This window comes from Apis mellifera, linkage group LG5, assembly GCF_003254395.2.
Source record: "Apis mellifera strain DH4 linkage group LG5, Amel_HAv3.1, whole genome shotgun sequence".
Classification (NCBI taxonomy): Eukaryota; Metazoa; Arthropoda; class Insecta; order Hymenoptera; family Apidae; genus Apis; species Apis mellifera.
Genome location: NC_037642.1, coordinates 4,700,564 through 4,934,486, shown reverse-complemented (window position 1 = coordinate 4,934,486; position 233,923 = coordinate 4,700,564). Strand labels below are relative to the sequence as shown.

General features: G+C 33.5%; 8 protein-coding genes and 1 long non-coding RNA gene across 24 annotated transcripts in view; 4 read left to right on the top strand and 5 right to left on the bottom strand.

Moving 5' to 3' along the window:
• The first annotated feature begins 1,290 nt into the window (after window positions 1-1,290).
• LOC409782 (pikachurin) lies at window positions 1,291-177,081 on the top strand. 4 transcript variants are annotated; one of them, XM_006561065.3, is made up of 16 exons: window positions 1,294-1,443; window positions 2,293-2,441; window positions 2,883-3,170; window positions 52,534-52,650; window positions 79,275-79,516; window positions 81,843-82,164; window positions 130,613-130,814; window positions 138,496-138,640; window positions 151,493-151,679; window positions 158,511-158,650; window positions 163,563-163,786; window positions 167,845-168,094; window positions 170,037-170,320; window positions 170,622-170,867; window positions 171,006-171,109; window positions 172,325-177,081. In XM_006561065.3, exons 3-16 carry the CDS (start codon window positions 3,056-3,058, stop codon window positions 172,471-172,473), a joined length of 2,727 nt encoding a protein of 908 aa, XP_006561128.1. In that variant the 5' UTR covers window positions 1,294-1,443; window positions 2,293-2,441; window positions 2,883-3,055; the 3' UTR covers window positions 172,474-177,081. The 4 variants fall into 4 exon arrangements, with proteins under 4 accessions (XP_006561126.1, XP_006561128.1, XP_016767858.1 ...); XM_016912369.2 differs by having other exon boundaries at window positions 1,294-1,784; XM_006561063.3 differs by lacking the exon at window positions 2,293-2,441 and having other exon boundaries at window positions 1,291-1,443.
• A 3,337-nt stretch (window positions 177,082-180,418) lies between these two features.
• On the top strand, window positions 180,419-185,079 carry LOC413129 (sorting nexin-29). 4 transcript variants are annotated; one of them, XM_016912438.2, is made up of 12 exons: window positions 180,424-180,727; window positions 181,279-181,541; window positions 181,875-182,176; window positions 182,247-182,372; window positions 182,448-182,694; window positions 182,739-182,886; window positions 182,972-183,213; window positions 183,295-183,510; window positions 183,597-183,753; window positions 183,843-183,983; window positions 184,453-184,592; window positions 184,726-185,079. In XM_016912438.2, the coding sequence occupies exons 1-12, from the start codon at window positions 180,725-180,727 to the stop codon at window positions 184,808-184,810; spliced, it is 2,070 nt and encodes a 689-aa protein (XP_016767927.1). In that variant the 5' UTR covers window positions 180,424-180,724; the 3' UTR covers window positions 184,811-185,079. The 4 variants fall into 4 exon arrangements, 3 of the variants coding, with proteins under 3 accessions (XP_016767929.1, XP_016767927.1, XP_396580.4); XM_396580.7 differs by having other exon boundaries at window positions 180,426-180,727; window positions 182,757-182,886; XR_001703167.2 differs by lacking the exon at window positions 184,726-185,079 and having other exon boundaries at window positions 180,419-180,727; window positions 183,826-183,983; window positions 184,453-184,589.
• Window positions 185,080-189,387: 4,308 nt separating this feature from the next.
• Window positions 189,388-196,412, bottom strand: LOC724924 (protein FAM117B). Of its 2 annotated transcripts, XM_003249751.4 has the most exons (9): window positions 194,989-196,412; window positions 193,818-193,978; window positions 193,548-193,645; window positions 193,247-193,386; window positions 192,994-193,160; window positions 192,726-192,855; window positions 192,288-192,368; window positions 191,013-191,148; window positions 189,388-190,722 (listed from the first exon to the last, which is right to left on the bottom strand). In XM_003249751.4, the coding sequence occupies exons 1-9, from the start codon at window positions 195,227-195,229 to the stop codon at window positions 190,542-190,544; spliced, it is 1,335 nt and encodes a 444-aa protein (XP_003249799.2). In that variant the 5' UTR covers window positions 195,230-196,412; the 3' UTR covers window positions 189,388-190,541. The 2 variants fall into 2 exon arrangements, with proteins under 2 accessions (XP_003249799.2, XP_001120824.3); XM_001120824.5 differs by lacking the exon at window positions 192,288-192,368.
• A 3,013-nt stretch (window positions 196,413-199,425) lies between these two features.
• LOC409206 (tripartite motif-containing protein 2) lies at window positions 199,426-209,984 on the bottom strand. 5 transcript variants are annotated; one of them, XM_016912392.2, is made up of 15 exons: window positions 209,906-209,984; window positions 209,624-209,783; window positions 209,290-209,539; window positions 209,015-209,152; window positions 208,428-208,552; window positions 202,765-202,939; window positions 202,460-202,633; window positions 202,174-202,377; window positions 201,864-202,112; window positions 201,570-201,756; window positions 200,988-201,424; window positions 200,717-200,899; window positions 200,517-200,624; window positions 199,743-199,881; window positions 199,426-199,670 (listed from the first exon to the last, which is right to left on the bottom strand). In XM_016912392.2, exons 1-15 carry the CDS (start codon window positions 209,955-209,957, stop codon window positions 199,432-199,434), a joined length of 2,820 nt encoding a protein of 939 aa, XP_016767881.1. In that variant the 5' UTR covers window positions 209,958-209,984; the 3' UTR covers window positions 199,426-199,431. The 5 variants fall into 5 exon arrangements, with proteins under 5 accessions (XP_016767881.1, XP_016767879.1, XP_006561121.1 ...); XM_016912390.2 differs by lacking the exons at window positions 208,428-208,552; window positions 209,015-209,152; window positions 209,290-209,539; window positions 209,624-209,783; window positions 209,906-209,984 and adding exons at window positions 204,347-204,607; window positions 205,844-206,870 and having other exon boundaries at window positions 202,765-202,927; XM_006561058.3 differs by lacking the exons at window positions 208,428-208,552; window positions 209,015-209,152; window positions 209,290-209,539; window positions 209,624-209,783; window positions 209,906-209,984 and adding an exon at window positions 205,844-206,869 and having other exon boundaries at window positions 202,765-202,927.
• A 2,648-nt stretch (window positions 209,985-212,632) lies between these two features.
• LOC551219 (DNA polymerase iota) lies at window positions 212,633-214,761 on the bottom strand. Its single transcript, XM_016912393.2, has 2 exons — window positions 214,710-214,761; window positions 212,633-214,618 (listed from the first exon to the last, which is right to left on the bottom strand). Exon 2 carries the CDS (start codon window positions 214,527-214,529, stop codon window positions 212,832-212,834), a length of 1,698 nt encoding a protein of 565 aa, XP_016767882.2. The 5' UTR covers window positions 214,530-214,618; window positions 214,710-214,761; the 3' UTR covers window positions 212,633-212,831.
• A 1,397-nt stretch (window positions 214,762-216,158) lies between these two features.
• LOC551174 (E3 SUMO-protein ligase PIAS3) lies at window positions 216,159-220,541 on the top strand. 2 transcript variants are annotated; one of them, XM_623568.6, is made up of 9 exons: window positions 216,159-216,604; window positions 217,513-217,679; window positions 217,920-218,018; window positions 218,141-218,282; window positions 218,401-218,691; window positions 218,772-218,873; window positions 218,966-219,206; window positions 219,284-219,700; window positions 219,817-220,541. In XM_623568.6, the coding sequence occupies exons 1-9, from the start codon at window positions 216,581-216,583 to the stop codon at window positions 220,023-220,025; spliced, it is 1,692 nt and encodes a 563-aa protein (XP_623571.3). In that variant the 5' UTR covers window positions 216,159-216,580; the 3' UTR covers window positions 220,026-220,541. The 2 variants fall into 2 exon arrangements, with proteins under 2 accessions (XP_623571.3, XP_006561118.1); XM_006561055.3 differs by having other exon boundaries at window positions 216,160-216,926.
• On the bottom strand, window positions 220,330-223,957 carry nAChRa8 (nicotinic acetylcholine receptor alpha8 subunit). Of its 2 annotated transcripts, none has more exons than NM_001011575.1 (12): window positions 223,645-223,817; window positions 223,321-223,478; window positions 223,212-223,256; window positions 223,043-223,152; window positions 222,767-222,947; window positions 222,467-222,623; window positions 222,266-222,393; window positions 222,016-222,191; window positions 221,773-221,925; window positions 221,586-221,710; window positions 221,130-221,242; window positions 220,330-220,964 (listed from the first exon to the last, which is right to left on the bottom strand). In NM_001011575.1, exons 1-12 carry the CDS (start codon window positions 223,703-223,705, stop codon window positions 220,758-220,760), a joined length of 1,614 nt encoding a protein of 537 aa, NP_001011575.1. In that variant the 5' UTR covers window positions 223,706-223,817; the 3' UTR covers window positions 220,330-220,757. The 2 variants fall into 2 exon arrangements, with proteins under 2 accessions (NP_001011575.1, XP_026296304.1); XM_026440519.1 differs by having other exon boundaries at window positions 220,687-220,964; window positions 221,586-221,698; window positions 223,645-223,957.
• A 1,122-nt stretch (window positions 223,958-225,079) lies between these two features.
• On the bottom strand, window positions 225,080-225,505 carry LOC107964462. Its single transcript, XR_001702983.1, has 2 exons — window positions 225,417-225,505; window positions 225,080-225,305 (listed from the first exon to the last, which is right to left on the bottom strand). It is a non-coding gene; the product is annotated as an uncharacterized LOC107964462 (long non-coding RNA).
• LOC408824 (immunoglobulin-like and fibronectin type III domain containing 14) overlaps window positions 225,193-233,923 on the top strand; it is a 416,641-nt gene continuing 407,910 nt past the window's right edge. For all 3 annotated transcript variants that reach the window (XM_026440920.1, XM_026440919.1, XM_026440918.1), the window contains exons 1-2: window positions 225,193-225,610; window positions 225,895-226,997. The gene's annotated coding sequence lies outside the window, so the exon portion shown is untranslated. The remainder of the gene's footprint in view (window positions 225,611-225,894; window positions 226,998-233,923) is intronic.

The following is a 233,923-nucleotide window of genomic DNA, read 5'->3' as shown; positions in this document are numbered from 1 at the left end:
TTACTTAGTAGACTGACTTTTGACAATTGAATAAACGTTCGTGCAAATTATTCGTACAAATGTCCGTCCAAAATAAGAGTATGATATATATGTAAAATATAAAAATTATATTATTATTATTATAATTATTATTATAATATATTTTATTTTATTTTTTTTTTTTTTTGAAAAAAAAAAAGAAAAGTATAGTTCATTAATATTGTGTTCGCAATATATACTTATTGTTAGAAGTTCTTTAAGAATGTTGTTTGCAAGGTGCTTTTATATTTAAGTTTTTCTTCGATAGAATAATACATAGATTATATATATTTATAATGTAACGTTTACAGTATTAGCATATTTTCGATTTTTACACATATTTAGATTTATTTTGTACTATGATAAGTGTTGTTCTATACATAATATACAGACAAAAGTTTGTGAAAGTATTATGGAATTGCGCTTAATTAACCAATATAACAGTGTTTTTCATATGTTATTGATTGTTAATAAATAAAAATATATATAGAATCGCGTATTGTATAAAAAATAATATAACTTGATAAATTTAATTCAAAATTTGATTTATATTTAATGATTACAGAAAAAGAATTTAAGAAAAAAAAAAATAAAAGTATTCTCACTATTTTTCTCAATGTGCAATATTTTTCAGTCCTATCACTATAATTTTATTACGTTTTATTCGTTCTAAATTTTCGTCGTTTAAATTTTTTACAGCAAAGATTATCCGTTTATCGTTAAAGTCCTATAGAATATAAGGTAGTGATTGAATTCGATTAACTGCAAGAGGTTATTGTTAATCGGTTTAAACTGAAATTAATAATAAGTAAAAGTCATAAGTCAAGCATGTTATTTATTTCATCTACATTGAAAACCTTGCTATTATCTTTAAATCTTTTTATTTCTTTCAAATTAAAAAAAAATCTTTTACAGTAAATTTTAATATTTTTTACATTTTACTATTAAGCTTGATATGTATGTAAACTTCGATGTCAACGATAAATCTTTGTATACATATATTTCCCATAAAATTTTACGTACAATGATGATAATATGTTTATAAAATTTTTTTTTTCAATAGTATATATACAAAATTATATATTATACAACTGATTTTTTTCTATTGTCGAAAAATTTACGGTTCTGAGTTCCGATCGTTTGAGGTGAAATGTTTTCAAGGGGTTAGTAACGCACTTCAAAAAAAAAATGGCGGCCGATCGAAGGCGGTGGCGTTATGACGCATGCCACACGGCCAAGCTCGGCGTCCCTCGGCGGCGCCACCGTCGACTAACCCCCGCAGTTCGATTGGAGACACCGGCCGGCATCGACGGCTGTTGTGGAGCTCCCTTCACTTTCGTGTTCGCGCGTGTGTTAAAGTCTCTTTAGTAATCATATCTTTCTTTCTTTTGTCTTGAACAACGATCGTGAGATCATTCTTGACAGGTACAACGTCTAAACGAATGTTTCCGATCGTTACTTTTCCGTGTTGTTTTCCTATCATTCTTCTCTACCTTCCTTTTCTATCGCGGTGAAATATTTCTTTTACGAGTGTCTTTAATAAGCTATCTTATTGAGTTTCTCTTTTAATATATTAAATTAATCAAATAATCGTAAATATATCGCGAAAAGTGGTGTATATACAGTTATTACTTTCTGTGATTTCAAACGTTCGTGCCGTTGTTCGTGGCGTTGTCGATCGTATTGCGTAGTTCCGATTCGTGTGACATAACTATGGTTTCAAGCAGTTCAATTGTGGTCATTGAACTATATGAAGATTAAGGAAGGTAGAGAGTTCAGCGTCTGTTCGACATACTCGATAGTTTATGTTTAAGCTTAAATCATCCGGTAGTGTCAAGAAGAATCGCGTCGGAATAAGATAGTTATCAGTTTTCTTTCGAGAAAAGCTGCGTTTGCTACGATCTTCACCGGGCCTGCTATTTAAACTTTCTACTTTTAATATGCTTCTTTCAAAATACGTTATCATAAAAATTGCTATGACTAGTATAAGTGAACAATAGTTAGTTATTTAAATATATTTTCCATTGGTTTTTTTTTTATTCTCGATATTATTCTTGATATTATTTTCGATATTATTCTCGATATTATTCTCGATATTATTCTCGATTTATTTAAAATTATATATATATATATATATTACAACTTTAATAATATCAAAATTAATTTTTATTTAATTTTAGTTCAAAATTGTATTAAAATTTCATTATTTTTTTCATGTAATTTTTTTTCCTTTCTTTTTTTTTCACAAAAAGTATTTCTCTTTGAACGTTATAGATAAGATATACATATCGATCAATATCGATGCAATATCGATCAATATCGATATGTATACGTAGTGAATTTGCATCGGATATCATCGTATCATCAACCGAGAAAATAAAGACCGATCATTTGCCGACGGGTAACAAGTACGACAAATATAGGTAAGAGATCTCATTATACGCACAATTGAATGTTAAACTAGACAGTGACATGAAAAGAGCTCTCTACCAATAGAGGACACACGGTACGAAAGGACATAGGTTAAAAGTACGCGACTGTGCTATATATTAGTGTATATTCACAAGTAGCTGGCCCGGCATGCTTCGGTGTATACACACGCTGAAAGTGGAAGGCAGACAATTGTCCACTTTTTACGCCGTAGCCGTGTTATTATTGCCATATACTCGATACGATATATGTCTCCTTGACACGACTTCGTAGTCCTCTCAGAATGTTTCGGTTGTATACGTTCGTGTTTCGAGACACTTGACCGAGTGCCTTCGCATTGTCCATACAAAAGAAAAAGAAAGAAAAAAAAAAGTGTTTCGCGCTATCTAGTGTTATTATACAGTGATCTTCATATGCGTTTTTTCCATTTATAGAATCGATTCAAATCGAGAAGTGTCGCTGATCGATCGAAAAACGCGATATCAGTGTGTTCTCTACGCGACGGTGAACTCGCGATTAATCGATTAGTCGATCGAGAAGTTCGATTTGCGAGAAATGCGAAAGTGAACACAGTCGGGCCGAACGCGTGCATGTACATCGCAGGACGATGGCTGAATTTCGTGTTTATCGGTTTTTTGTGATCCTTGTTCATCTGGCAGTTGTCTTAGTGCTCGCACAGAATCCTATCGAGGAGAAGACCACATTCGAGGCTGCTTTTCAAGGTAAAATTATAATTAAAATTGTAATTAATCGTATTTATCGAAGTCGTTGTCAACCGCCGACATCTTTAAAGATGTATTCGATCAATTTGGAGGGAATGTATGCATTCTTGTTGCTTATCGATTTATATTTCACTTTTTCGTTCTTAGTAGAGTATATATTTATTATTCGAAAGTATACTTGTTTATTTTTGATACGATAATGATATAATTATCAAATACATAAACGAATCAAAAACGATTTTACGTTTTATTATTTTGTGGTTATATATTGTCAAGTATCATGGCGCGGGAAAAAGTGACATCTGAAGTTGGCGTTCGTAATTATCAAATTTTTTAAAAATTCTTTATTTGTAACTATTTAATTAATTTTAAATTATAAATCAGATAAAGAGAAAGAACAATAGATACATATATACGTTTTTATGAATATTTTTATTTTTATCTCTTTTTAATAATTATTATATATATATATATATATATATATATATATATGTATATGATATGTATGTGTATGTGTATATATATATATATTACATATAACATGCCAGATAATTTTTATTTAGACAACAAATACATTTATAAAGCAATAAATGCTTTTCGTTTTTTACAATCGAAACATTTACAATCATAATTGAACAAATTTATAAATAAAAATTAGATTTTAATTTTTAATTTTTGTCGTGCAAAATTTTCGATTTCATATATCCTATTTCACATTTTGGAATTTGAAAATTATTTTAAAAATGACTAGTAATTTTTTCAAATCAGTATCTTTACAAATTTCAAATTTTCTCTACACGTTACATCAATGTAGTATCATAAATTTTCAATAGAATGGAAAATAAAAATTAAATAGGACAAAAAATTAGGTCAAAAGGGATTAACGTTCATCAATAGTCGATTATCTTCGTCAAATGGCAATTCGGTAATAGAAGAACAGATAGTACGCGTTAATCGAAGCGAAAAATAAAATTTGATGAAATGTTGCGTTTATGCATACGTGTAATGTTCACGTTTAGTGAGTTTCCGTTCTGTTAATTATTACTGTAAATTTTCCCGGTAAACGTTCCAATACATTGAATACATTTGTATTACACTCGAAAATTTATTTCCATTTCATCGAGTGTTTTTATCGACGCGATGAAAATTTCAACGATGCTCGCCCGAATTACATCCTCTGTCCACTCCCTTACCATTTGTCAACGTTGGCTTTATCCATTCGGTTAACATTTTTATAATACGCATATCCTTCGTACATACACCGCCGAGTCGAAACTTAATTAACGTTTGTATATTTGCGTACCTGGTTTTGTCGATTGGCAAATGAATCCATATTGACAAAATCGACTGCGAATGCATTAGCAAATTTTCGAAAACTATTTTGAATACGCAAATCCCACTTTCGTGGGCAATAAATATGTAGTTGCGACAGAAAAAGCGTTTGTCATACGTAACATTCACCATTTCGAAACATTTTCAATATCGTTTCTACGATACGACGTCGTTTTAATTCGTTATTTATACGATATCAATTCAACGAATATTCTTTCTTCTTATTAACTTTTTCGTACATCGAGATGCGAATGAAATCATTATATTCTTAGTTGCGTCTCATTGATTCTCATAATCAAGATTTATAAATGAGTTTCCTCAAACAACGTTCAACCAATTATTACAATTATTTCTCAAAAGTAGCCTAACAATATTATATTCATAAATCCTTCAGACGAATTAATCCACAAGAGAGGTCGGCCAAGAATTATTCAGAAATTAACCCTCAAGATTAGCGACTGAGAAATGTGTCTCGACTTAAGTTTAACTTTTTCTTGTGCGGGTCACGCATTACGCGTGACGAACAATGTTGCATTTTCCGGTTCCGGTTGCGCGCGATTTAAACGCGTGCACGCGTTGCAATGGTAACGTGCCAGGTAACATGGCACGTTGCGCTAATGTTAATGGCAAACGGTCGCACAGGGGATGGCCGCTCCCTTTGCGAGATCTCCGTGGACCCATTTGCTAATAGCCAGAAAGCAATTAATATCACGGTCAGTTACTGCCCTTTAGACATCACGGATGCGTACTAAGCTGCTTAACGAACACGACAAGTTTCCCTTAACCTAGAAATATCCCCCTTGAACGATAATTGTGAGATATTTCATCTTTGTAAACGCGATTCAATTCGTAACGAGTTTCATCGTCGACGGGTATAAATTCCTTTCGTCGTTACAGATTTATTTGAATTTCGATTCGAAAAGATACGGAACACAAGAATATCGGCAAGATTTTAGTTACAATTTCGTTTACTCGATGAAGAATTTATTGAATCGAATGATGGAGATTGAAAGATTTTCTTTTCGATCCTCTTCGAATATTATTAGATCGTTATTATTACAAATTAATCGATCAATTTTCCGCGGTACGGTATTTGAATCTTTTTTTTTATCTGAAATCTTTGCATGGTTATTTATATGGTTATTTCGTAATAGAACAAAAGTTTAAGATTCTCGTTTTTACATCGGTAAATTCCTTGGACGATATTCAAAATCATAATTAAATTCAATCCTTCCAAGGAGCCAAAGTACGTAATTCACCGAGCGCTGAACTTGGGAGGAAAAACAATTTCCTTTGCTGCAACTCCCCCCGCGCTATCTCAAACAATCCAGTTGTACAACAGAATCCATTTAGAAAGCGAAAAAAGGGCGGTTATTTCGGATGAAAAAGGGGAGAAACAAAAGGCTTATCGAACGTATCCTTAACAAGAGAGTAACTCACGACGAGTTCAAACTTGGCGAAGGAAATCGTGATGGAAACAATACGTGTTAGAAAAGACGCATTAATCCTTTCGCGTATTTGAGCTACGTAATTCTCAATAGGGACAATAGGGAAAGAGGGAAATGGATTAACGATCGATCGATCTCTCTGTAAACAAAAGCGAATTATTATGCATTTTCAAGTAGAAAAGGCGAACGAATTTCGCTCATTTCTCTTCTTTGCTCCTTCGTTTCTCCTTCGATCCACCTACTTGCTTCCTCTCGGAAAAAGGACAACCTCCCCCCTGTTCCTGAATATACCTCCCTCTCCCTCTTTTTCATACCCTTGCTTATTTTTTTTTACTCCTTTTCATCTTGGAGAGGATTGGGACGAGAGGAAGGTTGCTTGGTTGCTCGTCGAACGTGATACCCCTTCCCCTCCCCTCCCTTCTCAGGCGCGAGAAGCAATCATCGGCTCGCAAATGCACTCGAGGAGAGTTCCATCGGCGCCGCTGATAAAATCTCTTATGAGGCTGCCGATCGAAGACGGCCGATAAAAATGCAGCCGATCTGAGCCGAGTCGAGTCGAGTCGAGTCGAGTCACGGGAAATTTTATATCCATTTCGATGGGTGAAAAGGGGCGAAAAGGAAAACCTGCTCGCGGGTTAATGAACGCGGCGATCGAAGCGGGGCTGGTGGAAAAAATTTTGAAAATCGTGTTTCGTAGATTTGAACATTGGAAATTGTTGTTGGGCGGGGATGGAACGTGCAGAGGAATTTATCGGGCGAGAATGAGGGGGGTTTGAGTAAATTGGAGGTTTCTTGGTTGTTGGATGTATTAGGTGGTGTAGTCGATCTTGTAGTTGATATGATTTTTATGAAAAGGTTTTATATGGGATTTATCGCGTATGTGCTCGAAAAAGTTACGTGTTATTTTTATCTCGTGCAAGTGGAGATGGAAATTATTTATTTTTTGAGATTTTTGATCTCGTAGATTTTTATCATCGTTGTCAGAGGATTGAACAAGAAAAATATGAGATTTGTATTTTTTGTTGATTTTTTTGAGTTTAGCGTTACTTGGAAAATGGAATAGAAGTTTGATATAATGTACAGTCGAAAGAAGAAATAATAGATTCATAGATTAAATTTTTGCAGATCGTCATTGATATTCTGTCGTTCAATATTTTTACCATACTCAAGAGAATGGTAAAAATAAATATTTAATCCCGAATTAAGTTAAAAAGTTTTGATTTGGTATGGCATTGATCGACACTGTCAATTTCACGACGTAGATATCTCTTTTGTTAAAAAAAAAAAAAACCAAAAATATAACTTATATCTTTTTCATGCATTTTATATTATCCACATATACATACGTTCATAATTGAATAACTCCAAAATAAAATATTCGTCTATTTTTTTACGGTTATATTAGAATGTGAATCGAATCCTTCTTTTTTTTTTTTTTTAAATATATAAAAATAGAAATTCTTCAAATCGAAAACGAAGTGTTCGCGTTTCAGAGCTTCATAAAATAAAGATTAATTGAAAACTCGGTCAACCATCGTATTTTTTTACAGTTTGTAAACGTATTTCCCTGATTTCATCTCGCCAAGTATCGGTCTATAAATAATCATACCATTTAATCAAGTGGAATTGGAGTTTTCCCTTAAATATATCACTTGATTTTTATCGAATATCTGTCTGCATTACCTATATTTCTCGATGGAATATTTAGAAGCAATAAAAAATGTAGGGAGGAGAAGAAATATAGACGAGATACGATACGAGTACGAGATATTTACAAATCGTGCTACAGGAGAAAATCTGCCTTAGGAAAAATCGAATCGATTCCAACGTGATGTTGCGCGTCGGCTTTGTAATTGTGCTTATTGCTCATCTATTCTTCGTTTTGATCGACGTATCGATAAACAAATCTTCCTTATTATAAAAAAATTCCAAACTATCTACGTATCGATTGTTCTAGAAAATCGAATTTATTTTTCTTTTTATTCATTAAGAAATATCGTAATTAACGATGGTGAAACGAAGAAATTGGATTTGAAGAAGAAAAAAAAAAGAAAAAGAACGAACGCTTCTCATGTATCTTTGATAACGTTCCTATGGATTCTTCGATTCTTTGTGCACGTTATGAACAGGACGAGTGAATAATGGAATAGGTTGTTCTAAGAGAATTTAAATTGCGTTCCGCTGTTTCGCGTTCATCACGAGCTTATAGCCGGCAACTTATTTGACCTTAACATGCTTGCAGGGAAATATTTCCCTTTCGAGGGAAACCATTCCCTCGAATCATTACGCCCCCAATTTTCCATGGAAATATTCCGTTTCCTCGAATCGATCCGAATTTCAAATATTTACTGTATGTAACTCAATGAAGCACTGAAAATCGTCATATATATCAAACAATTAGAGTATACAACTTACTATATACATCCTCAAAAGATAATATCTTATCTCGCGTATCTTGAAATTCCATCGCCAAGAAATCTGGAAGACGGTGTCACGGATGCGTTCGCCTCGAGGGAAAATATTTGTCCGGGATAATTTCCAAGGGTTAATCCATCCCAATTATTTATAAAGCGAAACGCGGCGGTGGTGGGGGGCGGGAATGCGTGATTAATGCCTCTATTCAATTATTTAACACATCATCTCGGTTCGTTTGGGTCTATTTACGATTCAACGTTGATTAATGGATTTGCATCGCGGATGGGTCGGGCCGCGTATGGGGATCTCATCGTAGAAATACCTATTAATCATGGTACGAGGATTGTCTATTGTACCGAAACAACAGTTTGCGGGCCGCCGTTTAAGTACAAGCTGATACTTGGGATACGCGGCGGGTGCACAGGTGGCACACGGCGTTGCCCGGTTGCGTCGACAATACGATGCGTGGGCGTATTTGTACCTGCAAGCCAACTTCAACATCGTGTGTGCATTTGTACCGGTCGAGTCAAACAGGAAGCCGGGTCGAACTTAAGGCAACGGTACACAATTTGCGCTTCTCATGTACTATGCATTCGCAAGCTTGCCACCACTGTATACACCCGATATAACCTGTGCTCGTGTGTACCTTTTGATTGGTTGATTCATATATATACTATATATATACACGCGTTGGCAATTAGATTGTGCTATCGCTTTTTGTCAAGGAACGAATCTAGTTTACGAGGGGATGACTTCGTTAACGACGCGACGTAACACGATTCGATATTCTTGCTCGTTTGTTTAGAAATACGAAATTACAATTTAATAAAATTAATAGAGTCTTCGAACCCTTTGGGAAATTATTACACGTTTTGAAATCTTGAAAATTGGTCAGATCGTCATCGGTTTAAATAGAATTCCGGTAATGAAACGGATCTAATTCGAGCTCGATCGGTGTAACATCGTTATCATCGTGGAATGGGGTATTAAAGGCTATCGTATTTCCCTTATTGCATCGTTTAAGTATCGTTAATAGTATTACTTTCAATTTTTCTTAAACTGATAAAAAAAGAAAGAAAGAAACGATATTCGAGGATTTATATTTTAATCTTCCGTTGGATGAAAAAATTCTCATTTTAGATATGTATTAATCTTTACAATCAGAAACCTTCTATCTCCTGTATATAACATCTTCGTTTCGCCGATTTGTCCCGAAATTATCCCCGTAATCGTTCAAATATTCTCGAAATCATTCAGGCCACGCGTCGAGAGATTAACCATGCAATGAAACACACTTTAATTGCACATATTTATCGCGGATTAAAACGCTTCTCATCGCGGAATGCATGTACCGGGTGACGGGTTTGAATAATTTCACAGTAATTACGCGATAGACTCGTTCAATCTCCCTCCCCCTCTCTTGTTTTATCATCGCGAGAATCGGATGCTTTTTATCCAGTTCGTACGGTTCCCATATTTTCCAACGCGTCGAATTATTCAGGGTTTCCAAGGGTAAACGGCCGGCGGCGGGTCGGTTCAACGACAACGGGGGCATCGTTTACACCCGGCTGGATCGTCGGAAAATTCGATCGATATGAACGTTCAACCGTCCTTTCCCTTGCCCGGAAGCGGGCCGAGCGTGTCGTTCCTCGTACCCTATAATATTAAATGGGAACGCAACACAAGTTTTTCGCGCCCCAACAGTGGGAGGAATCGAAGATCTGATGGTATTTTTCCTATGTTTTATACGAGCGAAGTTTTTCCAGAATTTGGGAAAGGAAGTAATAGATTTTTAAACGTGCTTAAAAAGAAATTGGTATAGATTTAATAAAAATATAGAAAAGTTGGGCAGATTCTTTTTCTTTTAATCTCGGTGGAATTTTTTTTACATAGGAATCGGTAGATTTATCTTTGGAAAAATAAAGAAAAGGGATTTGAGAAAGGAATCTCGAGCACGGCTATTTCGCAGAAGCATTTAGTTTAGAGTGACCCTGGTCTACCGTGGAGGGGGGGGATAGTTAGCTTTTAATTACGTCCGAGGATCCGTTTAATCGCGGAGAGGAAAAATATATGCGCGCGGTTGTGAAACGAGGAGCGGCTTGTTGGCATTTGAGAAAAGTCAGCCGAGCCTCAACCTGAACGTGAAAGGGAAAGGGTCACGAGATTCGCGTGAATAGAAAAGAGTTTAGAGTGGCAAAATTATATTTCACAATTGTATTCAAATTATTATTATTCTTCTCTCTCTCGCCATTTTTTTTGTTGCAAAAAAAGCAAAATTCACTCACCAGTTTTATTTTTCACCCCCTCGTATCTTTTCTATATTTGTTTTTTCCTTTTCTCTTTTTTTCCATGAATTATTTCAAAGAAAAATACGGCAACGGACAAGTGAAAAGTTTTTTAAATCGTTTCGCGGTAACGAAGGAGGGTGCGAGTTGTTAACAAAAATGTGTTTGTTTCACTTTTTACAATCGATCCACCGCGTTCAAAGCGTATGAATGAAAGATAAACACTCCGTTAGAAATTTATACCTTTCGTAATTTCCTTTCGACATTTTTCTCGGTGTCGTCGGGCAGAGTTCAACGACAGAGTATTCGTATTTGCCACCACCCACTTCTCCGCGGCGACACCGTTTCGCGATCGTGTTTTTCGCTTCGAAATAACCGATGAATCGCGAGAGCACGGGCGTTGTAAAAAATGTAACGGTGGCGGTCGTGATACGCGACGGGAATGAAAAATTCACAATTTTTGCTACATACTTCGAAACATTGCCTATCCATTAATATCCCTTGAATCTTTTATCGATCCATCCGAAGTATTTTTTTTTTTTTTTTTTTTGAGTTTACTATTAAATACACTATTGGAAACTCGATATTTTACATTGATTCTGTCCCGTGATAGATTTCTAGTTTTTATTTGATCCACGTTTGTTAATGTACAATGCGATTTCATTCTGAAAAGAGGATTATAATATTAATTCAATTATTCGTTAATCTGTAACGAAGCAAATTATTACCTTTGACTTTTTTTTTTAGAAAAAATAAGTTTAAAATTAGGGAGGACTTGGAAGATTTATTTATTTATCTTTTTACGTCAAATTTTTCACGATTTCAAAAATTCTTGATGCCATTTCTTCCTTTGAAATTCCATCACCAATTATCTATAATAATATCCAGTATTCCATTCTTCGTGACACCTTCTTTCATCCCTCTTCTAATAAATCTCGTTGCGGAGAGAGAGACAACTTATCTCAAACTTCTCTTTCGCTCCATCCTTTCTTTTTTTTTTTTTCCTCGTTGAATTTTCGCCATCGACAGCTATTTATCCCCTGGAATCGAAGGAAACGAGGCTGGATGAGTAAATAAACGGGCGAGAACGAGGGGGCACGACGATGTTTTGAGGTAATAAATGTCCGTGCCGTTTCGTGGACAGCCAATCTTTCCCCTTATTTCGTTGTCACGCTGCCCCCTTGAAAAAAGCGCAATATCGTTCGACGTTTAATGCGAGCATCGGTTGGCGTGTAATTAAATAGAGAAGTGGAGGAACGGGCGTACAGGATTTCCAATTAAATTCCAACGTTATACGATACTTGGAGGAGGAGACGCTTTAATCAATCGTACAGGCTCGCATTTCTGTTGCTTCTTCGCGTAAGGTAATTAGATATCGATTCGTTTACGTTTGGTTCATAAATTAGATAGAAATGAAGATTTATCGAGCGAATTTTGTTAACACCGTAATAATAATAGTAATATATTTTCAATAATTTCATTTAAAATAATTTATTCCATTTATTTCGGGAGGAAAATTATTTTCATCAGATAGAATAGTTTTTCCAACTATTCTAATCACAAAGATCTTTTGCACGCGACAATTCTTGCCAGCCAATAATTGGAATTTATAAGAGATCTTATGTCAAATACTTGTAAACTCTTGTATCTTAATTATCCAACTCGTTACTTATCCCGTAAGAGAATCATCGGAGTGTAACTTATAATTTATGTCGATTGCGCATTCATACGATCCCACGCGAAATTGTGTAATCCGCATCTCGCCGCAGAGATCGATGAAACCGTGCTCTTAATATTTCACCGACGAATCTCCCTTGTCAAGATTCATCTCTGTTCGATTTGTTTTCTAATTGCCCCATTTCGTTCGCAAAATCTCGTAGAGAAAGAGAGAGAGAGAGAGAGATTTTTGAATAATTGCGCAACCCTCGTTTCCATTTTTATCCAGATATAAATGTCGCGCCGTATAATATTCTAATTGAATCGATCTGTGCTCGAACGTATAATTGGGTATAATATAAAATATAAATCTGATGAAACGAGAGGGAAAAAAGAGAGAGATCGGATTCAATAAGGGATTCTTTTTTTTTTTATATCTTTTATCTCTGATACACTCGCGGGTGTAACGCCCTGGTCGTAGCATGTAGGTTGTTCCATTCAGTATCTTTTTCGGGCGTGGTATATATATTATATCGATTCCTCGAGCGAGGAACACGTCGAATACGACTTCAGAATAGAATATTACACCCTTGTTGTTAGAGAGAGAGAGAAAGAGAGTCAGATTTCTCTCGTCGGCCAATATTAGCATCCACGGGAGGAACGAACAGCTATATAAATCCAACGTTTTTTTTCAAGTTATCGATTAAGAATAAACGTTTATAATAATGAATTCATTTGTGCATGTTTCGTTGTTGATTCAATTTCTCTCAATCTCTCGCGAGATTAGAATGAAAATGATTCTCAGAAGACGTTTAAATTATATTTATTATCGAGGAACTGGAAATCGAAATAAATAAATTATTCGTGATAGAGGATTCGATCAATCTTGCGAATCAGAGTTTCGTTAAAATCAACAGAAGAAGAATCTTTCCTTCTCAGAATTTTCTTTTCCGTTTCTCGAATGATTATAATAAGCTAAAAATATATAATTGCATTTCCACCATCCACAATGGCTCGTTTTCTCATCCATCGAGCTCAGGATTGAAAAATGAATAATCCGAGAAGAGAAGAAAGGGAAGAAGAAACGCTTTTCTTTTTTCCCCGTTGCGCAACCACCGCGATCCATCGATCAGTGGAAGGAAGAAGAAGGTAATGAGCAACCCCTGGCATCGATCGATGGCCCAGACCTCGTTTCTTATTCGCCCCGTGGAAAGAAACGAGTCCCAAGAATCCAACTTGCCTAACTCGATCGGTCGAAACTAATAGAAACTCGATGCGTCCTGCGGATAAAGAACTCTTCCTTTATCGTCCTCGAGAAAAGCAATGAACCGTATACTCGGGGTAGATATTTGTTGTTTCTCGGCCCGATGCTCCGCGATTATGATCCATCCTTGCATGTACTTCGATAATATCGTATGGAAGATCTACGTTGATTTGCAATTTTTCAAAACGAGTCCAAGATATATCTCTGAAAATAATAATTATTTAAATCTCTTAAATGAATATTATATTCCGTATATATTGAGATACAAACATAAGGATGGATTGTTATAAATGCAACAGATGCATTTATAATTCACCATGTTTCGAATGTTCGAACACCGAAGGAAACTTAGAGGAAAAGTTTTTCCAACTACGTGAAAACTATATCTTCCTGTGTCATTCTTCTGTCAAGAGGAAACAATTTTACTTCCTCTTAACATTTCTATCTTGAAAAAAGTATTTCGTAAACTTTTACTCCCGAATAATTTTGAAAAAGAATAACTACGTATCTAACTTCTAATGATTATGTTTCTTATTCTTAATCGATTATATTGTTGTTTGAGACTTTGAAAATGAATAAATTGTTACGATTAATTGTTTTAAAAAGAATTTAAACGAAGTAATTATCCGGGACACGTGTCTCTTTCATACTCGATGTGTATTTTGTCTTTCTTTGTTCGTTCCATCATAATGGTAACCACCCCTCGATGCTTTCTCTCCATTGTCTCCATTGTCCTCCCTTCATATATATATATACCGACCACTTTAAAGAACATATTCATCCCCTCTATTACATACACCTCTTATTAATCACCAGCCATTGACCAATCGAAGAGCAGTAAATTAAAATTGAAATCTCTACCATGTAACACGATATTGAATATTAGACACGTTAGTTCGATAACGGAAGTGTAATAGAGAATTGTTGAAAATCGAAACAAATCTGTGATTTGTAAGATTCGTAAAATATAAATTCAATCCACGATTGATCATTAATCCTCCCCTCATCGAGAATAATATTACAGAATGAAATTCATCACAGACGAATCATGAAGAAGAATCAATTAATCCATTCTCGAATTAATCGAATCGAGCTTTCCAACCATTGTTGTTAAATAGAAACCGATGAATTTCCTACGAGAAGGGAATAAAAAAGGAAAGCAGAGTAGAAAGGGATAAGAAACGAATGAAAAATTCATTCGTCTATCGAACTCTTTCTTCTCCTTCCTCTTAATATTCGGTGTACACCCTTTTGCCGGTTAATTAACGCGATTCGCGAGAGGTTTCGTTTCTTCGAAACTTGGCAAAGTCGTGGAAATTTTCACGTGAAAAGGGGAGGAGAGGGGAAATTAAGTGGTCCATCCGCGAATGTATCTCTCTTCTTTCGTTCGTGGCGTGTTCGTGGTGTATAAAGATCGTCGGATGAACCGGTTTCCGGGGGTTGATTTCGGGCGCACGAGGGATTTATACGGCCCGATGAAAAGCCTTAAAATTCGAACGACGAACGACGTGGGTCGGCTCTTGGGACTGATAGGAAAACTGCTGATCCACGATAAAACCCCTCGAGCCGAGGATTTAATTGAAAAAGATGAAAAAGTCGCTCCCCCCTCCAGTTGCTGGACGAATGATCAATCGATGGCGTGATTAATTATCGTGATATATAATTATTGTAATACAATTATCTTGTATTGGCTCGGTTATCGAAATCGATTCTTTAGCAATTGTTAAAAGACAATTTGAGGAGGGAAGAGAAGGGATGTTTTGAGAGATATTTGTATCGAGATGTTGAGGATCGTTTCATTTTTGAATGTATATGAATTATATTCTTTTTATGATTCGTTTTGAAATATTTTATTATAAGAAAATTGTAGAAGGGATGTTTTGAGAGATGTTGAGGATAGTTTCATTTTTGGATGAATTATATTCTTTTCATGCTTCGTTTAGAAATATTTTATTATAGGAAAATTGTAGAAGGGATGTTTTGAGAGATATTTGTATCAAAATGTTGAGGATCGTTTCATTTTTGAATGTATATGAATTATATTTTTTTCATGGTTCGTTAAGAAATATTTTATTACAGGAAAATTGTAGAAGGGATGTTTTGAGAGATGTTGAGGATTTCATTTTTGGATGTATATGAATTATATTTTTTTCATGGTTCGTTTAGAAATATTTTATTATAGGAAAATTATAGAAGGGATGTTTTGAGAGATGTTGAGGATTTCATTTTTGGATGTATATGAATTATATTCTTTTCATGCTTCGTTTAGAAATATTTTATTACAGGAAAATTGTAGAAGAAGATGTATGGGTGATTGAATGAATTTAGAAATTTATATATTGAATTATTAGTTTTTTTTTCAACTTTGGTATAGTCCATTTATGTTTAATAAAAAACTTGAACGTGATTTTCCCAAGTATTTAAGCTCTCGAATGAATCTTTAAAAAAAAAAGGAAAAAACTTGGGAAGTTGGGAAGAGGAAGTTGAGGGAATGGAGAGAGGATGGGAAAGTTGAGAATCTAGTAAAGATTAATAGAGCATGTAGCAAAAGAATTAGTAGAGACAAGGGATTGAGAAGTTCGATTATGAGCGCATTATCTCGATTTTTTCTTCTATAAAAAAAAAAAGGAAAGAAATTATCTTTTATTTCTCTTTAATTAAAATTGAACTAGAACAACCAAGTATTATTCGTTAAATTTAACATAAACGATACGTTCGAACAGAATATCGTGTTACTTCGAATTATGTAGATCGAGCAGAGTCCATAAATTTTGATGTTGCGTATAAAGCAACTATAAACAGCTATGAATACATCGATATATAAATCCATCAGTTTGCACGTAATGCAATAACAGATCTAGTTATTCCTGCAATTGCAATTATCTTTTTTCCATCATATTTAAGCAACATTCTTCAACACTTAAGATTCTTTCTTCCATTCGATGCAGGTTTTTATTTTTATTGAAACAAGTCGATGGATGAGATATATCGAACATTTCACTTCTTTACGAGGCATTCCATGTTTCGTTTTAAAACAATGTCAATTAATGGGAGTGTTATCTCCGAGTAGATTTAACAGATTAAAAATTTCAAGAGTTCCCCGCTTTAACGATTTAGGGTTAATTACCAGTCGTGAAAATTTCCACCTTCTCTTGGAAACTGCCTAGTTAAATCTAAAGAGGAAGTTATATTTGTATTAGTTAGATGCCAACCCGGATATCTTTACTTTACTATGAAACTTTAGAACTCTAATTCTGAGTGTAAAAATCGTCGATTCTCAATTCCATTAAGATTTTCGTATTAAAGAAATCCTGTATTCTCTTCTCCCAATGTAAAATTACAAAATTACTCTGATAGAAACAATCTTCCATTAGGATTATTCATAATCAGTTATGTAGAATTATATTAATCGATTATTAATGAAATGAAACAAAACAAAAGTCACATGATTAGTTTCCAAAAGTTCAAATATATCATATTCAACTTTTGTCCCATTTTTATCCTATAAAAAGTAAAAGTGAGGAAAAGTAAATTAAATTATACTTCATCTTTTCAAACCTCACCATCCTCCTATATTTACGTTTGATTTTACAATTTCGCAGATTAAGAAAAAGAAGAATCGAGCTCGTTCCAAGTTAAACTCGAAATCGAAAACGTGCCGTTCACCAAGCTTTTCTTCTCGCGCTCACAACTTTCGGAATCGTGTTATGGAATAAACGTTCGTTCGCTTGCAGTTTGCGCTCAAACGCGAGTTCAATTACGGGGGAGGGGCGTAAAGGAAGGGCGTCGCGAGTCGTCGCGGAGGATTTTCGAATTTTCGACCGAGGATAAAGCGATAAACTCGCGGTGACGTGATGCCTTTCCACCGTGTGCTCGTCGCAAGCGAATTACAAACAAAGGATTTCCAGGAATCCAAGGATATGCGTCTACCTTCCATTTCGTCTCGAGCCAATTTTTCATATAAAATAATCGAACGAGAGACGTCGTTGAAGTTATCGTAAACCGTGTGTTGTCGAATTAATTGAGAGCGATTTGTTTTTTGTCAGAGATGGAAAATAGGGTTGAATTTAATTCGATAGGAGGTGTATTAGATAAATAGCATATACGATATTCTCAAGGAAAATTCTAGATTGTATCGCATTATTCGAGATGATAGGATCTTCTGATTGAAAATTTCCAATTAAAATCCAAATATATTACCTCATATTCTAAATTTGTTTGCCTTTTTATTCGAAATCGTATCGAAACATTACACACTCGAGGAGGAAAAATTTATATTTCGCTTAAAATTTATTCACTTTTCTTTCTCGTTACAACAATTTTCCAAATTGAATCATTTTGATTTCCTGGAAACATTCGTTGAAAAGAAATTACAATGCATTATCGAAAAAAATAATTTCACCCGATACAGTTTCGTATCAGAGCGACAAGTAATAAGAAACGAAGAAGGAATTCGGACACTTTTCGCCGTATGAATATTTACGAAAGCGGCCGCATATTTTTCCCCATCTCCAACAATCAAGTGGAAAGCTTCTCCCATTCCTCTCCACTCGTCCCTGTTATTCTAATTTCCCAGGCCAGGTTAAAGGTAACGATTCAAATGATAACGAGAGAGAGAGAGGCAGGAGCCCCTTTATGCAATAATATTTCTCCGAGGACGGAATTTTAATGGGGGAGGGGAGCTTTCTTTATTTACAACCGCGACCTACTTCGATTTATAACGGCGGCACCGGGATCGCTCATCCCGGCCATTAACGCCGGGTAATTAGACGGGCTGGCTTCCAGTTTTCACCACACAACGACCAGGTGAAACGCGTTCACGCGCAACAACACAGGGGAGAGGGTTTACCTTATATACAAATGTCGTCTTATCTCTGGTTCGAAAAAAATTACACCGCAATTTGTGAAAATTCTGCTTCGCAATTTAACGAGGGCCGGTTGTTTAATTTGTCGACCGATTAAAGCGAGTTGATGAGAGTGGAATGTGCTAATCTTCTTTCTCTTTCTTATAATTAACGATCAATCTTGATGCAATATTTTTGAAATCTCATCAAAGGAGGGAGACTTTCAGCCATTTTTCTTTTAGATATTGGAATGGAATTATTCCATATAAATTATAAAAATTAAAAATCGCTTCTTCTGTTGTACGCTTTTAAACTCTTCCTTTATTCAAAGGAATTCTACGTTCCTCTTTTCGTTTACAAAATTGCTTTATAAATTTCATTATTGTCGAAAACAAAGTTATTTTATGAATGTTGTGGTCAACAAACTTTTATTTTCTCTTGTTCGTAATACAGTGTACAATTCTACGAAACAATGAGAAAACAAGATACCCTTCGATCTCGATATTGCACCGAATTAAAAAATCGCGTGGTAAAAAGTGGAGGGATCGATGGAATTGGAATCAAAGAAAATCAAAATGTCGAGTCGGGTATCGACATTCTGCGGATAACAGTAATTGATCGCGACATTATTCCCACCAGTGTGTATATATATATATATTCCTCTCTCCATTCCTCTCTCCAGGGATTCTACCCCCTCCTCTCTCCATCTCTCTCTTTGTCGTTATAATTAGAGAAGATATTTAATGAAACTCGACGGAAGTCGATCGCGCGCACGACGCATGAAAACGATTTTAATTAGCCACCGCGGGGTGAAACGTAGCTGGCTTAATTTTGTCCTCCTCCTCCCCCACTTAACATCAAAATTGAGCAACGATCGTGACTTCCGTGCCCTCCCCCTCGTTAAGAGAATTCAGAGAGATCCCAAAGTTTCTTTATCCGCTCTTTGACATTGTTGTTCATCCGGGAATGAAATTCGATCGCCGTTTTCTTTTTCCTGTTTTCCCTTGTGCTAATTGATTTTCATATTGAAAATTTAATCGAGTTCCACAGAGTGTTATTCATACCGATGCTTCGTTAGTCGATTTAAATTATCGTTAATCCTTTCGTGAACAGCATTTTAATGCCTCTTTCGTCTCTTTGTGAAGATTAATCGAGGGGGATTTTTCATTTCTATTAATTCTTTTTCGAGGAAAGGATTCTTTTTATGGGATTCTTCGTTAAGAAGCGAGTTGAAAATTAGGAGGAATTAAAATTCGATGTCTTCGGATAAATCAAGTTTGAAGAATCTTCAATTTGAAATTGAATTCTTGTGTAATTTTATATTTCTCTTTTATTACGATACTATCTCCTTCAGACATATTGAAGTAGAGTGAAAAATTGATAATCGTCTCGTATTTCTTTTCGAACAATCCAACAAAATCATGATGAACATTGGGAAGAACTTTTAAACTTTTAAAGCAACGATACAATTGAAGCATTCTCTTTAACGAGTGGATTTCATTTGCGTTTTCATTTTCGCTGTAAGAAAATCTAGCCATTTTCCCTTCGAGAATATTCGAAGCAAAGTTTTAATCCTTGTATCGCGTGTCTAATCCAAAATTTTCAGCGTAATCTCGCTAAATAATATATATATATATACACACACGAAGCTTTTAAACAGGGACGTTAACACAGTTTACACACATACGGGGTAATATCCGGGACGTGGCGCTCCGCTCGGACGATTTTCAACCATTCGTATCCACGCGTGCCACCCCATCTTCTTCCATTATTCTATTCAGCCCGGCTTGCATATTACGGATCATTTATATGCATATACGGGGCACACGCGGGCGTAAAAGACGCCAGGGCGGCCACGGTTGCCAAAGCTCCTCCACCTTTCCACCCCTAAAAACCGGCCGCTGTCATTCTCGTTTTCGTTTATAACGCCACCGGAAACGTACCACGCCACCATTCCCATATCCATTGCCTCCAATGTCTGGCTCCCATCCAGGCGAAATGTTGCGGCAAACGATCGAAAGTAAGGTGATAGCGTCGGCGAATTTAACAAGCAGGGGACGGTTATCCGGGCTGGGGTTAACGGGTGAAAAATTTCGAGCGATCGTTCCTCGGCTCGTGATCGTGTCCGAGCTGATATTCTCAGACATTTTCGATCGAAATGATAATCGAATCTTTCACAATTCTCGATTATTTAGGATAATTAAGTTCGAAACCTTTTCTCCCCTCGAAATTCATCCTTCTCCTTCCAAAACTCGTCGTTTGAAGAGATGTGCGAAAGGGTTAAGTGATATTCTGAGACATTTCGATCGAAATAGTAATCGAATCTCTCACAATTCTCGATTATTTAGGATAATTAAGTTCGAAACTTAACCTTTCCCCTCGAATTCCATCCTCCTCCTCTCAAAACTCGTCGTTTGAAGGGTTAAGCCCGTTTTTCGGGGAAAAATTGTAGGGTTGAGAAATTTCGAGCAATCGTTCTGAGACATTTCGATCGAAATGATAATCGAATCTCTTACAATTCTCGATTATTTAGGATAATTAAGTTCGAAACTTAATCTTTCCCCTCGAAATCCATCCTCCTCCTCCCAAAACTCGTCGTTTGAAAAGATATGCGAAAGGGTTAAGTGATATTCTGAGACATTTCGATCGAAATGATAATCGAATCTCTCACAATTCTCGATTATTTAGGATAATTAAGCTCGAAACTTAACCTTTCCCTTCGAAATCCATCCTCCTCCTCCCAAAACTCGTTTGAAGGGGTGTGCGAAAGGGTTAAGCTCGATTTTCGAGGAAAAATTGTAGGGTTGAGAAATTTCGAGCAATCGTTCTGAGACATTTCGATCGAAATGATAATCGAATCTCTCACAAATCTCAATTATTTAGGATAATTAAATTCGAAACCTTTTTCCATCTTTCTCTTCCCAAAACTCGTCGTTTGAAGAGTTAAGCTCGTTTTTCGGGGAAAAATTGTAGGGTTGAGAAATTTCGAGCAATCGTTCTGAGACATTTCGATCGAAATGATAATCGAATCTCTCACAATTCTCGATTATTTAGGATAATTAAGTTCGAAACTTAACCTTTCCCCTCGAAATCCATCCTCCTCCTCCCAAAACTCGTCGTTTGAAGGGTTAAGCCCGTTTTTCGGGGAAAAATTGTAGGGTTCAGAAATTTCGAGCGATCGTCTTCTCTGAAGCATTACCCCCGGTTCATCGGCGCGTGAAATCGGTACGGTCATCGGCTCCTGCGGGGGCAATTAGTCGATGCGACCTTTTACACGTTCGGCCACGCGAAGAATAACACGCCCACGGATTAATAATCGTCGAGGGTATTGGAAGGGAAAGGAGAGAGTGGTGAAGTGTCGAGGCAGCGCGGTATTAACGATATAACAGCCGGCCAACTTTATAATGGGAAGCTGTGTAACCGTGTTGGACGGCCACCTACAGCTCCGGGCTATCGCCTTCCTCCAACAAATGAATCCTCTCCCTTCTGGCGATGATGCAAGTATTTCTCGATATTCTCTCTTCGAGATGGATGGATGGAGATAGAGTTTCTCGAAGAGGGAAAGAAAGGAACTTTCTCGAAGAAGGTGAAACAAAAGAGAAGAATGAGGGGAGAGATGTGGTCCAAAGGCGGATTGCTTTCGCAAGGAGACAGCGAGAGAGAACAGGCGTTGACTCGCCGAGGATTGCGAAACAGGAAATTCGGATTGGGCGATTTCTCAGGAAATCGGGGGGAACGAAATTGGAAAACGCGGCGACAGGCCGAGGTCTGACGCGTCCGGGACAATAAACGTTTGCCCAGCTTCTGCCTCTCTGTCCTCTTTTCCATTTTTCTTCGAAGAGAGGCAAGGGAGGAGGGCATTGAGGATACTCGCTCCGGTGACGGGGTCGGTTGAAAAGGAGGGATGAAACTCGAATTCAACGATTCGAATTCACGGTTCAACAGAGTGTTTAATTGGGCTACGATGAATCAGTGAAGTTTGTTCAGTCGTGGTTTCGCGTTGCGCTCGAAACGGGGAGAGAGAGAGAGGGAATCTCGATCCTCGGCCACCAACCTCCTCCTCTTCGAATCGATCCTTGCGGCCGATTACGAGGATATACGAGCTTGATTTCTGCCCAGTATCAAGCGATATCTTATCCAAGTCCAATGGAATTCATTAATCTTGATCTTTCCGCGGATAATTGCGAACCCACCCTCTTTTTCTCCTCCTCCACGTTTATTTTACTTTACTCGTGCCTTTTTTTTTAATACCAGAATCGACGATTGATCGATTATTAAACGCTTTCTATTTTTCATCGAAACGTTATAATCATTTTCCCGTTGATTAACGCTTCCCATCTCACAAGAATGGACTTTCTAATAAGTTTGTTAATATTTGTCGAGGGAGTTGAGGAACAAGGCGTGCATTTTTTGTCGAGGATCCTTTCAGGATCTCTTGCAATGCGAATTGCATTTGAAGCAGAGAGAGAGAGAGAGAGAGAAACGAGGGGAAAGAGAGTACTTTGTATGGAAGACTGACAATGAGAACGAAGTTTCAGGTAGTCGGTTGTTCGTGCTAAAACGAATATGAATAGCGCGTATGAAACGTTGGGGGCCCTCCGTTTCACCCAAAGAAACCGTACAAAACGTATTTATACGCTGGTGGAACAATCGCAATAATCCCACGTCGCGCGCGGCTGCTATATTACTACACATGTCGTCTCCCTTTTCTAGCGCGTACCATCTTGGCCGGAAGTGTATGCGCGCACACACGACATGCATGCAAGTTGAAAAGAACAGTTGAACACGGGTACACGAGCGACTTTTTACAACTATTTGTTAACTCGAAATCGTTCGTGCTGGAAAACTTTTGAGAAGCGAAGCTGAGGAGGGATGGGTTTTGTTTTCCCCACTGTTTTCTCTTCCATTTGTTCTGCGCTGTTTTTATTTCTCTTCGATATATATATATATATTTTTTGGACATTTTTCAAACGTCACTTTGAGCAATTTTGTTGGAACTTGTTTTTTGTTTATTCGATCAGGTGTCTGAAAGTTTAAGGGATGTTTCTCCTGCTTTTTATTGGATGAATTGCGGAAAATTTTGAGTCGAGCAAAGTTTGATATTTTCTTGTTCCGTCCAATTTAAATGGCTTAAGTATTATTTATAAATATAAGTCACGCAGGACGATTCCAGTGGAAAAAAGTTAATAGCGCGAAAACGTTTCGTCAATTAAAAACGATGGAGCGACGATGATTGACCGAATATTTTATGTTGCTCTATTTCTACCAGCTTTTTTTTACATCGCGAAATAAACTTTTAAATATAACGAATGATTCATCGAATGATCGATCCATGTGCGATGGTAAAAATTGAATTGTTTCCTTTGTGTTTGAACTGCGACCTACAATATATATATATACTTTTATTAATCGATGATTGGTTGGAATAGGGGAAATAGAAAAGTTTGAGCTAAAAATCGGTGTATTTGATCGGAACGAAAGTGAACGAAATTTGCCGAGGGAGAAAGTGGAGATTTAGAGAATGATATCGAAGGTGAACGGAAGATGTTCGACGTGATTTATCTAAAATTTTAACTAAAATTTTGCGCCAAAGATTAAAAACTTTCCATACTAATAGTATCAGTTTACTACTCCAAGATCGAATCCTTTATTCAAAAATAATATTCTTATTAAAAATAATTCTCCACAATCGTGATTATTTACAATAATAATAATATTTCGTAAAGAATATTACCGATGACATTTCGATGACATGAAATTGACACGGCGATACACCCAGTGAGAATAATACACGGCCTTCCCTCCCCCTTTTACGTTACTCGACATCGATGAACCAATTTTTTTCACGTGCGCCGTGTGAAATACGGCAGAGGGATGTGCGCGCATACCCGGATATTGGAATTTTCGCCGGTTGTCCCGTTCCGACTACCGGTACAACCATGAAAGTACGGTAGATAGAGATGCGACGAACCGCGTGATCCGATCCGATCTGCTCTGCCGGATCGAGCCTCTTTCGTCCACGATCCACTCTCCATCGATCGGTTGTCCGTGTATTCCGGGCATTGGGTTAGAAATCGAGCTTCGATTTCCTCAAATTTAATAAATTCGTAAATACTATTATATCCATCTTTAATTCAGATATCAATACGCGATTATTATTTGAATAATTTGCGAGAGAGGTAATTTGTTCGAAGAAGAGATGTTCTGTGAAGCGAAGATTCATTCAAACATTGGACTTACCAATAAAATCTGTAGATACGTTAGTTAAAGGAAGACAGGAAGATCGTGGAATAGAATAAAAGGTTTCGTTGAAAGAATGCTTTGAATATGTACAATTTTATTATTGGTTAACTTTAAGATCCTCTTGAAATCTGTATACATAAAGTCACTAGGATTATAGGGGTTACTAGCGGTTTAAGACACTTGCCAAGTGAAAAATGCTTAACTTTCTAGAATAATTTAATGTAAATCGTGTCTCTTTCGATTTTTCTTCGTCAAAATAAAATTCGACGTCATATTCTCTTAATATTCTTCCATTTCTTTCGCTATTCACAAATATTCACAGATAGGAGAGCTCGAATTACAAGTTTAATTTCCAAGTCGGTTATCAGCCTGCTCCACATGTATGCGTGTAAAACTTGGCTGGTGCAATTAGAGGACGAATTCTCCTCGAGTTTTAACGGTCGACAAATTGTCTTGATGTTATATCATTAGAAAACGTTGGATTTTTTTTTCTTCGACAATGGAAATTCATGGGGAGATTGGTAATTATTGGTGAAAGGCAACGCGCTTGATTAACAACGTTTCTCCCCTTTGTTCTCCTCCTTGAACGAGGATGAATTTAAGGAGAAAATTAACCGTTTGATTATCGGGGACTGAGTTTTCTGAACTCCTCGTACTCCGACATCTTTTTATTTCCGTTTAATTAATTTATCTTATCAGTGATTCGAAAATAACTTTTTATATTATTTATACACAAAAGACTGAATAATTTTGAAATTTTATAATTCATCTATTCGAACAAAGAGAAATATAAAATATTATACTTACAGTTAATAAAACTGTTGTTTTATAAATTCTTAATATTGAAATCAATATTAATGATCATTTTTCACTAAAAAGAAGTAATCACAGAAATCATTTCATACTTCTTCTAAATTCAAACGAATTGAGAGCCAATATACAATATACAATATTGTAATACTCGCATTATCCCCTTCGTCGTGCATATCTTGTTGCGTGGACAAAAGAAAAAAAAAAGAAAAATATAGAGCGTAACCAAGGAACAAAGCGAACGAAGACCTTAATTCCATCCTCGTTTCTCTGTAGTGGGATAGCGGGTTCGTTGTCTCTTGCAGATAATCTCTCGTAAAAGTCGGACCATCCTCGATACGAGGATGGTCGTTGTTAAGCAGTTTAGAGGCAGAGGTGTTCTCGAGTTTCATTGTTCCTGAAGATCTCTCTCTCTCTCTCTCGTGTTTGTCCTCTGGCTTTCGCCTTCTTTATTCCAGTTATTCCCGAGCGAAGATCAAACGGGGGAGGGATCCAATACAGGAGGAGGATCGTGATTGGCGGAAATCCACGTGTCGAAATATTATTGCACACCGAGATTCCTTCGTGTCGAGGGAAATTATTTTTATTTTTTTTATTCGAACCGATCTTTTCTCTCTTTCTCTTTTTCTTTGCGTGGAATTGGATGTTGCGTGTAAAATTTTCTTTTCTCTGATCTGATCTCGACGCTTTTGACGTCACGAAAGTTTATGTAAGGAGATATTATTACGTTGGAGGGTTTAATTTATTAAATTCGAACGTTGTTGCATTACGTAAGTTATGCAGTTTAATTATATCACATTGTTTTAGTAATTTGTTTTAATAAATATTGAAAAATTCTCTTCTCTTCTAAAAGAGAATCTCTTATTATATATGTAAAATCGAAATGGAATTCTCGTTTTTGAAGCGCAATTGAAAGGGACGGCGAGGGAAGGGATTGCACTTGCACTCGTGGATCGCTCGCGCGTTTCTTTTTCTCCCAGCCTCTTATTTTTCCCTTGTTATAACTTCATTTTTATCGGACGTACGTTATTGGGATCTCCCCTGACGTCTCAATTTGTTTCTTGTTCTTCAAAGTCGGGGCACGTCCGCCACGTATTTCACCACACAGTGGAACAAGCCCCAGACCCAGAGATGGAGTTATAATAAATATATTATCGAAACTTGGGAGCATCAAACTTTCCTCCGACGTATAATTCTACATATTTGTTTCGTTCCAATTTTTATTCTTCTTTCGAGATAAATTTAAAAATTCGAGAATTATAATAAACGGGCTCGATGAAATAAATTTTCCCTTTCCTGAAATAAATCTTCACCATGTTTTATCTCTCTCTCTTTACGCAGAATCCTTTCAAAATCTCATCTCTCCCTCGATAAATTTTAATCACTATCCAATCACCCGCACCTGTAGTCGCACCAATTTTCTATCTAAACGAGAATTGCGTTTGCACAGCGTTTACAAAGCGACGCCTGTCACGCCAATAAGATCGAAAGGATGGAAAGCATCCCAATTTTCACACCCGATAAACTCTCGCAAAATATTATATCTCGATACACGTCTTGGACGAACCGCCAGGGATTTCTCCTCGCGATTCATAAAATCCCCTTTAACGACTCTCGTTTGCTCGTCGATACATTTCTCTCGTTTCGTTCCCAAAGGGCATCGTTGACCCGGATACGCATATTTTCTCGATATACGAGGATGACCAATCCATCCTTACGATCTTCTCAAACCTAATATTCCAAATGAATTCTCTTGTTTCTCGATCGATAATATTATTATTGCCATCCAATCTATTTGATTAATAGATAATCGTGGATGGAAAATATTTATGCTTCGTGGAAACATAGGTATGGCTATTTATCATATTTCTGGAAAATATTGTCATCCTTGTTATATATATAATTTTTTTGATAGTCTTATTCTTATGTATATACGTCACGATTATTATATATAATTCAGAATTATATATATATTGATTATAAAGGTCGCAAAAGGGATGGAAAAACGGTTTTTTTATTTCTTAAGTGATCACCCCTAATTACCGACGAACTCACAGTTCATTGAATTCAATGCTGGAGGCTTAATGCACGACTTTTTACGATCGATTTCTATCTTCCTTTTTTTTGTGTCGCTTCAAAGGATGGTTGTTGAATATCGTTATTAATGAGAATAATTTGAAAAGGCTAATTTGTAATTAGATCGAGTTTATCTCGTTTACCTAAAGAATTCAATTATGATCTTGTGATTTAGGAGACGTATTTATAAAAGTCTCTCAATTATTTAAATTTAGAGAAGAAATTCTTTTTTCGTTTCGAAATTTTTTATTTAGAATTCATTATCTATTTATTTATTTTTTCATCCGAACTAATTAAAATCTTAAAGAAATTAAATAGAACGAGTGTTGTCCTCGTTCGAAAAATTACCCCTTTCTTTTTATTTCTTCAGTTTTGCGAGAATCCAATCGATCGATCAATATTATAAAAATTGTATCACAATTGTATTAGAGAAGAAGTTCAGCATCGATATCCGATAAACTAAAACTCATCCACTTGATATTCAACCCTCGTTATTACTTCCTTCGTATATCCGTTTCCTGGGGATCCATCGTCGTTCCGTTTTTCACTTTGCACTTCTCTCGCGAGTTTTCGAAAAAATAAAACGAATGAATAACTGGAAGAATTCGAGCAATCTTCCAATTCGCGCGAAAATTTACACTTCGTTCGTCGATAGATTTGATGAAGAAATTTATTTCGTTCGAGGGTGAAAGGGGCTGGTATTAATTATTCCACAGACCCTCCCCTTTTTTCGATTCTTTTCTCCGCGGAAAACGCAGAGAACCCCTTTGGGAGACAAGGTCAATCTTGCTCCTCGTTTTCCAAGGCGACTCGCGTCTCCTTTCATCGGACAGCTGGCCGGAAAGGGAGGGCCTCGACGCAACAAGTTTCGAGCAACTTCCGTTCCACCGCGCCCACGATGAAAAGGAAAACGACCGACAGACACTGCTTTACACCCGGTTAAACTCATTCAATCGGGCTCGAGGAGGAGCAGCTTCGTGATCCTCTGAAAGTAACGCGTTTGTAAACAGTCAAAAAAGAAGAAACGGCGATCTTGAATATCCAGTTTTCTCTCAACCGTGACAAAAAATTTACCATTTTGTTAATTGATTTTAATTCAATTATCGAGAAAGATCGCGAAGACATTTGTTAAGTTGTCAAGTTTTAATCGATCAGAAAAACGCTTCTGATTCAAGTCGATTAAAATTTATTTCGTCTAATAATAATCGGAATCGAACCCCCGTTTCCATATTTCAAGCGGATTAATAATCTTCCGAACGAATCCAAATCTCGAATTATCTTCCACCTCGGCTATTATCGTCCTCGAAAATTTCACCAATGCTATTCTCGCTTCGTCATCTCAATTTTCCAATCTGGTAAACGCGTAATTAGATCAGCCAGGATTTATCTTTAAAAACTTCCCGTTTATTCCCTCGTAATTTCTTTTTAAAAAAAGAATTTCTTCCTTTATTTAAACACTTATTATTCTTTTCCAGCACTGCTTTCCCTTATCATTTTCCAAGAATTAAATACACTTATAGCAATAAAAACAATATGCAGCTCGAATGCAATTCCAAGTCTCTTAAATTCGATCACGTTCGATTATTTAAACACTTATTATTCTTTTCCAACACTGCTTTCCCTTATCATTTTCCAAGAATTAAATACACTTATAGCAATATGCTATAAACAATATGCTGCTCGAATGCAATTCCAAGTCTCTTAAATTCAATCACGTTCGATTGTAAAAGTAAACTGAAATCAAATTGACTTATATATATCACTCACGCTAGGATTCGTCATGGAAATTCTTCCTCGAACATCCCAATGCGTAAATACGTATCTCGTTTCATGGAAACGTGGAGCTTAAGGGATCCACTTTGCCAGCGTGAAACGCGAAAAGGATTCAACGTCGAAAGGGGAGAGGCCGATGGATAAAAAGTAGCCGGGTTTAATGGCCGACTCGGTACTCGCGCGAGCCAACGACAGTGGCTGTCGTCTGTTTAACATGGATCGATAGTCGGTTTAGGAGTCTCTGGCGCGGCGGTTACTTTCTCCAGCGTTGGTCAGCGTGCAATTAATCACGCTGACGTTCGTTCGTTCGTTCGTTCGTTCGACTTCTATGGAACGTGGCCGCTACTTTTCTGTGAAAACGTTGTCAAGTCTTTTAAGCCGAGGAAAATATATCGTCCCCGCTCGACGGGAGCGTGCTTCGGCAAGAACGGCGATTTGTTAGTAGCCTTTTTTATCTTTGTTCTGAAGGGAGGCAGAACCTTCGTGTTCTTCGCTTTGACTTGGCGATTCTGTCTTGGAGGGGAAGGGAGGGGAAAAAAAGTATTTGAATACTCGCTTTTGAGATGCACGGTTATTATTCTTCAGCGAATTCGAATCTTCTCAGAAAGGATGATTGTATTATTATTTGTATTAGGTTCTTTTAACGATATTGAAAACGTTTGTGGAGCTTTGATTTAAATATTTAAATAATTCATTTCAAGTTTGATACGTGAATGAAGCGTTGGATAATTTTATTTCTCAAATTATTAATATTAATTACATATTGGATGAATTGGACAAAACTGACGAATTTAATTTAACGGTGAAATAATGAGAATCGAATGTTGAAATTTATTTCAAACGAACGTGTCTTCGAGATATTGATTAACTTGCAGTTATTATTTTAATATACGTGGAGATCATTTTGCGATATCTATTTTAGAAAACATACGATTAATTCACGATACGATATCTTCTTGACACATCCCTGTTTCATTTCGCGAGTGTCATGCTTTTTAATTACAGATATTAGTTCCTTCTTCTAATTAAAAACTAATTACTCAAGGCTGGATTAAGGCTGAGCCTCAACCAGACGATTTTCTCCTGTCCACGTCATCTTCCCTTTCACATCTCTCACATAAACTTTCACCCCGCATTTCTTTCTTCAATTTTCCATATTTTTAAAAATCAATCTAATTTTCCTCGTGTTTTATTTCCAAATTATTCTTTCCAGCATATAAATCTCGAAGTTCATGAAAATTTAATAAAGTTGTGCTTGAAGAGGAAAGATGAGAGAAATCATTACAACAGAGATATGCGAGAGTCAGCGTGATGAAAGTCACGGTAAAAAGTTCTTCCAATCATCTGCGAATCTCCCTAATATTGGCATTTTGTACCCTTGGTCGTGTAGGATCGACGATAAAATTTTATCGACCGATAAATCGAGAGAGAACGCGTGCCACGCAGAATCCAATCGAATCCTGGAACGTTCGGTTTTTAGTTTATTTCTCTCCTGGGAAGATGGAGCGATGATTGCAAAGATGTTACACTGTTTGACGATCATACGATACTTTCTCTTTCTCTTGTGTACTAATTCTAAACATTTTAAACTCTAAAAGAAGTCGCATCATCCTCCTTGATTAAAATTTTCCATCTAACGTTTCCTCATTCCACGAGATTGAACATTTTAACATTGCGTCTTTTAAGCAAAGTGAGATTAGAAAACTCGAGTAATGTTTCCCAACTGAAGATCAGATTCTCAATTAACTATAAAAAGAATATTAGAAGAATATATTAATAGGTAATTTTTATAACAAGATCGAAGCAATTTTTTTTTCCTGATATCTTTTATCTCTTCAAAGATATATCCTTAGGGATCGATTATTCTTCTTATTTCTCAGCAGTGAATTATTTTTCGATTCGAGATGTGCGTGGCTCGACACCAAGTTTGCGCATTATACAAAAGCGAGACAAATTTCCGTATGTCTTCTCGGGCTTTTCAATTCTCGTGGAAAACTTTTGCTTTACGCTCGGGCGGCGGCGTCTTCCAGATCGTATCCTCTTTTTTTCTCTCCCCTCTCTCTCTCTCTCTCTCTCTCCCTCCCTCCATCGTAAAGAATTCTGACGTAGGAAAGTTTCGGATTCGCGCGGAGTTCGAAATTTTTCAAACATCGGTAAACTTTGCCAGAGAGAGAATGCGCGCGAACCTGAAATATCCACGAGTGAAAGGCCGCATTGTTCTCGTTTTACGGGAAACAAATTTCTAGGTTTTTACCTTCCCTCCCCCTCTCCTTCCCCAAGCTTTTTTTTTTTTTCTTTCTTTGTTTATTCCTCCCATTTTTCTCTACTATTTCGCGGTATTTTTGACATTTCGCTCCACCGTGAAACGTACAATCTGTCCGCGAAAAAATAACTGGATCCATTTTTTTTTGTTTTTTTTTGTTTTTAAAATTGTTCAATTGCTATCTCTCACTTGTCACTGTCATTCTCGAAGATTATGCTTATAGAAATATACCGATTATACGATATAAATACTATTTTTTTTTATCTTCTTTTATATAGATTTATATAGATTTTTGAAAATTTATTTAAACGTATTTTTTTTTATATCTTCCATCATTTACGATTTATATTGAATTTAATTTTTTAAATTAATCCAGTAAACAAAATTGTAATTTCAATCGTTAGATAAAATGTTTCTCACAGTATTTTCTATTGTTATCAGATATAAATATTCTCGAAATAATTTATATCTTTCTTCTAAAAAAAAAAAAATACTTTTATTCTCGAGTTAATTTATTTCTTATTCCATTTCCGAGGAAAAATTTATTTCATTTCATAAATACTTTTCACAAACATAGTTGTTTACGTCCTTTCTTATAAAATGAAAGATCAGAAAAACAGATTATTCTAATCTTATTCATAATTAATCTTGCCTTCAGATGCATTTCGACGATTCGAGTCGCGAAATAACGAGATACGATCTTCGTCGATTGATCGACGATATTTCTCAACGAAGTGCAAGTTGTAACCAGTTGTATCAAGATTGACGTGTCAATTTATCGTATCCGCGATACACGCACGTGAATGTCGAAACAATTATCCGCAATGGAATACGGGGAACACGCGATGAAATTAAACAGTATTAATCTTCACGAGTTGGGAATTCGAGCGTGAATCCATATTTTCCACCTATCGTCGAAATTAATACGGTGTTATTATACGATAATAGGAAATAGTTGGATCGTTCGTTTATTTCTATTTTTTTCAATCAAATTTTTCAATTATCGCCCCACTTTGAACGTCGATGGTGTTTATATTCATTCTGTTCCTTTCTTTTTTTTTTTCCACTCTAATATAAACGAATCGAAAACTTATTTATAATCCCACGAATTTAAACAATTTGAAAACGAGTAATAAGCTAGAAAAAGAAGAGAGATCGAGTTAAATAAAGGAAACTTTTTGATGATTCAACAAGAAATAGAAATACCTTGTTAAACGTAACATTCCATTGTTTAATTAAATCATCCTTAACTTTCCATCTTCCTCCATCGCTTCGTTCGTTCGATCCAAAAAAAAGATCATCATTTTTCGTCACATTGCCTCTGCAAAGACAAAGCAGAAACAGTCATCGTCGATGAAATAATACTGCGTGGCCATTCTCCACCGATTTTACCACCGTGCAATATTCACCTCGCCTCTTGCGTCGTAGCCAACCCCTTTCGGCAATTAACGCGCGCTAATGCGACTTGTTGCGACGATAAATCATTCCTCTTGGCCGCGCGGATAATTTGAACCCTCCCCTTTCGCCTCTCCTCCCCGGTGACGGGTCACAGAGAAATCGCTGGAAAAAAAAAAGAAAAAGAAAAATATCGGAGAGACGCGCGGAATGACTTTATGACGAGGATAATTGGGGTGGAAGTGGAATTTTGAACAGCGGTTAAGGATGGGGAGGACATATTTTGCAATTGAGGTGGATTTGGCGAATTGAAATGTGTTTCGTGGGAAATGAGTTTTTTTCTTTTTTTAGATTCTTTTGGAAGGAAATTGAGGTTTTTTTTTGTTGGTATTGAATGGAGCAAGGATAGACGAAAGAGTTTAGAGTTGACGTGATACGTTTTTAATTTTTTTTTTCGAATTCTTTGGAAATAGATTTGTAAATTAGATTCTGTTCGTTTCGACGAGTTTGCTGCTGGAGATTGTTTTCTGAATTTTGTTTTTACAGAACAGGATATTTTTGTTTCAAGACAGTTTCTTAATTGGAATTGTTTTAATGGAAATAATGTTTTTAATTGTGAATACGAAAGTACGTGTATTTTTTTTATTATAATAGTTAAAAAAAATCGCGATTATGGATAATGGGGGATTTTTAATTGGTTGCTTCAAAGGATGAAGAAACGGGGAGTAACGATAGCAGGAATGATAATTGAAATTGTGACGAGTAAAATTGACTTTAGAACTTAGCAGAGGATAAAATACTTTTCTTGTTTGTTAGAAGAATAATGCTTTCGTGTCGCGACCTCGTTCGTAATTGTCGAGTAACATGTAAATACCGAATATATCTCTTCAATGAATCTTTTTTCACTTGAGAAGTACTTTCAATTAAGAATAATCAGATGGGTCGCGACCTGGAAAGAAGATGAAACATTTATCATTTTACAATAGAATTTAAGACGTGTAATATAATTGAGAATCGTGAGAAACAATGTAACATGGGAGATTGTGTTACATTGTGCATATTTGAAATATGAAAGATTTTCCTATACAGTGTGCAGTTTAGATTCGAAATTGGGATTACACGTGTGTGGTGGAAACAATACGGATTCGAAAGTGGAACGTGGCAGGAAACGATAACGTGTTTCGAAGTATTCGAAATATTTGAGTTTAGGGGATGTAGAGCACGGGATGCGTTTGTTTAATAATATATCACGTGGTGGAAAATTGAAGAGGGTAGTAAAATGGATTAAACGTGCTGGATGGAGAAAGATTTTAAAAGTAGTCTTCTTCTGATTAAATGTTCAGTCGAGAGTGATAAACGTGCAACCCTTGTATATCGATATTTTCTCCCTTGTTGAATGTTGTCCTCCATATTTTTATTTTTAAAATTTATTTGTTCAAAACAATGAATTTTGTTTGTTCGTTTGGTAGAGAAGAATTTTTCTTTTGTCTCTTTCAACGTTGTTTAACAATTGTAAAAGGGATGAAAATTCCGGGACAATTACATCTCGAAAGGGTAACAAGATTTCGTTCAAAATTTAATTGGCTTGTCCTTTCTTTTTCTTTTCCAATTCGTCTATGATGGAATATAACCAAGATATAACGCGATTTTATTATTCTTTTTTATTTATTTAAAATCTGATTATCCTATCCTTTCAATTCTTAGATCGATACTCGGTCAAACACTTTTTCCTCTTCTCTTTTTCTTTAGAATTTTGTCAAGCGTGTTTGTATGCCCAGCATACAAACGATCAGTCATTCAACGTAGTTTCAAAAATCTCTTCAGATTTGATTAATAATATCGCTCGAGTACTTAGGAGAATTGGGGAGAAAAATTGTTGCCTTCAATTCATCACTCCAGTTGGGATAAACGTTATTTCTTTATCGCAATTGACATCTTTATTCTGCAGCCGTGTTTCAGATCGATTCTTTCTTATTATTAAATTTCAATGGTTGGACGATAATTATTTCGCAAATAATAAACAGCCTGTCCTTTAACTTTTAGAATATTTTATTCTTTGATAAGAGTTTTATTTAGATATCTTATTCTGTTAATATTAATATTATCCTTTTCTTTTAATCCTTATTTTTTATTTGCAAGGAGTATTCTCAAAAAATTATTTCATTCAATTCGTCAAAAATATTTGATATGATTCCAAGTGTTATCACGATTGGAAAAAACGCATTAGCAAAAGATAAAGGCAACTTTTTTATTCAATTTGAAAGGGAATTGCGATGGCTCGAAGGTGGTGAGAGAGAAGAAACAGCGGGAGGAACCCTTTTCAGTCGTCTTATCCAACGTATTAATAAATCCCTTCTCGAGGAAATTAGCTTATCCTCTTATCAAATAATTATTGCATGGGCAAACAACCAGAGATGTTTGTTCTTCCCCTCACAAAGCAGAGGAATTGCAATTTCAGCAGAGATGGATCGATATATCCTGGTTGAGGGAACCCGAAAGTCTCCTCCTCCTTTTTTTCAAATTATTACAAATTCATTCATTCCTCTTCTTTTCGCGTTCTATGACAACATAATGATAACTCATTAATTCTCGAATCCATCGATGAAAGAGCAGAAAAGCTCAAAGTATTTACCCGATTCCAATTGTTCAGGATGATTATCGATATTCAAAATTTACGCCATATTCGCCCGACAAAAGTATATTTTTTATATATATTGATTAATAATCGAAGACAAACATTTGCCGCGTTTGTACTTCAACCGAGGATTATTCGGAGAATAGTGATAATTGAAATACGTACGATAACAAATGGATAACGATAATTAATATAACCGTTTATGAGAGGCAGAATTTTAATAGAGAAATCGTGATAATTCGCTTTTATCCACAATCGCTTCTCCTTTATAATAATTTAAACTACTCGAATTCGTTCGCAAAAGAAGCAAAAGTGTATCAACAAGTTTATGATTATTTAAAATTAAATTCTCCTGGTTGAAAATATCAAACAACATCGAAAAGCATCTTCTATAAAATATCAAAATGCCAGAAAAATCTTTCCCCTTCCCATAAGGCACAAAAAATTCTTAATTCCTCTGCCATCCACGATAATTTCACACAGATCGAGCAGACTGTTGTTGAATCCATTAAGTGAACACGATCTTAATTCTTCTCCGTCCTAATTTCCCTACCACGAGCCCTGTCGCGATAATTTCGCACAATTCACAATTCAGGGTTGCCCTCCACCGAAACGGTTCCGGTCCACGCGATTCCTCCACGCTTCGTCGGCCATCGGATTCGCTTCGTCGACGATTTCCCTCTCCTCCTGTAATTAAAATAAACGGTTAATTAGCCGTGGAAGGCGTGCATCCTCGCCAGACTGGAGGATCTTTTCCACTTTTCCAACCGGAGGCCTGGGATCAAAAGAGCAAAGGCCATTCTGTCCCCGCGCCGCTCCCCCTCCCACGTGTTTTGTGTCACGCCAGTGTCCTCGCACTTGTTGAACCTCGTTAACCCGAGATCCGATACGAGCATTGAATCGATCCTCTCCCCCGAACACGCGTTTCGAAAAATTGCAACGAGTTTTTAGAATTTTATTCCTCGATTGGGTGGAATTTAAACTCGTTCGTTCGTTAATCATTATAATATTTCCTTGAATCTCGTTCACTTTCTCCATTGGATCTCGTGTTATCCAGTTTGTGGAAAAATCAAATTTATGGAATGATAATATCGTAAAAATATTCGAATATCACGATATATATATATATATATATTTGGATAAAACGAATTGCAAGAATAATTCTTTCCTCGAAAAAAAGAAAGAAAAATGTTTCTTATTTGGTAAAATGGTAAAGACTTATCAAATCAAATTTATGGAATGATAATATCGTAAAAATATTCGAATATCACGATATATATATATATTTGGATAAAACGAATTGCAAGGATAATTCTTTCCTTGAACGTGAAAAAAAAAAGAAAATGTTTGGTAAAATGGTAAAGACTTATCAAATCAAATTTATGGAATGATAATACCGTAAAAATATTCGAAGGAAATATCACGATATATATATTTGGATAAAACGAATTGCAAGGATAATTCTTCCCTCGAACGTGAAAAAAAAAGAAAAAAATGTTTGGTAAAATGGTAAAGACTTATCAAATCAAATTTATGGAATGATAATACCGTAAAAATATTCGAATATCACGATATATATATATATATATATATATATATATATATATATATATATATATTTGGATAAAACGAATTGCAAGGATAATTCTTTCCTCGAACGTGAAAAAAAGAAAGAAAAATGTTTCTTATTTGGTAAAATGGTAAAGACTTATCAAATCAAATTTATGGAATGATAATACCGTAAAAATATTCGAATATCACAATATATATATATTTGGATAAAACGAATTGCAAGGATAATTTTTCTCTCGAACGTGAAAAAAAAAGAAAAAAGTGTTTGGTAAAATGGTAAAGACTTACCGTTTCGCTGTTGATATATGGAATAAAATGTTACCCTCAGCGCGAGCTTTTTTCACTTGCAGGACACTTGCCGTACGAACCGTGCTTATCCGTTTCATTTTCAACAGCTGGCGTATGTTGGATAGAGGGTGGAATGAATCGGGCCGATTCATCGTTCCGTTTTCCGCGCGGGTGAATTTTTCACGAGGCCGACAGTATCGCGCATCCACGCGTTGTTTCGCGAGGGAAATTTGCGCACGCACGTGCGTGCGTCGCACATGCGGGATACGCGGCACGTATGCGAAGAATCGATAATCGGGAACAACGCGTGGTTGCGGTATCACGGAGAGAAATATATTCGAGTTGTCGTGGCCAGCTTTGTTTCGAGGCGTATTCGTATCTTTGATCAATCAATCGAGGATGGTTTGATCGAGAGAATTTGTTTTATTTAACAAAGATGATTATTCCGCTAATTTTTTATAACACTTAAATCGAGTAATTACGTATTTATAGAGGAATTTTTAATTCGTTTAAAAATTTATGGAATGCAGGATGATAATACCGTAAAAATATTCGAAGGGAATATCGCGATATTTAATTAAAGTGAACTGGATGGATCTGTTATCTGCAATTTAATTGTTCTTATTTCGATTTTATATAGTTTGAAAGTTTAAATGTAGTTAATTGTATTAAATGTTAAGATGACGAGGAACGTTGAGATACGAAAATTTTATGTGATGATAATTTAATTTTGCAGTAGAAACGATTGAAATGCATACAATTGTTAAATTAAAATTATTAAACTGTATAAATTAAGCTAAAGGGAATGTAAATTTTATTATACAAAAATTCGTTTATTAATATCGATATATTCTTTCCATATAATATTTTGTCACAATACTTCTTTCTTCTTATTTATCAATTAATTGCATCTTTTATTAAATTGGAAAATTATTTCATAGGAACACTTGCGAAAAAAATCGATTCCTCTATTAAATATATAAATCATCCGCGCGAGAAATTGATTTTCTTTTTTTTTTATTTTTTTAATTCACACGAATTTTTTGTATATTACATTAAGGGAACGTTTCGTGATTTTTTGATAGACAGATTGTTGACGTTGCACGTCACTAAATTTCAATAACAGACGGCCAACAATAGGGAGAAAAATATTTTCAAGCATCGATGATAATATTAGTCGATGCAAACTTCGTCACTAATTTGTGTATCTGTCAATGAACTTTTGTAATCAAATTTCATACTTTTTGCATCGACTATTGACAGATACATGTGTATATATAATCAAAAGATTCGTGTTTAAAAGCAAATATCAGCAATCTTTGTTTAAAAAAAAAAATCGCCAATTATACTTGATTACCAAAAATTACAATTGATCAATTTACCGTATCCGAGTGTTATAAAAATAATAAACTTTTCCATTTTCATCGTGTCAATTATAAATTATATAATATAAAATTCATCCAATTCCAATCTCGTATAAAAAAGAAAAAATCGATATTTTGTCACTTCGATATTCCAAAAACATATTATATTTAGCATTGAATAAAAAAAAAAATCGTTAAAAGATTAAAGAATTCCCTTGATTTTATCCCAATTTTGCAAATTTTATATATTAAATTACCGCAAACACTGCGAGAATATTTTTTTTAGGACGAGTTGTAAAAAAAGAGTTCGAATCCACGTATTGTCCCACGTATTCCCACTCGGAATACAAAAGTGGTCCTCGTTTGCACGAATTCGAGAACAAATCCTCGTGGTTGATCCGGCGAGCGGTTAATCGCCGCGCGCCTTCCGAGATCCGGGATTAACGATCTGAGGTTCTAAAACAAACATTCCGGCTCGTCACTGTGCCAATGGTTCACGTATATGACGATTGAACCCGACTTGCGACCCTCTCCATCAGGATTTTCCTCGCTTATCGCGGCCGATCATCCGCCCCAAAATAACTTTCTCCTAAGTTTTATTTATTATGGATCTAACAATCCCATTTCTGTTAAAATAAATTGTTGAATTGAATCTTTCTTCTTGAATTGAATCTTCTTGGATATATATATATATGTATGTATTTTTTTGATTTTTGGTTTACGAGGATTCGATTATTCCTTATTACAAATTTGTTTAATTTGTAATATCGTTTATTACGCCAAATTTCAATACGCGAATATGATGCAAATAATATAAACATCAAAATGTGTTGAAGCAGTGATTAGAGATTTTCACTCGTATACGATTATTAATAAATTATCATAATTTTATCCCATTAATGAGATTAGTACGAATATGTGATTTCTTTGTAAAATTTGTACAATTATTTACAATTGTATATAATTTCACTGTACACTATTAACAAACAAGATATAACAAGATATAATCCGTAACTACATTTCTATATGAATATTTCAATTGTTTTAAAACTTGTAACAGATATTTCAACATTTCCTCGTTACAATAATCCTCGAAACCGAGCTTGCGTCTCATCCTGATCTCTATAACTTCACCAATCCATCACAATAATTAACAAATATTTAACTAGAAAAAGAAAATCTATATCAATATATCGATTCTATATATCGATATTACAAACTTAAAAAAATTCCACAAAGCCTTTCTTTCCAAGAATCTCACGAATCCCTTCCCCCGATCAATAAGCGCGACAATTATCCGTTAAACTACTCGAGCAAAGCTGCATTTGTTGCTTGGGTATCCCGTTGCTTGAAACGCCCTCGTATCCGAGAGATTTGAGGAGGAAGGTGGGGATTGCAAAAAGCTCGTGGGAGTACGTAGATCTAAATTCCGAAATTTTGCGCTTTCGTCGCGTAAGCTGATTACTGACTACCACCACCAAGCCGAAATTTCCAGCGAGACTTCGGTGTTTAACCACCGATCGATATCATCCCCGATACACCTGTTCCTCGCGAACGAAAAAGAGAGCGAATCCTCCGTGTCTCTCTCTTTCTTTTCCTTTTTCTTTCTCTCCATCCTTCGAGGGGGGGGATATCTGGAAACAAAAATGGGAACGAAGGTGGATAGAAAATGATAGAAAAAAAAAGAAAGCGAAACTAATCGACGACGGCGTCCATCGGGCGGAGCAGAGAGAATTTCCTGAATTTCGCCCGATTTCGAAATCGGACGATACCACCAGTCGTTTGAGTGGTAGACGACGTGTCCGAGAGTAGCTCGTTGCTATAGAAACCTACTATCCCTCCCTCCTCCCTTTCGTTGTGGTATGGGTGGCGGTGGGCCACGTCAGAGGTTCTCAAAACTCTGCTGTGCGTCGCGCCGTCGTGTATTATATGGGGCGAAATCTGACGTGGAAAAAAGCGTGGAAATGCGATGAAAGGAGGAAGAATGTGCCTCGAATGGGACGAAAGTGACGAAAGTGAGAGAAGAGGAAAAGGGAGGGGGTGTTATTCGATTTTGGATTTTTTTTCCTCGATCAAAGGATGGATTATTTCGAGAATGCTTCTTTTCTTGATAATTATTTGGATATATTACTTGTGGAAATTGTCTTGAGGAATTGTTTGATGAAAAGGATCGATGATCGGAGAGATTGAACTCGACTGAGATCGTTCTTTTAAATATGGAGTAGATGAGGAGGAGAGGATTTTTGTTTACGAGGAGGATATCTATCCTTGTTCGTTCGAATGGTTTGAAAGATAAGGGATGAGATGTACTGACGCGGAGGAGCGTGCATGATGTGGTGTACATGGTAACGCTTTAGCGCGGAGGCCGTTGAACTTTGGAATGCGTATAACCTGTGGTGCTCCAGCTATATCTCGATAAATCAGATTCTCTGCGTTTGTTTTTATTACTATTATTGGATTCCGTTGATCCCCGTTGCTGGAAATGTGTGTACACTTGTTCGCGACGAAATATTTGACACATTTTCGAAACGGATGAAAGCGGATAATATTTCGAAACTTGAAGTGGTTAAAGAATTCTTCAGAATTTCTCTCTTCTCTTCTTAGGTAGTAACAATCTTGATGTATACAAAATCGTTAATTCAAAGAAAAACAGAAATTATTCTCATTCCAATATTATCTCCATTCAACACTTCCTTTCCGATAACGAAACAAGGATCCAATACGCCCAGAGTATAATTTTTCTATTTATAATCCGATAAATCAAATCGCCTCTCCCCGATCAAATCTTTCCAAGAAAGTGGCAAGAAATATCGGATGCGGGGGCACGTACGCCACGTATTCCTTCGCGAAGAACTGGGACAAACTAGTCAAATATCCGGCGGAAGTGGCAGACATTTCCTCGAATACGATGCCCCTTCATCACCGGTGCATTTCGACCGCGCGATTCGATGAGATTCCTTCGGGACCCGATCGATTTTCTTCTCCATAAAATTCCGTCCCGAAAACCGAGACCTCTCCTCCTCCGAATCTGTCGATGGTAATGGCCGACGATGATCCCCCCTCCCCCTCCCCTCTTCGAATATTCGAATACTCGTCGCGGTGGATAAAAGATTGGGCGTTAAGCCCCGATGGAAACGTCGATTTCCCCGAGAAACCATTGCCGGCCAATCTAAATGGAATGGAGGACAGGGACGGGAACGGATCGTCGTGGACTTATTGTTAGAGTGGCTTTCGACCCCCGAGGCAACTTCGTGTTGCCGCGATAAACCCCGGAGATGGAAATCGGAACCCGTATTTACGGATGCCCGCCTCGCGATGCGGAATTCGTTGCCCCCGTAAAGAGGCAGATCGACTTTCCTCTATACTACATATCCCTTCCCCCCGTGTTTGTTTCTAGTTCTAGCTCCAGTGTTTGTCCAATCCACCTACCTCCTCCCCGTTGCTTGTACTCCTTCCAGTTTATACCTCTTCTGCGCGTGGATTCTTGTTTTCGGAAAAGAAAAGAGTTGATATTTAATTATTCCTCCCTTGATTGGAGAGAGAATGAAAATTGAGATATATTTTCTTTCGTGTATTTTATGGAAAGGATCATTTGATTCAGAAAAATATGTATAATATAGTTTCAAAGATTAATTAATAATTAAGAAAAGATTTCGAGTTGATATTTAATTCCTTTTTCCTTTGATTGGAGAGAGAATGAAAATTGAGATATATATTTTCTTTCGTGTATTTTTTTGGAAAGGATCATTTGATTCAGAAAAATATGTATAATATAGTTTCAAAGATTAATTAATAATTAAGAAAAGATTTCGAATTGATATTTAATTCCTTTTTCCTTTGATTGGAGAGAGAATGAAAATTGAGATATATTTTCTTTCGTGTATTTTATGGAAAGGATCATTTGATTCAAAAAAATATGTATAATATAGTTTCAAAGATTAATTAATAATTAAGAAAAGATTTCGAATTGATATTTAATTATTCCTCCCTTGATTGGAGAGAGGATGAAAATTGAGATATATTTTCTTTCGTGTATTTTATGGAAAGGATCATTTGATTCAGAAAAATATGTATAATATAGTTTCAAAGATTAATTAATAATTAAGAAAAGATTTCGAGTTAATATTTAATTCCTTTTTCCTTTGATTGGAGAGAGAATGAAAATTGAGATATATTTTCTTTCGTGTATTTTTTTGGAAAGGATCATTTGATTCAGAAAAATATGTATAATATAGTTTCAAAGATTAATTAATAATTAAGAAAAGATTTCGAGTTGATATTTAATTCCTTTTTCCTTTGATTGGAGAGAGAATGAAAATTGAGATATATTTTCTTTCGTGTATTTTTTTGGAAAGGATCATTTGATTCAGAAAAATATGTATAATATAGTTTCAAAGATTAATTAATAATTAAGAAAAGATTTCGAGTTGATATTTAATTCCTTTTTCCTTTGATTGGAGAGAGAATGAAAATTGAGATATATTTTCTTTCGTGTATTTTATGGAAAGGATCATTTGATTCAGAAAAATATGTATAATATAGTTTCAAAGATTAATTAATAATTAAGAAAAGATTTCGAGTTGATATTTAATTCCTTTTTCCTTTGATTGGAGAGAGAATGAAAATTGAGATATATTTTCTTTCGTGTATTTTTTTGGAAAGGATCATTTGATTCAGAAAAATATGTATAATATAGTTTCAAAGATTAATTAATAATTAAGAAAAGATTTCGAGTTGATATTTAATTCCTTTTTCCTTTGATTGGAGAGAGAATGAAAATTGAGATATATTTTCTTTCGTGTATTTTTTTGGAAAGGATCATTTGATTCAGAAAAATATGTATAATATAGTTTCAAAGATTAATTAATAATTAAGAAAAGATTTCGAGTTGATATTTAATTCCTTTTTCCTTTGATTGGAGAGAGAATGAAAATTGAGATATATTTTCTTTCGTGTATTTTATGGAAAGGATCATTTGATTCAAAAAAATATGTATAATATAGTTTCAAAGATTAATTAATAATTAAGAAAAGATTTCGAATTGATATTTAATTATTCCTCCCTTGATTGGAGAGAGGATGAAAATTGAGATATATTTTCTTTCGTGTATTTTATGGAAAGGATCATTTGATTCAGAAAAATATGTATAATATAGTTTCAAAGATTAATTAATAATTAAGAAAAGATTTCGAGTTGATATTTAATTCCTTTTTCCTTTGATTGGAGAGAGAATGAAAATTGAGATATATTTTCTTTCGTGTATTTTTTGGAAAGGATCATTTGATTCAGAAAAATATGTATAATATAGTTTCAAAGATTAATTAATAATTAAGAAAAGATTTCGAGTTGATATTTAATTCCTTTTTCCTTTGATTGGAGAGAGAATGAAAATTGAGATATATTTTCTTTCGTGTATTTTATGGAAAGGATCATTTGATTCAAAAAAATATGTATAATATAGTTTCAAAGATTAATTAATAATTAAGAAAAGATTTCGAATTGATATTTAATTATTCCTCCCTTGATTGGAGAGAGGATGAAAATTGAGATATATTTTCTTTCGTGTATTTTATGGAAAGGATCATTTGATTCAGAAAAATATGTATAATATAGTTTCAAAGATTAATTAATAATTAAGAAAAGATTTCGAGTTGATATTTAATTATTCCTCCCTTGATTGGAGAGAGGATGAAAATTGAGATATATTTTCTTTCGTGTATTTTATGGAAAGGATCATTTGATTCAAAAAAATATGTATAATATAGTTTCAAAGATTAATTAATAATTAAGAAAAGATTTCGAATTGATATTTAATTATTCCTCCCTTGATTGGAGAGAGGATGAAAATTGAGATATATTTTCTTTCGTGTATTTTTTTGGAAAGGATCATTTGATTCAGAAAAATATGTATAATATAGTTTCAAAGATTAATTAATAATTAAGAAAAGATTTCGAGTTGATATTTAATTCCTTTTTCCTTTGATTGGAGAGAGAATGAAAATTGAGATATATATTTTCTTTCGTGTATTTTATGGAAAGGATCATTTGATTCAAAAAAATATGTATAATATAGTTTCAAAGATTAATTAATAATTAAGAAAAGATTTCGAATTGATATTTAATTATTCCTCCCTTGATTGGAGAGAGGATGAAAATTGAGATATATTTTCTTTCGTGTATTTTATGGAAAGGATCATTTGATTCAGAAAAATATGTATAATATAGTTTCAAAGATTAATTAATAATTAAGAAAAGATTTCGAGTTGATATTTAATTCCTTTTTCCTTTGATTGGAGAGAGAATGAAAATTGAGATATATATTTTCTTTCGTGTATTTTTTTGGAAAGGATCATTTGATTCAGAAAAATATGTATAATATAGTTTCAAAGATTAATTAATAATTAAGAAAAGATTTCGAGTTGATATTTAATTCCTTTTTCCTTTGATTGGAGAGAGAATGAAAATTGAGATATATTTTCTTTCGTGTATTTTTTTGGAAAGGATCATTTGATTCAGAAAAATATGTATAATATAGTTTCAAAGATTAATTAATAATTAAGAAAAGATTTCGAGTTGATATTTAATTTCTCCCTTGATTGGAGAGAGGATGAAAATTGAGAGCGATGTATTTTATGGAAAAGATCATACGATAAATATGAGAAAAATAACTTACATTTATCTGTACATATATGTATAAATCTGTTTAGGGTTTAATGGATGAATGCTTTTAAAGAGCAACGAAAATATATTTTTTTCTCTCCTCTTCCCGTTTGATTTCCTCGTTCGATTTGTGTCTCGCTGCCATTTTTTCATATTCAGTTTGAGCGAAACAGATCGTTGAGCGTGAAAATTATGGGGGAATATAAATTTCACGGGATATGTCGTCTATTCGACATTCTTGTCGATGCACGTTGGGATTGATTCGTCATGATTGGTAACCCATTCGAAAGATTGAAAGTTTCTTTCGCGATTTTTTGTATCCTGATTTCATTTCTTTCATCGAATTCTCGACCTCTTTCTATTCTCTTTCAATCGAATCTTTTATTATCATTTGACGAGTAATATTTGAACATAAAACAATTTTTTATGCACGAAATGGAAAAGAATATTTTTATCATTGAATCTAAAATATTCAATATTACCATTAATATTAATCAAACAACCAGTAAATATATAATATTCTATAATTTTTTAATCTCGTTCTGTAATACAATAATCAAAATATCGTTCGTTAAAACAAACCTTATAAATGCATGATTTTTCATGGATGGAAAACAAAAAGAATCCTCCAAATATCTCCCCTCGTTTCGAATATTTCCATTCGAATTCGACGACGAGGATCATTGATTTAGATCGAAGGCTGTTGGCCAGCATTATCCCTTGAACGATGCATCATAATTATCCCTAAAATGTTGTCTAATAAAGATGTATGCGCATTCTTGTTGCCGTGTCTATTAATCAGATCCCTGCGCAGGACGTCTCATTACGAGTTAGGCGACACAACTGGAGCAGCTTTGGGCGCGTTTACACGCGTGTCACTAGGCTAATGTGGGTTAATCAGCACATCCATTCCACCTCTTGCCACGTTTGCCCCTCTCTCTCTCTCTCTCTCTCTGTCGTTTAAACTTGCCGATTGCGCGATAATCCAAACCACTCGAACCGCCATTAAAAATATCGAATCAACCTTTCGCCTTTTGTAACGAGAAATCTTTTCGTTTTCTTCATTCTTAACTTCAAGGTTGAATACTTTGAAAAAAATGATATTGTTCCATCCTCGAGATATCCTGTAACGAAATGATCGTTGTTAGTCGTTGATGTACGAAGAGAGATAAAATTATCGAACTTTTGAACGGTTCTCCTCCAGCGTGGAAAATTTAAATCGGTCCATCAATGGATTCCTGGACACGTTCGAGCGTATAACCGGTCTCAGAATGGCGATGTGAACATTCATGGAACTTGGAGATTCAATACATACGATTTCGGGCTGTTGATAGCCGATATGACCAATTTCGGTCCCGCCGGGATTCGGCATAAACGACCAGAGCTCTTGTCGACCCTGACGCGACAAATGCTGGACATTGGGAACGCGATAGCAATAATTCTAAATTCATAGGATCCGATACAGACGATTCCGTATGTGCAGATTGATCTAGGACGAACTTTGACAGAGAGAGAGAGAGAATCGATAGACTATTTCGATTACGTAGAATCGAAATTTAGAGACGAGTAGATGGAAGATGGATGTAGAAATCTGGAACGTGATTAAATTTGAACGAATAACAATTCCAAATAAAAATCTTGTATCTCACGATACTACTTTTTTTATTGGAATAATATTATTGAATTTATATAACAAAGTAACAAAGTAAGATTTAATGAAAGCATTTAAAAAAAAAAAAAGAAAAGAAATAATTGATATAACAGGACGTCGAATAAGAGGATCTTTGCAGAGACATGTCAGAAGCAGAATTTAATCATTCCAGTGCAATGGACTTTAATTATTATACGCGATCAAAAGCCTTTGAGTCCTTTCAAAGGTTTCGCCAAAGTATCCAGGAAACTTGGTGGTTTCCAAAGATGTCTGAGGATATTACGATATCTAGGGATATCTGGGGGAAATGGTTAGGCTACCCCCAACAAACATCTTAGGATGTTTTAAGGTATCTGAGGGATATTTAGGATTATTCCAAAATATCCAAATATCCTTGATTTACGATGACAATTTAGACAGTTTTAGCGTCCAGTAATATAAGCGCAACTTTTGAGATTGTCGTTGAATTTCTTAAAGTGTTCCTCGAATAAGACTTGCCTCCCCCAGAAGCTCTTTCTCTCTTCCCTCAACCCTGAAACCTTCCATCGAGGCCTTTACAATCCATGTGAAACCTTTCCAGTGCTTCTCTGCGTGCTATCTCACAATTTCGTATTGTAAACTCGAATATTTTAATCCTTTCTTCCATCAAGTTATCCGGATTACGTTGACATTTTCGTGTCAAATTTTATCTATTATAGATAATAGAATTTATTTATTTTTTTAATCTTTATTTCACGCACTTGGAAATTGTTTGATCGACGAGTATAAATATCTTTTACAGTTGTAGAGATTTAAATGATGAATATCTTCAAACGATGAGTCTAAGGAAAAAGAAAATAAGAAAGAAAGGAGAAAGAAGCTGGTAGAAGCGTACAATGTCTCTAAGTACCATTTTATAGCATCTGAAAAGAGATGCCACTTCTAAATCCTAGGGTTCCAAGCAAATTTAGTTCACGGTAATATTTTAACAGAAGTGGTACGATGCAAAGTACAGTTGAGAATATAAAGAATTATTGGATCCCACTAGTTCTTTTTCATTCTCATTGTTCCATCAGTTGCCTTCATCCTAATTAAAAAAACGTTCCATTAACCTTAATTACTATATCTATATATATTTGAGAATACACGATCAATTAATTGATAATAATTAGTTTTCCTTGACAAAATTTATATAATTGTTAATCAATTAGATTGAACAAAACTTTGCTCTTATTCTTTATCGATTCCACTTATGTAGAATTTTTTTTTAAGTACATTATTACCATAATTACTAAGAACTCAAAAACTGTGTCCTTTTTTTGCCACCAACTTCTTTCAAAATTTAATTAGGTTAAATAATTTCTATTTTAACAAACTCAATCATTCCAATTCTAGTAACTAACCTTTCAATTTTTCCTCAGAAATAAAAAAGTCAACTGGAAGAATTTTTCTAAAATTCCAAATCCCTTATAAATTTAATAGATATAATATTACACCTTAACTCATTATCGTATTCCAATTTTTCAACCATCGCATCACGTTGACCCTCCCTCATTAATTAATTAACGTTGATCGATCTGACTTTCCCCAGATATTTCGAGAGTCAATTAGAAAAATTGGAAGAACAGCCTCGAAACTTCAAATCTCTCTTTCGATCTTATCCCTCTTCCATAAATTGAACCAAAACACAACCCCCATCGTGTAACAACCAACGTCGCTATAACTCCTCTCTCGTAACGTGTGCCACGTTCCTATTATCCATTTTCGTGTTTCCTAAAAAAAAAGAAAAAAAAACTACGTTCCCCAGTTTCCTGCAAAGACCTTCTCGAGGCGGAATGCGGGTCACGAATGCACACACGACGAGGAAGAGGAGGGGAGAAAGTTTCGCGACGTTTACACGATATTTCTCACACGTGGGAATAATGGAAGCACTTGGCACGAGTGACGACGCAGCTGACGTTAATTATCCTAATGAATGAGAATCCCTCCACCTTCGTGAAATTGTCCCCTGGAACCGGTTCACTTCCTTCGTCGACACAGTAAAATTCTCGAATCTGTCGATAAGGATAATGCAGAATGATTAAAACATTTAATTTAATTCTTTATTATTATAATTTCTATAATTAATTTGGAAAAAGGATTCGTCGATATTCATTTACATATTCCCTCACACGAGACTCAACTCTAGTGTCAATTTTTACAAGTAGAAGATATATTATTCTGCCAATCGTGGAGATACTAATTTTCTCATTTGTACAACTATAAAGTAAGAGTAACGCAAAATCGAAACAAATTTGAATAATTATAAGTGTAAATATATTCGTTTCTTAAGACGAGCAGAAAAATTAATCAATTTACAAGGAACACGTTCATTACTTTCCATATCTATTTCCAATCATATCCAAGTGAAACAAAATCGTATAAAATTTCGTTCGTACAAAATTCCGTAAGCTTTATCGCGAAACGATCTCTTCCCTCCAATGATCGTATCTCGTTGTTGTTTCCACTCTCTCGTTGTTGTTGCCATCCGGCCCAGTTTTCCCCACACTTCTCTGGACCTTGGCTGAATTCGAGGAAGAGACAGATTCGGATTGGAGCAAGGGGAGGGAGGGGGATAACGCGGCGATAGCGAGTGGAAATGTTTGAACGAGTTGGAACAATGGGGAGAGGAGAAGAATGGCGCGTGACACGGAATTTAAGGGAGTAATCTCCGAAAATGTTGCCGGCGGTGGAAGGCGTAAAAGTAATCACATATTTTCTTGTCACTTTTTCCTTTTTTTCCCTTTTCCTTTTTTTTTTTTTTTTTGTTAGGAAAATGAGGGTACGCACAACAACAACTCTGTGTTCGCCTCGGTATCGTTTTTTTTACCTTTACTTGGCTTTTCTCTTGCAACGCGACTTCTTAACGCGGGGAATGCGATCCTCTTGGGTGGATTTTAATACGGAGCGTGAAGAAAATTAAAAAAAAAGAAAAAAAAAAAGTGGAAACGGGATATTCGGTAAACGACGTGTGTATTATGCGAGGTGGTTGTTTTTCTTTTTTTCTTTCGAAATAGTTTTGTGGTTAACGAACTTCTTCTGATGTTGAAATGGAATTTCTTCTTTTTTTTTTTTGTTGAAATTTACGAATTCTGTATTTTCTTTTTCTTTTCTTTTTTTTTCTTTCGAAGGAATTAGAGAGGCAATGAAATTATTAGGTTGGAAGATGCAAGTCTCGAATAAAACTCGAACCAGTTTTTCCTCCCCGCCGCGTTTAATTAATTACATTAATTATTTTATCTCTCTTTATCTACAAACTTTCGTTTATTGCAGAATAGAAATTCTTCTTTGATTAAATTGTTAACCAGAAACGGGGGAACTTGGAATTCTTGTTATTTGGAACAAGATGGAACTTTAGGAGGGAAAAATACCAATCTTCGAAGGGACATTTACATTCCAATCCTCTTGAATCTTTAAGTTCAAAAGTTGACGTTAACTTAAACATTATGGTAAATTATTTTCACCTGGAAAATAAATTCTCTCGATTCTTCGATTCGATTCTTCCGCATCGCGAAAGATTTTAATTAGATCGAAGAATAAATCGAGTTTCAAAATCACGTACACATCATTTTCCAAGACTTCAATTTTAAAATCATTTCCACAACCACGCTATGCGTGATCCTTGGAAAGTTTTTGAGTTTATCGTTATTTATTATGCGAGCACGGCGAAAGACGAAAGGTGAGGTAAATAACGAAAGTTGTTTCAATGTAGGGGGGGCCGTAAAAACGTGAAAGGGAGTTGCGAGCGAAAAGGGGGTTGACTCCGAGCCGGAGCTGGCGAATGATCCATTTTTCTTCACTTCGCGGATTTATGGCGCATTTACGTGGCCGAGACTTTTCGAATAAATCCACCCGGCCGGGGATGATAATGGAGAAACCGTGGACCATCCCTGATCCTTCCTCCTGTGGAAACAATGTAAAAGCCCGGTAAAATCTTGTAAACAGAATTTCCGAAATTTCTCTGATCCCTCGAAATTACCAAATTTATGCGAAACTCGTGCGATTTTATTTTAAGATCGAATAGAATTTTATTTTAGAGAGAATCAAAATACGAATACAATTTAAATTACATCCAAATTAAAAAAAGATTATTCGACAAAGAAAATAATTTCAACAATTGTCAAAAATTACCAAATTTTGAATCAATCAAGTACAATGAAGTGAATGAATCAAGTACAAACAAGTAGCTGGTCGACAATCACCACTCGAAATTATCCTGAATTCAGAGGAGGGTTCCTAATAATCGAGAGCAGTCCATCTCGAATTTATTAAATCGCACAGTGTTTCGGGGGGAAGGGGTTAAAGATAAATCTCGGCCATTTTCTCGTCTATGCGGCGGGTGGAGGGGAAAGCGCTTCATTTACCTTTGAATTATTCCGTCGAAACGCTGGCTCAGCGTCGCTCCCCCTCTTTCCGCCTCGCGCTTTAAGGATTTTCCACGATCGGGGCTTCCAACCAACACCGGAATAATTCACATCTCAACCGCCAACTTCCTGCAGGATTACAATTTCCTGGACGATCGTCGATCCCCCGTATCCTCTTACCTCCTCTTACCTTTATTGCCCTCCCAATTCTCAACCGTCGTAAGGATACGATGACCTCCGTCCTCTTCGTCAGTGGGGGAGGGGAAGCCTCCTCCTGCATATCGCCGCCAGATGTGTGTGTACGCGTCTCTGTGATCGTGAATTCTAGACTCGTCTTAAATTCAATTGGATGGATTCGTTGCACTGGAAATAGGATTAACGTGAACTGGATATGGGGGTGGAAGAGGAGAGTTGTCGAGGATGGAGTTACAGTTGTTTTTCTCCGAATTTTTTAATGCGAACTTTTATCTTTCAACCTGTTGTGCGCTTTTGAATATTTTCAATTTTGTTGGAATTTCAATTGTCTCTTTTTGTCGACTCGTTTCATCTCTTCTTATTGTACAAGAATTCGTATTACTGATAATTGTAACATAATCGATCATAATGGTATGTAAACTTATCTTTAAAATTTGATTTCTCTTTTTCTCCAATTATCCTTCAATTTCTGTAATAATTCTTTAATAATATCAAATGTTAAAATATTCACTCGTACATTCATGGATTAAAATCCTCCAACGATATCTGACATCTCATTTCGATTATTTCGATGGATCTTCAAACAGAATCGCACAGTTTAATTCTCTAATTTCCAAGGAACGATCACCTCATCTCTTCGAAACTTTCAATCCCGTATCCATTCGAAATAAAAGATAAATTCAATGCCGAGAGATCTCCCTTTCGAATGTGAAACGAGGGACCATGTGCAATATATATACATCTATTCCTCTTTCATCCTCGTTTGTTTCACCCCGCGAATAAGCATCTAATCATCTTGCCTTGCATTCCAGGAAGATGCGGCCACGGCTCTCCCTGCGAGCAACTCTGCTACGAGCTTCACGATGGGATGTACGAGTGCGATTGCAAGGACGGGTACATCCTTCATAAAAATGGATACAGCTGCGCCGGTGAGTTCACCTCTGCTTATATTCCATTCCTCCTCGATAGACGAATTCTGCTTTCTTCGATTCGTTGAAACCTTCGTGAAATTCTGCTTTCAAGTGAAACTTGGATTTGGAAAATCTGCACGGTGAGAGCAAGGTGGAGCTCTCTAAATTTATTAAATTCAAGTTCTGCGAATCATAAATTGTAAATATAGACGATAATATTTTAAAGTCGAATTTTAGCTGCAAGGTGGAGCTCTTTAAATTTATTAAAGTCAAGTTCTGCGAATCAATTGTAAATATAGATGATAAATCTGATGATAGTCTGTGGAAGATTCTTCTTTTGTATCATGTAGAATATTCAATTATTCTTTAAAATCAAATTTTAGCTGCAAGCTGGAGCTCTCTAAATTTATTAAATTCAAGTTTTGCGAATCGATTGTAAATATATTTTCTTTTTTTTAGAAATGTTAGAGATGAGTAGATCGATAGTGGTTCTTCTGTGGAAGATTCTTCTTTTGTATCACGTAGAATATTCTCTAAAATCGAATTTTAGCTCTAAGTTGGAGCTCTTTAAATTGATTAAAGTAAATTCAAGTTCTGTGAATCGATTATAAATATAGACGATAATATTTTATTTTATTTTTTTTAGAAATGTTAGAGATGAGTAGATCGATAGTGGTTCTTCTGTGGAAGATTCTTTTTTTGTATCACGTAGAATATTCAACTATCCACGTAGATAATTCAACAGGTAGAGTAAAACTCCTATTTCTATTCATATACATTTTCACGAAAAATTGAAATTAATCCTGCGTTATCCACGCCTCGAAACCTTACGCGATAATAAACATCGTCATCCGGGGAAAAATTCTGTCATCCTCGAAGGAAAATCCTTCGAGCGGCACGTAATCAGTGCTCGCGTGCCACACTTCAGACTTCATATCGGCGCCCAAGAAAATTCGCGTCGCGTCGCGAAGATGGATTTTTTTTTTTCTCCTCCCTGGTATCAAGAGTCTCTCACCAGGGACGAGGGGAGAAAAGGGTCCAGAAGTTGGGGTGAGGGATCCGTTAGGGCGCGATAAACGCACGATTCGACGTTCAATTTCATCGCGAGCCTTCAGTTCCTCTCGGCTCGTGTTCCAGCTTATCCCCAGGAATTCAATCCTCGACAAAATCGTATACAGAATCGAATCCGTGTTCCTCCGAGTTTTAAGTCTCTCGTGGAATCTCTTGTCCGTGATTTTTTTTTTCCTGCGTGTATAAATTCGTTTTCTGTCGAGGATAATTGATGGAGAAATTTTTGGGGAAGAAAAAATTTGTGCTCTAGAAATTCCAATAATATTTTTATAACAGCGATATATCTTTCATCTTTCTCGTCGTTCGAATGAATCGTTACAAATTTTTGGAATTTCGAAACGAAGTTTCCATGACGCGAACTTTTCAAAGATCTTTCGTTCGTTCACAATCGCTTTCGCAAAGTTTCTGAATTCTTACTAAAAATTTCAAATCTAACGAATTTTTTTCCCCAAAAGTTTTACGTTATTGTTACTTCCTTCACTTCTCCCCTCCCGTGTTCGAAAGTTGGAATTTTTATGAATTTCAAGAATCTAATGAAGTTTTCGTGTTCGTTTTTCAAGGAAAAAGAAAAGAAAAGAAAAATATTTGCACGATAGAATTGCGAGAAAATATTTTTACATTTGGATACAATTATTTGTTCGAAGAACGAACGCGTTAAATTTGCAAAAGGGATGTACGAGAGCGAAGGGTATCTCGTATTATAGCCTTGTTCCACGTGGACATGTTTTTCGTCGGTCGCGAAAAAGAAATTTAATGAAATGGGTGAAACGTGGAAATATCAAATTAAAAGTCGGCTTAATTAATGTAGTTTTAAAACGAGTTCCCTCTCCCGAGTTGCTTCGTAAACGTTGTTCCCTGTTGTTTGTATCAAAATGAACGTACCATCGATGTGAAACTCTCCGCCTGAAGAATATTCCTGATTTTCTAAAGATCTGGTGATATTTTCAAATTTATTTAATTCAATAAAATCCAATTTAAATTCGGTCAAATCAAATGCCTTATCGAGGCAAGAGATAATCATGTTATTCAATTCGTGATTACAATTTTTTTTCTTTCATTAAAATAAAACTGATTTTAGGTATTATTTTCTTCTAATGAAATAGGAGAAAATATTCAAGTTTTAATATATTATAAAAAATACTCCCAGTTCCAAAAAAATCATTCCGTGGAAAATTTTTCAATAAAATCAAAATTTTCTTGTAAAACAAATACCTTCCACCGTGTGATTTATTCTACGCATCTGTACATAATATAATAATATTCTGCAAAAAAAATTGTAAAAACCAATTCCACGATTTCTATTTAACGAAAGAAAATTCTCGTAAAATTATTAACACGAACAGAACAATTTTCAATCGCCGTTTGATTATTCGTCGATTATTCCCGCGCGCGAAGAAAAACATTTAACGCCGAAGGGTGGAAATGTCTTCCCGGCAAAACCACGTTGAAAGCACGTACTCCGCGCTGCAATAATTCACTCGTCTCGTCGCGTTCCGTTTTGGTCAGGGTGAGAAACAAGAAAATTGCGGGAGGGTGAAGTTACAGTCGCTCGGTTATTATTAATAATGAACCGACTCGAAAACTTGACTGTTTCAGGAACGATCCTTTTCCCCCAAAGAAAATAAGTAAAACTCGATCGACTCGAGCGAGAATTGTCATTGTTTCGAAATTATGTCGAATGATGAAAAACCGACAAGATTTCGCGCAGCGTGATAAATCGATATTGGTTTGATTGAACTTCTATTTCGTCTAAACCAGTGAAAACTTGGATAGAGTTACTGATAAATTTACTTAATAGGATCGAGTCTGTCCGTAGCCCCTGAGAATTCATTGTTTAATATTAGTTGTCCGTCATCTTCAAGAGAATTTAACTTTTAGAATTATCTTTTCGAAACCCTCCTCGAGAATTAAACATTTTTGTCTCAACGTCTGAGAATAATTTATTCTAAAGATTCGATACTCGAAGAATTACCTTTTCGAATATTTAAAATTTCCCACACTTAATTATTCCACGTTGTTTACCACGATAGCCAATGAACCTCCTCCCCCCCGTTTCGAACGAACTGTTGGAATCGTATTATATTTCCGATATTTCACATTTAAATTTTCCGTGAATGCATAAAAATCCCCGGCAAACACACATACATATACACAGTTTCCAATGGCGCAATTTCAATATTCTCCCTCTATTTACCAAACGCACATATGTGCAAATATATCGCGGTAATATGGAGAAGAAAACGCGAATCAAAGGGGAGGGGGTTACGGGCTCGTTCGCGCGTAAATTGTGCCACCGACCACGTTTTGCAACCGTTTCAAAGATCAGGGAACGTCGTCCGCCTTGATGCGCCTCTCTGGCTGCCCGCAACTACTTCGGCGGAAGTAGTTACAACCCGATGGCCCAGCATCGACCCGATCCTTGATGGAAAGGTCTGGTTGCTCGTTCGGGTCGAAAACGAGGATTCAACAGTTTGGAAATAAGTAACCGAGTCTCTGCGCCTGGATTGGATAACGTTTTCAAATGCAAAGACTGTGAGAAATTACATCGATGAGATCGTTCGAAAGGGGTCGAGGATTTAAGGTTGAGATTATATAGGGTGGTTTAAAGGAGAATACTTTTTACGAATATACGGATATTTGTTTATGCAAATTCGTGAAAAGAAAAGAAAATACGTATAGGGAATATGTATAGGAATTGTCACAAGTGTATTCAATGAATTATTTTCTTTACACGTAATTGTAATTCATCCAATTATTCCACGAAAAAAAGAAAGAAAGAAAGAAGAAAGGAATGACTTCAAATTTCTTCCTCTTTCTCAACGTCATTCCAACTTCCACAAGTATCGAATACATCAATCTCCACGAATTTTACATCCCTTTCTGCCTGTCATCCCTTCGAAAATACGAAAATTCCCTCGACTATCCCCCCCTAACTCTGTTACTCGTGAAAACTCGTCACACGCGCCGCGACGAGGAGCGTTTCCATGCGGACGATGGTGGAAAGATGGATCGCGTTTGTTGTAGACGAGGGAAAAACGAATAAAAAAAAAATAAAAAAAGGAAGAAGGCATTCGAATCTGTCTTGCACGCTGGTAGGGAGGAGAGAGGAGGGTGAAGAACTGAAGCCTCTGACAAGGGATCGTTGTATGCATATGTGATACGTAGGCGCACCCCTTTTGCCCGAGCAAATCGACTCCGTTTTGCACGTTCATCGCGCCATTCAAATAACCGTGCACCAGGCTGCTTACTCACGCCGATACAGGATACCATTGAAACTTGCGCGGAAAGATTATCGGAGAATATCGTTCCGTTTGTTCCGCGAGGCAGTTTTATGGGCGAAAATGACGATCGACCCTTCGAATTGTTAAATATTAATAGATCTAGTGAAATTGTTTTTGGTTACTTACTGTATTGGTTTATTTTTCTTTTCTTTCATGAATGATGAATAGGTCGAAACAAGTGTATCGTTCGAGGTGTATTAACCAAGGGAGACGATTTTAATAATTTTTAATTTTGGTTCGATTGGAGATCTGTGTAATAAAGAAGGAAAAGAATTTTTGGATAATCTGTGGTATGGTTAAAAAAACTTGGAATGAGATTGTGCACAATCAATTACTTTATATTTTCTGACTTATCTTTTCTTGTAAAATCATCCCTCAAAGTATAGTATACAATTCAGTAATTTGAATATTTCTTCTACTATATAGATATAATAGCTTGTGAGACGAAGATCTGGATGCATTAATCCATTCAAAAGTTCAAAAATTCCATTCAAATATTCTACTCGAGATAAAGTAACAGTATCTTCGTTGACCTGTTTTTTTTCCACGTGTAAAATCATCCTTTTTGAACGATATTTCACGAATTTGAATTTTTATTTATCAGTGGATTCTCGGAAGAGAATCATTTGAATATTTTGGAAGGAAATTAGAAATTTTCTCATTCGAAGAAAATCGTATATTCGATTAATTCCGAATATAATATTAGCCAATTTTCTTGGATATTCCATATTGGAGATAATTTTATTATCCCTGTTTCCCGGGTTACATTAAACTATTCCAAGTATTCCTATTTGTATTATATTATATTATATTACTATGAATTATTGAATAGTCTAGTAAAAGTCTCTTCCACCGTCACGTTCAATTCCAAGTAAAACGCCCCTACTTTTCCAACACATTTAATTCGAATAAAATAATCTATCTTTCTAATATTCCACGTCACAAAATACCATCATTTTTTGAAACGCTCCCCTATCAATAAACAATTTTCTCTTTCTAATATAATTCCACAAAACGCATCATTCATTTTTCCCTTCCAATAGAAACAAAACGCCTTTCCAAAGGCGTTCCGCGATGCAATCCTTCAGAACCATCGGTTCTAAGCGACGTATTAACGACGCCATTCGATTAACACCAGACGATTCGACTCGACGTCGAGCAAGAAGAGGCAAGCTGGAAAAATGGTGAATATACAAGCACGACACCTGCTAATGAGTGCACGTTGTCCTGACGACGACGTAGCCCCATGCAAGCCCACTTGACGCCATCCAGTCGAAACGCGTACAATACGCTTGGTCCACGAATATATATATATACATATCTCTTTTTTCTTCATTTTTCCACTCTTTTCCTCGTCGTACCCTTCCTGTTCTTTTATTTAACGCCCTCTGTTGGACCTCTATCGTGTCATTAATGTATAATCCTAAGGGGTGTTTTTTAGTCGACACGCTAGGAGCTCGAAACTATGCGGGAAGGGTGGATGAAAAGGGCGAATTAAAGGGTTGTAAATTCATAGGGCAACGAGAAATTCGTTTAAAGGGATTCTGTTTGGTGTTGCTTGGAAAAATTGTTGTTGAGATTTTAAATATAAAATTTTTGAACTTTGTGAAGAACTTTGCGTGGAATAGTTTAGAAGTATTTTTTTGAAGTTTGCGTTGAAACTAGAAATTCTTCTAGTATTTCGAAATTTTTCGAACGTTATTCGAGTTGGGTTGATTTTTAAATTTTCAAATACGAATGGTGAGAATGTAGTTCGGAAACGGCTGTTATGTAAAAATTAAATTTTGGTGGAAAAATTTACGTGCTTTTTCCAAGCAAACACGTTAAGACACGTTTCCATACGAAGGGTTGGAAATTCATAAATGAAATGTTCGAATTACTGAAGTTGCGAATCTTAAAAAATACGACAAATGAGAACATTTTCAACTTCAAAAAGATTGTAAGATTGAATTTTAGAAATTTATAGGAAAACCTTTCTACTAATTTTTTTCTAAAAATTTCAATTTCACGTAGGATAAACAAATTCTTACATTTTTATCTTCGTTTCGAAACGATTGTTATTCATCATCCTTCGCAACATCGTTATAATAATATTTTCCACGTAAAAACCCGTCAAACTTGTTCTCACCTCTCGTCTCCTATTTCTATTCTTCTTTTGTGCCGCGAATTGTTCGCGTAAGAAGTCTCCAACGAATGAATAAACTTTGTTCAGTAATCGAACAAAAGAATCTTGACGGATGTATCAGTTTTCTCGAGCGAGTATCGTATGGAATATTGGAAAGGAAGCTCTCGACTCGCGGGCGAGAAACTTATTTACTTGATACCATCTCCATTCGCGATAATCCAAATTCGCGTGAAACTTTCTTGCTAACGCTTTTTTATATAATATACTACAAGCATTATTTTTTTTTTTTTATTTGCCGAATAATTATGTGTTCGAAAATTGAGAAGAAGATTTTAGATAAGATGGAATCGAAGTAGCTTTTTGACATCGAAGAGAGAACGTAGATAATCTTTAAGTTTTCCTTAAATTTTTTCCTCAATTACTACGTTTATCTTTGAAATATTTCCAAATCCATTCTGACAATAATTCGTCGAGGGCGAAATCGATTTAATTTTTTTCTTAATTCTCTTTATACGATCCGACCAACTTGTCACCGAGAAAGTTATAGCAGAGCTTGATAAAATTACAGAATTTCAGAACTCGGATCGTGGCTCGAAGACGCTCTTGTCGCTCTTGTCCTCCTTCCTCGGATTTCGAAATCCCAGCCAGCCTAGATTCAATTTCATCGAATCCTCGCAGAATTTCGTTTCGAGCTTCGATAACGTCCCTTCTATACAGGAATCCAAAATAATAGGACGAATCTCTTCGAAGGCAGGCATCTCTTGATACAGGCTCCTTAATAGAAACGCTGTGATGATGAGCCTGAATTAACCGAGGATATTATTCTCGATTTCCTCCCTTCAAAGTTTGCTCGACGATTAAACATTGCCTTCGTTTCGCGCTTTGTCCGCTGTTAATTGTAAGGAAACGGATTTTTATCGAATAATGAAACGATCCGTCCAATGAATGCGATTAATTATACGCCACATATTATATAACATTGGAAAATGTTGTTTTTACACGCGTAATTGTAGTTGAAATATTCAGCAACGAATTTCTTCTCCTGCGCTCCGTTTAATTTTTCGTGATTCGATTAAATATAAACGATTCATTCGTAATAATGAATACGAATGAAGAAAATTTACTCGAAAATTAACTCTTTTTAAATCGATTGATTGACAATGATTGTTATTTTTAACGAAATAACGTTCTTATATATAACAGAAAATGATCTATCTTTGAATTCTTCTTTATCGATCATCAGTAACCAATTATTATTAATGTTTCGTGATAACCACTTGGATTCATTTCGTTCCATATTCACGAGGAAAGATCGTGGATATCGATGGATTTCCCTCAAGTGAAATTTCGATCCGTGGAAACAAGGAAGTTGCCGTGAATCGATCCAGATTAACACTACATCCAACGAAATTATTGGACTCGTAACCGTGCAGGCTTCCGTTTCCTACAGATACTGTTGCAAAATTATGCCCATGGGTTGCCGGTGATAAAGAGGTCCGGATCGTATCCCGCCTCGGATCGAACATGCCTCTCGGCTTAACGGTTAAATTACTATCTCTCGAGGTATGGTATGGTGTACACGCATCGTATGTAAACGATTACGATTCGAATTGGGGCTGGTGTCGATGAAGAAGAAAATTAATCATCCCCCCTTCTGTCGAGCAAATCAACCCCTTTGCTCTCGCTGATTGGATTAATTTTTTTAAACGTCTCCTCGTGTTTCCAATTTGTTTGCATTTGTCGAAAGGGTGAGAGTTCATAAAGTTAGTTTATTGTGTTCAGGAAGAAATAGAAATGGAAATATCGATCGAAATTCTTCTTCTTCTTTTTCTGGAAGATATAAGAGTTGGTTAGAATAGGTTTTTTTGAATTATAAAGAAATATTAAATTCATATTGGATCAGAGAAAATTATATCGTTCTATCAACTTGAAGAATTTACACATCGCACAATTTGATTAAATTACTCTTCAATATGAGAACAATTTAAAAAATATTTACCTGGAATTTATAAAAGAAAGTTTCACGGGAATTAAACTCGTTGAAAAGCCCGCCAAGTCAGCCTTAAATTTGCGACCGGAATGAATTGTGATCAGGATTAATGGAACGAGTTTCAACGAAACTTTCTTCAAACCTCATTCACATACACACATACAGACTCAACACTTGTGATCATCCAAACATTCGAAAACAACAATTTTCAAAGTTGAAATAGAATCCGATCAAACTGAATCAGACATCGGGTATTTAATTAACAGAAAAAGGTTCTGTTGCTTTAATTAGTATTCCAAATGCCGACGGCGATAAGTTTGATCCAGTAGCTTCAATGAACGCCATTATACACACACACATATACGCGTACACCTCCTCTTTGATGTTCGATCTCGCGTTTCACAAGCGTTCCCCAAGCGTTTTTTCAATCGATCCTCCTCTTATTTTGTCTGGCCCCTTCTGCCCTCGCTTCATTTACCCTGACCTTCGACTCGATTAGCGGTTCATTAATCCTTCCATATCGCGACTTCTACGCGGATTCCTATCCTTCCTCCCCCCTGTTTGCACCTTTGTCCGTGCCACGCGACGGCGTAATTAATTTTTCACCCTCCTCCTCCTTTTCCTCCGGTTCCTTTCGTCCGAACTGATGAAATTTTAATTGAAAGTCCAGCCGGAGGAGGAGGAGGAGGAGGAGGAAATGGTCGGAAGTTCCCATCCATTGGCGCGTTGCGTTTTTATCCCTCGTTTTCTGGAAACGAAAATTTTGTTCGAGGATTGTACGGGGCGCGTCGTTTGATCTTGGTTAGGTTTTAATTAATATTCTATGTACCTGTGCTCGATGCAGAGTGTATTTTCTCTCCCTCCCTTCTCTCTCTCTTCATTTTTACGTGCTTTAACGTTAGCTTTGTCGCTTTTGCGTTGTCGAAATTGAAAATTGAGGCTGATTTGGAGATTTGGTTCATTGGCCGCGTGAGAAAATTGGTTTTGAATATAAATTCGTCGTGGCATTGAGTAATCTGGAAAAAGAAGAAATGTGTATTAGTAAAAACGTGTTTGTTTAAGAACGACACGTTTAAGCAGTTCTAATCCAAATGATACGATGAAGTTGGAGGAGGAAGAAATCGGAAAGAGTTTCAATTCTACTTGTGAAGAAGACGTGTATTTGAGATGGATATCGTCGAAAAACGAATAAAGGGAAATGGACAATTTCGAGAAGGATAATTTTTTATTTTTTTTATCGTATCGATACAGGTTGCCTTTCCTCGACGACAGCCAATATCGATAAAAGACAATCGTACATACAGCGTAAAATGTTTCTGGTCGAGAGTGGAAAAATAAATGTTTCACAGCGAAGTTATTTGGGATACAGTTTTGTAGCAATGCGTTGATTGATTTCGAGTTTCGAGAATTGTGAATTGAAGCGTTTGCTGAAATTCGAGAATGAAGTGCTACAGAACGAAATACAGTGTATTTGATATATATATATATATAACGGAATCGGCAATGTGAAGCAATTCGAACGTGTTAGCGTGTGTTTTTCAAAAAAAAAAAAAAAAAAAAAAAAAAAATCAATCGCGCGTTTAAAAAAAACACGCGAAACATTTTTCGAATAATATTTTCTCGAATTGAAAAGATCCCCGTAGAGGGGAATCTACGTATTTTAATAATTAAAATATTTAGTCTGCTATTATACGTCGTATAATTCTACGTGTTTGATTATGATACGCAATTAGAACGAGATCCTTGAGATCTTGAATAGGACGTTATCCGTATAATGTAGATGTAGACTCGATACCTCTCTTGGAAAGTTTCCCAGAGCGGCGGTGTTGGTATATACGCAAGGATATTAGTACTCCAATTAAGATTTCTCCGGAGATATCTTTCTTATTAAACTTTCTTGTTTATACGAGTTCGAGACGAATCGAGAAAAGATTTCAATTCCAATTGATTCGATTAACCGCTTGTACAATAACATGTCATTGGACAATTATTTTGAAATTTTATACATTTTGAATCGAAAACTTTTTTTCTATAAGATAAAAGGAAAAAGAAATTAAAGTGCGCTACGACTTTCCCCAATTTTATTTTCTTTTCCAATTTCGGAGCGAAAGATCCTTAATTTTTAAGACGAATTATTTTAAGAATGCCTTAAATAACTAATTTTAAGAAATACATTTTGAATCGAAAACTTTTTCTTCTATAAGATAAAAGGAAAAAGAAATTAAAGCGCTACGACTTTCCCCAATTTTATTTTCTTTTCCAATTTCGGAGCGAAAGATCCTTAATTTTTAAGACGAATTATTTTAAGAATGCCTTAAATAACTAATTTTAAGAAATACATTTTGAATCGAAAACTTTTTTTCTATAAGATAAAAGGAAAAAGAAATTAAAGTGCGCTACGACTTTCCCCAATTTTATTTTCTTTTCTTCCAATTTCGGAGCGAATCCTTAATTTTTAAGAGGAATTATTTTAAGAATGCCTTAAATAATTAATTTTAAGAAAAGTAGTGTAGCTAGGATAATACTTTGATCGAGTACGATTCCATCTAAATCTGTCCATCCATTTCTCAACACGATTCCTCCGTGAATATCGGAGGATATTCACTATGGGAGCAATGTTGAGATATAATCTAGTACGTATCCATCGATTAAACAATTAGATCTAAAGGTCGAACGATAAATATTTGCCGTGCAGCGGAAGCGGCAGTGTTTCGACCAGTAGTTGGCATTAATCACCCAGCAATATTTGCATAGCTTTGCAACGGCGAAGGCGCGTTTCTCTGCCCCTCTCTGTCACTTTCATCCCTTAATGAAACGACACGATAAATTATGCAAAAGCAAACGGGGGGCGCAAACGAGAATCGAAATCGAATTATCTCTTTTTGACTCTTTCCAGCAGCAATTCTAATTCTAAAACCCCTATTCGTCTATTTATCCGCTCAACTTTATTTAAATATTTATATCCTATTCTTCTCATTTTAAATAAAATAGACAGGGATTGAAATTATTTAAATTAAGAACGGGATATCAACGGGATGAGATTGAAATTGGAAAATGTTGTTTCAAAAAATGGGATTATTAATTTGTTTCGAGCATTTCAATATTTTTTTTTTTATTGGAAAATTCGACGATAATCGAATGGCAAGAAAATATTTCAACGAGTTTTTCTTCGAGAAGTGATAGGTCTTGATTTTTTTTTTTTTTCTTACCAATAATGAGGAATAAATTTTACGTATCGAGACATCCGCAAATGAGAAATACCTACGATGGCGTTCATTTTTAATAACGAAATTGCGGCCAACCTGGGAATCCAGCCCAGTATGGGCATCATTTCTAAATCGAGCCGGCAATTGCATTCCAATCGGAATTGTCAGAGCATCTCGCATACCCGATCGATTACCAACATCCTACCCGCGAAGTTTCAGAAATTTTTGAATATAATCGTCGCGCGGCCGCCGTGTCTTAGCTATGTCGCGTGTCAATCCGAATATTTCTTCGTCTAGGAATTTTTCTTTGGGAAAAATTGACGACGAATGGTATGAAAAAGAAAATTTGAATATTTATTTATTTTTTTTTTCGTATATCGTTTCTTTTTGTTGCTTTTTTTTTAACGATCTTACTCCAAGTTTCCTTAGGCTTCTTATTTCCTCTCTCAAGGATTTCCCTCCCCCGTCTTTTAAACTTTTTATTCTCCTATTTTTTAACAAGTTTCAACCCCTTTTACTTTTTTACTCGATACATTAAATTCATTAGAGTTTCAATTACTTTTTTCCTCTAGCGACTCTTTCTCAGTTTAATTTATGATTATTTTAGAAATTCTTGCCCAAAGTTTTCGAAATCCCAACTTTTGTCTATAATTATAAAATATCTTCACTTTCTTTCTCTCTCTCTATATATATTCTTAAAAACTTATTCTCTTAACAAATAATCATCCCTTCAACAATTACAAACACATCACCGTAGCAATAAACATTTTACAAAATAATTTTACAAGAATATTATCTTCCATACGATCTCGCATTAATTTTATCCAATCTCCGCAAATTTATCCCCTCCACGAGGATACAACGACCCCCATATTTCCACGAATCCGCAATATCTCAAATTTTACACCCCGCACACCTGCTCGCGCGCGCCATTTTCAAAAAAGCATCCCACCAGCTGGGGTGTTATGCACCGACTTTCACCTCGACCGAGCTTCACCTCGTGAACCTCCCTCTCCCAATTGTTTCTTCCCTCCGTGTTCCGTAGAATTTATGGGCAAAGTTTTCGCGCACGTAGCCTCTCGAAATAACGATACAACACCCCCTTTGCGTATTCCGCCCTCCCCGCGTTTCTGCCAGAAAATTCGCTCGATAATCCTCTCGCGAGAAAATTATTCTTTCCTCCAACGTGTCCAGCAACCAGTTTGTCCCATTACGAATGGAAAAGCTCCCTTCACTTCTGTCTGAAATCTCTCGTGAGATGAGAGAATCTTGGTCAACCGAGACGTGTCTCGAAGGGAATTGAAAGGAAGATACTGGATATTTTGTTGTTCGAAGTATTAAAGGGTGTATTGATTTTCGAATGAGATTGTTTAATTTTGAAGATTTTTTAGATCGTGTGATTCATTTGAAGAAGTTTCTTCTGCTCTTTAATGTAGAGATTGGACGTAGGGATATTCTATGGCGGTGGAAAGATGGAGGAGAATTTTCCACGTATCCTTTTTATATTATACGTGTCCGCTCTGTTGGAAAATTAACTCTTAAAGTGATCAACTTGCGTATTCCCTCCCCGTGTCTCTGGTATGCAAAAAAGGATATGTAATTATCATTAATTGAACGCGTTGCAGGGGGTGGGATCGATCAGTGATCCTGGATTTTCATTTCCATTAAATATTAATAGTTTCCCTTTAACGTGTCATGTTATCTAAAAAAAGAAAAAAAAAGTATAATCTTCATCATTTCATAATCTTCATACATTTATATTAATCTTGAAATATTAATCCTTTCTCTCGATTGTAAGTTAAACGTTTAAGCATAATAAAGAATGTAAACGATATATTTGTATTTGAACATCGTATTGTTAACTTAAATTTTATTTCTCGCTTAACTGTAATTTTATAGATATCTGCAAAGGATTAAAAGAATCTAATTTACTCGATTTTAAATTTAATACACGAAAGTTACATGTATTTTAAAGAAGAGGCCAGCTAATGTGAAAACGAAGGCTCGATTCGTCGTCGATGAGACGAGTTCGAAATTCTTTCTTTTTCCACGGTTGTTCGTGTTTAAAACGATTTCATTCCTCGACATCATGGATACAATTTCTTAGAATGGAAGGGAACCATCTTTAAATGAAAGAAAACTTCTCTGATGCGTTTGATGAAAGCTTCTCTTTTTTACAATATATTGTGTCGAATCCCTTTGCCTCTCTGATTAATAAAAATCACTCAGTGGAGGTCCATCGATTGTTCGTGAAGTTTATTTCTGATTTTTTCTTTCATTTTTCTTTTAAATCATGGTTTCATCGAATATGAATCGTGAATTCTTTTTGGAAATATCTTTTGTAACGAAGTCTTTTTCTTTCTTTTTTTATTAATTTGCGAACCTTTGCTTCATATTTTTGCACGAAAGCCAGGGATATAATCGATAAAAGATATTGGGATAAATAAGTGTTGAACAATCTCAAGTAATTGAACTAAAAATCATCCTTTGGTAATTAAGATCTTCAAGTTGCAAATTTAGAGTTTAAAAGGTTATTGGAATTATCCTTGCAACGATTCTAATTAAAAGGATTATTTTAATTCATTTAAAAAAAAATTCTAAATAATATCCATTTTCGTGTTTCCCTTTTTCCTTGAACCATTATTTCTTATTTGAATAAATATAAATTCTCACTTTTCGTTGTTGTTCACTGTTGAATAGTAGAATGGAATTTACATTTCCTTTATCCAAATAATAATTCGTGATTAGAAGAAATATTAACAAAACAGCTGGATATTTTAGAATGTAAATTATATATAAAACACTAAAGTAATACAATATAAAGTTGTTGCTCGTATCGGATTTTCAATATTGATACGATGAAATCACATTGTTGAAATAGTTCTCTAGTATCCAAACATGTTGTTTACATTCTAATTGTTACAAGTTGTAATTTGTAATTCTTTCATGTTATGCTCGCTCATGTTACTATCAAATGTTAACAAGCATCACGATCATTCTGCCCAAAGCTTGCCCATAGCGATGTACATACGCACGTCGTGTATTACGTTTTTTCCCAACATATCGTGTTAAATTACAATTTATTACCTAAATAAAAAACGCAAAGAATTCAAGATATTCATTATAATTTTTAAATAAAAATCGTCGCGATTTAATTAAAAACAAATTAAATGTATAAAAATAACTCACGTGTAAACTATCCACAGAAATATCCAGTAGAATAATAATCCAAAATAATTAAATTATGATTATTATAAAAGAGAAAGCACAATTTTCTCAAATATTTTCCAAATTTTTTCTCAAATATACTGAAAAATCAATGGATATATAATGATTGTCGAAAAAGACTTCTAACACAAATGCACACGTGTATGTAATTTCCACTAAATCGATTATAACAAACTTGTCACAAACCACTGATTATAAATTAAACGATATATCAGTTTAATTTTGACTCGATTCGCGACAAATCAGGGGATGAAAACAACGCCTAATTTTCTCCCGTAGAATTGCCTTAGAAAAACCTAATTATCCAAATTTATTTCCCGCCAAGCCTTTTTACGAATCGCTTCCGATATTTGCACACAACCACCCTGAAATTCGCCGATCTGCGGATGGCCGCATCCACCCTTTTCGTATTCAAATCCGCGTGTATTACGCGTCTGCCAATGCATACACGCCGCGCAACACACGTTCGAATTCCTGCAATTTTAATCCACCGTTCGCTGCATATATTTTTGACGGTGGTTCCTTTCTTTTTTTTTTTTTTCCCCATACCGTTTTCGAAAGATGACTTTAATATTCCCTTCTAGATTTTTTTTTTATACGCACTATGGAAAAATGGAAAAATATTCCACCATATGTGTGTGTTTTTATTTTATTATTCTTTGCGATGATGTAGCGAGCTTGAAATATCGATCTTGAATATATAATTAACGTACAGTTCGTTTATAAAGTATTTGATACTCGCTCTCAAAGTATCACGAATATCGTGTAAACGGATGAATATCTAAAATTGATAAAGAAATCAGTGTTTAAAGAATTTTAAAATCGTCGAATGGAATTCGTATACGGGATAAAATTTCGAGAAGAAGGATATAATTGCGTTATCTAAATTTTCCATCATGTTACGTGGAAAAGCGGGGAACGATCGATCGCTCTCGGTTTAAATAAAGGTGTCGAGCGTTCGATTTGAATTCAATTTAGAAACTACATTAATCTCAACAAACGTGCAAATCCTAATCGAGTCCCTGCCCCGAAAGGATACTAAATCTCGCACACAAGCCGGGTCAATCTCTGAAGTGTCAGGAACAATCAAACTTCGTGCATTAACAGTGTACCTTGTTCCAAAGTCAACTATGCTCGCTGCGAAGCGGGTTGAAATCTCGTGAAACTTTTGTTGAATATTATTACTCGATCCGATAGGCCGATCAATCTTTCCCACGACGCGTTCACAAATTTTCTTCTTCAAAATTTATTAATCCCTGAAAAAATTTAAAAAAAAATTATCATTATCAAACAATAACATGGAATAATACACTTTATTATGCATAGTGTCAAATTTTTAATCGAAATCGAAACTATTATGGATAAATATTCTAAGTAAATATTATAAAGTGATTAATTAGTTTTTTAAAATTTTTCCAACAAATATAGTATGCAAATATTTTTTCTAATCGCTCTTTCCTAAAAAAAAGAAAATATTTACCTCAGATAAAACAGAATTTTGCATTAGATAATATTTCAAACATGCTCTCCCTCCTTCTTTCCTCCATCTTTTGTCGTCCAACGGATCCAGATCCAATCAACGTAAGCATCAAACATCCTCCCCAATGAAACATCCGGTGAATTGGATCCAACCCCCGCCTCTGGCACACCCACACGTCGTCTGACCGAGAATACCACGATCGCGCGACGTCCACCGATAATAAACCAATTTTCGCCATGGTCTTTGTAACCTCGTGTGCTTAATTTGGCCGGGGTTCGGTTCATTTTCCCGCGCCGAAGATTTAATCGACCGACAGATGGGAGGGGAAAGGGTTGGTGGCACGAGGAAGCGGTCGAACGACGACCGCATCCCTGGTTATTGTCCCTCCACCGATATAACAACCCCTGGCCCTGCTATCCGCGACCCTGTTACTCGACGTGTCGCGTGCACCAGGGGTGGGGAGGGGTTAGGTGCTAGGCCGTCAAACTCATTTGCGGATACGCGTGTACTCGTTCCGCGGTGAACGCCGGTGAACCACGTAACACGACCGCGAACCCGTCGAACCGATTACCCTATTCCAGATTTCCCAGCAAAATTTCGACGATTCGAGTTAAGAAGGACAGAGTCGATTCGTTCGAGCGACGTCCAATTGTTGTTTTAATTAATTATTCAAAGTTGAAGTTGAATATTTAGATTGGGACAATTAATTCTTTGAAAAATAATTTTTCGTGTATAACGAGAAATAAATTGAAGAGATTGAAATGATCTTTAAATATTGGGAATTCTTGTTGAATTGTTTAAATTTAACATTTTAATTTTGTCGAAAATTTCACGTGAAATTTGTGTCTTCTCGCTACAATTCGCTAAGACTTTGCCTTCTACGTTGTACTAACACCGTAATTAGCTTCATCAGGTGTCTGATAACATTCTGATACTCAACCCCTGATGAAATTACCAACTGCAATGTTGATGAAACGCCAGAACACCCTTGTAAGAAGCTTACGCCAGAAAGCTTCTAACAGTCATGAATGCAAGCCATCGATAGAATTTGTTAAGATATGCGAGGGAAAGAGAGAGAGAGATTTACTTGATTGATTTCGTCTTTATTAAAAATTGCAATAATAATACGATATCCAGAGTGTTTTTTATCAAGTGAAACATCGAGAGATTATCGATTTTCCAAATGTAATAATCTGGTATCGAGGCTTCCGCATCAAAGAAAAAGGAAACAAGGAGATTCCGTGGCATAACGCGTGTAAACCCCTTTTGCCCGGGGTTCGCATCCACGGCTTCCAACAAGATTTTCTTGTTTTCCCTCGACCCCTATGAATCGTTCATCGAAAGACGAAAATAATAGGTGATTCACACGTTCACGTGTATTTATTTTCCTCGATTAACCGAACAATCGTGTAATTAACTGATAAATAAAATGACGGAAACGGAACGAAGGAAGCGCGTAACTCTGCCAACAATACATTCTCAATGTTCAACAATCTCACGAGGAAGGGAATTTCATTCCCGATACGATTGCGCACGAAAGTTACACGAAACTCGCAAATCAAACGATAAACCTCGTTCACTGGAATTCCATTAGCAGTTGTGTTCGAGGGCGACCTCGCGGAGCGAGGGGGGCCAAGTTTTATCGCGATCCGGTTGAAACGCGATTCCACTTTTCATTCCTGCTCCAACATGGTAAATTTACCGAGGAACAGGACGCGATTATCCGTGGTTAATTGTTCCCGCTTCAGTTTCTGCAAGTAACGCATTCATTTTCGAAGTAACTTTCGAAATGGTCGGGAACATCATCCGCGAGCTGATAAAACTGATATCGCGAGCTTTAACGAGGAACGTTGGTCGCGAAAATATTCGAAACTCTGGTCGCTCGTTAAATCGAATCCGGACTTGGAAAGGATTATGAAACGAATTATTCCCCGTGTCTGCTCTTGACAATGAGATTGGAAAACGGAGGATAAAGATTATGACGGGGATAATTGATATTTTTAACATTTTTACGAACGACTTAACCATTGAAATTCAATCCTGTTGAACGTGTTGCGATTTAATTAAAATACACTTGCTTGTTTCGACAAGTGGAAAGGAAATACGATGAAATTATGATGAAAAATTTATTAATACGATGCTATCGATTTCGTAGAATTAATAAATTGTTATTGTAATATTAATTTTCTATATTTTGATTGCTATTGTTTGATTCGTTCAATCTTCTAATAAGCATATAAAGCCTGTTACTGAAATTATCTCGATTAATACAAGAGAAATGTTACAAGATTAAAGAAATCTTAATTGCACAAAGCACAAATTCAAATCTTTGAATCTTATTTTCTCTGTAGAGAGGAATGCATGCAATTCTATCTGTTAAAGCATTAATTTATGCGGTCACTTGATTCAGAGCCTTATATTTCCTTTACCAAACTCAAAATATTTTCACAGAATGGCATTATATGATAAAGAGATTGATAAATTCGATTAACAAAAGCAAAGGGCATATTCAAGTGACGTATTTGCAACAAATTTGAAATTAACGTTGAATAATTTCCTCCAGCTATTTCGCGCACAAATATGCATTATAATTTCCAACTTGGTCTCTTGAGCGAAGATTTTCCTGGCATTTACACACAATAATTTGGATAAAGGACAGCCTCCCTCTTTCCCTTTTCTCATCTTTTCCATCTTCTCCTCTCCATTAGAACGTACGATAAATCGCTCTTCTGGGCCATTAATTTGTCACGAGCGTATCGATCACCGGCTGTCTTCGTTTCATTCATTTCAATACTTAATGAAGATTTCTTCGACCCTGTTGATTCTTCGAATTATTGCATCTTTTATAAAATTAAAGAAAAGTACTTTTTTCCTTTCTTTTCACAACTCGGATAAATCTCCAATTTTTTCCTTGCAATCAAATTGTCTACTTCAATTGGAATTCTCGTGTAAACTGTTGGTGAAAGCTTTTATAAAATTGAAAGAAACGATAAAGTTTATAACAAAAGTTTCAAATCTCAGAGAAGATTAATACATGTATAGAAAAGAAAAGCACTGTAAAATATTCAATCTTCATTTCATATATATATACTTTTCAAATACTTTTTCTATCTCTTGGTGAATCTACCATCCGGATAAAAGTCAGACAAGTCTAACTTCAATATTTTCAAAACTGTACCGATATCTTTAATAATAATCCTCTTTCTCCCCCTGAAGAAATATTTTCGTATTACGACGATCCTCTTACGTGCCTCATAGAATCCTCCTCAGAGATTCTCTTCATCCTTGTGCCTTGGGCAAAGGAAAACCAAAGTTACAAGTCGTCTTTTCCCTGTTATCGAAATTGCTGCTCGTTCAAAATCAACCACGAAGCTGTTTTACAACAATGTTTGAGAATGTTTTTCGTACACGCTGCACTGGATATATACACGCCGTGTCACGTTTGTAAGCGCATTTGCATGCACGGTTAAAGAGGGCGCGTGTCAGTTGCCCGATCTGATTTCGTTCCAAGTCGAAGCGGGTCAACCATCCACCCAAGGAATCCGTCGTAGTATCGCATTCGTAACCAGGATTATTAACTAACCGCTACTCTTCCAACCTGAAATTGTTCAAAGTCGAAGAATTTGGAATTGTCTCGTCAATCGACGAGGATGCACGGATTTTAAAAATAATAATATCATTATTTTATCATCCCTCTGTTCCAATTAATTTCTTCTCGAATGTTTGCTCGAGATCTCTTATATACACGTTTCCATTTAAAAATCCTATTTCTAACATTTTCTTTCGATATCAAATTTCACGAATTATTATCGTACTTTTAAGATTCGAGTTACCTCGATCGAATTTAATTATTAAAGCTGGATGTATATTTTCGAATATCGAAATAAATCGTTTGTATAACTCGTTACTTTTAAGACCTCATCGAGTATTCTCCGTTATTGGAGGGGGGAAGGGGAAAAAAGAAGATCGGCAAGAAAGGTGAAAGGGGGATGATGAGTGGTGCAGAGTTTCGTTGCAAGGAAATGCGATAATTCTTCTGTTGGGGGGATGGGTATTAATGGGATGAAAAAGTGGAGCGTCTTGTCGAGGGTGATTAACGGGGAAGGGGGAGGGTGGATTTTGAAACTTGATAATAATGGCGATGCTCTTCGTGAGTTGTGGAAATATGATCTTTTTTTATCGTGCGTGTTAATGATAGGGGCGACTTTAATCTATCCGCAACACTTATTGGATTATTCAAGGGATTCGATAATAATTTTTAAAAAAAATTACAAGGGGATGCAATGGTTTTCTCTATTTTCAAATATTATATTTTCCTCATACTCTTGTTGGAATTTTTGTTTCGTGGAATTAAATATTATTCGTCTTGTTGTGCTATTGAAAAATCCGCTTATAATAAATACTAATAAAATAGAATTCGAAGTTCTATTGTGTTCCTTTATGGGAGAATTCCAATAATGAGTTTAACGTGAATGTATGGATGAGTGTGTTTTGTTTATATTCTAATAACTAGTCGAAAATAAATCGTCCATTGTGGAAACGGTCAGAGGGAGAGTAAAAAAAAAAAAAAAATTTGATGAGTTCTATTCGATTTTTTCTATATTTCGTAGCTCGCCTAACAGCTGGAAATAGACGCCTCTTATTATCAATCCTCGAATCATTTAACACGATCGAATGTACGAATCGAATCTGATCTTTTTTTAAACGAAATAAAACATCGCCATTCTCGATTTCGAACGAAGAATCGAAAGGATCGAAAATATTTTCTGCACTTTTGTTTATTTATCGTCAACTCGATGAATAACTCCACATCCATCCATTCCATGGATGGATTACGTCTTCAATTTTTTATTCCCATTAACGAGTTCTACTCGACCATAATTTAAGCGCCTCGACGATCTTTCTCTCTCTCTCCCCCCTTTTTTTTCCTTTCCTCCTCCTCCTCCTCCTCTGACACAACGATTCACCACGTCCACAAGCGTGATAATAGTAAATTATATCCGCGGTTGATGCACAGCACGCGCCTATTTTCTCGCCTCGCCTCGCTTAATTGTAAATTTCCCTTTGGAGCAACGCGTTAAATCTAGCAGATAAGTAATGCGCCCATTTACCCCCTTCTCCTAACTGTTCAAGGGAAATTTACCGTACGTCTGTTTCGTAAATGTTTCAATTAAACGTGAAGTATAGATGATGTGTCACGATAATTGACAAAGATAAAGAGATATTTAAAAGAAAAATAAAATTCTGCAGGGTGAAAGTTTAAAAACTGTTTCGACTGAAAATTGAGATTGGAAGGAAGAAATTTTTATTTGTAGGAAATAATATAATAAGAGGATACGTTGGACAGAAGATAAATTGGAAGAAAATGAAAAGATATTAAGAAAAACGAAGGAATAGTGTCAGATAATCAACGTTTCTTTTCACTAATTAAATTCTAATTAGATTATACTACGTTTCCTATCAATCTTTTCATCTTCTAATAAATTATTCTTTCCTACAGTGAAAGAAAAAAAAATGTTAAACTTTGGAAAATCTGTGATTGATATGAGGCGCGAAATATGGAGATGATAGAAATTGATGGAAACCAGAGGGGAAAGAAGAAGAAGAGGAGAAGGAGTTTTGTAAGTTATCGTCATGGGAATGGAAATTTCGTGCGAATGTTCAAAGAGGGTGGTAAAGTTTGGAGCGTTGGGAGTATGAAACAAGGATGTTTGTACTGAATGTTTGAGATTAGGGGTGCGAAAAGGAGTGCGTGGCCATCCAACGTTTGGGACGAGACTGTCTGTGGAGTTTGCCTGGATTAAATGGAAGAAGGGGAGAGAAAGAGAGAGAGAAAGAGAACGGATAGGGAAAACTATATAGTTACACAGTTTGCGTAGCATATCGATTGTTACATTAAATAAAAATCTTCACCTATTCTTTTTTTTTTCTTTTTTACAAAATCAAAAAAAAAAATTAGAAATAGTACATGGAACTTACAAAGAATATTATTCAAGAGAATTAATTAATATGGTGAAAAGAAACGGTGCATCACGACAAAAATATCCTCGACTTGAATTCTCAATTTGCCAAGGATTGTTTGACGAAGGAGCAGTCTGAAAGTGTGATGAAAAACGTCACTCAACCAACACGTCCACGTAGTTTCGCCAAAGTTTGCGGACAGGTTATATGCGGATCAGCCTTGAAGCATTAACCTTGCCACTTTGAAAGAGGAAGATATTCGAGACGAATAAAGAGGGAAGCGAAGCCAGCTTGTAACAACGAACCTTGGCTCGTTTTTAAATACTCAATTGAGACTACGATAAAATGTGAATTCCCAATTATTAACACGTCGATTGTCCATTTAATCTGTTTTTCTATGAAACAATAGTTTTCCCCTCTTCGAAAAATAAGTTATATATAAATTCTCCTATTCTATTTTACACACGTTGGCCCTCAAATTCGAGTGGTCAATTATTAAAACTGTCCGCCATCTGAAAGGAGAGACAGTAATAATATCTGGAGATGAAAAGGAACCAGAATAAAAATGGATACTCGCCGAGGAGTTTTTCATTCCTTCTCGACCACTTCTGGGAGAAGCTGTTGAAATTCGTGCAAATTTCACGAGCCGACTAAACGCACAACCCGCCCAGATTAGCGCTACGCTCGAATAAACGTCAGCTTATACACGCTGGACTGAACTGGTTCCTCCTCGCCAAAAGATTATCGTCGAAAACTCAGCTGCTGCCACTTTGGGATCGCAAACTTTACCCCCTCCCCTTTTCTTACCTGCGAGAGAGACTCGACTACTTTCCTAGTAGTCGGTCGACTTATCCATCTGACGCGTCTGACCATTGATCGAACTTTCCACTCAGGAAAAGTCGATAGCGTCGATAATCGTTTCCAAGGTTATCGGGTTCGTGATAATGGTATTTTATTGGTTATTTTATAAGAGCACTATTTCATCATTGTTTTTTGCGATAACGTTTAGAGTTTTTAATTTTTCTTGTTCTTTTCATATTTTTATGTTACGAAGTCGTGTATTCTTTTTATAAAAGAAACGAGTTTTGTCTGGAAAAATGAAAGGGAAATATATGAAAGTACGTGAAAGATAAGAATGGTATTTTTAGAGAAAATTTGAAACAATTTCAATCTTTCCATCCTCGTCGAATTTTGAAAACTTTTTTCAATTTCGAATTTTCATATTTCACGATTTCGAAACGATCAACAACGTGAAATTTCGATTCACGAATTATTCAAATTTAAACGGAGAGAGAACTCTGTATTTTTTTTTTTTTTTTAATTTCAAACTTGAAATATACGAAAACACTCTCTTAACACTCCAATTCCATTTTATCCCGATTGTTTCCTTTATCGTCCCGATTATCTAAGCTATAAAAAACGAATCCAATTTTCGTCGACCTCGTTTAGCAGAAGTTTCCAATAAAACCGATTCCCATACAACTTGTACACATCGTATCGCGTTAGTTTTAACTCGAACAACCCTCCACTTTCGCCATCTCGAGGAGAGGAACCTCTGCCTTCTCTCTCTCTCTCTCCTTCAATTTGCTCTTATAAACGCGAAACATCCCATCCTATGCTTTGGCGGCGATTCGGGACGGAAGAGAATTATCCTTAATTCCTCGCAGCCGATAACACCATTTTCGAAGTTGGAGAATTCCTGTCAGACTTTGTTCCTCCGTCGCCTCCTCTTTGTAGGATTCGAGCTGTTCCACCCTTTGTTTCCACGAGACATTGTTGTCCGGTTGAAACAATATCGACGTAAAATTTCCATTTAAGAGAGTTAAACGAAAGGGGAGATTTTAATCGAGAAATCATTCGTTTCTTCTTTCTGCTCTTATATATATGTATCATCGATGGAACGATTTTAAATAAGATGTTTGTAAGATGAATTTTCTTCTTTAGTTTGTTAATTTTCAAATAATTTAATAATCTTTCTAAATCAATTTTTAATTCTTCGCGTTATCACGAACGAAACATTGTTTTTTCATGAAGAAATTTTCCAAGTTCAATCAAAATTTCCAAGGAAATAGAGGAAACTATTTGAACTTATTTTCTATCATATTTCCCAAACTTTAAACAAGTTAAGAATTATCGATCGATGTAATAAATTCTTGATTTATCCTGGAACCAGAGTTTAACGAATTTAAATTTAATTCATTTCACGTTTAAAAATTATCAACACTTTATTAATACCTTAGATTACGAAAATATACAGCATAACACATATATTGCCTCGTTATTTCGTTGAATTTCTTATTTACCAGGCGGAAGAAACAAAGTATAAAATCGATTTTTCAGCCAAGCAGGAAGATAAAACTTTCCTTCGTTTCCCCTTTCCTTTCCTTTCCTTTTCCTTTTCCTTTTTTTCTTCTCCCTCATTACATTTCATCAAATGGTCACGCAGCAAGAATAATAGAGCAAATAAATTCAATAATAGAATGCCTGTTGCAAATGTTGAAAAAAATGATAATCCGTTTTTAATTAACGGATGCAATTCAATGGGGAAGGAATCGAAATTAAAAAAAGCGTTCTCAAAGCTTCAAACCGGAAGCGAATCAAAATCAAATTCGGCGGTTAGAAGAGGATAGTTTCAGGCTGTTTCTGAATTGGCGAACTAATTGTAGGAGACGGGTGTGGATCTTGGAATATCGCTTCAACGGATACTACACTCTCTCGTCTTTTGTTTTATGGCTTTAATCTCTTATCCTCGGAGGAGGGAATTATTAGAAGAAGAATTTTTCATCTCCCGATGAAATTAAATTCATTAGGAAGATCCCGTTAGAGGTTGAGAAGATTGGAGAGGATAATTATTATATTTCTTTTTTTTATTTCTCTATCTATTTGGAGAAAAATCTAATATTATTACTTGTTAATCAAAAATTAATCGCCGATCATCGATCATCTATGGAGAATCGATTATGTCCTCTTTTATTAATCGATAAAAAAAATGGCAGGTACAAAAATATCCAAATATTCCCGCCAATGTAATGAAATTCTTTCTATACCCTTGGAACAATTGGTTGGCCAGGTTCTGTGCAAATGGGCCACTCGGCTCGATCGGCCAAGCCAATCGAGGGGATCCCAGCGATTTCGAGAGCTGTCTTTGGAACGATTCTTTCCCAGACGATTTTATTCGAGGACGATTGTAGCAATTAGTGCTTAATTGCCGCTGTGCTAGAACAGTCCTCGATCCTCCTTTCCCTCCCTTTTCTTCTCAAAGGGGTGAGCCCCCTTGTTCCATGATTTTTCCCTCGATTTATCATGCACAATATAGACGGGGTTATCCGGGATTGTTCGTAAAAAGGGGCGAGGACACGCCGTTAATCCGACCACTTAAAATTTAATAAGCTTATATATCTCTGTCTCTCTTCCTCTCCTTCCTTTTCCCCTTTTGGCGCGGATGCAACGTTCGATTTTAATAATAATTTTGCGTCGAAGAGAACGGCTCGTTGCCGTTTTAATTCCTCGTCCTCGAGGATAGCGAAGGACTTTTCGAATTTAATACCTTTCTTGAATTAATCGTCACTTGAAATAATTTCGAGAGGAAATTGATCGTTAAACAGGTAAAATCCATAAATAAAACTCGTACGTTTTGTATAACTGTAACGTCAATTTTGTTTCGATTAATCAACTATCGCGTGAATCGATATTTCAATATTTCTCTTTTTTTTTCAACTTTTTCTCTCTCGTATTATTTGGCGATCATCAAAAAATTTAATCGATCTATTCGCTTGTTTATTCTTGGCAAACCAAGGATGGAAGTTGGAGGGTCAGAAGTTCGCCACTTTGCATATTGACGCAGCATGCGAATGAATTCGGTTGGTTGTTTACGAGTCGAAGGGTGCGTAAATTAGTCTTTTTTTAGATCAACAGAAATTAACTTAATTAAAATTGGGAAATAATATTCTTTCCCACTGAGAGAGCTCGAAATATCTCCGCCCAGTTTTTCTACCTTCTTCCTTTTCCTCAAAGTTTTCCCCTCCACTAATTTCTTTCCTCCGATATTCTTCGTTTTCGTGGATCTTTAGACGCTCTGTGGAAAGAAAAGAATCACGTTAGATGTTTAATAACGAGATTATGTTATTAGTGATATCCCTTTTGTTTTTTAATAAAATTCCAGGTACATTATTTTGCCAATAATTCTTGAAGCGAATTAAATTATTTGATGATGATTTTTATAATTCATATTATATATTTTGCGGAATAATTATCAGATTGACAGAGGGTGGGTTTTCTTTAGAATTGTATTTTGTTCCAGAGCTGAATTCGACATCGCCGTCGACGGGCGAGCTCGGCGAATTGGTGGAAGACGTGGAGAACGACGAGTTAAACAAAGACACGGACGATGAAGATGCCGTCGAGGACATCCTTTATATGCGCGGTGCATCGTTCACGATACACTTGGACCCACCGCCAGAAAATTCCACCACGAATTCCAGCAAAATTATCGAGGAAACTAGCCCACCCGTCGATCGAGTCGAACTACGAGCCACGTCTCAAGTGTGTACAATAAAATTCTCCATTTTTATTAAATTAAACGAATTAAAAAAAATAAATGAAACGACGTAATTTCGAGAAAATTCGATTTAACGGATAATAAATAATAATTAATAGAATGAATTGATGAATGTAGATCGATTAAATCGATATTGTGTTAAATTGGTGAAACGATTAAACGTCGTTTCAAGGAAAGGGAAAATTTTATCGAAAATTTATAAAATTTATATTTGAAATAATAAATATTGCTATCGTCATTGGAAAATAATAAACGTTTTAAAAATTTGATATATTGTTGTGTATAAAAACTTGTTCTATTTTTCACTTCTTCTAGTTTATAAATCGAATACTCTCTCTGTTTACGTTTCACGAATTATAAGTCGCGATACACGCAGAAAAAAAATTGTTTTCGTCTGAAAATACTCAAAGCTATCTCTTTTTTTTTTTTACAATCCAGGATTTCTTTGCATCCATCTCGAATGATCGATCCAACAACCGTCGATTTATCCGAAAGCGTTCGAAACGCAATTTCAGTTTGTTGTTGTTTGTCATTCCATCCGTGTCTCCTCCTTTTTTCTCCATTTCTTTTTTTCCTTATTCTCTCTATACTCGCTTGTCTCTTCCCTTTTTGTTTCGTATATTTTCCTTATAAACGTGAAATATCTCGTGGTTCAAGGATTAAGAGAGATAATTGGAAAATTGTTACAGGATGCTCGGTGATCTTAACTCGCGTCTCGATAAATACAATTCATTAGAAACTCTGAAAATTCGCAATATCATTTCAGTATCAATTCAGTATAAGAATATTTATTTTTGGATTTCAAATAATACAAAAAAAAATAGATAAAATGGAAAGAGCATAATATTATTCTCTGACCGAATTTTTAATAACACTTAAGAAGTTAGAAGAAAAATAAGAATTCTAGGTGAAATTAGAAATTTTTTTATAAAAATATCGCTATGCAAAATGATATATCTTGATCAAGAATAGAATTTTTATATATGTATATGTATGTAGAAGTATAAATAAGAATATCTTTAAATATAAATGAAATATTTACGTAAAGTTAAATAGGTCAGTCACGTTTGATCGAATATATGGATTCGTGAAATTTTGGGAAATTAGAACGCTCGATGAATCATTTTCAGTTCCAATATTTAAAATAGCTCTTGGTGAAATATAGTCGAACGAATCCTTTTTTTATTTAATTATACTCTTACTCTTTCCAATTTCTTTTTATTTAAAATATAATTAATATATTATTACACGTACCAATTAAAATTCAAAGGAAAAAATAGAAGAATAAAATATTTGTTTCTTGAAAATTAGAGAATTATAAGATTTGATTGCACTCTAGAAAATAAAGTCTCTTAAATCATATTTCATATTTCACGTTTCTATCTATTCGCTATTCTATCTAATCTCATTTTATTCGTTGAAAAAAAAAAAGAAAAAAAAGAAATAGAATTGTTTTAGAAAAAAAAAAAAAAAATTGTGCTCGTTTCCATGCGATCCGGACTTCGTCTAGCCTGATCTTCCGGATAAAAACGTGCAACAGGTCCTTCGAAAAATCAGTTTCTGCTCCGTTTCTGTCATCTCTCGAATTTTCTCTCGACCGTACTAACAATGGAGAGAGAGGGAAAAAAACTTCCTATATTTTCTTTCAAATCTGCACCAACAGCACCAAATAATTTCCTCTTTCTATTTCTCTTCTCAGAAGAAATACAACCGGTAACACCGATGAAAATAATTTGACGTTCCAGTATTTCTCCTTTTTTTTTTTTTTTTCAAAGTTATATCAACATCAAAGAATCGATTTCTCCTTTTTCTTTGATCCCAAAGATGATAAAAATGTATCTAAGCTCTCTTCCTTATATTTCCTTTCAAATTTACATTAACAGGAAGAACAATTTTCTTTTCTCAAAGCCACGTAAAAAACTTGTTGCTTTCTTATTTCTTCTTCTCTTAGAAAAGAAAGATACAATGGAGATGTATCAATAACTTTCTATTTTAACTTCAAACTTATATAGTATATGCTAGTATTAAAGGAACTCTTCTATCTACATCAATAAAAGAAAACAGTCCAAGTTTCATGGTATAACTTTTTCCAAACTTGTGCCTCCAAGATTGAAGAAGAAAAACCTTCTCTTCTGAAATCTCATTAAAATTAAAAAATTAAAAAACAACTATTTCCCTTTCATCCACAATCACTAAAAAAGAACAAGAAGAAAAAAATAAAAGTAAAACCTTAATTTTCCAATCTCCAATCTAGCAGAATCCCCTCGAAAAGCGAAACCATTCTATTCTCTGAAACCACCCGTTTTCCAGGGCCCCAATTTGGAACAAAAGCTGCCTTCCACGATGGAGAGCATAGTGAGCACGGAGCCAGCGTGCTCGTTAGACTGTGGCCCGGCCGGAAACTGTTACATCGAGCAGAGCCACGGCGACGACGTCGATCTGATCGCCGACGACGACGACGACGACGACGACGACGACGACGACGACGCGGACGACGACGAGACGGGGGGTGGCGACACCTCGATGGCCGTGGATCTCGAAGGGAACGACGTCGCACCGAGACGGAAGCAAGGGTCCTTCAGGCAACGGTGTCAATGCCCCCTGGGAAGGGGTGGCGATCGATGCCAGCTCGGTGAGTGATATTTCTCAATATTTCATTATAATACACCTCGCGTGCCTTCCTCCGTGTTTTTCGTGCGTGAGAGGAGTAAGAGGGTTTGGACGCTCTCGATACGCCCTTGGACCAGAGCCAGTCTTCTCTTCGAGGCTCTCGAGATTCATCGGCGCGCCAGAGATCGACCCTTCCTCGATCTCGAGCTAATACGTTCGATTATTAGGCTGGATTGTAAAGGATATATCGACTGATCTAAGTCGAGATTGGGTTTCCTTGTTGTTCTTTTTTATCTGCACTCTGATAATTATCGATACTTAAATTTCTTGATAAAGGAAAAGCATGATATCGCTTCTTGAAATTTATAAAATTATCGAAATTTGTTAAGGAGACAAGTCTTTGTCTGTGATCTCGCGCGTACAGATTTAGGAGGATAATCAGGGGAGGGAAGGGGGTCACTAGTTCCTGTTTGCACGCGTTTGCGAATTGGAAATTCGGTTCACCGGGGTTCGTCACAATACTTTGATCTTAGACCCATTACTATCGCTCAAGTACAGTACAGGATGACACAATTCGATTCGGGCCAGGACCATGGTGCAATTAGTGTTCCACCGTGGTAACGCAATTACACCTTCCCCTCGACGTTTAACTTTGTTCTAACGCTTCCCCTCCGAGGGAGATGATCGTTAAAAACGATTTTCTAAATGAACACCTTCCCTCCTGGCAGCTTGAAATTGTGATATTTTTTTTTTTTTCTTCTTTTTCTTCAGGAGTCATTTTGGTTAACGTGGCGCGTTATTTAATTTTTTTTACTCTTTTTCTCTCTTTTGTTTCTTTCCTCTTTTGTGAATAGTTGCTCGATCGAAGGGTTAATGGTTCTTCGTTTCCTTTTTTGAATTTCTTTGAATTTGTAGTTTTCGTTGGCTGGATGAAATTATTCTCGTTAATGTTATGAGGGTTTGATTCTATTTTCATTCGATTTTTTTTACTCTTTCCTTTTTCTTCGAATTTTTGTATAGTTGTATCGAATCGATGAGCTTTGATTTGATTTGGAGATCTTCTTCTTAGATTTTCATACGTGACAACGTGTATCGAATTATTTTCAACTCGTTGAAAATTGTTGACTTGAATCTTTTGGAATTAAAATTAGAAATAAATTGAAATTTTTTTTTTTATCATATAAGTTCAATCTGTTAATAGCAATTATTCATCAAACTTCACGGCTATCCTTCCAACTTTAAATGAAAATTGTAATTATGTTGCTCGATAATAATAAAAAAAAAATGTTTAATTATAATTTTATATCTTAAATTCTTTTATTCTGGAAATGTCGATTCCGTTTTCACAGGCAATACATTCCGATCGGCAATAATTCATCGAAATTTATGAACGCGATTTAATCCAGCGATTTCTTCGTTAAAATTGATTTGATTTACGAGAAACGTACGAAACTTTACCCAAATTATTCTTCTTTTATATCGCCGCGTGTCGATTCCAGCTTTCGATCGATAGACCTTGCTTTTATGGAAAAAAAAAAAAAAAAAAAAAAAAAAACTATCGAATATCATAGCGAATAATATTTTTGCTTTTGCCGAGATACGACTAATTTTTCTCCCTCTCAATTCCGGTGGAAAGTCCATGATTGGTCGCGGATTTCTAGCATCGATACCGTGATAAACAGTTTTATTTCATCGAACATCGTTATTCCGTCCAATATATGCGTTTTTATTTTTCATGCTGACTAAAATGAATGGCAATCCAGATTCCTAGATAGGATCATGTACGTATAAATTTATACGTTTGGATAGAAATTTTTAGACGAGGAGAGGAAAAAGTAAAAAAAGTATATATATATATATATTAGATACATGTTCGAATTTTGTCTCCAAATTTTGTCTCCATTTATTGGTTTATCGCCTCGAGCGAAATGAAAAGAGAAAAGAAATAAATGGACAAAACTTTTACCAAAGTTTCAGCAAAGAAGAAATAAGGATAATTTCGAAAAAGGAATTTAAATACAAAAAAAGATATTATTCTTGCCAAAATTTTACTTTATATTAATAACAGAATATCAACCGAACAATTTATCTGTTGAACCGGAACAAATGGCCGGTTGAATTTCCAATGAATCCCGGTTTGCTTATCATTTATTTATTTTCCGCGACGTTTATCGCCAAGCAACGAGATAAACGAAAGAGAACGTCGAAGTCGGGCGAAAGCCGGATGAAGCTTGAAAGCACGATAATCGATGAGGAGCAGAGCGAATTCTTGCCATTCTCTCTGACCCGGAACAACCCGCCAACATAAGCAGATGATCCCTCGATTCAACCTTCGATTTCTGTTTTCCCCAAATGCGTTATTCGAAACAGATATACGAATCGAGTGAGTTGTAATAAAATAAAAAATTGTAATAATAATAAATATATGCAGGAAAAAATATTTCGTACGAAAGATGGCACAGAGAGATGTAAATTTATGTAATTTTGTCAGATGGATGAAGAGGATGGTATGATTTCGTTTCTGAAAATGAAATCATAGTTCAGTGGATTAAAGATTTCTTTTTTATATATCTTCTAAGACTTATCTTGTCCTCTCTATATTTTCCTCTATAAATAATTTAATTTAATTTTCTTTATTTTGTGATATATCGATTTAGAATAAATCGTGTTGGAAAAATTTTTTGATTCCATTTGGAAAGATAAAGTTGTCATATGCTGTTCATGAAAGTACATTTATAAAAGGAAAAAAGATTATCGAGTTACAACTCTTTTTTTTTTTTGTATCATCTTTCATCCTCAACATTTTCTTTTATACGATACGAATAATTTTTTAAACCACTCTGTCATTCACTTTATATCTCGATCCCAATCTTCTATGATTTTTGTGATATTTTTGAATGAAAAGAATAATAGTTAAAAATATATATATATGTATTCTTGTGGGACATGTACAGGAATAGTCTTGATGTTCACTGTGAATCACGTCAAACGAGAGATTTATTTATCGGCTCTTTGGAACCGCCAGGGGCACAATTTCTCAGCAATGACGATCGATAAGCTGACGAACTAACGGCTATCGTCACCGTATGAAGATTTGTGAGTTTCCCTGCCGTTTATATCGAGCGTGGAAATGTTTTTTTTTTTTAGTGACGTATGGTTCAATCTGGAGTATCTTTTACTCTTATAATTTATATTATTAAACTGCTTCGTGGAATTTTACATTTTTTATTTGATTTTTCATCTTTAATTTCTGCTCTGTTTCCTTTGTTCCCATACAAATCACGCAGATTTTCGATCGTTTCTCTCTTCTTTGCGAAATTTTTATTTCATATTTATCATTTTATTTTTTAAACCGCGCAATGGAGTAACAATTGAACGAAGCATTGGTCGAAAGAAAAAAGAAAAATGTTTTTATTTAATTTTAATGTTGAAGTTCGTTTCGAATTATCCTTCATACAATTTTTTTTTCATGATATTGTTCCGTAGAAATGTAACGATAAAATCATGAGTGATATTCAAATATAGAAAAAAAAAATTCACATTTTTTTCCCCTCTCAAGTGGTTAAAAAACCCGGTCCACAATTTTTTTTTTTTTTCACCAGATTTCGATGGCCCACCTTCCAAAAAAGTAACTCTCCCGACAAAAAGTTGGCAAATTCGTTTGATGATGGTTTTAAAAATCGGAGAATTCGTAAAAAAATTTGTCAAAAAGTTCCCTCGTTGATACATATACACTTTCCAAAATCTTTTAAAATAACCAATAAACCCCTCTCTGTCTCTCTCTCTCGATCGTCTAATTTTAATTTCATCCAGGGAAAACTTGATTCAAGCAGCAATAAAATTGAATTTAAAATATCGCAATACTGGCTAACGAACTATCTCGCTAAGAAATACTGCAATTTTATTTTTTTATCCCAACATGCGAATATATGTATATACACAACTGTTCAAATCATCTAATATCAACAAACGAAACGAAGTTTGCCTGCCTTTATTGGCTTATTCCGAGCATCGGGCTATCTCTTTCTCTCTCTCTCTCTCTCTCCCTCTCAGAGATTCGAAATCACGGAACAAGGCGATCCCATGGCGATCCTTGAACAACTGAATTCCCTCGAGGGCCCAAGGCTCGTGATGGAGTTGGGCCGGGATTTAATGAAACTACAATTTATTTGCGTTAACTGTTGTAACGACTATGAAACTCCTACGGCAAATATTTGACAAACATTAGTTCCAACTTTTACCCCCTCCATCCCCCTCTACCCTTTCCTGTTCGTGCACCCAAGGGTTATTTAATTGTTGATGACAGTGATATATAAATCACGAGTCCAGGTTTATATGGTTACTTTTGAGAAAAACTCGTTTCTTATATATTATATTTAAAAAAAGGATAGAGAAAAAGATTCTTCGTTCGAACTTTCGAAATTTGCGGAGCATAGAACTCGAGGATTGGTTCATTCTTTGCAATCATTCGTATTATAATGATATAATAAATAATCTTATGGTGTTCATCTATGTTTCAAAGATGTTAAACAATTTAAATAGGAATCGAGCATGGTTTCTTTAATCGTTCCACAATTTTTTCGTTCGATTTTTGAAAGCGTATGAAGAACGAGTTCAAGTTTATGACAATATATGGCTACTTTTGAGAAAAACTCTTATATATAACTTTATATATAACTTTCATATCATATATAACTTTCTTATATATTATATTTAAAAAAAAGGATAGAGAAAAAGATTCTTCGTTCGAATTTTCGAAATTTGCAGAACATAGAACTCGAGGATTGGTTCATTGGTCATTCTTTATGGTGTTCATCTATGTCTCAAAAATGTTAAACAATTTAAATAGGAATCGAGCATGGTTTCTTTAATCGTTCCATTTTTCGTTCGATTTTTGAAAGCGTACGAGGAACATTTTTACGTTGTAAAAAATAGAATTCACCTGCGGTTTGAATATCCATGATGGCCAGTTATAGTCGTATTGGAAAATCTTATTGGACGAAACAGGATTTGCCGGGGAATCTATTTGAGGGTGGTGTCGCGCCAAGATTTTTCTTGCATTTAAATTTGTTTCGCCCTCCTTTCTTCGAATTTAAATTTCGGAGGTTGATTCAATTCGAGCGAGTTAATAATTTAATTCGAAATCCCTCGCGAGAAAAAATATTATATCGAGGAGGGGGAAATTATTGATCGAGGGAAAAGTTTTGGGAAAAATTGGAAACAGTTTTATCAGAGAGATTTTTATGATACGCGAGTTAAATATAAAGGGATTGAAACGAGAAATAATTGGAGAATAATTAGATAAATTTCTTCTTCTTCTTTTTGGAATTAATCTGGAATTAATCAATTCGATTTATCAGCATCGAGATTTTTATTATCGTTAATTGATCGAAGAAAATAACAATTCCAACAATTCTTTTTATTTTTCTCTCCGTGAAAATTAGAAAGCAAGTTTCTAAAAATAATTACGTCGTTCAATTATTCCGTGAATCTTTCTCCAATTTGATCAAATTCAAATTTAATATCTCACGAAACAGATTCTCCGTTCTAAAATGAATAATATAATATAAGATGAGGAGAAACTACGATTTTAAAAATAATCAGATTTATTTTAATCATACTTATCACTACATCTTATTTTATCTGTCAAAACGGACAGATACAAATTATTAATTAGATTCGTTTCTCTTAAAACTTGTCTTAAAAGAGTCACACATTTTTCTCAATCTCCTTCGATCCATCCAATGATCTTTGGATTTATCCAAAAGCTGTGATGCTTCTGCACTTTTGATCTTCCTGAACGTGAAGTATTATAGAGATAATGGTCAGCATAATTTCTCCCCTTAAACTTAACCTTAACCCTCTTTGCATTAACTCGATTCAAACAGTGTTTCGCACGATGTGCAAGTTGGTCTAAGCTTCGAATGCACGAAACTCTTGGAAAACAGGAATAGTGGACGACATCTCTGGGGATTCGAGCTATCAAATGGATGATTCGAATCTTCACACGGATATGGAAATCGATTCGAAGATATTAATCCAACCAGGAATCCAAAACCGATCATTATAGTTTCTTCGAGTTTCGATCTAACGTTTTCAGTAATTTACACGTAGTTTTCGCTCGTTTCTGACACCCCTTTGGGAGTCAAGTTTTTCAATTTTAGAATTGGTAGCTCGTTTCCTGGATGAGGAGGGATGTTTGTTTGTTTGTTTGGGAGAGAGGAGATTGGTCGGAGATTCGAGGTTTGTTTAGCGTTTAATTTCGTGATTGGATCTGCCGATTTTTCGCCATTCTTTTATTATTAGCAACAAAAGAATACGTCATTGCTGAGTTACAATTAATATTAACTCGTTTATCTTGCACACATAGACATCAAGACTCACTTATCCTATATCAATCACCGTTCCAATAACAATTATCATTGCCTCAATTAAAATAATTAGAAACATCTTTCTTCTCCTAACAAAATTACAACTCTCTTCTTTCTAAAAGAATTCGAGAAAGAACTCTCACATTCCGATGAAACGTATCTGAATACAAACAATTTCACAAGTATTGGCCAAATAAGAGTTACAAAGAAGAGGATCTCTTTCTTTCAAGAGTTTCGTCCAAGTCGACTATGTTGATTGCAATTCGAAGAAAGCGCAATTACCTGTCTCGAGTTCGTCCTCGAATTTCCTTGTTCGAGAGAAGGGCCGATAAAAGAGCGAGTACAAACTATCGACGAGTCGTGGGTTTTTCGAGGAAAAAAAAAAAATCCTACGTGTGCACTGAGAGGAGGGGTGGATAGGTTTCCGATGGCGGGCAGAAAATTGCGTGGATCGACCATAAGGCAAACTTCTCTCGTTGTTGAATCGAGCGAAAGGAAAGGAAAAGTTACGAGCCAATCTTTCCTTTTCTTTTCTTTCCTTTTTTAATCCCTTGCCAAGAACTAAGCTTTTCTTAGAAAGGTGGAGTACGTATACTGATCGATTGCTATGGACAGTCCTGTTCTTATTTGTATATATTTTTGGAGACTTTTGATCGAGATTTGTGAATTATTTGCTTTGGAAATATCCTGGAAGAGGGATATCTTTAGAATTGCAAGAGGAAAAGGAGAGATGATTTTTTATCTAAAAATAAATGGAAGATATATGTTTTCGAGGAAATTAAATTAACGTTGATTTCTCTGTGCAACGAACGAACGTGATTGAAAAGAGATCCTGAAGAAAAGACGCATTGAGCGAAATCGAAAGCGAGATCTGTTTCATGGAGATTACACTGAGAGCGAAAGTTTCGGAATAGCTCTCGTGATTAATCGTGTACAATATACAACATTTAAAAAATTGTATTCACTCCTGTCCATAACGGATAAAAAAAAGAAAGAAAAATGAATATTTTATTTCACGCGTAAAACGCGTCTTCCAAAATGACCATGCTCCCGTCCAAACCAGAGGCGGACAAATAAAATTTCCGCGCTATATGATTCGCAACTTCAAACGTCCCATCGAGCCCCTAATTGGCACCGCAGGACGTGTCCGGAAAATTGGATTTTCCACACGCGTGTCCCCGAAAAACGAACGCTTCCACGGCGAGCGGAGGGGGGCACGAAGGGGTGGACAGTAATTAATCTTTCCTGTGTCCGAGGACCTGGCCTCGAGGACAAAACCGGCGAGTTTTGTCTCAACGTGTCGAAAACACGTTGGGGAAGCGATAAAACAGAAAGAGAGAAAGAGAGAGGGGAAAAGTTCGGTCGACGGCCTTTCGAAACTGGATGAAAATCCGCGTGCTCGACTTTTTGCACCGCAAAAACCTCTCGAGTTTTCGAAACTTGTGCGAAAGATTTCGAAGGTAAAAATATCGGAGCATCGTTTCGAATTGTAGAAACATGTTCTCGATTCAATCGCACGCCACTTTTTCCCCCTCGTTCTCCAATTGTTCTAGGGGAAACTAGATTATATTATATGTAACTATATTATTTATAACTAGATATTAGAGGGGAACTAGCGATTATATTATCGAAGCTGTAAGAATGAAAAGTCTACAAGTTTCTTCCGGATTTTTAATGACAAAGGAATGATGATGATGGAAATCTTTGTATTATTAAATACATCCAAGATCTATTATTCAATTTTTGAAGTTTCATCGTGTATAATTTCCTTATATCCTCTCCTTTGACATTTTACGTATCAAAATACTCGCTCGCATTTCTATTCAACTTCGAAACTACCTTTGACCACGAACAACAAGCGCACACGTGCGCCAAAGAGAACTCTAAATAACGCACGCAAGAGTTATAACAAAACTGATACGCTAAACTCTCCATATATGCGTTATATACGTTATATATACATGGGTATGAATTCTCAGGAAACTAGTCCGTTATCGAACGAGGAGCCAATTAGCATAGCTGATTTAAAAAAAAAAAAAAGAGAGAGAAAAAGGAAAAACGAAACGAACCAATTAAAAAGAAACGGTAGGAAGTTTTTACTCGTAGCCAGACGGGCATGAGAAAAGTTTCCAGCCGACACGAGGGGACAATTAAAGAGACGAATTTCACCGAGGTTGGCCATGCTTGGATGGAACAATGCGGTTGCTTAATAATTTCCAAAGGTTCCACGGAGGGAAAGAGAGAGAGAGAGAGAGAGAGAGATCGAAGAACTTTGATTTCTCTCGGTTTGCTATTTTCGGCTTTCTGTTCGCCGAAGATCGAACGTCGTCTCGTTTCGAAGTGAAAAGAGACGAGATGGGGGTTGAGGATGGTTATTGTATAGCACGGTTCGTTTCTTCGATTTCTTCTTCGTTCCCTCTTCGTTCTACGAAAGGAGGTAGGAAAAGTTTAGTTTCGGGGGAGGAACAAGCGATGATGCCTCGAAAGAAATATCGAAGGGATCGGTTCCAAAGGGTGGAAAGTTGGGCGTCACGTGTTCCCTCCGTTCCAGTAATTTTTTTCTTTCTTTCTGTAAAGTATAAGATAAAATTTTGTAGAGTGAAATTTGAAAATTAGTCAAATAGGAAAAATTAAGTATATTGCAACGTCCAAATAGATATATATGTATGAAATATCGAAATGACGGTTCGATAAAATTTTCCTATAAATTTGGAAGTAATTTTGAATTTAGTTTAGATTAAAATGATTACGATAGTCTTATGAAATACAGGTTGTTGAGGGGGAAAAATTGCTGCAAGAAAATTGGCAAAGGCGTAACCACGTTTGTGAATAAAATTCTTGACTACGAGAACGATGCCAGGAGTTCCAGAAAAAATCAGTTCCATTAGTGGTCTTGAAAGAGCCAGGCTTCAACCATTGACGCCACTCACCTAAAAATATAATTGAATTATTATTGGAATAATTTCGAATTCCACAATTTATAAATTTCAATTTATAAATCATTTTCATAAATATATTCTCGAGATTCTTTGCGAGATATTCTTTCTCAATTTTCATTACTATCGCAAAAATATTCTTTTCAAAACGTTTAATCTCTTCCTCCGGAATATTATCCTTCCATAAATTCTCCTGAATTTAAAAAAATTCGAGAAACATCACAAAATCCTAACGCTTCCACGTCGAATCCCAATTTTCACCTCGCCGATTTAAACCGATCCCTCAAGATGCTCCTCCATTTGGGGGGAGGGGAGGGGATACAAGTCGCCCCGGCAAAGTTTCAGAGAGCTCCCTCGAGCGTTTCGAACTTAAATCCGGGAAAAGTTGGGAGCCCGGAGAATCTGGCCGCACCTTGAACGCCACACCGGAATTTCCTCTAATTGTCCTTTCAACGGGGGGAGGAAACGGACAACTTCTGGAGCATGTCCAACCGATAAATGATCCGTGACCGGGTCCTCAACCGTCCCACTAATAAGTCTAATTCGATCGATTCGGGGATCCCCTATGCAAATCCAGGCTCGAAACAATTTCGAGCCGAAGTTTCACGAGTTCGTGCAAAGCATCGATTTTCGATCGGAGAAAGGGGGCTATCTTTTAACCACTTTGCGAATCACTTTCGTGCCCCGACCAGAATTGGTTGGAAACTTGGGGACGATTCTCGACAAAGGTATGGATAATTAGAACGTTCGATCTCTCGATTGTTACTTCGTTCCTGGAGAACCATGTACACGTAAATTCCTGAAAAAAAAAAAAAGAATTGAGAGCGTTCGAATTCTCGATCGTTTTTTAGACGATTTGAAAAAGTGTTTTCTAAACCTTTTCGGATCGTATTTTAAATATTAATTTGTATTAAATTGTATTTCTCTCAAACTCGTTCAATTTTTCGATACAACTATTACATATTTTTGATCCCGAATGTTTCTGACAATTTTAAAGGATAAAAGAAAAAAGAAAATATCCAAGAATTTCACCCTGACGAAATTTATAGAAATAGTTTCAATGATTTCGCGCTTTCTAGCCTACGTCTGTTGAGAAGATTCTTCAAAAAGTATTCCGTGATAAAGAGGCGGAAGACATCTCGCTCATTGATCTGTTTACATTTACTTACTTACGCAACGGATTCGCGGCGGGGTGGAGACGGCCGTGAAGAAGTTTCCAGGCGCATTATAGCGTCCGAGGAAACTTTCCACCATCTCTCGAAATCCTCTTAAGATCTTTTTCGGTTCTACACTTTGTTCTACTTTACCGTTCTTCCCCGAGATCTCTTCCTTGAACGACTAAAATGTTACCCTCCCTTTAAAATCCTCTTCGACGTTACAACGATACGGGAAGGAAAGAAAAGAAAAAAAAAGTAACTATGAAATAAAACAGTCCGAAGGAAAATAAAAAAATTCGATCTTCAACTTTCTTCTCTGTAATCTTTGTTATTATCATACGAGAGATTGATATCATTGAACATATTTTAAGATAAAAAATTCTTTTGTCTTCTTTCCTCTTAGTTGCAATATAACATTATAAGTGTATCATCGTAAAATTTGAGATTTTATAATAAGAAATTTTCTTCCCTGCCAGAGGAAAAAGTTACGTTATCTGATCTTACGAGGCATTCTAGATTAGACTTATGACTTCTTCCTTACTTACTTTGTGTTATTCACTTCCTATGCTATTTTTCTTTCCACGTCACGTAGACGCTTTTTCATCACACTGCAAGATAAGTTGGATAGGAAAAGGATGAGGAGAGGCGGTCGAAATACACGCTCTGTGGATTTGAGCAAACATTACCTTTTTTTTTTTTAACTTGTTCCCCTTGGCATGATATAATATTCTGTAATACAACGGTATTATAGAACGTATTATGTATTTTGTATAAACGGTGTAGATTCTTTTTTTTAAAAAGAATCTTTTTCATCAACACTTTCATCATTGAAAGAGATAATTTAAAACTATATATTCCAACCATAATCCCATCCTTTAAGAGGATTTGAACGTGAAACCATTAAATAAATTAATTCTCCTCTCCTTTTTTTAGATATTTCCTTCGAGTATATCACGAGTATAAGAAAATGTATATTTTCAAATTACGTAATTAGAAGAGTTTCGTTACTTAATCATCATTAACAGCTTTTCAACGCTTTCCTCGATACGTATTATCGTATCAAATTAATTAAGTGAAAGCTCGTCGCGGAAAAATAGCTCGCATAAACAGCAAATTGATGGTTTTAACATCCATTAAAACCTTAGTGCGACATAGGGGCCAGCTTTAATTTTGCAAAGTGCGGGACGGTCATAATTTCGAAATAGCTCGTCGTCCACTTCCGTATAAAACGCGTGTCGGCTCCACTGTGATTCGCATTACGACTACGGGACGACACGTCTGAAACGCGGATCAAGTTTTTACACGGCGTGTTGTGACGCGTCGTACGCGTAAATAAACCCGTGTTCGAATCACTCGTCGTTCAGAGTTTGTTCGCTCGAAATTTTTCGCTACAATTTTCTAATAACAAAAAATTCCAAAATTAATAAACATCTTCCTTATTTACTCCTTATATAATTCTTACTACTATTCCTATTATTCTATATTCTATATTGTTATTATTATTTCCTTTTTTTAAACGAAATACTTTGAGCAAGGATTTATCTCTTACATTTTCATTCTTTCACATTTTCTTCTTTTACATTCCTTACAATACTATCTTTAATTTATAGGTAGTTGAAGAACACCACAACGAAGAATTAAAATAAATACAAATGAAATTAATCACATTTCATAGAGATTCTCGCTTAGGCGATCGAATTTTCCTCGAATTCGATCCCTTCCGCGTTTCTTCGACTCCACGTGGAACCGCGCGCGAAACTGGGGCACGATACCCCTCTCTCTCTCTCCGATCCATTACGAGTCCATTTACCTCGGGAGGAAACCGTCACGGAAGTGTCGAGGATGGAACACCGCTGTTTCCGTCCGCCGCCGATTTGTTGCCGCCGAATGGCGGACAGTCAATCGTCCTTTCCTTTCCACCTGATTCCCCTTTGCGGTAACACAATTTCGACGCAGAGTTTCGCGTGTGTTTGTGCGTCTCTCTCTCTGTCTCTCTTCACGAGAGATGGATGGATGGGGAGTTGGTGTTTTCGAAACGAGTGATACGAGGTATCTGAAATTCGGAGAGGGAGGGGGTGGAACGATGGCTCGATCGATAACGGCAGGCAACTGTTGTTATCTTGCTGGTATTAATGTTGATCTTCGGTGTTTGCTAATTTAGAAGGGGGGCGGGGGGAACACTCTGTCGCCTGTAACGCTTGTTGTAATTGCGTGGACGTCGATCGAACGATGAAAATGGCTGAAAATGGACGTGGATGAAGAATTATTTTGAAGGGGTGTTTGCTGTATTATTATTATTCTTCTTCTTCTTTTTTCTCCACTTCTTCTGGAAAATTTTCTTTGGCAACGCTTTTTCTTGGTTTTTTCGGGGTTGCGTTATTAAGTTTGGAATTAATTCGTTCGATAAGTTTCCTTTGATTTCTTCTTCTTTTTTTTAATCTCACCCAAAGTTTCGAGGAGGTAGGATTTTTTTTTAATCAAGGGAAGAAGTTTGTAGAAATTTGATAAATAATTGAATACTTTTATATGAATTCTTCTTGTCCCTGCAATTATTAAAAATGTTATTCACTTAAAAATACGTTGATTTTTATAAAATATTAATACAACTCCAAAACATTTCTCTTTAAACGATGGAAACAAACGCGTGTTAAAAAATAAATACAAAAATACTGTTTCGATTTTATTGGTTTCGATTCTGACCCCTAAGAAGTGGAAGGTAACGAAGGTAATCGTGGTTCCTCGTAATTGTATTTTCTTTCTGGAACAGCCAGAAGTTAAGGAAATTCTTTTGCACTTTTTCGACCTGGGAGAAGATTGGCCGGAGATGGACGGTGTCCCGGGGAGTCGGTTGAAATTTTCAATAAAGATGGAAATGAGAAAAGAATAGAAGAAGGGTTTGGAAACTTGGACGGTTTTATATAAGCGAGCTCAGGGCTGTGATGTTACAACTCAACTCTTGCTTGTTTATCACACGCGACTATATACTGGAACAGTCACGGAATATGAAAAATTCAATATCCAGGGTCGATGTTTATGACGTCTGATTTAAATTAAAAAGGAAAAATTAATCCGATATTTTTTTTAATAATTGAAGCAAAAATATACATCACGCACGAAAATTCCAATTTGTTTCGTTATAATTTGTTTAATCTTAGATTATTCGCAATATATTTGGCTACTTGATTCTACATTAACGCTAATATAGTTAAACACAGGATGTAAAACATTATAACACGGCTTGTATTTAATAATCCTCTCCCGTATCGACTAATAACTAAAATTAAACTTTCGGTGTTGAATCGGAATTATAATCCGTGATACGAGTTTAATTCCGTATCCATAAGCTGAAGTATCAGTAACAGATACAATTGAAAACGAATATATATATATCCAATCTTCTAAAATTTATAAAATTCTTTAAACCTCCATACTTTTAATCCAAAGTAAAAAAAATAAACCGATAATCTTTCAATGAACGAGATTTCCTTTTCAAATTGACAAACTTTTGCTATTATTATTTTCAACGAAACTAAATTTCAAAAAAAAAAAAAAAGAAAAACTCGATCCTATTTCATCCTGACGATTCGAACGAAAGGAATCTATGAAAAGGGCGGAGATAAAAAAGTAGAAACATTTTTCCACCGCGAAACGCGAGAACCGGCCACCAAAGCCCGCGATATCAAGAATGATTTCGAGTACACATCCATAAAAATGGCCACCGCCCGTAACAAGATTGCCACTATTGCGCTTTCCGACTCGAAACCGATTTATAATCCCCGAAAGGGCGAGGTTCGAGCGTGGCTCGGGCATTAGCCGCAGCGACGAGTAAATAATTGTCCACGTTGAAAACGTGACGGCGCGTTCGCGTTTCGAAAGCGGGGGGAGAGAAAAAAAAAAAAAGAAAGAAAAAAAGGCTGAAGTTACAGTTTCATTACAGTTGGCCGCAGGCACGGTGAAGTTGAATTATCGCCGTTGAATTTGCCGCGACAAAACGCGTGGGTGGCTCGCGAAGACGCGCGAGGAACCACCACCGGTGATAAATCAGTGGAATTAGGTCGAGACGAATTTATGGCCGTGATTACTATGACCGATCGTGTACAAGTGGCATACACGAGCGAAAACACGAGGAAATTCGCGAGGAAAAGGAGAGAAAATAGAGGAAAATAGGATAGTTTTTATGGGAAAGTTTGCGTTCAATTTAATTGAAATTGTACTTTATGCGAGGAAAAATTTTTTATCTTTTCTAACTGGATCAGAAGTGGAAAACCGTGATTACTATGACCGATCGTGTACAAGTGGCATACACGAGGAAATTCGCGAGGAAAAGGAGAGAAAATAGAGGAAAATAGGATAGTTTTTATGGGATAGTTTGCGTTCAATTTAATTGAAATTGTACTTTATACGAGGAAAAATTTTTTATCTTTTCTAACTGGATGAGAAGTGGAAAACCTTGATTTTATTTAATAATTAAAATCGAAATTCGACTATTCGATAATTTGGAAAACGATAAGTGGAATGAAGTAAGTTTGTAATTTTTTTAATTTATGAAAAAAATCGATTAATCTTCCTTCTTAAGTCGCGACGATTAAAATAATGTTTTTTTTTGGATCGATGCATCTTGTCTCTTCAATAATGTTTTTTATTTACAATAGTCGCGATAAAAAATTAACTTATAATTGTTCAGATTAATTAATTTACTAAAAAATATAATATTCTCACGAGGAGCGTCTAGCGACACGTCCGCACCGCTCCGTGTTCGAAAGACGACTCCGGTTAAGCCGATGTTTTGGAAATCAATAACGTTCGACTTTGCGTCGTTTCCCCGCGCCGTGCCTCGCATAAACCATAACATTCCATTAAATTATCGATACCAAAATACGTTTTAATTTATATATTGTTAAGTGACGTTAACAATATATATATTTATCTTAACAATATTTTGTTAAGATATTATTAACAATAACGTTTATCTTAATGGAACAATATTATATTTTTTATTCCACAATATAAAGAAAAATTAATAATATTTGATCGATAAATAATGAAATATTAAAATGTAAATAATATAATCTTTTTTATTTTTACATAAAAATATATATATATATATATAATTAATAATAGATAAATTATAATTTTGTAATAGTAGAAAGAGAACAATATTAATAAAAATTGTTATTTCTTCTTTTTTTTATTGTAAGTGGCTCGATAACAAAATTGCTCGCAGAAATACAGTAACAATGCGAAAAACCTTTCAAGATCTTTTTCGTACGAGGCAAAAAAGAGTCGGAATTTGCTTAATGGAAGCCACACTTGAGCTCTTGATCTCTAGTTAACCGGCGTGAATAATCAAAAACGGCTGACGAAGTCAATATAACGGGAATACTAAAAGATTCGAGATTCGATAATTTATTCATCGATATTATCCATCGTATTTTCACACGAATCGTCGCTTTAAATTGCTTGATCATAATTTTTCAAATTCTTATTAATAATTTTAGTAAGACGCTCGTTAAATTTCTTTCTCCTCTCGTTCCATAAATTAAATTCGTTCATTATAAAACATCCTATGCTTTAAAAAATATATATAATAACAGCTTAAACTCTTTATCACTATTTTAATCCGAATAAAAAATTAATATCAGCAATATCGTTCCTCAAATTCCTCACAATTACTCCTTATCATTTAAGAAACCTCGAATATGCAATAAAATACGAAAAAAACAAAATTCTAACCAATTTTCTTCTAAATCATCAAGAGAGAACCATCGAAAAGGAAGAAAAAAAAAAATCAAAGCTCTAAAGAAAATTAAAACGCGTGTTCCACGTACATAAAACAAAGAGAAAAATCGAAGAGACCTAGACCTAGGTAGGGATAAACCTCTCTTTCTCGGGGAATTTTCGTGATAACATTATCAGGGGGGAATTATCGATAAGCCGGTAAGCTTTGTGCGTGCCGTATCGCCGGTTTCGATGAAAATGGTAATAAGCCGGGCCAACTTGGACGTAGTGGAGTGCCGCTTTGGACACGCGAACTCCTGAAATCCCTTTAGTCACGGAATCCCTCCCTCCACCCTCCTTCTTCGCCCGGTGATAATTCCATGCGCAATTCGATCCGCCTTTTGGAACGGCGCCCTTTACGGAGGCCACGAAACGAAAGGGACAATCGCGAGTTGGATCATCGTGGATCATTTGGGAATTTTTGTTTGCCTCCAAAGTATTCTTCGTGTAGATTGATCGATCGAAGGAAGAGATAGGAATGGAAAATCGATCTTAAGTTTAAAAGTTTAAAAAAAGGAGGATATCGAGATATTATTAAATTTCGTGGATGAAATATTGTGATTTCTTGGATCGAATTGGGAATTTTACTTATTTGACATTTTTATTTGAAATAAATAAATGCATTATTCTAAGAATATTTAAAGAAATATGAATGGCTTGAACGAGTGTTCGTTTCGGATTTAAGAAATAAAATGGGAAATAATAAAGATACAAACTCTTCTTATCTAATATAATTAATATAGACAAATATTAAATAAACAATCCTCGTTAAAAATGAATATAAAATAACTATAAACGCATCTCGATTTACTCAGAACCCCATCACATTATACCATCTATTTATTCACTCTCCCTCAAAAAAAGACGAACACGAAAGAAAATAAAGAAAAGGAGAAAGAAACGATGTTTCACGACTCCATTTCGCGGAGGGAAGAACTTTTGCAACTTAAACCCAAAAATGGTCGAAAGAAGAGATTCGAACCAATGGGGAGGGGGAGGGGAGAAACTTGTTCGTTATCACGAATCGCTCGTAAACGTCTGCCTCCCCCTCCTTCCTTCTCCCTTCCCCTGTGAAAAAATACAAGGGGCGAGGTGAGTTACACGCGAGACGACGGGCAAAGGGGTGGAAGACCCTTCTTCTTCTTCTTCTTCTTCTTCTTCTTCTTCTTCTTCTTCTTCCCCGACGCCGATACTTAGCCTCGACTTTCGTACGTCTTCCACGAGGAAAGAGGGAGAGGAGGAGGAGGAGGTGTACGTAGCGGCATGCGGCGTTGTAAAACACGCGCGGAACCATGTTTTTTCCACGACGTTTCGCGCGATGAAAGTGGCCCGACTGCCAGGGGCGCGAGATACATCTAGACCCTTGGAGCGGAAAATTGAAAGGACCGGCTTCCTCTTCTTGCGCCTCTGCTTTTTTTTTTCTTTTTTTGAAGCTCTCGCGATTAATTTAAACGCGCGAGGATTGCTCCCAAGCGGGCACGAATTTATATTTTTTTTTTTTGGCGTGTATAAATAGTGGTGTTTTTGGTTTCTTTTTCTTTTTTTTTTAATCTGAATTTCGGGGATGGAAATTGTCGCGAGCGAATATTTTCAAAAATCGCTTTTATCTAGGATTTCCAATTCGATTTAAAATTTTATTACCCTTTTGAGACTTGAATTAGTTGTAAATTTATAAAGTATATATTTCACGACATTATATATTTTTTTAAATCACGAAATCGATCGATGTATCATATTTTGGTTAAGGGTAAGTGTATTCGTACCGTGATTCCATCACCTGTATAAAATTACTGTATAAAAGTTGGCATCGGGAGCCAAGCCGTCGCTGCGAAAGCATCTCAAATATCGCGTGAGAATCTCTCGAGAGGGTTGAATTAGAAAATGTCAGGGAAGATTCACCGCCAGCTCGGAGAACGGAATATATAACCGCGACTGTATCCTTCGAAAATACGATCTTTCTGGTCTTGAATTTTAACCAATCCTTCCGGTAGATAATAATCAACCCCGAATATCACTTGTCTTTACCCATATATATTCTAGTAGTAGAGTATATAAATTATTTTTTTATTTTCTTATATAAAAAAAAAAAACTTTAAAATTAAACTCGTCTTAAACTTATCCCTTTCGAAATAACATTCGAATCAAACAATACAAATTCGACGGATAAATATATACGCGAAATAAAATAAAATGGAATCGATGGCGCATATTCCCCGCAAGAAACCGCAAACGATAAAACTTCTACAGCCTCGATAAAGCTGAAACCAGCCATCGAGCGACGTAAAATCCTCGACATCCGATACATTCACCCCCGAATCTGCATACGTTTCGATCGAATCAACCATCCTCCCCGTTCCCTCCTCCGGGAATCGAGCTCTCCCAACGTGTTCCAAAACGTATCCATCCCCTTTCGCCCCCCTTTTTCTCTTTCCCTTGTAACGACGTAACTTCGCTACTGGGCGCGCGTGCCTAACGAGCGGGCAAGCTGGAAGGGAGAGGAGCGGCGCTCGTTTCGCTCTGGAAACTCGGTGGACGAGCGCCGATGCGAGGGTAATTTACCGAATAAGTTGGCAGCCGTGCACGGGTGGTGTAATTGCGCGACACCGTTTTTCCACCCCTTGGAAACCAGGCCTCGAGAACGAGGCCCATCTCTTTCTCACTCTCCCCTCCCCCAACAAGTTGCATCTCCGTGTCCTCCTCCAGGTTGATACAAGTTTTTGGCCGAGCCTTAGGGTAGTTTATAATCCCTAGGGTAGTTTATGAAGCCGCAAGGATAATCGCGTGTATGCCAAGAGAGTTGTTGGTATAATGGCGAACCAAGTTGGATGCTGGATTTTTATCGTATCGAGAGAGGAAAGATTTTTCAAGGTTCGGAAATTATTTATCGTAACTTTTTTCTTCTTTTCGTCTTTTTCTTATCGCACAATTGAAACAGAAGACTCGATGCAATTCAAGCAACTCGAAGTGGCATCGATCCTTTAAAGTTGACGTTTCCATGAGATCTCCTCCAAGGTTTCGGAGGAAATACAAGAGGAGGAAGGAGGCGACAAAGAGGTTCAGAGTCATCAAAGCCATCGGCCCTTCACGGTGGTTGATTCTTCTCGTTGCCACAATACGAGGCATTGTTTTTTCGTGGAGAAAAGCCAGACACGATAACCGGAACATTCAGGAGGCCGCCATTGTCGCCGCCTCCGGTGTCTTTTTCGCGCCCCCTCCCCCTTTCACCACTTGCCGTTATTCTCTGCGGAGCCCTCGATTATTTTCTATTCAAAGCCACCGGGCTTCGTCGAGCCTCGCGTATCGTTCCACGATGTTCAACTTCCTCCCCTTTCAAACGTCTTCCCCTTTCCCTATCTTTCTCTCGGCTAGTTGCAACCATCTTACACGTTGTCTCGTTTGAATATCTTTCGAAAATGCGCAACATGAATTTCCCTCCGCATCTTCCCCGCTTTTCTTTTATTCCCCTCGTCGTTTTTCCCTCCTGCACCAGTTGACCCACATAAGACGCGATACTGAATTGAAACGAAGATTCTCGGCTTTGGCTTCCATTGTAGCGTGCATTTCTTCCGGTATCGTGGCTATTGGTGTCTGTCGAAAATGATAAGATGAATCCTCCTTGCCATCGGAATTATTCGTTCTCTTTTCTTTTTTCTTTTTTTAATAAGAAAAAAAATGTGTATTCTTCTTTTAGAATACTTTTATATACTTGTGCATACGATCGATCAATATTCTAATTGAATTTAATTATAATTATTTACGTTCGTATTCGTATTAATATTGAACAATTGAAATTTAAAATCTTCTTCAATTTCATTCCTCGATAAACCAATTCAAAATTCATTTCATGCAAGGAGCGTTTTCAATTGAATAACGTCAGAATTCATATCATCAAATTCCTTACACGCGTTATATCCATGGATCACTTTTCGGAATAGAAACGAGTCCTCTTAAAAACGAAAATCTCTCCTCTCCAAAACTTTCAACCCCCTATCTTTGCAACATGACGAAGTTACGTGTCCCCGACGCCACGTCTAGGGGGAATCTAATAAATTCAAACGAGGTCTCTGATCTCTGTAACTCGCGAAGGAAGAGGCAAACTCATTGCCAACAACGGCATCGTTCTATTTTTACTCCGTCCTGTGTCGAAATAACATTTGCTTTTTGTGGGTGGAGGAGGAGAAGGAGGTGGCATAATAGCAATTCCCCTCCAACGAATCTTTCGATTTTTAGAGCTTGTGCCATATGCCATGAAACCTTCTTCTTCTTCTTCATCATCGTTTCATCGTAACTGGGTATTGTTTTCAAGTTCCAACCGAATCAAAGATCGGCCATTGTCATCTCTCTGCAACGATGTTTTCGTCGCCATTGTCGAATAAATCCTTCTATCCCTTGAATTACTTTTGATGATTTATGGGACGTACTTTTGAATCTTTTTTATATTTCTGTTCCTTTCTTTCTTCTTTTTCTATATTAAAGATAGAGTTATATTGTTGAGGAAAATTTGAGAATAAACAAATGTGATTGACATCAGCATTTAATTCATTATTAAATTCTTTCTTAAAAGAAAAGAAACAATTTCAACAACTACGAATCGTTTTACAAATTCGAGATGACTTGACAAATTCCTTAGTTCATTTACAACGTCATTTTCAAGGCGGAAAATCGGTGAAGATTCACGCCGGTAATTCGGTCGGAGGATATTCGTCGTGAGAAATTTCATTCCGCGAGATTTCAATTCCTCCCCCTCAACCCTCGAAGCAACTTCGATTGCTTTCATCGAGCCTAACTTCTGCCCGAGATATGTCTCTATTTATGCCACCAATTCTCCATCCTTCCACCCTTCTCTCCCGTCCAATGTATGTAGATTCGCCAACTTCGCCTCGCCTGCAAATTTTCATCCTCTCCAATCCGCGAAAAGTTGAACCAGTCTGAAGAAACCGATCTCTCTCTCTCTCTCTTCTCTCTTCTCTCTCTCTCGACCGTGATTCGAAAGAAAGGGGATCGAGAGATATTACAAGTCACTTGTTGAAAGGGTTATTTTTTCAGCCGTTCATTTTCCACGCCCCTCTCGAGAGATTATCGCCGATATTTCCTCGTCACGGTTTCCTCTCCCGTTCCAGTGAAATCTTGCGAAATTACCGGCCATTCCTTTTTCGCAAACTTCCCGTATTGCGCGAAGGGGGATGGAAGAATATTGGCTCGAGGGCGGGGGCTATTTCCCCGATGACTACTTTCGAGAATTATCGTCGCGTCGCGAGGCCAATGGATGAAACTTGGATCGAGTCTGTGTTGTTTGTTATTTTGTTATTTGCTCCATGTTGTTTGTCGCCTCCCCTCCCCTTTATCAGGGGATAAGTTATCAAGGATTGTGTAAGAAGGAAACGGTGTTCGTTCTAATTGGCTTAATTAGAACCCCTGTTCGACAAAATTTCTGTTTAATTCTTCAGCTTTGCGCGTTCACCTTCCTCCGCTCAGAAAACCGCCTCAAAGAAACTTTGCTTTTAAGGCTTTCAACTTCCTTGAATTCTGAAACCGTGAAGCACCCTCTTTCGCCATTATATTTAACTCCTAAACTTCCTCTCTTCAATTTTATTATTAACCGAGAGAATCTCTTGTTGTTTGATTAAAAAAAAAAGAATTTCATTTTATATCTCTGAAATTTTTATTTTCCTCTGTTCCTCTTTTGCAGAAGGTATTTCGAATTTGAAAAGATTTTCTAAAGAAGAAGGATGAAAAATAAATCTTAAATTATTCGAAAACTATTCCCTTGTCTCTCCAATAGAAATTTTCGTTTAAAATTAACTGTTGCCTACGAATAATATGTTGATCCGTAACATGCACGAGTATCAAAACAGTTAACTGCATACATAATATCCTATCGAGAGGATAAACACAAACAGTCGACTATACGATCGTATATGGTTTAATCTTACTCGCACATATTTAACATCCCTCCACTAAGATACATCATTTTAATTTCAAAAGCTGGCTCATAAATACACCACATTGAAACTTGGAACAAGAAAAATATATCTATGGAACTATACTTCTTCCAAAATATTATTTACTTGCTCCATAAAATACTCTACAATATTAAAACGATATAAATTGAAGCCAGAAGAGAAAATATTAAAAAGTAAATCGAAACAGTAGAAGTAAAATAACTTTGATTCTGAGCATTGATTGTGAACTGGCAACTTGCTGGGTCGGTCCCAGCGTGACTCTCGATGCGTCTAGACGACTCCAAGGACAAGAGGGATGCGGAGGCGGTCCGTCGGAAAAGAAAAGGGAAGCATTGACAAAAGGGTGAATGACCTCTTGTACCGGTCACTTCCTGCCTCGAGTCGTTTCCTTCCAGCGAGCGTGCACACACAGAGGCCGGAGTAAGCTGGAACAATTGCGATCGTTCGTGGGTTGGACAGGTCGAGGCGAAACGAGCCGATACGTTCGTTCTCCGTATTTTCTGGATTATTTCGTACCGGATACAACCAAGTTCGTGGCATTGTGCCGCATTATTCAGAGATATGCTCGTGGTTCGTACGAAGCGTTATCTGGTAAATGAACACGGTGTTACCTAGCTGGTGAGTGTTGCTCGCTCCACCGTGATCCATTGTACCCGGGAATGGTGATAGGATACGTGGAATATTTCGCTTCCTTTTATTTTATCGCGTCGCCAGTGAATTTATAGTTTCGTTGAAACGCGCGATATATTTCATTTTCGTTCCGCAATATCTTCCGGATGATCGATTTTATGTGTTTAATATTTTCTAAAAATAATCTCCTCGTCGTTCAAATTTTCGATCTTTTCCTTCCAAGATCAATTAAGTTGATATCCAAATAATTGTTGATTTGATTTATATTGGAATATGAGGAACGATTCTAAGTAAATTTCTTGACGCTATACTTAACTCGATTATTAAATTTCTTATAAATAAATCTGATTCATGTATTATAATAATCCAAATTGAAATTCTCGAAACATAATCTGCCATATTCATCTTTACCATTCTCAAAATTCTCAAAAGTCCATCCCTTTATACTCCTTATTTTCAATCTCAGTTTCTCAAAAGGGATCACGTTAAGCCTCTCGAACATCCAATCTCGATCCATACGACCTGTCCTCCCATAATCATCGTAACTTCCCCTCTAATGGGGTGCTTTCCCTCCCTTCTTTCTTGCGCCAAGGAATTCGAATGGTCGAAACGTGGTCGATATCCTCCGTGAACGTTGATTTCTCGTCAGATGGATAATTAAAGGCGACGTTTCGCTCGCAGCTTCTTCTTCTTCTTCAACGCATCCGCCGGGGCTCTTTTCGATTCGACCGCTGCACTTTTTGCCGAAAAGTAACACGGTCTTCCTTCTTGTCCCGCAGGCAACAAGATACACTCTAATTTTAGCTTCGAGCTGGGGGAGGGGAGGAAATGGGGCGCGGACGCGGATGGAATTCTTTTAGGGAAAGGAACGGGACGAGGGGAAAAAAAGGGGTCTCTAAATGTAATTTTAAATTAGATGACGGAAATTCGTAATTGCGCTGCCGGTTTATTATTGCGTTTCTTCTTTTTCTTCTTCTTTTTTTTTAGGGAAATACAGTTTGGATCTCGAGATGTTGAGTGGAAAAGATTGTTTTTTTTTTTTTTTGGTGTGGATTCTTTTTATTGAGAAAAGAGTTTTTTTTTGGCAAATATAATTTATAAATTTAAGAAGAAGAAAAAGGTTGAATTGAAAATAGAGTTAAAAAGTAATTGATTAAGATATTTGAGTATAAAATTAACTTGATTTCTCGACTCGAACGTAATTAACTTTGTCGGAGTAAAATATCTGTCAAGCGTGAAATTACCATATATGTGTACACATAACAATAAAGGGTATCATGAATTTCGCGTAACTATCGGCGCATATTTCAAAGGTATTAGAATGATACGAGTTGATGATGACAGCGTTATGAGCTGATAACACGACAGCATAGCATAATATATATTGCTACCCTAGAGCATGCACTTAACGAGAAAGACAATGTTCAATATGTAAGATATATATACGTATGTGTAGAAGATCATGTACATATAGAACACTGTAATAAAGTTCATGGGTTCCAGTCATTCCATTTCATTCTACATTAGCCTCTGATTCTCGAGGGTAATGTAAAATTATTAATGGATTATATTATTTATTATTTATGGATTACAATTACATTATCATTTTTCTCGTTTCACTTTTTCATACGAAAATTTCCAACATTTCCAGAAGAAGAGGAAAAATAAAGAATTTCCTTGAAATATAAAAAGCATCTCTTTGAAATTCTTCTCCAAGAGAGACACTTTGACGTAACTTATTACGCTTTTCACAGCAATTTAATTTTCTTTTTTTTTCCTCGTATTAAATTCTCTAAAAATTGTAAGATTTCGAACGAAAGATCGAGTGAAAATCGTTACGAACGTAATTTATCAAAGAGAAATATTTTTTCATTCGATGAAACGATAATAATGACGGGAAGGATGACGTTGTTCCGTCATCCAAATTCAAAATCTTCGCGCGCAAAAAATTACACCTATTCCCTCCGTAAATATAAAACACGCGATTTTAACCCCTCTAAGTAATAACTTTCCGCTGAGTTTTGACACGGTAATACACAGATTTTCTCTAGAATTTCCTCTAGAATATAAAGAATCGTTGGCACGAAGCGAGTAATACCGAAAGGGAACATTTATGAATACAATATGGCGTCGTTGCAAGTAAAAAAGTTGCTCCGAAGAACTTTTTCCCCGCCAACGAACACGTTCGAAACAATATGCTTTCAAACTTTGCGATATTTTACGATTTCCCATTTTACCTTGCGTAAACAAAATTAATTTCCTTTCCTTCTCTTGAAACACCAAATAGAATCGTATCGATTTCGAACGCGAAAGGATGAAACGAATTAACTCTCCAATCTTTTATCATCGAAATTACGAAATCCACGTTAAAATTACAAGCAAATAATTTCTCCCTCCGTGCAAAAATCTCTGTTCAAACAACGGAGGAAAAGAGGAAAGATAACGAATAAAAAAACTGTCGTGGAAAGGAAAGAGCCGCGTTCTGAGAAGAAGACTGAAAGGGTGGAACTCTCGCCGCCCTTAGATACGAAACGAATAATGGAAAACGTCGTTCCTTCGTCGCCTGGCCATTACTGGACGTGGACGTCGTGGAAACGTCCTCACGACGACCAATTAAATCGCCGGCAGGATTGGATTTATCGACAAACGGGCGAGCAATTACTAACATTTAAACTTGACGAGGGGGAGAGAAATGCGCGCGAGTTTCTCGTTAAAAGGCGGGCCCCATCTGGAGTACGAAGGGGAGGAGGGAAATCGAGTCGTTCGATTTTAATCGCGCCGCTCCCGTTTATCAAATTTCGCCGAGCCGGCCAATTTGCGGTTTCCTTGCGGACCAAAAGTGGAGACAGTTTCCCGGCTTCTGGGAACCGAGTCGGGGATAATTGGTGGGAAAATTGTCGATGGATTGTTGATCGCGATATTGGAAAAGAAAAGAGTCGATGTATATATTTCGAGACGACGTAGTTCTATCGATCGAAAATCTTGTGTAAGAATCTTCTAAGCTTGGGAATCGAATTGATGGAATTGCGTTTTCGAACGATTATTATTTCTACTTGCATCGTCAATTGAAACAGGAAATTGATATATGAGCCTGTTGGAATATTTCCTCTCGCTTCCAAGATATTATTCGGCAGACCAAATGCGCCAATCGAGCCGAATGTATATCCAATGTTTCACTTTCCTCTCGATCGGGGGGAACAAACGAGGCTGTCGTGAACGTATTGCCTTCACTCGCACCTGTTCCTCCTCCTCCCTCCTTCTCAATGTTAGAATCACGTCAGAAACAGGAAATGCAACCACCAGAACAATATGTCTTCACCTCCAATTGTACCTAACCTCTCTCTCTGTCTCTCTCTCTCTTTCTTTCTTTGTCTCTCTCTCTCTCTCTCTCTGTCTCTCTCTCTGTGTCTCTCTCTATCTCTTTCTGTCTCTTTCTGTCTTTCTCAATTGGAGGATTCGAAAGAAAAGTGATACAACGTGATAAAATTGATTTAAGAATTCACTAAATAAACTGAACACATTGTACTTATTCTCAATTAATCTCAACTCATGTAGCAAGATTCTCTCTCTCGTAAGACGTTAACTAAAGATAAGTAAACGCGATTAATTCGTTTAATCTGGCATCGTGGAAATCGATGCTTTGGCCGTTGGCCAAGAAGCAAGCCGATCCTTCGGGAGTCGGTGAAGTTTGCGGCCGTGTCGTAATAAGGGCATGGGATACCTGTCCTCCAGGACTGGATCCAGTTTTCGTTCCAAAATCCTCGGCCATGTTTCTTTTTATAGCCTGGTGGAAGCTGTTCAACCGCACCGTTCGAGAGGTTAGGGAATAAAAAGCCACGCTGGAAGACAGTTAGCTTTGACAGGACTTGAAATCTCATCGAGAGGGTTGGTTTCTTTGGAAATTCTTTGATGCTTTCTAACGTTTTGAACGCGGATGCAATTATTCCTTCTTTCCTTCCTTTTCGACGGAGATATTTCTTTCTCTTTTTTTCAATAATAGGAAAGTGAGTTCAATTACCACGCTGAAAAAAAATTGCTTAAAAATTTAAAGATATTTGTGAGAAGTATCACTCTCAGGATAATTAAGTAGCGTTCGATTTAAGTCCGTTTACAAAAAATTCTTTACTCCTTTTGTTTCGTTATCAACCACTGCAATATTTTCTTACGTTAAGTTAGAAGCGGTTTCTTTCAGGAAAGGAACCACTCATGATGGCCACTAAAAATCGTATTTCCATTGCTGTGCAACCCATTATACCTTGCGTCATAATAAGGGTGGTAATAAACATGGTTTATTGCCCCGCCGTTATTATAACTCGCCCCTCAACTACTGCGATGAAAGTTGGTCACTGTTGAAACGAACGGAACATTAAAATGAAAACGTGGCTTCGAAACATAAAGGGGGGAAAAAAATGTCGGAGTACGTAAAAAGCTGGCCGTAAAACATAAAGAAGAAAAAAAATGAATAATAATTTGAACGTTTCTCCCGAGGTATTTAAAATAGAAAGATTACAACTTCAACTTGATGAAATTCAATCAACAGAATTGGGGAAGAAAATTTTCTCAGACTGTGGAAGAAATTTAAAGAACGTTTTTATAAATTGGAATAATTTTTATCGATCCTAACACGTTTCAAAAAGTCACGTTTTCAATTTTTCGGATAACACATGATAATATAGAAAACGTACAATTTGTCGATATATTGGAACAATGTGGATTGTTGCTAAGCTTGTTTCCCAAAATGCAAAATGCGAAAACTGGAAAAATGATACATGTGCAGACGTAAGATAAGAACTGTTTCGAATCCACGAAATTTACCCCATATATCTCCTTGCGCCTCGATAAATTTCGTAATCTCGTCCGGAATTAATCTCGTAAAATTTGTACATCGTCTCTTTCCCTTTCTCATATTTTTTACACGTATCGTTCTTTCACTCGTGAAAATACATAAATTTTGATAAAAACGAATCTCTCTCTTTCCGATTTTCCTTTCCCATAAATCATCCTTCTAATTATCCCGTTCGTTCGTTTAAAAAATTTAAAAATTCCCCAACCTAATTTCTCGCCAATCTTAAATAATTAAAATCAAGTATCGTCCTTGATAAATTAAAAACAAACGTGGAGAGATCACAACGTCGCTTATCACTCTCTCCATTACAACATTGTGGATGGAGAAAAAAAATTCCACGTTTAAAATTTTAACGACGTGGGTGAAAATTTCGTGTTTTTTCGAAAGTTCAAGACAACGTCGATAATAATACAATAAAAGAGGGAGACGCTTGGATGATTTTATCAACGTTCAACAATTCCACATTCGCTCCTCTCATCCATCAAAATTACTACGACGCGCGACTTATCTTTATAAATTCTCGGCCATCGATCCATCCTCGCGTTGATACGTTCGATCCATCTTCCCGAACAGAAAGAAGTTAGCCGCTTGTCGAACAAATTTGACAAGCTGCTCGGTTCGTTAAAATCCCTGGAAAAAGAATCGGCACCGTTCGTTAATCCCGTTGCCTGTGCGGCTGACACTTAACTATTCCGGATTCGAACGACTTTGGCTTCGAATGAACTGGCAACGAAACGAACTTTCAGACGGGATTGTAATAACGCGAGAATAATTTGAAAATTTTTCCTCCTCTTTCTTTCTTTTTTTCTATTCAGCAATATCACAAAAAAACTTTTTTCGATCATTCTTCTCATCGTCAATGAGCAGATATGATGCGTTAAAATCCTGTTGCTTTTTATGGGATATCTCTGATTGTGTAATATTGAATGAATTTTATATTTAACAATATAGAATTATATATTGCGTATATAAATTCATAATACAAGTAGATGAATCGAAATTGATAGAATAGATGAATAAAACGTGTCTCAAAAGAAAGAAAGAAAGTAAACGAGATAAAAGGAAAAACACGATCACACCTTTTAATTCGACAAGAAACAAGAGCTTCTATTATTTATACACATCGGGTCCGGGCGAACGAGAGCCGCAAGAAAACTCGATTTGCCGGAAACGTGACTAAGGCTAAGAAAAAAGGATATTAAGTGGCGCTTCAGCCCTGGTTACCAGCGTTAACTCAATTTAAAGAAACGCGAGCACCGATGCCGTTAACCGGCAATGGGAGAGAGAATAATGGCGCGAAGAGGGGGACGCGCGCCACTTTCGGCCTAATGCAGTTGAAAAGCGCACCCTCCGGCGTTTTCGTTGCCATTCGACCCCGCCAAATACGCTTCCACCCTCTGTTTCGAAAATCTCCCTCCCAAATTATTTCTCAAGAATTCTTTTTCCTTTTCTTTTTTTCTTCCTAGGAAAATTTAATTTAAAGAATTTATCGTCCTGTTCTTAAAACGTGTCGAAAAATAATTTCTCCTTCAAGTTTCTTTCTGGAGTATCTCACGGTATTCCACCGTCGGTTTAACGACATAGTAACTAATACTTGGAACCCTATCTTCCTGTAATTCTATGTAATTGAAATAATCCCTGTATTTATACTGTAAATGCTGCATTCTCTTATTGTTTATATATATATATGCATATTCTAAAGAGAAATTATACAAAGTACACTCTACGTTATCGTTACATTGTCATTAACGTATGGAGGGAGGGGAAAAAACGCGGTAAATTGCCAAGGCAAATGGACGAGAATTCTCGGAAATCGCGTGACTCGGACGCTTTGGGAAGCGTATCGACGAAACGATTATCGCTTACACGCACAACGCGTGAGACACGGGAGTTGATATGCGTAATTTATATAAGAGAATTCTGTTTATGAATAATAATACCAATTCTTCGTTCGTCAAATTTATTTTAAATACGTACGTACCTCCAATGATTCACAGATCCAGTTCCACGTTCGTTTTCCAAGTATCCACATCCGTCAAAAGAGCATCTGAAACACAAAAAAATAGAACAGAAAGCGTTAATTAAATATTAAAAATAGCTCTGTGGCGGGTCTCAGTCGTTCCAGATGGAACATCCTCCTCCGAATTATTCGGATAAATTACGAGTCTTGAGAGAGATCGTTGATTCGAGCCCGGCACGAAAGTTCCGGCGACGAGGCGGGAAATAATCGTGGATTCCCGTTGAATATTTATGGGGAGCCGTGGTTCCAGTCTTTCGCAACGGCCTATCGGCAATCACGAGTTTTGCGCGTCTCGTCTGATTGCGAGAGGGGAGGAATTGTTTGTGTTTGTGTTTGGCGAGGATCGATCGAATGAACAGTTCCCCAGAAATACGAATAAACAGATTAATTGGAAAATTTTGTTACAGGGAAAAAATTCGCTGTCGAATTCGAATGTTTAATAATTAGCCGATTATAGAACAAGAATTTTCCAATACATCTTTCCCCGTTGTTCTAGTGACAAACGCGAAAACTCCAAAAACCTCTGTTCCCCTATCACTCTTCTCTCTGCTTCTCTTCTAATCACCCTCCATCGATCCACAAAATCCCCTCGATATTTACTTCCACACCAGCAAAAATCCACGCCAGCCCCGCAAATCCATATCCTCATGGTTGAAAAAAAATTCTTCGCTCAACGCTCTCTCTCTTTCTCTCCTTCTTCTATCTCTCTCTTTACGAGGATCGTGTTTCCCTCGTGGACCCTCGAGGCGAGAAACCCGAGTCGGCTCGTTGGCTCGCGTGATCTCGAACTCTTCCAAAGAAGATAGGGGGGGAAGAGAAAGAAGAGGGAGAAAGAAGGAAAGAAAGGGGTTTAGAAGGGGGAGGATACAAAGGATAAGAGGGACGACACGGCGTGCCATTGTGGCCGGCATAATGCGGCAACGCTCGTGCAAACACAATTTGTCGCGTCACAGCGGATAGTCAATCGATTAGGTACGTGATGCAGGCTGCGCCACAGGTGCATGTGCAGTGCACGCGGCTCCAGGATTACTCTTGTCCAGGACGACGCTTTACAGCGACCTGTAACTTCTAACTATGCATTATTCTAATTAAATATTACCTTTGCGTATATATAAAATCACGTCGTCTTGGCGAATCTGAGCGTGGAACTTGTATCGAAACAATCGGTGGTGATGGAACGATTATGGCGGAGAATTTAAATTGTCGAGGATAGCGAATGCGTGCTCCAACAACGTCCTCTTGTCATAAATTATTATTATTATATCCATGTATTAATTGTGTTAAAAATTTTATTTCGAATAGATGGAGTATTTATTGATCATTTAGGTATCGTGATGAACGTCAAACGTTTGCAACGTCGTCTCCCCCTTTTTTTCACGCGACATTGAGGTGGAGTAGAGTCTCTCAATTGGGATAAATACGATATAGATGTAATCCTGTCGCGTGGGATCGATTTCTTTTAATCGATCGGTTGATCGAAGGGAGGGAGACAGAGTGGTGGTCGAATATTGGATCGATCATGTCCAGAAAAAAATCCTTCGATAGAATCCTTTTTTCGAAAGTGTCTGATAAATAATACGATAATTTAAAAAATATTCTTTCATTCGTATTTTAACAAATTGTCACATTATATTTGTTTTTCTCCAATATATTTGCAAAAAGGAAACTTCATGATCCAACTCGTTCGAGATAATTTATTTCTCTCGAAGTTTCTCTGGAAAATTTTATCAAAGAAATCACGAGTGATCAAATCTCTTCTCGTATAATCGAGTTTCAAATCTTTGTAAAACTTGATCCCGGTCAGAAATCTGGAGCCTGGGTGGGAAGCTTCATAAAATTCCCTCGCGCGAGCAATAACCTATCACGTTCCTCTGGAAAGAAAAAAAAAAAGAGAGAGGAGAGCGTGGCGCTTTCGAAAAGCGCAAAAAATTCGCTCGGCCAGACGGCGGCCACCCTCGCCTCGCCCCTCTCAATTTTCGCTCTTCAACCGAGAGGCAGCGAGTTGATCGCGTTTGTTTTTCCTCGTTACGAGGCTGGCTCGAGGATGGGAGGGGCGAGTGGAATACGCTCCAAGGGGAAAAACTTGGAAACTCGCCGCTTTTTCGAGCCATCCACGCGAACTTTTTCGCGCGGTGCATCGTTCAAACGCAACTGGTGCGGCTTCTTGGCTCGGAGGGGAATATGAAACCGGAAACGACGGGGGGTTCGGTCCATCAAGAGCGCGACCATCGGGGTGAAAATTTATCCTCTTCGACGCGGAAACTTCGTTTGGTGGGATTTTTTTTTTTATTTTAAAAATTCGTCATTGATCCTTACTGATTTTTTTGCGAGAGAAAGTTTTGGGAATTTTTAGAAGCTCGGATGATCTTTTGATGATCTTTGCACTGAGATTTTTTTGCACGATAATTTTTCATTGATTAAATTATTCGTTCATTGTTGAATCGTCCAATAATCTTTTTAATAACAATTCAACGATTCGAGTTTATATATTTTATAATTCATGAAACGGTAGATTATAAATTTATGGAATATTAAATTTGTTTATTCCATATACGTCCGTTTCAAAGGATTATAAAGTTATTTGCGTTCCTGTGCATTTTTAAATTTTGTTTAAGGGAAATATTTCTATATCCATCGTATTTTATTTTATTTATTATTTTTTTTCTCTTTTCTTATCCCGTTCATGCCTTCATCATTACATTCGACTATACGCTTGGAACTTTTTATTCTCCAATTCTCATGAAGTAATCCATCAAATTGCCAGTTCGACAAACTAGAGAAAGGCATTAATCGCGAAAAAACAATTCCATTTTTTAAATCAACACTGTATCGTGACTCGATGTACGTCAGAGGGCGTAAAGAAGAATCGTATCGTCGAAAGTAATTAGAATTCTCTTTGTACGATCGATACGTTCTTCTTTTCATCAATTCTTAAAAGACTTTACGATACATTCTTCCAAACAATGTTATTTTTAAGTAAATTAAAGAACCAAGAAGTCAACTCTCCTCTTATCTTCATTCACTTTATTTATTCCATTCCACGTCACAGTTATCCGCAAACAGATCGTTTGCATATATTTTCACACCGTGAGCGTAAATAAAGAACCAGGATCATCTAACAGCTAACCGGTCATACGTGGAATTTAAATCAACTTGCTTTCTCGAACCGATGCGACAAATTAAACGGAACGTGCCACGTGGACGACGTGACACGTACTCAACGAAAAGTCATGAACGTACGTGCCCGTGGAAAACGTACAATTCCCCTTCTCCTCCTCTCTCTCTCCCCCTCTTGATTGTAAAATCGATATCAAGCGAACAGGCGACCGTCCGATGTTTCACCGTTTTCCCTTCCGACGATTCGAGGTCGAAACGATTTCGAGGCGTTCGCCGTTGATTCTGTTTTAATGGCCAGTCACCGTACATCCCTTTCGTTTCATCTCGTTGTTAATTAAATTTCTCCCGAAGAAAATTTTTCGTTGTATTCCTCGTATTTTTATTAACGAGCCTGTTTCCACGAATATTTATATTTTCGGTCCAGCTTCTTTCTCTTTCTCCCTTTACTTTTAATCGAGAGACCGCGCTGCTAATGAGGGTGATTTATTACGACCCCTGGTGCAGTTTGGGGGTAATTAGGGAATAGATGGGTACGTGTGGGTTGCGAGTTAATTAGACTCGTGGTGAGAGAGAGAGAGAGAGGGATAGGAAGGTTCGTGATTGATTTTAGATGCTCGTTTTTTTTTTATTTATATTGTTATCTTCAACATCATCCTGTTATTCTTGCATTCTTCTCTATTCGTGGATTTTTGGATTTCTTTTTTAATTCTAGTGTTGGAAAATACTCATCAAGAGTTTATCTCATTGATACAATTACTTTTAAATTCATATTAAGAAAATGAAACAATTATCATTTTCACATGTCGTTTCATCGATTATCACAATTTTTCTTCTTCCCGATGAACGTTTAATTAAAAACTTCTTCCCTTTCAAATATCATTCAAAAAATAAATATATAAATTCTCGTTTAGAGAATTGTTTGCGACAATGAGTGGAGAAGATAAGAGCACTCCTATTATATCGTCCCCCCTCCCTTTCCAAGAAAAGCCGAGATCGTAGAAAACAGGATAATCCTGAGACACGTTCCATTCGTTTCAAGATTTAAACGGATTAAACGATGCCTGGATGATAACAATAGAATTAAACTTACCTATTAATATATCGCTCGAATTACAACGTGTTGCGTCTCAAAAGAATTCACGAATTAACCGAGCAGCCAGTTTTACAGTCATAAAACTCGAGGTAATCAACAACGATCGATTTTGAAAATCAAATCCGATCGTAGCTCGTGCATTTGGACGACGATTCCTCGAACGGATTCTACCTTCCCCCTCCCTCTCCACAAAGCACAGCTCGACGAATCTACAAACGGGATCCAATTTAACCTCGAATCGTTAACCTAACCTATCCAATATCCAGAGATAAGAAACTTACCTCTGGAAGAGAGAAACTGGACGACGAGGATGATGATGATCGCCTCCCCCTTTGGAGATCAATTAACGGATAACGGTTTTTGCGTTGTCAAATTTGGGTAATAATATAATATAATATAATCCGGACGACTGTTCGATGTTCGATCAATAATTCGAGCGGGATAATTGGAGGCAATAATTTTCGGTGGTGTAAAAGGGATGGCGTGTGTTTCTAATGGGCCATCGATTTGCACGCTACGATTATTGGCGGTGTTCGTGTCACGGACCGCCTCCAACCAGCCTGTTAATTGTCAGACGCGAGTGGAACTAATTACGAGGGATACCGGCTCGCTTCGATGCCGGAATAATACTGATAACGCTTCTTGTTGTTCGTCGTCCCCCCGTTCAAGGAGTTCCACGAATTATTACAACTTTTGCCTAGTTTTGTTTATTTCGTTCCATCGACTGTGTACACGTGTATGTATCGACGAACGAAAATATTATGACTAATGCGTTCCATCGTGGGAACAAACGATGAATAATATAGGAGATTAAAAGGATATTATTGTATATATATGTTTTGGTTTAAAAGCGTGAGAAAGAATTTTTTTGGAATTTCGTATTGGTAATCTTTTCAGATATTATAACAATAATGTATCGAAATTATAAAGATGCACGTTTTTAGTTATAAAGATTCGTTTTGATACAAACTTTTCAAACTTTCTTCAAAGATTATACTCACAAGGATTATTCTTGACGTGTAAAAGAGAGAAGGAAAAAATAGGTTCGACTTTTAAGACCGTATCGAAGATTTTATTCCCGAAGGATAAGAAAGGGGTATTATAAGGTTTAACTTTCGAAAACGGTGATGAAGTCGGATTTCTATTATAAACCTACGACTCACGTCGTAAAACTTGACACGTATTAAAGTCCGCCTGTCCACTGCCTGATCTCGGCATTAAAGATGATTAAAATCGTCTCGTGGATGGAATAATAGCGGGTTTTTTTTTTTTATCGAAAAGGTGGAAGCGAATGGAAGAGAAATGGTTTAAAATCGAAGACGATCGATAATTGGACGTGGTCGAAGGTTTGGCAGTTGGCCAGAGGAAACTTCTTTCCGGTCAATTTGAAGTTATTTCAGTTGTTTCGAAATATAAACTTGAGAAAATGTTTTCTTTGCTCTGAAGAAAATTACATCGTAGACACGTATTCGGTAAAAATAGGAAAAATCCATCGACAAGAGAAATAGTCACACAATTTTTATTCAATGTTCGTGCAAATTTAATTGATTTGCCTCGATAATTCCATTCCATCGATTTTTTTAAATTTTATAAATTAGTCAAGTTATACTTGATGGCTCTTAAATAGAACTGATGGAAAAGTATAATCTACAAGATTGTTGGAGGCGTGTTACACATACATGAGACGTGGAAAAACAGTTTGAGCAACAGTTTTTTTCCTTTTACCAAAACTACGCGAGGAATCTTCTATAGAAATTCCAATTTTCGTGAATGAGACAAGCTTCGATCCACCATTCCTTATTTACGCTTTCACCTCATTCCTCGTGCATGCCTCGCGATCCAAAGATAATTCCGCGGAATATTGTCGTCCATGATAAAGCCATTCCACAACCTCAATTCAAAAATCGTGACGAATAATTAATACGATAACACGGTGGGTAAAATTCCTTCCCTGAAATGGTCATCAATGCATAAAGCGTACAAATCAATCATATAAACCATATCTATTTCCTTTTCCTTTTTTAACATTCTCAAGAATATATCATAATTGCTTGTTCTCCAACATACATCAACTTTATCTTTATCGAATCGTTATTTTGAATCAAAAACAATCGATTGCAACGATTAAGCCTGACCCACTTCACTTTCACTTTCTCACGAGTTAATAATTCGAAGGGAATTGCACACCCCTTTGTCGCGATAAATCTTTTCCAAACTCCAACAATATTACCGCCACTCCATTTCTCTAAAATTCTCTAATAACCTCAAGAGTGCTCGTTCACCCTCTTTTCTCAAACGCTCTTCATTCACACCCCTCAGAACGCTCGTCCACGCCCTTATCCCCCTCCCTCGTCAATCACGCCGCCATTTAAAAGCCAAAGATGATTAAAAAACCTCGCGCGAAATTCGATATTCGCGAATATCGCATCCCCTTCTTCCTTGGACGAAACGAGAAGGTGTCCAGGAAAGGGCAAAGTGCACTTTCGCGCCAGTAGGGGAGGGGGGATGGACGAATGGGGCGCAAAACACGTTCAAAACCATTATCAACCCCGCAGGGATAGGGTGGCATTAATGGAGGCGACCCTTCTTCGCCTCGAAATATATCCTACGCTCTTTTTCCGCCGCTGCATTTTTCATTTACACACCCCCGCGACGTGAACACGTGAACGCGCGGCCACTTACCCCCTCGCGGACCTTCGTAGCCACGATCCAAGCACGAAACTCCACCAACCCCTTGTCGCACCCTCGCTCTCCGGAGCTGCTGACTCCAACGCGCGTGTTTTATCTCTCGCCCCCTCCTTTCCAAGCGTTTCAAATTTCTTTGTCTTGTCTTCCGTTGCGGAATGATCGGGGATGAGATAATTGGATTTTTATATTTAACAATGATTTTCGACTTTTTGTCACGTTCGAAAGGAGAAAATTGATTGAAGTATTTTATTGGAGTGAAAAGGAAGAAAAATAATTTTCTTTTATGATTTGTATAATTGATTGTTATTATATATGTTTGAATATATATATAACGTAAAAATCAATGATTTCAATTTTGTTTGTGTATAAAGTGCTTTGGAAAAGTAATTAACCGGTTATCGGATATTAATAATCGATAATATCGAATAAATCTTTCGGTTTTGGATATTAATAATTTCATTTCATATCGTTGTGTTGCAGTCACGTCGATGATAAACATCCCTTGCATGGGTCTCATAAGCGTTTTTAATAAAATAGGGGGGGGGAAGGGTTTTCGTAATTCTACGTACGATCAGACCGGGATAAGATTTTAAGATAATTCTCGTACAATTCTCTCTCTCTCTGGCCGAGGATTAAATTAACTCTGCGTTTATTTTAGCCAAAAATTAATCCCGATCCTTATTAGATTTAGATTTCCTCTTGGATTCCTTTAAATTACACTTTGTAATTTAAAATTCCTTTCTTACGTTCCCAAAAAATACATTTTGAATTTTCGAAAAATTTCGCAGAAACGAGATTATTCAGTTCAGGTATTTAGAGACGCGTTTCGAGGAATTGCAGGAAGAAACGATAGGGTTAAAAGGGAGGCGAGGTAATCCGGATTAGGGTGGCGCGCGTAAAAATGGCAGGCGCATTGTTTAAATTAAATTGAGCGAAAGCGGGAAATACGAGGAATCCTCGAATAAGAAAAAGAAATTGACTTTATTTACTGGCACACCGGTTTTCGAGAACCGGCCCCCATTTACTTCATACGCTTTTTTTCTCCTCCGCCCTCTTATTTCGCCATTTCATCCCCCAACTCTCTTCAACCCCCTAGTTATAATTAATTTTTCTGGATTTTCTTCGCGTATACTTTACTTATTCAAAACCCTTTTTACAAATGTCCATGATTTAACCATGGACATTTTCTTCAAATCTTACTTCACTCTCAAAATAAAGAGAAGAGAATGTCGAACGTAAGTTGTATCATTTCAATATCATTTTAATATCGTCGAGAAAGGGGAGAGAGTTTGATTTTAATTTAATGGAAATTAACTTTCGAAGGTAAACACGTGTGCTTTTAATCCATCGTATAGTACATTAATAATACATCGTTTCACAAATATTAGTATGCAATTTTGTTGTTTCGAGTATAATTAAGCTTGAAATTTATTTTCCTTTTCAATTCGTTTTCCTGAAACGATTGATATTTCAATTTCCAGTATAATATTATTCCAATTGTGATGAATTTTTATTTCGTCAAAGAAGGAGGGAGAAAAAGATGATTATTTCTTTCTTTTTTTATCGAAATTTAAATCTTCTTACGTTGCTATTAAACCCGTTACCCCGCTGATTCGACGCGGTGCAAAGGGGCATTAAATTCATATACCCACGTAGGCGTCCTGTAATCATAGTGTATGCGGTGTAATTTTCGATAAACCGGCTAATTTGACGCGCGTGCAGATCCGATCGAAACGAGAAAACTCGTTCCCCGGCGGTCTCGCTTTTGCATAATTACACGTTTCCATCGAATCGTTACTTTTATATATACACGTTGCTCTCGAGGGTATTTTCCCCTGTTAATTCGTACGTATCGAAGCTGTCAGCTAATCTCTTTCTTAGAAAAGGGGAGGGGGACAGGAGAAGAAAATAAGGAGAATCGATAGATTAATCGATATTCATTTTCATGGAAATAAAGAAATTTGATCATAGTTTAAAGAAAAATTTTTTATTATTGTAATTGTAACTGTTAAATTTAATGATCCTATAATCGATGAAATTCCTGATATATAAGGAAAAAAAATTGCAAAATCTACGAGTGATGAATGATATAAATATGCTGATAATGGTGAATAAATTGTTCATCCTGTTTCTGATCTTGGATAGAGGAAATTTAATGATCCTATAATCGATGAAATTCCTGATATATGAAGAGAAAAAATTGCAAAATCTACGGAAGATGATGAATGATATAAATATGCTGATAATGGTGGATAAACTGTTCATCCTGTTCCTGGTGTTGGATAAAAGAAAGAAGAAGAAAACTATAATTATACCTTTCCTTCTCGAAAAGAAAAAGCTTTCATTTAACAACGATTCAAACTAACTTGTCCATAGAAGAAAAATGAGAGAGAGAAAGAAAGAAGTCTCTCGAAAATCGACATCTCACGTGTGAGAATTTATCGGTGGTGGTCAACTGTTGTGTTAAAAATTCTTCGAAAACAAATCGAAATCGAGGGAAATTCCACGTTGTTCCATCGATCTTCCACGGGAAGACGAAGAAAATATGCTCTTCCGCCGAGATGCTTCGCGATCATTTCGTTCTGTTTCGCAGACAGGGAAATGGATAGCGTTTCGACCGATCTTCCTCGAGGGAATAAAGGGGTGACCAAATTGCTCTCGCCATACGTTCTCCACCGATGGAATACATCCTTGTGAACATTGGATATTTTTCTTGGAAAATTTGAAAATTCTTGCACGATGTCGAGAGAAAAAGAATAATTGCGTTCTCTTTTTACTGTTCTATGTACTATGATTGTAAAGGAAATTACGTTTAAGAAATTTTTTTCAGGGATATCTTTCGAATCTTTCGATGGAAATCTTTGAAAAATCGGATTCTTTCTTATATAAGGATGTAAAGGGATGACGAGAAAATATTTTCATCGCGATAAAATTGAATTGTTTGAAGAAAATTATCGGAATAAAAATCGTGATAATGATATTATTGTTCCACCTTCGTTTCCTTCTTCCTCGAATTGAACTATCTATCCGCAAATTCCGAATTCTCTTTAAAGAATGAAAAAAACAATGGAATATCTGTAACAGAGAGTTCGGTTAACGTGGCGATTTAAAGAGCAATGTATACGCGCAAACAAAAGAGCGGAAAATAAAGAGAAGAGAGAGAGAGAGAGAGAGGGAAAAAAAGAACGGAATGTTGGAAAGCGCGAGAAAAGGAACGGTGTAACGGCTAAACTGAGCCGTATAAAAGCGAGCGTTAAAACAACCGAGGTAGAGAAAATCCCGGGACCAACGGCGGGAAAAGACGGTTGGAAATACCGCAGACCGGAAGTAAAGAGTTTCGAGGGAAAGGGCATATACTCGAAGAAAAGAAGTTGAAACAGTGGAGAAGGGATGGAGAAAGGCAAGCAATTAAGGGAAGAAATTGACGGAGTAGCAACGAATTGAAGGGGAATCGGAAGAAAAAAGAAACGAGAAGCGAATTTCATTAACATTCTTCGCGACACGATGACATGATTGTTTGTTTGGAGACAGGAAGGGGATCTCTTCGTAACTAATAATTTGCACAAAGGCACGCCTCCCGTTGAAACAATCAAATTGGATCGTCCTTTTGATGTCGTGAGAGAGGAAAGGGTTAGGAACATTCTCCTTACGATCGACCGATTTATACTCACTCGAGACAGTTTCACGCCCCGATGAATCTTAAATTGACCGCGATTTCGCATCGAGAATCGTATTAATCTCCTAGGTGGAACTTCCTGGATAAACTGTTTACGTTACTGAGAAATTATATTGAATTGAAGACGTGTGTGAAATTTAAGAATGAGATTAGCTGGAATTTTTGAAAAATATTTTGTTAACAGGATTATAATATAAGGATATTAGAACGTTTTATAATTTAAAATTTTAATCTTGTAAAAGTATAGGTTTATTGAAGAAATGAAGAAAATAATATTGAAAATTTAGATCTTGATCTCATCTCCGTTCTCTATTTTATTATACTTTATATATTCGTAATATTTTACGTGAAATAAAATTGTTATATAACTATATGAAGATTGAATATACGTACATATATGTAAGATTATTGTTAACATTGTATAGAATCTTTTTTTGTCTTTCTTCTTCTTTCTTTTTAAAGAAAGAAAATGAAGGAAGAGCTGAAAAAGATAGGATAATCGAAGCGAATTCTAATGAAATTATTCGAGAGATTGTTGAGAGATGCTAAGAAATGTTACGAAATTCCTTTCTTCTTATTTTTGAATTACAAATTGATCGTTCTTCTCTCGTTAAAAATTTCCCAAATCTCTCATTTCGACAAAGAAATATCAAATTTCATTGCATCGTCTGGAACCATCTCGAAATGGTTCAAATAATGGTTCGATCGATCTCGTATTCGACGATGTTATATTTTGCGATATTATATCACCAGATGGAAGCTCAGATCAGCGATACTTGTGTTCGGCATAGCTTGCAAATCTACACGCGCGATAAATCGCACCTCGTGGCCCGTACCAAGTGAAGTGGTTAATTGAGGGCCCAGCGAGGAACTGGTTTTGGCGGTGGGCCAAAGTGACTGATCATACACGTGGAACAGAAAGGTTACCGATCCCGTTCACTCGATAATTTCCTATCCTCCCTTTCTTCCATTTTTCCATTGTTGCATCTTATTTAGAGAACCTCTGTTATTATCCTCTGGATGAGTAGTGAGTAAATCAATTCGACGTTAATTTTTATAATCGACTTTGTTTGGAATTTTTTTTAAGGAGAATAATTTATCAATTTATTCAATCGTGTTTTAATATCGATTTGTAAATAAATAACGTAACGAGATAACGTTTTGGAAGAGATAAAATAGGGGGAAAAAAAAAAATCTTATTTCTCTTCAAAGTATTCTCTTTAGAACTTTGCATAGTTAATCCAACGTTTTCTTTTACTTTTTTTAAAACGAATTACAAAGTTTCTTCAAAAGGCCATTAACTGTCTAAGCGAGAGAGACGTTACTCTTAATTTTGCTCATAATTTGAAATTTTGTTTTTAAACTAACTCGCGAAGGATTAAATGAAATTTGCCGACTTAAATATTTAAAATATATATCAGAACACTTGGAAGGCACGTTTGTTTAAAATTATAAATGTGATTAAATAAATTTTTATATTTAATAAAATTATAATATATTGGGGATGATATCTCTGGGGGAAGAAGAATTTTAAATTTTCATCATGGAGAAGTAATTTCAACGGGAATTTTAACGAAAATGATTGGATCAATTATAAATTATGGGAAATTAAATTTTGTTGATCAAAAACTCTTCGAATTAAAAAAAATCTGTTCACTCTGTTCTCCATTTTCTCTTATTAAATTAAAACGCATAACCAATTTCCTCGAATAAACTACGAAACATTTAAACGAATCTAAATATCAATTAAATCCATCTCTCGAACAATCTCGACTCGAATTATTCGAAAAAATATCGTATTAATAACACGAGATCGATAAATTATCATCGTGCATGGTTAGAATTAAATTTTATAAAAAGCTACAAATAATATCTGTTCAAATCATTGCTTCAAGCAATCGATCCTTTTCATCTTTTTAATCCTTATTTATTTTCAAAAAATTACTTGATGCACGCAAAGTATTAGATAACCAAAAAAATTGTGACATTTTTTCTCAAAAAGAATATATAATAAAAATAAATTTTTATTCTTACTTTACAAATTTAATTTAAATAAGAATTACATATATATAATAATCCAAAAAAGAAAAAAAATAACAATTGAACAAGAAATTTTGTGATAATGTTTAATAATTTTAAATTTCAATAATTATTTGCAAACTTTGTCCGTACAATAAATATTTGCGACAAATAATTATTTCCTTCTAATATATTTCTCTGTCATAAAAGAAAACGATAAAATTTCCTTTCCTTAAATATTTATACAAAGATCGTGAAAAATCCTGAAAAATGAATCGTAATTCTTCGCAATTGTTTCAAAGCTTTCGTAACTATCGTCGTTAAATGTTTATTTATCAGAGGGTAGAAGGAAAGCATGCTCAGCAAAAGAAAAGTTTCGATGAATCCAGCTTGCTGAAACTTTCATGTCTTGATTGTCCGTTGTTTACCGTTGGTCTAAAATGGCTTCAATATTCGCGCAAGTCCCCATGGGGAGGGGGAGGGGGGAGCGTAGAGGTTCAACTTTAGGTAAGAAGCTTTTACGCGAAATTTGCGGCTTTGAAATTTTTCAAAAATTCACCAACTCCTGGCCGGGGAGTGTCCTTCGCGTTTGATAAACGCGATAAACGTTATAAGGATCGGACAATGGAATATTAAGCCCATGAAATTGCGATGGAAACTGAGGGTGTAAAATATTGAGGTCATCCCGCGAGTAATAAAATTTTTATTCAGAGTTGAGGATGAAATGACGGGCCGGATCTCTCCTTGCCATAGGAAGTTTTCCAAAAGATGAATGATTTAAGATGATACAGAGGGATACGTATTTATGAAGTTTGTCAAAAGGATGATGAATAATTATGAAAATTGTGAAAGTAAAAAGTTTTGTTTCTTTGCGAGAAAAACGAATCTTTCTTTTTTTTTATCATATAGAAATATACTCTGACGTTTATGAACGAAATAAAATCAATTAAACTGGAAAGAAAGTTAAATGTTTATATTTCATGCATATTTACTCATAATATTAAATTTTAATTGAAAATTATCCGCATAGAAAATATTTCTGTGTTTTCAACAGATGTATATATTAATTGGAATAATGTGTAGATTTATGATTTCACATTGGTTTGTTTTTCATTTGGAAATAATTGAAAATTAAAATGAAATTATATCCGCGATATTGTGGAAAACAAAGTGTATAAAGTAGTTCTGTATTCCCGGCTATATAACTGAAATGAAATTTAAAATATTTAATTGGTTTGTTCTTGATTTAAAAAAAAATAATAATAATAATAATAATTTAGAATATAAGTCTTATTTAATTCGATGGAATTGTTGATTAACTCGATGAAATTAAAAATGAAGTATGAATATTAAACTTGGTGGACTTGTTGATTCGGTGAAATTTACTTGAACGTGTAATAGTGTCATAATTTGGAAACAAGTTTGTTTAATTGCAGCAAACTTGAAAACTACTAGTGTGTATATCCCCTAAGTTTCTCAGGTTGTTTGCGTTTGCTTTAAAGCTTTTGAAGTTATGTGTAACTAGAATATTGTTAATGGAACGAGCAATCTGCAGCGAGATAGCCAATAAATAAAATATTCGTCGAATATCGTAGAAAATTAAAAATTCAGATAATTCGATGCAACCAGTTATTTAAATCTCTCCAAATATTTGACTAATCAAATTTAAACGGGATATATACACACGATATATACAAATTTATTTTGAAATAAAAATTACATGCTTCACAATAAAAATCTTAATCCAATTAAAAATCAAAAAGATAATTTTGAATCCAGTTGAGATAATTTTCAAATCGATTTACAATCAATCAATAACATAATTACAAGCAATATTTTTCCAGAAATGATCCTATGAATCAAGCGAGTTCCCTTAAAACTCGTTCAAATTCTATTGAAATTACGAAAACTTTAAACCGCTATAACTTCGAAGTTAATGATTTTTAATCGATGAATCAAACACCATTGGAAACGGGGATCCTTCCTCTTTAAAACCCTTTTTGATTTATCTCGATACGACTTCCGGTTGCCGAGATATCGTCGTGTAAAGAGAAGGATAATTTTCGATCGTTTACTATCGCCGTCTTTGTCGCTTACTCGGAACTCTCGCTCGCGCCTCGCCTCACTGACCTATCCCAAACTCCAGACAAGCGGCAGACGCGATTCCAAGAAATGCAGTAGTACTCAAGAAAAAATGTAGATGGCGGCACCATTCACATTTTCGCTCTATCTTAATCATTACGTGAATACTTTCAACTCTTATATTTCGGCAACCGATTGAGATATCGGGATAATTCAAAAAGCAGCTTCAATGGCACGTTTTCCTCTATTTTCCAACAGCATTTCGATGACAAAATTTTTAACTCATTCCCGTGTTTTTCACGTTAAAATATCGAAGTTTGCGATTACGATGATCCATCGTGTGTATTTAGAAATTTAGATTCATTCAATTTCACTCGCTTTTTATAATAATAATAAACACGGATTGATCCGAATAAATATATTACTTTTAACGTGTTATATAATTTGGATTGGTTTCTTTTACAAAAGTCATGGAAGGAAAGAAATGACAGGAGTATTAGTCTTCAATGAAAGCTGGTAAAACCAGCAGAATATCCATTGAATTCGTGGTAGGTCAGTTACAGTTATGTCGTGTATTTCGTCGATAAAAGTGCCGTGGCACGATCACGGAAGTGTATCGCACATACGTGATAACAATGAGTCTTTCTGTCCAAGGATCCAACGATCTTTTCACGCGAGATAAATTCTCTTTTTGTTGCATATCGATTTAGATTAATATTATCCACAAATGCGGGATTGTTGAGGGAAGAGGAATTTATCGATTAAAGTTAAGGAAGATTCGATGAAAAATAAAAGTCGGAGAAATTTTTTCGCGCCACCGGAATACAAATAACGCGATTTTCGTTATCCACCAAGTTTCTATGCATGAATTATAACATCGAGAATTTCTCGATTAAATTTCGAAATCTGGATGCTCCTCTTTACTTTCTGGATTAATTTGTTCCATAATCGACACGAAGAATACATCTTGATAATTCGATGATTTTAAAATAAGATAAATTTCTGTCCTCTTTATAGATCATGGAAATTTTTTTACTCCAAAAAAAAATATCCTGCTTGATCTTTATGATTTTTTTCCCCTTTCTTTTAAATATTCCACATCAAAATTGAATATCGAAAATTAATATTGGAAATTATTCTTATACTAGTGATATCGAACATTGGAAATTAATGTTAAATATCAATATCGAGGGGGAAAAAAACCGATTATAATTTCTTGTTAAAGTAACGCCGATGAAATAATGCAATCGTTCATCCATTATATCAGAATTTCAAAGGGAAATTTAAAACCATCAAATTTTCCCCCAACTGTTGTCAACTTTTCGCCATTTTTGCAGCATTAAAAGAGAGAGAAAAAAAGCAACGACGTATTTTCCGAATTCAAAAACGAAATCAAAACGTTTCGCGGCAACAAACAAGCCAATCGAGATCCAGTAATAAACAAGTGAATAATTCAATCGATGTCAATAAACGGTCGGATTAAGCGGTTTAAACGTATAATGAAGTAACTCGAAAACGTCGAAAATCGTACAAGCAACAAATATATCCAATTGTAATTCGACGCAACTACTACAATTCGAAATCAAAAATACACCGTTACTTTTGACGATTTTCTTTTTGATCTCTGATATCTGAAAGAAAGTTAATTCGAAATTGAAGAGAAAGAGAAATTATCCAATCGAATTACTCAACGTTATGATAAATTTTTAGAAGCAGAGTCGAATTGATAAATCGTTAATCCCCTGTGCTCGAACACAAGATACCGTTTTTTTAACTCGTGACAAAGGATGATATCTGAAATGTTCGCGCGAATTCAACGCGGTTTTCCCGGATTCTTTTTTTTTTTTTTGTCCACGATTTTCCATGACACTTTGCACACACGTTGTACGTGGAACGATATCACGTTGCAGCCGTTCGATTGTCGACCAGATTCTCCAGATGGAAAGACAATTCTCGCGACATTTTTCATCGGATCCGTTTTATCCGTTAATATCGAATTATTGCAAAACAAAGCTTTGATACTTTTTCATTGCCATTTTTGCTTCCAATTCCATTTTCCCTTTTTTTTTTTTCTTTTAAATTAGCCGCGATTGTGCGTCTCTTCTTTTAATCTGTTAGCTTGTGGATTTTTCGCGATGAAGAAATGGAACTTATATAAAGACTCCTCTCATTTTCACGATGATTAAGATCTACAATTTATAATAATATGTTCTTCAGGTGAACGTTAAATAATGAAAAATTACATATTCACAGTAATAGAAATAATAATAAAATAATAAAACAGTGAAATCGTCTCTCGACACGTTTGCATCAAAATTTATTTTATTATTCATTTGTTTAAACGAATATATCGTAGAACTTTAAAAAAAAAAAAAGAGAGAAAGAGAAATTAAATCATCACAAAATGAAATTTCATTTAATTCATTTTAATTAACCGTGTTATTGAAATATATATATATATGAAAAATTTCATTGTCCAAATTAAATTACTTTTTCTTTCTAATACCGTTAAACAGAAATACAATTTTCCGAGAGAGATAAATGCGAAAATGAAATTTCGCTCGCACGATATGAAATTAATCCCGTATCCACGCTTCTCTGATTCCCTTTCAAGTCTCTTACTTTGATTCCACCACGGGGAGAAGGATATGGAAGAGGCACACTTTCCAGATTTCCATAGATGAAACTTATCGAAAAAAAAAAAAGAACTTGAGGAAATACATTTTAACGAAATCGAATATTAATAACAATCCGTACAAGTTATTTTTGATACGATCTTTAATCCACATCGAATTAATTGCAACGAACAACTGCCAGATCCACGATGGCGGTGGCCAATTAAACCTGGAAATCGAGTTAACCTCGTATTCTTATTTCCCTTCCCGGATATTGACTTACCTGAGATAAAACCGCGAGATTAAATTGACTTAACTCGCTCTCGTCCTCGTGTATCAAATACATTTACATCCTCTCCAAACGACTTGTAACACTGTTCCGTGGAAAACGACGGCGAAGGAAATTCGTGAAATTCGCTGAATTTTATTAATCGAAGCGAAAAATTAAATTAATCGAGTATCCATCCCACCATTTCCAATCTTATTCTCCTTTTATTAAAATGATGGAGATACAATTCTTCTTCTTTCTTGAAATAATTTAGGCGAAGATTTATATAAATTTTGTCCAACTTCGCTACGCTGAAACAAAAATTAATTTAATGTGAGTAATGGAATCATGTTTATTAAATTATACTGCAAAAGGTAAGTTTTATTGATAACAATTTCATTACTACTACATCGAGTACATTTTCTTGTTATTCCTGGCCTCTTATGGACAAGTTTTTCCATTCCAGATTTATAGGCCACCCTTCAAATTACGTGTACGACGAGTACACTACCCTTCTTTTTTTCCTGTACCGTATATCCTTTGATATCTACGTTAGCCAAGGTGAAGGACGTTTCCACTATCCCGGAATTCTCGATTCCCTTTTCCTCTTATCCGCCACCCTCGACCCGAACCATATTTCTTCGTTCCCCTCGAATGGGGTGGGGACGAAAAAGGGGGACGAAGACGGAGAGGTTCTGTTTTCGCAATCCAAGGTTTATCGATATATGGGGCAATTAGTTTGAAGGGGATAAGTGGATAACGAAATATGGGCCACGGTTCGAAGCAACCGCTTTCTTCCCAACGTATCTGGATACTCTGCCTTTTATTTATCGTTATTTCTCTCGAAAGAGAGAATCGTTTCTATTAAGATTTTAATTCAAACTGAAAGAGAAACATCGTGTTATTTGACGTATCGTAGCTTTCCTATTTATTTAAATATATTACCAAATAAAATATAGTCACACAATCGAGGAAAATAGAATGAAACTATTTTTTAACAATTTAATTTTCTTGTCCTCTTCGTTTCTCCAAATATACCTATAATATTAAATAGATTCATCAAAAAAAAATTTAATAAACGATTCTTCGATAAATGCAAATTTGTCAATCGTTGTCGATCTACTTATTATCGAGTGTATTAAATAAATTAAATAATTAATAATAATAATTAACGATTTTCTTAATGATGGAAAACTTTGTTACTTTTGCAGAGGCCGAGGTAAGATCGCCCAGGTTCACAGGTTCCGGTTGGCTTGCGTTTCCCGCGTTGAAGGCCGCGTACAAGCACGTCCAGTTGGAACTGGAATTCCGTCCCGAGGCGTGGGATGGTATCCTGCTTCTGGCCGGGGAGAGGGACGATCTTCAGGGTGACTTCATGGCCTTGATTCTGCATCACGGATTCATCGAGTTCAGGTAACGATATTACGCTTCTTATATCGAGTTATAGCTTGGATAAAATGTAAAATAGCTTGGATGATTGTTGATCGATCCAAGTGTGATTTATTTAAAGGGGTTGAAAAATGGGAAGAGGAGTTTGGAAAGTGAGTTTTTAAAGATTTTTTAAAGTAGTTAATATTGTAAAACATATAGTTATTGTGCAAGTTTACGTGTAATTTCATTATTACGAGATTAAAAGCGAGTATATGGCGGGTATTTATGCAAATTTAGGTTTTTATGCGCACAGAAATGGAAGTAAAAATACGTTTCACCCTTTATATATGTACTTTGTTTTGAATATCTCTCATCTTGTTCATTCTGCAGAACATTATACATTTAAATTTCCACGATCTAGTGATGAAAACAGTAATTTCATATTATATCTTTTTTAAATATCCTAAATTAATTAACCATTAAATCATCATTATTCATTTCCCAATGCAATTCTTATAAAATTCCAATTCTACTGATTTTAGAAATTTTCAGAAAAATTTAAATTTATTTATACGCGTTAAAATCAATAGCCATTGATATATCGTTTCGATTAAATCATCATTATTTCTCAATGCAATTCTTATAAAATTCCAATTCTACTCAGATCTTCAGAAAAATTTAAATTTATTTATACGCGTTAAAATCAATAGCCATTGCTATATCGTTTCGATTTAATAAATTTGTAAACCAATCCGAATCGACACGAAAAATCGAAGGTTAGTTTAGAACGATATATCGATGGGAAGTTGATCGATAGAGCACAGCGAATCGAAGCGTTGGCCGCAAATTGGGCGCATCCCTGTCGATGACATATATCACCAGTATTATGCCAACTTTCCATAACTTGCCTCGATATGGCGCAAGTTTGGCCGAAAACCTCATTGCCCTATTAGCGGCGGGACATCAAAGGATTCGCGCGAAACCGCGATTTGCTTCAATTTACCGCGGAACACGTTTCCCTATCGTGGGAGGAGCGCGTGATCGATCAACTTCGACGAAACTCGACTCGAAGACGCGCCCGTCTGCTCTCGAAGGGTTAATTTTCATCCTCGAGACGCCTGTGACCATCGCGCGTATTAACAGGGATCACTCTCAAAAGGGCACGAAATTAAAATTATCTTTTATTTTAACAAAGAATCGAATTGTTCAGGAAATGTTTCGTTCAGAATTTATGGAATTAATTATGGGGAGAAGACGTTGATGTTGTTGAATTATTGAAATTTTTTTTTTTTTCTAATTAGAAACGAAGTAACGCGAACACGATTCTCGTGGGATTAATCTTCGTTTAAAGTTTGGGAGGTGGTTAATTTTAAAATTTATTCTCTCTTTTAATCCTCCCTATGTAAAAAACAGGCTCGAAAACTTTAGCTTGTATTTATCGTAGCGTGTTGTGTGCTCGCACTCTGCTTCTCGGCGAATTTTTAATTATCTTTGCCAGAATTCTTCTTTTCGTTCCACGGGTACGTATTTTCACTTAATTATATAATTAATACATCACGATAATAACGTGTGCAGATATCAATGCGTACAAATATTCTAACTAGCACATATTTTCAACTACCATATAATTCGACTCCGTAATTTACACCACAAATTTTGAAATATGCTTCAAAGTGTTATTAATTTAAACTTGCAAAATCGATAAACGGAAGAAATAATGTTTAAAACGAATTAGCTAAAAATTAAACGAAATATCCCTAAATGAAATAAAATTTACAAATTACTATAAACTTATACTTAATAATAAATTCCTCGAGGACTGGGCCAATAAGTAACGAATTAAAAATACTTATCGTAAAAATTAAAAAAGCCTTAAAATTCTCTCTTAAATGAATTTCATCTCGTTCAGGAACAAGGTCTTCTTAAGATCTCGCTATAAAGTATCGCGTTGATGAACTTGGCCGCCACTACATTTTCTTTAATAAGCGAAGAAGGGACCGGAAAGAAGTTTTCCCGGCTATCTTTCACGAGCTACACTCACCACCAATGACTACGTGGCCATTTTGTGGTGTGAGTTTGCCATTAATTAAGGATTCCGCGGCTAATTTTTCGTTTACAGCTTAATAACTCGTGGCGACTAGCCACCGATTTATGAATCCCCGGAAGTTCGAATTCGTGGCAGAGATTGTCTACGAGCAAGGCCATGTTTTTGTAGTTAATGTTGCCCTTTACCTTCCCAAGTTTTTCATTACCGGCAGCCTAAAGGGCTGCTTTGTAAACTTTGTGGCGAAACTTTTTCGTTGTGATGTTTCACGTTTTAATTCCACTTCGTGAATGTAACGACGAAGTTGGAAGAAATATCGTGGTTTCATTGTTGTAATTGAAATTGTGGAAGAAGAGAAGGAATGAGAAAGATTATGTATTCTAATATATTCATATGATATTTTTGGAGAGGGGATAAGAAAAATATTCGTTAAATAATTTAAGAAATTTATCTAAAAATTTCAATTTTCATTTATTTATCGAGAATTAATTATTCCTTTTTTTTCTCTCTTATAGAAATATTTGATACTTGATTTAAACAGTCTATGAAAAATAATATGAAGATAGTTTGGGAAATAATATAGCAGAATGAAATGTAATGAAAAAATGTAAATATACAGAGCAAGAAGTTCTAAACATGTTCTTTTGTTCGATCCTTCTTTCGATCTTTGCATCGTTTTTTCATTGTCCCTTCATTTACATATGTACATATGACACGTGTCATAAAAGAAAGTTGTGCAAACCATCGAGAGAATAACGAGAGTCGTTAAAATCGAGAGAGTTGCCAGTTGTAGTTTTTAGTCGCACTTTAGTCACCCCGTTAATGCACTTTGTAATTACTGAATATTTAACGTTACGTGTCATTAACATTCATTCATAATAATAAATTGTTATTTATGGTCCATAATATTTTCGCATTATCCTCTTCCAATAGGGTATATACACAAGTATCTTCAAAAGTATACAATTTGAAATTTAGAATCGTAGAAAATATATTTCGTAGAAATATAAAAGTTTATATATAATAATATATAAATACATCTATTTTATAATATCATAATTTCAATACTATCATTCAACCAGCATTCAATTTTATTATCAATAAGCTTTTGTTCTGTTAAAACGGAAATATGTTTCCCTCGAAAACGGAAATTTCTATTTAATTATGGAAATAATCGGGCCTTTAAAAGAATAAAAGCTTCGTCTGAATGTAATTTATTCAACGATGCTGTAATAATCGTTCGTCGTTCGCCGATTTCATTTCCATAATTCATTAATCGTGCGCCAAATGATCAGTCGTAGAAATTTATTCGTACTGGACAAACATCGAATATTAACCAGTCAAGAAAAAAAAAAGAATAAGAAAAGAAAAGAAAAATCTCGTCTGAAATGAAAAGCTAAAGCACTCGATCGAATTTACTTTCTGACTGCATCTAAATCTAAAAATCAATCTTTAAAAAGAAATCTCAAATATTATATCGCTTCTAATTAACGAAAAGAAACTCGATTAATCACATAACTCCATCTCGGATATTTCAATACTCCCCCATAAAATATCCAACAACATTCCATCATCAACAATATTTTTATCAAATTATATCATCCCTTTGAACGAATTTGAAAATATCCCTCACCTAATCGAACCCGTCACTCGGACGACACTCGGGCTACGATCATCCCTCCCCAATTCTCACTACGTCGCCACCGTAAAATATTTCCTTTCCAAGCGTTGAGAGATGGGTGAAGACTCGCTTTCGGGCAAAATGAAATCTTCTCGCAAGTCAGCCGAGGCTGAAATAAGAAGAAGAAGAAGAAGAGGAGGCATGATCCTATATCTGCGCCCGTGTAGTTACCGTTCGCTTTTCAACGGTGGAACAAAGTCTCTCGCCACCCGAGTTTTCCGGCTTACCTATCCAATCTGAGTGGTCTTTTCTTCGGTTAAGCCGCGTTCACGTAACCCATCGTCGTCGTCGTCGTCGTCGTCGTCGTGGTGCTCTGTGTCTTTCGACTGAGGATAAAGAGAGCGAAGGAGGGGGTGGAAAGCTCAAAGAATCACTTTCACGTACACGGATGTCCGCATTACGGTTACATGCACGGTCGAGCGACGAGCGTGCTCGAAACGGAAGTAATATCGCGTGAGCCCGAGGATCGAGACAAAAATAGGAATTGAGTCCTGGACGGTGTCCAAAAGATTTTTTCGAGGGGATGTGTGTCCCCGTTTCCTTCTCCATCTCTCGAATATGCGGAGGGTAAGTAACTGTTTTCGACACTTGACCCGTTAAGGGTTTTCCTTCGGTTTTGATATTAGGTATATCGATATGAGGATTAAAATTCTTGTTTCATTCGGTTGCGAAAGAACTGTTAAAATATTTTCGATTAAATTCTATTCCTTATTCAGGATTAAATTTAATTTTCCTTGTGATTCAGTAATTTAAATAAATTTATAACAAATTTTCGTAAAATACAACGTGTATTTTCTTACGAAAAATAATCATCTTTCTTCTCTCGTTTCAACAATCGTCTCAATTCCATTGTTCGAGTGAATCGAACTACGTGACTTTTCTTTAATGACAGCATCTAAAAATGTCAAGTGCATCTCGCATGCTGGGGGTCACTATATCGCGAGGAACAAGGCCAGGGTCACGATCCTCGTCGTGATCTCCCCGAGGGAAATTCTTAATTATTTCACACCAGACGAAAATTGCATTTTTTTTTTTCTTTCTTTCTGTAAAGATAAAGATAAAAATCAATTATTTTGCACTTCTTTTATTCTTCGAACCGTGTTATACGGATGTATATATATATCTATCTCGCAACAATGGCCGAAATTGAATTTCCGTTTCGGGTATCGTCCGTCTGGCTAATCGGCTTTTCTCACGATTGCACCCTCGAACACACACTAACTTTCATCACGGTTTAAATTGTTTTAAATATCGTACTCGTGATAATAATCCTCGTAGATGGATATCGTTTATGAATATTTTTTTTTATATATCTCGTTGAGCGAGAGAAAGAAAAGAAATTTCAGAGATATATCGCGGGAGGAAATTGCAAGGATTCTGCTTCGTTAAGCTGCTCGGGGATGGATCGTTACGGGATAACGATTTGCAAATAAGGCGAATCGTTTACATTTAAAATGATTTTATATTGTTCTTCTTCTTTGTATCTCGAGCGCACACGTGTTTGCATTTGCGAACGATTGTGTAAGATATTTAAAATTTCGGGATTGTGATAATGGAAAATGGATGCAGTTGCAAAAAAAAAAAATGGGACAATGATATCTATTTAATACGAATTTAATCTTCCCTTGAATTGCGTTGCAACATTGATCTTTTCCGATTGTTCAATTCATTCAAACCTGATTTATCGAACAAACATGAGGAAAAGAGAGGGAATAACGAAGCTCGATAAAAATTTCGTTTGTATAATTCATAAATGAAATGAAATCTACTGTCGTGATTTAATAAAAAAAAAAAGAGAGAGAGAGAAAAAAAGTAAACACTCGAGGATGAAAAAGCAATTTTTGCGTAAATGAAACGTAAACTGAAACACGTGAGAGAGGTGTTTCGTGGCGAAACGAAAACGTGGCGCTATTATAATTCTTAGACTAGAAATCGACGAGAAATGGCGAGCTGCGTGTAAAGGGTCGAGCTTTAAAACTTCGTGAAAGTAGCACGCGCGTGCCCCAAGCAGCATGCTATTAATTACGTACTTCGGTTGTGCAGGATTTACGCTGCAGTCGGCATAACTCGTTAAAATTTCTCATTACCATGTCGTTTACCCTCCGACAGTGATAATTACCGCAACTTAGAATCCAACCCTTGCCTCTACTAAGCACGACCCCTTTTCCATCCTTCGTTTCGCTTCGAACGAATAAATAATAAATAGAATGGAACGTATATACAACCGAAAGAACAAGTATAATGGAGGTAATAATAACTGGAATATTACAATGAAACGAAATGAACCTTTTCGTGTAAATAAATTACAATTAGTATTTTTCAGAAGGAAGTTGTCTTATTGTTGATCTCGAATATATTATTTCATAATTTTCCCCCTGTTGCATAGTAAAATGTTTATTCGACAACAAATATTATCTGGAAAAGTAAAATATTCTTTAATTTATAACATTGCATGATGATGTCGTTTGTATATATATAGCTTTGTATATTTTTAAGAATTTTGAATTTCTCTTTGCCCAAAGTTAGGTAATGGTGAATTATTACTTTCAGTGCAGCACGGTAAAGTTTCATGTTACCTTCATGGTCGTTAATCTCGCGTTTACAGACACTGATTGACATCCCCGTTATGGAATAGTTAATAGATATAATGCTTTTTCATTTCCCCGTCGACGCGCACGTGATTTTCTGTATTATCGAGCTAACATTGGAAGCGTTGTTTAAGAATATGACGAGATTTTGAAACGAGAGATCAACTATTCTACTCGTCCCTACGTTGAAATTGGAAATGTTCCGTTCACATTATCAGATAATCGTCGAACCGTTTGTGAAACCGTTTTTCGTTTCGATTGGAAAATGTTTTTGGAACAACAATCGATGATCGATGCGTATCTTGTGTATTTTATTCCAAATGAGCATACGAATAAATTATGAGTTATGAATTTTCCAAGCCTTTACGAGAGAATTCATAAAATATATATATATATATATTTTTCCATGAAAGTTTAATCTATTGAAGATTTTATTTTATCCCCGTTCCCTCTTAATCTCTAATTTCTGTGATTTTTATTTATAATATTTTTATTCCCCATTATCGACTTCCCAGAGGAGATAAAGTTTTATCTGAAAAAAAAAAAAATATATATGAATGAAAAATACAAAATACTTGAAATAAAATATTCCACGTGTAAAAAAGAAAAATGAATAAAAAAATATTCTATACAAATTTTATAAAACATACGTAATAGTCAATTCTTTTTCGATTTAAAATATTCAATGTGAATGAAAAATATATTATCAGAGAATAGAAAACTTAATCGTCTATTTTTTTGTTATTTTTAAAGTACTTTTTTTTATGTATTTAATTTTCTGCGATTCTGTTCCAATATAAATCGATTTTAATCTCATTCTTAATCTCTAACACTTCAATTCGAAAACTCTGAAAGAAATTTTCCACGGAAAAACGTTTTAAATTATCACGCGCTGTATTATTCCGCAAATAAGATTTTTTTCAAAACTCAAAGCATTTTTTTTTTTAAGCAAACGATTCTCAAATCAATGAATCTTTACAATTCGACCGATTTCGTATGTTTCTCACGAACCAGACTTCCTGCTAGTAGATAAATGGCGCGAACAATATGGAAAGTTTAAATTGGAAAAACCAGAAGAGAAATATTAAAGAGGGAAGAAGAAATTTAATCTTTCGTGATAAACTAAATTATTAATTAGCATATTCTCTTGTATTTTTCAATACCAAGCGAGTAGTCCATTTCTTTAATCGTCAAAAATATTTCATTCACTTTAATAATATTTCTTGCTTCAAGATAGAAACACTTCAAAAAATATCTTTAATATTATTCATCCCTCCAGAATCCAAAATTTAGATCCTCTGTAAAATCAAACGATTCCAATTTCAACGTGAACCTTGCCCCCCGAAAAAAAATCATGATTTCGCAAGGCAAAAGAAAAACGGTATCCCTAATCCAGGTATTTGTTCGAAGGTTCGATTGTGGGAGCGGAGTCGGCACAGTGAGGAGCACGCAAACAGTGAGGTTGAACGAGTGGAACACCCTGACTGTCTACAGGCATCGATGGGACGCCTGGATTCAGCTGAATCAAGAGAAACGAGTCGAAGGAAGATCGAAGGTAAGAATGAATTTTCGTCTGGGGGTGTCGAAAAAGTCGAACGATCGATTATCGATGAAAGGGGGAGAGAATAGATTTGTCGACGTGCCGCGCAAATACTTAATCGCGGCCCCTCGACTCGAATTAGAATTATCACGATTTATGCGGGCCGGAATTGAAATCGATGACCGCCTATTTCGAAAACGGACACGTTTCGATTAATGGTTTCGTGAATTTGCCACGTCTCTGACATCGGAAATTCCACGTTTTAGGGGATGATTTGGAAAGTAGGATAATTGTGAGGGGATTAAAAAATGGGGGAAACAAATAAACGGAGCAGAAAGAATTACGATCATTGAATCATTGTTAATAGATTACTCGAATAATTAAATGAACATCGGTTCGTTTTATAATTTTAAATTCGAAGAGAGACAAATTGAAAAAAGAGGGGAAATATATCGTAAAGCAATTTTATAATAAAAGAAAAAATTAAACTAAATTCACACAATCTGCCGATATACCGAATCTCTAAAATCACCGCGTACAATTCCGGCAATAACAGAAGTTATTAAAACTTGGCTCACCGTTAAAATTTCATTCTGGGACCAACTTCAACCCATTCTCTCGATTAAAATTCATGATCGATATCACAGAGCGAAATGACAAATTCTCATTGGCAGATATAACCGGCTTGTCACGGGATTGTTTCACAACCGACGTTGATATATATATAAATCCGTTTTTCCCCGTCGTTCTCGTAATTTTCCGCCGGTTAAAAGGCGGCGTTTCTCGTTTAGACGTCTTCTCCCCTCCCCCCCTTTAAAATTCCGGGCCGGCTGACGTCTTTGGCCGAGAGACGAGCAAATCTTTTTCACGACTCCGTGTATACTCGCCTCGGTGCACGTCATCGTTATTCACATGCGCGCAATTCCACCCGCTATATACATCGTTTCTCGCCGGGAAAAACGGTTATTTTCCAAGGAAATCGACTGTCTAACGACGAGCCGCCGACTCCTCCTCCACTTTCTTCCCGAGGAAACGAACCTCGTTTCTCGCGTTAATTATCGCGTTTCTTTCGCGCGATTTAATGCTGTTTCTCGATTTCTTTTACTTTTTTTTTCTCTCTCTTTTTGTTGCTATCGATACGGGAATTATTGTTCAGTCGATCCAATATCCATTAGCAAAAATTCTCTCTCTCGAGAGAGGAGAGTTTTATTTATAAAACTGTGCATTCGAATCCTTTTGAGGTCGAGTTAGTATTTTATGAGTAAGAGATCGAAGAAAGGGAAGAATTCTTGAGTATCGATATTTTTCTTGTTTTAAATTCTAAAACAGGAGGAAATAAAAAAACAATATTGTTTCGAATGGTGGAGAGAAATTGCTCCTCTGTTTCAAGTTTGTATATAAAATTCTGTTCCATTTTTCCTATTCCATGGAAAAAGAATTCGATAAGAAAATCCAGAAAGAAAATAGAAAAGATATATTCGATCTAAAATGTTTGGAGGAATCTTTCGAAGGGATAACGAGATGAAAAAAGAGAGAGATTCGAAATTTCGAAAGAAAGAAACTTAAATAAATATCGATCAAATTAATTATATCTTGCGAAGATAACGTATCATCATACGATGTGTCGACCAATATACCAAATTATTCTTCAAACCAATGTGCAAAAGGCACGATCAAAGAGCCAGCCTTTTGGATAGAAGAAGACAAAAATGGCGATGATCGATCGCATTGGGAAATTGACTTACATTGAGCATTTTCTCGTGGATGAAAGGCAAGCCCTCGCTGATGTCTCGTTTGAAAAATACGAGAAGGAAAAGAAAGAAAGAAAAAAAGAATAATACGAGGAAAAGAGGAACGAGTATATATGTGTGTGTGTCTGGAACGAGAAGAAGAGAAAAAGAAAAACAGAGGAGAAGAGCAGTAACGTTGACCCCGTGCAATCGCGAAAAACCTGTGGAGCAGCACGGAATAAAACCGAGGCTAGAGGAGTGACTAAGTGCAGGAGCATGATTAAAAACGGGGGTACAATACCGGAACAATAGATGGCACCCTGTGTGCGTTTGTTGTTCCAGTCGGGAAGGGGAGAAAAAAAAAATTTTCCTTCAGAGGATTCACCGTGCGTCAAAGATTTTCCGCTGTTTGCCTCGAAACAAGGAGGAGGTTGTTGGAATATTACTTTCGATCGGTTTGAAAGCGACAGGCCGCGAATTACCCGGCCAAATGGAGCGTGAAAACGAATAGAGACGTACACGGGATCCATTCTCTCGCGGACGTGTCCCAAACCGTTTGATCAGGCGCCAATTAAATGGCCGCGTTTAACGCTTCGACAATCGCTCGAATTATGAAAGAGTGGCTCGCTTTGGACGGGTTTCTCGTATCGTTTTAATTTCTCGATTGAATTGGGTAGCTCTGCGAGTCGATTAAATCTTCATGCTTCTTAATTAACGTTTCTCTCTTTTTTTTCTGCAAAGTTTGAGATTGAGTCATTTTTGGGGGAAAATGAAAATTAAAATAAGAGTAATAAATCGTATTTGGTTATTGGGGGGGTTTATTAGAAATAGACGTGTAATGTAATGTGATAATTGTCGAATTTTCGTGTGCAAACATCGAGATATTTTTATTTTGATAAAGATATATTCGTTTCGCCTTTGGAGCAGGAAAATATTCTATTCGAGTTTGATTGCAATAATATATAAACGTGTGCAAGTACAATTAAATCGTAGAAGCACAGGAACGAGATAATTAAAGAGTGTAAACAATATTGTTTAATTTCAATCAACGCGAAATTGGCATCGTGGAAAATGCAAGAATAATGATAAATAATAAAAAAGAAAGAAAGATACAAACCAAGATAACGCATTATAAAATATACTCTTGCAAAAAATGAAATTTAATTCTTAAAAATTCATTATACGAAATTATAATTAAATTCTGCTAAAAAAAAAAAAAGAAGCTAATCAAGTTTTTAAATAGAACAGTTGATAAATTAATTAATTCAACAAAAACACATCTGTATATATTAAACCACGTATACATATTTCTCGAAAATTTAAAAATTTGCGATAAAACCCTCTACCCTTTCTGTGCTTATCTCTCTGTCTTAAAAAAAAAAAAAAGAAATTCATACATCTCTATCATTTTTCCACCGAAATTCTCTCATATACCTGGTATAATATTTCAAGAATATACGATGTTGTACATCAACATGGTGGTATCCATTACTTCGTTCGCTTATTTACCAGGGGAGAAACGTAAGGCGAAATCTTGTTCTTCGAAAATAAGGAATAAAACTTGGATGTAATGTCCATTACCATTCCCTCCCCGCAAAAATGATCATCCCACACGCGACGAAATCTCCCTAGATCGTATCCCTCATAATACGATCGCGTGAAAGGTTGATGCATTTTATCAACCCCTCTTCCCGCGTTACATTTATGGTCAGACGTATAAAGACAGATGGCCGGCTTTGTCGACGATGAATAATCGAACCACGCCCATCTGGCCACACTGTGTGCAATCAGTAAAATGCACGGCCTCCTATAATAAAACTTGCCCGCAGTTTGCTCGATTAAGGAAATTCACCGATCGCGATGTCGCGCGATCGTGCTCGTATCGATTCTCCACCCCTTCTTTGTACATAAGGCTAATTTTAACCCTAATTCACGTACGCCTGATATAATGGAAATTGGGTCGGTGTACGATGTTTGCCGCGCATACGATGTGCCTTTTTATCGAATCGAAATTCTCGTGACTGAAATTTCGTTCCAACGTGACACGAGCAGTGGAAATGGTTGATCGAATGGTCGATTAAAATTTAGATGCGATCGGACGCGTGATAAATTTATTATCGCCGTTACAAATGACGCGTTTCTTGGTTGTATAAACGATAAAAATATCGTCAAAAATTGGATGGGTTTTATTGTTGTGAAATGATGGAGGTTGTTCTTCATGCAACGTGTAAGGGATTTTCTTCGATGTAGGCAGAAGTGATAAGCCATGATTGATTACAGTCTCAACATAGTAGGAGAGATATAGGAGTTAATAATTGTTGTAAATGGATTGCTTAATAAAGATATAAAGAAGGGTAAAAAATTCTTCTTGTCGATAACAAGGTAATTTTAATAGTATTTGCTGTATAATATTGGGAATAAAAATATTAATATACGAATTAATGTATTATCAGATCATCATTAGATCGATTCAATTTCGCGTTGAATTATATATTTTACGAGATTAAGATCTTAATAAGAATTAAGTACATGTGATCACAGGTTCGACAATCTCGAACCATTATAACCATCTACGACCCAACGATTCTAATTAATTATTAAAACACGAAGCTAATCCTGGTTAAAGAAAAAAAAAATCTTATTATTTACGGGCGCAAGGTATATAATATAATACGATTTTAATAAATGTAAAAAACTAATAACTCATCGGGAAAAAACTCTCTTTCTTTTATTTCAATATTTATTACCTTCAAATATTTGACTATCCGCGTATTTTTTTTTTTTTTCCGTTTGTTCTCTTTCATTTTCATTTCATTTCAAAACAACACATTCACCATACAACAGAGATACATTTGCTTGAAATTACACCGTGAAACTGGCATTCTACTCTCGAATTAAAAGTCTTTAAAAGCTGCCTTACTTTCCAAACCTCCGTTTCTCTCTCTCTCTCTTTCCTCCATCATTTAGCTCCTCTTTTCTTCTCCCTTTCTCTCTCTCTCTCTCGACCACTCTCATAAGACTTGCAAATTGTTTCGTAATAAGTTAGTACGCCGTCTTCTTCGCGGCGAGAGAAAAGAGACGCTACTTTCTTCGACGAGGGGAAGAGTGGTTTCGAGTACTCCTTTTTAAAAACAGAGCCAAGTTCGTCCACGGCCAAGTTTCGCGAAACAATGGTGAATATTGTTCGGTCACTGCGAGAAAGAAATCTGAGACTTGGCCTGAGATATCACACGACTCTTTCTCGCGCCTGAAAGAGATGCCTCTTATCAGTTAATAATTGTTATACTTTATTTATTCGCGTGGAGAAACATGATTCGTTTTTCATTCCTTTTTAAAAAACCGAGGGGATCCTTTAGATCCTTTTATAAAGAGCGTTTGGGTTGTTGTCATTTTTTTTCTCTTTTCAGCAACATCCAATTTTATAATTTGCTTTCAAGTCATTGAATTTAAGATTAAGGAAGCAATATATTAACTTGATCAATTATAAATATATATAAGTTTAAACAAGTTCATTGAATGATTCAAAATAATGAATAATGTGTTCGTTTCTATTGATATTCCTATTAATTTGCCATTTTTTTAGAATATATTCTCTCCGTTAATAAAAGTTATATATATAATAACCTGTTAAATAAGAAATAGAAATTCATATGTGACTGAACAAGCAGAATAGGTTAAAATATAATCAGACGAGTGGAATAAAGCTCTGTACAATGGATGAAAGAGGGGTGTGTATAATCAGTTTAGTAAAACATATAACACATGCAGAATTAGAACAGTAGAACAATTTGCATATATAATCAGTCAACTAGAAGTTACGTATATTATCAATTTACCAAATTGGATAATACGAGTTCGTAATACAGGATAAATTCACAATATCGTTATTAATCAATAAACGTAATTGTTTTCATAAAAATGATAATCAAAATATATTTCCAAAGAACGAAAAGAAATCATCCTCGATATTCTTCCCATAAAAAATCAATCGAGAATGGGAAAAATTCTCGAAATTAATTTTAATTTCGCAAAAAAAAAAAAAACTTTATCCCGGACACGTGATCGAAAAAGACGTTAATCGACGAGCGGTTTCAAGGATCAGGCCACGGCTCGAAGACAGACCGTCCGTTTTCCCAGGGGAGGCGAGTTTAATTACCTTTAAAATCGGTGGACATCACCGGCAAATGGGTCCGCGGAGCCGAGCCCACTTTATCCCAAAGTGCCATTAAGTACTCGGTGTCCTAACGACAGCGTCGTAATTAGAGGAGCCGAGATCCCCCTTTTTTTCGTCTCTACTTCCGCTTCTTTCTCATGGATCTTCTTCTTTTTCTTCTTCTTCTTCTTCTTTATTTTTTTTTTCTTCGGCGACAAAGTCGACTCGGCTCAAAACAGAGGAGGAGAAGCCCTTCAGACGAGTCCCTTCTTTCTTTCCTCCACTTTTCTTGATATTTCAACCGTGTCTTCCGCGGTATTCTTTCGCAGTTGATTCGTGGAAATTCATTTAATTGAAAATTCGAAGAGAATGTTTGGATAAAGATTTGTGAAAGATGAACGGATATTTATTTAGCAATTTTTTTTTTGTTGAATGTATACGAATTGTATACAAATATTTATTAATTATCAATCTTTCAATCCAATGTAACGTATTCGATTCTTTTGGGATAGAAATACAATTGGGTTTTATTTTTTTTTTACACGATTCACACAGTTACACGAGTTTTTTAATATGTATATTATATTGCTGATATTTCAACATTTTTCGTTTCATTTTGTTCGCATGTTTTATTTACTTTTATAAACATATTTCAAACAATTTTAAAAATGTATTTTTTTTTTTATTTTTCCTTGACATTTTTACGTGTTTGTTAAATAAAATGTTTTTATCAAATGTATTTTAAATTGTTTTTTGTATTATATTTAATTTAACACAAGTTTTATGTTTTATTGTAAATTAATTGTCATATAACTTCTTTTTTTTCTTTTTTACACACCACGCATTCATCGCGCAAAATCCAGATATGTTATAAAAATTAACAATGTTTAACAAAGATTAGAATTGTATACTTTTTGAAAAATAAAAATAAAAAAAATTAATTGTTACAAATTAATAAACAGAATCTGTTACTCACCGTTATCAAATCTTGAAAATATTTAACTTTTCAAATAATTAAGAAAGACACGTGCAGCACGTACAATCTTTTTAAACTTTCATCTCCAACTATCTAATCCATGCTAAATATTATTCTGAACGCGAAGCAAAAATCGAGCGCGAGTACATCCCCTTGAAATCGTTTGATAATGAAAATTTCTCCCCCGCGATAATTACATTTTTAAACATTCCCTCGGCGAAACCTCGAACGATATCTTTATTTTGCCTCTGTTGACCGAATAATAATATGAGCTGTAATAATCTGCTCTGGACACAAAGCACGTTTTCTTGGCCATCTAATTTTCCCGACTTTGTAACGGGTCGGGGAATAACTGGAATAACTCGTCGCAGTTGCTTTAATTTGTTCCCATGTTCTTTATTTCTTTTCTTTTTCCCTTCTTTTTCTAACTAGACAGTGGCTACGAGAACGAGCAAAAATGAGGTTGTAAAAAGGTTGTACGTCAAACGTCTGTTTTCCGCGCGACTACGATTAAACATTGATATTCTTCGTTTTCATCACGCTTCAGAAAAATATATTTCGTTTGATCACGCACTTTATAATTTCTTCAATAATCCATGCTCCACTTTCAACTTATTTTTATTGCTCTTTCAATCCATTCGTTCGTGCTCTCTGAAATGAGAAATAGTTCGTGTTACTTGCAATTTGAAAATTTCGCAAGGCAAACTGAGAGACAAATTTTCAATACATTCCTTCAGTTTCGTAGAATTCAAAGAGGAAGAGACACCCCTAATCACGAAAAAGGGAATAGAAGGACAAAAGGAGAAGAAGGAGAATAAAAGCGCGATGCATCTGATATTTTGACCGCAAAGAGACCGAGATTAGTTGGTAAAAAGTTCTCTACCCTCGTTTCCCTTCCGTAAAACCCTCTCGAAGTCGTAGAAAATTAACCCCCCTCCAGTGGACAGATTAACCGCGTCTGAGGACCACTGTCGTAACGAGCACGGTAAACTCGGTGTTCCAAAAAAGAATTGGGGGAAAAAAAAAAAACAATGAGAAATCGGATTTCACCGTGTCGTTCTCGCGAAATCGCTTAAAAACCACGGATCATCCCCACGTACCTGTCCCTCGACCCCAACGCGGTTTCACGTGAAAAACTGGGTCTCTGGATCGAGAGGAAAGGATAAGCTAAATTCTACGTTGTTCCGCAACTTTTCTGGCGAAAAATTCTTCGGGGAAAATGCGTGATATGATGAAAATCAGACGATAAATTGGAGCCACCTATGGGAAGGAAGAGAAAAAGGATAGCATAATCCAAGTCGAAACACGAGTGTAAATGATAGGTATGGAAATTAATTTTGAATCTTGAAGCTTGATATCGGATGGAAGTCTCGTATAATTCGCCTCGAATTTCTAATTAAATAGGAAATTGGCTCATTAGATCAAACCATGTTTCCAAAGATGGATAATAATATCCGAAATATAATTTCTAAGAACGTTGCTTCATATTTTTAAAGCCTCGTGTCGAACAATAGGAAGGATTTATCAGATTTCGAAAGAAAAGAGAAGTGAATATTTCGCCCGATTATTAACAGGATTTCCCGCGTAATGGAAACACGAGTCGCGAAACTTTTCATCGCGTGATCGATACAATGAAAGGAAGGGAGGAAGAGGAGAAGAGGAAGAGCGCCGTTGATCGCATTTCCTCCCTTCAAAAAAAACCGATCCTCTCGCGCGGGGAACAATGAAAGCGGGCAGGGTTGTTAATAACAAAAGGTGAAACCGTATTTCCGGATTTACCGCGTCTTTTTTAAAAAGGGCAAAGGCAAAAGACGCGGAAAAGGAAGGAGGAATCACGCGTTTTTCGGAAATGAATTTTTGCCGACCGAACTTTCGGCAAAGAGGGATCAAAGAGGGAGGAACATCCTCCTCCGGTTAAACCGTGGCGTTTCTGAAAGAGCGTATCCTTTCACCACCGGCTGAGAGCAAATCTCATTTGCTCTGATACGCATTTCTCGTGGTGGCTCGATGTTAATCGCGGCCCGTTTCGCTTTCATTGCGCGTCAATAAGCGAGATTTCATCCCACCTCTTATTTCCGTAATGGCGGAATCGTAACCGAGTCCATCTCGTGTCGCGTTGAAAAGATTCGTCGCTTTTTTTTCAAACGAGCTTAAACACGAGTTTTTTGAAAATCTTTTTTCTTCTTCTTTTTTTAGTATATGGATTTTTCATTCATCGATCATTTTACGATGTATATCAGGGATGATAACGATGAGGAATGATATATTCTAGAAAGTTTGGAAATCAGGATTCATAATTGATGGAAGAAGTAATTGAAGAAATGTTCAATTGCTCTTAATTCTCTGTGATTTTATTATTTGTCGATGTATTTTTTTGAGAATCGTTGAATTAAAACTCGAAATAAACTAATTTAGAGAGATATTTAAATAGATGGAGCATGGTTGAAACTTTTATCCATTTAACAAGCTTGGTCCGTTTTTTCTTTTTTTTTAAAAAGAAGAGATTCGGTTCCGAAAAATCGAAGTTTGCGAAAAAGTTTCGAAGTAGAACAGGGATCGGACGAAATTAAAAGTCGAAAGTCAATTACAAGTTATCATTACAGGTCGTGTTACGAAAGAAAAATCCAAGGATTCATTCCAGTTAAAACATTAGTATCTCTCTCTCTCTCTTTCGTGATAAAGAACAGAATTTATCGCAGCTTTTTTCCATTTCTTTTATTATTATTTTTTTTTCCAAAGTAAAAATGTTTCAACATTTACCTCTTTGTTTAATGCATTCGAGACTCGTGCAACATTGTGGATATTTCCTATTTTATGGCGATTGGTGTACGCGATATGAACTTTTCCAAGGAAACGTGAAAAATGAAAAAGATTTCTTCGTATGATCGATTTTCGTTTTGCCCGAGAGAGATACCCGTATAAATGTCGTCGTTAGTATGCACAATCATTTCGAATCTTGTTACATTTTTCATCATTTTACGATTGTTTTTTCGTAGTTTTGAAAATCAATATCCGCCATTGCATATCCTCTTCGATTTTTGCCCAGGTTTGTATTAAAGACACGAAGTGAAGGATGATTTAATCTGAACGATACGATTTCGAAACGAGATATAAAGATATAATTAGCTCGGATTTAACGGGGTGGAAATTTTATCTTTGAATTTTATCCCGTAGGAAAAAATGATTGATTAAATTCGGTACGTGATTCGCTGAATTGAATAATGAGAATATATATATATATTGGAAAATATTGAAAAATGAGAATGTAAATTTTGCCAGAATTATTAATGAGAGGAAAAAAAATTTGTTAATACGTTATTGATAAATACTCGAATTTCCATTAACGAATTTATTCGATCTTATACACTTGGTTATTAATTAATCGTGATGACAAGATTGAATTTAAATATTCAAAAAGAAGTTGAATATTTCATCGATGCTACCTCTTTGATCTACATTAGACTTTCTAATAAAATTCCTATAACTACAAGGTTCTATAATTGGTATACAATCGAAAAATGATCAAATGCCATTGCCATTCTACGTGCAAAAATAAATCAAGAATTTGCTAGTTAATCGAGTTTAAATACATGTCTATTAGATGAATTTTCAAATTTATTTTTTCTATCTATTTTCTCACATAGAATAAAATCCTGTTGATCATTTATTCCAATCAATAATTTATTAAGTTACATGAAAGATCAAATTTCAAATAAAAAGAAAATTTATTCCACCGAATCTACTCGAAAAAATAAATCCCCCTTCTCAAATATGCCAAGCAATTCCTCGTCAATTAATTCAAGTCAAAAAAACTAGAAAAAAACTGTCTATCTCAAAAATTTTAATTGGAAAAATACCTATGATCTCGAAACAAAAGATTCGATCAAAACTACTTTTTTTTCGCGCTATCGTATCAGCCGATAGGTCTTTCCACGAGTTTTCCAACGAGTAGAAAAACCTTTTAAACGATCCTACGGATGATTCCCAACCTTTTAAAGTTGCTTCTCCCAAAACTTTCGAGACTTCTGCAAGTGCATTAACTTTGAAGGCTGAGGGCTAAAGATTTGTACACGTGTACATCCATCTCTAACTCCTCCCCTTTGCTTGTGTATTACGACACGCGCAACACCCGCATAAGGAGGGATGAAAATACAAGAAACTCTCACAGATATATTATTCAGACGCGGGATGGTTAAGCAAATATGGGCTACATTGGATGCATAATCCATGTAAATTGCTGCTAACGCGTTGCCATCGTGTCGATGCTTGGCTGAGATGTTTCTCGTTCCTTCTGCTTACTTTTACGAATTATACGCGGTTACTTTTTAGGAATTGCGTAGGAACGAGTGCCATTTTGGGTGAAACGCGATACCACCCTCGAGAGGAGTATCGTGAATCACGGCAATTGTGCGATTTTCGAGAGCTGAGAGTGAGTTAAGATGTTTGGATAGGGGAGTTCAGAAGGGATTCCAAGATTTGGGCAAAGTAGTGGAATTCTTGAGGGAGGATATTTTTTATGAAAAGAGTGTCTTCCCTTTTTATGGAATTAACATTTTGCTTTCTTTCTTTCTTTCTTTCTTTCTTTTTATGAAAATACAATTTCTTTTTTTAGAAGATGAAATATATCTTTGTGTCTTAAAAGAAAAAAAAAATGTAGGGAAAATATTTTTTGTTTGGTGAGCAAAGGAAAATTTTTAGGAAGAAAGAGAGAAATTTTTTGAACAAAGGAATACGTTTCTTGTAGAAAAGAACAAAACTTTCTGAGATTTTTCTTTTGTCAAAATAACTTGTTTAAAAAGAAGGGAGGAAGCTCTCTCTTTTGAGAGAATTTTAAATGAATCTTTAAAAAGAGTAATAATTAATCATCTGTACAGGTTCGATCATTAATTATCGTTAATGAATCCGTTAATAAATAAGCCGTTTATTCATGTATTGTTTTTTAAAATATTATTTTCAAATCGCTTTTCGAATTCAAACTTTTCCATCCGTGAATCGATTTAATTTTAATATTCCGCGGCGAATCCCCCAAATTTAACGACGTTCCACAGAGTTTAATTTTACAAAATTTCCAACTGTTTGAAAATTCAGGGGAATAGGGACAATTGGTCGATTCATTGAAATGCGCAAGAAGTGTGCCAAATCAATTTTATTCATCGCGTCAAGCACACTCGATTTGCCGGAAAGATGTAACGTGCATAGAAAGGCGAATTTAACCAATGTGAAATGTAACTACGAAACTCGTCGAGCTATCACGAAGTCGAATGCCTCTCCCTTCCATCAATATTAACACGCGCCTCTCGCCGGTGCTGGAATCGAATTCCTTCGTAATTACTTGTTCCTGTGAAATAATTTCCCTATCTACAGGAACAACTACGGGATACAACGGGATGGAAACTGCTGGTATACTCTTGGTGAATAGAATACATACCTCGCATAATTGCATGATGATACGTCGACGTAGAATTCACTCATTATTAAGAAAAATTAGGAAAAATATTTTCATATTACTTGCGAAGAATGAATTAATATTAACAATGCAAAAGACATTTTCCTAGATATATTTAGATTATTCGCTAATTGCACAAGAAAGAAATGTAAAATCTTTGCCAGTAATTATTATTCTCGAACAATTCTTCGAATACTCAAATGCAAAATAATGAAACAAAACAAAGAAAAAAGGAAACCCCTTAAATTCCTCATTTGCCAAATCCTCAAAATTCTCAAACTGAAAACTCTTCCAAATTTCGACGAATAATCTTCCCTAAAGATCGCTCTAACCTCAAAGAGGTGGAAAATTTCGTTAGGATCAGACTAAAAAAAGAGGAAAGAGAAGAAGAAGAAGAGAGAGAAGAGAGAGAGAAGAAAAGAAGACCGTATTCGAAACTCGATGCGAGCACAGAAAATGGATAAAGGTTCCTTTTTCTCTTTTTTCTGGTAGATAAAAACGCGAATTATACAATGAATTTTCCACAGATGCGTGAACCAGGCCGTTCTGGGTTTGATTGCAGGGCTTGTTTGCGAGAATTACCTTCCGCGAGCCATTGTTCGTCGGCGGACCTGGAAACACAACCGGCCTCGAGCGACTTCCGGTGAGGACCGGATTTAAGGGTTGCGTCCGGCATCTGGAAGCCAATGAACACCGTTATCGCTTCCCTCTCGCGCCACAAGGGGATGCTGCGAACGGTTTCGACGTTGGTAAGTACAATTGATTGTTTTTGTTCCGGATCTGGAAAAAATTTCATGTGATTTATTAATCAAATTGTGATGATACTTTCGTGTAACTTAACTGTATACTTGATCACTATAATGATTAAGTAAATGTGGAAGAAGAACATGAAATAATTTGAATAAGTTTTAATTGTAAATGTACAGAAATTTTGGGAGTGGAATAGAAACTTGATCATTATTACTTCTTGTACTATATTCAATAAAATAGGAAATGAATTTTGGAGATTTAAAATTTGTGTTTTACAATAAAAAAAAAGGATAAAAGGATTTTTGTATGAAGTTTTAAGAAAACTGAAACTTGTTACCTTGTATAATTATACTTGATGTACCAAGGAAAAAGTAAATTTTGGGAAGGATTTCTCATTTTGAATGTTAAAAGCAATGCTTGTTCTTTGTTGGAGAGAAACGAATTTACAGCTACAAGGGAAATCCGGGCTCTTCTCTAAACTTTTGTTCGAAACTGTAACTCTATGCAATGAGATTTTAATTCTCTCTCTTTTTAAGAGTAACACACTTCTTTAATTACCTGTTACAAACATGAAAAATGCATGAAAACTCTGATCCAAAAATATCTGATGGTTTATAAAAAAACGATAAAGCAAACCTTTTTTTCTCTCTCGCGAAACATCAATTCCTCTTCAACTTCAACCCCACAGATTTCTAACAAGACCATTGGTCAAGACGAAAAACGTCGATTAAACTTTCCACGTTTCCTTATCTCGATTCGCGTTGAAACGGTGAGAGCGAGCGAGAGCCGGTCTATCGACTGTCAAATCTCCATTGAACCCCTTCAAGGAAATACGCGTAATCCCCTGAAAATGTAATCTCATAGAAGATAAGTTGTAAGAGCGTTTCTAGATTTCCAAGAGGCCGATAAACGTTCGACCACACTCCACGTCTCTATCCTCGAAGAACGAGGATAGTGCGGAATGCATCAAAGGATCAAATTCCTCGGGACCATTTTTTGGTCGTGGACCAGTGGTCCACTGGTTTAGATTCCTTGCAAACCTTGGAACGTGGGGTGTCGTTGAAAAACGAATCAAAGGGAGAGAGGATTCTTGAGGATGATATCAAAGAAAATCGTTCCCTCCATTCGTTTTGTGAACACTCTTGCTCTGGAAAAATATTCTTTTATACTTTATTTCTCGTGTGTCTAGTTGAAGAAACTATGATTTGATGAATTTCTTATTCCAATTTGTTTTTATAAGTATTTTAATAATTAAGATAATTATTATAAATATTTTATAAGATAATTATTTGGGAGAAACGTTTTATGGAAAATTATTTATTATACAATTTCTCTTCCTTTTAATATCTATTATTAATTTTAATTTTGTAAGATTCAGAGAGAAAATTAAGATTTTATCGAAGATTTTTAGTATATAAATTTTTCTCTTTTTATACATACATTAAATCTTTCGTATTCGGTAAAATTTTAAGAGAATTCTCTTCGATGTTTAATATAATTCTCTCGACACATTGATCAATGATGAAACGTATAAAATATAAAACGTGACAAGATGAAATTACTTTATCATATTCGCGGTGATTCGTGATTCGAGTAATAATCATAACGATAAAATACCACAATCCATAATTAGGAAACGCTGAAGTTACATTTTGTTTGGATGGAGAGAGGCGCACGATATCGGGTGCTCGAATTAACCCCTATATCGGCGAACACACAACAGGTGTCATATGAATTTAGTTAGAAAATCCTCCAACGCACGCCGTATATATATATAGGATCCTCTGATTTAGTGGAAAATATATTCTTCCCTCGTTCATTTCTTTTCTTTCTTTTTTTTTTTTCTCTTAAATATCAATGGCAATTGAATTTTTAGAAAATGAGAAAAAAACGTGTACACGAATCATAAGATTATAAAATATTCGAAACTTGTGAAATGAAACGAGTTGATTAATAAATAATTGAACAGAGATCCGATTAAACATGAAATCGATATGGGCAATTTCTGTGATAGTGCAACACAATATTATTTCGATACTAAATTAGAGATACGATATTAACGAGTTTTTACTGGGTGGATTCAAAGTTGAGAGTATTGGGTTTCATTAGACTCGAAATCAACTGAATCATATCCCAAAGGTATTAAATTCTATGGAGTTCGAATCGATAATATCAAATCTTATTGCGGATCCAATTGAACGTTAAATTTCTTCTGTATCACGAAATCAGTGATATTTCTAAAATTCCGTACCAACTATTCAAAATCAATAAATATCTCTATTCTTATATTATAATTCCGTGTAACTTTAGCCTAGTATCAAGTAGAATTTGAATTGAAAAAATAAATAAAAAAGGATCGTATTTCTCAAAGCGTATCGTATTTTAAATCAAAATAAAAAAATGCATTGATAAAGTGATTTCAAATTATTTGTATTTATAATCTTAATAAACGAAGCTAATTCGATTAATCGAACGAGTGCCTCACTAAACTATTGATTGAACTATATATTCATTTGTTACATTTTTATTCATATTTCATTTACTCTTTTATTATCAATTCTCTATTCATCTGATGAATTGAAATAAATTAAAATATATCTCATTTTTAATTCATTTCGACCTCTCCAAGTTTAATTCATAAATCACGACAAATACCGAAGAATAAATGATCGAATTTCTTCGTTCCTTGGGGATCATTAATTAACGTAACAGCGGAGAAACATCGCAGAGAATTCGTTCGAGTGAAATTCCAATGCTGAGAGTGTGTTTTCTGTTTCTTAATTAAGTTAACGACGAAAATCGAGAGAGAGAGGAAGAGAGAGAGAATTCAGAATCGAGGGAATGGTGATGTAAATCGAGAGCTACGCGTTAATTATCAAGTGTTAATCAATTATCCACCGCGGTATCGAGATTCCTTCGACAACGAGGGCCATAAATGACCTGTCACCGCCATCGTTTTTATCACGTGTGATATGAACCTGAATTATACGAGAGTACATCGCCATGAGAGAATAATTAATTGATGATTATCGTATCTGCTCTGTTAGAGGCAAAGACTGAATATTTAATTCTATTCTCTTTGTGCCTGCCTGCATATACTTGATTATTTTTGATACAATTTAATTCTGATATTTTATATTAGAATGGAACCATATAGGAAATATAATTTATATTGTCAAGTTAATAGGATTTGTAATGATTTTATTTTTTTTTCAACGATTAATGGAATTCGATAATGTGGTGAAATTGATTTTTCTTTTTTTTTAGTACAATTATCATGATCAAACGAAATACTTTTATATTTAGAACCGAGGATATTATGTTTTTTTTTTCAATCATCTGTAAAGTAACAGATATTATTTCGAATGATTAATCTATAATTAATACGTTCATCTCTGCATAATTGAATCTCAACATAAGAAATTCAGGGAAAAGAAACAAGGTTTGAATGAAAGTGAGACGAGCACACCATTTAAGAGAATCAGAGAAAAGGGAGTTTGTAAAAATATATAAAAAAAAACTCGTCGTCATGGAAACGACTAAAGATCGATAGTATAGTAAAAATAAAAATGTTAATACGATATTCCCAATCCTATAAAGGTGATCTTCTCGCGAAAGGATAAAAATTTCTTTGACATAAACTTCATTTCCTTCGATCGAATTCGCCTACACACCGAAATATAATTCAAGAAATAATAAAGGGAAACGTGATTCGATAAGAAGAGATAACAATGAATGAGTTAGACGATTTTTTTAGGGATAAGTACGAGGATGAAGAATCGAGATTATTCGGTCGAGAAACGATAGAAATCGTGCAAATCGAAGTTTCCCAATTTACGAGGCGTTATTCTCGTTTTCACGTTCCCTTTCCTCGTTCCTTTTTCCTCCTCTCTTTCTTTTTTCTTCTCTTCTTGCCTCCACCCCCCTCGAGGAAATTCCTTATGCATTAGTAAGTATAAACGAATGAAGTTCGAAACGTAAACGCAATAAGTTATCGAGGAGAATGGAAGAAATACTCGTGAAATTTTAAACGGATGAGAGTGGATAAAAGAAACGAAGAATAAGGAAATAGTACAATTTCATTCTGAAATTTCTGATACACCAGTAGTCTGTTTTATATGATTCTGTTCCGATTTATTTACCTGGAGAAACTGGAATCTGATTGGAGAACGGTTCATCAATTATACGATATGGTTTGTTTCGTTTCGTTTTTAATCCGAGGATGAGGGTAACAGATAGAAAAATTTGAATGAAATTAAAGTTGCAATATCTGTGGTATGGTTTTGTACCAAAAAAAAAAAAAAAAAGATAAAAAAAGATAAAAAAGAAAAAAGATAGAAAAAGGATCGTATCCATTTTCAATAGATATCTATCTATTAATTTGATATGGCTTTGCACAGAAAGATTGGAAAATTTTAGAAACATATCCATTTTCAATAGATGTATATCTGTCGATTTAGAATATATATCTGATTTATAGAAAAGAAGAAAAATTTCAGTTATTCAGGATAAATATTTGAAAAATTTTGTTCTTTGGTTGATGGTTCCATCCTCGATAAAAATTTAGTATCTAATATTACAATATAAAATCTAATAAAAAAAGAAAAAAAAATTCCAATCATTTTTGAAAAAAAATGTATAGATGTGTAATAGTGAATTGTTTTTTTCTTTTTCTTTTTTTAATATTAGTTTTTACATCCAACGATTAAAAAATAGAAACGAAAAAATTCCACGAAAGGAAATTTTTATCAAAGGATTTTTTTAACGTATTGATAACAATTCAATACGTAAAAAACTAAATGCTTAAAATATTTTTAAAGAACAAACGAAAATTCGACATTGTCAAAAGCGAGATATTTATTCGGGGAAAATAACTCTCTCTTCCGAAAAAACGTTCCCTTCATTATGGCCACCGATTTTTCCTTCGTAGTTACGTATTCATCGAGGCAACTCGTTTCTTTGACAAAGAAATTCCCCTCTTCACTCTCAATTTTTCGAATGTATACCTTTTACCGTTTTCATGCTATCGCATCATTGATCTCGAGTTTGACAAGTTCCTCTGAACATTTCCCTTCCCTTCAGGAAATCCTCGACGCGAAAATTCCTTTATTAAGCAAAGTTGTATAAAAGATAAAAAGAAATTCTCTGGAAAGAGAGAGAGAGAAAAAATAATTCAAATCATCGTATTCGACTAGATAATTGAATAGGAAAAAATTCGTGATAGTATAAATCTAATATCTAAAAATGAAAATAAGCACAAAAATTAAAGAACATGGAAATTCTTTGGCAATCTTTGTACGTGATCTATATACTGTTGAATCAATAAAAATTGATAAAAAATGAGCAGTACTTTTCTAAAAATTTTTAACAATTGTAAAAAATACCTACTTCTACTTTTTGTATTCTCAAATTAATTTAATATCCACGTATTATATATCAAAAAAAAAATGAAATAAGAACAACGATATCATTTATCGAGGAAAAATAAAACAATCGTTGAAGAACAAACGAACAAAAAGACATAGAATCAGAGCGAAATTTTCCTCCACGCCATTCACACGGTTTCGTCGTTTCAGTTATCGATAGTTACGAATACCGCGCATTCACCATCAGAAGAACAAGAGAGAAAACTCGTCGAGGAAGTTGTCAGTTCCCGTTTATTAAGCGGAATCGGGAAGAACAAAAGGGAAACGGGGAGAAAGAGTAAAGTCTATCGAAGAATTCTCGGTCGATCTCGATTTAAACCAGATTCACGAGGGATCCGCGCGAGTTGACGACCCGGTATAAAGAATGGAGCAGGAAGTAGCCTTCGAAAGACGGTTCGAGGACCGCGGCTCTCTCTCTCTCTCTTTCTCTCTCTCTCTCTCTCTCTTTCTCGTTCGGTTCATATCGATCCCGCCATCTTAAGGTGGAACGAATTGAAGAGGGGACAACTTTAAGGCCAGAAACGTAACTTTAATTCCTGGAAAATGGGAGATTATTTCGAGAAACACCGACCAATTTTAACTTATTGTTACGGATTCAGAAAATTTTCAATTATAAAATAGATCGTCCCTCGTGAGGATTCTGTTAATTTCAATTATATCGAACCTTACCGAATTTCCTATATAAAATCCCTTCCTCAATTATTCGTCACTTGGAATTTCGACAAACAAAGATCCCTACATTTTGCGTTCACCTGCATAAAATATTCCATGCGTTCCCATATTCCTGCTTTATTTATTCACGTCTAAATTGCGTCACTCGACTCGAGGGAACAGAAGCGCGATTAATATTGCCGCGTCGATATATATCTGCTCGGTCGAGAAATCGACACACGTAGCGGCGATCGATTTTTCGAAACTCTTCGCGGATCCAATCCCAAGTCTCTCCCGACAGGAAAAAGAAAACAAAAGGGAAGGAGAACAAGGGGGAAAAAGGACGAAGAGGGAAGGGGGGAAAAAAAAGATGGAAAAAGGAAAAGCGCCTTTCATTCGTCTGAAATTTCCGATAGAGTCGTCGAACGAGCGCGGCGGAAGATAATTTCGCAGACATCTCACCGATTTCCGGCTCCTCACCGCCGTCGATACGCGCGGAACGAGGAGAGCCTCCTCCGTATTTTCGTCAAATATTTACACCGACGATACTGTCGACACGAACCGCCAACTCCTCCTCCTCTCCCCCCTCGATATTTTTCGATCGCGCGTATAATAATGCGAGGCCGAGGCATCCATGTCGATTTTATCGAAAGATTTCTCGTACGTACGTGATTCCACACGTTTGTCGTATCATCCACGTTGACAGAGCTGATCGCGCGCTCCATTGATCCGTCTGATTTATTGTCGTTTCAGAGGAATGCACGGCGGACAGATGCAGCAAGGTACCATGTTCCCATGGCGGGAAATGCTTGACTACCGGAGGCGACACGGCTGTATGTCTCTGCCCCCTCGGATACACTGGCGACCTGTGCGAGACCAGAGTCGATTTGCAGGTAAATACGTTAATGGAAAATGTTATTAAACGAGGCGTTAAAGGGGATATTGGAATTAAAAGTAAACATAGAGATCTGTTGGCATTGACGAAAATTCGAAGTCTGTTGATAACACTATTATTATATATATATTATTATATATAATATTATTATATATATTATATATTATTATATTATTATATATAATTAAATGAATTACTTTTAAAAAGTAATCTAAGATAGATTCGTACAAAGATATATCAAGATTCTCGATTTAAATCGCCACGATCTATATATATATATATATATTACATCCTCGATAATTAAATTATCCAAAATTAGGTTATCCGTTATTTGCTTCCACTTCTTATCAAAATATTCGTAAAATCAATATTCCAATTTTTCTTATGCTATGCATATATAAATCGTATAATGTACGAATGAATATATTCTACGTGAAATATTTTATTTATGACGCATTTTCAATATGACAAATAAATCTGATTTCCTCACTGTAATAAAAAAAATTGTGTATTATCCATGCTGTTGAAATTACAAGTTTTCTCTTATCCGAATTTCCTTTCTTATAAATTTCTATATATATTCGCAATTATTGAATTAAATTAAATAATTCATCTTTCTCGAATATCATTTCATCTAAAATTTTTCCCAATTTTTTAAATCAATTTTTATCTTCTCTCTCTTCTCTTTCAGAATGTTCGGAAAAAAAAAAAAAAAAGAAGTAAAAGGAAATCGAACTCGAAAATTGTTTAACCATGGGAATTACCATTTTTCAAGAACGCCAGTAACAGTATCGCGAGATATCAAACGCGCGTAGCATTGAGTGAAATTACAGTGTCGTAAATTTCAATGGTAACTCGTATTCCCTTCTCGTATGTCGAAGCCACGAACGATTAACTGTTACGGGCCGCGATTTCAAATACAAGCTGAAACGCTACCGATTAATTAAATCTTGGTCAGGCTCACGCTCCCGTGCCCCGTAAACTTTGCATTTAATCCTTTATCGTGGCGCGAACCTGCGGTCACGTCGTCCGCGTGCTTTTGAAGTAACCGCCGATAACCTCTCTCTCAAAAAATTCCATTGAAATCCGCGTGGAATAAAAGGGAAATGGTAATCGAGATCCGCAGTTTCAGTTTGATTTTCGTACGCTGTTTTTGTTTATCCTGATTATTCATCGTTCCTTTGTTCGTAATTAATATAATTTTTACGGGAATTCTTTCATTGGAGTTGATTATAAAGGAAAATTATGAAGATTGAAATTTAAAAAAAAAAAAAATGTGATTTATACGAGAGACAGAAGAGACAATTATACTCGTTTGTATTATTTATGCATTCCGTTGCGTTTGATAATTTTAATAGTTTTCCATTCTATTAAATATCGATAAGATTCTTTCCTGATCGCATTAATTGTTATTAATTTTATTTTAATCCTGCCGTTTCATAAATTATAATACACGTTAAATATCTTTGAGAAAAAAAATATCATACGCGATATAATAAAAGAGGAGATTTAATCCCATCTGAATATATTCCTAAGTACGATCAATGAAAATCTCTCTCTTGGAGAGATCGTCTCTAAAATACGAGGAACGATTATGTAAAACCGTGAAAGAGACCGTGGAGAAATCGCGTTGGTATCGGCCTCGATAGTAAATCGTGTGCAAAGTATCACGGTTAATTACATCTTGCGCGGAATACCAAGGCTTGGAAACAGCCTGCTGCTCGATTTCAAGCGGATTAAAATCGAAACGACGGGATCCAGGATATTTTCTACCGAATTAAACGGAAACGCGTTCCTTTTTTCTTTCCTTTTCTTCTTTTTTTTTCTTCGCTCGAATCGAAATTTTCGACAGAAATTTGCCTCCCTTTCCTGTTTCTTCTTTTTTTTCCCTCCCCGTTTTTCTCCACCCCTCGTTCCTTTATGGGGCGCCGTTTCCACGCTGAAAAGTTGGAAAGGGAACCGAGAATAATACCGATCAATTTGTCCTCTCGTCCGCAGACTGCCACTTTGCGTGTGCACACACGTGTGCATCGAAATACACGTAGGATTATACGTACGAGCCGGGTATATATATATATGTATCCGCGTGTATCGATTATAACAATGGCGGAAGCATTAAAGCGGGTCCGTAAACGCGTCGAGTTGCATCTGATAAAATTACTATCGGGTTGTCGGTCGCTATTACTTCCGAAACACTTGAGCAGTAATTTTAGCATCAACAGATGGATACATGGATAAAATTGGATATTAGTTTCATTTTGTTCTATTCGTATTTTATTTATTATTTTTTATCGTAGTTTCTTCGATGATTGGGGAAGATTTTAAAAAAGTTAAGGAGATAAGAAGGTTTTTTCACGAGCAACAAAGTTGATTTATTAAATCTAAAGATAGGTTGAAATATTAATTTTCACACAGTAGAGGGAATTTTAAAAATTAATCATTCGTTTAAACGCCACTGGTTTAATTCTATTTATCTCATAGTGGCTGTCCGATCATGATGAACGTTCTACTGTATGGTGGCCGACTTATTCTATTTATATGGACATGAGTAGAATATATGATTATATTTTAATAATTTATCATGATTTATTCGTCGGTTGAACGAAAATTTAATCATTATTTAATATTTTATATTTTTCTATTTTCATATTCTCATTCTTTTTATCGAGTATGTCGAGAATATTTCCTTAGAAGTTTCACCTTTAATTCTTCTTATTTTATCCCACGCTTTTTCGTTGTTTCACTCGCTATTCACCGTCATAAAAATTTCGCTTATCTCCATCTTTATTCTCATTTTAGCGTTCCTTCTTCAACGAGCATCGTGAAAGATAAGGAAATTTGGTTTTGACAACGTTGCTAAAGGAAAACAGAATTCCCTTTTTACAAAATAGCGAATATTTTACTACGAAAATATATCAATCGTTAAGTATGAAATATCGTGGATAATTTTCTATAAATTATCATTTTCTCAGATTTGATTAATCAATATCATCCATTAAATTTTGTTACTACTAATCAATCAATTATTAAACAATATGAAATTCATTGTAATTGAATGTTAACAATTAATGTTAGATTACAAATTGAACGTTAACAAAGTTTGTAATGGACACATCACAACTTCATTTACACCCATTATTCATACGTTCCTTTCATAAAATTCTATTAAACTTGGAAAAAAGTAACAAACATTTATATTCGCATAAAACAAACTCTCTCTCTCTCTCCATTAATTATATTTTTAACTTTCGAATAATATCAAGCAATAATTATATTTAACCATAAACAATCAAGATCAAACTCCACATACACATCTCTGTATAACTCTTCATAACTCCACATTTCATATACCTTTTTTTACACCAACTCTCATATTCCTCCACCATATTCCTCCATAATCCCTCCACCATTCGTTCTCACAATTAACCCGCGTGAAATAAAAGAACCTAGGAGAAAAAATTTCATCCCTCCCTGGCCACAAACTCGTGTTATATATCCCTGGCGAGCGAATTTTTCTTTTTATCGACGTCTTCACCCCTCCAAGAAGAAGGTAAATTTCACATCTCTTCCCTCGGTCTCGTTATAGCGGCGTGTGTTCAGTGTTCTACGTTCCATTTCTTCGAATCCGTGGCAGAGCGAGGCGTGGGCGCGCCGATGGAATTTACGACGGGGTGTGTAACGACGGTGCAACGTTTAATTTACTGTATCCTACGCTGCGAACCTTCTTCCTGTTCGGTAACCACGTCATTTCGAAAATTGACACGGAGAGATAACGGGGAAAAATAACGATTGGGGAGCTCGGACCGATGGGAAATAACATCGTCGGCTGACTTCGGATAGTTGGAAGCCTCGATTTTTCCCGTCCATCGAACGATTTACACCTTGTTTTCCCTCGCCTCGCGATTTTCGCGATAGAGAAAACGATAAAGGTTAACGTTTCTCGAAAATTTCCTTTGGAAAGTGACTTCTTAAAGGAAGATAATCGTTTAAAAATGATTTTTATGCGGTGGAAGTAGAACAATTTAGGCGAGTTCATTGAGAAATTATTTGGTAATGGATTTTAAGTCTTTTGAATCTTCTTTTTCCCTTTATAAATTTTTGTTTGGATATTTATTGTCCTATAATAATTCGAAAAATTTTAAAATCTGACTTGCGAAATGATAGTTGTTCATTGAAAAATCTCTTCTGACGTTGAGTGAATAAATAATTTTTTCTGATTTTGTGTATATATGACAGCGTGTTTAAAAAGATTATTCTCGGATAAATGAATTACTAAATTTAAATAGTGGCAAGTCAAATAACGTGCCAACTCGATTTTCTCAGCTAACAAGTTAACGAAATTACCTGTTGCAGTCTGTTCATAGTCAATTAACTGTTACTTAATCTTCATCTCCATTTAAGTCTATCTTGTCCTTTATCTTCCCCTCTACATTCTTCTTATCTATTATCTCGTTATAACACGTAAATATACATCACGTAAATATACTTCTCTTCACTTGCTACTTTTTAAAAAGTAGATCATTAAACTTTCATTCATTCACAGGCAAATAATAATTCATGACTCAGTAAGAAAACTTATCACATTAGCTGCAAGATGATCGAGCTTTTTAAAAGCTCAAAGATCATATGATTTAATTTTTTTTAGTAACGTTAATTTCTAAATTTCTTCGCAATTTCATTGTAATCATTAAAATTAAGAAATTAAAAACACTGGGAGATAAACGAAGCTTGATAAACAAAGAACAAAGGGTCGAGCGATCATTTTCTTAGCCATTTACATCCCTTTTTCCGTTCCATTTACAAGAAAAACAACGATTCTCTCTGAAAGGATCAGATTCTTGGTGGAAAGAATCTCCTCCAGGGTTGAAAGTCCGTGAAATAACCGTTGCGAATGAATTGTCTGGTTACAGGTACCCTCGTTCAATGGATCCTCTTATCTGCGTTACCCTGGATTGGCCGACACGTCGCTATCCTGGCTGGAATTGGCTGTCACGTTGAAACCAACTGTCGCAGATGGAGTTATACTTTACAATGGCCATCACAGCGACGCCACCGGCGATTTCATCGCGTTGTACCTGTCGTCCGGCCATGTTCAGTTTACCTTTGACCTGGGAACAGGACCAGCCAGTTTGAGGTGAGCTCTCTCTCTGGAGAATGGAATCTTGAAATTCACATACGAACCTTAATTCGAATCCGAATTTCATTTCACTCGAGTGAAATTTTAGAGAAGAATAGATTGAACTTTCTGAACCGATTCAATTCGTACACTATTTCTTATTACATATTTTGGCGTGAAGAAATGTCGATGGATTAATTTTTTTAAAATTATTAGGAATCGAAAACCAATGAATAATAAAGCCAGACGATTAAACTGTTACGTTTCAGCTTGAAAACAAAAAATGCAACAGTTGTGCACGGACTTTGTGATGTATTGAATTAATATAAACACAATACACGTCAATAAAAATGTTAACATCGTGATTTACGAAGTTCAACGGAAAGAATCAGCCCTTTACGTTTATCTTTTTCTATTCGGGAAAAATTCAGTCTCAGAAATTGATTATACCGAACATATAAATACATGTAGATACATACGTTCCTTTCAATTTCCTCCGCAACTCCTTTCAATCCTAACCGTGTCTAATTGATCGTTTTCATGCTTGCCCCTCATCGAACGTTTTCAACGGATGAACGGATATTGTAATTTTATCGGGGACTGGTGCACGAGGTGAAAAAGGGAAGTGGGTCGGCCAGTTATGGATGCCTCGTTCCCGCTTGATTGGATGGGGAAGCGTGTTTTAATTTGTTGAAGGCGGTGGCTTGATTTGTGAAGTAGTGGCGAGTTAATAGACTTTCCAGGAAATAAATTTAGGTCTTCTTTTTCTTCTATTAAACATGTTCAATGATTTTTTTTCTTTTTTGCAACAGTTATTGTTCCATTTGTCTAATTTATTCTATTAATCCGTCCACGACGTTATTCTACTATTTTATTGTCTACTTATTTGTCCATTATTTATGTGAAGAGGCACAAATACTAGTATTTGTTTTTAATACTTGAAAATTAGAAACAATTATTGTTTGAGGAAAATATTAATAATCAATGAGCTGTTTTATTACATACTCTTTATTCTCCTTGTGAAAAATAAGATACGCCATTTCTATCTAAACTATATTTTTCACGAACAATTTTTCTTTCTTCGTTATTTCTTATACCTGGAATAAAACCATCGTTTATTTCCATCCATTTTCAACCGACTTCCACCGCAATTAAAATATTCAAGGTTCCGTTCCCCTATTTCTCTTAACCCCCTCCAGTTCCTCGATTCGAATCTATCTCGAATAATCCAGTGTGACGAATCAAATCGAGCAGCTACGAATAAAAAGAAAACTTGAAATACGTGAGAAAAATAAGAAAAAAATAAATAAATAAAATCTTATATGCATGTGATTACTTCCTTCGTTCGCGCAACGATCGAATGATTATCCGTCGTAGTTATATAACGAATTTATGCGCAATCGAGATCGATTAATCAAGCTCGATGTTGGTGTCGAAAGAATCGACCGATCGTTTAATCCATCCTATCATCGGCTAACGATGTATCGATGTCGATCGGCCTCATCGCGAGTTAAACCTCTGAATATTCATGATGGAAAATCAGTGCTCGCAAACACGCCCCTCCGTGGATCAGAGATTCTAATCAGGTTCCCAGGTTAGCTTATCATTTTTGTTGTTTCCGTTAACCTGGAATTAACTCCCTTACCCTGATAGAAAATCCTTAAGCAAGATCAGGAGGATGGAATTGGAAATGATTTAGAATATTCTCTTATTGGATCGATATTTCTACATGTTCTTAATGCGAAGAGGATAGTTTATTTAATTTTGAATTTGTATAATGTATTACGTATATACGTATTCTGAAAAAGAGAAAGTTTTTATTTTACAACGAGGAAAATATATATATATATATACGTGATTCTTTCGTAATGGAGAACTTTATATATCTGGAAAATAAGGGATGGGATAAAAAATATTGCAGGTTTTAATTAATTTTATTAAAAAAAAATATACATAATGTGAAATATTCATATACTGAAATTTCATTAAAAATTGAACTGTCATAACGATTCCGAACGCGAGCGTACATCGGCAAATACAATGGACAGCTTTCATTTTGCAAGCATTTCGACAATTAAATTATAATATATAATAACAGAAACGTTGTTTCTCGTCGATACAATGACGATGGATATGGAAATTCGAGATTCTACCCGACGGAAAAATATTTCCCCCGTTAATTAATCCCGATTCATTTAACCGAATACACGAGCTCGGCGTGTATGTGTTTTTATATTGATTCGCGAAAATCAAACATCATTCTGTTCCACGGAGGCAAGCGGACGAGTGTTTACCTGCTTTATGAAACCGATCGATAAATAAGTTTTTTTTTTTTCCTTTCTTTTTTTATTTGCTGTCGACAACGTTTCGTCTCGACGAAATAATATCCGTAGGTAAACTTCATTTGTTGCGGCCAAGCTGGATAAATTTTGACGCCTTTATTTCTTCACTGTTCTATAATATAACGCGTGTCCAAAATCTTCTCTCTTTTTCTCTCTCTCGATATTAATCAGTCATCGATATTAATCAATCGGATACAAAATTTTGGTTTTTTTGTTTACCAATTTGCAAAATTGTTCAGAGCCGACATTTATTCAATATATATATATATGTATATGTAAAAGAGAAATTATGATCGATGATGATGTTTACGAGTTGCGAAAACTTTTTATATTTAACGACACGCGCAAATATATTTCGATCGGATTAATTGGCAAATATAAATATTCAACGACAAATATAAATATTATTAATTGTACGGTGCAAAATGGCGCTAATGCAACAAGCTGCTTTAATGTTGCTCCGAAAATTAGCTTCACCCATGAATTTTGCTTATAAATGATCAAATTTCTTCACGTATTACACGATAATATTACATTAATAAACAAAACAAAAATAGAATTCACGATTAACTTGTCGCGTTAATGCATTAATGCATCTTTTTACTTGAAATCTTGAATAGTGAGATTTTCTCCGATATTAATTGGATAAACGTAAATTAATTATATCAAATACAAATATTCGGCGATAATTTATATTGTTGAAATTTTGTATCAATAATGTTATATATTAATGCAAATTATTATAATATCAGCTTTATAATTAACTATCTTAATCTAATGGCGGACGGCTCGTTATTCATCCCAAATTAATTCTCTTATTAAATCTCTTTTTGCATTGTGCGAAATATTGTTAAATAATACGTTTAATAATGAAAGCATCAACAACGATTATAATTCCAATGTACAAATCTGTCACAATATTATTCTCAAAAGAAGTCTCTCGTCGTAAGAAACTCGTCGATCACACCCTCTTCAAATCCCTAGTATTCATGCGCTGCTCTTCCGGCCATTAAGTGGCTACGCAACATTTCGATCCTTTCTTTGAGAAAGAAACTTTCCCTCCCCTTGGCTCGTGAGACCGATTTAATACGCGACTTTTCCACCCTTCACGATCCTTGATGTACCCTTCAACCATCGAAATATCATCCGTGAGCAAACTTCATTCCCATTCACGACGTTTGATCGGAATTACGGCGGTGAAACTCGCCTGATTCTGACTGCTTTTTCCCCTCCTCCCTCCGCTAAAGATTCTTCTTACAGTCGCGTCACATTTTATCATGGCGACCAGGAAACCTCGGTTTTTCTTCCTTTCGACTTTAAGTAGCACAAAATCCCCTCCTCTTTTTCTATTGAAGGATTCTTGGATCACGAGAAGGGGGAGGGATTTTAGTTAATATCGTAATATTGAAGTCGATCGCATCAAAGGCCATCTAATATCAAAAAAGGTTTATAATATATGTTGCTTGAAATTGATTACAGTCTCTGGAAAACTAATAATCCATGGATAATCCAAATCAATCACGAATATCATTCATCGATATCATTCCAATCATCTGTAATCAATCATCCTCTTTTCCTATTAAAGATGTTCATACTAGAATAATCTTTGACCATTCAATATGCACAATTTGTAATGCGTGTGTGTGTGTTAGCAAGCAACAAAAGAGAAAATTCTACATCGAAAGGCACGTTTACATAGCATGTTAATGGAATTCAAACGATTCACAATTGCAGAAGCGAGAATCCTGTTCGCCTGGGCGAGTGGGTGGAGGTTCGGGTGTCGAGAACCGGACGTTTAGCCTCGCTCGAAGTCGAGGACGATCCCCCGCAGGAAATCCTGGCCCCGGGCGCTTTCACACAACTGTCGTTGCCGTTAAATCTTTACTTGGGCGGCGCGCCATCCACCGACATGTACTCCCCGAAGATGAAAACGACCGCCAGCTTCGTGGGATGCGTTCAGACGGTCATTTTGAATCGTCGCGAGGTAAGAAACTTTGCCGGCACGCGGGCTCTTATAAGGGCGAAAGCCTTCCAAGATGATGATGGGGTGCGATGCATTTAGAAAATTGGAATTCTGCGGGAGTAATAAATGTTATTAGATAAGGAGGATGTGAAATATTACGAAATAATAAATATCTTGATCATTATGGAACAGTATTCTTCGTGAAAATGAATAATGAATTTCTCTTTTCTTTTTTTTTTTTTTTTTGTGTTAAGTTCTCGCGCACCAACTTTGCCATCGTGTTTTGCCATTAAAAATAATGGAAATACGGCACGTTAATAAAGGTTAAAAGCTCTATTAAGTCACATCATGCAAGATATACGTTGTTCCTCGCTCCCCTTTATTTATTAATTTATTTCCCCGTTTCTTCTTCTTTTTTTTTTCCTTCTAATTAAAATGAGAAATCATTCCTCTTCTCTCTCGTCTCTTTCCTTCGTTTTTCCTTTTTTATCGTCCTTTTTTCTCCATTTTTATCACTCTTTTCCTCTTCTCTATAATATCTCTCTCTCCCTCTCTTTCTCTGCTTCCCATATTGATCACACTATCCACCTTTTTTATCTAACCTTTTTCCCCTACTTTCTCATATATCTTCTTTATCTCTTCCTTACCGCTTTCCATTTTCATCTTTATCGAACACTTCTCCCTCCTTCTCCTCATATTTTTCTTTTAATTGATTTTGCCACGAAATTTAAATAAACAACATTCTATATTCCATATGAATGCACATATATATTATGCACTTTATCACTCTCCCTCGCGTTTCCCTTTATCACCTAAGAATTATCGTCGACTCATAAATTCATGAATATATTTTACGTCGATGTGTAATCTGAAACTGAAATATTCAAGTTAAACCAAATGTTCTATCCAATGGATAATTATTTAATTATTGAATTAGAAGATATAATTTAAATAGATTTTCTAAATAGTATCATTATGAAATTAGAATATAAACGATCTTGGTGTAAACGAGAAATGCAATTAGATATCAGGAAAGTTGTTTAGGAAGTAGCGTAGTCGGAAATTGTATAGGATAAGTGGCGTGGAAGAGAGTTTGATCACTGGTCAGTGAAACAGGTCAATGCTGATGCGGCGAGGAAGTAGTAGTGGTCTCCCTGACTAGACAAGTGGTATAAGCTAGAAATTGGTCAGGAAAGTAGAATGGACAAGTAGTACAATAGTGCCTGAGTGTATAGCTGTGTATAGAATAAGTAGTATAGGTCTACAAATACAATCATTGCGCAAGTTGTACAAGTCCTAAGTGTACAGCTATTGGAGCTAGTAATATGGGTCTACGTTCGTAGCCATTAAGCGATTATTGGTCTGTGTGCATCACCATTCTCGATTCTTCTTTATCGATTTCTAAAGCTTTTGAAAGGAGTCTTGAAAGGAAAATTGGTTATTAACAAACGATATGTTTAAAATAGGGATTTACATATTTCTTTTAAGTTCTTTTAAGTGCCTCTTGCAAGAGAAATACTTTCTCATATAGTTTGAAATTTTATATATAACGTTTCCTGTATCCTTTCCATTTCTACATCAATCATCTAGCATCTAGTCTGCATCTGAAACTAAAATTTTATAAAGTTATTTATAAAATTCTTATAATCGAAAAGAAATGTGAAACTTGAAAATAAAAATTTACTTCACGTCAATTTATCAAAAATAATCAAATGATAAAGCTCTATACATATTGGATACGGTATAAGATCAATGCATAACCAAATGCAGATAATACAAATCCACAGTCATTTCCCAGACTTTTCGAGATGGTCATTAGCACGGGATCGTCATTATTCCCACAGGTTTGGTCGATCGTGGTTGCGGGCAAACTGCGGCTCGTCCACGTTCGGGGGATCATTCGTCGTGACAAGCTGTCGCGGCCGTGTTAATCGTCATTAACAAAGCGATTACGTTTGCACAGATCGGAATCCTGGCCGAGGCTTTGGGCGGGGTGAACGTGGGCAATTGCGGACACGCGTGCGAGGCGAGGCCGTGCGGAGACGCGGAGTGCCGCCCGCTTCGGGACCGATTCACGTGTCGTTGTCGACCCGGCATGCCCCATCCCTGTCCAGCGCCGGACGACAACACGATTTTGGACAGCTCGCCCTCGAAAACGAACGCTGCCACGCGGTTCGAGAGATCCGTGCCCAGTTTCTCGGGCAGCGAGAGCTATCTCCACTACAACGACGCGGACACGATGAAAAGGTGAGAAGATGGAATGGGGTAAAATTTCCGGATTTTCAAATTCTTTTCAGGGTAAAAGAGAAAGGAAGTTACAATCGTCAAGATCTGAAACATTTTAAATATAAAACCTTGATCAGATATATTACGATACATCGATATATTTTTATTTTAATCAAAATTCAATTCGAGAAGAAATTAACGTTTCAATCTTTCGTTTAATCCACGAAGAAGCTCCTTCGAAATCCTCTTTCTTTCTATATTCTCCTGGGAGAAATATTCGTGTCCTTCTTGACGTTAAAGAAAAATTATCTGTCTGTTACAGGATAATAAGCTACAGGGTGGACATCAATATGAGATTCAGGGCGAGCAGCAGTAGCGGGCTGCTGCTTTGGAGCGGGCGGCAAGCGGATCCGCAAGAGCAAAGGGACGAGAACGACGATTTTCTAGCCCTCGGATTGGATCGTGGCTATTTGACTTTAGCTTACAATCTCGGCTCGGGCGAGGCTGTTCTGCGGTACAATTTAACGAGACTGGACGATGATCTGTGGCATCGTGTTCGGGCAGTGAGGTAGTAACACGTTTATCAAACTTTCTCATCCGTATATAGAAGACAGTTTTTCTTTTCTTTTCTTTTCTTTTCTTGTACGACGAAAACTTTTCAATCGAATTGCAATGTTTTTGATGAAAACGATCGATGCTCCTTCAGGAACGAACAGTGGGCGTCGCTTGTCGTCGACAGCGGTACAGGCGTTTCCGCGTCGTCGCCTGGACAGCTGAGACAGTTGAACACTGACACGGGTCTTTATGTCGGTAAGTGAAGCATTTTAAAGTCGATAAAAATGACTGTTTGATCGCGAGTGATCTCGTTTCAATATTTCTCTGACACGATTGGTGATTGATTTCTTTCACTTGTTTGAATTGCGATTGGTTCGTTCTATTTGTTTAACCCATTGTTGGGTCGATATTGTTTCGATATTTGTTTCGCATATGATCGATCCATTTTATTTGTCTTATTGTCATTATTGATTCGTTAACTCGTGGTATTTGATTAATCGTGATTATTGTATTTATTTTATCTTAATTGATTGTGTTAGTTGTTGAATTTATCGGTTTGCAACGCTACTTGTTTGATTATGATTGAGTTATACTACTTATTTGCTCATGATTTGCCTGTAGATAGATACTTGCGATATTGTTATTATTATTATTAATGCTTATTATTAATTTTTATTAGTAAAAGATAACATTTTATTTTTCTTATTTCTTCAAAGTAGTAATTTTCTTTCTTTTTTCTCTTCATAATTTATACTCTATCAATTCTTCTCAATAAAATCTCTTTTTACAATCTGTTTGCTTTAAACTGCAACCTTGTAACTTAAAACGCCGATCTTTTGAAAAATTGTCGAATATTTCAGAATATTTCGCAAGTTATAAAAAAAGTTCTTCGGTTTGAAAATCATCAAGTATCAAAGATTAACTGCTCGTAACACCGTCAACTTATAACATCCAGCTTTAGCTGTCCTTGAGTTATTACTAAAATTACCAAGTGGGTCATCCTCGAGAGCGCGTTACGAATTCCCGCCAACTTCCGCTAAGCTGTTGAACTCATAAAGAAACAGCTTGATACATCGCCGTACTCTCACGGAATTTATAGAGGCGTATTCTGATTCATCAAATAACGCTGTATTTACAACGTTCCAACTTAATAATCAAAGAAATCTTTCTAAAAGATTATTTTCTCAACTCCCCAAATCTATTGCTTATTATTCTCTTCCTTAAATTATTCTTCATCAAAAATTTCAAAATCTTTTACAGTTTCTTTTTTCAATTTCCCAACTCACTCTATTTCAACAACATGAACAAGAATAAAATTTTACAGAAAAAGAGAATTTTTCCCTTTAAAATTGCGAGTAATAAAAATTGTCAGCCTCGAAAAAACAGAAACTATATTTCCAAATAATTTCCATTTCACTTCTTTCGCATATTTTTCTGAAAATTCACAACTTTGTTTAATATTTTTAACAGGTGGCGCGCCTGATATCGTGAGGACAACGGGAGGAAGATACGCAAAGGGTATCGTGGGTTGTATCAGCGATCTGGTCCTGGACTCGGACTTCTCCGTGGCGTTGTCGTCACCTGGCCAGGCTACCAACACGCACTCGTGCATCCCCTGAAAGACATCCGTGCCGTCCGACGTTAGATGGTCAGGTCCGCGTGGACCAGCGCTTAGGATATGAAAATGCATCACGGTGAATAAAAGCTGGCCAAGCCAGAGAAAAGGTGGACGTCGTTGCCCAGCGTTTAAGGCTGAACGTACGCTGCTGCCTTGTGATACGCCTTGAACGCTGATCACGTCTATCTAAACGCGTGTACGATTTATACACACCGATCATCACGGATTCATCATTTTTGTACAGACTTTCATCAACGACTAATTAAAATTCTCCCCTCCAAAGGGGAATGAAAAAGAAAAAAAAAAGAAAAACGAATGAAAAATATATATATATATATTAAAAAAAAAAAAAGGAAAAGGCTAAAAGAAAAATACAAAAGCAGAAAAAAAAAAAGAAAAAAGGTGAACGAATGAGAAAGACTCTATATTCGTCGCGTCCAAGACCGTCGAATAATAAATAGACAGCTTACTGTAAATATTAAACGAAAGGAAATCTATCCAATCGCCTCACGATATGATATTTCCATTCCGGTGACAACTTCCTGTCTGCACAAACACACTCCTCGCGTCTCGTGGACCTACTCGATCTCGGGACCTTACATCGAGAGCTTATATATTATTCGATTATTAAAAAAGAGAGAAAAGAAAAGAAAAGAAAAGAACGTTTCTAGCTTTACCTTATCCTTATGTGGTGTTGCGTTTCGATCCAAAACGCGAATCGAACGATGTTGAGATACACGATCCGAGTTCCTGAGAATCGTTCCTATCGCGCGTTGGACGGAAGTTGTTACGTAAGGAACGTGTGTCTAGTCACAGCCACGGATTAAGAACTCGGTGTAGAGCTCGTCTCGAAGACCGACGGCTTTATGGCCTAAAATAAGATTAAAAGGTTAATAAGAGAAGAGGAATAAGGAGAGAGGAAGAGAATAGAAAGAGAGAGAGCATAACCCCTCAAAAGCGTCAATTTCTATTAAGCTCTCCGACCGGATGCGAATTCTTTGAATTGCAGCAGGCACGGTTTTCCGAATGATCCCGGCAGATAGGAAACTACGAATTGAAATGATTGTTAATTCGAAAAAGAAAAGAAAATTCAAATCGAGGCACCTTTAAATACGTCCAACCACTTCGGATTACGCGACGGATCGTTCTTATCCTCGCGTTGTCTGTCAAGATTTTTCCACGTGTATTTCTTTTCCACGATGGTTGCGAAATAACAAAGCAACGGTTTAGCAACGGTTATTTCTCGTTCGAGCGAGCACCCCTCGTTAGGGAGGATTAGATGCAGAACAGAATCGTTAAATCAATTACGAAAGGTACAAGAAGGACCAAAAGCAATTAACACCTTTAAACAGGGATGCAAAGGTAACTTGAATTCCCGAAGAAGGAAATCGGATGCTTATACACGGTGAAATTGTATCGCCTCTTTAACCAAAGGTGTGTTTTCAAGGGGTAAATTTCTTCCATTCCATTTCGAGTTAATTTATTAATTAAAATAACATCTTGAATGATTGGTGTATACCGTGGACGGAATATATATACCTGTGGATGAAATCCATTGTTATATTTTTCAAAAAAAGTAAGATAAAACATGGAAGACAATTCACGAAGATAATTCAGAGATAATTTCCCCCGTGTATAACGTTAATATTTTTCGAAATTTTCGTTGCTTTTGCATCCGCTCGACACGCACGCGAGATGAAGAGGATCGGCATCGCGCGTGCAGAGGAATCTGCACGCCCGTGTTTCACAGTAACCACACTATGCTTCGTAAGGTACTTCCGTAGCTGGCAGTGTACGCTCCTCGACGTTTCCGCTTAAGAAGCACCGAGCTGCACATTCTAACGGTTAAATATCTGTATAAAATGTAGCAACTTAATTACGAAGATGTCCCCGCATATTTTCTTAATTCAACACAAGGACCTTTCCTCACGATCCCGAACGAACGGATCCAATGTTAATTAATAACCCCTTCGACAGTAAAGAGAATAGTAAAACGAGAGTGAAATAGAAATCGAGGTGACTTATTATTATCTCGTTAAATTTTCCAGAAGAGGATTGATTGTTTCATCTGATTAATCGGATACTAAATCCTGGTTCGATAATCCTATCATAACCGTTCCTATAACGTTACGGGCCCCAAAGAGACAGTAAAATCGGCTTTTACGATTTGACAGGCGACAGGTAACAGTTCGCCAAACCGAACTTTATTTTCGCGTGGTAATAAAGTTTTAACTTGAAAGAAGAAGTTTACGTATGTACGTGTATCGGCAAAACGATTGCGCGCAGTCGTAACGCAAAACTTGTTTGTCGATAAACGTCGAGTCTTTGTGTCGAACGGGTTGGAAGGGGAGGGGTTGAGTCGATCGGGATCAAAAGGTCGGGTCAATACGTATACATGTCATATCTTAATGATAAAAATGAAAAAAAAGGAAAAAAGAAAAAGAAGAAAAAAAAAAGAAGGAAACCCTGAAGAGAGGAAATAATAATAGGGGGTTGAGGAGATAGAAATGGGTATATACACTTTGATTTTTTCCGTTTTGCACGGGAATGATTTGAACCTCAAACACATCATATAAAAAGCAATCGGCTGTAGTCAATTTTGTACGGATGTTATTTTTCTTGAAATTATATAATAATAATAATAATGAAGGAGGTGGAGAAGAGAGAGAGAGACGAAAGAAATATCAAAGATGAATGGTAATTGTGTAGGGAAATATAATATAATAATAATAATAATAATAAACGATTATTCGTGAAAATTATAGCGATATAAAGCACGAGGTGAAAATATTTTAGCCCAGCCTCTCGGGGACACACTCTTTTACATTCGTTTCTTTCCTTACTTTCCTTCCCTTCTTCCTTCCCTTCTTCCTTCCCTCTTTCCTTCCTTCCTTCCTTCCTTCCTTCCTTCCTTCCTTTCATTTCTCTGCACAATTTTTAAACAACGTCGGTGCATGTGTCTGTGCGTATATGCGTGCGTGCGTATGTATGATGTGTATGTGTGTGTATGTGCATAAATCTCTGAACGATCCTCCAAGCTTCGTAATACGCTTGTATAAATTTTGTTCGTGGAGATCGTTTCGCGACGTTGCTGAAAATACGAAAGAAACAATTTTGTACAAAAAAAGAAAAAAAAGAAAGAAAGAAAGAAATCTTGCGGCAATGTAAGTAAAAAAAAAAACTTCTGTGCCACGTGTAGAAATTTCCATGCGTTTTTTGTCGTTTTCCTTTTTTCTCCTTTTTTTCATATTTGTGGCGTCTCGCTTCCATCCTAGTATCCACGCTTGAAAACAAGGTTCCTCGACAATTTTTCACTATTAGCGTGTAACCATGCGTATCTTTCATTTCTCGATCGTATCATGATTCAGATCTCCTTCGTTTAAATATGTTAAGATTTTTTTTTTTTTTAATAATGTCAGATAATTAAGAAACTTAAGGATTAACGTAGCATGTATGTTTCCTTTTCTACAAATTAATTCTGCGATAATTTTTGTTCTTTTGGATTCTTTTTTTTTCTAATTTGTATAACTGGTAATATCTATTATTACGATATATTTTATAAGATAGTATGTAAATTATTTTACATTGCCTTGCGTCTCTCGATAACATTGCGTTTTACACAAATTTTATATATATATATATATATATTATTTCAATAATTGGTCTTTTATTAGGAATCATTGAGTAAATTAACTTTTGAAACTCTGTTTTTACTTGTATCGTATAAATTGTAGCGTATCAGATTCTATTTATTGTACGTTGGGTGGATACATTAGATTGTTTCATAATGTTTAATATTTAAAAGTTTTAATAAACGAAACTGAAAATGAATATATTACGTTTACTAATTTCCTTTAATCCAAGTGTTGTATAATAATATTAATCTGTTTGAAAGATCGTGAAAGAGAAGAAGATTTTTGTGAGACAATCTAATGACAGAACCAGAAAAGTTTATGCTATAATGGTGTTTTCTTCGAGATATTTATATACTCAAACGTTAGTAAATTTCTTAGATAACTTTAATGACGAAAATTATAAATCTTTGTCCCTCAATGTTATAAATCTTACGATTTTCATTGATCCTTCTAAAGAATCAAAGGGAAAAGTAAAAATGTTTTTTCTTTTTTTTCTTTCCTCTCTAATAATAATATTCTCTGTATTGTTTATTTGTTACAATATTCTATCCCATGATATTTTAATATATTTATAGAAACAAGATGCTTAAATTAAAACTAAAGAACGTTCGTATACATAAAATTATAATATTATATAAATATATTATTTTTTATCATTCCTTCATTTCATAGATCAAAGAAGAAATTAATTTTGTTTCTACGATAGAAACATACGCATACGTTGTGAAACGACCAGACGATGGTTGTATGTAAGTCAACAGGTCGTACAAAATGCCTGAATATAATTCAATGAGGATTATATAGTATAATATTCGAATAAGGCTGAAGTGAAAATCGTACTTACATCGTATTAAATTTGAATGTAAGAAAATTAAAAAAAAGAAAAAAAAAAAGAAGGGAAGATCGCTGGATATCACCTCAAACAAAAGCGAGAAGAAAAAGAACGCTATTATTAGAAACAAAAAAAAAAAAAATATCATACATATTAATATATAATATAGATATTATATTATTACTAAATATTATATTAATATATGATGCTATATATATATTAAATATTTCTATTATGTCCGTCTGCAAAGTCTATTAGAAGAGTCTATCCTGTCAACCTATTCTTGCGACCCATGTGGATCTCCTCGAATATATATGTATATACATATATGTAAGTGTGTGTATGCATGTATGTATGCATATAGAATGAATCGAAAATGAATTTTTTCATATTTCGATGCTGCAAAAAAAAGAAAAATAATAAAAAAAAAAGAAAGAAAAGAAAAGATGACGAGAAGAAACGAGCACACAAAACGAGATGTTTGATATCGAAAGTAAACTAAAAAAAAAAAAGAGGATAAATGATTCTCTCGCTCTCTCACTTTGGACAAAAAAAAAAAAAATTACTATCCGTGTAGTATAATTTCAAAATATGATGATTAATCGTGCGAAGGAGCTTATCGAGATCTGATCGTATCACGCAATTGCGCACAGAGAATTACTTCATATAAATAGAATCGTGCTATCGTGACACTTGTACATCTAGGTTTGTAACTTTTTGCATCGTTGTATTTTCTCGAAAAAAAGGAATTATACCTGCCTTTGTCTCATTACTTGCCATGAAAGAAATAATTATCAAAAACATATCTTTATAATTAAACGTTAATGATATATCATACTTGCGTTTAAATGTTTTTCTTTTTTTTTTTATTATTATTAAAAAATAGGAAATATCTCAAGAAAACAAGTTTTCATTCATAAATTTTTATTATTGAATAAATCCTCTCTTTTTTTTTTTCATTAAGATTGGAAAAAGAATTTGGTTGAAATGAAAGATTGATAATTTTATTAAATATATATTTGTGGTAAATTGTACGTTTTATAGAATTAAATTATTTATTAAAAAGAGTTAAAAAATGATTAATATTCGAATTTTCATACTCTCTCGACAATTATCAAACAATTATGAAAGAATTTTGAAGTTAATTTATTTATTACATCTAATGCGGCGCGATAATTTACACGAGATTGTGTATGTATATGTTGAAACACGCAGTGGTATAAATTCATATGAGCAAATGTGTGTGTCTCAGCCCATGTTGTCGAAGCATCAATAAAAAAGAGATTTTGTAAAAAAGAGATTTATTTTTCCCTTTTCGATTCCTACTTTTTTTCTTTTACGATATTTGTTAATAAGTCGTTTGATTAATTTATTTAATTGGTAATATCTTTTTTTTTAAATATTTTAAGTCATTAAATGAATATATGAATATACTCATATATGAGTATATGAAATTTTTATATATAGATAAATATAAATATTATATATTTTTTTAATGAAATAATATTAGTAATTATTTTATTATATATTATATTATTTGAAAATTAAATTTTAACACCTTATTTCATAATTCATAATGTGCACTATCTGTAATACGAAATTATGAACCGTTTAAATAAAAAATATAACCGTAAATTTAGATTCATTATTATAAAGAAACTTATAATATTTATAAAAATCTTATTCAAATTTTGTTATAGCAATGCGATAAAAAAATATTAAAATATATATTAAATATTAAAAAATATATAAATATACAATAATATGTATGAAAATATACTATGCTTATCTTTTCTTTTATTAAAAAAAAAATAATGTCTTTTAGATAAGACATTAAGATTTCAAGTGATATGATATATGTTGTCGCATGCATTTGTGAAGTATAGACAAGGAAAGTAAATAATGTGAGAAGGACAGAGATAGTATAAAAATATGGGAATCAGCGCCATCTTCAGAGTGCCGCAAATGAAACACAAAAATAAAGGACAGAAAATAATTGAAGAAGGATAGAAGACAAGGAATTGATTATTAGCGCCATCTCTTGAATATCAAGAAATATTAAGTTTGAGCATTCTTCAAAGAGATGGCGTTATTAGTTAAAGTCTTTAGATATTTCTACTTTCATTAAGTTTCAGCACTTTTCAAAGAGATGGCGACACTAGTTAAAGTCTTTAGATATTTCTAATTGCATTAAGTTTCAGCACTTTTCAAAGAGATGGCGACACTAGTTAAGGTCTTTGACATCAAGTTTCAGCATTCTTCGAAGAGATGGCGTTATTAGTTAAAGTCTTTAGATATTTCTAGTTGCATTAAGTTTCAGCACTTTTCAAAGAGATGGCGACACTAGTTAAGGTCTTTGACATCAAGTTTCAGCATTCTTCGAAGAGATGGCGTTATTAGTTAAAGTCTTTAGATATTTCTAGTTGCATTAAGTTTCAGCACTTTTCAAAGAGATGGCGACACTAGTTAAGGTCTTTGACATCAAGTTTCAGCATTCTTCGAAGAGATGGCGTTATTAGTTAAAGTCTTTAGATATTTCTAGTTGCATTAAGTTTCAGCACTTTTCAAAGAGATGGCGACACTAGTTAAGGTCTTTGACATCAAGTTTCAGCATTTTTCAAAGAGATGGCGTTAATAATCAATTCCTTGTCTTCTATCCTTCTTTAATTATTTTCTGTCCTTTATTTTTGTGTTTCATTTGCGGCACTCTGAAGATGGCACTGATTCCCATATTTTTATACTATCTCTGTCCTTTTCTTACTATTTATTTTCCTTGTCTTTCTAATTACATAAATTATAATGACAAATATAGTTTAGTAATGACAAGTATAGTTTATGAAAATGTTAATATATATAATTTATGATAATATATATAATTTACATTGCATATATATTGGGAGATTGCTTCTCGAATATCCAAATAATAAAAGTCTTAGAAAATAATTGACATTATTTTTATTGATGATATTTCTTGCAATTCTTTCAATAATCAACAATGTTCTATGATAAATCTATATTTTATAAATAATAATTATAATTTTTATGTCAAAAATAATTGACTATCACGTGCTATCTCTATATTAATCATAAATTTAATTATAATTTTTTTTTTTGCAACGTTATTATATTCCATTTTGAATTGATAACATGACATGTTACACAAGAATAGTAACAATGACTATATAAATAGCTTTTGGATTATATGATATAAAAATGCATTGGATAATAAATCTATTTTATAACTAGTTTATGGATATACGTTATATTTTTAATATATTTCTATTACAATATCACAAGAATATTATCATATAATTATGATTAATTAATTAACCATTTTATAATTATAATATAAGCGTTCGTAAATATATCAAAATTATAAAAACTGGCAAAAATGTTTTTGAACTTTAAATTTCTATACATTAAAACTATAGATTATCAACGCACTATACTTAAAATTGTCGACAAGCAGTCACTTTTTCTATGCCCATTTTATATATAATTCACATGACACATCTGTGTTCAAGGAAAAAGAGCGAAGATGAGGGGACTGTTTCCGCCCCTAAAGTTTTTCTACTATATAAATTTATATACTATTCGCTAGAAAAATTAAGTCTTTGTTTATTGTCATGAGATAATTATAATATTATAATACTTCTTTGACAAATTTTGTACATATAACAATTTCTAAAAGTGATTGTATATTTATGTACGCTTTTTGTACAACTCTTTTTAATTTTAACTACGATTTGAAAGGAAATTAACGTGATCTTTACTAATTTTTACTCATGGTATGTATTTATTTTTTATATAGTATCAAATTATCATTAAATTATATACTGTCAATATTATTTTCACAAATTAATTAGCATTTCGTTATACAACACATCTTTTTAACTAACATAATTAATAATTAATCATTATATTAATTGTCGAAAATAGCTGTAAACTTTCTTTTGTGTACTAAAATGAAATTGCGTGTTATATGCGCAGTATATTATATTTAAATGGTATAATATAAGAGGCATATATTTAAATAAAAAATTGATTTAAATATATACAAAATTTAATATAATTTAAAAAATTATTTAAAATTAATTAATATGATATAATAATTTACATTATAATTTACATATCTGATATATATATATATAAAGAAATTTAAGAATATTAAAAAATATTTTATTTATTTCATTATATTTTAATTATTTAAAAATTTAATAATTTTTAAAATATATTAATATAATAATTTTTTATAAAATAAAAAAAATATAATTGCATATATATGATTAATTTTTTGTTAAATAATTATATATATAAACATGTAATATACATGTTTTAGGCTTTACGTATGATGTCAGCAATAGTGCCAAGCACACATAATATAATTGATTCTAATCAAAGTTATGACCATGCATCAGAACGACAGAAACTGCTGGAAAATTTATTAGCTGCTGCAAAAAAGTGTCATATTAGATTTGGTGGGCGTACTGAATTAGCAACTGAATCAGATATATGTGTCACACAATTATGTCATATATTTGAATCAATTTTTAGTCATGGATTACGTACAAACTGTATTGAAAAAATTAATTCAGCTTTAAGGTAAAAAACAATATATATGTTATATTAATAAATAAATTACACACACATACACACACACATACACGCGCGCGCGCGCGCGCGCACAATTAAAATGTTATTTATTTAATCAGTATATCTATAATATGTACAACATTCTATAAAATATATAAAATTATATAGAAATAGTATTTATTATATTTTCTCAAAATAATCTTGATATATTATGATAATATGTATATAATTTTATATCATTTATATAATGATGCATTTTTTTTTTTTATATTTTATCACATTTTTTTTACATTTCAAATATAACTATATAGATATTATTTTATATTATTTATATTTCTACAGGCATGTTTCAGACATAGTGTCTGGTAGTAATATAAAATCATGTAATACGTCAGATATGGCATTTTGGCCTTGTATAAAAGAACAATTAACATGGCATGAACAAGAACGTTTTAGTATATTGAAAAAGGTTCATACAGATTATGGCAGAGGTAGAGCATGGCTTAGAGCTGTTTTAAATGAACGTTCTTTAGAACGTCATTTACATGCTATACTTGATCCTTCAATACTGTCTCCATTTTATGAAGATTGGGCATTTTTACTTGATCAAGAACGAAGTGCTGTATTGCCAAATGTAGCAGCAGGTATAAGAACATTAATTTTTTATCATAATATCTTAATTGTATAAAGTAATTAAATATCATTTTGATCTAGGACTTGGTAGTATTTTATTTGCAATTAGGATAGATAATGAAGAATTAGATAATAATTTAAAAGGCAGAGAAATGGATAAGCAAAAGGTTTCATTATCTGAACCAATTATATCATCTTCAATACCAGGTAATTATACCTCTTATATTAAATATATAAAATTAAATATAATTTTTATACAAATATAATGAATGTTTCAATTAGGGCCTACTTCAAAACAGAAACAAAGAAAAAAAGTGCCAGTGCATATAATTTCTTTTGATAATGAAAATGATGAACAAGAAAACACAGAAGTTTCCATTTCAGTTAGTGCTCCTCCAACTTGTCTCAATTCTCCTACAGTAACATCAACAAAAACCTCTACATCACATAGCTTAATTTCACAATCTCAAGTAGAAACAAATAATATTACTACAATAACAAATAAAGAAAATTCTGATTGGGAAAATAAGTAAGTAAGCATATTACTCCATATTTTCAATTCGATATTTTAAGTAATATTCAATATTTTAGTGAAACCTTTGAAGAAGAAAAAATATTAACACCAATCACAAATTCTGGAAGTATGGGTGGACTTGTTCCTGTGTCACCTTTAGATCAAACATTAGATGATATGTTAATAACATTACCAAGTTATCTAGATGTATGTTTAAAATATATTAAACTTTAATATATTTAATTTTTAATTTAATTTATTATTTTTAATTCATTTTATATTTTTTATATAGGATTCATCTGAAGTTGCAGAACCTGCAATAGAAGCTACTGAACCTTTTACAGATTTGGATATTCATACAAATAATGATAGTTTAGATATTGAGACATTACAAGTTAAACTTTTAGCTATGACTGAAATGTTAGAACAGGCTAAAGAAGATGCTATGACTAGTAGGTTACAATTTGGTCGTTTACAAAGACAACATCAAAATTATCTCGAAAGACATGAATTACAAATACAAGCATTAAATCGGTAAATTTTTTATTTTGACGATTTTATTCTATTCGAATATAGAAATAAATTATATTTTTTAATACAATTCTAATTTAATAGAGAAAATGAATTATTAAGACAACAATTACGAAAATATGTAACAGCAGTACAAATGTTAAGAAGAGATTCAGATTCTACTACAGTTTCTGAAGAACATCCATCATTAGATTATCATTATGAAGCTCAACAATATGAAGAGAAATTAATTCAGGTTGCAGATATGCATGCAGAATTAATGGAATTTAATGCTAGATTAACTTTACAATTAAATGACAGGTAAAAATTATTATATATTATTATTATTATAATTATTATTAATAATATTTATATTTTATATTAATAAAAATTTCGAAAAATTACAGGGATAGATTAGTTAAGTTGTTACAAGCTGAATTAGAGTGCCTTCGCGGGCCTATAAATGAAGATGATTTACCATTGGAACCACCATGTCTTATACATATATGGATTCCATCTGCATTTCTTACTGGGCAATCTTCCGATATACATCATGTTTACCAGGTGAATCTAAATTAAATATAAAAATTTTTAATATAAACTAATTTTAATAAAATTATTATCAAATGTATCAAGTTTATTAATTGTTACAGATATACGTACGTATTAGAGATACTGAATGGAATATATATAGACGATACGCTCAATTTCATGCACTTTATAGAGAATTAAAAAAACACGATGCAATTGTTACTACTTTTGAATTTCCACCAAAGAAGACAATAGGAAATAAGGTATTTATATATTATATATAAAAAAAATTAAAATAATTAATAATATTGTCTACTTAAATGGTTATAAATTTATTATCTTCTTCTACTGAAACTGCTTATAAAAACATATTATGCTTTTATTATTTTAAGATTACTATGATAAAAAATTATTAAGATTTTTACTATTAATGTATATACTAATTTTCTATTTGTATTTTTTTTTTAAATATATCTACATATATATTTTGTAAAATAAAAAACAGAATGCAATATTATTTAATTCAATTTATTTTTTAAGATATTTTGCATTATCTTACTTTTTTGATTTTTCATTTAAATCTTGGATACATTCATAGAACAAGAAAAATTGATTTGGTATATAATAATATTCAATTCCTGGAAATTTATTTTTCGATTTTAAATTATGACCATTTAAGCGGATATATAGAAAATATAAAAATTATATTTATTTTTATTTATTCTTATCTAGGATGCTAAATTTGTAGAAGAACGACGACAAAAATTACAACAATGGTTAAGACGAATTGTTGGAAGATTAGCACAATGTTCTCCAGCATTTGCGTCTAGACCAAATAGACAAACTCTTATATCTTTGATGCCTTTCTTTGGGTAATTTATTTCATAATTTTAATATTATTTAATTTATTTATTAATTAATTAGATAATTGTTTCTAAAATTTTTAAAAATTGCAAAAAAATCTTTGATAGTTTGATTTTATTATAAAATATTACCTTCTTTTAGTGATAATCTTAATACTGAAGATTCGAAAAAAAACAACTCTGCAAGAAATACATTTTCTTCTTCCCCTCAATACATGGGTTTATAATTATTAACGTTTTTTTTTTTTATAGACAATTTGTATATATAAAAAATCTTTCTAATTTAATGTATAAAATACTTATGTTGTTCTATACATACATATATATATATTTATACATATATTATATATATTGTTGATAATTGAAGATACGAGCATATGCCTGTATGTATACAAGTATAATTAATATACATTGACACATGCTGTTTATAGCTGATATATGTATAAAAATAATATGTAGTAAAAATAATTAAAAATTAAGTCTTTTTCTACAAAAATATGTATTATTTTTTTTATGTGAACATTTATGTGAAATATTGTTTAAAATTTTAATTTATTTAGAGAAGAGAAACAATCCTGTTTTTAATTTTCTAATAAGATAAAAAAATATATTTCTTATATATTGTATAAATTTGTTATATAGCCTATATTTTAGAACAAATGTTTGAAAATTAATAAAAATAACATTGAAAATATTATAAAATAAAAATAAATGATTTTAATTAAAATGTATATAAAAGATATTATTTGATAAAATGATAAAGAAATTTAAATCAAAAAAAAAAATGCAAAGAATATAAAAAAAAGTGTTTTTATAATTAAATTATATAATATCGTGTTCAATCTCGTTTTCTAAAAATTTTATTCATGTAAGGCGCCTTAACAGTAATATAAAAAGGTACACTTTTCCATTTATACTTTATGATAAAAATAAAAGTGCATATTGTTATTGGAACAAGTACATACAGTATTATGCTGGTAAATAATACAACTAATCGCATATAAGATTCACAGGTTTAACAAGTTGCATAGGAGTCTCACTATGGAGAGGTAAGATAAGAAAATTTTGCAAAAAACCAATTATCAAAGAATGTATTCACGCGTAAATTTTTATTTCTTGAACGTGACGCTTATCAAATAAATATACGTTATAACAATGAAATTTCAATTGTAATATGAATTAGTATTTGTACTGAGCGACACAAACTGGATTTTTTACCTTTCCATATTGAGATATAAAAATTTTTTGTAATAGCAAAGTTTATCCAATCATTAATATAATCATCCTTAATACTTTGACTGCCGAATGTGGAACCATAATGTATTTTTATTACAAAGGAACCAACGATACGTCCGTATATTTGTTACATATTATAATACATTTGATGACGTTGCAATAAGAGTTTTATATTGTAGCTCATGCAAGCAACAACATAAATGACAAATATTTGTTATCTTAAAAATTGTAATCGCTTATACTTAATTCGATACAAATGTATCGAAAAGTAAGACATTATTGCATGGCAGTCAATGTATTAATTGCAATTACATACGCTTTAAACAAATCTATGGAATCTATATTTATAGCGCATCGCAATCATAACATCATAATCATAGTAAGTTTTGTAACATAATGGTACATGATTACATTACTTATAAAATTGATTACAAATCAGATACATTCATTTCAAGTTGATATTATATAATATAATAATATTCTGCTTGGAATAGGGAGAAAAAAATAATCGTATATATTTATTAAATAAGTTCTTAACATTTCGATAAGAATATAATTCAATATTTAAATTTAATGGACAAATATAATTCATTAACAGAAATATATAAAAAAAACAAAAATTACTATTGAAAGCAATTAAAATATTTGTAAACATGAATTATTAAAATTTTAAATATCAAATATAAATAATATATAATTATAATGATAAAATATTCAAAAATAAGACAATAATATATCTTTTATGTACTAAATCTTATATTTTAATTTGCTTTTATATTTTGAAATTTGATAATGCACGAAAAATACAATGTATAACTTATCACTTAAAGAGTATTTTATTCCGTAGAAAATATAAGTTCATTTATATATATAATATTCATGAAAGTTCATCAAGATTAAAGAAAAAATAAATCTCGATCTCAAAAAATTAACATACTTTACAATACTGATACACGGTACTTATTTGAAAAATGATAATAGTATTCATTAAATTGTATTAATTTCTTAATTTAATTACGATTCACAGAGATGCGTGTGACTATCATTTAAACTTGTCAAGATAAGCAAAACATTAAACGAATAAGGAACAAACGACAATAAATTATAAAATACGTTTAATAAAAAATAAAAATGAAAAAAAAAACATATAAAATTTCGAATAAGATCAATAGTTTTGAATATTTTGAAATATAATCATTATAAAAAAATCTTTTAATTAATATAAAAAAAAAATAATATTTACTATGATTTTGACAATTGCATTGTGCCGTTCAGAAAAGGAGTCTAATCTCTGTTGACTATGGACAGCTCGTATTATGGTAATTTTTTTATACACATATTTTTTTAAAGTTCGCATTGATCCACAAGTTTTTTTTCGTTCAACGAACTTTCGCGAAACGCACGAAAAATACAGAATTCGTTGGCCTTAGTCACTACGTTCCGTACAAAGATTTCATCATAAACTGTTTTAAATTATTATTTACATTCACTAGCTTTCTTCGCTGACTAATTTTGATTTAGCCCTAGGACAGACTAGAAGGTAGATCCTTATGTATAAATTATTGATTTTCGATGTACCGTTGAAAATTACTATTAGAATGTTCAAGACTGCATGTAAGATACTCTTTATAAAATATAAAAATTTATTTTAAAAAATGATTCATTTCATTTCATAATTCATTTATTGACAAAAATTTTATATAACTGAACTTCAAAAAATATATAGTAAATTTTTATAACATAAAAAATTATACATTTCAAAATAATTTATAATTTTTTTAATATAAAATTTATATAATTAAATAATTTTAAAATATATTTATAAATTTATATATAATATATTATTACAAAAAAACATAGAAAGGTTTTGTATTCGTCTGCTTAAAATAAAAAACGATTAAATAATATTTTAAATATTTATTAAAAAATAATGAATAAACGCTGCGTTTAATTTACCAAATATATAAAATTTTCCAAAGTTTCTCTTTACAATTTTTATGTAATAAAAAATTTAGACTGAGCATCTTACAAATCTCAACAATCTTTGTGTTTTTTCTTGTTATTGTGCGAGATACTACAACGATACGTTTGGACAGTCCTAGGGATAAATAAATTCGTAATTGACATAATCATTTTGCCATTCTGAAGCCTGCTCAGATTTAGATATGTAAAGAGAATGTACCGAACAGTAGTCACATAAGGATCATTTAGTTAACGAATTAAAGAGTACCTATATTGTTTCATAGGTATCCGGAGAAATTTGAGCCTAATTTTATTTAACTTTAAATTTAGGTATATCCAAATAACAAGTAATCTTTAGTTTAGCAGTCTTTACACACATTCCTCTGTTTGTGAAATTGACAACAAAAGCTAACAATAATGATAACACATTATGCAAGTACATGAAGGTTAAAAAGTGGAGCCTCATGAGTGTAGTCAAAAATAATAAGGCTAGCTTTCTTCTAAAGTAATTTTCTTTTTTGCTTATTAGTAAAAGTATGAAACTTTTTATTCACTATGATTAATACATGTAACGTTAAAACATTTCTTTTCTCTGTTTAAGTAAAAATACGCCAACAGATGAAATACACGATCGATAAATTTTCTTTTTTTTTAGAGCGCCTGCAAACGTTACGTTTACATTCATGTTTTTTTATAGCAATGGGATAGATGTTATTTAGGTCCATAGCGAAAATAAATAAAAGAAAATCTTCTTAAGCTAGATAGCAGATTAGTTTTGTATTGTATACTTGTTAACTAGCCAGTGCATTTTGTATATATCCTGACTCTCTCATTAACCTTCCTGTCTATTTAGCACACTTTGCCACGCATTCTAAGGCATGAACTTTCTAGTGAGCTGGATAAAAGAGAGCATAGACCAGTGTGCCAGGTACTTTATGTGTTAACATTTTTCACTGTTGTAGCTAGATACAATATAATATTAGAAAGTATATTACTATTGTATTTAAAAAACTGTTCTTCCCTGCTCTTGATCTTATATTAAGATCCTTATTCCTCAGACCATAACTATAAAATTGTTTGCAAAACGTTTTGTATTAGAAAGCAAAAAATAAATTGAACTTCTTGAGTGGCTATGTCTGCATATACTAAATAATAAGTTAAGCCATCACACAAATAACTCTTGATTTTTTTCTTAGAGTAAGTAGTTTGTTTATATAAAGATTATTAACAATATTTGATATTTCTTTGATTATTTTTATTGTAAAAACATTTAATAAAAGAACAAACAATCGATAATTATTAACATAATAAAAATATACAAAAAGTATTATCATAAATTTAAATAATTAAGTTTTAAAGATATGAAACTTCAAATACTTATAGTATAATATTTCGATAATAAAGTTTCACTGTTATTCGCGGATGGCTTAATCAGGATTCTGATATTACAACACATGTATACTTATTTGTATAGAACGTAGATTATAAATTTGTTTACTATGATCCACGTTTATACAAAACCCTACACGCACACCCATACTGTGCCAAGTTAGGGAGCCATTTGTATGCACATCTGATACCACACTGGCTAAAGCACATGTCGTTATTTGTTACTTCAATCAATGTTTAATTTTACCACTTGTCATATTTTTACTCATTACATTTCCACCTTATATCATTAGGTTCATTCTATCATACATCCATCAACCTGTCATTGCATGCTGTATTGGTTGTACATATTCAGATAGTAAACTAACATAACATATTAAATCAAAAATTTTGTAACCCTATGGTAATATAATTATTAAACAATAGAATATACTCTTGCAATTAACTTAACTTCCATAAGTTGTTTTATGACACTGAACACTATAATTGAACAAAGTGCTTGTTTTACTTTCAAAATAGAAACTTATTGCCTAAGAGACATTACTATAAAAAGAAGCTATGCAAAAGTGCACATTTGTACACGTAATACAAAATAAACTATCGTGACAATTAATTTATGCTTTATCTTACATACGCGTTCTTAAAAAAAGTAGTAAAGAATGTACGTGTATAACTCTAAGAGAATATAATTCTAAAAAATAATGTACCATAGGGATACATATTTTCGAGCTCCTCATATAATAATAATTTGAATATTTTTAGCATATGAGTAATAATACAAAACGATACAAAATTCTAACGAGTGTTTTTTGTTTAACTATGAATTCGAATTTAAGTGATAAAGATCTAATGAAAAGTTTATAAAAGGGTACCGATGTACATATCCAGGCACATGTACCCATTTTGTATCTGTATAATTTTGTTTTTCCAACAATCAAATTTAATACTCTTTGACATTTTGAATATTTATCCCTGTATACAAAACTAAAGTCGTTTAGCACATTTTAGCACTAAATTTAGAATACACAATTTTTATTAGTCTTTCTCCCTGTAGAACACAATGTTCATTCCTAAATGTCGTTTTTTAGTTATCACAAATTATTGTTCCTCGTATTTATTATTGTTTGAAACATTAACGGAGCTCAGATGCTTTCAATATTTTATATCAATGCAATTATAACTTTTTAATTACACATTCACGATGCCCGAACATTGGGTCGCACTGGAAACAGGCTGTTTTTTCGGTAACTTTTCTTTGTTGGTATAAGCTTTCATATCAAAGTAAACCACTTTCTACCCATGAGGTCATTAAAAAAAAATATATATACCAATCGGGTTTGTGAACATTATTCTGTAAGGTAAAGAGCAGGACTATGGATTTGGAGGAGGTGTAGTTGGTGTTGTATGCGAAGAAGGTGATGCACTGGCAACCATTGTTGGACTGGCTGGCTGTTGTAATGGCAGGAACGCTGATCCCAAGCTAGGTTTTAACTGGAATGCTACACACGGCTTTGGGCAATAGTCTAATTTGCTCAAGTCTATCATGGGTCGCCTATACATACAAATATAATTGTTTCAATAATGTTAAAATATTTACATCTCTGAATAAAAAAAATAATCTTAGATATTATTAAATTAATTTTAGATATAGTAAATTTCAATTTAAACGAATTAAAATTATTATTATTTTTTTTAATAATACGAATTATATGCGACTTTTAAATGAAATATGTACAATTTAATAAAAAATACATAACAGATAAAATTTTTACATACATTACTACAAAATAATAAATTGCATATATTAATTATGCTAACTCAAAAAGAAAACAATAAAATTACCTGGCATCCTCTACAAATTTGAGATTGACTTTCTCACAGCCATCAGGTGGTTCTCTTGCAAGGAACCTATTAATGTGAGGAGAGGTGCCAAGACGTCCTTCTCTATCTTGTTCAGGAGTTGAACCACGACTTCCACCTTTAAGATAAATTACAGTATCAGAATTAATAGTCATATAAAATTAATGCATAAATATATTGCATATATCAATTGAAAAGCAAATACATCTTTAATTCATGCTTTTAATAACATAAATATGGTTATGTTATATGATTTATATATTTAAAAATTCATTCATATAAAAAAATAAAAAATATAAATATGATAATTTTATACACTAGACAAAATTAATTTTATTTTATTCGAATAATATATAATATATATATATATAAATATAAATATATATTATATATATTATATAAATATATAGAATATATAAACAGATTTGAAAGTTATTAGATGTTTTATATTATTTATATAATACTTGAATATATTATTAATTTAGAATTCTTTACATAAAAATTATGAATTAAACAAATTGCTATAAATCTTAACTTAATAAATTTCTTTTTTATCATGCAATTATATACTTAATCTTATTATTTTTATATCTGTATAAATGTAAATTTATTTTTTAATAATAATTTAAATAAAAATAGTTACAAATATTAAATTAAAATATATATGATGAGAAATACCTATAAAAAAAAAAGTATTGCATGTGCATGCAAACATCAATAAAAGAATATAACAAATATATTTTAATTTATTAAAAATAAATTTGTTACTATATAATATTATATTGTAAATATTTGATTTAATATTATTCTGTGAAAATATATTAAAATTTTAATAAATATAAAATATAATGAATTGTTTAAAAATTTTTAAATTAAAAAATAATCTCAATTTTTTTATTAATTTTCATATTTTTTATAAAATATTAAAAATTTTATATTTAAGAAAAATAATTCATGCACATATTTTAGATTAATGTGCGTGTGTATGTGTGGTATGTGTGGTGTATGTGGTGTATGTGTGTGCGCGCGTATGTAAGTATGTGTGCGTGTGTACATATATGTATATATATAGGTATATGATAAAATAATAAAAAATTTATAGATAGATATATAAAATTCTATTAACTATATGTATATGAACATTTAAAAAGATAAAAAAAAAATAAAAAATAAAAATAAAAAAGAAAAAACAAATATATTTGATTAAAAGGGATTTCATGAAAAATAAAAAGAATATTTCCGCAAATATGCGCCAACCTTGTAAGAGATCGCTAGGCGGACGGGACGCATCCATAAGACCAGGAATCAGCGGAGACTCAGAATTCCTAGATGGAGGGCCTGTCTCAACAGGCACACACCATAGTTAGTCTGTTATTTATAGTGTTACCAGTAACCAGAAATACTTCACACGCATATATTTATATACTCTTATTAAAAAAATAAAAATAGATAAAATATTTTTATATTTTTCAAAGTACAAAAAAAAAAACTACTTGAATTATAAATACTAATAATAAATGTTGCATATAATTATTAATTTGATAGTGTTAATATTTGGATTAGGTTTTCATAATTTTTCAACATAAAACTTATATAATTTGCGTATTTTCTAAAAACATTAACAACTACTTTATAATCTAAATACTATTAAATAATATAAACTATATTAAATAATATAGTAAAATATAAACTTACCTGAAGAATAAGAACTGGAGGGAAGGTCAGTAGCTGGTGTTTGTGTGTTCACGCTACGAGTAGCCCTCAATAAATCTGCTAATGGTGCACGATGACCTTCCGGTGTAATTTGCTCACGATATCGTGCATACTACAAGAATAAGTATATATTTAAATTAAAATCAATTTTTAATATTTGACTTCATTGAATTTTACTTCAAAATTATTTTAAATATATTATTTTATTCATCATATATCAAAATTATAATAAATATAAATAAATACATACTTTATCTTCCACTGGATGATCAGGATCACTAGGGTTAGTTGTGGATTTGAGAACTAATCCTTCAATTTCTTGATTTAATCCTTCAATAGAAGAACGCATTGGAGGCCTCATTGGTTTCACAGGGATATTCATAGGACTTGCCTTTGTACTCAAACCAAATTGATTGTCTGGTACAATAATAAAACTAACATGTCAATCAATTCTAGAAACAAAAAGATTTCTTATATGAGTCCCTATTCCTAATTGAACTCACGTATAGACGTTTGTGAAGCAATACTGGGTAAAACTGTATGATCTGCAGGAAAAGCTGGCGGTGGTCCACCTGGCATTATAAGTCCAAATACTGCTGTTCGTTCTCTACTGCTGGTGCCTTCCTTATTTGTACGTTGTAACCTATATTATATATCTTTTTTTATTCAAATAAATATATAAATATCATAATAATATGTTGCATGGAAGAAACTATATTTTAAATCTATTAATCATCTTATAATATAATATGTTTCATTATCATTTAAAAAATAAAAACAAAATAAATTTAATAATATACATACCGGTGCCTAAAATACTTTTCCAATTTTTCATCAGTAGTTGTTTGTTCTGTAGGATGACGTGTGTGTAATTTTCTTGGTTCATTAGACCATTCTTCTGTCTATAAAAAAATAACTTCATTAATTCTTATAGTATAGTGATATAAAAGATATGAAATATTATAATATTGGATAATAAAATATATCATAATAAAATAAATGCCAATATAATAAATTTTTTATAAAAATAAAAACATTAAATATAATTAAATAAATATTTGAAATAAAGTTTACCTGTGTAGATTTATCAACCAAAAGAAGACTGGAATGAATATAATATGAATCACGAGGCCATTGTCCTTTCAAATAGATTGTATCTAATGATGCTGTCCTTCGAATATTTTGGTTTCCACTTAAACTTTCGCTGCATCTTCCACTTAATGTTTTTGATTTTGCTGTGTATGATAAAAATTTTAAATAAACATAATTCTTATGAAAGATGTAATAATTATTACAGAAAATTAAATAAAAAATGTATTGTTATTGTGTATAAGTAAATTAAAATTGGATTATGTAAACCAGAACCGAACCATGAAAAATATATTCGGTTGCTGGATAAAATAAATAAGATTTAAATAAAAATTGATATAAAATAAATTAATAGGATAAAGAAGGAAATAATGAATTTTTTAACTGTTTATTGTGGAACCGATCTAAAATTTTATATTCGGTTACCGAATTATTTATTTTAGTAATTATAAATTTATAATTAAAGAAATCAGAAAAAGATTAGTTTATTTTTTATGACATATTAAAATATTGTATATATATATATAATTTATTATATATATTATTATATATTACATATTACATTTATCATTTATCATTTTTTGTTTAATCCACTGATATATAATATTATTTATTAAATATAATGAAAGCAATGCATAATTACATTTATAATAAGTAAATTGTTTTAAAACTGCAAATTAATATAAATTTAACGTGCTTAACTAATAAATTTATTAAATAACATACAAAATATTTAAAAATTATATAGATTTAGGAAAATCTAATATATCACAAAACTTAAAATACATATAACATTTTTTATTTGATATCTTAGCTATAATATTTACAATCAATTATATATATGACATGTATAATATAAACAAATTATATGGAATCTTATAAAAATAACATTTAAAATGTTTACAAACGACAAAAATTACGATAAACTTGCAAATATAAAATCGTTTAAAAATTTATGCATATATAATACACAATAAACATTTATAGTTGGTTGTATTCTGACATTGAAAAAAGGAAATAGGAATAAATAATAGTCCTTAATCGAGGATTCAATCGGAGGATATGAAAAAAATTAAAATGACAGACACAACAAAGTGTAGCGAAAGATAACAGTGTATAGTAAGTACGTGACATGTAGAATAGTGAACGTAAATACCTTTGTAAGAGAGGGAACCGGGGCTTCGTTGTCCAGAGGAAGAAGTCTCCGGCGAGATGCGGGCCCGCCACGCACTCACATTTGTTGGCGATACGGTGGGACTGTTGCTATTACTCTTCCTGAGACTGCTGCCCTGCCGGCCTTGTCTTAGCAGCGAGCTTACGGGTAGAGTCGCGCGCATTGGGCCTTGCTTCGATGTCGAGCATGGCGAGGATTTTCGCATTCGCTGTGATCCCGACATTTTGTCATATAGGCAGGTGGCACTCGGGCCTTTGATGCTGGTGCGTTTGGTACACTGTTTCAAATATGTTGTACTAAGGACGGGGCGCCGCGGGCACCGTTCAGGGCACGAGGCCTCCGAGCACCCGCGACTTTGTCGCGCACACGCGGCGACAGCAGCGGTGGTGCCGACAGCAGCGAGGACAGATTTCAGAATCGTTTATAATATTTGCCTTCTCGGTGGCGGACGAGATCTCATCAACGATAATGGTAGCAACGACGATAACGGCGCGACGAATTCACCAGCAACTACGACGAGAACGTTGGTAGCGGCGGCGCGACGACAATGCCCTACGCGTCTTGTCATTTGCAATGTTCTGCTGCTGCCTCGGCACGCACGTCACGTGATCGTCCGTCCCGGCTGGTCATTGGTGCAACGTTAGCCCGTGGAGCGTCGTACTACGCTCAGCCGTGGGGGCCGCGTTCCATTCACTACCACCGTAGCACCGTACCTAGCGTCCTATCGTTTTCTCACTCTCTCGTTCTCTAATTTTCTCTCTCGTCTTCGCGCTTGTGCAGTGGCCCTCAAATTCGCCCTTTCTCAATTCCTTTGATGTCTTGTCGAAAATGTTATTTAACGGTTGTTCTTGATATTCGTGAATTATTAGTTTTCTTATAAACGTCACTTAGCTATTAATTTTATATTGAAGGTTATACGAATCATTTTAAACACATTTTTTAGCACAAAATCACATTTCAATCGAAAGGATGTTTTGGTGTTCGTGTACGACGTGCGCAACTCTGCTTATATACACCTGCACGACACACGTATAGACCAGTATGTAGCGTCTTACGTTTCACGTTATGTACGTAATGGAGGAGCACAAGCCGATGAATAGCGTGTGTGAATAACTTTCGTGTACGGAGCACGTACTAGCACAAGCGTAGTATCCGAGCTTACGTTTTTCAGCTACGGCGCGTGCACGCTACATTCATTCGATACTCTCGCTAGGAAAAATCTCGAGATAATCGTTTCAATTTACTACTATCGAACCGATATTTACGCGCGAGATTGATTTCGATGTTATTGATAATTCTAAATTCTTATAATTTTTTTAATTAAAATTATTATTTCAATTACTTGTATTATATTTATCATATAAAATGATTTATTGAATAATAATTGAATAAATCAAAATTTTGTTTATTTTAAATGATTTATATTTTTTTATAAATATTAACGAAGCTATTCTTAATATTTAATAATTCAGGATAATAAAATTTATTTTTTATAAATTAAGTTCATATATTTATTTACAATATTGTACATTATACTATGTTTTTTTATTACATATTTTTTTTTAAGTGTTACTATTGATAACATATGACTAGATTAAATAATATCAAATTTAAAATATTGAAAAATCAGTCAAAACTTTTAATATGTTAGTAAATATATATATAAAGTTAATATTTTGATGAAATATAAAATTTTTGTTTCAATTAAATATGAAAATAAAACTAAAGCAAATTCTAAAAACATTGATTTATGTATGACATGTTATATATAAAAAAACTATAAAATAATGATATATAATTTAAAAAAATATAAAATTATGATGTTGAAAGCATATTAAGTCACTTGTCATATGTTGTCAGCATAAAAATATTAAAATTAATGACACAATTTTATATTATATATTTGCATGGAAATTTGTTTAATAAAGGCACTGCCATGCTTGTTACTAAAAACTAATGACATAATATACTTATAATTAATTATAATTTCAAAATACTTATAATTTTTATATATGCATATACACATATATATATGTATATGCATACAATATTTGTAAATAATGTTGAATTATTTTGCAAAATAATTTACAGAAAATACTGTATATCAATTCCAAAAATAATTATTTAAAATTATAATATCTTACAATTTTTAGAGAAAAAATTTTTTCTATTATATTAGTAATATATTAATATTTATAAAGACAAAAACATACATATAATTATTTAAATAATAATAATAAAAAAGTAAAAATATATTTATGTATGCATTAATTATTGAATGTTATATATTTTTTCTTAGTATTATTAATAAATGAAATTATATTTATTAATGAATGAAAAACATAAATATAATAACTAAATTCATAAATTTAAAATAATGAAATATTATATATAGTATATATAATATAACAATATTATTCTTATTTATAGAAGTTTGTTTCTTAATTATTAGAAACATATTTTTAATTATTAGAAACAATTGAACACAACTGACATGTATTTTATATGTCAGTCCATTTAAATTTACATTTATTAATTATCAATATTAAAAAAAATCTGTCTTTTTTCTAAATTAATTTCTAAAGATAATGTATAAGTGTTGAAATAAAAATAAATTTTAAGCTTTTACATTTGTAATAAGTAAAGAAAACTAAAGATTAGCTAAACTCTTTTTTTATTTTTTTTATCACAATAATCATTTTTGTAAGTTTATTGAAAATTCAAAGTTTGAATTTTTTATCTAAATTTCTTTAATGCACCATTTACAAATAAAAAAATTGTGATGATATAATAAATAAATTTATGCATAAATTATACATTAATACCTAACATTATAAAAATGATTTTTTACAAATATGTAAAATATTATTTGCAATGTAATAATTATAATAATTTATACATAAATATATATATATATATTTATGAATAAATGATATATATGCATAATTTTATATATCATACAAAATTCATTTAAATTCATACAAATAAAATATATTGTTTTAATTTGTAATAATACTGGAAAAATATTAGCACACAATATTAAATTATTTTTATTTACTTATTATAATATGTATTATTTATAATAATCAATTTTTAATAATTAATAAAAAAACAATTTAACTTCTAAATAAAAAAATTTAATGAACAAATATATTATGACAAATGTTTTGAATGATAATCAAAAATAAGTTAATATTCATAAAAAATAATTTTTATGAAATAAATGAGTTAAATACTGAAATGAACAAGAAATATAAATAAAATTTAGAATGACTTATTTTTTATCATCATTTTTTCACATAAGATTTTTATACAAAGCACTTTAGGTATGTATATATATATATATATATAAAAAAAAATATTTTTTATCAATTTAATATTTATAAAATTAAACTTTGCTTTTTATTATAAAAAATATTATTGATCATTGATGAAAATGATACAAATATATTTTTAAAAAAAAAAACTTTAAGATATATTTAACAAATCGAAACATTCTTTTTTAAATTTTTATTGAAAATAAATATAATTTTTATTATATAATTTAATTTTATAGTGAGTGTTTTATGTTTTTTCTTTTCTTTAATTTATAATAAATATAAGCAATAATTATAATTATATTAAATTTTTAACTAATTATGAAGTTGATTTCTTAATGATGTTCTTCATAAAATATTGATGACATGAATAACTGTAAATGATTTTTTTTTTTTAAATAGATTTAAATATAAAGAAAAAAATTTTTAAAAATATTCTATATATTAGAATTTGTAAATAAGTGGAATTCTTTCGTTTAACATTTAAATTATTTTCCCATAAAATGCTTATATAGATATTATATATAATATGAATTTCAAGAATTTATTACTACATTTATACAATACGTTTTTGAAATATATGGAACTCTGATGACAATTGTCATGAATTTGAATTATGGCAGTGAAAAATATCTATTACATATATATATTCCAAAATCATTTTAAAAAAATAAAAAAAAAATCACTTTCATTATTATTTAGTTAATTAAATTAACAGATATAATGATACAAAATTCTAAAAATTATATTATATTAATTAAATCTGTTTTATTTTAAGAGAACAAATTATGTAAAATTTAAAATAAATAAATAAAAATTTTTGTTTTATATAAACGTTACATACATATATATATTTACACGCAATCTATATTATTAAATATCACCAATTTTTCAAATAAAGAAATTATTTTGATTTATCCAAATCAATAATTTCAAAAAATGATATACAAAAAATGCAATAAAAATTAAAATTATACATAAAATTGTAACAAAAGTCTTATAGAAGTAAATAATTTAAATTATATTAAATGCATATTTGGTATATAACTGTAATGTATGAATGATTTTTGTGAACATATGATAAATTTGATTTCAAATCAACTTGTTTTTACCAATATCTATATTTTTTTATACAATCGTTTCCCAAGTCTACAACTACTAAATGATTATCAGGTAATACTGCAATACCTGAAGGACGTCGTAGTTTTGAACTATGTGAATCAATTTCAGTTAAAATATTACCTCCTCCTAACTTTAAAACTTGGATTATACTGCGACCTTTATCGGTACGAGTACCAAGTATTCTGCCTTCTGCATCAACAGCAAGGCCTCCATAAGTACCTTTTCCTATAATATAAGAAATATTAAATATAATACTTAATATAATAATATAATAATAATAATGAAAATGCAAGTTACCTTTGCCTTCTGAATAAATTTCTTCAGAAAAATCTCCTTTAGCAGAAAATACTTGTATACGACTATCAGCCACTATTATTTCGCCATTGGGTCCAACAGTCACAGACGTAATTAATTTAAATGTGCTTCTTTTTCCAACCTATTAACATTTTTAAGATATATATACATATAAAACATTTTTAAAATTTAATATTAAGGTATTCGTTTTATCTAAATATCAGTAAAACATCTTTTAAAGAAAGAATGTTATGAAAAAATATTTTTAAAAAAATTTTCTGATGAAGATATATTATGCAACATAAATTAATGGTTTTTCTATAGACTAATGCATAAAGGTCAATTTTAATTTTTAATTAAATGATAATTATATTAATATAATTATATAATTATATAATTTTTATAACATTGATGCAATTTGTTATTTCTTATAAAAAAAAATTATATCTTCTGTATCAATAATTTTGCGATATAAATAATTTAATATTTTTTTTTAATAACTTGCATTGATTAATGCATTAAAATCTATAATTCCATTTAAAAAAAAAGTGTCTATTTACAAAAAAATTATTTATATATTATTTATATATATATTATATATATTACAAATATTATTTATATATTACATAATATATCTATTTATATCAAACAATTTTTTTGAGAATATTTTTTTTATAACATTCTTTATTTAAAAGATATTTGGATAAAACTGTACATATGATAAAAGAGAAAAATAATAATTAATTATAAATTTAAAGAACCTAAATATTATCCAACCTGAAAGAGAATTTTGCCATCGGAATCAAATACAAAAACACAACTTTGACCATTATCTGCAACAAGTATATGGCCATAACTCCTGTCAACTGCAACATCAATTGGTTCCTATAAAATAAATAAAAAAAATAAATATATTAATATGATAAATAATTAAATAATAAAAATTATTTTATAATATTATAGAAATAAATACTAACTTGAAATGCATTATGGGAAAAAGATTTAATAGTATCTCCTAAAGAACTCATTTCAGTTATTTTACGTGTCCTCCAATTAACAACAACAATACCTTGTTGAGAAATACCAATTCCTGTACAACTACGTCCTTCTAGACCTTCATTAGTTATATGCCTTTGAAATTCTAAATCATAATTGAGTACCTAAAAATACAATATAATAAAAAATATGTTACAAAATATAAGAATTTAAATATTTATAATTTTAAATAGATTAAATTTTTCAGTATACTTTTATTCGTGAGTTCCCAGTATCTAAAATATATATCATGCCATCATCATCAACAGCAACTGCTACTGGTTGATGAAATTCATCTTTTCCGTTTCCTCGTCTTCCATATATCTTAATAGGTTCATTATGTTCAGTTGCATCAAAAAATAAAGGATAATCTTTAATAGGCCGTTCAAAAACTGATAACTTTAAAATATAACGACTTGCAGATGGAGGTCGAAATAGTACTTCATATGTACCATTTTCTAAATCTAATATTTCAGTTTCAATACTGGAACTTTGGTTTTCTGAATGAATACTATCTGCTAAAGTTAATTCTGCAGTGATAAGATCTCCTCCAACATTTCTAGGATGTCCATGGTAATCAACAGTTTCTACTATAACAGCTGCTTGTAATTTAACTATGGCAGGATCTTTTAACCGGGCTCTGCATAAACCTGTTTTAAAATATATATTATTATTTTAAATATAATAATTTTTTTTATAATTAACAAGTTAAAAATATAAAGCAATAAGATTTGCATAATGATTAATAACAAGTTTGAAGCAGGTACTTTACTGTATTATCAATCCTCAGGATACCTGGCAATGTTGTACTAGAACGTACTCTTCCCAAGTTATTAAGAGCTTCCTCTAGTTGAGAAAGAGCATTATTGTGATTAAATTCAAAAGTAATAAAAGCATTTTCTTTAGGTTCACTAAGTGCTGATGCCGCATCAAGTTGATCAGATAAACTACCAATTCTTTGTGTAATATTTCGAACTTCAACCTTTAAAAGAAATATACATTATTTTTTATTATATTTATATAATAGATAGATATAGTTGTACATTTTAATCCTTATTATCATATCCAATATCTATACTAATATCATACCTGATATTGTAATCCTTCACATTCTCCTTGTACTTTATTTTTTTCAGCTTCTATTAGAGCATGTTGTTCTTCTAACACATGTTTCTTATCTCTTGCAGCAGCAGTAACAGCTGCTTGTAATTCTGAACGTCTTCTTTCTATTTTTGAAATAATTTCTGCAAATTCAGTATCTACAGCATTCAAACATTTTTCTGTTGAAGCTTCCAAACGTTGTAATTCTGTACTTACAGAATCCTGGGCTTGTGTTAACTAAATATAATAATATTCTATGATTACTAAATTTCAAATCATGATAAAAATATATTATTACCTTAGATATACATTCATTAGCTTTATAAAGCAAGATTTCAGACATTCTTTTTATTGCAATGCTAAAAGGTATGATAGTATGCTCAGTACATCCTGGTGATGTTCCTGCATGATTACCACCTGTACATACTGTACAAAACACTGTATCACATGTTTCACAAAATAATAATTCTTGATTTATATGAACTGAACATTTTGGAATAACCTGTAATAATAAATAAAATTTAATATAATACTTAATATTCACAAGAAAAAATTATATAAGAAATATAAGAAATATTTCAAACCTCTCTTCTTTGTCTAGACATAAGATCAAGCAATTGATTTACAAGAAAACTAGGTGGTAAAGCAGGAACTCCACCACGAGGAATTGTTATTAATTCTCTACAAATAGGACATCGAAAAGCACCAGTCTCACGAGTTTGAGATGCAGCAATTCTTGTTAAACAATGTAAACATACCTGTACATGTAAAATAAGTTATATATATAATAAATAAGTTATATATATAATAATATATATATAATAAATAAGTTATAATTTAAATAATACAAATGATAAAAAAATAACTGTATATTAAAAATAATATTTACAGTATGTGAACATGGTAATAATTTTGGGGTATGTTCTCCACCATCATAAACACAAAGACATGTACCACATGTTAAAAAACTTTCATTAAAATCTTCATAGTTTATGCTAACAGTTTCCACGAGCATAGAGCTCATACTAACCATCCTCTCCCCTAGCCGTGTCCTATAAAATATAAAATAATTTGTAATTAATATAATACTAATTAAATTTATAATTGTAATTAAATGAAATATAAAATAATATAAATTTTGTAAATTTTTTATGAAATAAGAAATTTGTCTTGATATAATATAATATAAATAATATTAAAAAAAATTTATGCATTTTTTAAATATTATTTTTGAATAAAATATTATTCTTTATATTATATATAATCTCGAAAAATATAAATAAAAGTAATAAAAAAAAATATATTTATCAATTACAAAATATATTTATTTATAATATTAAATATTATTAATATTAAATATTATAAATATATATGACTCAAGAATACAAAAAATTATAATAAATTTAAATATAAATATTATTATAATAGATTCATGAAAGAACTTCTTATATGTATATCATAATTCATTTTTTAACGCTGTATATATTCAATTGTTATGACAATATTATTTTCCTTGTTTATAATTTCATAAAAATAAAAAATATATAGGGTGTCGCAAAAATTTATCTATTTATGAATTATGAACGAGTAGATACATTTTAACGTTCACAATTTATTTTAATTATTTGGCTATAATAAGTGAACAAATACAAACAGAATTTTATAGTATTAAATATATTAAAACAAGTTATTTATAAAAACATTTGTTGAATAATAAACTCACTGTATAGCTAAACGCAGTGCCTCCATAATGGAGATAGCCCTGTCGTTGCTTTGAGAAATATATACATCCGTTACATTGCACACGTTTTAGCGGGGTGTCGATGCACGCTTGGAATATATCTCTTTCTTCTCGTATAAATTTTCATTATCAAATGAACTTAATAATACTAACAAGTTCAATAAATGACTTTTGTATAAATTACATCTTTTAATTTCATGTTGAAGAATTTAAATGTCAAAATATATCGATATCAAAAAGAAAATACTGTTTCCAAGTGCTATCGAAGTAAGAAACTTTCTACATGCAATTTTTTTTAAAGATATTTTCAAACAAAATTACTTGATACATTGTCTTTTTTTCTTTCTTAATAAGTATTAATAGCTTCAAATACAATACACATTCATATAAAATGTTATCAATGAACACAACACTTCTTTCATAATCTTTGTCATAAAAGAATCACCAGGTACAAAGCATATGCCGATGTATATTCTTTGTCTATATTTTTTTCTAATACCTATTGTCCCTGACACGGAAATAATTGTAAAGATAAATTTTTTTATATTCTAAAAACCTTACTAAATCGTGAATAATATTAAAAAATAAATGCAAAGAACAATTTTGTTAAACTTTAAATTTATTTTTATTTCACTTTTAAAATTGTTTGTTTTTGCAAATTTTTAGTATCATTTTAAATGTTTATTATATACGTCACTATCACTTGCAATATATCAGCGGAATCACATACGTGCCTACCCCCTTGAGATGATAGCAAAAACACTGTCGAAATTCGTTGCTCTTCTGTCGCATTTTTCCAAACAAATACAGACACGGACAACAACGAACCGCATCAGCTGCGGAGCGCAGCGACTCACGTTTTACAGCTGCGCACGTTCTCGCCTGCATCCACAGCCGGCACCACTACCAGGGACGAAATGATAGGTATATTATGCGGGTGCCCGCGGCTACGATCTACCAAGATGTGTTTCTTCCTTTCTTCATTATGTTTCTGCGAAAGTTTCTTCAACCAATATAATACTATTCTTATACAAAATAAAAGCTACAATTTCAATAATTAATTCAACTGAATTATTATAATAAAAACAATTTCCTGTTTAGAATTGAACTGAATAGATAAGCGCATTTTTATAAAGAATATTATAAATAGATAACATTGACAAATGCGTTATTTTTATGTATGAATTTTTGATATGTTGTAAACGTAGAACAAATAAGCATAGCGTTTATAATGCAAGAGTAAAATGAAGTTATTTTGTTAAAAAATATTAAGTTAAAGCATTAGTTAAATATTGTGCGCAATGTAATACGTCCCTGAGTATTGGCGCACCATCAAGCATTTACCACAAGAGTGAGAAGAAATATAAAGGAGAAAGCGATGATAAAGAAAGAGAGATACACGCGTCTCCTGAAGGGTAAGGAGACGTACAACACCGACAGATATACTATACAAAGACGGAGAAATGCCTGGTATGCTTGTGCGAGGTACACGGTTACATAGTCGACTGAATTGTCTACTGCGCAGTCGCCCATTAAAAGGTGTAGCATCTGATGCTTTACTTACGTGCACTTGCTACAGCCGGCTCTCAGACAGCTGTACGTTTTCTACAGTCACGAATTTCATGTTTTTATAAATTCTATATGCAGTATTACATTCACTTTATAATATGATTTTTAAGTGCTCTTGAATTCAGTAATACATGATAATCATATCTGATTAGAAATTTGTTTATTAAAAAAAATAATTATATTTTTAATAAAAGTTACAGAAAATATATAATTAAAAGAAAATGCAAAAATAAAAATTTTATTAATATTATCAATTTTTCCAAAAAATTAAATCTGATTTATATTTATCATATATATTTATTAATTTTTACAAAAATTAATATAAAATAAATATTTAAATTTATATAAATTTATATTTATTTATAATTTATTTATATTTACTATGTATATATTTAAATTTGTTTTTGAAAATATTTTATATTTTTTTTTTTAGTTTTTTATAATAATTATATTTTATAACACACATTTTCACATTTTTATTTAAATAAAAAATGAATTTCTTTTTATATAATATTTTAAAGCGGAGCATTAATATATATTTTTATCTTCATTTTTATCAACCCTTAAAAATACGAATCATATACTATCATGTAAACTATGTAAATTTTTATACTATAAAGGTATACACATTTCTTAAAAAAGTTTGACACATACTTACATGAATGGACAGCAGCTCATGAAGCTTCCTTTGATAAACTCAGATGATAAGTTATTTTTATACAAGCAATGTATTGGCGCGATATATTATTTATGGCGTCCCAAGGATCTTACACAGGCGTGATATGCACACTAACAAAGCACCATGATACAGCAATTTAACTGTAGCAAGATCTTCAATATTATATGACTGTTTACAACAGCATTTTCCAATGAGTTATGTTCAAATACTGAACGTCTGATCTTGTATCACAAATGAAATATAGTTAAACATTTATATATCTTTTACTTTATTTATATATTTTTAAAACATTTATATATTTTTTACTTTAAAAAACTTTACAACATCAGGATATAAAAGCATTAACATATACATATACGTTTATAGATTTTATTTAATATTCGTTGTCACACTTCTAAACAATAAAATTGATGAACATTAATACATCCCTAATACATGAACCAAAAGGTATTAGTGTTGCATCGTTTCCTATATAATATTGAACAGATAGATTATACCAATATATTAACCTTTTTATGCTCAACTTTGCAATTTTGGCAATCGTGTCACAAATTGTATTTTGTACACACGATATTTTTTTCACATTTAGTTATTAAATTATTTTATTAACAGTATCTGAATGGAATAAATTCGTAGTAACTATATTTTTATTTGATAAAAATTTAATAATAATGATAAATCGGCATTCATTATTTTTCTCACTATAAACACCGAAGGTTTAACCACTCTTAACACAATCCCCCGAGTACAGTTTCTACCGCGCTCGTATTTCTCTAGTGCAAACTACTAGAATGACGTTGTTCATAAGACGAAAGATAAGGATAGCGATATTGATTTCAGATAATGTACATTAAGCTCCAGCAGGTGGCATAGCCACCGATCCTCGTCTTTTACACTACGTTTTCTCAGAAAATGATACGAATAGACATGGCACTGAGAAATCGCGAAATACAAGAAACAGGGGATGAAAGTACATCCTCTAAACTGTCCTTGCTCAATTGCGCATGCGCACTGTGATTTAGGTCATACATATGACAAATGGACATTAGCTATATACATTGTAGAGTTTTCTTTCTTATTTTGAATTAAAATTAGGATTATTGTTTATCATAGTTTGAAAAAAATTACTATATCAGTATTATATCAATTTTAAGTCTTATATAGTTTAAATATTGGCAATTTGATATAGAATATGTGTTTTGTAAACATTGACGAGATCGGGGTAGTAGTGCGCATCCTTGGCCTCGATGTTGGCAATCTTTGAATAAGTGCTACCAGTGGTGTAGTCAAAAGAATTTCTAAAGCTATCATAATATTTGTTAGATTTTATTTGCAAAAAACTTTATTATTTCAATTGTTTCATTATTTCATTATATAATTTTTAACCAATATTTAATTTAAAATCAATATCTTGTAAAATTATTAGAGAAATATAGTCTTATAGATATATAAGATTTACATTTGAAAATGTTATTATGCATAATATGATTTTTAATATATACAATTCAAGCATGCGCTATTAAAATCAGGTCATTCGATGCTTGGCTGAAATTAAGATTGAAGATTTTTTACTGTATTCTAATATTAAAAAAATTCTTATTCTTTTATTTTTTATTATCATCGATCAAATAATTGAAATATATAGAAATAATTATTTTAATAAAATTTTACATATTTTTTTGAAGACTGAATATATAAAATTAAAATTTTTATTTTAATTATTATTTTATTATTATTTTTTCGTTGAATATAACCTTATAATCTTAATAATATAATCTTTATTTTTTTTTTAAATTTATTAAATGCATTATTTTTTTTTATATAAAACTATATATGTTTATGATAATAAAAAATAAGATAACAAAAATAAGAAAACAAAAATATGTATTTTGAATCAAAATTTAAAATTGAAATATTACTTATATTAATATCTATTAATATATTGAATATACCTAAAATATAATAGTTAATTTAATTTAAATTATATTTATAAAAAATTATATACTTTCTTGAATAAATATTTTATATATATGTATTTAAATGTTCTATTTAATTCAACACATTAGATATGCGTGACATTAATTCGTGTATTACGAAATGTAAAATTAGTGTCACTTTAAAGTGCATCTGTATAGATCATATAATAACATATACAAGTTAACAATTGTATGTAAATAAATTGTAATTTAGAAAACATAAAAAAATAAGAATAATAAATTAAAAATAAAATCAAAAAAGAAAAAAAAATTATTTTACAAATTGACGTTTTATAAATATAATGTAATTTCTTTGATTATTAAATTGGAATATATATGTTTAGTTTCTTTTCAAGATTCATTTTATGGTTCTTAAACTAACTACTATTTTTCTTTTTAATATTCCTTTCTCTTATAAATATATAGTGTTTAAAAAAAGCTAAATAATGTTTTTAATTAATGAGATGATTTATTTTATATTGTATTCAGAAATAACGATTGCAGATATATATGTAATCCATCATATAATATTCATGTAATTCAATTAAATTCAATTATATCTCTAACTCTTATTTTCTATGTGATCTTTGATCCAATCAATATAACTGTAGACGCGAGTGAAGACATCCGGTTGACCTCTTGCACACGGTGTTCCCCAGGATACTACTCCGATTTGTACATTATCGGCAACTAAAGGTCCACCAGAATCACCCTGTGATTCAAGAATGAATCATTTAATATAATGTTTATGATATTATGTATATTATTAAAATTATTTAAAAAAAATTTTTTATTTGTAAGTAAGATAAATTAATTATTGTATATTTATAAATATTTGTAAATAAAATTGTAAATTAATATCATAATATTAATATAGAGATTTAATTAATTTGTTGGTGTAAAAAATTCGATTCGAATAAAAGAATAAAAAGGCAATGATTTCATTTCATTTTATCGCGTAAGAAAGTTAAGGGTGCGCCTGATACATCCCGCATAGTTAATATAATTCTTTTCGAACTAGGTGAGTGGGACTCAATGGTGCTCACTGTTACGCTTTCGTCGACACGGTTTTCGTCGACGGACTACAAATAAGAAAAAAAAGTGCCGCTTTAGTTAAGGGATCCTTTGACATGAAAGAGCCCTCTTCTCGAGTACTAGACATGAATGCACTTACGTGACAAGCACCTTCACCCCTCTTGTTAAGTGTGCAGATATTGTCATTGGTGACACGGAAGCTGACATTTAAACATTGTTTTTGATCGATCACATTCAATTGAATGTAGTATAATTCATTTGGCACTTGTCCAGGATACTTTGATGATTTGTAAATAATTGGTATTATAATTAATTGCCATTCAAATATATAAGGGAAAAAAAACATATAAATACAATGATAATAAATAATAAAATAAAATTGTAAAATTATAATTGATACAGATCAATGCTTACGCTAGTGGTTCCCCAACCAGATAATACAGCAGGATAATCTATTTTATTGAAATTTTCACTGGGTAATTGAATAGGCTTCACTTTATCACCGAAAACGATATTCTTATTCAACTTGATCAATCCAATATCGTTTCTGATCAATATAGAACTGTATCTTGGATGGCCAATTATTTTTTCAGATTGATAATCATCACCGCCTTTGTCTAAAGTATTAGTACCCAATACGACGGTTATTGCTGTATCATTAAAACTAAAAAATAATCAATAAATAAAAAAAAGAGGAAAATCATTTATTTAGAAATATAAAATATATAGAAATTTAATTACTATCAACCTTGATAAGCAGTGAGCAGCTGTCAGTATCCATCTTTCATTTAATACTGATCCTCCACAAAAATGACGATTTCTATAACGAAGTGAGGCTTGATAGGGATATTGCCCATCCTTTGCTACAGAACCACCGACGATTTTTGGAATTTCGTTTATGTCTGTAGCTATATTTAATTACATATAAATAATTAATGTGGATTCTTAATTTACTGCATCAATAATTTTTTTAATCGATTTTTACAGTTTTTGCAGTATTTTATTTTTCTTTTAAATAAGAAATTATTACCTGATGCTTCAAAAATAAAAATAAAAATAAAAATATTAAAAAATAAAAACATTTTAAGATAGTAGGTTTTTTCTGACAATAGGTAAACTATCAACTTGGCATACTGGACATATTTGAAGAGTATTTATACCTTTAATGACCGTGGAAATTAAAGATATGCCATGGACAGTATTTAAATTTAGGTCAGATATTACCTAAAAAGCTTATTCAGATGTATCTCACATATACTATGATAAAAACTAAGAAAACTCATGTCGTTTATTTAAGAGGAAAACGATCCTAGACTAACAATATTAAAAATGTATTCGTTTATCTCTCAATGGGGGTTTCCTAATTATGGCTCAACAAAGAATAATCTTGTTATTTTTAGATAACAGGTTTGTCTACCTTATTTTATCTTCAGTTTTGTTTTATTTTCACTGATATTGTCCTCATTTTAAATTTTTTTAAATTGCATTTTTTTAAGAACTAAAATTTATTTTTAAAGAAAATTTATTAAAATTATTTTTATTAAGAGTTACAATATTTGAAAACTGACGTAATTCATGATGTTACATGTCTGACTAATCTTGAAAGAATTAACGTAATAATTATAAATTATATTTGTACAACAGAATTTCGATATATAGTAAAAATTATTTGGTTTATTCGATTTTTCTATACGTCAATGATTCAAAAGGGATTATTTAAGGGTCTGATTAAACGAATGCGCAAGATAATTTAAAAAGGCATAAAGCTAACAATTTATTCCATTATGACATGACTCACCCTGATTATGTTCCATTCGGAGATGGTGGCTGGGTGATTGGCCTCATTCAAATTACATGGTAGTGGTAAGGGTCTAATTCTGTCATCACACACGAACGCACTGTGCGCTTAAATTAAATTTGTATTATTAAATATTATTATTAAGATAATGTTTTTATTATACGTGTAATAGCATATATAAATAAAAATAATTTTTTTTCAATATCGAAATTGTATATATAATTTATTTCGATGATTTAATTATTAATTATGCTTCAAAACAGATTAAATATATTATGAAATAGATAAGGAACGAGGAGCATTATTCAATAATAATAAAAAAGAGAACAACAAAATCGTATAACTTGAACTTCCTTTATTTAAATGAAATAGAGGTAATATGAACCGTCGATGTAATGTTGTTTATACAAAATCAAACTCAATTTCATTTTATATTCCCTGTTTTTATGTTAATATTCTTGAATATTATCAATTATGTGAAAATTATCTAAAAAATTGCGTATTATTCTTATTAATCAGAACTTCAGTATTGACAAATACATGTGAATTTCGCAACTGCTCATATTCCTCGTTGCATATATGTATAAAATATTCATGTATTTCACAACCAGAAGTTAATAATCAGAACTGTACCGCTTCTCCCGTGCATATAAGTAAATAAATAAACATAAAAAAAAGCTTGGTCATAAGTAATCATTTCTATCGCGTATATATTTCTTTATTTTGTTACTCGAACTTTATGTGTATATATATATATATACACATATGTATATGTGCGTGTATGTGTGTATACATATATATGTATATATAAAGAGAGTATATGTATATACATACATATATACATACATATATATATATATATATATATATATGTATAAATTGTTCGTATCCTTATATAAGTATGATCATTTACAAAAGCTACTATTACAGTATCACTTGCCAGTGACCACGCTTTAATGCACGCTTATTTTTTCGGTAAATCGTTTAAAAGTGAACTTGTGTAATATAATATTTGAAATAGCGTGGATCATAGGCTTATTTTTTTTCTTTTTCTTTTATTTGTGTTCATTTAAATGTATATTATTGACCTTGTACCATATCAAACCAATAAAACCTTATGATTGTCTAATATTCTGAATATAACTGTATATTATAAATTGTGCCTTCTCATTCGAATGATGCTCCTTACCAATAATATTTTAAGAGTGAGTGAGTATTTCTGTACGGCATGTCTTTTGTAACATTCGTTACATATAGAATAACATCGATAGTATAGTAAAAATATAAACATTATTTCATTTTGTTTTAAACATAAAAAATCATACAATTATAATTTAATAGCTAATACATACAAAATTAAATGCCAGCACCCGTTGAACGAAACGGATTTCCTTTCAAAATGTATAAATCACACACAAAAAATTATTAAAATTTAAATGAAAATACTTTTCTGCCGTTGAAATACTCATAAAGACGTAATAAAAAGAAATTATATGAAAAAAGAAAAAAAAAAAGTAACGAATTAAATAAATTTTTAATACAAAAATATTTAACTTACTTAATCTTAATTTTTATTCAGTTGAATAATATTAAACGTTATTTATGAAAAGATATCAGAATTAAAGATTATACGAAATATGCACATGGAAAATGAAAATAAAACTTACTTTATGCTTTTTACCTTTGACTTAAAAAAGGAAAAGAGAAAATTCTATTTAAATAGGAATATTTTTAATAATAGTCAATTTATATTTTTATTTTTTTCTTTTTTGACTGTTGAGAATATTTTTTAAATTTAAACCAACTAAAAAATCCGCCTACTCTAATTTAATCAAACAATTGTGTTTGAATTGATCAAAGATAAATAAATAAAAATATCCTTTAAACAAATCATGCAAATCTAGTTTAGGTCTTTTTTAATGATGATTAATGAAGTAACCAAAATTATATACGATAAAGTTACTTTGTATTAACATTCATTTAATGTAAATGTTGTAGAAAATATGTATACAGAAGATTAATACCCAAAATCGCAAATTGATTTAAAATATTTAGTAACTTAAATTCATAATATCACATGGTGCTGCCATCCAATATTGTAGGTGTGTAAATGTATACAGAATGATGGCTATATTATATTCTAGGCTATAAAACTCCGTCACTTATTGGCTATAAAATATTTAAGTATATTATTGGGTTTTGGTTTACTAGTTGTTGGCCAAGAACGGGTCACTTCTCTTTGTATATCAATAGGTAAAGATTTAAGAACAGCTGCGTCAATTTTTGGAGACAGTTGCATTGGTGATGAAGGACTGAGGCGAAGATCAGCCATTTCGTTACTTGGAGATTCTCTGCGTCCACTTAACCATACTTCCAATCTTGTTTTTTTTGGTAAAGGTTCTATTTCATTCAATAAATCATCGTCCGTATTCTGATTGTTAGTACCTATTGATTTCGAAATTGGAGATGAAGTGGTACTCATTGCAGAACCATCATTACTATCTTGATTCACACTCATTGGCGACCCGAGATTAATATCGGAAATACCTTCTTCTGAGCTTATATCTAAAACAGACTGAACTGCAACTTGTTTTCGTAAAAAAGACGTAATACTATTTTTTCCGGAAGATCTTTCTTCGAATTTCGTGAAAGCAACTCCTAGAAGAGTTAAATGGAATGGTTTAGAAACATCAACAGTACGATGAAATAATTTCATTGCTAGTGTTAACATTTTAGCATGATCATAAACACCAGATTTTGAAGAAGGCAGTAAGTGTTTTGGTAAAGCACATTGCCGAGTTTCTCTTTTACCCGAACTTGATTTATTAAAATCATGCTTTCTAACTGTTAATCTCATAGCAACTGGGATTCTTCCATCTTCCATGGCTAATTCTGTTAATCTTCTTAAAAGTGCCCCTAATCGCGATTCTACTTCTGCTACTAATGAAACACTTTTGAATCCATCTTCTAAACCTATAGACTGCTTTTTCCCTGTTGGTTTTACTACAGTTTCATCGATACCTTCAGCATTATCTTTTAATTTTCTTGCTAGATCAATGCCAATTTTCATTTCCAAAGTTTCTAAAGATGTTTTGCGTAAATCATCTATTGTCTTTATATTATTAGACATTAATAATTGTGTAGTCTTTTGTCCTACACCTGGTATTTTAGATACAGATCCTATATTAGATAATAACATAGGAGCACTGCATGGGAATATAAGTGTTTGTTGATTTGGTTTATGCAATGATCCTACCAGTTTTGCTAAAAGTTTATTATGTGCTATTCCTGCACTGCATGTAACATGCAAATCTTTATAAATTCGTTCTCTTATTTCTGCTGCAATTTTGGAAGCAATAATTAATCGAGCATGACAACCACAAGGACATTCTTCTTCAGAAGCTCCAAATATTTCACCAACTGGATTTTCATCTTCCATAGAAATATTTATATTTAATTCTGAATTATTTCCAGAATTCATGTATTTTTGTACAATAGATGTTACATCCATAAAGTTATCATCAAAACCCAGTCTTTCAACTAATGGAGTAAACTGATGTAATATCTCCAATATTTTGGTAGAAAAGTGACGATAATTTGTTAAATCTTCACCATTTACCAAGGCCAGCCCTGGGCATAACCTTAAAGCTTCTTGTACCGACATACATTTTTTAATTCCATATTCACGTGCTATATAATTGCTTGTCACTACCATATTTTTTTGTTGTACTCCTAATGGTTTATTTTCTAGCTCTGGATGTCTTAGCATCTCTACTTGAGCATAGAAACAATCAACATCTATATGAATTATAGTTCTTGGATGTCTTATAATTGCATCAAATTCAATGGAATCCATTGAGGTCAATTTACAAATAATGTAATACACTATTATTCATAGAATCTTTATCACATAAATATTTTATTTAATATTTTAACATGTATAATCTGTAATAATAATAAATATTTAATTAATATTAGAAATAATAAAAATAATTTATTTACAAATTACTATCCATAATGTAGCAAAATTTATTACCTTTTTAAAAAACAGATTTGGTTAAAAATATATTTTTAAATGCATATTTTTATATTACTTATGATATTAACAAAGAATAATTTTCTTTCTTGTTTATTAACACTTTAGCACAAATTTATATAATAATTTTTGAATATATAATTGTTTATTTGTCGATATGTTTAACTAGATGTATATCTAAAAAATAGGTTAAGTTCTTCAGTCAAAACATATAAATTATTTATTGTTTTTAACTTACATATGGAGGTATATAATTGTATAATTAATTATCATTTTTATTCTTAAATAAATTAATTCCAAATACATTTATTAAATTACTTTTATTTTATTATATTTTAGAATTTTCTTTAAATTATAAAGTAAGGTTACCATTATTTAATATTCATTTGAAAGATATATTGTTTCACAACCACGAAGAACATTAAAATACAGAAATATTTTTATTTTTCAGAAATCCGTTAGATCATTAAATAGACATCAAATTGTAACTGGAACTTTTAAAAACACGAATATTTCACTTCCGAAATTCTCAGAAACTTTTTATAAATTTCATTGAAGAAATATATTTTTTTACGGCTGTTAAGTTTCGCTGTTAACACGAAACAAAACTATCGTAAAAACTAAATAGAAATTTGTTTACAAACTGTAATGCGACTAATTTATTTTTCACATGGTAGCCATGTTTTGAATTGTCATAGTATATCTTTCTATATATAATATATATATATATATATATATCTATACACACATATATCTCACATATATATTTATACACACGCATTATATATATATATATATGTATATAATTTCATTCTAAATTTGATACAAATAAATGTTTAAGATAAATCAGTACATAATGCAAATATATATTTCCATTAAAGAATATTATAAATATATACAATGGCTCATTTTCATGAATTAACACACCAATGATATTTAAAATAATATAAAGAAAAGATTGACAATATGTAGATAAAATCTACAGTAAAACGTATTTTTTCCCTAGATATAATCCAATCAGATTGTACATCATCTAGTAAAAATATATTACGAATATAGTAAAAATGAATTACTATAAAGATTCTCCAGAAAATTTTGTAAGTTTTATTTTACATCGTTCACTCGTGTTTCTATATATAATTGTGATTCTTTATTATAACGTGCATTTTAACAAAATTAAAGAATTTATTATAAAATCTAAAAATTATTTTATATTTTTAAAAGTGTACATATCATAATAAGTTTTTTATATTTTTGTAATATCTCATAATGTATTGCATGTTAGTTACAAAGTAATACTAAAGATTTGGTTGGATGTTTGCAATCTTATAGATGAAACATAACCAGAATACATTCAAAGATTTTCCCACTTATTTAGATTCAATTGAAAATTATAAGAACTATTTAAATTCATAACTTTTAAAAAATTTGAATAACTTGCTCTTTTTCTAATATTAGTAGATAATGAAATTATTTTGATATTGCAAAATTATTGAATTACACAAATTAAAGTTGAACAAGCCAATGAAGCGAAAGCAGCCATCTTGGAAAATCCTTTTTCGCATTTCGAACGAACGAAGTGTCAAATATCGATAATTATTTCGTCTCAGACGACTGAACTAAAAATTTTTACAAGAATTTTGTTTTCTTAGAAAAGTTAGATTTTTTAAAGCGACCTTAAAATTGAAATGTAAAAATTAATTTCGCGCCATAAAATAATATTATTCAATAGTTGCATTTAAAAGTAAGAAAAATATACAGGCGAGTTGCGATACAAACAACTCGAGTAAGAAAGGGGTAGGAGAATTTTTCTGTTGAAAGTTGGAAATAATATAAGCAAGACGGCTTCTCAAAAAAAATCGTCTAAGAAGATGGCGGAGACCAAAGAATTAGAGGTGAGTGAAGTATTAGAAGTGGTGCAGTGCAGTTAGACTATGTGTGAAATTTTAGAGAAAAGTCGGCACGTCTGCATTGTGAATTTGTCGTGGTTATATCCGGGGTATCAGCGATTTATAATTTGCGTCGGTGAATTGTATTACTAGACGCCTAGTACACCTTTGAGCGCGTTTTTCTTCATTATTCTTATAATTATTTTCTTTCTTCAGTGAAATATTAAGATTAATCAATAGCATTTTTTCTTCGTTATATTGTGCTTACAATTATGTTACGTTTGCTGAATAATGCTCTCAAAACACGTCCATATCTTCGTATTCACAGGTAACCTAAACATTTAATTTTTATGATTTAAAATCATTCTCAATATTTTTGTATGATTAATTTCATATATTTTAATAATTAATAACAAAAAATTTGAATTTTCTGTAAATATTGTTAAATAAATAATATTATTTATGGTTATAAAAATAAATTTTATTTTATTATTGTACAAATTTAATATAAATTCTTATTTAATGCAATATGGATATTGATAAAAATATATTATATGATTTTTGTTAAAATAAAAAACTTATATCTGATATGAAGTATAATCCTTACACCTGAATCTTCAATTTTATTCCATATTTTTACAATTATATTCATTATATATAAGCCAATATAACATATAAAATACAAAATAAATATTATATAAAATTTATATTATTATAATTGAATATAAATTAAAATATTAATTTTTTTTAATTATAAATATATGTATATATATATATATATATACATATATACATGTATATATGTATATATATGTATATATATTTGTAATATATTTTTTTTTTATTAAAATAATAGATTTTTTTAAAAACAAATATATTATATAAAATATATGCATATAATTTTCTAATTGCAGAATATGATATTGAGTTTTCGAGTGTCTGAACTTCAGATGCTTCTTGGTTTTGCTGGTAGAAATAAATCAGGTAGAAAAAACGAATTACAAGGTCGTGCATTAGAATTGTTACGTTTGAGGTCTCATCCAATTCAACTCAAAATACGTGAACTATATAAAACTATACAGTGAGTATAAAGCTTAATAATGTTAATAATTATTTATTTGTAATTAATTATTATTAAAAATTTCTATCATGATTTATTAAATTTTTATATATTTTATTTGTTTGTTATTTCAGTAAAAATGAAAAGTATTTTTCTCTCCATATCTATTATGGTATATTATTATTTTTATAGTAAGATTACAAATATCAATGGATCATTAAAATAAAATCTTAGTTTCATTCTTTTCAAAATTTTGTTTAGAGCTGATCAATTAGCTGCACATCAAATGTATGGTCAAACAGGTAGTTCTGGTGAACCACAGATAGATCAAAACATGCATTCCAGAAATTATTATACAAGGTAAATACATAAAGCAAATAGAATGTATGAAATGTAAAGAATATATTCTAAAAAAATAATATATAATCTATTATACAAATTAGATTTGATAATACTGTTTCTTATTTTCAATTAATATGAAGACAAGCTATCAGTCAGCAACAACAATCACAGTCTTCAGTTTCTAGTGGAAAAGATTTACCACCTGCTCATCAAGCATCACTACCTCAAGCACCTAGAACCAATCCAGTATATCAATCAGGATATACTAGTGTAACACCACAAGTAAGTTAACATTTTATGTATATAAATATTTATATAATAATCAATAAATTTATTCATATATTAATCCTAGATAATTGCTTTTGCTTTTTTAATTTAATTTAATATATTAACATTTTAGCAAACAACAAGTGCAGCTTACAATCCATATCCATATACACCAAAAGTTTTACCATCACCATTACAAATTCAACCTAGAAGTCAGTATCCTGTTCATCCAGATGTCAGACTTAAAAAGCTACCATTTTTTGATTTATTGGCTGAGTTATTAAAACCATCTAGTCTAATGCCTCAAGGATCTATGCGACTTCAAGAAAATACATTTATGTTTCATTTAACACCACAGCAATCAACAGATGTAGCAAGTTCGCGTGATTGTCGTGCAGGAAGTAAAATGGATTATACAGTACAGGTACATTTTGAAAATTATTTTTTTTAAATAATATTAAATTTGTATGGAATATTTTATAATTTAAACTATGATTGTTTCAGATACAAATGCGATTTTGTTTACAAGAAACTTCATGTGAACAAGAAGATTGTTTTCCCCCAAGTATTGCTGTAAAAGTTAATGGAAAATTATGTCCCTTACCTGTAAGTTTATACAAATATATGAAATATATAAATATATGAAAATATTATTAAAATTAAAATTTTTATAAATAAAATATTTTATTTTTTTCCAGAATCCAATACCTACTAATAAACCCGGAGTAGAACCAAAGAGGCCTCCAAGGCCTGTTAATATTAGTCCTTTAGTTAAATTATCTCCTACTGTAGCAAATCAAATTCACGTAACGTGGTCGGCTGATTATGGCAGACGATATGCAATTGCGATATATCTAGTAAGAAAACTTTCAAGTGCTGAATTATTATCAAGGTTAAAAAGTAGGGGTGTTCGACATTCGGATTATACAAGAGGTTTAAGTAAGTTAGTTCTACAATTAAAATATTCTATAATGTTGAAACTTGCTGATTTTTATTGATAATTATGATTTTCCTAGTTAAAGAAAAACTTAATGAAGATGCAGATAGTGAAATAGCGACAACTTCGCTTAGAGTATCTTTAGCTTGTCCATTAGGTAAAATGCGAATGAGTACACCATGTCGGGCGACAACATGTTCGCATTTACAATGTTTTGATGCATCATTGTTTCTTCAAATGAATGAAAGAAAACCAACATGGAATTGTCCAGTTTGTGATAAACCAGCATTATATGATAATCTCGTTATCGATGGATATTTCCAAGAAGTATTAAATTCTAAGAAATTATTACCAGATGTAAATGAAATTCAATTATTACAAGACGGATCTTGGGAAAATTTAGTTTTAAAAAAAGAAAAGGATAAAGAAAAAAATGAAACAAAAGTTATTACGAATTCACAAGATCGTAAAATCGATGTTGATACAGTTGATCTTGGTGAGATTTTATTTCTAATATGTTTATATGAATATGAATTTATAAATAAATTGGCAAATTTAAAAATAAAAGTTTTTGTGTTAATAAATGTTTAATATAATCATTTAATTGTTTAGATGAAAGCAGCCTTACACCTCAAAAGGAAAAGAAACGAGCTGTTGTGATTGATTTAATATCAGATAGTGATGATGATGATGAACATACCACACCAACACAAAGTACAAAAAAAATAGCTAGTGGTACTTCTTCACCAAAAAAATCACAAACTAGCTCGATTAGCAGTACAAGCGAATCGCCAGAATTAATGATAATCGATTTAGAGTAGAATTTTTTGTATTTATTAAATTTATTATTATCAAATTGCCAAATTTTAAAGCAAATATGCAATTTTGTACAGAAGAAAAACTAAAAGTTTAATAGTTTTGTGATTATCTTACAAAAAAGTTACTGTATAATAATAAGTATAATTCATAACGTTTTTACTTTTGGTACTTAAAATTTGACAAAAATAAGCAAAATATTTTTTTTTATATATGTATGATAATCTAGCATTCCTTCATTAGATATGTAGAGATGATACATTATTTGTTTGGGATTTAACTCATAATGTATAAATAAGATCAAATTAATTTAAATAATAAATTACTTTATTATACTTTTTCATTATTATAATAAAATCATATATAATTTCGTCTAAAATAATAGTCATTTTGAATTTTAAGGTTATTTTGTAATATAAATTTCTTATTAACTTTAATGTGTAAATGAAAGAACGAAATATAAAATGTAAATACTTGTACTACAAATTTTAATATAATTAAACCTAAAAATTTTTTTAAAATTGCTTTTTTTTAAATAAAATATTTAGTTGTGAATACTGTTTAATTTAGGGTTAATAAAACTATTTAGATTATATTTGATATAAATTCTGTGTTTATAAAAATCAATCTAAAATTATAAGAAATAAAATAGATATAAATAGAATATTAATGATTTAATATTTTTATATTATATATAGTCTTTTTACGCGTATTATACATATTATGAATTTCAAAATTTATCCTTCTGGAGAAATGTCTATATTTGGATACATATAATTGCGAGGTGATATTCCAGAAAGTTGTTGGTCCACAGGCTCTCTTGTATCATATAAACTTGGTGCTTGAAATATTATGCCAAGTGTTCCTGCAGTACATGCCAATGTAAAAACCCAAAGAAAAAGTCTATCTAAAACCATAGCTACGAATTTCCAATCTTCTATAACCTAAAAATATAAAAAAATATATAAGGAAAAAATTTAGGATTAAGAATATATATAAATATATATATATAAATATTTTTTAAAGAATATAATTGAAATGTTAAGTTTTTTAAAAAAAGTATCAAAAGTAAAACATATGAATACTTAGACAATATGTATTCAACTTACTTCATTATCTTTGTCTGCATTTTTTATATGTTGAGCAATAAAACGCACACCTTTAAGAGCTGAGATAACATCCGGAGATAAATATCTTGGGACTGTATTTTCACTATCAGTAACTATAACAGTATTTTATTGTTAGCATATTTAAATACATATTACATGATATTAGTTTATTTATGTAATGTGAAACGCCATTGTATAGAATATTGAATTATTGAATTATTTCGTTATTCTAATATACGATTATTTATTCTTTTGTTGCCATGTAATTCTTTATATGTATTGTGTATTTTATAAATTAAAAAATATTGTATATTTATAACATTCATGCGAGATTATTCAAATATCAATGCACTGATATAAATTTAATAAAATAATTTTATTTTAATTTAAATTTAATAAATGATTTTATATGAAATAATTTTATATGATATATTATACATTAATCTAAATATTTACCTGATGCATGTGGAATATGTCGAGCATCATCTTCTCGTATATTTTTATATTGAGAGGTAACACTTTCAAATCCATCAGGACTTCCTTTTAATTCCAGTGGATAATCACTAACGCTATCAGGAAAACTGTAATGTATATTTTTGAAATTTTTTCTATTTAAAAATTCGATAGATATTAAAATATTTACCTAAAATCTATTTCATTAGTATATCCGCTATCCATATATGTATCATCATATTCTGGAGTTGAATATGGAGTTCTACGCATCATTAGAAGTCGCGGCATCCAATTTAAAAATACTTGTCTAACCCATGGTGACATATTATGTGTAGATGGAGATCTATATAACATAATTAAATATGATTTTAAGTATTTTATAGATAAAATAATTAATATACAGTATAAAATTGATAATATTATTTTAGATTACCGAAAATGGACATTTAAAACACATACAGTAATCCATATCGACAAAGTGACTAAAATCATGGTAAATAGTAAATATTTTCCTAAAAGTGGTATAGCCAGAGATGTTGGTGGAATAATTTCGGCTAATAATAAAAAGAATACCGTCAATGAAAGGAGAATGGAAGAACATAATGATACCTGTAAAAATTAAATATTTTAAATATATTTATGGAATATCTGTTTATTTGTCTATTACTTTTTATAATTCTTACTTTTTCACCAGAATCACTTGGTAGATAAAATACAAGTACTGTAAGGAATGTAATACCCACGCAAGGAATTATTAAGTTAACCGTATAGAATAATGTTTTTCTTCGCATTGTAATATTAAAAGTGATATCTGTGTAAATAATTATTAAAATGCATTTATATTTTATAATATTAATATTATAATATTATAGCAATTTATTTACCAGAATAGGGTTCTGTGCAACATGGATAATATTCTTCATTTCTCGATGCTGGTACTTCTAAAATATCCCATTCTACTGATAAATAGAAATCGCTTAAATCTATTCCTTTTGCAACTAAATTGCTACCAGCTTCTTGTTTCATATGTTTTAAATCTACCTATTAGTAAAAGTCTTTACAAAATATATTTTCAGTAAATAATATTAATTTTAAGTCAATTATTTATTAATGTCTTAATTTATTTTTATTTGATTTTGATTAAAAAATATTCATCAATATGAATAATATTTTTGAATTATAACCTGAGCGCCATTATAAGTCCATGAACCGAATTTCATAATACACGATTGTTCGTCGAATGGGAAATATTCTACATTAATTTCACAAGATGATTTATAAATTGCAGGTGGTTTCCAAGATACATCACCAGTATATTTTAATGTAGCTTTTGTCATAAGCGTCACTTCATAATTACCGTCAGCACTATAAAAATATTTAATTAATATTTATGTATGAATTTCCATCAAATTTTTTCTTATATAATTTCATTAATAAATTATAATATAATTAAAATTTACTTATTATATAGAACAATATCTGGTAACCAAATATTTTCGGAAGGTACATATAGCATTTCCACGCCACCGTATTCTTCTGGATTCCATTTTAGTTTATAATCATTCCATCTCTGTAAATATATAAAATTTATAATGAATGAAACATATTTATTCTGATCATTAATTTTACCTGTTCTACCCAGACATTGGTGGTCATCACTTGATTTTTTAAATTCTGTAAATTTAAACAATATTATTAATATTATTTTATCAAAGAAAAAAATTGTATGATTTTATACCATTTCAATTAATTGTGATAATTTTAAACCGAGTTGAACTGTCAAGGTTTCAGTATTGTTCATAACAGGTCGTATAAGTCTATTATAATTCGATAATAAGTCATCATAAAGTCTCTTTGTGTCAGGATTTGCTTCGAAAATTTTCAATCCAGCAACACCTAAATGAAATATAAATCTTTTCTGTCATTCTACTTTTTGTATAGAAAACAATCGAGTTTAACGCACTCAAAGTAAATGACAAAATAATACCTAAAGTACAACAAAATTTTTAAAAGATTTAAATGATTCTCAAATATTTATGATAAAAAAAGATAAAATACTTACTGTATATAATATGAAGAGTATTAAAAAGAACACCAAGCGTCAATATTTGCATTTTAAACATAATTATTTACAAATTTATATAGGGTTGAGATGGCAATGACCACTCCCAATAAAAATACGTTTATCTGCCAATATTATATAGTAATTTTTAAGTGTAAGTTAATAAATATAAAAAAATTAATATTATAAATATTTATGTTATTTAAGTTGGACATAAATTGGGAATACTATCAATAAAATACGAATAGTCTGCATCTCACTGGACCAAAATCGATATCCGAAGTTAGCGCCATGACACTTGCTCCAACCTGCATTTCAATATACTTTGTGTATTACAGATTCACATATCTGCGCATGCGTATTAATGACGCGCGCATATCTTTTTAAAATCGCATATATTTTATTAGTTAGTAGCAAATTCGTGTGCATCAGTGTATATTTTACGATTCAAATCTTTGTTTCTTTTAATTTTCACAGATTTCATATATATTTAATTTATATTTATATTGTTTTAATGTGTTTTTAGTGATAAATCAAAAAAATTATAAGTTTTTTACTTGTGTATTTTAATTAAGTAAAAAATATTAATTTGTTCGAAAAGTTAAGGTTATATACGAGAGACTACTGGAAAATTGTAAGAATAATTTTTATATATATAATATTTTTATATTATTTTTTCTAATTAAATCGCATAACTGTATGCATTGCTTCATGAAAAATATAAATCTATCAATCATAACAATGTCGTATCTGAATTTTAAGATAGATGGTTTCTTCTTATAATTTGTTACCGACATTTTATGAACCTTATTCATCAAGTAACGCACTCTATATGAGATTTCGCGAACTCGATATTTGGATGCATTTTCATAGTTCTAGAAAATTATTTTCAAATTAATTGTATGAAATAGTTAACAATTTGCTGTAAAAATTATAAAAAAACTATTTTTAGTGAATATTATTTAGAAACCAGTGTAAAATTGATTGATAATAATTTTTCTTATGATTATATGATAATCATTACATTTTGGTTAGACTTTTAGTGCAATTAGAAGTGTATTTTCTTAATGTATAATCATATTTATTATTTTATAATCATATTTATGATTTTGTAAAGAATATTTGTTATGGTTTTTTTATAATTTATTTCATATAATTAACTTTTTATTATGTCGTTTATTAATATTTTTTAAATATTAAGTAAAATAAAAGTATTTTTGTACATAAAATTCATAATGATCATTTAGATATTTAATACTTTATAGATTGCTTATTGGTTATGTTCAATTAATATTCTCTAATAAGAAAAAGATAATCAAAGATAATCTTCTTAATAGAAAAAAATTATTTAAAAACAATATGAGATTAAACAATATGAAATCAAATAATCTATAATAATATATAATGAATGTTACATTTGGAATAATTCATTAAATTTCTTTGTTTAATATTTCAAAGATTTATCCATATAGCATAAATTAAAATAAAAAATTATGTTCATTTTAGATGACTACGTCTAGAAAACATCGTAATTATGTATCAAAGTAATAAGTGCGAAAATGTGAAGTACTATGGCCATGTTTGAAAATTACATTTGAAGCGGAGATGCCTTCCTCAAAAATGATATCTATGGTGTAACAATCTTTGGAAGGAGAATCGATCTGAAACCACATAACAGCATACACGATTATCGATCAAGGATACGTAAACAGCCTGTAGTATAGTCGTGCACACGCTGTGACCAGGCCACTTAGCGTATGTTTGTTTAGTACCTTTTACGACTATATTCGTCTGGGCATGTGTTAGGTTACGGAGGAGCCAGTGTCTAGCGTATAGTTGAGGATTGGATGGCACGGCGCCATACTTCGAGAGGGTCATTTATAACTGTTATCGTGAGACTTACTAGGCCACTTACTACCTCCACTATGTCTATTCTTCACCCCTCTCCTATTTTACAGAAAGAAACGTAAGTGCAAGATGCAGCAATCCACCAAACCTGTCGGTCATTCTATCACAGCTTTTTATTCCTATATTACATCAGAAGATAGTCTTTGAGTAATGATAGCTTCATAAAATTGATAGGTTTTCGAGAGATTCGTTTCATAGATTTGTCTAGAACTATAATTTGATAATATTTAAAAAAAAATTTATAGTTTCCTTGATATTTTGTGTTTTATTATTAATTTTTATATATTCTCGATGTTTGAAAGAAAAAAATTTGTAATTATTTTGATATTTTGTGTTTTACAGTTAATTTTCTATAAATGATCTATTCCTTTCTTGATGGACAAAAAATGGAATGAGCTGAGACGACACATCGTGAATTATTGAACTAAAATAGAATAATTTATAGAAATATAGAATTAGAATTGTTAGTTGTATTGTTTTCTACAAAATCATCAACAATGACTTCCCAGTTGAGAAACTATAGGAAAGTAGAGAAGATTATTTTATGTAAAATATATAATTGTTGCCGGGCCAATTACAAACCTGTTTTCATTAGCTTTAGAACTTGTAACTGTAATAACTGTGCACACGATCCTAATCCTTTGTTCTCGCAAAGCAACTTTGAGTGGTGAACTGACTGAACTTTGGACACATAATGCTTACAGTTGGTAATATGCTAGCATTACATAAACCTACGTGATAACTATGCATAGGTAAATTTTCATCTTTAACATTGCTAAGTATAATTTCTGTCACGATGTATATGTAAGTATATTTTCAACTTATATTTATCATAGAAATATATTAATTTCAATAAATGACACTTAAATAGTATACGAGTCGTTTAATAAGTTGTAAACGAAGATAAAACTGGTAACATCTATTGAAGCTCTTCATGTTTATCGAACAACAAACGCAGAATAATCGATATCACTTTTGTGATTATCCTGCAGATTATAGCAGAATTTTATTTATTACAACACGTGAAACGAGAGAGCGTCGCGACATTGGTGTTGCAACCAACAGCTGATCGTTATTGGGGACATTTCTCATCGCTTTTTTCTCTGTCGCTTAGAGGCGCAGCACTTAATTCTAATATGGAAATATGTCGTGCACTCCGCAAGCCGACGATTAATGCGAATAAATCGATTTTTGGCGTAGAGGTACGACGGTTGCCGCCAAATCCTGGAAGCTACGCCAAGTGGCGGAAACACGGGAATTCCATCTGGATTTACTAAGATCAGTGCCATTTAATGTGGGGCTCGATAAATCCCTTAAAAGCTGGTGGTCCGCAAGAAGACGGCGCATTACAATTTTCCAGAAAGGAGAGTGGCGAACGTCTAGAAGAGACGCAGACAAATCTGCAAATGCAAGGCTTCAGGTGCCAAATGCTTTCATCGTATAACGTGAGTAACTGCTATTCTTGTTTTCTATCTCAATCTATGCGAATCGCGAGAGCCATTCGCAAAGCAAAAAAAAAATACGTGTTCCATTTAAACTGATCGAAGTTTAAAAAATGGAAGTGATTTTAATGAATGCATTATACTATATACGTACACGTGAATATATTTTGAATCGGATTAAAAATAATCGAGGGAACTAAATATGAATTAAAAAAAAAAAAAAATCTACACATTGATTTCAAAAATCTATAATAATATTTCAAATCTAAATCGATATATGCATTATCCAATTTATCCTATACACGCCTCTTCAATTAAAACTACTACTTTTCGGAATGTTTAATTTGCGAATCGAATCGCTCTGTGTTTGATTCAATTGAACAAGAGGATTCAATCAAACAAGCTCCCTTCGCGACCGATGTTGTATCACGTTATCGTAATTTATTTTTCACGGAAATATATTCGCGGAAGTCGCGGCGCAATATATCGGTGGAGGGCCGAGACACCGTGGTACACCGTTATCTCCGGTCAGGATCGTTCCCGTGCAACGTTAGTTAAACGTCGTTGCTTGCTTATGATTTCCATAATTCCGCGCACTTCGTCCGTGGCAGGCTCTAAAGAGCCAATATCGGGCAAAGTAGGTGTGTACTTTAATTACTAGAGATAATTACGTCGTCACCGGCTTCACTGAGGGATGGAGGTTTACTATGATAACAGAGTATCCAATATCCTGGTGAGTTACGAACCAAGCACGATGCAGTCTCGTGCATATGTATTCCGCACGTACGCACCCTAGATGTATTTACTATCGTATGCACGCCGGTGCATGCCATCCGGAGGTCGCGTTTGACCTCCATCCAGTTATTAATATAATTATCTTCCCGATTATTGTCTTACATTGCCGCATTTAACTACATCTACTTCTCTATCCCTTCCCCCTTCTCCCTCTCTTTGAATTGAAAATTAGTATCTCGAAGCATATCTGTCGTTGCGAAGATTAGTTAAATTTTATCCTTTCATTTTATGTACATTTCTATTTTCTTGATGATATTAGCTCGAAAGAATTTTTTTAAATAATCGAACGTACATCATCAAACACATAATAATTGTCCTGGGATAGAGTTGACAAGGCAGGGAGTAAGAATTGCGGCGGACATGATATGGGAGTCGCGCGAGTATTCCCGCATGCGACGACGAAAGCCACGGGGGCGGCACGTCGGAATAATTTATTTAGCTCGAGCAATGTAATAATGGCGGGGTCGCGCCGAGTGCAAACTGCAGAACGCGTTCATTACTACTTTAGTCGAAAGTGTATGGTGTGGACAAACGGTTGGAGCGAGAGGTTGTATCGGGAGAAAGAAAGAGAGAGGGAGAGAGACGAGGAAAGGGGGATGGAGCCACGCGGTATGGAGACACACACGTGCACGGTGGTTAACATCGTGCCGGATCGGTATGAGTCGCAATGTGCGGTTTACCAGACGGCGATATTACCAACGTTAGATACACTGGTCGTCCCCGAAGGGGGTGGACCATAATTTTCGATTCCTGTTAACCGTGTCCAACTATTTTTATTGCAACTCGGGTACGATCCTATCCGGCTATTTTTTTTTTCAGCCAGGAATTTTTTTTTCTATTCTCTCTTCCTTCCTTCCTCCTCCTCCTTCTTCTTCTTGCTTCTTTTTCTTTTGAGGGAAAAACCAGGACGAATAGATAGAGAGGGTAGAGGGTAGGGCGCAGTCGCAAGTGTTAGTTACCACGGGCGAAGGGTGGAAGAAATTATGTCCCCGGGGGATGTGTTTGAAAATTGGAAACGATCGACGCAAGCTGTAGTAATGCCCGTCGAGCTCGGTCTCACGTCCACCGATTCCGGATCAATTTATTTTTTGCGGGAATTAGTATCCGTCGTCGAGACAACCGTCGTCGTTTCTTCGTCCACGAAACGATATATATTTTTAATCGGTCGCTTCTTTGCTCTTCGATTTCTTTCAACGATTTCTCGACATAATGTTCTCGGCATAAGCTTCTTACCCACGGAAAACGATCAATGGTAGATCGATATTACACGTAGATGTAATTAGTATCTTAGCGTAGTTCTCAAACGTTTATATTGCACGTGTATTTTTTTTTCTTTACTTAAGAGAGAGAGAAAGAGAGGAAATTATGCTATTAAGAGATAATATATAAAATAAGCTACAATTACAACTCGAGGGGTGCAAACGTGTTTTTCCATCACGCGGATTATTATTGTTTCTGTATCTGGAGGGTTTACATATCTGGATATCGCGTTTACTTTCTAATCACATCCGGTTACTTAAGAGCCGCGCTGTAATTCTTCGAGTTCGCGGTGTGCGACGGTCGAGCGGGACAAAAGGGGTGAAACTGAAAAAATAGATTTATTTTTCTTTCCGTGGACTCCTCTGTCCTCCATAGATCTTCCCCTTTTATCCTTTCCATGGTATAGCCAGAAATACGGTCGGCTACCCGCGGGGGCCGCACTATTTATAACTTCGACTCATTTTCCCTCATTGCGCGGGAACAGCGGGACCCGGATAAATAATTGTTTTTAACCGAAGTTTTATTGTGCCTGTTTCTGTAAACCGTGTACAAATTGCGCGACGTACAAAGACACGTACCGGTTAAAATGAATTTATGGAAGAGTAAAAAGGGAGGGGAAAAGAAGATATCGGAAACGTGTATTTGAAGAAATTTCTTAAAATTGTTGAGGTTGTTGAATTCGTAAATATTTTTTCGAAGAGAAATAATCAAAATTAATTACGTGACGTTAAGTCTTAAATTACTTACTTTGAATTATCTTAATATCCTTTGAGTTTAAAGTTAAATTATCTTGGGATAATCTTAAAATGATTCTTAAATGACGTTCGATTTCGAGACGAGTTTCGATAAATTCTAATCTGTTTTTATATTGAAATAATCCTGACTTCTGATAACTTTTTCATTCCATAAATCTATTTTCAAAATAACACGCTTTGATTATTTAAGCGATCTCTATTTAGCTTATTCGAATGAACTAAACATTACTCGTCTTTAAATGTCATAAGAATTCGATCTAGAATGCTCCTCGATCATTATTTCAGCTACATGGAAAAATAACGTCGAATGTCTGAAACGGTTCGAACAGGGTGGCGAACGGGTATTAACGATGTAAACGATAATGTAGAACATTCTCCTGTGATTCTGTTTCGCGTTCATTTGCATGCAGCTTAATGCGGCCGCCGATCGTTGTTTTACTGCAGACAATGAATTTCAAATCAATTTATGCAACCACGATCGCAACCTTCGTGTAACTCATTGACGCCTATCCATAAACCATTCACCAACGTTTATCATCCTAATTACGCTAAGCTTAAATTTATTCCCGCGAATAATATTTATTATCATATCCCCTCCCTCCAATTGACGTCATCTCTCTAAATTCGTATTTTTTTCTACATATTTTTCGTGACAACGAAAGAGCAATTTAATTTTTATTATTATTCTAAAATCCTGTTCGATATAATTCTCGTAGCGTGGCTTAGAAACGTTCATTAATCATTCATGACATCCTTCATCCTATCGCGCTTCGATTCTTTTTTATTAATCAGATAATAGAATATATACACGAACGAGTAGAGATTCTCACGATTAGCACAGTTTTAAGAATATTAAAAATGTGAAAGTAATTAATTTTTTCCATCCTCGTTGCAAGATATCTCAATAAATGCTCGTCATTTTAACGTTATTTAAGTTCGATGAATATTAACGATAATGATAATAATTCTTGCTAACATAATTAACGACACTATTTTTCCAAACTCCTTTTTACTATATCCTCCCTCGATATTATTTAGTTAAAAACTTTGCAAACTAAAAAGCCCTCCAAACTAAAAACTCCACCTCGTTGGAGTTTGCTATTGAAATTCGAATAAAGCATGCCAGTTAACTCGATAAAAACATCGCATCTTTCGATCGAGAATTTTTTCCTCGGATCAAACGATCGATACAAACGATCGTTAAATTGCACGGTTGAGGGTGGGGGAGATAAAGTGGAACTTTTGGGATCGCGAATCAAACTCGTTCACCTTGTGTATAAACGCAAGTATGCACAAGTGTAATACGTGATAGCTTGGTTGATTCATGCGCCAAAGGGAAAGAGCGGAAAGAAATAGCGAGAGGCGGGCCGGTAAGGAAGTGGCGCGCTCTAGCGGAAGTGGATGAATTGGCTCAAAGGCGATATGGCCTGAAAGCTCGAAAGAGGAGGATCCGGCACTCAGGGCGACATAGATTATTCATGTAATTCTGCACTCTCACTTTGCCTAGCGATCGATCAGTCACGGAACGATGCTCATCTGAATAATGAAATTCGAGGATTTCTTGTGTCGATGACGCCGACGCCGACGTCGGTCGAGCTCTGAGATTTTTTCGAGTTAGCCGGGATATTCCTTCCGAATGCACAAGCTCCCGTGATCCGCTGGAAGAAGGATCCGCTGCGTCCATTCGCTTTAAAGCCGACACGTTCTATGCAAAACGACGCTTAAGAGCGTTACGTTGGATGTAATATTTACCATGGGGGAGCCTCCGGTGAGGGGAAAACAGGGACACCAACAGTCTCTCTGAGAATTTTCGAGTACTCGCTCACTCGTTCCAAGATTATTCTCGAGTACGCAATTTCGTGGTTATTACCAAGAATTTCTCTTTTTTCTTCTTTTTTAAAGATATCCGAGCTTCTCGAATTTTTACCAGATTATTCTGAAAATTCGTGACAATTTTTTAACGCGTATGAGAAAATATTGTACAGAAAATATATATAGAATCTGCTTCATCGTGCACATTCGACAATTTTAACAGAAGAAGAAGGAACATTTGGATTGATTTTGCAATTAATTCTACGATTTTTTCGCAATGAGAATAACTTTACAACTTTTTATTCTACTTGTTAAGCTACTACAAGTTTCTATCTCTAAATTTCACGAATCACTTTCAATAATAATAGTTTCCTTTAATAAAATATAAAAGAAAAAATTTCCAGAGAAATCAACAGGCAAATCTTCTTTAATATTTCAAAAACAGTCTCAGAATCGCGGCTTATATATATCGTGTCCGACTTGCAAATTTAACTTTGCATTAATCATTAATCACGATCCTCCTCCTTCTCCTCCCCTTTCTCCTCCTCTTTAACGACACTGATATCGGGTATATGATGTACGACGACCGATTAATAAAAATTACTTGGATCGAGGACGTTTTTCACCTATTAGCGTTATCGTTAACCACCCTCAACCCCTCGCCTCTCCCTCCTCCGCCCTTGATTTACGGGCTGCCAATAATTAAGCGCGATATTTTCCAACCCAGGGTGCACAGGGATCGGATAATAGCGATTTCCTTTTCGAAAATCTTTTCGATAGGGATATAAATTATCATATCCCGGACGAGTGATACGATGTGTTATATATATTACATCGCGTGGCATACAAGGGGCGAGTCCTCGATTTTTCTCTGATCGATAGGATCGTTTACATATTAAACGAGGGTGAATTTACGCGCGCCCTCACGTATTTCCGACTTGATATCGCGATATACCGGCCACCTCGTAATTCGCACGCAGGTGTTTTTGATTCTTGCGGCGCGAATATGGTCTCCCCCGTGTATTTTCCAACCCCCTCTCCGTGTGTCCGTGTGCGACGACACTTATGTACACCGTGTATATATATATATAGAAGGGTGGGTTTACGCTTTTTCTGTCTGCGTATATTGGATTTTGTTCCGGCGTATTTATATCGTTGCACGTTGCCGTCTGAGCTCGAAACGCGATAAAAATCTTGAAAGCTGGGCCACTGACGTGCCGTGAAACGTGTAACCAAGTATGAAGCTCGACGCTAGGAGATAAAGTGGGTTCTTTGGGGGTGTATTAAAATTGTTAATCCGTTCGTTCGAATGGAGAAAAGGAAGGAATGGAAAAGGATTTTGTTTTTCTTGTTTTTCTTTTTCTTCTTTTTTTTTATATGGATATACACGATGATGAATATAGGACGATTGGAAGGGATGATTTTTCCAGAGATATTTTTATTCCATTGGTATAATCTGTTTGAAATATTTTTACGGGAAAAATTTTGGGTAAACGTTGTGGAATTGTAAATTCCTCCCTTTCCTTGGGACGGTAGATTTAGGAATGGTAATGGAAATATTGCAAAAAGTGTTGAATCAATTTGATTGAAGTTTTATGTACTTATCCTATATATGGAATTATCTAGGGTTTCCTGATATTTATCTTGAGAAAAGATAGTAGTTCCGATGGAATAATCCGTCGTACTGAAATTTTCGAATTTTTATTTCATTCTCAACGAGATTCTCAATATTCTTTCTTTCTTTTCTTTTTAAATTGGCTGTGAAAAGAGGAAACTAGGTTCGTTTTTATTATTTCAAAAATCAATTAAAAGTACAAAATTAATAATTATCTGAAACATAATAAATATATCTTACAATATTAACGCTTAATATATTATTTATATCATTCACTAGCACTTTACACTTACAAAAAAAAAAATCTCTCTCGAATAACGAGAGATTTTGTTAAAAAATATCCGAGTTATTCTCATATAAAATTTTTCCCAGCCGACGTAAAGCAGCAGGGATACGAATGGGACAATTCCACCCTCTTTAAACTTTATCTCGCTGTTTATTCCAAAACTCTCTCTCTCTCTCTCTCTTAATAATATACTCGGTTAACTGCTATCTAATGCAGCACTTTCAGTACGTAATGATTACTCTTAAAAACACTCAACCGCCGCGGCCACTTAACTTAAATTTCACCCGCGAGTTCCTAGAAACTCTTATTTCACAAATAATCCGAGCCGCCCACCTTCCTTAATTATCCCACGAGGGATAACGTTTCGTCTCGTAAACTTTGCCTCCACCCTCGAGATTCCTGAGGC

Bases quoted from the DNA above. Each gene is read 5' to 3' on its own strand.
- LOC409782 (XM_006561063.3), top strand. From the start codon at position 3,056: ATGGCTGAATTTCGTGTTTATCGGTTTTTTGTGATCCTTGTTCATCTG. The intron at 130,815-138,495 runs GTAACGATATTA...ATTTGTTCGAAG, and splicing joins CACGGATTCATCGAGTTCAG to GTTCGATTGTGGGAGCGGAG. The intron at 158,651-163,562 runs GTAAATACGTTA...GTCTGGTTACAG, and splicing joins AGACCAGAGTCGATTTGCAG to GTACCCTCGTTCAATGGATC.
- LOC413129 (XM_016912438.2), top strand. The intron at 182,177-182,246 runs GTATAAGAACAT...ATTTTGATCTAG, and splicing joins ATTGCCAAATGTAGCAGCAG to GACTTGGTAGTATTTTATTT. The intron at 182,373-182,447 runs GTAATTATACCT...TGTTTCAATTAG, and splicing joins TATATCATCTTCAATACCAG to GGCCTACTTCAAAACAGAAA.
- nAChRa8 (NM_001011575.1), bottom strand. From the start codon at position 223,705: ATGTTTAAAATGCAAATATTGACGCTTGGTGTTCTTTTTAATACTCTT. The intron at 222,624-222,766 runs GTTATAATTCAA...TTTTACTAATAG, and splicing joins GGACTTATAATGGCGCTCAG to GTAGATTTAAAACATATGAA. The intron at 222,192-222,265 runs GTAAGAATTATA...TAATTTTTACAG, and splicing joins CAAGTGATTCTGGTGAAAAA to GTATCATTATGTTCTTCCAT.
- LOC409206 (XM_016912392.2), bottom strand. From the start codon at position 209,957: ATGTTTTTATTTTTTAATATTTTTATTTTTATTTTTATTTTTGAAGCA. The intron at 201,425-201,569 runs GTATCCTGAGGA...ATTTTAAAACAG, and splicing joins TTCTAGTACAACATTGCCAG to GTTTATGCAGAGCCCGGTTA. The intron at 200,900-200,987 runs GTATACTGAAAA...TTGTATTTTTAG, and splicing joins CTGGGAACTCACGAATAAAA to GTACTCAATTATGATTTAGA.
- LOC551174 (XM_623568.6), top strand. From the start codon at position 216,581: ATGGCGGAGACCAAAGAATTAGAG. The intron at 216,605-217,512 runs GTGAGTGAAGTA...TTCTAATTGCAG, and splicing joins CGGAGACCAAAGAATTAGAG to AATATGATATTGAGTTTTCG. The intron at 218,874-218,965 runs GTAAGTTTATAC...ATTTTTTTCCAG, and splicing joins GAAAATTATGTCCCTTACCT to AATCCAATACCTACTAATAA.
- LOC724924 (XM_003249751.4), bottom strand. From the start codon at position 195,229: ATGTCGGGATCACAGCGAATGCGAAAATCCTCGCCATGCTCGACATCG. The intron at 193,387-193,547 runs GTATGTATATTA...TATATAATATAG, and splicing joins GAAAAGTATTTTAGGCACCG to GTTACAACGTACAAATAAGG. The intron at 192,856-192,993 runs GTATGTATTTAT...TTATTCTTGTAG, and splicing joins ATCATCCAGTGGAAGATAAA to TATGCACGATATCGTGAGCA.
- LOC551219 (XM_016912393.2), bottom strand. From the start codon at position 214,529: ATGGATTCCATTGAATTTGATGCAATTATAAGACATCCAAGAACTATA.